At 42.3% G+C, this 288,358-nt stretch overlaps 1 protein-coding gene across 1 annotated transcript in view; it reads left to right on the forward strand.

The window, feature by feature from the left end:
* The first annotated feature begins 283,768 nt into the window (after positions 1–283,768).
* The window catches only part of LOC115207272 (metabotropic glutamate receptor 7-like), a 361,353-nt gene continuing 356,763 nt past the window's right edge, over positions 283,769–288,358 (forward strand). The window contains exon 1 of the mRNA XM_029774252.1: positions 283,769–284,797. Coding sequence (XP_029630112.1) covers positions 284,276–284,797 — 522 coding nt within the window. The 5' untranslated portion in view covers positions 283,769–284,275. The remainder of the gene's footprint in view (positions 284,798–288,358) is intronic.

A 288,358-nucleotide genomic window follows, 5' to 3' on the forward strand; every position in this document is an offset into this window, starting at 1 on the left:
CATGTAGTAAGGTAAGCCAGATACCAGATACCTAGTAACCAGTAAGGTAACCCAGATACATAGTAACCAGTAAGGTAACCCAGATACATAGTAACCAGTAAGGTAACCCAGATACATAGTAACCAGTAAGGTAACCCAGATACATAGTAACCAGTAATGTAAACCAGATACCAGATAGTAACCAGTAAGGTAACCCAGATACATAGTAACCAGTAAGGTAACCCAGATACCAGATATCTAGTAACCAGTAAGGTAACCCAGATACCTAGTAACCAGTAAGGTAACCCAGATACATAGTAACCAGTAAAGTAACCTAAAGTATATGCATACTGGTAAGGTAACCAAGATAACCAGACATCAGTAAGGTAACCTACATAAATAGTAACTAGTAAGGTAACCCATATACCTAGACATCTTTAAGGTAACCTAGCCAAATGTGTGTAACGTTTCAGGTGTTGAACTCTGATGAAGAACACTCATTAACAGCTAATCAAAATGTTCAGTTAGCCTGAAGTACTGCATGACCTGCCATCCTGCGAAGTACTGCATGACCTGCCATCCTGTGAAGTACTGCATGACCTGCCATCCTGTGAAGTACTGCGTGGCCTGCCATCCTGTGATTCTGCATGGCCTGCCATCCTGTGAAGTACTGAATGACCTGCCATCCTGTGAAGTACTGCATGACCTGCCATCCTGTGAAGTACTGCATGACCTGCCATCCTGCGAAGTACTGCGTGGCCTGCCATCCTGTGAAGTACTGCATGGCCTGCCATCCTGTGAAGTACTGCATGACCTGCCGTCCTGTGAAGTACTGCATGACCTGCCATCCTGTGATTCTGCATGGCCTGCCATCCTGTGAAGTACTGCATGACCTGCCATCCTGTGAAGTACTGCATGACCTGCCATCCTGTGAAGTACTGCATGACCTGCCATCCTGTGATTCCACATGGCCTGCCATCCTGTGATTCTGCATGGCCTGCCATCCTGTGATTCTGCATGGCCTGCCATCCTGTGAAGTACTGCATGACCTGCCATCCTGTGAAGTACTGCATGACCTGCCATCCTGTGATTCTGCATGGCCTGCCATCCTGTGAAGTACTGCGTGGCCTGCCATCCTGTGAAGTACTGCATGGCCTGCCATCCTGTGATTCCACATGGCCTGCCATCCTGTGATTCTGCATGGCCTGCCATCCTGTGATTCTGCATGGCCTGCCATCCTGTGATTCCACATGGCCTGCCATCCTGTGATTCTGCATGGCCTGCCATCCTGTGATTCTGCATGGCCTGCAATCCTGTGATTCTGCGTGGCCTGCCATCCTGTGATTCTGCGTGGCCTGCCATCCTGTGATTCTGCATGGCCTGCAATCCTGTGATTCTGCGTGGCCTGCCATCGTATGATTCTGCATGGCCTGACATCCTGGTGATTCCAACACATTAGATCCCAAATAATCCTTACTCAGTCTAAAGCAGGAAATAAACAAAAACTATTCTAAAGCACCCAAAATATTTTTTTTATGTATTTTTGGTTCTTGTCATAGACCGCTTTCCAATTATGGAAGATCTACAGTCTGATAAAATACAATATGTACACTTCAGCATTTATCTACATAAATACAGACACAGGATATTAGGCCTGCATTAGCAGCAGAAACAGGTCTGTTTCTGTGATTAATCAATTGATTCCTGTTTTCCTTCCTCGCAAGCCTGATGAATGACATCAACCTAATCAATACCAAGTTTGCAGCTACACCCTCGAATACAATCTGCAGTTTAATGAGCCGTTTGTAAAAATACATTTAACTCAGTGCATTAACAAGGTCTAGCCCTATTCCTTCACTCTGAACTCAATACTCTGGCCTTACCTAAGACATTACATATTACAATCAGAGTAACTGATCCTATTCACTCACTTCTGCCATCATGAAGTGCTTTCAGAGGTGCTGGTCAAGGACCATATTACCTCCACCGTGTCCGACACCATAGACTCACTAAGCCGCCCTGTTCCACCTGGACATGAGGAATACCTATGTGAGAATGCTGTTCATCGACTACAGCTCTGCTTTCAATGACATAGTGCCCTCCAAGGTCATCACTAAACTCAGGACCCCCGGGTCTGTACCCCTCCCTGTAAAGCTGGGTCCTAGACTTCCTGATGGACAACCCCAACGTAGTGAGGCTAGGCAACAACGTCTCTGACACACTAATCCTTAACATGGGGCCCCCCAGGGATGTATTCTCAGCCCCCTCCTGTCAAATCCTGACCATAGAAAGCTTTTATTTTCTATGGTAGAGTAGGTCAGGGCGTGACAGGGGGGTTTTCTAGTTGTTAATTTCTATGTGGGGTTCTATTTTAGTTTTTCTATGTTTAGGTGATTGGTGTGATTCCCAATTAGAGGCAGCTGGTATCGTTGTCTCTAATTGGGGATCATACTTAAGTAGCTTGTTTTTCACTGGGGGGTTATGGGATATTGTTTATGTATAGTTGCATTGTAGTCACGGTTCGTCTATTCTTTATTTGTTTTGTAATTGCATTACGTTTCACTTTATAATAAATTATGTGGAACGCTACTCACGCTGCACCTTGGTCCGATCCTTCATCTAACGAACGTGACACCTCCTGTACTCCCTGTTTACCCATGACTGCGTGGCTACGCATGACTCCAACTCAAACGTCAGGTTTGCTGATGACATGACAGGGGTAGGCATGATCGTGGACTACGGGAGACGGAGGAGGGAGCACGGCCCCCCATCCTCATTGACAGGGGCATCAGAATGTTGAACAGCTTCTATATCATAGCCATCAGAATGTTGAACAGCTTCTATATCCCAACCATCTGTCTGATGAACAGTTCCTATCTCCAGATGATCAGACTGCACACAAACACACACACACACACACCACACACACACACAAGCCCATACTCAGAAACACGCATGCGGTATACACACACACACACACACACACACACACACACACACACACACACACACACACACACACACACACACACACACACACACACACACACACACACACACACACACACACACACACACACAGCCAATGATGCTGTACCACAGAAAGTCTACACCCACTGGAATATTTGTCAAAACATTTTCTGCCTTAAAATTCAATCTAAAAAAGGGATGCCATGTTTTTTCCCATGCAAATCTAGACAACCTATTCCACATTTTCAAAATGAAAGAAAGTTACGGAATATTTTCCAAATTTATGAAAAAAATAACATAATTGAAATATTATAATTGGACAACATTTACATTTACATTTTAGTCATTTAGCAGACGCTCTTATCCAGAGCGACTTACAGTAGTGAATGCATACATTTCTTACATTTCATTTCATGCATTTCATTTGGCCCCCCCCCCTAGAGGTAATATTTGGTGGAAGCACCGTTACATCCCCTCCCAGAGGTAATATTTAGTGGAGGCACCGTTACGTCCCCTCCCAGAGGTAATATTTGGTGGAAGCACCGTTACGTCCCCTCCCAGAGGTAATATTTGGTGGAAGAAGCACCGTTATGTCCCCTCCCAGAGGTAATATTTGGTGGAAGAAGCACCGTTACGTCCCCTCCCAGAGATAATATTTGGTGGAAGCACCGTTACGTCCCCTCCCAGAGGTAATATTTGGTGGAAGAAGCACCGTTACGTCCCCTCCCAGAGGTAATATTTGGTGGAAGAAGCACCGTTACGTCCCCTCCCTGAGGTAATATTTGGTGGAGGCACCGTTACGTCCCCTCCCAGAGGTAATATTTGGTGGAGGCACCGTTACGTCCCCTCCCAGAGGTAATATTTGGTGGAGGCACCGTTACGTCCCCTCCCAGAGGTAATATTTGGTGGAAGAAGCACCGTTACGTCCCCTCCCAGAGGTAATATTTGGTGGAGGCACCGTTACGTCCCTTCCCAGAGGTAATATTTGGTGGAGGCACCGTTACGTCCCCTCCCAGAGGTAATATTTGGTGGAGGCACCGTTACGTCCCCTCCCAGAGGTAATATTTGGTGGAAGCACCGTTACGTCCCCTCCCAGAGGTAATATTTGGTGGAAGCACCGTTACGTCCCCTCCCAGAGGTAATATTTGGTGGAAGCACCGTTACATCCCCTCCCAGAGGTAATATTTGGTGGAGGCACCGTTACGTCCCCTCCCAGAGGTAATATTTCGTGGAGGCACCGTTACGTCCCCTCCCAGAGGTAATATTTGGTGGAGGCACCGTTACGTCCCCTCCCAGAGGTAATATTTGGTGGAGGCACCGTTACGTCCCCTCCCAGAGGTAATATTTGGTGGAGGCACCGTTACGTCCCCTCCCAGAGGTAATATTTGGTGGAAGCACCGTTACGTCCCCTCCCAGAGGTAATATTTGGTGGAGGCACCGTTACGTCCCCTCCCAGAGGTAATATTTGGTGGAAGAAGCACCGTTACGTCCCCTCCCAGAGGTAATATTTGGTGGAGGCACCGTTACGTCCCTTCCCAGAGGTAATATTTGGTGGAGGCACCGTTACGTTCCCTCCCAGAGGTAATATTTGGTGGAAGAAGCACCGTTACGTCCCCTCCCAGAGGTAATATTTGGTGGAGGCACCGTTACGTCCCCTCCCAGAGGTAATATTTGGTGGAAGCACCGTTACGTCCCCTCCCAGAGGTAATATTTGGTGGAAGGAGCATCGTTACGTCCCCTTCCAGAGGTAATATTTGGTGGAAGCACCGTTACGTCCCCTTCCAGAGGTAATATTTGGTGGAGGCACCGTTACGTCCCCTCCCAGAGGTAATATTTGGTGGAAGCACCGTTACGTCCCCTCCCAGAGGAAATATTTGGTGGAAGAAGCACCGTTACGTCCCCTCCCAGAGGTAATATTTGGTGGAAGCACCGTTACGTCCCCTCCCAGAGGTAATATTTGGTGGAGGCACCGTTACGTTCCCTCCCAGAGGTAATATTTGGTGGAGGCACCGTTACGTCCCCTTTCAGAGGTAATATTTGGTGGAAGCACCGTTACGTCCCCTCCCAGAGGTAATATTTGGTGGAAGCACCGTTACGTCCCCTCCCAGAGGTAATATTTGGTGGAGGCACCGTTACGTCCCCTCCCAGAGGTAATATTTGGTGGAGGCACCGTTACGTCCCCTCCCAGAGGTAATATTTGGTGGAGGCACCGTTACGTCCCCTCCCAGAGGTAATATTTGGTGGAGGCACCGTTACGTCCCCTCCCAGAGGTAATATTTGGTGGAAGCACCGTTACGTCCCCTTTCAGAGGTAATATTTGGTGGAGGCACCGTTACGTTCCCTCCCAGAGGTAATATTTGGTGGAAGCACCGTTACGTCTGTGGATCACTTGGACTAATATTCTAACAACTTTGCACAACTCTAAGGGCAAGATATATCCATTGTTTTTTGTCCAAATTTTGTGAAAATTCAATGCTGGCAAAGAAGCATTTGAAACGGACAGTGTACACCATGTGTATCCTGTACATACAACTAATACAACTTGAAACTTTAATTTAAACTTTACTAAGACATAACGTAAACTAACACACTTTTGTACATCGCGCTGGTCTGTACAATACACCTTATTTTAGAGCCCCCCAAAAAACGTAATACTTCCAGATCAACTGTAATATCAATACCATTTGTAAAGCACAATTTCTCCACCTTTCCAACAAAATCAATGACGAGACCCTTCATGCTGCCCGTCTCTGCATGATTCAAGAAGGCAATGAGCTCCGTCGGGTCATTTTAAAAATGGCGGGTGGGGAAGCTAAACCTACTGCGTGGTACTGAGAAGGAGAGATGTCGTGTGGGGAAACGGCTTTTTATCACTCGATTTGTCCAACTTATCACCTTATATCCTCAAAAAATGTTTAAATAAAACACTATAAAGAGTTTATATAATGTGTAATTACATATCTATTTGAAGGTTTGTGTTGAATTTGAATCGGGTTTTTTAGGGCGGTGCTAAAGTGATCTTCAGAAGTAAACAGAGGCTTTTGAGAGTCATGATAGCTTGCAGTGATGACCCAAAAAATTACTCGGTATCCCCCCCCTTACCCTGTCCCTGTCCCCTTTCTTGTTTTTAAACGGTGAGAGAAGTGCTACACCTGGTGGAGAGAGGTTGTAAGACGGAATTAGTTGCTTTATGCGTCGGAAGGGTCAGTTTTTTTCAACTTTTCTCCAATACTATAGAGCCATTACCATGTCAATCAACGCTTGAATAGAAACGTAGTTCACACCCCAGATTTTGATGTCAACACAGTCGCTACAGTCCCATTAGTTTTCTTTGCAGCCTCTTTTGAATGTCGCAGTTGGGCATATTTGTACGGAATGGGGTTAGCTTAAGTTACATGTATTTTTTTCAGTGTTTTTTCAAAGGGAGAAATGCCCAAAAGCTTTTGTTGTGTGTTTTGTGGCTGGTGCTACCGGTATACAGTTTATCCTAGATGCTGGGCTCCTTCTCTCTGTTCTGCTCTTCTCTCACACCGGGTGCCATTGTGTGGCTGGCTGGATGACCTTGTTAACTGATAACAGTGGACTAACTTCTGCATCCAAAACAGTACCTTATTCCCTACATAGTGCACTACTCTTGACCAGGGTATAATAGGGAATAGGGTAGCATTTGATACACAGCCTGAGGGACACGACACAGACACACACACACACCTGGCCTGTCTCACTTCTGAGGCCTGAAAACCAACCTCAGACCAGTCTAATTGGACCATTGATTGGTGACACGTTTGATGTGAGCCGCCCTGACAAGACAAACAAAGGAGAGAGATGGCAACACACCCCCTCTTCCCATCACCCCTCTACCCTCATCCTCTCCTCTTCCCCTCATCCCCTCATCCTCTCCTCTTCCCCTCATCCCCTCATCTCCTCATCCCCTCTACCCCTCATCCTCTCCTCTTCCCCTCATCCCCTCATCCTCTCCTCTTCCCCTCATCCCCTCATCCTCTCCTCCCCTCATCCCCCATCCTCTCCTCCCCTCATCCCCTCATCCCCTCATCCTCTCCTCCCCTCATCCCCCATCCTCTCCTCCCCTCATCCCCTCATCCCCCATCCTCTCCTCCCCTCATCCCCTCATCCCCCATCCTCTCATCCCCTCATCCCCTCATCCTCTCCTCCCCTCTTCCTCTCTTCCCCTCTTCCTCTCATCCTCTCTTCCTCTCTTCCCCTCTTCCTCTCATCCTCTCATCCTCTCATCCCCTCATCCCCTCATCCTCTCCTCTTCCCCTCATCCCCTCATCCTCTCCTCCCCTCATCCCCCATCCTCTCCTCCCCTCATCCCCTCATCCTCTCCTCCCCTCTTCCCCTCCTCCCCTCTTCCCCTCATCCCCTCACCCCATTTTCTCCTCTTCACAATTGAATATCCAGTTTGTCTACAAATTAATGATTTATATGTTGGATTCACATCTCCATCTCAATAAACAATCTAAGTTATTAAAATAATAGTGCTAAATCAAATAAAAGTTTAAATGCACTTCAAATAAGGTCTTATTTGATTTAGCCTTATTCTTCAAGGTCAATTTTGATGATGGATATTAATGACTTGTAGATTCATTTTTTAAATCAACCGACCATCCTTCATATACAGGACTGTATCCAAAGGTAAAAGTTACATTTTAATATACTCAACAAATATATAAGTGCATCATGCAACAATTTCAAAGATTTTACTGAGTTACAGTTCATATAAGGAAATCAGTCAATTAAAATGAATTCATTAGGCCCTAATCTATGGATTTCACATGACTGAGCAGGGGTGCAGCCATGTGTAGGCATAAGGCCACCCGCTTGGCAGCCAGGCCCACCCACTGGGTAGCCAGGCCCAGCCAATCAGAATTACTTTTTCCCCACAAAAGGGCTTTATTACAGACATACATAATCCTCATACTCCCCAACCTCACTCCAAATGTACAGTACCAGTCAAAAGTTTGGACACACCTAATCATTCAAACATTTTTTTCTTTATTTTTACTATCTTCTACATTGTAGAATAACAGTGAAGACATCAAAACTATGAAATAACACATGGAATCTTGTTGTAACAAAAAAAGTGTTAAAAAAATCATTATGTATTTTATATTTGAGATTCTTCAAAGTAGCCACCCTTTCCCTTGATGACAGCTTACAGAAAAACCCTTGAATGAGTAGGTGTGTCCAAGCCTTTGACTGATACTGCTTGTGAAATCAGATGAAAATTATTTTGTGAGTTCAAGTGCATCTTGAACCACAGCTCTTCTTTCCCTGAAAAAAGAGTCAGCTAAGTTCTCTATTCTAGTAGTACCCACGTGGTAGTGTTTTTTGACTGTAACAAAACAGACAACCCTAAATATCTCTGCCCTGCTGCTGCGAGGCTAGCTGGGGCTGTACATAACATTGTCTATGTAGATGGGACCATCGTCTGATTCTGAGCCCAGGAGAGAAGTGGGTGATGCAAAGCAACATATTTTTAGAATTGTTTGAATTTCAAATGTATCCATCTGGTTGGTTGATCATGAGTCGACTGTTTCGACTGCAGAGTTCTAGAGCTTTGAGGTGGCATGCTGGAACGCTAGTACTTCTAAAGCATGTCACTGTGTTCCATATTTCTCCCAGAGCTTTAGCTTTGAACACTCTGTAGTTGGAGTCTATGTTTGGCTTGGCAGTGGAAGAAAGGAAGAACAAGTACTGGCAGTGTCCTTAACTTAACCCAAATCTTCAAAAAGTGTTCTCTGAGGGGACATATAAAATAATCCAGATGACAATATCGTTCCCTCTAATGAAAATACATTAAAATGACTAACACAAATCGCCCTTCTCTCATGCGGGACCTCTCTCTCTTTCGCCTTTTACTCCAATTCCTGTTTAAGCTGCATCATCTGCATTTTTTGCATTATCTGTTTAAATTATTTACAGTCTAAGACATTGGGGGAGGGGGTTGCTAAGCTAACATATGGAATTCTTTTAAGAAGGTCATATTAAGGATCATTCGGCTATTTGATATGGAATTTTAAGACCCTTTAGTTATCAAAAAATATATACAAAAATGAAAGCTATAGGTTATATCTATAAGCTTTATCTATATCAATAGGTTATATCTATATCTACAGGCTATATCTATATATATCTCTATATATCTATATATATATATATATATATATGTCATATCTATATCTACAGGCTCTATCTATATATATATATATTATTTTTTTGTGACAGGGGGCAGTATTCGAAAATTCAGATGAATGACGTGCCCCAATTAAACTGCCTGCTACTCAGGCCCAGAAGGTAGGATATGCATATTATTAGTAGATTTGGATAGAAAACACTCAATGGCGACACATGGCGACACAGTGCGCATCCCCGCATAACACGGTGCTTGCTCGGTCACTCGCTCCCCACGGTAAGCACAGGGAGTTGGCTCAGGTCTCAACCCCGACTTTGCCAATCTCCCCGTGTGCCCCCCCCCCCATTTTTGGGGGGAGTTGCCTCTCGGGCTTCCGTTGTTGCCGTGCTAGTTCCGCATCGCAGTTCTGCTCTCGCTGCCTCCATTTCCTCCTTCGGACGGCAATACTCCCCGTCCTGCCTGCAGGGTCCCTTCTCGTCTAGGATTTCCTCCCAGGTTCATCCATCCTGACCACGCTGATTGGTCCTTTGGTGGTGGGTAGTTCTGTAATGGCTTTCGTCGTAATGAGAAGGGGACCAAAACGCAGCGTGGTAAGTGCTCATATTACTATAACGAAATACTTAAACAAAGAAACAAAACAAATGCAAACAGTTCCGTCAGGCAACAGATAACTAAACGGAAAACAACTACCCACAAACACAGGTGGGAAAAGGCTGCCTAAGTGTGATTCCTAATCAGAGACAACAATAGACAGCTGCCTCTGATTAGGAACAATACTCGGCCAAAACAAAGAAATACAATACATTGAATGCCCACCCCATATCACACCCTGACCTAACTAAACAGAGAAAAACGGCTCTCTCAGGTCAGGGCGTGACAATATCTATAGGTTATATCTATATATATATATATGGGTTATATATATATATATATATATATATATATATATATATATATACACTGCTCAAAATAAAGGGAACACTTAAACAACACAATGTAATTCCAAGTCAATCACACTTCTGTGAAATCAGACTGTCCACTTAGGAAGCAACACTGATTGACAATACATTTCACATGCTGTTGTGCAAATGGAATAGACAACAGGTGGAAATTATAGGCAATTAGCAAGACACCCCCAATAAAGGAGTGGTTCTGCAGGTGGGGACCACAGACCACTTCTCAGTTCCTATGCTTCCTGGCTGATGTTTTGGTCACTTTTGAATGCTGGCGGTGCTTTCACTCTAGTGGTAGCATGAGACGGAGTCTACAACCCACACAAGTGGCTCAGGTAGTGCAGCTCATCCAGGATGGCACATCAATGCGAGCTGTGGCAAGAAGGTTTGCTGTGTCTGTCAGCGTAGAGTCCAGAGCATGGAGGCGCTACCAGGAGACAGGCCAGTACATCAGGAGACGTGGAGGAGGCCGTAGGAGGGCAACAACCCAGCAGCAGGACCGCTACCTCCGCCTTTGTGCAAGGAGGAGCAGGAGAAGCACTGCCAGAGCCCTGCAAAATGACCTCCAGCAGGCCACAAATGTGCATGTGTCTGCTCAAACGGTCAGAAACAGACTCCATGAGGGTGGTATGAGGGCCCGACGTCCACAGGTGGGGGTTGTGCTTACAGCCCAACACCATGCAGGGGGTTTGGCATGTGCCAGAAAACACCAAGATTGGCAAATTCGCCACTGGCGCCCTGTGCTCTTCACAGTTGAAAGCAGGTTCACACTGAGCACGTGACAGATGTGACAGAGTCTGGAGACGCCATGGAGAACGTTCTGCTGTCTGCAACATCCTCCAGCATGACCGGTTTGGCGGTGGGTCAGTCATGGTGTGGGGTGGCATTTCTTTGGGGGGCCGCACAGCGCTCCATGTGCTCGCCAGAGGTAGCCTGACTGCCATTAGGTACCGAGATGAGATCCTCAGACCCCTTGTGAGACCATATGCTGGTGCGGTTGGCCCTGGGTTCCTCCTAATGCAAGACAATTCCAGACCTCATGTGCCTGGAGTGTGTCAGCAGTTCCTGCAAGAGGAAGGCATTGATGCTATGGACTGGCCCGCCCGTTCCCCAGACCTGAATCCAATTGAGCACATCTGGGACATCATGTCTCGATCCATCCACCAACGGCACATTGCACCACAGACTGTCCAGGAGTTGGCGGATGCTTTAGTCCACGTCTGGGAGGAGATCCCTCAGGAAACCATCCGCCACCTCATCAGGAGCATGCCCAGGTGTTGTAGGGAGGTCATCCAGGCACGTGGAGGCCACACACACTACTGAGCCTCATTTTGACTTGTTTTAAGGACATTACATCAAAGTTGGATCAGCCTGTAGTGTGGTTTTCCACTTTAATTTTGAGTGTGACTCCAAATCCAGACCTCCATGGGTTGATAAATTGGATTTCCATTGATTATTTTTGTGTGATTTTATTGTCAGCACATTCAACTATGTAAAGAAAAAAGTATTTAATAAGATTATTTCTTTCATTCAGATCTAGGATGTGTTGTTTAAGTGTTCCCTTTATTTTTTTGAGCAGTATATATATATATATATATATATATATATATATATATAAATATATATATATATATATATATATATATATATAGGTTATATCTATATACATATGTTATATCTATTTCTATTGGCTATATCTTTATATAGGCTATACCTATATCTATGGGTAATATCTATATCTATATCTATACGTTATATTTATATCTATAGGGTATATCTATGGAGTTTCTACATCTATAGGGTATATCTAGGTTGTTTCTAAATCTATAGGGTATATCTATATCTATGTGTATAGGCTAAATCTATGGTCTTACTATAGATAGAGTTCCTCTGTCGTTGTCTGTGTTCTTTTGCCCATCTTAATCTTTTCTTTTTATTGGCCAGTCTGAGATAAGGTTTTTTCTTTGCAACTATATATATATATATATATATATATGGATATATAGCCTCTAGCCTATTGATATAGCCTATAGATATAGATATGTTTATAGCCTACAGCTATAGATATAGCATATAGATATAGCCTATTGATTTAGATATAGCCTATAGATATAGATATAGCCTATAGATATAGATATAGCCTATTGATTTAGATATAGCCTATAGATATAGATATAGCCTATAGATATAGATATAGCCTATTGATATAGATATAGCATATAGATATAGATATAGCCTATAGATTTAGATATAACCTATTGATTTAGATATAGCCTATAGATATAGATATAGCCTATAGATATAGATATAGCCTATTGATATAGATATAGCATATAGATATAGATATAGCCTATAGATTTAGATATAGCCTGCAGCTATAGATATAGCCTATAGATATAGATATAGCCTATTGATTTAGATATAGCCTATAGATATAGATATAGCCTATAGATATAGATATAGCCTATTGATATAGATGTAGCATATAGATATAGCCTATAGATTTAGATTTAGCCTATAGATATAGATATAGCCTATAGATATAGCCTATTGATATACATTTTTATTTATTTATTTATTTTTATTTCACCTTTATTTAACCAGGTAGGCAAGTTGAGAACAAGTTCTCATTTACAATTGCGACCTGGCCAAGATAAAGCAAAGCAGTTCGACAACATAGAAAAACACCGAGTTACACATGGAGTAAAACTACATACAATCAATGATGCAGTAGAAAAAAATAAGACTATATACAATGTGAGCAAATGATGTGAGATAAGGGAGGTAAAGGCAAAAAATGCCATGGTGGCAAAGTAAATAAAGTATGGCAAGAAAAACACTGGAATGGTAGATTTGTAGTTTGAAGAAAGTTAAAAGTTAAAATATAAATATAAATAATATGGTGCAAAGGAGCAAAATAAATAAAATAAATAAATACAGTAGGGGAAGAGGTAGTAGTTTGGGCTAAATTAAAGATGGGCTATGTACAGGTGCAGAGATCTGTGAGCTGCTCTGACAGCTGGTGCTTAAAGCTAGTGAGGGAGATAAGTGTTTCCAGTTTTAGAGATTTTTGTAGTATATATAGCCTATTGATATAGATATAGCATATAGATATAGATATAACCTATAGATATAGATATATAGCCTATAGATATAGATATAGCCTATTGATATTGATATAGCCTATAGATCTGTGGCCTATATATATAGATATAGCCTATAGATATAACCTAGAGATATAGCCTATAGATATAGATATAGCCTATAAATAAAACCTATAGATATAGATATAACCTATAGATATTGATATAGCCTATTGATATAGATATAGCATATAGATATAGCCTATAGATATAGATATAGCCTATAGATATAGATATAGCCTATTGGTATAGATATAGCCTATTGATGTAGATATAGCCTATTGATATAGATATAGCATATAAATATATATATATATGTGTGTGTGTGTGTGTATTGCCTCTAGCCTATTGATATAGCCTATAGATATAGATATAGGCTATTGATATAGATATAGGCTGTAGATATATATATATATATTGCCTATAGATATACAGTACTGTGCAAAGGTTTTAGGCAGGTGTGAAAAAATGCTGTAAAGTAAGAATGCTTTCAAATCCTTCCATTTCAAAAATAGACACGTTAATAGTTTATATTCATTCATCAATTCTAAAAATGCAAAGTGAGTGAACAGACGAAAAATCTACATCAAATCAATATTTGGTGTGACCACCCTTTGCATCAAATACAGCATCAATTATTTTAGGTACAGTTGCACACAGTTTTTGAAGGAACTCAGCAGGTAGATTGGCCCAAACATCTTGGAGAAATAACCACAGTTCTTCTGTGGATTTAGGCAGCCTCGGGTGCTTCTCTCTCTTCATGTAATCCCAGATATACTCCATGATGTTGAGATCAAGGCTCTGTGGGGGCTATATACCATCATCTCCAGGACTCCTTGTTCTTCTTTACGCTGAATGTAGTTCTTAATTACTTTCGCTGTATGTTTGGGGTCGTTGTCACGTTGCAGAATACATTTGGGGCCAATCAGATGCCTCCCTGATGGCATTGCATGATGGATGAGTATGTCTGTACTTCTCAGCATTGAAGGAGACCATTAAATTCTGACCAAATCCCCAACTCCATTTGCAGAAATGCAGCCCCAAACTTGCAAGGAACCTCCACCATGGTTCACTGTTGCCTGCAGACAGTCATTTGTGTACTGCTTTCCAGCCCTTCGGCGAACAAACTGCCTTCTGCTGCAGCCAAATATTTCACATTTTGACTCATCAGTCTAGAGCACCTGCTGCCATTTTTCTGCACCCCAGTTCCTATGTTTTCGTGCATAGTTGAGTCCTTTGGCCTTGTTTCCACATCGGAGGTATGGCTTTTTGGCCCCAAGTCTTCCATGAAGGCCACTTCTGACCAGACTTCTCCAGAAAGTAGATGGGTGTACCAGGGTCCCACTGTTTTCTGACAATTCTGAGCAGATGGCACTGCTGGACATCTTCCGATTGCGAAGGGAAGTAAGCATGATGTGTCTTTCATCTGCTGCAGGAAGTTTCCTTGGCCGACTACTGTGTCTACGGTCCTCAACGTTGCCCGTTTCTTTGTGCTTCTTTAAAAGAGCTTGGACAGCACATCTGGAAACCCCTGTCTGTCTTGACATTTCTGCCTAGGAGGGACCTTGCTGATGCAGTGTAAATACCTTCTGTCTTGTTGCTGTGCTCTGTCTTGTCATGGTGTATGACTTTTGACAGTAAACGGTCTTCAGCAACCTCACGTTGTTAGCTGAGTTTGGCTGTTCCTTATCCAGTTGTATTCCTCCTAGACAGCTGTTTCCATTTCAGTTAATGATTGTGTTTCAACCTACATATTGAAATGATGAAAATTAGCACCTGTTTGGTATAATTGTTTAGTCATACACCTGTGCCTACAAAATCCCTGACTTTGTGCAAGTGTGAAGAACTGATGCTGTTTTGAAGGCAAAGGCTGGTCACACCAAATATGGTTTTGATGTAGATTTTTTTTTCTGTTCACTCACTTTGCATTATGTTAATTGATTAAATATAAACTATTAACATGTCTATTTTTTGAAAACATTCTTACTTTACAGCATTTTTTTTCACCCCTGCCTAACACTTTTGCACTGTACTTGTCACGTCTGATTTGGACTGGCGGATAGGCGGAATCAAATGCAGGAGACAGAGGTGCTGGAGGTGACTGTCTTTTAATAAAACGGACACACAAACGGCGAAAAGCACAGGCTGCTATACAAAGTGTGCCTGGGAGAAACACTTTCCCATAAAACACAAAATATAATTCAAAGGCAAGGAGCGCAGCCCGGTAAATCCTTCCCGTATAATTGTCGCTAACACAACGTGGACAATAAACAATCCCGCACAAAATCCCAACTGAAAACACACATTAAATAAGTCCCCACTAATGACATACACAAAACAGGTGCGGAACAGACAGACAAAACTAAACGACACAGAAACAACGATCGGTGGGAGCTAATAGGCCGGCGACGACGACCGCCGAGCGCCGCTCGACCGAGGAGGGGCGCCACTCTCGTTGGAACCTGTGACAGTACTGTATAGCCTATATATTTATATCGTCAATAGATATGGCCTATAGATATAGATATAACCTACAGATACACAATGCATTCGGAAAGAATTCAGATCTCTCAACTTTTTCCACGTTTTATTACATTTTGATGGGGATTTTTGTTGGTATGTAACTTAGATTGACGCGCTGGCGCATCAATCGACTCTAGGGATTATCTGTATTATCTCTATTATCTGTAACACATTTTTACAGTTAATATGAGTTCCAAATGGCACTCTATTCCGTACACAGTGAACAACTTTAGACCAGAGTTCTATAAGTCCCGGTCTAAAGTAGTGCACTTTAATTAAAGGGAACAGGGTGCCATTTGGGACAAAAACCCTAGGAGAAAGAAAAGGCCTCATCATACCTCGCTATGACAGGACTAAAGCGGTAATGAATGAATGGAGCGCCGAGCACTCAACACTTCTCTGATTCTTTAATTGAACATTTCATTTCAGCCGGAAGAAATGGAAAAGGTCAGAGGAGAGGAGAGGAGAGGAGAGGAGAGGAGAGGAGAGGAGAGGAGAGGAGAGGAGAGGAGAGGAGAGGAGAGGAGAGGAGAGAGGAGAGGAGAGAGGAGAGAGAGGAGAGGAGAGGAGAGAGAAACTAATAGAGAGAGAGACAGAAAGACAGATATACAGACAGAAGGAGAGAGAGCAGAACATGCTGCTTTGATGGCCATTGTAAACAATTTTTAAATGTCCTCTATTTCTGTATGTTGTTTGTTATCAAGGCTTTCTGCTTTGAGACGTTGAAGGCTCTCTGCTTTGAGAATCTGAAGGCTCTCTGCTTTGAGACGCTGAGGGGGATGTTTATTCCCTCGTCTCTACACCGATTCTTCTCCGCATTCGTTTGATATACAGATTTCTATATCTGTAAAGAAATATTCTGTCTGTGTCTGCATTTGTGTGTGTGTGTGCATGTGTGTGTGTGTACGTTCATACAGTTCTGTGTGTGCGCTTGCGTCTGTGCACTCTGTGTATGTGTCTATGCTATATGACTGTACAGCTAACAGAGGGAAATCAATTGGTGGAAAACAAAATCACTCTAAAACGATAGGAATGTCTTTTACTAATTGATATCTTCACTGAAAGCCCAGAGTTAAGGTTACTACAAGTTTCTCCCAGCTATCAGGGAAGATATCAACTAGTAAAATACATTCCAATCGTCTTAGATTCACAGATCTACAGACAGATATGAAGACAGATCCACAGTCAGATCTACAGCATGGACAGATCTACAGACAGATCTACAGCATGGACAGATCTACAGACAGATCTACAGCATGGACAGATCTACAGACAGATCTACATACAGATCTACAGACAGATATGAAGACAGATCCACAGTCAGATCTACAGCATGGACAGATCTACAGACAGATCTACATACAGATCTACAGACAGATCTACAGACAGATCTACATACAGATCTACAGACAGATCTACAGACAGATCTACAGACAGATCTACAGACAGATCTACAGACAGATCTACAGACAGATCTACATACAGATCTACAGCATGGACAGATCTACATACAGATCTACAGACAGATCTACAGACAGATCTACAGCATGGACAGATCTACAGCATGGACAGATCTACATACAGATCTACAGACAGATCTACAGCATGGGCAGATCTACAGACAGATCTACAGACAGATCTACATACAGATCTACAGCATGGACAGATCTACATACAGATCTACAGACAGATCTACAGACAGATCTACAGCATGGACAGATCTACAGCATGGACAGATCTACATACAGATCTACAGACAGATCTACAGCATGGGCAGATCTACAGACAGATCTACAGACAGATCTACAGACAGATCTACAGACAGATCTACAGCATGGACAGATCTACAGACAGATCTAAAGACAGATCTACAGCATGGACAGATCTACAGACAGATCTACATACAGATCTACAGACAGATATGAAGACAGATCCACAGTCAGATCTACAGCATGGACAGATCTACAGACAGATCTACAGACAGATCTACAGCATGGACAGATCTACAGACAGATCTACAGACAGATCTACAGACAGATCTACAGCATGGACAGATCTACAGACAGATCTACAGACAGATCTACATACAGATCTACAGACAGATCTACAGACAGATCTACAGCATGGACAGATCTACAGACAGATCTACAGACAGATCTACAGCATGGACAGATCTACAGACAGATCTACAGACAGATCTACAGACAGATCTACAGCATGGACAGATCTACAGACAGATCTACAGACAGATCTACAGACAGATCCACAGACAGATCTACAGCATGGACAGATCTACAGTCACATCTACAGACAGATCTACAGACAGATCTACAGCATGGGCAGATCTACAGACAGATCTACAGACAGATCTACAGCATGGACAGATCTACAGACAGATCTACAGACAGATCTACAGCATGGACAGATCTACAGACAGATCTACAGACAGATCTACAGCATGGACAGATCTACAGACAGATCTACAGACAGATCTACAGACAGATCTACAGACAGATCCACAGACAGATCTACAGCATGGACAGATCTACAGACAGATCTACAGACAGATCTACAGACAGATCTACAGACAGATCTACAGTCACATCTACAGACATATTTACAGTCAGATCTACAATCAGATCGACAGTCAGATCTACGTTATCGACAGATCTACAAATATATCTACAGACAGATCTACAGACAGATTTACAGACAAATCTACAAACATATTTACAGACAGATCCACAGACAGATCTACATACAGATCTACAGACAGATCTACAGACAGATCTACAGACAGATCTACATACAGATCTACAGACAGATCTACAGACAGATCCACAGACAGATCTACAGACAGATCTACAGACATATCCACAGACAGATCCACAGACAGATCTACAGACAGATCTACAGACAGATCTACAGACAGATCTACAGACAGATCTACAGACAGATCCACAGACAGATCTACAGACAGATCTACAGACAGATCTACAGACAGATCTACAGACAGATCTACAGCATGGACAGATCCACAGACAGATCTACATACAGATCTTATTGGGTATTTTCCAGAAAATGTGTGGCCATCAATCATTCCAGAGGATCCAGAAAGAATTGTGCATTCTATATGTTCTCTGGGTCACTAGACACCATTATACATGCAACTGTCTGGGGAGTGGACATGACTGTTTATTTTTTAACTATTGCAATTACTCTAAAGTTTCCGTGACCCATTGTGAAACCAAATTAAAATTAGTTCAAGGAAAAAAGGACAACGGTGGCTAAATGCCAGAGGAGATGAATCATAAAGAGGAGTTACTACGTGTGTGACTTAAGATGTAACATGTATAAAGAGTGTTTCCAAGACAACTACCAAGAAGGTAGTATTCATGAACCAGCTTGGCTTTTTTTATATTGTAAAAAAAGTCTATATGAACTCACAGGCTCCGGTATTTGAGAAATACTATTGACTGAATATTTCCAAGCCATAAATGGCGAGCATGCCAGGAGTGGCAAAAAGGGACCAAAGACGATGAAAATCTACAGCTGCGGACGGGCTTCTTGGACAGACTGCACAAAAATACAAGTGGCCACTTGAAAGACAGTAAGCCGATTGCTGTAGTAATAGAGTTTTTGTGTTTCCACTCTAGGAATCTGTCTCAGCAGTATGTCACCGAGTGGGTCTCTCCAAATTTGACGAACCAAAGAAATATTGGGAGCTTTTGAGTTCAATGAAATGCATGCAAAAATATTGGGGGAATAAAAAGCTTTTGAGGGTTGCAACAGTGAAAATATAGTATAGTAATTGCTGTGTGTGACCAATTGCAGAGGGATATGTATGTGCTTCATCTGTCTTGACTGGCTCAGTTGAGTGGGGTTATTCATCTGATTTGTTCCGGCGGTTCATCTGACCAGTTTGTTCAGTATGTTTGAATTGTGACTGTGTTGTCTGATTCAGTTTAGCTGGACTTATTTGTTTAGACCTGTTTTAGTTTGCGCTCAAAACGCAGCCCATTCATCTTATTCAGTCAGTCCGAGTCAGGTGGGTCATTCAATTCATCCGGCTCGCTCAGACACTCAGTTGGGGTGGGTGTTCAGTCTCGTTCAGGTCATCTGTCTGCCCTGTTGACTGTTCCGTTCAATCTAGTTTGGAGTGGCAACTGGCTATCTGCATGGTCAAATAAAATTAAATAGAAATCCTATAAGATTGCTTATCGTGTTGAGGAAGTGTATCAATATTGTTAATTTAATAGGTGAAAATCCTGTATAATATTGCATTTTCTGTGTCGAGGAAGTGAATCAGAAGAGTACTGTTTAATCAGGTTGCTTAGGAAAAGTGTGAAAAGTTTATAAAAAGTGAGTGTGAAAGGTTCTCTGCTGTTGTGGGATAAAAAGGTTGCGCGCCTCTCCTGAACCGTCACTTGAGTGTGATCTGACGGAGGGGACGCATCCAATCCTGCACTAGGGGAGGTGAATGTGATTGGTACATACATACCCATTGAAGGAATATGATACTAAAATATTGAGCAGTTAGGATAAATTGTAAAATACATAAACATTATAGTAACTTAGTAATGAATGTCAAGACAACATCAGCGATTGCCTGGTAATGCCATTGAAAATTGCATACCGTACTGCAAGGTGGAAGAATATACATTACATAGAAATTGGAAGATTTCAAGTAAGAATATACTCAAAAAGAGAGATTTTTTTTTAAACCAAGAAACAGGGGCAATAACCAATTGACCAAGTACAATAATCAGAGAAAAGAAAAATAATGTGTATATAAATAGGAGAGAATAGGATGTGGTCGAAGTCTTTAGGGCTTGAAAAGACCATTAAAGATTTTCAGCCCTGGATCTGTAATATAAGAACACGATAAATACAAATACCACAGAAAAATAAGGCTTGGAAAATAGTTATTTTAATAAAACCATGGAGTCGCTGAAAGAAGCGCACGGCACGTTCTACCAATTCGGCTCGAATACGAAAGAGCAAACTGGATAATATGATATATATATATATAATATATCTATTATACATTATATATAAAATATATTGGGCAACATTTCCCTGTTACAGGAGAATCCATATCAAATTAAGAATTCAGGGAGGCAATTATGAATTGGAACAATCCCATAAAACCAGAATCTCAATATATCAGCGTATTAATGTTAGCGTTCTATCAGCGTAATTGCACTAACCGGACTATTTTGAGAATGTGTAAAATGGGGTAAAGTCATTCGGACAATTTTGTTCAGATTTTAAAGCACTAGTTTGGTTGTACCAGAGTGCAGAATAACTGATGAGTTTACAAAATGCTCAAAGTCCGATTGAATATTGCCGATGTGAGTAAAACGTCAGGGAAATGATGTAATTTGAATTATTGCCAGCACCACAGTTAGTCACCATCGTTTTTAACAACAAGTAAATAGCCTAAACTGCTCTGCGAGATGAGTAGAATGGAGAGTGACATTGTATTCTCTTGTTTATATCTGGAAGTAGTGTTAGCTAAATTAGCTAGCCAACTTTAGCCAGTTAGCTTGGGTGCTAGACTGCCTTGTGGTGAAAATATTAGGTATTATGACTCAGAGAGTTTGGATCAACCCTGTTCTTAGCAGATTTTGGGAATGAGTAATCCTTGTGAGAATCAAGGACAGTGGATATTAGTAAATATATTTAAATGGGAAGTATATATGGGCCAGAGCACAAATAATGTTTATGAATAGTCTAACTTTGTATCACGCCGCATTCAAACAATCGCTAAAGGGTTTAGATTTGGAGGTTCTATGTTGATACAATATGTAAACTATGTGGTACAGCAGGGACACATAGCTATGCTAAAGTACTACTGGCGAAACGAGAACATATTTGGGGGTTTCGAGAACCATGTGACTCAAGAAGAAAACTTGTGAGTCTTTGTTTCGTTATTCTAAATAGAATTATTGAATTGACGTAAGGGAGGAGGAGATAATAGTAATTAAAAAGTAGAATTAGATTTGTTTTGACTATAATTGAAATGTAAATTCACCTGGTAACATAAACGTTACCGAAAAGGGAGGTGTTATGGTTGAGATTGTAGCTTTCTGAGTTTAAGGGAAGAGATGTGGACTAAGGAAGGTAACAAAAATGAGTTAATCAATTGGAAAGTATGAATTTCGAATTTGAATTGTTTGGATTGATTAAGAATTGGCTGGTGTATTTTCTACATTTGGCGCACTACAGGTTAATCTTGGAATGGTGGACGTTTTAATGAGTGTGAAGCAGTGGTTAGTGATACAAATATAGTCATACTGATGAGGAGGCTTGATGTAAACGTAATGAGTGTTGACAGTATGTGAACGGTAATATATTATTAGTGTGTTTTTATAACACTCTAATGATGCAATATTTTAGTAATTTGAAAAGCTGAGGTTTCAATACGAGGTTATAGGATGAGTAGAGGGATTGAGCCTTGAGATTGTAAAATAAAGATTAGCTGCGTTTGAAAGCATGCAGGTAGTGGGATATTTGAAGTAGAGATATCAGAAACATTACCTATGCTTGGTTTTATACTTTTAGGTAACAGCAGTGAATTTGAGCGGGAAGTTAACATATTCTAGTAATTATAATCTGTTTCCATTACGTGGAACAGTGTCCAGTATTACAAGCAGAATGAAATAAGTATTGACTATCAAGCTGATTAGACAGCACCAACATTTTGAAGGTTCTTACATTTGTTAAACAACAGTTTTGTATTTTACTAAACTAATGCAACAGGTTAAATTGATAGGATTACTGGAAAGGGGCTCTGGGATTATTTATTTTAAATGGGGTCGATTCCACTTAATGGAACACTGTATTATCTGATGTGTCTTGAGTAGAATTCTTGCTTCCAGGACTGATGGAAGTCCAATACAGTATGTATGTTAAATAAGGGAGACATAGGTGACCACGCGCAAACAACTTTTTATTAGATGCCTAGGATCAAATATCACTGATTTCTTCAACTGAGATATTGACTACATTTCCGATAGGAAAAAGTATTACATTTAGAATGGTTAACCTGTTGGGGCTAGGGGGCAGTATTTGCACGGCCGGATAAAAAACGTACCCGATTTAATCTGGTTACTACTCCTGCCCAGTAACTAGAATATGCAACTAGAAAACACCCTAAAGTTTCTAAAACTGTTTGAATGGTGTCTGTGAGTATAACAGAACTCATTTGGCAGGCCAAAACCTGAGAAGATTCCAAACAGGAAGCGCTCTCTCTGACCATTTCATGGCCTTATTGATCATCTCTAACAAAAACAGGGGATCTCTGGCATGACGTGACATTTTCTAATGCTCCCATAGGCTCTCAGAAGGTGCCAGAAAGCTGAATCGTGGCGTTGCAGCCCATGGCTGAAAAACAGTAGCGCATTTTGTAAGTGGTCGATCTGAGGACAATGGGACGGGGCGTGCGTGCCCGAGTCGAGTTCTCTCTCTTTGAACGAAAACCACCACTCCCGGTCAGAATATTAGCGCTTTTTTACGAGAAAAATGGCATAAAAATTTATTTTAAACAGCGGTTGACATGCTTCAAAGTACGGTAATGGAATATTTAGAATTTTTTTGTCACGAAACGCGTCGGGCGTGTGACCCTTATTTACCCTTCGGATAGTGTCTTGAACGCACGAACAAAACGCCGCTATTTGGATATAACTATGGATTATTTGGGACCAAACCAACATTTGTTATTGAAGTAGAAGTCCTGGGAGTGCATTCTGACGAAGAACAGCAAAGGTAATAACATTTTTCTATCCAAAGCCAATAATTATATGCATATTCTAGTTTCTGGGCAGGAGTAATAATCAGATTAAATCGGGTACGTTTTTTATCCGGCCATGAAAATACTGCCCCCTAGCCATAACAGGTTAAACAACATGTTAAAGGCATCAATGTGAGAGCATACAAAGTGCTGAGTTACCGAAAGAGGAAGTAGCATTGATTAGGGATACGCACTTGCCTATCAGGTGATGTGGCAATAAAGGAGTTGGGGAACAAAGTGAAAATTACATGGGTTGAGAACACCTCTTGGAACCTGGGGCCAGGAAAGGGGAAGACTGGGTGAAAGCATGAGGAGGCTTTTTAGGGCCTTTATTTTTGTGGCGTCCAGCAGAAAAGCATCTTGGAGGCATAGAGTCAGGTGAAGAGAGAGTGGGAATTGTCATGTTCTCAGACTTTGGTTTTCATGCATATATAAATATGCATAGCTTACCACATTGTTAATACTGTTATGTTTTCTGTTTTTCGTTGCTTTCCAAGTCTTGTGCTATCACTCTCTAAGGAACCAGAAGGAGAAAGTGGAGGTGTGTTGAGATATGGAAATAAGATTATGTATGGTGTAATCATAGAACAGACGCCATACGTCTCTGAGTTTGAAAGCCTCACGGAAAGAAGGCAAAAGCCTGAACCAGGACCAGAGGTTCCACGTCCGGTGATCCCAGGGGACCAGGTCTGAGGTTTTCCGGAGGAAGTGGAACAAGCCAAGGCGTGAGGCTACTGACAAAGAGGTCCTAGCCAACACCAACAGCAGTCCAAATGAAAAGGAAGCACTACGTTGTACCATCTAAACCACTCTACCAGAGTTCCGGAGGAGATCGGTGAGCGACCATCGAGCCATGAGGTAGCAGAGGATACTGATACAATAGGCAGGAGCCTGGAGAAAACAGAAGGAGAAAAGGATCATGGGACAAATCCCAATAGTCAACAGATACACTCGCCTGAAGATTCAGAGAGTCCAGAGATGAGGAGGAGTGACATGCCTGTTGCCCCTGATATACCTACTCTGGCAGATTCCCCTGACAGAGGCGCTGTCAAAGGGGACGGAGAAACAACGACAGGAGAATGGGAAGGAAAGTTCCCTACCATCGACTTCTTAACAGACAGTGGAAATATAGAATGGTAGAATGGCCTTGACAGCAACAGCGGCAAACCTGGAAGACTGTGAAAACACCTCCCACTAGCACTAGTACACCAACGGAGACAATGGTGAAACCACAAGAAAGTGGGTTGATGCAGAAAATCTGGACATCTGGTACCAACTGGGGTAGCTACAATGAAGAAACTACCCCAGAATCTGACATTGACCATAATTTAGATATGAAAAAATGGCTGATATAAGTGGGCTCAGTGGGGCAGCAGGAAAAAACATAGAATGGACATATGTTTCCTGTGTAGCAAATCCTCCATGACAGGTATAGTGATAGTACCTAAACCAGCGACGTTTGAGGTTTCTGCAAGTAGTGCAAACTAGATGATGTGAAACTTGGACATTTTTCATCGTGCTGACCCAATTTTCTGTGCCATGTGCAAAAAGGGTGACTGCCCTTTATGAATATGTTTAGAGTATACACACAGTATAACAGAATTTAACCATGTACTCAATGTAACAGTTGCTGAATGATAAATTATGGTAGACCTTCTGAATACCAGTTTGCTTAGACTTGTAAGTTTAATAGGGTTTTCCGGTTACAAGAGCCCACGGACCAATGGCCTTTTTCAGATTTTTTCACTTATGACCAAATAGTTGTTAGAGAGTGTCTGTGAGGGAGGGCCATGTGTGTTTTTTGTTGTCATATTGAGAACGACGTTATATGGGTTTCTGAGGTTTAGTTTCATAGTTTTTGATGTTTCTGTTGTTTTTCTTTTCTCATACATAACTAAAAATCTCTGGCAAGGCTTAAGAAATACATGCATATGCTTTTACACTGTATGTTGAAGGATGATTGGCTTGAGGATCTTATACTTCTTTCTAGCTATGTGAGGGGATATGTTTGGTCCTGCCTCCTCCGTACGAATGGGAAAGGGGGGCTGAGGTGCTTCCCTTCTCACTTGTACTGGGTTGAATTTTGAGTTGTGTGGTTTTTTTAGCCCCAGAGGACAAATATATTCAGATTTGTCCAGAACATATGTGGCAATTATTTATTTCAGGAGCCAGAAAAAATAGTGATCTCTATATGTGCTCTGGGTCATTAGACACCATTAGACATGCACCTATCTGGGGGTTGGACACGACTGGTTATTCCTCTAACTGTGTTATGGCCTGATATGACCTGTTGCTATGGTTATACCTCTTGGGTCTTTTCCAGAACATGGGTGTTCCTTTTAGAGGAGTTAGCAGGATGACATGTCTTGTTATTTCTATAAAGTGCCAAGGACTTTTTACTATGGTCCTACGTGCATGAACTTGTCTTAAGGTGAGTGCATGTCTGTATTTTTGAACTAATGGTGTGGCTCTACAGTTTCCCTGCCCTAATATGAAACCAAACTAAACTTCGTGCAAGGCAATAAGATAACGGTGGCTAAATGCCAGAAGAGAAGAGCCATTAAGAGGAGTTACTATGGGTGTGACGTAAGGTGGAAAAATGTATAAGAAGTACAGTATGTGCCAAGACAGGAAAGGAGTTGCATCATGAACCAGCTCGGCTTTTATCATGATGTAACTCACAGGCTCCGTAACTCACAGGCTCCGTTATTTGAGAAATATGTTTGACTGAATATTTCCACGAAAATCTGCAGACAAATATACAGACAGATATACAGACAGATCTACAGACAGATTTACAGCATTGACAGATTTACTGTCTCTGTCTTTATCTCTCTTTCTCTCACTTTGTCTCTCTCTTTCTCTCTCTCCCTCTCTCTCGCTGTCTCTCTTTCTCTCACTCTGTCTGTGTCTCGCATTGCTTTCTCCTGTTCTGTTCCACTCCATTGCTACTCTCCTCGCCCAATGCACTGCACACCTCCCGAAATGCTGCACAACAGTCTTTACGCCAGCCAGCCATCTGTCTACAGAGAGCAGAGTTGCTAGCTCCTTATCCACCAGATATTAAATTACACATTTAAAGCTAGAGTCTTTCATTGAAACAATAGCAAAGCACTCAACCCACCTCAGTTCTGGAGAAACGCAACCACTCTCAAATTCGTAGACAGAGCCATAGATGCAAGGACTAAGCATCCATGATATCAACATAGTAGTTTTAACCTTTTTTTTAAGAGTTTGTTTACATTTACATTGTTGACATGGAGTATCTTGGCATCTGGTGGGGTACAACAGAAGGAACTAAATTCATGAGGCATTTATAAGTTATATTGTTCAACGAGTCAGTGGGCATACTGTATATCATTAATGTACATGTCCAAAAATGGATGTAGCACCTAAGGATTCTAGCTTTAATCCTTTACAACACAACACAAGGCCTCCTCAGCCTCCCACAATAAACTGTCATTAAACCTTTACAATGAATTAAGAACGGTTGGAAGGGGGAAAGAAGGGAGGGAGAAACCTGTAGGTGAACAAACTGCATAGTAGCAGGAGGAGAGACGACAACTCAAGGCATCCCTCATACTGGAGCCATCCCAGTACAGACACATTAATACCAGCCCTCATACTGGAGCCATCCCAGTACAGACACATTAATACCAGCCCTCATACTTGAGCCATCCCAGTACAGACACATTAATACCAGCCCTCATACTGGAGCCATCCCAGTACAGACACATTAATACCATCCCTCATACTGGAACCATCCCAGTACAGACACATTAATACCAGCCCTCATGCTGAGGGGAGAGAAGGAGGAGGATATGTATGGGGTTCAGAGAACACACTTATGCTGTAATAACCAGGGGAATTGACCACCTGAGATGAACAGAAGATTGAAGAAGTTATTACTAATGTCTGTTTTATAGACAACAACAAAACAATACAGCCAGCATGTGTCCTTAATTGACACCCTATTCCCTATATAGTGCACTACATTTTGACCACGGCCCTATAGGGCTCTGGTCAAAAGTACTGCACTATGCAATGAATCCTGTGCTATTTGAGACACAGCCGAAGACAATACAATCATATCAGTGGGTAATGGCTCTGTTTTAGAATCCCTAAACAGTTCTTTATGAGAGTCGTAGATCACTGTAAAAAATGAACCAACTAGACAACAACACACAGCTAGCTGTAAAAGAGAGAAAGAAAGAAATGAATTGACAATCTGAAATATTTTAAAAGTATATTAAATTGTGATATACTCCCCACTGAGAGTCAATGACTACATCGTTAAATGGTTTGTCTTTCTGTGTGTGTGTTTGTTTTAGAAATATTTTTTCAATATACTTTGGTTGTTGGGAGGTGGGGGTAGTGGGGGGGGGGGGGGGTTATTCCAGGTTATACAGTCATGGAACACAAACCATGGAAGGACACTAACTCATTCTTCTATTCATTTTTTGAGGGTCATCACTTTAAAACCATTGGGGTCAGCCAATAATATGGATTTAATTAGACCATTAAAAACAGATAAGTTGGAGGATGTCAGGTTGGAGGACGCCAGTCTTGGCGCTGCATCCCCAAGGGGACCCTATTTCCTATGTAGCGTATTACTTTTGACCAGAGAAGGGTACCATTTTGGAGACATCCTGTAGGTTGGAGAACGCCAGGTGTGTGTGTGTGTGAGGTATTAATAACTGACAGCTTATCCTCCCAATGAATCTCGCCGTGGGATAGTTTTTTGCATAGCAACCGGCTCAAAGGACCAGTTCACAACTACAGGAGGAAGGAGTTTAGCATAATGCTGATTTTCCATATAGCCCACCAATAAAATATGACATTTCCACTCCAACTGTTCTCACCTCTCACTCATAGTGCTCATTGATCTGGATACCTGTTGATTTGGTCTCATTGATCTGGATACCTGTTGATTTGGTCTCATTGATCTGGGTACATGTTGATTTGGTGTCATTGATCTGGGTACCTGTTGATTTGGTCTCATTGATCTAGATACCTGTTGATTTGGTCTCATCAAATAAAATAAAATAAAATTGTGTTTGTCACATGCTCCGAATGGGCTCCCGAGTGGCTCAGTGGTCTAAGGCACTGCATCTCAGTGCTAAAGGCATCACTACAGACCCTGGTTCGATTTCAGGCTGTATCACAACCGGCCGTTGTTGGGAGTCCCACAGGGTGGCACACACTTGGCCCAGCGTAATTAGGGTTTGCTGGGGTAGACCGTCATTGTAAATACGATTATTTTCCTAATTGAGTTGCATAGTTAAATAAAGGTTAAATAATATATATTTTTTAAATACAACAGGTATTTGTTAAGGGCTTACATACAAGCCCTTAACCAACATCTGACTGCCTTACGGTCAGATGCCGAGCAGTTGCCATACCAGGCGGTTATGTAACCGTTCAGGATGCTCTCGATGGGAAACTGTAGAACCTTTTGAGGATCTGGGGACCCAAGCCAAATCTTTTCTTTTTCCTGAGGTGGAAAAGGTGTTGCCGTACCCTCTTCATGACTATTTTGGTGTGGTTGGAACATGATAGTTCATTGGTGTGGTTGGACCATGACAGTCCGCCCCTTGTCTTACCAGACGTAGCTTCTCTGTCCTGCAAATGCACGGAATACCCAGCCAGCTTTATAGTATCCGTGTCGTCATTCTACCATAACTCTGTGAAAAATAAGTTATTACAGTTTTTAATGTCTCGTTGGTAGGATAATCTTAATCATAGATCATCCATTTTATTTTTCAGTATTTGCACGTTGGCCAATAGTATGGATGGTAGTGGAAGTTAACGCACTCGCCTACGAATTCTCAGAAGGCAGCTTGACCTATGCACCCTTTTTTTCATCTTTTCTTCACGCAAATGACAGGGGTTTGGGCCTGGTCTCAAGTGGGCAGTGTATCCTTCGCATCGGACTCGTTAAAGAAAAAAATCTTTGTCCATTTCGAAGTGAGTAATCGCTGTTCTCATGTCCAGAAGCTCTTTTCGGTCATAGATTGACGGTAGCGGCAACATTATGTACAAAATAAGTCCCCCAAAAAAGTTACAAACAACATGAAAAAACAAACAACAAAGCACAGTTGGTTAGTCCATAAAACACCAGCCATCCCCTCCGGCGATATCTGATTTGGTGTCATTGATCTGGATACTAGAAGTGTGGTGATTTGGACATATTATTCCACAGATACTGACAATCCAAAATCCACAGTCACTTCAATTACCAAAATATGCATGACATAATCTAACACGGATCAAAAATATAAATGCAACATGTAAAGTGTTAGTCCCATGTTTCATGAGCTGAAATAAAATATCCCAGAAGTTTTCCGTACGTAAAAAAAACGTATTTCTGTCAAATTTTGTGCACACACTTGTTTACATCCCTGTAAGTGAACATTTCTCCTTTGCAAAGATAATCGATCCACCTGACAGGTGTGGCATATCAAGAAGATAATAAAACAGCATCATCATTACACAGGTGCACCTTGTGCTGGGGACAATTAACCTGTTAGGGTATAGGGGGCAGTATTGAGAATTTTTTGAAAAAAGATGTGCCCATTTTTAAATGCCTCCTACACCTACCCAGTAACTACAATATGCATATACTTATTATATATGGATAGAAAACACCCTAAAGTTTCAAAAACTGTTTGAATGGTGTCTGTGAGTATAACAGAACTCATTTGGCAGGCAAAACCCTGAGACAGATTCTGACAGGAAGTGGATACCTGATGTGTTGAATTGACTTTGAGCCTATGCCATTGAAAAACAAAGGGGGTGAATTATATTCTGGCACTTCCTATTGCTTCCACAAGATGTCCCCAGCCTTTACAAAGTGTTTTGAGTGTTCTACAGTGAGATCTGACCGAATAAGAGCCATGGAACGTGATGGTCCATCATTCACCCTGGCGCGCGATTTGATGGTGGGTACTCTCATTCCGAAACGTTTTAAAAGAAAACCCAATGGTCCGCCTTGAATTTTATTCATGTTCTGGTTAAAAAAGGCCCTAATGATTTATGCGATACAACGTTTGACATGTTTGAACGAACGGAAATATATTTTTTCCGTTCTTGAAGTGAAGTGAAGTCCGGCTGGCTTAGATCATGCGCTACAACACGGAGGTTTTTCGACATAAATGATGAGCTTTTTTGAACAAAAATACATTCGTTATGGACCTGGGACTCTTTGGAAGTGACATCTGATGAAGAGAATCAAAGGTAATGGATTATTTATATAGTATTTTCGATTTTAGATTCCTCCAACATGGCGGTTAGTCTGTATCGCGATGCGTATTTGTCTGGCGCAGTGCTCAGATTATTGCAAAGTGTGATCTCCCAGTAAGGTTAATTTAAAATCTGACAAGTCCTTTGCGTTCAAGAGATGTAAATCTATAATTCTTTGAATGACAATATAATATTTTAGCAATGTTTTCTAATATTAATTAATTATTTTGTGGTCATGACTTGACTGCCGGTATTGGAGGGAAACGATTTCCTGAACATCAACGCCATAGTAAAACACTGTTTTTAGATATAAATATGAACTTGATAGAACTAAAAATGCATGCATTGTCTAACAAAATGTCCTAGGAGTGTCATCTGATGGAGATTGTAAAAGGTTAGTGCATAATTTTAGCTGATTGTATGGTTTTGGTGAGGCATGTCTTTGAATCGACAATGCATTGCACACAGCTATTGTCAATGTACTCTCCTAACATAACCTAACTTTATGCTTTCCCCGTAAAACCTTTTTGAAATCGGTAAACGTGGTTAGATTAAGAAGATGTTTATCTTTCAAAGGCTGTAAGTTAGTTGTATGTTTGAGAAATTTGAATTTGTACATTTATTTGGTTTCAAATTTGCCGCTCTTGAAATGCACCTGCTGTTGATAGGGTGCGCCACAGGTGGCACGCTAACGTCCCAGGTAGCCTCAAGAAGTTAAAGGCCACTGTAAAATGTGCAGCTTTGTCACAAAATACAATGCCACAGATGTCTAAAGTTTTGAGGGTGTATGTAATGTTTGCTGACTGCAGGATTGTCCAACAGAGCTGTTGCCAGATAATTTGATTTCTCTACCATAAGAATTTGGCAGTAGGTCCAACCGGCCTCACAACCACAGACCACGTGTCTGGTGTTGTGTGGGTGAGTGATTTCCTGATATCAACGTTGTGAACAGAGTGCCCCATGGTGGCGGTGGGGTTATGGTATGAGCAGGCATAAGCTACGGACAACAAATACAATTGCATTTTATCAATGTCAATTTGAATACACAGAGATATCGTGATAAGATCCCGAGGCCCATTGTCGTGCCATTCATCCGCCGCCATCACCTCATGTTTCAGCATGATAATACATGGCCCCATGTCACAAGATCTGTGCACAAGTCCTGGAAGCTGAAAATGTCCCAATTCTTCCATGGCCTGTATACTCACCAGATATGTCACCCATTGAGCATGTTTGGGATGCTCTTGATCAACGTTTCCGACAGTGTGTTCCAGTTTCCCGGCAATATCCAGCAACATCACACTGCCATGGAAGAGAAGTGGGACAACATACCACAGGCCACAATCAACATCCTGATCAACCCTATGCAAAGGAGATGTGTCGCGCTGCATGAGGCAAATGGTGGTCACACCAGATACCGACTGGTTTTCTGATCCACACCCCTACATTTTCTTTTCAGGTATCTGTGACCAACTGATTCATATCTGTATTCCCAGTTATGTGAAATCCATAGATTATGGCCTAATTCATTTATAACAATTGATTGATATCCTTATATGAACTGTAACTCAGTAAAATCTTAGAAACTGTTGCATGTTGCGTTTATATTTTTGTTGAGTATAAATAGATGTTTTCCATATTGTACCAACAATGGTAAAGACGGGGTAATATATTATAATTATCTTTCATGGACTGCATCCAAAATGGCACCCTATTCTCAAATCAAATCAGATGTTATTGGTCACATACACTTGCCTATAACATCTGCTTACCATCTGTAACAAAATGCTTGTGCTTATAGTTCCGACAGTGCAGCAATATCAAAAAGTAATCTGACAATTCCACAACAACTACCTAATACACACAAATCTAAGTAAAGAAATGGAATAAGAATATGTACATATAAATATTTGGATGAGCAATGTCCAAGCAGCATAGGCAAGATGCAATAGATGGTTTAAAATACAGTATATACATATGAGATGAGTAATGCAAGATATGTAAAGTGGCTAGTGATCACCGATTTCAAGTCTGTATGTAGGCAGTAGCCTCTCTGTGTTAGTGATGGCTGTTTAACAGTCTGATGGCCTTGGGAAAGAAGCCATTTTTAAGTACTGACCTCATCTTCTGGATGGTAGCGGAGTGAACAAGCAGTGGCTCTGGTGATTGTTGTCCTTGATGATCTTTTTGGCCTTCCTGTGACATCGGGTTCTATAGGTGTCCTGGAGGGCAGGAAGTTTGCCCCCGGTGATGCGTTGCGCAACCCGCACCGCCCTCTGGAGAGCCCTGCGGTTATGGGTGATGCAGTTGCCGTACCAAGCGGTGATACAGCCCGACAGGATGCTTTCAATTGTGCATCTGTAAAAGTTTGTGAGGGTTTTAGGTGTTAAGCCAAATTTCTTCTGCCTCCTCAGGTGGAAGAGGCGCTGTTGCGCCTTCTTCACCACACTGTCTGTATGGGTGGACCATTTCAGTTTGTCCGTGATGTGTATGCAGAGGAACTTAAAACTGTCCACCTTCTCTAAATACACTACATGACCAAAGTATGTGGACACCTGCTCGTCGAACAACTCATTCCAAAATCATGGGCTGTAGTTAGTCCCCCCTTTGCTGCTATAACAGCCTCCACTCTTCTGTGAAGGCTTTCCACAAGATGTTGGAACATTGCTGTGGGGACTTGCTTCCATTCAGCCACAAGAGCATTAGTGAGGTCGGACACTGATGTTGGGCGATTAGGCATGGCTTGCAGTCGGCGTTCCAATCCATCCCAAAGGTGTTCGAAGGGGTTGAGATCAGGGCTCTGTGCAGGCCAGTTATTCTACACCAATCTTGATAAACCATTTCTGTATGGACCTCGCTTTGTGCACAGGAGCATTGTTTCCCTGAAACAGGAAAGGGCCTTCCCTAAACTGTTGCCACAAAGTTGGTAGCACAGTATCGTCTAGAATGTCATTGTATGATATAGCGTTAAGATTTCCCTTTACTGGAACTAAGCGGCCTAGCCCGAACCAAGAAAAACAGCCCCAGACCATTATTCTTCCTCCATCAAACTTTAAAGTTGGCAGTATGCATTAGGGCAGGTAGCGTTTTCCTGGCATCTGCCAAACCCAGTCTGTCGGACTGCCAGATGGTGCAGTGTTATTCATCACTCCAGAGAACGTGTTTCCACTGGTCCAGAGTCCAATAGCGGTGAGCTTTACACCACTCCAGCCGACGTTTGGTATTGTACATGGTGATCTTTGTCTTGTGTGGGGCTGCTTGGCCATGGAAACCCATTTCATGAAGTTCCTGAGGAACAGTTCTTGTTCTGACTGTTGCTTCCAGAGGCAGTTTGGAACTTGATAGTGAGTGTTGCAACAATTTAGTGGCTATACTCTATATCATTAAGTCCAAAAATGCTATGCGCTTCAGCACTCGACGGTCCAGTTCTGTGAGTTTGTGTGGCCTACCACTTTGCGGCTGAGCCGTTGTTGCTCCCAGACGTTTCCACTTCAAAATAACAGCATTTACAGTTGACCGAGGCAGCTCTAGCAGGGAAGAAATTTGACAAACTGTTGGATAGGTGGCATCCTATGACTGTGCCACGTTGAAAGTCACTGAGCTCTTCAGTAAGGCCATTCTACTGCCGATGTTTGTCTATGGAGATTGCATGGCTGTGTGCTCAATTTCATACACCTGTCAGCAATGGGTGTGGCTGAAAAAGCCTAATCCACTAATTTGAAAGGGTGTCCACATACTTTTGTATATATAGTGTAGTTCACTACCACTGTACGCTACTTTTGACCAGAGCACTATTCGAGGGCCCGAATGGTGTCATTGAAAATGTTTGTTCAATATGATGAAGAACTATTGCACAGTAGTGTAATACGCTGGAAACTAAATTACAGATCCCTAAAATCATAAGCTGGTACCATTCTTCATTTTCTTACAACAGGCTCCATAGAAAGTGCCACCCTATTCCCTATACACAGCGTTACTTTTAATTCTTCAGGATTGGTGGGTCCCCTGCGGGACTGTTGAGCGAATGTAGGCTAATGCGATTAGCATGAGGTTGTAAGTAACAAGAACATTTCCCACGACATAGACATATCTGATATTGGCAGAAAGCTTAAATTCTTGTTAATCTAACTGCACTGTCCAATTTACAGTAGCTATTACAGTGAAGGAATACCATGCTATTGTTTGAGGAGAGAGCACAGTTTTGAACATGAAAAGTTATTAATAAACAAATTAGGCTCATTTGGGCAGTCTTGATACAACATTTTTAACAGAAATGCAATGGTTCATTGGATCAGCCTAAAACTTTGCACATACGCTGCTGCCATCTAGGGGCCAATATCTAAATTGCACCTGTGCTGGAATAATACCTTATGGCCTTTCTCTTTCATTTCAAAGATGATGGTACAAAGAAAATACATAAAAAAACGGTTGGTCTCCTACATTCCTACAATCCTTTCACATTTCCACAAACTTCAAAGTGTTTCCTTTCAATGGTACTAAGAAAATGCATATCCTTACTTCAGGTTCTGAGCTACAGGCAGTTCGATTTCGGTATGTCATTTTAGGAGAAAACTCTGGACCCATATGGAAAAACAACATGAATTTAACATGCTCCCAAAACACATGAAATCACGTGAAAAGATGTGATATCATGTGATTTTCCAACGTCATTTTTTTTTCTTTCTGTAGTGCACTATGCAGGGAATAGGGTGCCATTTGGGATACAATGCTATACTGTGAGATCACTAACTCAGTCTGGCTGCCCTGGAAGAAAAGGGAAAAGGACATGGAAAGAAGACAAGAGAAGTATCTCAAAGTATCTAAGCCATGAAATTCTTCAGCTTCTATTACACGGTCCAGAGAGCTCAACCCCCTCCCCTAACCCCTTTTAAAGAAAGCCCTCAGAGATACAGGATCAATCAGGTTTCAGTCCCCAGCAAGACAGGAAGTTTAAGTCCCAAATGGCACCCTATCCCCTATAAAGCACATTACTTCTGACAAGGGCCTGGTCGAAAATAGTACGCTATATAGGGAATAAGAAGCCATTTGAGAAGCAGACAGGATTGCCAAAACCAGCTTGGTAGCACAGAGCTGCAAGCCTTTGTGTTTGGCTAGGCTTAACTTTAAATGCTGTAGATTGGCATTATCATTAGAATGAACTGATGTCAGAATATTGGCATTATCATTAGAATGAAGTGATGTCAGTATATTGGCTTTATCATTTGAATGAACTGATGTCAGTATATTCGCATTATCATTAGAATGAAGTAAGAATGTCAGTATATTTGCATTATCATTAGAATGAAGTGATGTCAGTATATTGGCATTATCATTAGAATGAAGTGATGTCAATAGATTTCCCACCAATGTTGATGATCAGAGCTGTTATTACCCACCAATATTGATGATCAGAGCTGTTATTACCCACCAATAATGATGATTTTGTATGTCTATGTTCAGTTTCTAGTTTTACATTTCTATGTTGGTGTTGTTTGGCATGACCTCCAATTAGAGGCAGAAGGTTGTCGTTGTCTCTAATTGGAGGTCCTATTTAAGTTGATGTTTGTCCCACATGTGTTTGTGGGTGATTATTTGTTGTGAGTGTATTTGATCCTCCTGCGTCACGGTTTGTTGTTTTGTGTATATTTTGAAGTGTTTAATTGTTGCATTCGTTGTTTCACTGGTTAAATAAATATGTGGAACTACGAAAACGCTGCATCTTGGTCCACTCCTTCTAACAGCCGTAACATGTTTCAAAATTGCCCTCTGAATGCAATATGCTCCAGTCCCGTATAGCTCTGTAGGTAGAGAATAGGCCATGGTTGTGGATTAGATTCCCAGGGGGGACCAGAATTTAAAAAAATATCAAAATATTATGCACTCACTACTGTAAGTTACTCTGCTAAATGGTAAAACATGTAATTACAGTATGTTAGTGTTTTTCTTTTGCATTACCCATCAAAATTAACATGATCTATTTTCCATTATTTCTATCCCATGTGTGATCAAAGTTGTGATCACTGAAGACATCTTTCACAATGTACTGATGCAAAATGTATATATATATATTTTGGCCCACTCCTCCATACAGACCTTCTCCAGATCCTTCAGGTTTCAGGGCTGTCGCTGGGCAATACGATATTTCAGCTCCCTCCAAAGATTTTCTATTGGGTTCAGGTCTGGAGACTGGCTAGGCCACTCCAGGACCTTGACATGCTTCTTACGGAGCCACTCCTTAGTTGCCCTGGCTGTGTGTTTCGGGTCGTTGTCATGCTGGAAGACCAAGCCACGACCCATCTTCAATGCTCTTACTGAGGGAAGGAGGTTGTTGGCCAAGATCTCGCGATATATGGCCCCATCCATCCTCCCCTCAATACGATGCAGTCTTCCTGTCCCCTTTGCAGAAAAGCATCCCCAAAGAATGATGTTTCCACCTCCATGCTTCATGGTTGGGATGGTGTTCTTGGGGTTGTACTCATCCTTCTTCTTCCTCTAAACACGGCGAGTGGAGTTTAGACCAAAAAGCTCTATTTTTGTCTCATCAGACCACATGACCTTCTCCCATTCCTCCTCTGGATCATCCAGATGGTCATTGGCAAACTTCAGACGGGCCTGGACATGCGCTGACTTGAGCAGGGGGACCTTGCGTGCGCTGCAGGATTTTAATCCATGACGGCTTAGTGTGTTACTAATGGTTTTCTTTGAGACTGTGGTCCCAGCTCTCTTCAGGTCATTGACCAGGTCCTGCCGTGTAGTTCTGGGCTGATCCCTCACCTTCCTCATGATCAATTATGCCCCACGAGGTGAGAGCTTGCATGTAGCCCCAGACCGAGGGTGATTGACCGTCTTCTTGAACTTCTTCCATTTTCTAATAATTGCGCCAACAGTTGTTGCCTTCTCACCAAGCTGCTTGCCTATTGTCCTGTAGCCCATCCCAGCCTTGTGCAGGTCTACAATTCTATCCCTGATGTCCTTACACAGCTCTCTGGTCTTGGCCATTGTGGAGAGGTTGGAGTCTGTTTGATTGAGTGTGTGGACAGGTGTCTTTTATACAGGTAATGAGTTCAAACAGGTGCAGTTAATACAGGTAATGAGTGGAGAACAGGAGGGCTTCTTAAAGAAAAACTAACAGGTCTCTGAGAGCCGGAATTCTTACTGGTTGGTAGGTGATCAAATACTTATGTCATGCAATAAAATCCAAATAAATTACTTAATAATCATACAATAGGATTTTCTGGATTTTTGTTTTAGATTCTGTCTCTCACAGTTGAAGTGTACCTATGATACAAATTACAGACCTCTACATGCTTTGTAAGTAGGAAAACCTGCAAAATCGTCAGTGTATCAAATACTCGTTCTCCCCACTGTATATTGTTCAGATATCATTACAAAATTAGGTGTTCTGTAATGAAATGAAACAAATTGAATTATTGAAAGGACCATAACATTTAACAGGTGCTAATTGGTATCAAACTTCTCTTGAGCGTTTGGCCAAATCAAATCAAATCAAATGTATTTACATAGCCCTTCTTACATCAGCTGATATATCAAAGTGCTGTACAGAAACCCAGCCTAAAACCCCTAACAGCAAGCAATGCAGTTTCTCATCTCCATTGCAGTCAATGTCGTCATTGTTCACGTCCCTGGGGGAAAAACCTTTTCGCACGGCGAATCCAAACCTGACATCCAGTGAGGGAAAAAAGTATTTGATCCCCTGCTGATTTTGTACGTTTGTCCACTGACAAAGAAATGATCAGTCTATAATTTTAATGGTAGGTTTATTTGAACAGTGAGAGACAGAATAACAACAAATAAATCCAGAAAACGCATGTCAAAAATGTTATAAATTGATTTGATGCATTAGAATGCATGTTTAGGGGATGCATGTTTACTGTATAGGGGATGCATGTTTACTGTATAGGGGATGCATGTTTACTGTATAGGGGATGAATGTTTACAGTATAGGGGTTATATGTTTACTTTATAGGGATGCATGTTTACTGTATAGGGGATGCATGTTTACTGTATAGGGGACTGATGTTTACTGCATAGGGGATGCATGTTTACTGTATAGGGGATGCATGTTTACTGTATAGGGGATGCATGTTTACAGTATAGGGGTTATATGTTTACTTTATAGGGGATGCATGTTTACTGTATAGGGGATGCATGTTTACTGTATAGGGGTTATATGTTTACAGTAAAGGGGATGCATGTTTACTGTATAGGGGATGCATGTTTACTGTATAGGGGTTATGTGTTAAAAAAATTACTTATTCCAAAAAATTCTCAAAAATAAAACTGAAAAGTGGTGCGTGTGTGTGTATTTACCCCCTTTGCTATAAAGCCTCTAAATAAGATCTGGTGCAACCAATTACCTTCAGAAGTCACACAAATAGTTAAATAAAGTCCACCTGTGTGCAATCTAAATGACACATGATCTGTCACATGATCTCAGTATATATACACCTGCTGTGAAAGGCCCCAGAGCCTGCAACACCACTAAGGAAGGGGCACCACCAAGCAAGCGGCACCATGAAGACCAAGGAGCTCTCCAAACAGGTCAGGGACAAAGTTGTGGAGAAGTACAGATCAGGGTTGGGTTATTAAAAAAATCTCAGAAACTTTGAACATCCCACGGAGCACCATTAAATCCATTATTAAAAAATGGAAAGAATATGGCACCACAACAAACCTGCCAAGAGAAGGCCGCCAACCAAAACTCACGGACCAGGCAAGGAGGGCATTAATCAGAGAGGCAACAAAGAGACTAATGATAACCCTGAAGGAGCTGCAAAGCTCCAAAGCGGAGATTGGAGTATCTGTCCATAGGACCACTTTAAGCGGTACACTCCACAGAGCTGGGCTTTACGGAAGAGTGGCCAGAAAAAAGCCATTGCTTAAACAAAGAAATAAGCAAACACGTTTGGTGTTCGCCAAAAGTCATGTAGGAGACTCCCTAAACATATGGACGAAGGTACTCTGGTCAGATGGTAGGTACTTTTTGGCCATCAAGGAAAATGTTATGTCTGGCACAAACACAACATCTCTCATCACCCCGAGGACACCATCCCCACAGTGAATCATGGTGGCGGCAGTATCATGCTGTGGGTATGTTTTTCATCGAAACTGGTCAGAATTGAGGGAGTGGTGGATGGCGCTAAATGCAGGGAAATTATTGAGGGAAACCTGTTTCAGTGATTTCCAGCAGGACAATGACCGTAAGCATACTGCTAAAGCAACACTCGAGTGGTTTCAGGGGAAACAATGAAATGTCTTGGAATGGCCTAGTCAAAGCCCAGACCTCAATCCAATTGAGAATTTGTCGTATGACTTAAAGATTGCTGTACACCAGCGGAACCCATCCAACTTGAAGGAGCTGGAGAAGTTTTGCCTTGAAGAATGTGCAAAAATCTCAGTGGCTAGATGTGCCAAGTTCATAGAGACATACCCCAAGAGACTTGCAGCTGTAATTGCTGAACAAGGTGACTCTACAAAGTATTGACTTTTGGGGTTGAATAGTGATGCACGTTTATTTCTTGTTTGTTTCACAAGAAAAACTATTTTGCACCTTCAAAGTGGTAGGCATGTTGTGTAAATAAAATGATACAAACCTCCAAAAAAATTAATTTGAATTCAAGGTTGAAAGGCAACAAAATAGGAAAAATTCCAAGGGTGGTGAATACTTTCACAAGTCACTGTATATGTTTATATTTTATATGTTTATATAATATATATCATACTTTATATGTTTATACTTTATGTTTATACCTTATGTTTATACTTTATATGTTTACACTTTATATGTTTATATGTGTATACTTTATATGTTCTCACATTATATATATCATACTTTATATGTTGATACTTTTTGTTTGTACTTTATATGTTTATACGTTATAAAATCATACTTGATATATTTATACTTTGTTTTTACTTGATATGTTTGTTTATACTTTATATGTTCTTACATTATATATATCATACTTTATATGTTAATACTTTGTTTGTACTTTATATGTTTATATGTTATATATATATATATATCATACTTTATATATGTATACTTTGTTTATACTTTATATGTTTATACTTTATATGTTCTTACATGATATATATCATACTTTATATGTTAATACTTTATGTTTGTACATAATATGTTTATAAGTTATACAAATCATACTTTATATGTTAATACTTTGTTTCTACTTTCCCTGATATCGCAACCCCATCATTCAAACTGTTATTCATAGCTCAACAATAGTATAATAATATATATACTTTATATAATACTACTATATAACCCTGGATCAACAGTTTAAAACAATCTGTTTTTAAGCAGACCAGTCTCATCTTTTTGTTCATGTCCGCAGCCTGCGCTTAACCAGCATACTGTTGATCTATGCTCTAACATGAGTCATGTTCTCCTGTAGAGCAGAAAGAGATAGCCTTCATCTTGTACACAGAGCACACAGCGTGTACAGTATAATATCACTGAACTTTCACACAGGTTGGATTTATTTTGAGGGCGAAAGAGGCAGAAGAATCAACTCACTTTGAAGGCTAGAAAACTCTACTGCAGGTCATTCAATTGAGCCATAGAATTTTAACAACAGAAATGGGTGTCTGAGAGAAGATGAGGAGGAGGAGATGAGGAGGAGGGGATGAGGAGATGAGGAGGAGGGGAGGAGGAGATGAGGAGGAGGAGGGGATGAGGAGATGAGGAGGAGATGAGGAGATGAGGAGATGAGGAGGAGGAGGAGATGAGGAGGAGAGGAGGAGGAGGAGGAGGAGAGGAGGAGGAGAGGAGGAGGAGGAGATGAGGAGGAGGGAATGAGGAGATGAGGAGGAAGGGAGGAGGAGATGAGGAGGAGGAGGAGGAGATGAGGAGGAGGGGAGGAGGAGATGAGGAGTAGGGGAGGAGGAGATGAGGAGGAGGGGAGGAGGAGATGAGGAGGAGGGGAGGAGGATTCAAAAGCCATAGAATTTTAACAACAGAAACGGGTGTCTGAGAGAAGATATTCTTCACTGAGGAGCGGCTGATGATGCAACAGGCAGGAAAGAAGAGAGATGAGGAGGAGGAGATGAGATGAAGAGGAGGAGATGATGAGATGAAGAGGCGGGGGAGATGAGGAGGAAGGGATGAGGCGGAGGAGATGAGATGAGGATTTGAGGAGGAGGAGAAGGGGGAGATGAGGAAGAGGAATGGGAGATGAGGAAGAGGGGGAGATGAGGAGGAGGGGGAGATGAGGAGGAGGGAGAGATGAGGAAGAGGAATGGGAGATGAGGAGGAGGGAGAGATGAGGAAGAGGAGCGGGAGATGAGGAGGAGGAGGAGGAGGAGCTCATGGTCATGGAAGGGAGGAACAAGATATTGCTAATGTGACATGATTCTCCACCAATCAATGTGCTACTACTCACAGACACACTAACAGAGGGACACGGACGTAGCATGGCCATGTCCCAAAAATACTTCAGATACACTAAAAATCTCTATGTTAGACAGTCTCACAGATTCCAGCACTGCCGAGCTTCATCTCCCTCTACCAATTACTAAGCCATCAACTACAGAAAATAACAATGAATTGTTAATGGGAGAGAAATACCAATATAAACTCATGATCAGCAGACACAAATATGGACATCCCAATTAGCAGATTCCCAAAAGTCATTATAAAGGGAAATTGAGGCGATCGACAGTTAGTGACAGTGAGTTTGTTGTAGCTGATTATTTGGCTTGGTGTGTGTGTGTGTGTGTGTGTGTGTGTGTGTGTGTGTGTGTGTGTGTGTGTGTGTGTGTGTGGTCAAAGGCCCAGCCCTCTCTGCAGTACTGTGGTTCACTATTACTGCAGGTTGCTGGCATCTCCCCTGCTGCTTAGTAGGCAACCACACTGATTACACACCTGATTAATATGGGGAGGATTGGAAGTCCTACGCACACACACAAACACACAATCGCGAACACACACACAAACACACACGTGCGAACACACAGCCTAACACAGACTTCTCAGCATCCACACTCACTCACTCACTCAGCACCACCACCAACACATACTGTACACACAAACATACACACACACACACACACACACACACACACACACACACACACACACACACACACACACACACACACACACACACACACACACACACACACACACAGCCTAACACAGACTTTTCAGCATCCACACTCACTCACTCACACAGCACCACCACCAACACATACTGTACACACAAACATACACACACGCGCGAACACACACACAAACACACACACACACCACCTCACACATACCCTAACACAGACACACACAGCATAACACAGACTTCTCAGCATCCACACTCACTCACTCGCACAACACCACCACCAACACATACTGTACACACAAACATACACACACACAAACACACACACAAACGAACACACACCACCTCACACATATCCTAACACAGACACACACAGCATAACACAGACAATTCTCACAAAGTCTGAACTGTAACACAGAAGGCTACAATTCTAATAACATAGTTTACTTCTAATGTAGGCCTACTCCTGAGCTGGGTTACATTGTAATGGTATGTTTGGTGTTGATATGTCACTCTGGTGATGGGAAGATAAATTGAAACATTTTCAGCCAATAGGTAGCCTAGGCTAGACGAGACAGAGGGAGCTGCCTGCTAGCCAGCTGCACAGAAAGATAGATTGGGACACATTTACAATTCACTGGTATTTAGCTATGTTATGTATTGATTGTAGGGCTCTAGCCACTGAATTCTGGTAGTTTTTTACTTGAAAGAATAAAACCATCAATCATAATATTCGCAGCTGGCACAATACAGCCAATGCAATGACTGCCTCTCGCCTGGCTCGCTGCCTCAGCAAACTGTCAGGCATTCCCTCACAGCTAGCAAGCTAGCACTCATCATGGAAATGTGGGTGACAATTGAGTTGGGATCAGTCCCTGACAACCCATATATTAAAACGTAGCTATGAAGCTCTAATCTGCTACGTTTTTTTTTTTGTGTGTGAAATCATCTGAATGACAGAAGCAAAGGAGAAAAAAAATTATGTTTTCCCGCATATTTCATTCGAAAGGCGTTTGAAGAAAACACCCTAAGAGCCAAGCTAACTCTTACTGCCCAGACATTTACCCTCTAGTTTCCTTCTACACTAAACATTAGGATTATCAAGGTAATAGAGCACGGCTCTTTTAACTGATAGACAATCTCATTATTTTTTTATCTATCCGGGTAGACTGGAGACATGGATCTTTCTAGAAACTAGGGTACCAGGGAGTAGTCACTGATAATAATCTGCAAACGTTTTAGATATAAGATATTCATGAGTTGATTTAAAACCGATGTTGAACCTGTTAGGGTATAGGGGGCAGTATTGAGAATTTTTGAAAAAATATGTGCCCATTTTTAACTGCCTATTACACCAACTCAGAAGCTAGAATATGCATATTATTGTTCAGGTTTGGATAGAAAACACCCTAAAGTTTCAAAAACTGTTTGAATGGTGTCTGTGAGTATAACAGAACTCATTTGGCAGGCAAAACCCTGAGACAGATTCTGACAGGAAGTGGATACCTGATGTGTTGAAATGACTTTAAGCCTATACCATTGAAAAACAAAGGGAAGGAGGAATATTTTGGCACTTCCTATTGCTTCCACAAGATGTCCCCAGCCTTTACAAAGTGTTTTGAGTGTTCTACAGTGAGATCTGACTGAAGAAGAGCGTTGGAACGGCGATGGCCCATTAGACACCTGGCGCGCGGTTTGATGGTGGGTACTCTCATTCCGAAACGTTTTAAAAGAGAACCCAATGGTCCGCCTTGAATTTTATTCATGTTCTGGTTAAAAAAGGCCCTAATGATTTATGCGATACAACGTTTGACATGTTTGAACGAACGAAAATATATTTTTTCCGTTCTTGAAGTGAAGTGAAGTCCGGCTGGCTTAGATCATGTGCTACAACACGGAGGTTTTTGGACATAAATGATGAGCTTTTTTGAACAAAACTACATTCGTTATGGACCTGGGATTCTTTGGAAGTGACATCTGATGAAGAGAATCAAAGGTAATGGATTATGTACATAGTATTTTTGATTTTAGATCTCTCCAACATGGCGTTTAGTCTGTATCGCAATGTGTATTTTTCTGGGCGCTGTGCTCAGATTATTGCAAAGTGTGATTTCCCAGTAAGGTTAATTTTAAATCTGGCAAGTCCACAAGTCCATTGCGTTCAAGAGATGTAAATCTATAATTCTTTGAATGACAATATAATATTTTACCAATGTTTTCTAATATTAATTAATTATTTTGTTGTCATGACTTGACTGCCGGTATTGGAGGGAAACGATTTCCTGAACATCAACGCCATAGTAAAACACTGTTTTTAGATATAAATATGAACTTGATAGAACTAAAAATACATGCATTGTCTAACATAATGTCCTAGGAGTGTCATCTGATGGAGATTGTAAAAGGTTAGTGCATAATTTTAGCTGATTTTATGGTTTTGGTGACGCCTGTCTTTGAATCGACAATACACTACACACAGCTATTGTCAATGTACTCTCCTAACATAACCTAACTTTATGCTTTCCCCGTAAAACCTTTTTGAAATCGGTAAACGTGGTTAGATTAAGAAGATGTTTATCTTTCAAAGGCTGTAAGTTAGTTGTATGTTTGAGAAATTTGAATTTTGACATTTATTTGGTTTCAAATTTGCCGCTCTTGAAATGCACCTGCTGTTGATAGGGTGCGCCACGGGTGGCACGCTAACGTCCCACATAGCCCCAAGAAGTTAAACCCTTTATCATGGTTGGTGTCTTGACAGATTTGTCCAAAATCATTTACGGCAGTGCTTCTACATCTACAGCCTAAAACCCAATTAGGCTGGGTTTCTGTATAAGCACTTTGTGACATCTGCTAATGTAAAAAAGGGCTTTATAAATACATTTAATTGATTGATTGATGGCAGTGTAATATGTTATTATATCATATATTAAGCATTAATCAGTTAAATTAGACATTGACAAAGAACCCTGTAAGAATCCTGGATCTAGCTGTAGGGCAGATTTTTCAGAAATGGGCAGAGATCTCAGAAATGTATATGTCACAATGTCCACAGGTGGCGCCTCTCTCCGTTCGGGCGGCGCTCGGCGGTCGTCGTCGCCGGCCTACTAGCTGCCACCGATTTCCTTTTCTGTTTTGTTTGGTAATGTCTGGTTAGGGTAGCACCTGTTTTGTGTTTAGTAATTAGTGGGTTACTTAGTCTGTCTGTTTTGTGTTTGGGGTTGTGCGGGATTGTTTCGTGTCTGTTATCGTAGGTTGGGGGGGATTTCTTTTCTGGTCCTTTTATATTTAGCGTTTTGGCTTTAGGGTTGCTGGGCTACGTCCCGTTATATTCCCAAGACTGTGTTAGTCTTCCTTTGTTGGAATGTTTTTTCCCTTGCCTTGTAGGCTTGATATTTTGGACTTGTTTTCTTCATTAAAGTAACTACGTGTTTCACGTACCTGAGTCTCCTGCGCCTGACTTCACCCCTCCTGCAGAACTATTATTTGACAGTATAAATATATATATATCGTATATAACATTTTGTGTCGCGTTATGTTACGGGGTGAAAACAGTTTTCATGGGCACACGAATGCTAAATAATGTATGCACTGCAAAATCGAATGCTTTTAATTAACCGAAAGAGTCACCTTACCTTGATACTTAACCTGTTTGGGCTAGGGGGCAGTATTGAGAATTTTTGAAAAAATATGTGCCCATTTTTAAATGCCTCCTACACCTACCCAGTAACTACAATATGCATATACTTATTATATATGGATAGAAAACACCCTAAAGTTTCAAAAACTGTTTGAATGGTGTCTGTGAGTATAACAGAACTCATTTGGCAGGCAAAACCCTGAGACAGATTCTGACAGGAAGTGGATACCTGATGTGTTGAATTGACTTTGAGCCTATGCCATTGAAAAACAAAGGGGGTGAATTATATTCTGGCACTTCCTATTGCTTCCACAAGATGTCCCCAGCCTTTACAAAGTGTTTTGAGTGTTCTACAGTGAGATCTGACCGAATAAGAGCCATGGAACGTGATGGTCCATCATTCACCCTGGCGCGCGATTTGATGGTGGGTACTCTCATTCCGAAACGTTTTAAAAGAAAACCCAATGGTCCGCCTTGAATTTTATTCATGTTCTGGTTAAAAAAGGCCCTAATGATTTATGCGATACAACGTTTGACATGTTTGAACGAACGGAAATATATTTTTTCCGTTCTTGAAGTGAAGTGAAGTCCGGCTGGCTTAGATCATGCGCTACAACACGGAGGTTTTTCGACATAAATGATGAGCTTTTTTGAACAAAACTACATTCGTTATGGACCTGGGACTCTTTGGAAGTGACATCTGATGAAGAGAATCAAAGGTAATGGATTATTTATATAGTATTTTCGATTTTAGATTCCTCCAACATGGCGGTTAGTCTGTATCGCGATGCGTATTTTTCTGGCGCAGTGCTCAGATTATTGCAAAGTGTGATTTCCCAGTAAGGTTAATTTAAAATCTGACAAGTCCATTGCGTTCAAGAGATGTAAATCTATAATTCTTTGAATGACAATATAATATTTTAGCAATGTTTTCTAATATTAATTAATTATTTTGTCGTCATGACTTGACTGCCGGTATTGGAGGGAAACGATTTCCTGAACATCAACGCCATAGTAAAACACTGTTTTTAGATATAAATATGAACTTGATAGAACTAAAAATGCATGCATTGTCTAACAAAATGTCCTAGGAGTGTCATCTGATGGAGATTGTAAAAGGTTAGTGCATAATTTTAGCTGATTGTATGGTTTTGGTAAAGCCTGTCTTTGAATCGACAATGCATTGCACACCGCTATTGTCAATGTACTCTCCTAACATAACCTAACTTTATGCTTTCCCCGTAAAACCTTTTTGAAATCGGTAAACGTGGTTAGATTAAGAAGATGTTTATCTTTCAAAGGCTGTAAGTTAGTTGTATGTTTGAGAAATTTGAATTTGTACATTTATTTGGTTTCAAATTTGCCGCTCTTGAAATGCACCTGCTGTTGATAGGGTGCGCCACAGGTGGCACGCTAACGTCCCAGGTAGCCTCAAGAAGTTAAAACCTAAATCAATACTGTAATTAATGTGGTTCTTCAATAACTATGCATAATACTTGTTGGATGCGCATTTGCTGATTAGTTACGCCTGATATTTTCACACATCATCATCTGATCCAGGAAGGAATTTTCCCGAATGACAGCCAAGTGACAAACAGTTGTTGTGATAAAGCATGCAATACAACAATGGCCCAACTGCTGGAAAAAAAGGTTTTCTGTAATGGCTGTCGAGGTGAATGGAAAAACGCAGACGGGGTGTGAATGCTCATCTTTCTATTTAATTAGAATAAAATTAACACAAAAAACCAAGAAACAATAGACCGACAGGAACAGTTAGCAGGCTAACATAAAGCAGTGCTAAAACAACAACCCACAAACCCCAGGTGAAAAACACACTCCTAATATATGACTTCCAATCAGGAACAACGATAACCAGCTGTTCCTGATCGGGAGCCACACAGACCAACAAAGAAACAGACATACTAGAAAACACATACAGACTTCTTCTGCCACGTCCTGACCAAAATACTACACAACTACTCCATCTGCTGGTCAGGACGTGACACTTTTATGTCCAGAATATTTTGGTGTCTCATTTAGAACAGTTATAGATGGAGCCACGTTAATATCTAATATCCCTAGTGAATTGATGTTGATCATCTGTTGTTTTCTGATTGATTTACAGCAAGGTCTCATTAGATTTACCTGAGAAAGCATCAAGGTAATGAGTTTATGTTTTCATATGTTTTTGTGATGGTCACAATGATAACTGCCATTCACATAGAAGTAAATCCAGTAAAATCAGTGTAGTCAAGTCCATGAAAGTAATCCAATAAAAGTGTATACTGCCATCTTGTCTATTGGTTTCCACTAATGGGGATCCTAATAAAATCAACAACAGAAAAAAAAGCAAGTCTGCTCTCATTGGTTGAGACAGGTGGGTGTTTATCCCAAGTGTTTATCCCAGGTGTCTGTCATTATGACAGACACCTGTCCCGATCAATGAGAGAAGACTTGAAATTGACGTCGTACACATTGTTGGATTTCTTCATAGAGCAAAAAATACATATATTAGCGAATCATTTTCTAAATTCAAACTGACCCCCTGCAACTGGACATTTTATGAGACTCAACAAGATAAGGTTGGTTGAAAATTCTCTGTGCTACACCAACAGTACCTATCCTGTAACTTCCAATAATGGATACCAAAAATATTTGGTTAAATCATATTATCTGGGTTAACAATCTGTAACTAAGAGAACTCGTGATGATTGGAGAGGTGGTCATGATGCATTTGCCATTCACAAAGAAACATACAGTAAGAAAATACAGCATGATCAGTGTAGTAAAGTTCAGGGCATACTTGTACAGCAGTGGGAGGAGTGTTGTCATGATCAAACTATCATTCAGGTCCTCTTGAGTCATTTTCTGCTTGAAATGCAGCAAAATGTCCAATCCATCGAGAGGGATACAGTTCTGCTACAATGACACATGCAGGCAAAATAATTATGTTTCTCTCATTCTCTATAGAATACATTCCAGGAAGAAGCCCAGGCACCACACAGTATTGTCTGTAAGACAAAAATTATAATAAATTATACTCTATTGTACAGTTTGAATAACAGTTGAACTGTGCCAGCATAATTTAAATATTAGGGACGAATAGTTGAACATGCATACATTTGCAAAGGCACAGAGATTACATTTAGAACAATATCCAGTCTAATATAAACAAATATGGCGTAACCCTCAACCTCTGCACTGTGACCAGACCGTTCAAATGTACCTAGGTAGGTAGAAAGACAGCATCTAGCTACAGCCATGTATATCAGGCATGCTTATTAGGCAAATGTTTTTATATTAAAACCAGCTTATCGGTATGACAGATTTACAACAGTAAATTCTTCTATTATTGTTTCTCCTCACAGTTAGCTAATGAACTTGAAAAAAACAATCATTGTTGTTTTCAGCTGTTTGGAATCCTATCTTGCATCATGGGATCATAATCATAACCCTACATAGCTAGCTAGTTAACGTATATACAGTTGCTGATGTTACACGTTTGTTAACTGCCAGAAGTGGCACATCACAAGTTACCCACGGTACTTGTAACTGCCCTCTTGGTGCTGTCGTCGGGCTGTATCTTTAGCTTCTAGTTAAATCCAACTCTGTGTTCAAATCCTCTTCGCTACATTCCAGTTGATACATGTATGGTTGAATGTGGCTGAAAGAACATCAAAGAATATTCCATTGTCGAATTCGTGTTGATGAGAGGTATCACTTCAAGCCATTGTGGTTGGTCAGTTCTTTCAGTTTTCCCCAAAGGATAGTGTTCACCTCCTTTTCAAAAAAAGCCCTCCTTTGGGGAGGGATGGGCCCAGAGCATGAAGCACCGCCCCAAACGAGTTGTAGTCTTTCAGAGACTGAAAAAAAAATGTGTCAGCTTGTGTATTTAGCAAGGAATCCACCTACAAGAACATTACTGAAAGACGTCCAATGGCTCTATCGAACAAGGACAACCAGATCTACACTCACAAAATCATATACTGCGAACAGTATAACATAGATGTAACGGTCGGGTTGAGTTCTCATTTTAAACTTTATTTGAGACACGTAACAACAAAACAAGAAAACGAACGAACGCACAGTATTACAGGCTTACCTCTTACATCTAGATGTTCCGCTAGCGGAACGTCTGCTCCAAAAATCCAATGATGGGCGTGGCGCGAAATACAAATTCCTCTAAAATCCGAAAACTTCCGTTTTTCAAACATATGACTCTTTTACAGCTATTTAAAGACAAGACTCTCGTTAATCTAACCACACTGTCCGATTTCAAAAAGGCTTTACAGCGAAAGCAAAACATTAGATTATGTCAGCAGAGTACCCAGCCAGAAACAATCAGACACCCATTTTTCAAGCTAGCATATAATGTCACAAAAACCCAGAAGACAGCTAAATGCAGCACTAATCTTTGATGATCTTCATCAGATGACACACCTAGGACATTATGTTATACAATACATGCATGTTTTGTTCAATCAAGTTCATATTTATATCAAAAAACAGCTTTTTACATTAGCATGTGACGTTCAGAACTAGCATACCCCCCGCAAACTTCCGGGGAATTTACTAACAGTTTACTAAATTACTCACGATAAACGTTCACAAAAAGCATAACAATTATTTTAAGAATTATAGATACAGAACTCCTCTATGCACTCGATATGTCCGATTTTAAAATAGCTTTTCGGATGAAGCACATTTTCAATATTCTAAGTACATAGCCCAGCCGTCACGGGCTAGCTATTTAGACACCCGGCAAGTTTAGCCTTCACCAAAATCACATTTACTATGAGAAAAATGGTCTTACCTTTCCTGTTCTTCGTCAGAATGCACTCCCAGGACTTCTACTTCAATAACAAATGTTGGTTTGGTCCCAAATAATCCATCGTTATATCCAAACAGCGACGTTTTGTTCGTGCGTTCTAGACACTATCCCAATGGTAAATCAGGGTCACGCGCATGGCGCATTTCGTGACAAAAGATTTCTAAATATTCCATTACCGTACTTCGAAGCATGTCAACCGCTGTTTAAAATCAATTTTTATGCAATTTATCTCGTAACAAAGTGATAATATTCCGACCGGGAATCTACGTTTCGTTAAAAAGAGGGAAAAAAAGAAAGGCGGGGGCGGCCAGTGCACGCGCCTAAGCCTTTTGTCTGCTGATAGACCACTTAGCAAAAGCGCTCGTGTGTTTCAGCCAGGGCTTTTGAATTACGTCATTCAGGTTTTTCCCGGCCTCTGAGAGCCCATTGGAGCCGTAGGAAGTGTCACGTAACAGCAGAGATCCTTTGTAATGAATAGAGATGACAAAGAAGGGCAAGAAATGGTCAGACAGGGTACTTCCTGTACAGAATCGTTCTCACGTTTTGGCCTGCCAAATGAGTTCTGTTATACTCACAGACACCATTCAAACAGTTTTAGAAACTTTGGAGTGTTTTCTATCCAAAGCTAATAATTATATGCATATTCTAGTTTCTGGGCAGGACTAATAATCAGATTAAATCGGGTACGTTTTTTTATCCAGCCGTGAAAATACTGCCCCCTAGCCATAAGAGGTTAACACAGTAGTGCAAAAACAACTTCCCACAAAACCCATTACAAAAACACCCTGCTATATAGGACCTTCAATCAGAGGCAATGAGGAACAGCTGCCTCCAATTGAAGGTCCATCCAGTAATCCTAAACATAGAACTAAAAAGACTAGACCAGAACATAGAAATATACGAACATAGAACATAACCAAAAACCCCGGAACACTCTAAACAAACACCCCTCTACCTAAACACATAGCCTAACAAACCCCGAAACACTCTAAACAAATACCCCCTGCCACGTCCTGACCAAACTGTAATAACAAATAACCCCTTTACTGGTCAGGACGTGACAATAGAGCCTTCACGAAAACCCACAAAGCAGGACTACATTTATTTTCAGATTCAATACACTACAAGCCTTTACAGGGTATAACATCTCACTGACCTAGAAATCCCTCTGACATGATGAAAACAATCCCAGATTCCCCCAGGGTGAAATTCCCCTTTAAAGTGGTAATTGCCTAACTTTTTGACACTTTCACATGCTTTTGTTTTTTGGGGGGTTTCATATTAGACCTTATATATACAATGATATAAATTATACAATTGTATAACATTGAGGTCCTTCAAAATTACAATGAATTGCTTCAAAAAGTCCCTGAATGTCCTTGAATTTTGTTCAACAGTTAGATGGCCTGGAGATAGAAGCTGTTCAAGTCTGATGGTCTGATAATATAATCTGTTCAACAGTCTGATGGTAATGGAAGCTGTTCAACAGTCTGATGGTAATAGAAGCTGTTCAACAGTCTAATGGTAATAGAAGCTGTTCAACAGTCAGATGGTCTGGTGATAGAAGCTCATCAACAGTCTGATGGTAATAGAATCTGTTCAACAGTCTGATGGTAATAGAAGCTGTTCAACAGTCAGATGGTAATAGAAGCTGTTCAACAGTCTGATGGTAATGGAAGCTGTTCAACAGTCTGATGGTAATGGAAGCTGTTCAACCGTCTGATGGCCTGGAGATAGAAGCTGTTCAACAGTCTGATGGTAATAGAAGCTGTTCCACAGTCTGATGGCCTAGAGATAGAAGCTGTTCAATAGTCTGATGGTAATTGAAGCTGTTTTATAGTAATTTGGTGCCGGCTTTGATGCACCTGTACTGTCTCTGTCTGCTAGACGGTAGCAGAGTGAACACACCGTGATTTGGGTGGCTGAGATCCTTGATGATTTTCTTGTCCTTCCTTTAACACGAGTGCTGTAACTGTCCTGGAGAGCAGGCAGCATGCCTCCGGTGATACGCTGGGCTGACCGCCCCATCCTCTGGAGAGCCATTCCGTTGAGAGCAGTACAGTTGCCGTACCAGGCGGTGACACAGCCCGACAGAATGCTCTCAATGTTGCATCTGTTAAAGTTGATGCGGGTCTTAGGGGCAAGGTCAAAGTTATTCAGATGCTGAGTTGGTAGAGGTGCTGTTGCGCCGTCTTCACCTTGGTATTGGTGTGGTGGGACCATTTCAGGTCTTCAGTGATGTCCATACTAAGGAACTTTAAGCTTTTGAGCCTTCCCACTCTGCCCACGTCGATGTGGATGGGGCGTGCTCCCTCTTCTGTCTCATGTGGTCCACCATCAGCTCCTTTGTTTTTTTTACATTGGGGAAAGGTTATTTTCCTGGAACCACACCTCCTGGGCTTTAACCTCCCACTGTAGGCTGTCTCATTGTTGTTGGTAATCATGCCTACCTCTGCCGTGTTGTCTGATTGAGGTGAAGTCGTGCGTAGTCTCACAGTCATGGTTGAACAGGCAGTGCAGGAGAGGTCTGAGCACACAGCCCTGGGGGCCGGTGTGTTGAGGGTCAGTGTGGCGGCGGAGTTGTTGGCTACCCTCACCACCTGGGGTTGGCCGGTGAGGAAGTTTAGGACCCAGTATCACAGGGAAGGGTTCAAACACAGGATCCCAAGCTTGGTGATAACCATAGCAAGCATAACCCATCATACTAGTTTGAGTGTCACATCATACTAATGCTACGTCTAGTCTATGTTCAGACCCAGGGCCCTGAGCTAAGTGACACGCTTGGAGGGCACTATGTTGTTTAAAGCAGAGATGTAGTCGAGGTATTCCAGATCGAGAGAGCATAAGGTCTTCAATTTTTGTACGCTGTCATAGTCACAACATGAGTTGTTAATCATGAAACATAACCCTCCACCTTTTGGTTTTCCCATAGAGTTCTTTCTTCATGTTCGTGCGATGTACGGAGAAGCCTGTTGGAAGGAGATCCTCGCCCTGAGCATGTCTACTTTATTGTCCAGAGACTGTACATTAGCAAGTATTATACTCAGAAGTGGTGGTTGGTTTACCATCCTACAGAGTCTGACTAGAACACCAGCTCTACTTCCTCTCCTTCGGCAGCGTCTTTTTGGCAGAGCATCCATGATGAATTGAGCTTCTTCATACAGTCCGAAAGAAGGATTCAGGCCTGGGAAGTCAAATTGGTGGTGATTGATCTCTGATCTAATGTCTAGAAGTTCTTGTCGCTTATAAGATATAATACCATAAATGTTCGGAGGAAATAAAGTAAGAATAACACCAAAAAAAATCTAAAATACTGCAAAGTTTTAGGAACAGGATGGCTCTACATTGATGACACTGAACCCACTCACTCAGCCAGGCAGGTCATTGATTCAGGCAGGTTGTTGATTGTCAGGCAGATCATTGTTAGGCTTGGCTAAGCTGACTGACTGTGTTGGAGATTGGGAAGGTACATGTCTGTGCCAGGCTTGTGAATGGGCTGGCTGCCGTTTGGCTGTGACACAGACAAACACATGACTGCGGCTTTAATATTGTGTGATGTGTTGGGGCCCAGGGAGGTGATGTTGAGATTTTAATGGGATTAATTTAATAAACCGACTCGCCTTGAGCCAGGGAAAATAGTTATTCTCAAGCAGTCGCCTAGCAACCTCTGATTGGCTAAAGAAAGTAGGCCCTATAGGCTTATAGTGAATTGGAAGAAATAACCGGAACTAAAGAGAACCAAACTACTGCCCTTTGATTTAGGCAAATGATACCGTGCAATACTAATATGTATCCCTTGGCACACAGATAGGGTTTTGAGTTTAGTGTCTTGAAGTCTTTTTAAATGAGTCAGGCTATCAGTGGATCACCTGCCACCAGAAAATATTCAATCAGTTGATAAACGACATACAACTCCAAACTATTCTGCTGAGAGAAAACATCTCCGTCAGGTCTCCCTTGGGAGAGAGGAACTACCTTGTTACGTAAAGGTACCACAAAAAAAAATGTAATACGCATTAATACGCATTAAGTTACAGCAGATTTTTTACTCCATTTGTGTGTTTTATGTGTTAGGTTGGTTTTTGCAGCTTCAGTTCCTAGATCAGCAATTTATTGGTGTCATTATGTGACCACAGCCCATTTAACTAGGCAGCCTGCCACTTGGAAGGCTGGATACTGAACAGACACCTTTGCTGTAGAAACCAATTAGCTACAGCAGCACATGAAAGAGTGGGGGGGGGGGGGGGGGGGAGAGAGAGAGATAAAAAGATGCAGAAGAAGAGAGAGAAAGAAAGTTAGAGAGTGAGGCAAAAAAGAAAGAGAGCAAGAGGGAGAAAGAGAAGGAGAGAGAGAGAGGGGGAGAGAGAGAGTGAGATGGAGAGAGGCAGAGGGAAAGAGAGAAGCAGAGAGAGACAGAGTGAGAAAGAGTGGGGAGGGGAAGAGAGATAGAGAGAGACATAGAGAGACAGCGAGGGAAAGGGAGAGAGACAGAAAGATTGAAATGGAGAGGGAGAGAAAGTGAGAGAGATAGAAGGGAGAGACAGAAAGAGTGAGAAAGAGGAAGCGGGAAAGACAGAAAGAGAGAGAAAGCACTGGGCTGTAACGCCCTGGCCATAGAGAGGGGTTTTTGTTCTTTATTTTGGTTAGGCCAGGGTGTTACATTGGGTGGGCGTTCTATGTTCCTTTTTCTATGTTTTTGTATTTCTTTGTTTTGGGCCGTGTGTGGCTCCCAATCAGGCACAGCTGAAGCTCGTTGTTACTGATTGGGAGTCACACATAAGGAGCATGTTTTTCCTTTGGGTTTTGTGGGTAATTGTATTTTGTTAGTGTGTTTTCCTAACAGAACTGTTTGCTGTCGTCTTTTGTTTATTTTTGTAGTGTTCTCTTTTTCATTAAAACACTAATGATGAACACATCCTCCGCTGCGTATTGGTCCACCTTTTCCGACGATGACTTCTCTGTTAAATCTGACGACGAAGACAGCCCTTACATGGGCGAAAAGGGTCAATATCAGAGAATATCTTTATCTATATACAGTGGACATTTTAATAGCTCTAAGGAGTAAACATGCATGTCCTTCATTTCATATATGGATTTAGGATATTCTCTGGATTGGGGAAATTTAAACATGAATCCAATCCGGACGTCAGAAATCTCCCTGCTACTGTATGAGTCCAGAGATGTGAGTCCTGGGAGATATCTGGGGTGAGATCCCATCAAGACACGCCCCTGATGTGAGTGCACCCGCTTACATATTTGTAGAATATTTTAACTAAGGAAAGGTTATGTGTCAACATGCTGACTGTCACGGCTGTCTGAAGGGTCGGACCAAAATGCAGCGGGTTCATAGTTCCACATCTTTTATTTATTGTGAAACGTTGCAAAACACCAAATACTTGAAAATACAAAAACAACAAACCGTGACGCAAAGAGGAAAAACACACTACTCAAAAGATAATAACCCACAAACAACAATGAGAAAAACCCCTACTTAAATATGATCTCTAATCAGAGGCAATGAGGATCAGCTGCCTCCAATTAGAGATCAACCCCAAACAATCCCAACATAGAAATAGAAAACATAGAACAACCCAAAACACCCCTGTCACGCCCTGCCCTACTCTACTATAGAAAATGACATCTTACTAGGGTCAGGACGTGACACTGACATATCTAAACTTTTACACTTAGGCATGAACGAATCCACATACTTTCAGAAATGTATCTGTAGTCATTACCTGATAATTTATGTATCGGTATTTCTGACTAGATTCATAATTTCAATAGATATACTATATTTACAAAAGTATGTGGACACCCCTTCAAATTAGTGGATTTGGATATTTCAGCCACACCCGCTGCTGCCATGTGTATAAAATTGAGCACACAGCCATGCAATCTCCATAGACAAACTTTGGCGTAGATTGGCATTACTGAAGAGCTCAGTGACTTTCAACATGGCACCGTCCTAAGATGCCACCTATCCAACAAGTCCGTTTGCCAAATTTCTGCCCTGCTAGAGCTGCCCCGATCAACTTTAAGTGCTGTATTGCGAAGTGGAAACATCTAGGAACAACAACGGCTCAGCCGCAAAGCTCAAAGAACAGGACCGGTGAGTGCCAGAGAGCGTAACGCGTACAAATCGTCTGTCCTCGGTTGTAACACTCACTACCGAGTTCCAAACTACCTCTGGAAGCAACGTCAGCACTGTTTGTCGGGAGCTTCATGAAATGGGATTCCATGGCAGAGGAGCTGCACAGAAGCCCAAGATCACCATGTGCAATGCCAAGCTTCGGCGGGAGTGGTGTAAAGCTCGCTGCCATTGGACTCTGGAGCAGTAGAAACGCGTTCTCTGGAGTGATGAATCAAGCTTCACCATCTGGTAGTCTGACGGACGAATCTGGGTTTGACGGATGCCAGGAGAATGTTATCTGCCCCAATGAATAGTGCCAACTGTAAAGTTTGGTGGAGGAGGAATAATGGTCTAGGGCTGACATTCTAGACTATTCTGTGCTTCCAACTTTGTGGAAACAGTTTGGGGGAGGCCTTTTCCTGTTTCAGCATGACAAGGCTCCCCGTGCACAAAGCAACGTCCATACAGAAATTGTTTGTCGAGATCGGTGTGGAAGAACTTGACTGGCCTACACAGAGCCCTGATCTCAACCCCATCTAACATTCCTTTGGGTTTAATTGAAATGCCGACTGCGAGCCAGGCCTAATCGCCCAACATCAGTGCCCGACCTCAGTAATGCTCGTGGCTGAATGGAAGAAAGTCCCCTGCAGCAATGTTCCAACATCTAGTGGAAAGCCTTCCCAGAAGAGTGGAGGCTGTTATAATAAATAAATCACTCCTTACCATCTAGCAGTCCGACAGAATCTTGGTTTGGTGGATGCCAGGAGAACGCTACCTGCCCCAATGCATAGTGACAACTGTAAAGATTGGTAGAGGAGGAATAATGTTCTGAGGCTGTTTTTCATGGTTCGGTCTAGGCCCCTTAGTTCCAGTGACAGGAAATCTTAAGGAGATGTTTATCTTTCAAAGGGTGTAAGATAGTTGTATGTTTGAGAAATTTGAATTATGACATTTATGACATTTCATTGTTTTCAAATTTGGCGCCCTTGATATTTCACCTGCAGTTGATAGGATGTGCCAGGGGTGGGACACCCTAAGTTAACTTCTTGGGGCGTAGGGTGTAACTTAATTATAAATAATTAAAATTTCTCAAACATACAACTATCTTACACCCTTTGAAAGATAAACATCTCCTTAACCTCTACGGGCTAGGGGGCAGTATTGAGAATTTTGGAAAAAATATGTGCCCATTTTTAACTGCCTCCTACACCAACTCAGAAGCTAGAATATGCATATTATTGTTCAGGTTTGGATAGAAAACACCCTAAAGTTTCTAAAACTGTTTGAATGGTGTCTGTGAGTTGTCCGATTTCAAAAATACTTTACGGCGAAAGCATAAAGTTAGATTATGTTAGGACAGTACATTGAAAAGAGCTGTGTGTAATGTTTTGTCAATGCAGACAGGCGTCACCAAAAGCAGAAAACCAGCTAAAATTATGCACTAACCTTTGACAATCTTCATCAGATGACACTCCTAGGACATTATGTTAGACAATACATGCATTTCTTTTTCTATCAAGTTCATATTTATATCCAAAAACAGCGTTTTACAATGGTGTTGATGTTGAGGAAATATTTTCCCTCCAATACCACCAGTCAATCAGCACAACAAATTAAATAATTACTATTCGAAAACATTGGTAAAATATTATATTGTCATTCAAAGAATTATAGATTAACATCTCGTGAACGCAACCGCATTGCCAGATTTAAAAATAACTTTACTGGGAAATCACACTTTGCAATAATCTGAGTACTGCGCTCAGAAAAATAGGCTTGGCGATACAGACTAGGCGCCATGTTGGAGAGATCTAAAATCAAAAATACTATGTAAATATTCCCTTACCTTTGATTATCTTCATCAGAAGGCACTTCCAGGAATCCCAGGTCCATAACAAATGTAGTTTTGTTCGAAAAAGCTCATAATTTATGTCCAAAAAGCTCCGTGTTGTTAGCGCGTCCTGTAGGCTACTCAAAAACATGAACGTCGCCGCCGGACTTGTCTTCACCAAAGAGGGAAAAAAAATATTTAAGTTCGTTCAAACATGTCAAACGTTGTATAGCATAAATCATTAGGGCCTTTTTCAATCAGAACTTCAATAATATTCAAGGCGGACAATTGCATTCTCTTTTAAAAAAACGAGAGTACCCAAACATGCACTCGCGCGCCAGAGTAGTATCGGCCATCCGCTTATGACCAACGTTCCAAGTCTCCTGTTCGGTCAGTTTTCACAGTAGAAGACTCAAACCACTTTGTAAAGACTGGTGACATCTAGTGGAAGCCATAGGAAGTGCTCAATGATTAATAAGTCCCTGTGTGTTTCAATGGCATAGGCTTAAAAGTAATTCAACACATCAGATACCCACTTCCTGTTAGAAATTGTCTCAGGGTTTTGACTGCCATATGAGTTCTGTTATACTTACAGACACCATTCAAACAGTTTTAGAAAATGCTGAGTGTTTTCTATCCAAATCTGGTAATAATATGCCAATACTGCCCCCTAGCCCCAACAGGTTAACGCAACAGCATACAATGACATTCTTGACAATTCTGTGCTTCCAACTTGTGGCAACAGTTTGGGTAAGGTCCTTTCCTGTTTCAGCATGACAATGCCCCTGTGCACAAAGAGAGGTCCATACAGAAATGGTTTGTTGAGATCGATGTGGAAAAACCTCACTGGCCTGCACAGAGCCTTGACCTCAACCCTATCATTAGAACGCGGACTGCAAGCCAAGCCTAATCGCCCAACATCAGTGCCCGACTTCACTAATGCTCTTGTGGCTTAATGGAAGCAAGTCCCCACAGCAATGTTCCAACATTAGTGGAAAGCCTTCCCAGAAGAGAGGAGGCTGTTACAGCAGCAAAGGGGGGACCAACTCCATATTTATGCCCATGATTTTGGAATGAGATGTTCGACGAGCAGGTGTCCACATACTTTAGGCCATGTAGTGTATCCTTACATGATATGTAATATTCATGATTTAAAAGATATCCTTACATGATATGTAATATTCCTCCTCATAGGTCTGATCGAAAATGAACTAAATCTGCCTCATTCATTCAAATCAAATTCTATTAGTCACATGCGCCAAATCCAACAGGTGTAGACCTGACAGTGAAATGCTTACTTACGAGCCCCTAACAAACAGTGCAGTTTTAAAAATATGGATAAGAATAAGAAATAAAAGTAACAAGTAATTAAAGAGCAGCAGTAAAATAACTAGACTATATACAGGAGGGTACCGGTACAGAGTCAATGTGCGGGGGCACCGGTTAGTTGAGGTAATATGTACATGTAGGTAGAGTTATTAAAGTGACTATGCGTAGATGATAACAACAGAGAGTATCAGCGGTGTAAAAGGGGGGGACGGCAATACAAATAGTCTGGGTAGCCATTTGATTAGATGTTCAAGAGTCTTATGGCTTGGGGGTACAAGCTGTTTAGAAGCCTCTTGAACCTAGACTTGGCGCTCCTGTACCGCTTGCCGTGTGTTAGCAGAGAGAGCAGTCTATGACTAGGGTGGCTGGAGTCTGTTAATATTTTTAGGGCCTTCCTCTGACACCGCCTGGTACAGAGGTCCTGGATGGCAGGAAGCTTGGCCACAGTGATGTACTGGGCCGTTCACACTGCCCTCTGTAGTATCTTGCGGTCGGAAGCCGAGCAGTTGCCATATAAGGCAGTGATGCAACCAGTCAGGATGGTGCAGCTGTAGAACCTTTTGAGGATCTGAGGACCCTTGCCAAATCTTTTCAGTCTCCTGAGAATAGATTTTGTGGTGCCCTCTTCACGATTGTCTTGGTGTGCTTGAACCATGTTAGTTTGTTGGTGATGTGGACACCAAGGAACTTCAATCGCTCAACCTCCTCTACTGCAGCCCAGTCGATGAGAATGGGGGCGTGCTCGGTCCTCTTTTTCCTATAGTCCACAATCATCTCCTTTGTCTTGATTACGTTGAGGTAGAGGTTGTTGTCCTGGCACCACACGACCAGATCTCTGTCCTCCTCCCTATTGGCTATCTCGTCGTTGTCGGTGATCAGGCCTACCACTGTTGTGTCATCGGCAAACTTAATGATGGTGTTGGAGTCATGCCTGGCCGTGCAGTCATGAATGAACAGGGAGTACAGGAGGGGAATGAGCACGCCCTCCTGAGTGGCCCCTTTGTTGAGGATCAGCGTGGCGGAAGTGTTGTTAACTACCCTTACCACCTGGGGGCGGCCCATCAGGAAGTCCAGGATCCAGTTGCAGAGGGAGGTGTTTAGTCCCAGGGTCCTTAGCTTATTGATGAGCTTTGAAGGCGCTACGGTGTTGAACGCTGAGCTGTAGTCAATGAATAGCATTCTCATGTAGGTGTTCCTTTTGTCCAGGTGGGAAAGGGCAGTGTGGAGTGCAATTGAGATTGTATTATCTGTGGATCTGTTGGAGCGAAATGTGAGTTGGAGTGGGTCTACAGTATCCGGGATGATGGTGTTGATGTGAGACATGAACTGCCTTTCAAAGCACTTCATGACTACAGACGTGAGTGCTGTGTGTCGGTAGTCATTTAGGCAGGTTAGGTGTTCAAGAGTCTTATGGCTTGGGGGTTACCTTAGTGTTCTTTGGCACAGGCACAATGGTGGTCTGCTTAAAAAACATGTTGATATTACAGACTCGGACAGGGAAACGTTTAAAATGTCAGTGTAGACAATTGCCAGTTGGTCAGTGCACGCTCGCAGTACGCGTCCTAGTAATCTGTCTGGCCCCGTGGCCTTCTGAATGTTGACATGTTTAAAGGTCTTAATCACATCAGCTGAGGAGAGCGTGATCACACAGTCCTCCAGGAACAGCTGGTGCTCTCGTACATGTTTCAGTGTTATTTGCCTCGAAGCGAGAATAAATGTAGTTTATCTCGTCTGGTAGGCTCGTATCAATGGGCAGCTATCGGCTGCGCTTCCCTTTGTAGTCTGTAATGGTTTGCAAGCCATGCTACATCCGACGAGTGTCAGAGCCGGTGTAGTACGATTCGATCTTATTCCTGTATTGACTCTTAGTTCTGTATCAACGTCCAGTGCCCAAATGATTTTACCTGTTCATGTGCCAAAAATCGTTGTGATTTTTCACAAGGTGACATATCTGAGCATACATTTACACCACATTCAGTAGTAGGATACAAGGCACGGAATAACAAACATCGTCATATTTAATCCAAGTTGCTATTTCCAAAGCACATCTCTGCTATTTCTGTTTAAAAAATGTATTATAGAAAATCCAGAGTTCCAACCACAGCGAGTTTTCTGTAAAAATGCAAACGTATGCCAATCTGTGCAAAAAAAATGAATAAATAATTTAACTGAAAATAAAAGTTTGTAACGCCCTAGCCATAGAGAGGGGTTTTTTGTTCTTTATTTTCGTTAGGCCAGGGTGTTACATTGGGTGGGCATTCTATGTTCTGTTTCTATGTGTTTGTATTTCTTTGTTTTGGGCCGTGTGTGGCTCCCAATCAGGCACAGCTGAAGTTCGTTGTTGTTGATTGGGAGTCACACATAAGTGCATGTTTTTCCGTTGGGGTTTTGTGGGTAATTGTTTCTGTCATTGTGTTTCACCTGACAGGACTGTTTTGCTGTCAGTTTCTTGTTTTGTTTGTATAGTGTTCTGTCTTAATTAAATATGATGAACACTAACTCCGCTGCGTTTTGGTCCACTCTCTCTCACGGCAGTCATTACAAAGTTGCACAATTCTCCTGCCAACCTGGATTCAGATGCACCAGCGGCGGTCCCTCGCAGTCCAAAGTAGTGTTGGTCTGTGATCCACTCCAAACTGTCAATACATAAAACATTAATCAAAATTGTGTTGATATTGCAAGAAATTAATATCATTTTGCATAACCATACCATAAGTTACCTACTCTACCTGCTTCATTGGGGCGGCAGGTAGCCTAGTGATTAGAGCGTTGGACTAGTAACCGAAAGGTTGCAAGATTGAATCCCCAAGCTGACAAGGTAAAAACCTGTTGTTCCACCCCTGAACAAGGCAGTTGTTCCTAGGCCATCATTGAAAATAAGAATTTTTCTTAACTGACCTGTCTAGTTAAATAAAGGTAAAAAACAAAATGATGAGAAAATGAACTGGAACAAGCTAGCTAGCCATGTTGCTAGCTAAGTTAGTTAGCTAGTTATCTTATATTAACCAGTAATACAAAATACACTGAAACTTTTTTAACTGTTAGCTGTCATCTTGAGGCTTGATGGGGGTAAAAAAAAATCCCTTATGGGACAGAAATGTTGTTTTTTTTTAGCTAGCTAGGCTACCAGTTAGCTTTCACCCCCCCTATCAAGCTAGCCCTACTGGCTGCTGGCCAAATTAGCTAATGTTCTTATTAATTCTAGTTACTAGATAATTAATTAAAACATCTCAAATGAGCTACTCACTTTAGCGTTAACTTCTTTTCGGTATTTTCTGAACAGCTTCTCACTTCTTTATTTCTACAGTTGTCAGTTCAACCACACATAATTTACAAACTCATTTGTGGCGCCCCAATTAAAAAAATGACAGTTGGAACTCCACAGCAGAAAAGAGGTGACTCTTGTTGCTAGGCTACCAGCTACAGTGATTTAAGCTTGCAGATTGTGCCTGACTTAATGCAGATGAAATACAAAAAGTTTAGCTATTGTCTGAATATCTATCATATGTATTTAATATTTGTCAAATTATTAAACATGTCCTCAAAACTCAAAATAATAATCAGAAATTGTCCCTATTTGGCATATCAAAAAGCGTATCAAGATCCTGAAATGCACCTCAGTCAAGAGCATATGCATTGTATGTGCTGAGAAAATATACTCTGTAGGCTTACTGTCAGTATTTGTCATCGTATAGAGAAAATAAGGTGTCCACATAGGCCTATCTCAGGATATCTAATGAGTCAATATCCAGCCTTACCATGTATGATATCCGGAGGGAACCCTAAAATGATTTCTTACACCATTTTAAAGACAAGACTCTCCTTTATCTAACCACACTGTCCGATTTCAAAAAGGCTTTACAGCGAAAGCAAAACATTAGATTATGTCAGCAGAGTACCCAGCCAGAAATAATCAGACACCCATTTTTCAAGCTAGCATATAATGTCACAAAAACAAAACCACAGCTCAATGCAGCACTAACCTTTGATGATCTTCATCAGATGACATGCCTAGGACATTATGTTATACAATACATGCATGTTTTGTTCAATCAAGTTCATATTTATATCAAAAACCAGCTTTTTACATTAGCATGTGACATTCAGAACTAGCATTCCCACCGAACACTTCCGGTGAATTTACTAAATTACGCACGATAAACGTTCACAAAAAACATAACAATTATTTTAAGAATTATAGATACAGAACTCCTTTATGCAATCGAGGTGTCCGATTTTAAAATAGCTTTTCGGTGAAAGCACATTTTGCAATATTCTGAGTAGATAGCTCGCCATCTCAGGCTTGCTATTTTGACACCCACCAAGTTTGACCCTCACCAAACTCAGATTTACTATAAGAAAAATTGGATTACCTTTGCTGTTCTTCGTCAGAATGCACTCCCTGGACTTCTACTTCAATAACAAATGTTGGTTTGGTTCAAAATAATCCATAGTTATATCCAAATAGCGGCGTTTTGTTTGTGCGTTCAAGACACTATCCAAGGGTGACGAAGGGTTACGCGCCCGACACGTTTCGTGACAAAAAATGTCTAAATATTCCATTACCGTACTTCGAAGCATGTCAACCGCTGTTTAAAATCAATTTTTATGCTATTTTTCTCATACAAAAGTGATAATATTCCGACCGGGAGTCGTTGTTTTCGTTCAAAGACGAAAGAATAAAAACATGGTGTCGCCTCATGCACGCGCCTCCAGTCTCTGTTCTCTGATCGACCACTATCTAAATGCGCTAGTGTTTTTGAGCCAGGGCCTGCAAAGACATCATTCAGCTTTTTGCCGCCTTCTGAGAGCCTATGGGAGCCATAGGAAGTGTCACGTTACAGCAGAGATCCCCTGTTTTGGATAGAGATGATCAAGAAGGCCAAGAAATGGTCAGAGAGGGCGCTTCCTGTTTGGAATCTTCTCAGGTTTTGGCCTGCCAAATGAGTTCTCTTATACTCACAGACACCATTCAAATAGTTTTAGAAACTTTGGAGTGTTTTCTATCCAAAGCTAATAATTATATGCATATTCTAGTTTCTGGGCAGGAGTAATAATCAGATTAAATCGGGTACGTTTTTTTATCCTGCCGTGAAAATACTGCCCCCTATCCATAACAGGTTAAATAAATAAGACCTACACCACTTTTAACAGCACATTACTCAACACTAGTGAGACTCATGTCACCTACGGTAGGCCTACAGTATATCTAAAAATAATATTAAATTACGTAACTCTCCGCCAATAATTACATTTAGATGATTGGAGATTTCAAAATGTATATCTTAAGTGGCATTTTCCATTAGGATCTGAGAGAATATCTAAGAGGCTTTTAATAATAATTGTGCACCGCCCTATGGGACTCCCAACCACGGTCGGATGTGATACAGCCTGGATTCAAACCAGGGACTGTAGTGATTCCTCTTGCACTGAGATGCAGTGCCTTAGACCACTGCACCACTCGGGAGCCATGATCAATATGACCAATCTATATTGTCCTGCTAATAGCCCATCCTAGAAACATTGTTTGCAGAATTCACAGCCTGCTACACTTGTGGAAAACAAGGTTAATAATAATATTTTCCCCCCCTTCCACATGTTAAAGTTTCCAATTGATAACGTTTATTTTTTTATCAATTAGTATATTTGAGTTTAACCACAATATTTGTTGTATTATTTGTTCTGTCTTTTCTGGTGGATTAAACTGAAATTGCAACCAACTTTCTATGGCTTGTTTAAAAAATAACGTTACTTTGGAAATTATTTTGTTTTCAAATAACCTAAAGTGAGCGAGAAAAAGGTCATTCTTGAACAAGGGGTGAATCATTGTTACAAATTTGTAAATGAAGCCAGTTTGTTATTTAGAATGATTTATTTAAGTTTTTAGAGGGAGAGAAACCAACAGCCTACCGTCGCCTCATGTGTCTCCCGGTTGCAGGTGTTGAACCAGCATCTGAAGTAATGCAGTGTCTTAGAACACTGCACCACTCAGGTGTGATATAACATGACCAGTCGGGCTACACGACTACAGTAAGAGCAAAATAATCCTAACATTTCCACACCCTAATTGTAGTCTAAATTTCTCTTAGAATAAAAACCTTTAGTGTAACAACAGTTTTAGTAAGTAATACTGACAAGTAGTAACAAAAATATATGTGTATTTTCTCCCAGGGTGTGCGCGTGCAGGACAGAGGAATAGAAATTCTTACACTATTGTTCTAAATTCAATCACCTTCTTCATCCTCATCATTCAGTTCATTGAAATACAATTTTGAAGTCGTTCACAATTATCAGTTTCTATTTGGTTTACGTCGCCCATTCATTGTCAGTTAGAGACACAGTAGGACCCAAAAGCATAATCAGTGCTCTAACTCCCTTTTGCTCTGGTCTGGAGGAATGAAGTGGTGATGCAGGGTACCATACTATAGCACAAATTACCTCTAAATCCCACAGCATAATCGCAAAACTTTTAGATGAGCAACCACTGTAGGTAAACAATGAACTATAATCCTAATTTAGGATGTTATAACCCTGTATGAATCTAAAGGTAGTTAACAAAACAGGTTCAATGTTAGCTAGCTAACATTAGGCTATACCTAGCAAAGCAAATGGCTCCGAGATATGAATAACATTACTACACAGATCATACACTTAACGTCAGCTAGCGAGCCAGCCAGCTGACGTTAGCTAGCTAGCTAACATTACACTTTAATTTGAAATGAAAACGACTTTCTCTCAAAATTAGAAACGTGTGATTTATGAAAATGTAGCTAGCTAGATTATCTTACCCGTATACATCATCTTCTCCCTGTCGCGGTTGCCATGGTTGCCCTTAGTTTGATTGAAGATGTAATCCGGAGACAGGTGTTATCTCCATTTCCTTAGCTATCATACTCTAATTCCACTGATTTCAAAACACTTATGCAGTTCTACTACGTGATATATTTTTTTAATAGCAGCGTTAGAAAGGATTACCTACACATACTGACCAGCTCAAATAGACAGAAGCGTTCTACATGGCAGACCAATCCGAACTCTTCTCTCGGCATGTCCAGCCCAGTCATTATATCAGCCAATCATGGCTAGCGGGAAGGTTGATGACTTTTTCCAACTAGGCTCGTAATTTAACAATTTTATTCGTATTTACAGATTATATATACGTTTGTTATTAAGGCCCTTGAAAGTTCACATGTTCCAGAAGGAATATCTGCCAAAAGAACGCATTTTGATAAAAAAAAGGGTTTACGTTCAAATGGCTCTCCTGTGAAGTAGTGACCCGCGACATACACCTAGTTTCCTGAAACAAGAGAGAGACAGAAAGAGGCAGAGGGAGAGAGAGGCAGTGAGAGAGACAGAAAGAGGCAAAGTGAGAGGGAGGCAGAGATAGAGACAGGAAGAGGTAGAGGGAAAGGGGAAATGGGAAAGGGGGATACCTACAGTGGTTCTTCCTTTAAAAGTTGTGAGCTTGCACCGCGGGACTTAGAGGTATCCAGCGTCACGGCTTAATTAATTGCTTCAGACTACCACAAGGGGGAGTTAGAGCACTCATTATGTATTTGGGTCCCAAGGTTTTTTTATGACCAGTCATATCGAGTGGTTCCAACAAAGAATTCTGATGCGAGTCACCCGTCACTGGTGGTGTTCTTCAACAAAGATTGCTGACAAAACATAACTATGGAACCAAATATAAGTAATTATAACATCATAACGAGTGAAGCAAAAAATGTACAAGGAATATGTTAGTTAATGTAGAGATAAACATATGTGCATATTTTTTTGTCATAAAGTTAATTTACGAAAATCGCTATTTAGCAAGTTATCTGACTGGCTAACATTAGCTAGCTAGCTAGCATTATGACAGGATAATTAATTTGTAATTTGTGTTGTTTAATGTTTTAGGGACTCCTGAGAAAACCAGCAAACCAGGCTATCGTCTTGTGAAACAGTGGATGTAAAAATCTAGCTAACTAAAGCATTTACTGCAAATTGAATGTACAATTGTGTAAGCTTGCCTTGCAATGCAGCTGAAGTAACATAGATAGCTAACTATTTACTTGCTTATTGTGTAGTGGAGGATCAAAATAACTGTATGCCTATGGATGTGTAGCTAGCTACAGTATGTAGCCGATCTGTGTCTGGACCCTAAAACGTTCTGAACTAATATTCATACCAATCTATGAACCTCAGCTATCATAGTTGTGGTATCAACTTCAAGTCTGAATGGCATCAATGAAGCCTATGGATAGAGTAGAATATAATAACTTTATTGTGCCAAGGATGCAAGTCCTATATACACATGTACTGTAGTTATTACCACGCATGAGATTCCCACATTGTTGCCTGTACATTGAATATATTATGTATATCATGTACTCTTCCTTGGCAAATAAAGGTGCGGTTCAGGTATGAATCTCTGAGACATTCTTTTTCAGTCATATCAAACTTCATTAATTGAATGATGCTGTGACTGCATGTATGTATTACAATTATACACTTCAACAGTGTTTATCACTCCTGCTCCTGGGACATCAATGATTACACATTGTAACTATGCAACAGACTAGTGTTAAGGATACAGGTATCCTGAGTGTGTATTTCTTTTCTCTCCTTCTCCCCTTCTCCCCTCACAGGTGACAATCATCATTCCCCAATCAGTCACCAATCAGTCAGTAATCAGAAGACACCTGCTCCTTTTCTATTACCCTATCACATCCCTTTCCCTTGGTATAAAACACCAGTCAGTTGTTTTCTCTGGAGCTCAATCTCTCTGTCATTCAATCTCTCCCTTTGGAGATCTCTCTTTTGTTTTTTCTCCTACATGTCACATTTGTCCGGTACCTGTGAGTATTGTTTTGTTTAAGTGTTGACTGTTTGTTTGATGGTGGGAAAAGGGGGTACCAAGACAAGTTGCCCATGGGCCTACATTACCTGTAGGAATACAGTGTCTAAATACTAGTTAGAACTGAGCGGACCACCCACTGTATTTTTGGTTAGTTAGTTAGCTGTATTTAAGTAGTCTAGTTTAGGGGTATTTTGGGGTTATTGTTTCTTTCCTTGGGTCCAGCTCAGCCCCTTTTCCCGCCCCCCTTGTGTTTAAAAATAAACTTTTCCCGCCCCCCTTGTGTTTAAAAATAAACCCTGAGAGTTTGACGGTAGATTTAAGTTGTCTGTGGTTTTTGTTCTCACTGTTCCTTTTTACTACTATAATTTGCATGAGTTATGTTACGAGTCTCATTTCCATCCCCCCTAGACTGCAGGGCCAAAGGGATTCGTAACAACTACAAACATGATTGATTTGTAATTCATATATACAGAAAAAAAACTTAATCTGCATTCATCTGAGGACACAGGATAGTATTTCAATGAGATACTTAACTTCAACCAGTGGAGAATGTAAAACGCTTTATTGAAATAAGTTCATTATCCAGGTGTTATAAATACATAATATATGCACTATAATTATGATAATTGTAATATTATATTATAAATACAAGTTCAATCTGTACTTCAATGCACGTATGGTGTGCATTATAAAACAAGGAAGAAAGACGAGATGGGGAGAGAGGTGTAGAAGACAGAAAGGGAAAGAGGTAAGAACAGAGGCAGACAGCATATGATTAATGAATTACAGTGCTACCCTAATATTCTCTCAGTTCATCCCAATTGCGGTGTCTCCTAACCAGCCTGTTGGCCCGAAGGTTTTCTTAAGAGTGGGTGAGGTGGCGATGACGGGACTGGCTTCCTATCTCACATCAAAACATACCTGTAGACCTGTAGACAAGAGACATATGGATACAACGGAACGACTTGATTAGTGTAGTGCTAGTGTTAGTTAGCTAGCTACATAGTTGTCTTTGCTGTCTTTGTATCTAAGATAATTGTGTAGTTTAGAGTAATTATCGAGGTTAGCTAGCCAGCCGCGACGCGACGCCTTGTCCAGACTCCAGACTTAGTCAACATACCTAGTCATCAAACCCACTGCTAGCTAGTGGGTTTGCTAGCTAGCCAACCGTTACCGACTAGCAGCGCTGTAGATACTAATACATTACAACGGAACGATTTGACTAGTGCAGTGTTAGCTAGCTAGCTACATAGTTGTCTTTGTCATAGCTTGATAATTGTGTAGTTTAGTAATTATCGAGGTTAGCTAGCAAGCTATTTCCGTCCCCCGCGACGCCATTGTTCCATACCTAGCCAACTATTTCCGACGAGCAGCATTGTAGAAACTAAATACATTACAACGGAACGACTTGATTAGTGTTATGTTAGTAAGCTAGCATTTTCGTCATTTTAGTCAATAAGATTTTCGCAACGTAAGCTTAACTTTCTGAACATTCGAGACGTGTAGTCCACTTGTCATTCCAATCTCCGTTGCATTAGCGTAGCCTCTTCTGTAGCTTGTCACTATGTGTCTGTCAATCCCTGTTCTCTCCCCTCTGCACAGGCCATAAAACCCTCCACACCGCGTGGCCGCTGCCACTCTAACCTGGTGGTCCCAGTGCGCACGACCCACATGGAGTTCCAGGTCTCCGGCAGCCTCTGGAACTGCCGGTCTGCGGCCAACAAGGCTGAGTTCATCTCAGCCTATGCTACCCTCCAGTCCCTAGACTTCCTGGCGCTGACGGAAACATGGATTACCACAGATAACACTGCTATTCCTACTGCTCTCTCCTCGTCTGCCCACGTGTTCTCGCATACCCCTAGAGCATCGAGCCAGCGGGGTGGTGGCACTGGAATCCTCATCTCTCCCAAGTGGACATTCTCTCTTTCTCCCCTGACCCATCTGTCTATCTCCTCATTTGAATTCCATGCTGTCACAGTTACCAGCCCTTTCAAGCTTAACATCCTTATCATTTATCGCCCTCCAGGTTCCCTTGGAGAGTTCATCAATGAGCTTGACGCCTTGATAAGTTCCTTTCCTGAGGATGGCTCACCTCTCACAGTTCTGGGTGACTTTAACCTCCCCACGTCTACCTTTGACTCATTCCTCTCTGCCTCCTTCTTTCCACTCCTCTCCTCTTTTGACCTCACCCTCTCACCTTCCCCCCCTACTCACAAGGCAGGCAATACGCTTGACCTCATCTTTACTAGATGCTGTTCTTCCACTAATCTCATTGCAACTCCCCTCCAAGTCTCCGACCACTACCTTGTATCCTTTTCCCTCTCGCTCTCATCCAACACTTCTCACTCTGCCCCTACTCGGATGGTATTGCGCCGTCCCAACCTTCGCTCTTTCTCTCCCGCTACTCTCTCCTCTTCCATCCTATCATTCTTCCCTCTGCTCAAACCTGATTCTGCCTCCTCAACCCTCCTCTCCTCCCTTTCTGCATCCTTTGATTTTCTCTGTCCCCTATCCTCCAGGCCGGCTCGGTCCTCCCCTCCTGCTCCGTGGCTCGACGACTCACTGCGAGCTCACAGAACAGGGCTCCGGGCAGCCGAGCGGAAATGGAGGAAAACTCGCCTCCCTGCGGACCTGGCATCCTTTCACTCCCTCCTCTCTACATTTTCCTCTTCTGTCTCTGCTGCTAAAGCCACTTTCTACCACTCTAAATTCCAAGCATCTGCCTCTAACCCTAGGAAGCTCTTTGCTACCTTCTCCTCCCTCCTGAATCCTCCTCCCTCTCTGCGGATGACTTCGTCAACCATTTTGAAAAGAAGGTTGATGACATCCGATCCTCGTTTGCTAAGTCAAACTACACCGCTGGTCCTGCTCACACTGCCCTACCCTGTGCTTTGACCTCTTTCTCCCCTCTCTCTCCAGATGAAATCTCGCGTCTTGTGACAGCCGGCCGCCCAACAACCTGCCCACTTGACCCTATCCCCTCCTCTCTTTTCCAGACCATTTCCGGAGACCTTCTCCCCTACCTCGCTCATCAACTCATCCTTGACCGCTGGCTACGTCCCTTCCGTCTTCAAGAGAGCGAGAGTTGCACCCCTTCTGAAAAAACCTACACTCGATCTCTCCGATGTCAACAACTACAGACCAGTATCCCTTCTTTCTTTTCTCTCAAACTCTTGAACGTGCCGTCCTTGGCCAGCTCTCCTGCTATCTCTCTCAGAATGACCTTCTTGATCCTAATCAGTCAGGTTTCAAGACTGGGCATTCAACTGAGACTGCTCTTCTCTGTGTCACGGAGGCTCTCCGCACTGCTAAAGCTAACTCTCTCTCCTCTGCTCTCATCCTTCTAGACCTATCTGCTGCCTTTGATACTGTGAACCATCAGATCCTCCTCTCCGAGCTGGGCATCTCCGGCGCGGCCCACGCTTGGATTGCGTCCTACCTGACAGGTCGCTCCTACCAGGTGGCGTGGCGAGAATCTGTCTCCGCACCACGTGCTCTCACCACTGGTGTCCCCCAGGGCTCTGTTCTAGGCCCTCTCATATTCTCACTATACACCAAGTCACTTGGCTCTGTCATATCCTCACATGGTCTCTCCTATCATTACTATACAGACGACACACAATTAATCTTCTCCTTTCCCCCTTCTGATAACCAGGTGGCGAATCGCATCTCTGCATGTCTGGCAGACATATCAGTGTGGATGACGGATCACCACCTCAAGCTGAACCTCGGCAAGACGGAGCTGCTCTTCCTCCCGGGGAAGGACTGCCCGTTCCATTATCTCGCCATCACGGTTGACAACTCCCTTGTGTCCTCCTCCCAGAGTGCTAAGAACCTTGGCGTGACCCTGGACAACACCCTGTCGTTCTCCACTAACATCAAGGCGGTGACCCGATCCTGTAGGTTCATGCTCTACAACATTCGCAGAGTACGACCCTGCCTCACACAGGAAGCGGCGCAGGTACTAGTCCAGGCACTTGTCATCTCCCGTCTGGATTACTGCAACTCGCTGTTGGCTGGGCTCCCTGCCTGTGCCATTAAACCCCTACAACTCATCCAGAACGCCGCAGCCCGTCTGGTGTTCAACCTTCCCAAGTTCTCTCACGTCACCCCGCTCCTCCGCTCTCTCCACTGGCTTCCAGTTGAAGCTCGCATCCGCTACAAGTCCATGGTGCTTGCCTACGGAGCCGTGAGGGGAACGGCACCTCCGTACCTTCAGGCTCTGATCAGGCCCTACTCCCAAACAAGGGCACTGCGTTCATCCACCTCTGGCCTGCTCGCCTCCCTACCTCTGAGGAAGCACAGTTCCCGCTCAGCCCAGTCAAAACTGTTCGCTGCTCTGGCACCCCAATGGTGGAACAAGCTCCCTCACGACGCCAGGACAGCGGAGTCAATAACCACCTTCCGGAGACACCTGAAACCCCACCTCTTTAAGGAATACCTGGGATAGGATAAAGTAATCCTTCTAACCCCCCCCCCCTAAAAGATTTAGATGCACTATTGTAAAGTGGTTGTTCCACTGGATATCATAAGGTGAATGCACCAATTTGTAAGTCGCTCTGGATAAGAGCGTCTGCTAAATGACTTAAATGTAAATGTTAAATGGAAAGGAACGAGATGGGAACAAGAACAATTTGTTGGGGAGGGGGGCTAATAGCTGAAAAATATACCATTCAACCTTTACTAAAGAATAGTCTAATAGCCGAGCTAGGTGTGCAAACCCCCCCTCCCCCCTCCTTTCACAAACCAGATTTGCCCTGACGACCAAGGGGTAGCTTGCTACTCAATGTGATAAAGTAATGACTTTTCAAATAAGTTACCTTACACGTTATGTTGGCTGACAATTTGTTAGCTACGCTGTCCTTACGAACCACATAGCATATCATTACAGTTAGTATTACAGTTAGTATATAACGTTAGTAGTTATATCAAACATGCCTGCATATTAACTATCAGATATCTAACTACCCAATGTTTATTGACTTGATTATTCCAGTCATTCTTATCTTAGCTAAATAGTCATTGTGCGTTCTCAATGGACATTCGGGTGCTTTGGTAAATTCGCTCTGGCTATCTATAGGCTGGACAATAGAACGAGTCAAAATTCACCCAAGGCTGAAAAACGGCTTAAGAACGTTGGCTAAGCTGGAACACTAGCGCAAGCCCTGTCACGACTCCCGCCGAAGTCGGTCCCTCTCCTTGCTCGTTCGGCGGTCGACGTCACCGGTCTTCTAGCCAGTGATGCTTAGAATTCCATTTTGCCTAAATGGCACAACAAATATATCCCTTTTTTTTTTACTACTACAATCTGTTCGACGGACGAAAATGGAAAAAAAACTACTTGTGTAGAAAGTAAACATCCGCACCTCGATGGTGTCAAAGGTGCTTATGTCTGCATAATGAGAAAGTAGGGAGAAAAAAAAAACTTCTATATCGCTAGACGATCGATGACAAACGAGCTCGCTGCCCAGACGTACATAATTACAAAGACGAGATTTTCCTGATTTAAAATGGTGCCCGACTTGAAAAAAATCCAAATACACACAGTGAGATATTTGGCGAAATAGAGCGGCATGCCTCTCCAAAGGAAAACAATGGGGGGGAGCTCAGCGATCCATGGGCAAAAAGTATTTTGAGGCTAGCATTTGATGACGACCGAGCTAGCTTCCCAGGCTCACATAATTAGAAAGAGGAGATTCTCATGATTAAAAAGCCGTCCAACATGAAATGATTCCAAATATACACATTGCGAGATATTTGGCAAAATAGACAGACATGCCTTTATTTCCCCCATAGCAAAGAATGGGAAGACCGCAGAGTTCCAATATAATTTTTTTGTTATTTACATTTTAACTATAAAACAACGTGAGCAGGTCTCATTAGCAACAATAGCAAAGCAGGCATTATGACGTTGAACAATAAGCTGGGAATAGAACGTTCAGAAGGCGAGTTGGTGCCACGGTGCTCAATAGAACTAATAGGAGCTGGCAGGGTGAAAAATGCACTAATATAAGGCCTGTTGTAACGGTTGTCGTCTGGAATGGAGGACCAAAACGCAGCAGGAATGTGGATGCTCATCTTGTATTTATTTTAAACCAAGAAAACACCAAAAGAAGAACTCACGAAAAACAAAACAGTCTTGTCAGGCTCAAACACGCAAAACAAGAAACAATCTCCCACAAACACTAAACCAAACACATACCCATATATAGGACTCCCAATCAGAGGCAACGAGAAAACACCTGCCTCCAATTGAGAGTCCAACCCCAATAAACCAGACATAGAAATACAAAAGACCAGAGCCCACATAGAAATACAAACATAGAACATTACCCGGAAATAATAAATCAAACGCCCTACTAAATAAACCACCACCCCGAACCACATAAAACAAATACCCTCTGCCACGTCCTGACCAAACTACAATAACAAATAACCCTTTTACTGGTCAGGACGTGACAGCCTAGCGTCTGGGATTTTGTTGTTGTGTGTTTTTTTTTTTTTTTTTTTTTTTTTTAAATGAGGTGCATCCGGGGTCTGCACCTTTGGGAGGGGGGGGGGTACTGTCACGTCCTGACCAGTATAAGGGATATTTGTTATTGTAGTTTGGTCAGGACGTGGCACACTCTGAATCAGAGTGGGCTGCCGTAGGAGATACGGTTGTTTAGTGAAGTTGTTGCAGGCGACCACATCATGTCAAAAGTTACCTCTGTTTAACACAGAGTTGGCTTTAATTCAGCAACTAATTGCATCAAACATTGTTTTTGTTATTACATAGGGTGTCTATTGTATTGTTTGATTATGTTACCATTAGGATTTGCTTTGCTGCACTTTATGCATTCCAAATATTTGTTTGTTTGTGATTTTTTTAAACATTGTGCAGTCTAGAACATGATGAAGCTCAATAAATTATTCCAGGAACCTTGTGACATTTTCAGTGACTAAAAGCCAATCTGAATGTTTTTATCATATATCACTGAATGTTGATGTGAATGCATTCAGCAGTTATTTTTGTGCATATTTTAAAGATATTTGAAGGATAGTGCAAGATTATGGCAGATTTTTTTATTTTTTTTATCTTACGCAAAGTCTGATGTAGTCGGCATTTTTTTTTGTCTCTGCGTGTAGTTTGAAGGATGTTGGAATTAGTTTTGCAATGCAATCCAATGCTAACTAGTGTTAGCGCAATGACTGAAAGTCTACATGTACGCTAACATGATGCTAAATTAACAGAATCTTGCACTATCTCTATAATTATTTGTAACTTTTATTTCTTACTTTTTTAAAGTATTTTTCTTAACTGCATTATTAGTTAAGGGCTTGTAAGTAAGCATTTCACTGTAAGTTCTACCCCTGTTTTATTCGGCGCATGTGACAAATAAAACTTCATTTGATTTTTGATTTTATTTAATAGGGTTTGTACAAGCATAATCAGAAACATAACTTAGTGCTTGATTCAATAGCTGACATTTTGATGGTGTCGGAGGTGGAACTGCGTTGGAGCTGTCAAATCCACAAGGGCCCCCGGCATAATACCTGAAGTGGACATTGCCATTGGCTGCATGGAGTCGCATTGAGAGAAATCCCATGCAGCCTTGTTTACAAGTTTGAACACTGGAATGTGAGATGAGGTGAAGATTACAATTATTTTGTTTAACAAGAACTGAAGCTTTCTGCCAATATCAGATATGTCTACGTCCTGGGAAATGTTGTTACTTACAACCTCATGCTAATCGCATTAGTCTAAGTTAGCTCAACTGTCCTGTGGAAGGGACACCGATCCCGAAGATGTTTTTAAAGATTTTTAACTGGAGTGTCATTATTTCTTTATATAGCCTACATTTCCTTGTTCTGAACTTCTAACACCCTTTTTGAAGAAAAACATGGGGAAATGGCTTCAACAGTGTTGAATAAATTAATCAGACTTGTTATGACTGCTAAAACTTTTGAAGTTAATCTGAGCTCTGATCTCTTCGTTGGTTGGCTGCTTCACTCTGCGACTTCTCTTGTTATCTTCCCTCTGTTGGACTGGTGAGAAGGGACAAGGGGAATCCATGCATGGAGAGTTGACAGTGTATATGTCATTGTCAGCCGTGTGTGTGTGTGTGTTAGGCTAGCGAGGCTGAATGAAAATATTATTATGTTGATTAGAATGTCTCTGGGCTTTTCACTGTTTGTCCAAAACTTCCATCTTCCCCTTCCCTATTACAATGCTGTGATCTCCCTCTAGAAATCAGCACAGCAAGATGTCATGATCCCTGAGGTGTCAACCTCTACATTTTAATATTGGGTTTTATAGTTTCCTGCCCCGAAATCCATCTCAGCTCATCTTTCAACACAAGGATTGCAGCTAGTATCTATCTCGACCCCAGGAAAGTAGTTTCCTATCAATTTTTTATCATGTGGATGGTTACAAGGAAAATAAGCTCTGCTGTGAGTGTTAATGATTATAGACAGAGGAGAGGTTCGACATGATGATGAGAATCTGTGATGTATTAACCTCTACGGGCTAGGGGGCAGTATTGAGAATTTTGGAAAAAATATGTGCCCATTTTTAACTGCCTCCTACACCAACTCAGAAGCTAGAATATGCATATTATTGTTCAGGTTTGGATAGAAAACACCCTAAAGTTTCTAAAACTGTTTGAATGGTGTCTGTGAGTATAACAGAACTCCTATGGCAGGCAAAAACCTGAGAAGGTTTCATGCAGGAAGTACCCTGTCTGACAAGGTGTTGTTGTTCTTGCTTCTGTTTATTGAAGAGTCAGGATCTTAGCTGTAACGTGACAATTCCTAGGGCTCCAAAAGGTTCTCAGAACCCGGGAAAAACCTGAACGATGACGAGGCAGCCTCAGGCTGAAACACAGAATCCCCTTTTCCAAGTGTCCCATCAGAGGACAATAGAATTAGGCGCGTGCGCGATTCGCCCCTGTGCAGTATTTTCCTTCGGCTGTTTAGCTAATTGCAGATTCCCGGTCGGAATATTATCGCTTTTCTACGAGATAAATTGCATAAAAATTGATTTTAAACAGCGGTTGACATGCTTCGAAGTACGGTAATGGAATATTTAGAAATTTTTTGTCACGTTCTGCGCCATGCGCGCGACCGTGATTTACAATTCTGATAGTGTTTAGAACGCACGAACAAAACGCCGCTGTTTGGATATAACGATGGATTATTTGGGACCAAACCTACATTTGTTATTGAAGTAGAAGTCCTGGGAGTGCATTCTGACGAAGAACAGGAAAGGTAAGACCATTTTTCTTATAGTAAATCTGATTTTGGTGAAGGCTAAACTTGCCGGGTGTCTAAATAGCTAGCCCTGTGATGCCGGGCTATGTACTTAGAATATTGCAAAATGTGCTTCATCCGAAAAGCTATTTTAAAATCGGACATATCGAGTGCATAGAGGAGTAATGTATCTATAATTCTTAAAATAATTGTTATGCTTTTTGTGAACGTTTATCGTGAGTAATTTAGCAAATTGTTAGTAAATTCCCCGGAAGTTTGCGGGGGGTATGCTTTTTCTGAACGTCACATGCTAATGTAAAAAGCTGGTTTTTGATATAAATATGAACTTGATTGAACAGACATGCATGTATTGTATAACATAATGTCCTAAGTGTGTCATCTGATGAAGATCATAAAAGGTTAGTGCTGCATTTAGCTGTGGTTTGGGTTTTTGTGACATTATATGCTAGCTTGAAAAATGGGTGTCTGATTATTTCTGGCTGGGCACTCTCCTGACATAATCTAATGTTTTGCTTTCGTTGTAAAGCCTTTTTGAAATCGGACAGTGTGGTTAGATTAACGAGAGTCTTGTCTTTAAATAGCTGTAAAATAGTCATATGTTTGAGAAATTGAAGTAATAGTATTTCAAACGTTTTAAAAATCGCGCCACAGGATTCAACTGGCTGTTACGTAGGTGGGACGAATTCGTCCCGCCGGTCCCATAGAGGTTAAATGCAAACATGTTTAGACTCAATGTGTATGGACAATACATACAGCATAGAAATCTCCTTTTTAGAATATAAATCTTTAAAATATGTATATTTTGACTGTTTTGAACATGTATGAATATGAATAGTAGCCTACCTACATAGTTGTCACAGGTCAGGGTTTCTTCCTGGAGTATACTACCTGTGGTTGCCACTGGAGAGCACCTTTGGGTTTCCTCTAGGATCCAGGTGACCCTGATTGGGCTTATTGGGATCACCTGCTGGATGACTATTTAGGTTCCTCTGTGGACTTGGCTAGTTGCTCATGTTTTGTTCAGTGTTCTCGTGTGTACTTGCATTGTTGTTTTGCAATGAAGACCTTAAGTAAATATTCTGAATATACCCTTACCTCTGCCTGCTGTGTTTCTCTATGCCTCGGTCCAAGTTTGTACTAGCACTATTGTCACTGTAGACCTGAGCCTCAAAATGGACCCAGCAGAGATTTCTCCGTCGTCCGAGGAACACTCCAAGCTCCACCACTTACGGTCGGCTCTCACTCACCATGGAACATGGATTGGTCGCCAACAGGAGGGGCTGAAGACTTTGTCGAAGGATTTAGGAATTCTTGAGTTCATTCTGCAGACGGGACAGATGGGAGCTACTGCTGCTGCATCTGTGGTGGTTTCTAACCCTCCACTTCCTACCAGCTCATCATCTCCCTCCCTTCAGGAGTTTCATCTCCCAGCACCGGAGCGCTATGAGAGCCATCATGGGAGGTGTCGAGGGTTCCCTCTCCAATGTTCGCTGGTCTTTGAGCTGAAGGCATCAACGTTTCCCACCGAGTGTTCCAGAGTGGCATTTGTCATCCCTTAGTTCTCAGGGCAGGCTCTGGCCTGGGCCACGGCCATCTGGGATCAGCGATCAGACATTTGTTTCAATTGGCATAGCTTCACCCAGGAGATGAGGAGGGTTTTTGATCACCCCATCGGTGGCAGGAAAGAATTCGGCAGGGCAGCCGGAGCATAGCTGATTACACCATTGACTTTCGGACACTTTCCGCTGAGAGCGGATGGAATGTAGAGGCACTTCACTCAGTCTTTCTGAACTGACTCAGCGAGGTTCTCAAGGATCAACTGGCTTCCCGAGACAACCCGGACACTCTGGAGGAGCTTATCGTTCTGGCCATCCGGATGACAACCGGCTTCGGGAACGTCGTCATGAGAAGGCGGAGGGGTCTCAAGTTGGTTCCAGTGTTTCGGGCCACGCTGAGGGAGTTGACTCTTCATTTGTTCCATATGCTGGGCCTGCTTGACCTGCACCCCGTCAGGGTCCTCAATTCGGCTATGGTTCTCCTTCATATCCTTCAGAGGAGCCAATGCGATTGGGAGGCACCAGACTTTCTACTCTGGAGAGTCAGATACAGTCTCCTGCGGCTGATATGGTACGCACCTTGCTTCCGGCCAACCTGCGGTGGGACAAGGGACAGTTGGACATTCCGGCTTTCACAGACTCTGGGGCTACCGGCTCTTTTCTGGATCGCACACAGCTCACCAACAGAGGCTGCCACTTCACTAAGCTGGACACTCCGTTGTCGGTCAACCCCTAGCATCTGGGAAGGTGAAGCAACTCACCATGCCTATCCAACTACGAGTTATGGATGACCATGTGGAGCTTATCCAGTTGCATCTGGTGGACTCTCCTGAGCTTCCCCTGGTTCTTGGACATCCATGGCTTTCCATCCATAATCCTCAAATTGACTGGCCTTCAGGAAGAGTTCTGGGATGGAATCCTTCATGCCAGTTCACCTGCCAACAACTCTCTCCACACCTTTCCGGCCCTGCTCGTCTGGAGACTTCCGATCCTCCTGTTCCTCTGGCTGGGAATGACAAGCCTGGTCTTTCCCGCGTACCTCGGGATTACTGGGATTTGGGGCAGGTCTTCAGCAAACAAAGTGCCAGCAAACAGCCTCCTTACAGGCCCTACAATTGTGCCATCGACCTCCTGTCCAGCACCATTCCTCCAAGAGGAGGGCTGTACTCTCTCTGGTCCAGAGACTGCAGCCATGAACAGTTATATTGAGGAGCCGTTGGCGGCTGATTTTTTTTCGGCCATCCACTTCACCTGCAGGGGCGGGTTTTTTCTTTGTTGGGAAGAAGGATGGGGGATTACGTCCCTGTATTAATTAACGGGGTTTAAATAACATTACCGTCAAGAACCATTACCCCCTTCCTTTACTGTCATCAGCTTTTGAGAATCTCCAGGTAGCTAGGGTTTTCTCTAAATTGGATTTACGGAACATGTACAATCTGTTACGCATCAGACAGGGAGACGAGTGGAAGACAGTGTTCAACACTCCTAATGGACAATATGAGTACCGGGTCATGCCGTTTGGACTTACTAATGCTCCAGCCGTTTTCCAGGCCCTGGTCAATGATGTGCTGTGCAACTTCCTTCACCAGTGCGTGTTTGTATACCTGGATGACACCCTCATCTTCTCCAAGTCCATGGTTGAACACGTTCAACATGTCCACCAGGTTCTTCAGACTCCTCTCTCTCATCACTTGTTCGTGAAGGCTGAAAAGTGTGAGTTTCACGTTCCTAAGAGCTCATTCCTGGAGTACGTCGTGTCTCATGGCTGTGTAATGATGGACTCCCAAAAGGTAGGAGTGGTAGGAGTGGTAGGAGTGGTGGTCATCTGGCCGCGACCCAGCACGGTCAAGCAAGTTCAGCGTTTTTTGGGTGTTGCTAATTTCTACCGGAGATTTGTGAGAGACTTTAGTGCTGTGGCGGCGCCATTGACAACGCTCACCAAGGGTTCGGCTGGGCATTATGCTGGACCCCTGCTACTGAGAATGCATTCCAGGACCTGAAACGTCGGTTTTCTTCTGCACCCATTCTCGTTCATGCTGACCCTTCTCTCCCCTTCATGGTAGAGCTGGATGCCTCTGATGTTGGAGTGGGGGCGGTTCTGTCGCAGCGCTCGACAAAAGAACAAAAGCTCCATCTCTGTGCCTTTTTCTCCAGGCGTCTCACACCAGCGGAGAGTGACTATGATGTCGGCAATCAGGAGCTTCTTGTGGTCAAACTGGCTTTGGAGGAGTGGTGGCACTGGTTGGAGGGCTCGGAACATCCCTTCACGGTTTGGACTGACCACAAGAACCTGGCCTACATCCAGGAGGCTAAACGCTTCAACCTCCGACAGGCTTGTTGGGATCTCTTCACTCAGTTCAGATTCACATTAACTTCCGGGGTCCAAGAACGTGAAGCCGGATGCCCTTTCTTGCCAGTTCCCCAGCTGCAGTGAGGATCGGCCACTTGAATCCATTATCCCCAGGTTGTTCAAGGTAGGGAGGCAGTTCCAGACGGCTGTCCACCTAACAGACTTATGTTCCTCTTAGGACATGGTTCAAGGTTCTTCAGTGGGCTCACTCGTCGTGTCGCGTCTCACTTCTCATCCAGGAGGGCAGCGAACGTTAGAGTTTTTGAGGAGGAGGTTATGTTGGCCCTCGGCGTAGGGAGACACTTTGACCTTTGTGTCTGCTTGTCCGACATGCACCCGGAATAAGACTCCACGTCAGCATCCTCTGGAGCTTCTTCATCCCCTGCCAGTGCTTTCTCAACCCTGGTCTCATCTCTCTATGGATTTCATCACGGCCTTCTGTTCTCAGAGGCACACACGGTCATCCTGGTCATTGTTTTCCCACTGCACATTTCATTCCTCTGCCTAAGCTTCCATCTGCCCATGAGACTGCTCAGCTATTCAATTCAGCATTTTTTTCTGCCTTCACGGACTTCCTCTCGACATAGTCTTCGACCCGGGTCCCCAGTTTGCCTTCAGATTTTGGAGGGCATTCTGTACTCATCTGGGGTCATCAGCCAGTCTGTCCTCAGGTTATCACCCTCATGCTAACGGTCAAACTGAGCGGGTGAACCCGGATCTGGAGACCGCCTTATGGTGCTGTGTGTCCACCAACCCTGCCACTTGGAGTCAGCACCTTCCCTGGGTGGAGTATACGCACAACACTCTCCAGTGTTCCTCCACTGGTCTGTTGCCATTCCAGGTGTTGTATGGTTACCAACCTGTTTCTAGACCAGGAGATTGAAGTGACGGTTCCTTCCGCTCAACGCCTCATTTCTCGTTCCCGCCGGACCTGGAAGAGGGCTCGGTCAGCACTCTTGAGGTCCTCAGCTCAGGTTCAATGACAGGCCAACCGTCACCGCCGCCCGAGTCCGCTGGTCTGGTTGTCTACTAGGGATCTGCCTCTACGTGTGGAATCTAGGAAGTTGGCTCCCTGGTACGTTGGGCCATCCAAGGTTCTATGGCGCATCAATCTAGTGGCCTATCGTCTTCATCTTCCCCGGTCCATGAGGGTTTATCCCACCTTCCACATCTCCAGACTCAATCCTGTGGTGTTCAGTCCTATGGTTCTGGCCACTCGGCTTCCACCTCCGCCTTGCATGATAGCGGGACAGCCATCCTACATGGTGCGACGCATCCTCTCCAGCTGTCAGTTCTGGCGAGTGACGCAGTATCTCGTGCACTGGGGGTTATGGGCCTGAGGAATGTTCCTGGGTTCCGGACCGGGACATTTTGCACCCCAGACTCATTCGGGACTTCCGTCGACGTTCAGCCACCCCCGGTGGAACGTCGGGAGCTGTTCCTTAATTAAGGGGGGGGTTGTTATGTCACAGGTCAGGGTTTCTTCCTGGAGTGTACTACCTGTGGTTGCAAGTTCGTACTAGCACTATTGTCACAGTGTAATAGCATCGTAGTAGTATTGCATTAGACTGTCTTATGTGGAAGTGTGTTGACAGTGTGACTATACTAAATACATGTAACTAAATGAGTAAGGTGTCCAATCACCGGAGTGGGTGAAAACATGCTTTGGTGATGACATTTCATCTAATCATTCAGCGTGGTCTTTCTCTAACATTTCGTTAGCATTATATCCCAGAAAGTCCGATTTGATTTCGTAACCTAATACATGCAGTAATAATCACCAAACTCTTGTTGACATAGAGGTGCAGGTTTCTCAACTTTTAAAAATGTAATATTTTGTGGTCGTAATCTTCAAAGTAGTTTCCAAAAAAGCAAAATTAGCATAACTGAATTAAATTTAAAATGCTTTTAAACAAACAACAACAAAAAAGATTTGTATACGCTCAGTGCGCTGTTGACATTTCATATTTCACAGATTCACAGATTATTTCCCTAATTCTGGCCATCCAACAACAGTGAGAACTCCAATAATTATTTTACGGATTTTGACATGAGGTTTGGACCACTGGTTTTTGTAAAGGATTATCTACACAATTAACATATACGTTTAACCATAACGTAATACGCCGTCAGTCAGAAAGAAAGAATGTGCAGAAGGAGAGCTTAATGGGGCAGCAGGTAGCTGGTTAGAGCATTGGGGCATTAACTGAAAAGTTTCTAGATCGAATTCCCGAGCTGACAAGGTAAAAATCTGGCATTATGCCCATGAACAAGGCAGTTAAACCCACTGTTCCTAGGTTCTAATTAAGAATTTGTTCTTAATCCAGCCGCCATGTCAGATTTCAAAAAGTCTTTACGGCGAAAGCAAACCATACGATTATCTGAGGACAGTGCTCAGCACACAAAACATTACATACAGTTACCAACCAAGTAGATTAGTCACAAAAGTCATAAATAGCAATAAAATTAATCACTTACCTTTGATCTTCGGATGGTTGCACTCACAAGACTCCCAGTTACACAATAAATGTTTGTTTGGTTCGATAAAGTCCCTCTTTTATATCCAAAAACCTCAATTTTGTTGGCGCAAGAGGCAGACGAAAATTCCAAATTGTATCCGTAAAGTTCGTAGAAACATGTTAAACAATGTTTATAATCAATCCTCAGGTTGTTTTTAGCCTAAATAATCGATAACATTTCAACCGGACAATAGCGTCGTCAATATAAAAGAAAAACAAGAAAGGCTCGCTCTCGGTCGCGCGCAGGAAACAACTCTGGGGACATCCCACTATCCACCGACTCAAAGTTGCTTTTCTCCCTCATTTTTCAGAATAAAAGCCGGAAACAATGTCTAAAGACTTTTCACAACTAGTGGAAGCCATAGGGAACGGAATCTGGGTCCTATCCCTTTAAATGGTGGATAGGCTTTCATTGGAAAAAAAGCCATTTCAAAATAATGGCACTTCCTGGATGGATTTTTTTCAGGTTTTTGCCTGCCATTTAAGTTCTGTTATACTCACAGACATTATTTTAACAGTTTTAAAAACTTTGAGGGTTTTCTATCCAAATCTACTAATTATATGCATATCCTAGCTTCTGGGCCTGAGTAGCAGGCAGTTTACTTTGGGCACGCTTTTCATCCGGAGGAGAAAATAGTGCCGCCTACCCTAGTGAGGTTAAATTGATTGGAGAATCATTTTTTGTTAGATATATGTAGAATAAACCGGATAAAGCCAATGAAAGCCTTAGAAAATGTCACGTTACAGCAGAGATCCTGTATTTTTGATAAAGAGGCTACAGAAGGCCAAGAAATAGTCAGACAGGGCACTTCCCATATAGAATCTTCTCAGGTTTTGGCCTGCCATATGAGTTCTGTTATACTCACAGACACCATTCAAACAGTTTTAGAAACTTTAGGGTGTTTTCTATCCAAATCTACTAATTATATGCATATTCTAGTTTCTGGGCAGGAGTAATAACCAGATTAAATCGGGTACGTTTTTTTATCTGATCGTGAAAATACTGCCCCCTATCCCTAACAGGTTAAGTTCTTGTTAATCTAACTGCATTGTCCGATTTACAATAGGCTTTACAGCGAAAGCATACCATACGATTGTTTGAGGACGGTGCCCCAGATCAACATATTTTTCAACCAGCACAGGTTTCATTAAATCACAAATAGCGATTAAATAATTACTTACTTTTTGAAAATCTTCCTCTGTTTGCAATCCCAAGGGTCCCAGCTACAATGTGAATGGTTGTTTTGTTAGATAAAATCCTTCTTTATATCCCAACAAGTCTGTTTAGTTGGCACCATCGATTTCAGTAATCCACTCGTTCAACATGCAGACAAAGGAATCCAAAAAGATACCGCTAAATTTTGTTCAAGCAAGGCAAACTATGTTTCTATTTAATCCTCAGGTATCCTAAAATGTAAATAAACTATAATATTTCATACGGAAAGAAGTATGTTCAATAAAAACATTTCCTGTTGGTTTTTCTTCGGCTTTTTGAACACCACATCAATTGTGTTATAGTCTCATACATTATTTTAACATTTCTGCAAACTTCAAAGTGTTTTCTATCCAATGATACCAATTATATGTATATCCTGGCTTCTGGACCTGAGTAACACTTTGGGCATGTCAGTCAGGCCGAAATTCTGAAAAAAGGACCCTAGCCTGAATAAGTTTTAATGCCTGTGGCAGGTCATTAGTGAAAATAGGAAATAGTATTATTAAAGATATGCCAGATAGGAGTGGCAATAAAGACTGCTACCATCCTCAGTAGCTTTCAATCTAATTTTTTCACCTCAACCACGCTATATTTACAACATTCAGAATTACAATTATTTCCCCTAATTATTATGTATGATATGCATGAACGTGATGGCTCACAGTTTGTTTTTGGCATTGCATGCCTAAATTGATCTACCGTAATTTCCGGACTGTTGAGCGCACCTGAATATAAGCCTCACCCACTGAATTAAATCTTTTTAATTATTTTGAACATAAATAAGCCGCACATGTCTATAAGCCGCAGGTGCCTACCGGTACATTGAAAGAAATTAACTTTACACAGGCTTTAACAAAACACGGCTTGTAACAAAAATAAATAGGCTTTAACGAAACACGGCTTGTAGCAAAAATAAATAGGCTTTAACGAAACACGGCTTGTAACAAAAAAAATAAAAATTAGCAGTAAGCTTTAGTTGTCTTTTTGCACTGAGTCAATTCCTCACGCTGCTGTTTCCAACGTCTTATCATCGACTCATTAAGACCAAGCTCCCGTGCAGCAGCTCTATTTCCTTTTCCAACAGCCAGATCAATCGCCTTCAACTTGAAAGCTCCATCATTTGCATTTCTCTGTGTCTTTGCCATGATGAGGGTGACAAAATGACTACCGTAATCAGAATGATGGGAAGTTTGAGAGCGCTCGATTTAATCTAAATAGTAAACCAAAAAGTTGTTTGACCTTAACCCGTTCCGCAATTTCATTGGTCTAATGAAAGCTTCATGCAGCCAAAGAAACTGAGCACGTAACAGAATGTGTTTTTTTGGAGAAAAATTTTTTGAAACCGGGAAAAATCCATATATTAGCCGCGTCATTGTTTAAGCCGTGAGGTTCAAAGCGTGGGAAAAAAGTTGCGGCTTATAGTCTGGAAATTACGGTACTTCGCTAATGAAATAATCAATAAATTAATTGGCAACATCAAAATGTTTTGTTTTAAAGAAGACATCTGATTCAATAAAAGATGGAGATGAATTACTCTTTCTGCCCATAAATTAATTAAAAGTATTTTTTACCATACTTTTTCACTTATGTTATTTTCAGATTACAATTTCTTATTTTTGTTCAGTTTCATCACGCAATTTCAAAATGTACAGTAAGTCAGCCAACCAGACATATTCACCACTAATTTAGATTGTCTAATAATAAACCCAACTGATTAGGTCCAGAGTGTCTAATAATAAACCCAACCCTCTGCCCGTGCAACCTACATACATACATACATACATACATACATACACACACACACACACACACACACACACACACACACACACACACACACACACACACACACACACACACACACAGCATCCCCACACTCACAGACACACACACCACACAGCCCTCTCACACAGCCCCTCCACCTAGACAGACAGACATAAACACCGGAATAATATGGGGGCATGCCTGCCAAGCCTTCCTAGCTTACCTAGCCTGCCTAGTCTACCTAGCCTGTCTAGCCTGCCTAGCCTACAGGCAGGCTAGACAAAACTACAAACGAAGACAAATTAAGAAGGATATACTGCCTAGCCTGCTTAGCCTATCTAGCCAACCTAGCCTTCCTACCCTGCCTAGCCTACCTAGCCAGCTTAGCCCGTCTAGCCTACCTAGCCTGCCTAGACTGCCCAGACTGCCTTGTGTACCTAGCCTGCTTAGCCTGTCTAGCCTACCTAACTGGCTTAGCCTATCTAGTCTACCTATCCTACCTAGCCTTTTTCAATACCTTAAAGCGACAGGGGGGATTTATTACAATATTTATTACAAACATCCTAACTGAAATGGCTGTAAACTGCCCCAACTGTTTAACTTGATGAAGAGTTACATCTCTGGAGAAATAACACTTATGCACTTATGCTAGTACTTTTGATGCTTTTAGACATTTCTCCTGTCTAAACTTCTGAGAGGAATATATATATATATATATATATTTCTGCATCTCAAATGGCACCCTTTTTCCTATGTAGTGCACTTCATTTGGACCATTTTGGGATGTATCCTGTTGTCTACAGTTGCCTGAAAGTATTGCAATAAAGGGACACATGTTTTTTGGAGGGGTTTATTAGTCAGCAGATTGTATTTCATTCTTTTACTTTGATGTTTCTTTTCAACAAATCAAAAAAGGTGCTTGAAGTCGAGACGTTGATTTTAGTTCAGAAATAATAACAGGTTTTATGTGCAGTGCTCTCTCTCTCTCTCTGAACACGTCTTGGAATGCCCTCTCAGAGATGTCCAATCTGTGGCAAAACATTGTTACATTAAAAATACTGAGACAGTATAAAACTCAACTTTAAAAACTATAAAGCAATATTTTTGCTAACCCATTTTACAACTTACTGCAGATCATACTTTGACAAACATCTATCACTGCTAACTATGAGCTTACCAGAGGGTGATAAAAAAACACTCAATGCTAGAAAACTTGCTTACTGTATACTGTAGTTGATAGATCTCAGCCCCCTAGCTACCAACATGACCACAGGTTTTATCCTGTTGGGGCTAGGGGGCAGTATTTGCACGGCTGGATAAAAAAAATACCCGATTTAAACTGGTTACTATTCTTATTACTCCTGCCCAGAAACGAGAATATGCATATAATTAGTAGATCTGGATAGAAAACACTCTAAAGTTTCTAAAACTGTTTGAATGGTGTCTGTGAGTATAACAGAACTCATATGGCAGGCCAAAACCTGAGAAGATTCCATACAGGAAGTGCCCTGTCTGACAATTTATTGTCCTTCTGTAGCCTCTCTATCGAAAATACAGCATCTGTGCTGTAACGTGACATTTTCTAAGGCTTCCATTGGCTCTCAGAAGGCGCCAGAAAGTGTACTGAGATGTCTGCAGTCTCTGGGCTAAGTACAGCAGCTCTGTTTGTTACTGGCCTGCCTGGGGACAGTGACACTGGAGATGCGCATTCATGTGAATTCTCAATTTTGTTCTTTCAGTCTTTGAATGAATACAACATCGCCCGGTTGGAATATTATTGCTATTTTACGAGAAAAATCGAATAAAAATTTATTTTAAACAGCGTTTGACATGCTTCGAAGTACGGTAATGGAATGTTTATAATTTTTTTGTCACGAAATGCGCTCGCGCGTCACCCTTCGGATTGTGACCTGAACGCACGAACAAAACGGAGCTATTTGAATATAACTATGGATTATTTCGAACCAAAACAACATTTGTTGTTGAAGTAGAAATCCTGGGAGTGCATTCTGACGAAGAACAGCAAAGGTAATCCAATTTTTCTTATAGTAAATCTGAGTTTGGTGAGGGCCAAACTTGGTGGGTGTCAAATTAGCTAGCCGTGATGGCTAGGCTATCTACTCAGAATATTGCAAAATGTGCTTTCGCCGAAAAGCTATTTTAAAATCTGACACCGCGATTGCATAAAGGAGTTCTGTATCTATAATTCTTAAAATAATTGTTATGTATTTTGTGAACGTTAATCGTGAGTAATTTAGTAAATTCACCAGAAGTTTTCGGTGGGTATGCTAGTTCTGAACATCACATGCTAATGTAAAAAGCTGTTTTTTGATATAAATATGAACTTGATTGAACAAAACATGCATGTATTGTATAACATAATGTCCTAGGAGTGTCATCTAATGAAGATCATCAAAAGTTAGTGCTGCATTTAGCTGTGGCTTTGGTTTTTGTGACATATATGCTTGCTTTGAAAATGGCTGTGTGATTATTTTTGGCAGGGTACTCTCCTGACATAATGTAACGTTTTGCTTTCGCTGTAAAGCCTTTTTGATTAACGAGTGGTTATGTGGTTAGATTAACGATAGTCTTATCTTTCAAATGGTGTAAAATAGTCCTATGTTTGAGAACTTTGAGTTATTACATTTTGTGGTTTTAAATTTGACGCTCTGATTTGTCACTGGCTGTTCAATAGTGTGGGACGATTTCGTCCCACGTACCCTAGAGAGGATTATACTGTAGTTGAAACACCATTACATAATATCACAGCAATCCATGTTGGACTTTAATACGAGAACATTGAGAATATCTAACACACAAGCCCTCCTTCCATGTGATTCACACTGTATGTCCCCAATGAGCCTGATCTCTGTGGAAAGATCCAGAGCAGCAGTTCTTTAGAGGGTGAACCGCCAGGGTTGGAGGCAGGGCTGTGGAAGGGTCCAGAGCAGCAGTCGTGAGCAAGGAGTCTGGTCTGCTCCCCATGACCAAGGACCAAGGTCTAGTCTACCCCCCATGACCAATGACTCTAGTCTAGTCTACCCCCCCATGGCCAAGGACCAAGGTCTAGTCTACCCCCAATGACCAAGGACCAAGGTCTAGTCTACCCCCCATGGCCAAAAACCAAGGTTTAGTCTACCCCCCCATGACCAAGGACCAAGGTCTAGTCTAACCCCCCATGGCCAAGGACCAAGGTCTAGTCTACCCCCCCCCCCCATGACCAAGGACCAAGGTCTAGTCTATCCCCCCATGACCAAGGACTCTAATCTAGTCAACCCCCCCATGGCCAAGGACCAAGGTCTAGTCTACCCCCCCATGATCAAGGACCAAGGTCTAGTCTACCTCCCCATGACCAAGGACTCTAGTCTAGCCACTGTATATATACTTTCTTTTTTTTCTACTGTGTCATTGACTTGTTTATTGTGTTATTGGCTTGTTTATTGTTTACTCCATGTGCAACTCTGTGTTGTTGTCTGTGTCACACTGCTTTGCTTTATCTTGGCCAGGTCGCAGTTGTAAATGAGAACCTGTTTTCAACTAGCCTACCTGGTTAAATAAAGGTGAAATAAAATAAAAAATATAAAAGTCTACCCCCCCATGACCAAGGACTCTAGTCTAGCCTACCCCCATGAGCAAGGAGTGTGTTCTACCCCTCATCACTAAGTCCTAGCCCTGGCTCCAGACCTTGTCAGGAATCTTCAGCCAGAGCTCTAGCTCTAGGTCAAACATTATTTCCAGTTGGTCAAAGCTCCTGGTTCTAATTGTTATAATTGGAACAAACAGTTTCTATATAGCAGCTAGATGATTGCTGTGTTGTACCTCAGGAGCAAGAGAGGTGTGATGGATGCAAATGGGAAGACAAAACTGACATGACTATTGATCACAAAAATTTCTGCAGTGACATGGTGTTACATAGTAACGGCTTAGTATTTCTAGATATTTTGTCATTTTCATTGTTACCATAACATGTTCAGACTACCGTGACTATGGAGGATTAAGGTCTTGCTCACATTAGCTACAGAAAGCATGATCACAATTACACGGAACAGCCGGGCCTCTCATGCATGCTTCAGTGTTGCTTGCCTCGAAGCGAGCATAAAAGGCATTTAGCTCGTCTCGTAGGCTTGCGTCACAGGGCAGCTTGCTGCTGGGTTTCCCTTTGTAGTCTGTAATAGTTTGCAAGCCACATCCAAAAGCGTCAGAGTCGGTGCAGAAGGGTTGAATCTTAGTCCTGTATTGATGCTTTGCCTTTTTTGATGGTTCGTCTGAGGGCATAGCGGGATTTCTTATAAGGGTGCGGAGAGCCTTTAGCTCATTGCGGATGTTACGTGCAATCCATGGCTTCTGGTTGGGATATTTTCGCACGGTTAATGTGTGGACAACATTGTCACGCACTTGTTGATGAAGCCGGTGACAGAGGTGGTTTACTCCACAATGCCATTGGATGAATCCCGGAAAATATTCCAGTCTGTGCTATCAAAATAGCCCTGTAGCTTAGCATCCGTGTCAACTGACCCACTTCCTTATTGAGCGAGTCACTGGTACTTCCTGCCTTAGTTTTTGCTTGTAAGCTGAAATCAGGAGGATATAATATAAACCAGATATATGCCAGCATATCTCAGCCTCAAATGACAATACAAACCTGGTTTCCATCTGTGAATATGTCCCAATACTCTGACAAACCAGGTCTGCCCATTTGACTATTCAGCAAAACTCACATTAACCAGGTCTACCATTGCGCAAACAGACAATAAACCATTGCTATTAAATATTTGTCTTTGGAAACTACTCAGACCCCTTGACTTTTTCCACATTTTTTAATGTTACAGCATTATTCAAAAATATATTGAATAAACAAAATCCTCAGCAATTTACATACAATTTCCAATAATGACAAAGATTTTTTTTTAGAAATGTTAGCTAATTTATTAAAAATAAACAGAAATACCTTATTTACATAAGTATTCAGACCCTATGATATTCGAAACTGAGCTCGGGTGCATCCTGTTTCCATTGATTATCCTTGAGATGTTTCTACAACTTGAATGGAGTCTACCTGTGGTAAATGTTATTTATTGGACATGATTTGGAAAGGCACACACCTGCTATATAAGGTCTCAGAGTTGAAAGTGCGTTAGGCATTAGGCCTTGGGAGACTAGTCAGGGTCGAGGGAAAGATGAATGGGGAAAGGTACAGTGAGATCATTGATGAAAACCTCCAGAGAGCTCAGGACCTCAGACTGGGGAAAAGGTTCACCTTCCAACAGAATAACAACCCTAAGCACCCAGCCAAGACAACGCAGTAGTGGCATTGGGACAAATCTCTGAATGTTCTTGAACGGCCAGCCAGAGCCCAGACTTGAACCCGATCGAACATCTCTGGAGAAACCTGAAAATAGCTGCGCAGCAACGCTCCCCATCCAACCTGACAGAGCTTGAGAGGATCTGCAGAGAAGATTGGGAGAAACTCCCCAAATATAGGTGTGCCAAGCTTGTAGCTTCATACCCAAGAAGAATTGAGGTTGTAATCGCTGCCAAAGGTGCTTCAACAAAGTACTGAGTAAAAAGTCTGAATACTGATGTAAATGTGAAAAATCTGTTTTTTTATTTTTTAAATCCACCTCAACCAGTGAGGTTCTCAATACATCTATCAGAGGGCCTCCTACCACAGGTCTTCACAGTCAGCCAGCCCCCAGCCTACCCAGCTGTCCGCCCAGGTCAGCGATGCCCGACTGTCCCTTCCTGAAAAATATGAAGGCACTCCATCAAATTAACTTGGCTTCCTACTCTAGTGCTCCCTTTATTTCGCCTATCAGACAGAGGGACCCCACCACCGAGATGTCAAAAGTCATTTACCTGTTGACTGAACGGGCGTTGGAGTGGGCTACGGCCGTCTGGGTGAGAGGAGGAGCTGGGTTCCTATGAGAGGTTCATGGTTGTCTTCAACACACCTGTGCCCCATTATTAGACACACCTGGACTTCATCCCTGATTACACCCCCTTTATTAAGCCCACTGCTGTCATCAGTCTTTAGATGTTATTGTTTGTCTCGCACGTTCAGTATGCTTCCTATGTTTGTTCTTTTGTATCTGTATCATTTTTTATTAAACCTTTTAGTTAACTAGGCAAGTCAGTTAACAATGTCTACACTGTATTTCTGATTAATCTGATGTTATTTTAACAGACAACAAATGTGTTTTTCTTTCAATAACACGGACATTTCTAAGTGACCCCAAACTTTTTGAACGGTAGTGAGTGTATATCTATCAATTTATATGTATATATTTATTTATTTTCCAGACTTTCTCTATTGCTCCTTCTGATATTTTCATAATCTCTTTCTTTTCACTTTTTGAAGTATATGCACTGTGTTGAGTACTGCTAGGTATTACTGTTAGAGCTAAAAACACAATAATTTCACTGCACCTGTGATAACATCTGCACATTTCTGTACGTGACCAATCAACTTTGATTTGATTTAATTATTGTAACTTAATATTCATATACATGTTTCTTACCTTTAAAGTTTGACCAATAATTAAGCAATAAGGCGTGAAGGACCTGTGTGATAATGAAAAAGCTCATTTCAATATTTAATGATTTAATAAATGATAAATGATTTAATAAATAATTTAAATTTGGCAACAAGAACTTCCAGCAAATAAGGATTTGATAAATAATGTATAGATAGGTAAAAAACCAGCTGATTGTCAAGTCAATAATATAGTTATGGAGGATAGCCAACGTTACTTTTCCTTGACTAGCTAGCCAAGTAGCCAACTATTAGCTAGGCAAGCTAACACACAATCACATCAAGTAGCTGAAATGACTGCAAACTATGTTCATTTTCATTTGTTTTACCTTAGTTTCTATATTGTCATTCATTTGAGTATATCCATTATAGTGACCCTGATAAATTAATTCACCTGGCATAGAAAAGCTATCATGGCATGGTGGAGATACCGCAAGGTCGGAAAGTCACACAGCGAGACTTATATTAACCCCCCCGCTGTACCAAACTAAATGCCAGGCAGGTAGCATGGGGAAATATGTTATTTTTTTCCCCAGGGGAGATTAGAAATTGACTGGTTGGGCTGTGGGACAGTGGATGCTCATTAAAAAATTGAATGGAACTTTTAGCAGGCGTTACGGTGGCTGTGGTGCTATAACTCCTTGCAATCAACCAATCAGCATCCAGAATCCAAACAACCTGTTTTATAAAAATGCATTGCATGCTTGTGATTCTGCCCAGTGAACAAATATTGTATTTTAGCTTCTGTTGTGTTTGTTTACCGGGGCTGCCCATACTCCACTCCACAGCTTGACAGGGAACTTTTGGGGGAAAGGCAAATTAATCAACATGAAAATAATGCCAATAAAATGTTTGCTCATTAATTTCAGCCTTCTTCCCCTAGAGAGGGATTCCACTGTTTGTTTGTTTTACCCACATTGTGTGTGTGTGTGTGTGTGTTTTGTTTTTCCTGCAGCCAATGATCAATCAGGTCTCTGCAGCTGAGGATGCTCACACAAACAAAGGGAGAGAGAGCACACACACACACACACACACACACACACACACACACAGGCGCTCGCACACACACACACACACACACAGGCACTCGCACACACAAACACACACAGAGATACGCACACACACACACACACACACACACACACACACACACACACACAGCAAGCCCAGTCCAGTCCAGGCCAGCCGACAAAACAACCAGTCAAACAATTCCCAGCCAACACCAAGGCCAGTCATAAACAAAACTGTCATCATCATTTTACAACCGTTTCTCACATTGTTGTTGTACCTGCTGAAAGAACGCCAAGAAGGAACCATCTTGGGGCCAGAAATTCCCAGTGATTCAGCACCGACTGTATGAAAATAACACATGCACTCAGTGTAAATAATAACCAGATAATAACCAAATAATAACCAAATAATAACCAAATATTAACCAGATAATAACCTAATAATAACCAAATATTAACCAAATAATAACCAAATAATAACCAAATATTAACCAGGTAATAACCAAATAGTGCCAGTGCCACACGAACTGTCTATGAATGAGTGGAGTGCGTCACACTGGTTGTATTAACATTATTCAGAATGACATTTAATTCAATTGACTTCTTATCTCACAACACAAATTATACACCAAGAAGGACGGATATTCAATCTTATGACTAGCCATTCATCTTGCCATGCACTGTTACTCAATATAACCTAGCTACTACATTATCTCTCTCCCCCTCCCTCTCCTCCTCGGGTACTCTCCTCTCCCCTCCTTTCTGTCTGCTCAGGTCTCTCCTCTCCTCTCTGTCTCCTCAGGTCTCTTCTCTCTTCTCTGTCTCCTCAGGTCTCTCCTCTCTGTCTCCTCAGGTCTCTCCTCTCCTCTCTGTCTACTCAGGTCTCTCTTCTCTGTCTCCTCAGATCTCTTCTCTCTTCTCTGTCTCCTCATGTCTCTTCTCTCTTCTCTGTCTACTCAGGTCTCTCCTCTCTGTCTCCTCAGGTCTCTCTTCTCTGTCTCCTCAGGTCTCTCCTCTCCTCTCTGTCTCCTCAGGTCTCTTCTCTCCTCTCTGTCTCCTCAGGTCTCTCCGCTCTGTCTCCTCAGGTCTCTCCTCTCTGTCTCCTCAGGTCTCTTCTCTCTGTCTCCTCAGGTCTCTCCTCTCTTCTCTGTCTCCTCAGGTCTCTTCTCTCTTCTCTGTCTCCTCAGGTCTCTCCTCTCTGTCTCCTCAGGTCTCAACTATCCTTTCTCTTCTGTCTCCTCAGGTCGCTGCTCTCCTCTCTGTCTCCTTATTAAGTAACTCCTCTCCCCTCCTCTCCTTTCCTCTCCTCTCCTCTGTCTCCTCAGGTCTCTCCTCTCCTCCCCTCCCCTTTCATCTCCTCTCCTCTGCTTTCCTCTCCATCTCCAAAGGTCTATCCTCTCTTCTCTGTCTTCTCAGGTCTCTACTCTCCTTTCTCTTCTCAGTCTCCTCAGGTCTCTACTCTCCTTTCGCCTCTCTGTCTGCTCAGGTCTCTCCTCTCTGTCTGCTCAGGTATCTCCTCTCTGTCTCCCCAGGTCTCTCCTCTCAGTCTCCTCAGGTCTCTACTCTCCTTTCGCCTCTCTGTCTGCTCAGGTCTCTCCTCTCTGTCTGCTCAGGTCTCTCCTCTCTGTCTGCTCAGGTCTCTCCTCTCTGTCTCCCCAGGTCTCTCCTCTCTGTCTGCTCAGGTATCTCCTCTCTGTCTCCTCAGGTCTCTCCTCTCTGTCTCCTCAGGTCTCTCCTCTCTGTCTCCCCAGGTCTCTCCTATCTCCTCTCTTTCACCTCTTTTTTTCCCCAGAAGTGTAAGACTCCTCCTGCCAGAAGCTAAGCTACTGACTAGCTGACTGTTTTATTTTCACATGAAATTTAGAATTCAGACTTTCTTGATGTATAATTATTGTGAATTTCAATTTACAGCTTACACAACGAGAATGATAGGTGTGATATTTCATTCATATTGCAAAGGGAAATAGGTATATACTCTTTTATACTGTGGGAATCAATTTTCTCGAGGATGATGTCCTCTGCTCTGTCACGTAACCTAGCTACATTGAAACAGCTTCCTTCAGACTCTTTCTGAATTTTGGAGGAATCATTTAGGAGTCCAAAATTGCACCATATTCCCTATATAGTGCACTACTGTTGACTAGGATCAATAGGGCTCTGGTCAACCGTAGTGCACTGCTAAAAGGTAATATGGTGCCATTTGGAACACATGAAATGTATACGTCCATCAGTGATGGGTCTTGCCTGGGCTACAATCTAAATGGCAACCTATTCCCTGTTTATACAACGGGTGGGTCTAATCGTGGAAGCTGATTGGTTAAAACTTAATTCCAGCTAGAATCTATTCCACAAGTCACCACCGGCTAAATCTATGACGTTAAAATGGCTATTTACTCTGTTCCATCTGACTGCGCAATTAACTGTCTCATCAGCCCAGCCAGGCAATTTATATATGAGATCTACACTATAAAAAGCATCTAGACATTATCTCACATTTCTTTTAGACTAACATTGTGTTTTCAACAGCAGAGATTGGTAATAACCGACATTTGCACCATCAATATCGGAATTTAATCACCAGCTGTACGGTAATGAACACGATGGGGAGTCGGGACGAGACAGACTTGCAGCTTTTCTCAGTCGAAATCATGAATCACTATAATTTTTCTAGATATATACAAAGAAATGTCAGTAGAAAAACACAAAATGCAGCTAGTTTTCATTCCAGCTTCAGTTTTAAGTGTTAGCTGTGTAGTTGGCTATCTCTTCTGAACAGTGGCCTGGCGAGAAAGAAAAAGAACCAGGCGGAAATCGCACATCATTTGCTCATTGTTCTTGATGTAACGAAAAAACATCTATAGAAGTGTCACAAGTGTTGTCGTAGTAGAGAGAATGGGACCAAGGCGCAGACAGAATGTGGATACTCATCTTTTTAATAAAACACGAGCAAAGCATCCACAGGAAAAAACAATAAACAATACTCACGACAGGGACAGTGTAGCAGGCTAAACAAAAGCAGTGCTAACAAACAACTACCCACAACCACAAAGAAAAACACACACCTGTTTATAGGACTCCCAATCAGAGGCAACTAGAAACACCTGCCTCCAATTGAGAGTCCAGCACCCAACGTACAAATAGAAAACCTACCAAGAACATACACACAACACAAATCCTCTGCCACGTCCTGACCAAAACTAATACAATTACTCCCTCTGCTGGTCAGGACGTGACAAGAAGACAGCTTAAACAAACTGAAATGCAGCTACTGTTGTTATTCTGGCTCCGCTGTTTGACATGACTGTAAATTAGCTGTAGTTGGCTAAGCTAGCAAGCAAGGGATAAGAACGTTGCCAGCCGTCATGGCATCAGAACATTTAGAATGAACGACTGAGTCGCGTCCATAGATGTAGAACAAAAAAAAGACTGAACGTCTCTCTAGCAACCGAACAGACAGAACGATTGACCAGCCAGCTTGGGTAGCAACCACACATTTGTCAGGACTATATTTAGTGGAAGGATGAAATAGTATGAATAAATTCATCAAAATTACATTTTCTTTATTAAAAATACATCAATCGTTACTTGAATATGTTTGTAACCCGTTGTATAAAAGTGATAATGCCCTCGAAGCCGGTATTCGGAGGATATGTTGGCACGGTTTGCTGGCCCTCCACGTCGTCTCAGGACGAACATCACCCGTGCCAATAATACATCTTCCAATACCCCGGCTTCTCGGGCAATTATCACCTAAAACGGCCTGCTACTTTTTTGCCATTTGATTTCTCGACCGCTGGTCACGTTCCTGTAGAATTAACAACAGCGCTGGTCCAATTCATGTGTTTATTTTGCTCCATATGGAATTATTACATTGTCTTAAAAAAATGATTTCTTTCCGACATAGGTACAGTGTTGAATATACATACCAGACAAACATACATACACAGACAGACATACAGACAGACATACAGACATACATACACACAGACATACAGACAGACATTCATACGCACACACAGACAGACAGGCAGACAGACAGGCAGACAGACAGACAGACAGACAGACAGACAGACAGACAGACAGACAGACAGACAGACAGACAGACAGACAGACAGACAGACAGACAGACAGTCACGATATTCTCCTTCGTCTGCGGATATCTCAAAATCACTGTCAGAAAAAGTGGACCAATACGCAGCGGATTGCGTGCTCAACATAATTTTTAATAAATTATGATGTACACGGACAAAACAATAAACACGAATGAAACAGTGACAGTTTTACAGGCTATACATAAATCTAGCAGTGTAAAATAAAACAACCCACAACCCCAAGAGAAAAACACACACCTAATATATGACTCCCAATCATGAACAACGATATCCAGCTGTTCCTGATCGGGAGTCACAAGACTAACACAGAAACAGAACAACTAGAAACTACATACAACACACAACCTCTGCCACGTCCTGACCAAATACTAAACAACTACTCCCTCTGCTGGTCAGGACGTGACACATACAGACATACAGACATACAGCCAGACATACAGACACACAGACAGACATACAGACACACATACATATTGACATACAGACAGACATAAATACATACAGACAGACACACAGACATACATATACACAGACATACAGACACACAGACACACAGACATACATATACGCAGACAGATGGACACACCAACACACAGACAGACATGCATACACACAGACATACAGACATACATACAGACACACAGACAGACATGCAGACAGACAGACAGACAGACAGACAGACAGACAGACAGACAGACAGACAGACAGACAGACAGACAGACAGACAGACAGACAGACAGACAGACAGACAGACACACATACATATTGACATACAGACAGGCATACAGACAGACACACAGACATACAGACATACATATACACAGACAGACAGACAGACAGACAGACAGACAGACAGACAGACAGACAGACAGACAGACAGACAGACAGACAGACAGACAGACATACAGACAGACAGACAGACAGACACACATACATATTGACATACAGACAGGCATACAGACAGACACACAGACATACAGACATACATATACACAGACAGACAGACAGACAGACAGACAGACAGACAGACAGACAGACAGACAGACAGACAGACAGACAGACAGACAGACAGACAGACAGACACACATACATATTGACATACAGACAGACAGACAGACAGACAGACAGACAGACATACAGACAGACAGACAGACAGACAGACAGACACACAGACAGACCTCTTCCTCTTCTCAGAACCTCCTCTTCCTCATGGGAACAGACCAGTCAAACCTCAGTCCCAAATATAATAGCTAATTTACCCATGGTCTGGCCATCATAAAGCAATTCCAAATCTAACAGCTAATTTATCCATGGTATGGCCATCTTAAAGCAATTCCATATTTTAGCTCGTTAGAAACCCAGCCCCCGGGCCCTTAGACCTTAGAGGGGTTTAATGACGTCATAACAGTACATGAGTCATAACATCATTTGATGTTAGTTCAAGTAAAGCGTTATGATATTTTCTAGGTCAAGATATTGGTGAGATCCGTTCAAGCAAACGATCTGGACGCCTACGACAACAACCTTGCCCGAGGGGAGAGAAATCTGAGAGTTGGTCAACAATCTAAATCATTTAAATCACTGGAGAGTTGTTAGAACAGCGTTCAACTCTTGCTCTCTCTTGTAAGTTTACAATTACTTTTTATTTTGCGCTCTGTCACAGCCAAATTCCAAGGTACACTCAGTTTTCTCAGTCTATATTATGGTCATTTCAGATCTGATAGTGTAATTGGGAGGGATGGACACAGGGAAGGACACAGAGGTTTGGTAAACAGAGGGATGGCAGACAGAGGGATGGCAGACAGAGGGACGGTAGACAGAGGGACGGTAGACAGAGGGACGATAGACAGAGGGATGGTAGACAGAGGATGGCAGACAGAGGGATGGTAGACAGAGGATGGCAGACAGAGGGATGATAGACAGAGGGATGGCAGACGGAGGGATGGCAGACAGAGGGACGGTAGACAGAGGGACGGTAGACAGAGGGACGGTAGACAGAGGGATGGCAGACAGAGGGACGGTAGACAGAGGGATGGCAGACAGAGGGATGGTAGACAGAGGGATGGCAGACAGAAAGATGATAGTCAGAAAGGGATGGTAGACAGAGGGATGGTAAATACAGGGACGGTAGACAGAGGGACGGTAGAAAGAGGAACGGTAGACAGAGGGACGGTAGACAGAGGGATGGTAGACAGAGAGATAGTAGACAGAGGGATGGTAGACAGAGGGATGGCAGACAGAGAGATGGTAGACAAAGGGATGGTAGACAGAGGGACGGTCGACAGAGGGATGGCAGACAGACAGATGGTAGACAGAGAGGGATGGTAAACAGAGGGATGGTAGACTGAGAGGGATGGCAGACAGAGGGATGGTAGACAGAGGGACGGTAGAAAGAGGGATGGTAAATAGACGGAGGGTAGACTGAGAGGGATGGCATACAGAGGGACGGTAGACAGAGGGACGGTAGAAAGAGGGATGGCAGACAGAGGGATGGTAGACTGAGAGGGATGGCAGACAGAGGGACGGTAGACAGAGGGACGGTAGACAGAGGGATGGTAGACAGAGGGACGGCAGACAGAGGGACGGTAGACAGAGGGACGGTAGACAGAGGGACGGTAAACAGAGGGACGGTAGACTGAGAGGGATGGCAGACTGAGGGACGGTAGACAGAGGGACGGTAGACAGAGGGACAGTAGACAGAGAGATGGTAGACAGAGGAATGGTAGACAGAGGGATGGTAGACAGAGGGATGTTAGACAGAGGGATGGCAGACAGAGGGATGGCAGACAGAGGGATGGCAGACAGAGGGACGGTAGACAGAGGGACGGTAGACAGAGGGACGGTAGACAGAGGGATGGTAAACAGAGGGATGGTAGACAGAGGGACGTTAGACAGAGGGACGGTCGACAGAGGGATGTTACTGTTACTGTCACTGCCACTGTTACTGTCACTGCCACTGTTACTGTTACTGCCACTGTCACTGTCAATGCCACTCTCACTGTTACTGTTAACTCTCACTGTTACTGTCACTGTCACTGTTACTGTTACTGTTACTGCCACTGTTACTGTTACTGTTACTGTTACTGCCACTGTTACTGTCACTGTCACTGTTACTGTTACTGCTACTGTTACTGACACTGTTACTCTTACTGTCACTGTTACTGCTACTGTTACTGTTACTGTTACTGTTACTGTCACTGTTACTGTTACTGTCACTGTCACTGCCACTGTTACTGTTACTGCCACTGTTACTGTCACTGTCACTGTTACTGTTACTGTTACTGCCACTGTTACTGTTACTGTTACTGTTACTGCCACTGTTACTGTCACTGTCACTGTTACTGTTACTGTTACTGTTACTGACACTGTTACTCTTACTGCCACTGTTACTGTTCTCTGTTACTACCACTGTTACTGTCACTGTTACTGTTACTGTTACTGCCACTGTCACTGTCAATGCCACTCTCACTGTTACTGTTAACTCTCACTGTTACTGTCACTGTCACTGTTACTGTTACTGTTACTGCCACTGTTACTGTTACTGTTACTGTTACTGCCACTGTTACTGTCACTGTCACTGTTACTGTTACTGTTACTGTTACTGACACTGTTACTCTTACTGTCACTGTTACTGTTACTGTTACTGTTACTGCCACTGTTACTGTTACTGTCACTGTTACTGTTACTGTCACTGTCACTGCCACTGTTACTGTTACTGCCACTGTTACTGTCACTGTCACTGTTACTGTTACTGTTACTGCCACTGTTACTGTTACTGTTACTGTTACTGCCACTGTTACTGTCACTGTCACTGTTACTGTTACTGTTACTCTTACTGACACTGTTACTCTTACTGCCACTGTTACTGTTCTCTGTTACTACCACTGTTACTGCCACTGTTACTGCCACTGTTACTACCACTGTCACTGTTACTGCCACTGTTACTGTTACTGTTACTGCCACTGTTACTGCCACTGTCACTGTAACGGTTACTGTCACTGTTACTGCCACTGTTACTACCACTATTACAGCCACTGCCACTGTTACTACCACTATTACTGTTACTGTTACTGCCACTTTTACTGCATCTGTTACTGTCACTGTTCCTGTTACTTCATCTGTTACTGTTACTGTTACTGCCACTGTTACTGCCACTGTTACTGTTACTGCCACTGTTACTGTTACTGCTACTGTTACTGTTACTGTTACTGCTACTGTTACTGTTACTGTTACTGTTACTGCCACTGTTACTGTTACTGCCACTGTTACTGTTACTGCTACTGCTACTGTTACTGCTACTGTTACTGTTACTGCTACTGTTCCTGCCACTGTTACTGCCACTGTTACTGTTACTGCCACTGTTACTGTTACTGCTACTGTTCCTGCCACTGTTACTGCCACTGTTACTGTTACTGCCACTGTTACTGTTACTGCCACTGTTACTGTTACTGCCACTGTTACTGCCACTGTTACTGCCACTGTTACTGTTACTGCCACTGCCACTGTTACTGCCACTGTTACTGTTACTGCCACTGTTACTGCCACTGTTACTGTTACTGCCACTGCCACTGTTACTGCCACTGTTACTGTTACTGCCACTGTTACTGTTACTGCCACTGCCACTGTTACTGCCACTGTTACTGTTACTGCCACTGTTACTGCCACTGTTACTGTTACTGCCACTGCCACTGTTACTGCCACTGTTACTGTTACTGCCACTGCCACTGTTACTGCCACTGTTACTGCCACTGCCACTGTTACTGCCACTGCCACTGTTACTGCCACTGTTACTGTTACTGCCACTGTTACTGTTACTGCCACTGTTACTGTTACTGCCACTGTTACTGTTACTGCCACTGCCACTGTTACTGCCACTGTTACTGCCACTGTTACTGTTACTGTTATTGTTATTGTTACTGCCACTGTCACTGTCACTGTTTCTGTTACTGCCACTGTTACTGCCACTGTTACTGCCACTGTTACTGTTACTGCCACTGTTACTGTTACTGCCACTGCCACTGTTACTGCCACTGTTACTGTTACTGCCACTGTTACTGCCACTGTTACTGTTACTGCCACTGCCACTGTTACTGCCACTGTTACTGTTACTGCCACTGCCACTGTTACTGCCACTGTTACTGCCACTGTTACTGTTACTGCCACTGTTACTGTTACTGCCACTGTTACTGTTACTGCCACTGCCACTGTTACTGCCACTGTTACTGCCACTGTTACTGTTACTGTTATTGTTATTGTTACTGCCACTGTCACTGTCACTGTTTCTGTTACTGCCACTGTTACTGCCACTGTTACTGAGTCTTCTCAGTAGTACAATTATCAGCCACAGACGGATAGTGACTAAAACAGACTCAATTGTATTTTGTAAATAGTGCCATTGTTACTTTTACTGCTACTGTTACTGGTACTGCCACTGTTACTGTTACATTTGCTGTTAATGTTACTGTTACTGTCACTAAGAGAGAGAGAGAGAGAACAATCTTCCTGCTCCCTGACAGAAAAAAAGGCAATTTGGAGGTCAGGCCAGTTTAAAGCCTTCGCCAGTGTTAATTAGGGCAATATTTCAAGTCCCTGTGTTTCTCTGCCAGCAGATAAATCAATGGGTTCTAGAGGACTAGAAAACAAAACAAATAAAACCAGAGGGGGCCAGAGGCTGATCAATCCCTTGGACTTAATTATTATCTCTGTCTTTTGTTTTGAGAAAAAGTGAGCGAGACAGAGAGAGACTACTTTGTTAATGGTAGGTTACGGGGGGACTCTTTGGGGAGATTCTCCTACTGCTCACCTCTTGGCCACAGCACAGTAGACCATATGATTACAGACATTGACCCTTTCTCTCTCTGCTCATTCACCGTCAAGCCACTAACACCTCTGTCTGATCACAGCCAAATTACGTTGTTCCTCAAAAGAACAGACATGGAAACAACCACACATTCACAGCCCAGTAAGTTGTACATCAGAAATGCATACAGATGGGCCCAAAACAGCACAGAAGAATACCAGAAAGCAACCAATAACCAACATTTCCAAACACTCTTAGATAACTTTCTGAATACCACATTCACTCACAGTAAAGAAGGCCTCAATCTAGCAGTACAAAACATCAACTATATATTCAGGCAAACGGCAAAAGAAACACAATTGAAATTGATCAAAAACAAAACAAAAAAGATCACAGATGACAACTGGTTTGATGCAGATTGTAAAATTATAAGGAAAAACTTAGAACACTATCCAACCAAAAGCACAGAGACCCAAATAATGGTGAATTACACCTTCATTACTGTGAGACTTTAAAACTCTATAAACGTACACTCAAAACCAAAAAATCACAGGACAAGCAAGTAGCTGACACTAATTGAGGAGTCCATTAACACAAACAACTTCTGGCAAAATTGGAGAAAACTAAAAAAAAATCTAAACAAGAGGAATTAGCGATACAAAATGGTAACATATGGACAACCCTGATAGATAAACATGTTTACCACCATAAGACCAAAATGTACGCTGGCTTTAAAACATTTGATTATATTTGGCAAACAGGACGGTTCTACAAAGATATTGAAAGTGGTGTAGGGGTTAAACATATGACATAATTACAATTTAAATCAATATATACTGGCAATACGTGCAGCATTAAAATCGGCTAGAAAATAACATAACTTTTTAACTAGGGGCGGGGCCTTCTCCAGGGTTGCAATCGAAGCCCTTCAATATTTACTTCAATGAATTGGCCACCATTCTAGAAAATACCTCAGGCCCTCATGTTAGTCTCCACAATTCAGATGTTAAATGCCTGCTCTTCACAGAAGACATATGTCTTCAAAAATACTAAAATAATGATATTCCAGAGACGATCCAGTTCTCAGGGAATTAGACCAAAGTTCTCAATTGGTACAAAATATATAGAGTACTGCACACACTACAATTACTGAGGTTTAAAAATAAGCTCAACTGGACACCTTAATGAGGCAGTGAATGAATGGGCTAGGCTTCCCGCTAGCGGGACAACTTCCGGTGAAACTGGAGGGCAAGCAATTCAAATAAATAATCATAAAAATTTGGGAAAATTATGCCTTCCGAAAATCTACCCCTAAACTTTGTTTCAACAAGTCAAAACATGATTATATTTAATCCTCAGATACCCTAAAATGTAATCAAATTACAATATTTCTTACAGAAAGAAGTATGTTCAATAGGAAACCGATTTTAGCAGGTGCGTCTTGTCTTCATAGTGCGCGCAAATATACGAATTTCCAAGACTGTGTCCCTTTACTAAAAATGATATTTCTTATTCGTTTTGGAAGTTACAAGCCTGGCACCTTGAACATAGACTGCTGAGACCCTGTGGATGGAATTGCATCCTGGGAGCTAATTTATGCCCTTATACTTTCCCTTATACTTATACCAGCATGCCCTTATACTTGCCATTGTAAGAACATGGTGTCTCAATAAAAAAGAATTTCCGGTTGGTTTTTCTTTGGATTTTCTCCTAACATATCTATTGTGTTATATTCTCCAACATTATTTTAACATTTCTACAAACTTCAAAGTGTTTTCTTTCCAATGGTACTGTTTCGTTCCCTAGTTTCTGTTGTGGATTTGTGTACAGTATATGTATGTGTGTATTTCAGGAAATGGCTTCTTGGATTCCCCCAAGCAGCTGATTGGTCGGCCCCATTGCAGATCTGATCCCGCCCTCTCGTCAGGAGATACAGCTGTCTGCAATTACTGACTCCTTCTGCTGCTTGAAAAGCCAGTGTTCCTTTGTCAGGAAGTGAGAACTTCTTGGATGTCCTGTGCTGGTTGTTTCTCAGAGACAGTTTTGTTGTGAACTATTTTGTAGCCAGTCCCGCTGAGGTGTGTGTGTGCCAATAGGACTTTTTTGATATATTGAAATTGTTCACTTTAAGTTTGTATTATTATGTTTCATTTGTTCCCAGGGGGGAAGGGGAAGGGGAAGGCACCTTAGGAGTGATTAGGCAAGAGGCCTGCGGGCATACATATACCCGTACTATGTATTCTGTCTTTGCACACTAGGTAAGACCTGAGTGGACCACCCCTTGTATTTTGGTTAGCAGGTGGTGTTAAGGTAGGTAAGTAGTGGGTAGGCAGGTAAGGTAGGAAAGGGGACTCTAACTTTTACTTTCTTTGCTTTGGTTCCATCCAGCCCCTTTTCCCCACATTACCGTGTTAAGGAAATAAATTCCCAGTAAACTGTAATATTCTCTGCCTCTGTCATCCTTACCTGCACCTACAATCACACACCTCTTTTACTCCACGGGGAGTTGAGTGTAGCAGGGTGTTGTGTTCCCTCCACCAAGTGGCGTGTGTAACAGGTACCAATTATATGCATATCCTGGCTTTAGGGCCTGATCAACAGGCAGTTTACTTTGGGCACATCATTCAGGTGGAAATTGAGAATAAAGGGGCCTAGCCCTAATAAAACAAATTCAAATTGAAATACCTATTCAAATTTGGCTAAAACTAATTGAATGTGTCATTGAACCAATTGCACTTCATGGCAGCGAGGTATGGGGTCCACTTGCAAAAAAAGATTTCACCAAACGGGACAAACAGCCCATTAACCTACATGCAGAGTTCTGTAAGATTCTCCTACATGTCCAGAGGAAAATTACAAACAATGCATGCTGGGCAGAATTAGGCCAATATCCACTAATAATAAACTAAGAGTAATTAAGTTTTTGAAACATCTAAAACACACAGTGTCTTTGGACGAAAGCTCCATCAAATCATCTTCTCCCCTCGTGCTTCGTGGGTCATTATTACAACCACTCATAATTATTGACTCAAATGGAAGACACAAATACAGACACTATTATCTATAATTATGATCATCTGAGAAATATTTCCTGTCAAGTCTAGTTCATTATAGTCATTTGTTTAGAAAACACTTTTGGTATTTTTCGCTGTGACAAGAGCGCAAAAGAAAAAGCCACTGTAAACTTTAACCTTTTTGGGATAGGGGGCAGTATTTTCACGGCCGGATAAAAAACGTACCCGATTTAATCTAGAATATGCATATGATTAGTAGATTTGCATAGAAAACACTCTAAAGTTTCGAAAACTGTTTGAATGGTGTCTGTGAGTATAACAGAACTCATATGGCAGGTCAAAACCTGAGAAGATTCCAAACAGGAAGCGCCCTGTCTGACAATTTGTTCTGCATCTAGGGCATCTCTATCAAAAATACAGCATCTCTGCTGTAACGTGACATTTTCTAAGGCTTCCATTGGCTCTCAGAAGGCGCCAGAAAGTGGAATGACGTCTCTGCAGTCTCTGGGCGAAAAACCGCAGGAGTTTTTGTGAGTGGTCAGGCAGGGAACAATGACACTGGAGTGCGCATGCACGAGACGACTCCATGTTTTTCTAACAGTCTATGAATGAATATAACGTCGCCCGGTTGGAATATTATCGGTATTTTACGAGAAAAATAGCATAAAAATTGATTTTAAACAGGGTTTGACATGCTTCGAAGTACGGTAATGGAATACTTTGAATTTTTTTGTCACGAAATGCGCCCGCGCGTCACCCTTCGGATAGTGACCTCAACGCATGAACAAAACGGAGCTATTTCAATATAACTATGGATTATTTCGAACCAAAACAACATTTGTTGTTGAAGTAGAAGCCCTGGGAGTGCATTCTGACGAAGAACAGGAAAGGTAATCCAATTTTTCTTATAGTAATTCTGAGTTTAGTGAGCACCAAACTTGGTGGGTGTCAAATTAGCTAGCCTGTGATGACCGAGCTATCTACTCAGAATATTGCAAAATGTGCTTTCGCCGAAAAGCTATTTTAAAATCTGACATAGCGATTGCATAAAGGAGTTCTGTATCTATAATTCTTAAAATAATTGTTATGTTTTTTGTAAATGTTTATCGTGAGTAATTTAGTAAATTCACCGCAAGTTTGCGGTGGGTATGCTAGTTCTGAACATCACATGCTAATGTAAAAAGTTGTTTTTTGATATAAATATGAACTTGATTGGACAAAATATGCATGTATTGTATAACATAATGTCCTAGGAGTGTAATCTGATGAAGATCATCAAAAGTTAGTGCTGCATTTAGCTATGGTTTTGGTTTTTGTGACATATATGCTTGCTTTGAAAATGGCTGTGTGATTATTTTTGGCAGGGTACTCTCCTGACAGAATCTAATGTTTTGCTTTCGCTGTAAAGCCTTTTTGAAATTTGACAATGTAGTTAGATTAACGAGAGTCTTGTCTTTAAAATGGTGTAAAATTGTCATATGTTTGAGAAATTGCAGTTATAGCATTTTTAAGGTATTTGTATTTCGCGCCACACTCTACCATTGGATATTGGTGGGGCGTTTCGCTAGCGGAACATCTGTCCCTAACAGGTTTAAGAGTTAAGAGTAGTGCTAGTCAAATCAACGTTTATTTATGACATCACTTGTAAGCTTTACAATAAAATTAAATGCCTACTCGCAATAAAGATCTCCTTGCAAACAGTGCAATGATTTTAAGCTAATGTCACACCCGGATCTGTTTCACCTGTCTTGGTGATTGTCTCCACCCACCTCCAGGTGTCTCCAGTTTTCCCCATTAGTCCCCAGTGTATTTATCCCTGTGTTTCCTGTCTCTCTGTGCCAGTTTGTCTTCAACCACCGTTTCTCATAGCTCCTATTTTTTGCAGGCTCTGTTTTTTCCTAGCCCTCCTGGTTTTGACCTTTGCCTGTCCTGCTGCCGAATCCGCCTGCTTGACCACTCTGTCTGTTCTGACATCGAGCCTATCCCCTTGTACTGTTTGGACTCAGACCTGATCACTGAACCCCTGCCTGTTCTGACCTCGTGCCTGCCTATCCCCTGGTACTGTTTGGACTCAGACCTGATCACTGAACCCCTGCCTGTTCTGACCTCGTGCCTGCCTATCCCCTGGTACTGTTTGGACTCTGACCTGGTTTATGAAATCTTGCTTGTCCCCGACCTGCCTTTTACCTACCCATTTTGGTGTAATAAATATCGGAGCTCAACCATCTGCCTCCTGTTTCTGCATTTGGGTCTCACCTTGTGCCCTTATGTATTTGTATATGTGTTTGTATTTACGTTAGGCTATAGCCTACAAATAGTTATACCACGTAGTCATAGGTCTATTAGACTATAACCTGCTGATAATTATACCACTTAGTCATAGGACTACTATAATATAACCTGCTGATAATTATACCACGTAGTCATAGGACACTATACTATAACCTGCTGATAATTATACCACGTAGTCATAGGACTACTATACTATAACCTGCTGATAATTATACCACGTAGTCATAGGACTACTATACTATAACCTGCTGATAATTATACCACGTAGTCATAGGACTACTATACTATAACCTGCTGATAATTATACCACGTAGTCATAGGACTACTATACTATAACCTGCTGATAATTATACCACGTAGTCATAGGACTACTATACTATAACCTGCTGATAATTATACCACGTAGTCATAGGACTACTATACTATAACCTGCTGATAATTATACCACGTAGTCATAGGACTACTATACTATAACCTGCTGATAATTATACCACGTAGTCATAGGACTATTAGACTATAACCTGCTGCACAATGTTATTTGTTCCTGAACTGGCCGAATGGCAGATCTATTCTTCAGCCACCCTTCAGCCATCCTTCATGTCAGCCGTCCTTCAGACATGCTTCAGCCATCCTTCAGCTATCCATCAGCCATCCTTCAGACACCTTTCAGCTATCCTTCAGCCGTCCTTCAGCTACCTTTCAGCCATCATTCAGCCATCCTTCAGCTATCCTTCAGCTATCTTTCAGCCATCCCTAAGCCATCCTTCAGCCATCCTTCAGCTATCTTCAGCCATCCTTCAGCTATTCTTCAGCCATCCTTCAGCCATCCTTCAGTTATCCTTCAGCCATCCTTCAGCCATCCTTCAGTTATCCTTCAGCTATTCTTCAGCCATCCTTCAGTTATCCTTCAGCCATCCTTCAGCCATCCTTCAGTTATCCTTCAGCCATCCTTTAGCCATCTTTCAGCTATTTTTCAGCCATCATTTAGCCATCCTTTAGCCATCTTTCAGCTGTTTTTCAGCCATCCTTCAGCTATCCTTCAACACCACAAGTTGGTTCAATTTCATTAACATCATTGTGTGATCCTGGAGCTGTCCTTTCAGCACCTCGAAGGGTGTCTCATCAAGATCTGTTTCCTATGCCTAACAGTCCTACTCCTCACCTATTATTATGATTCCAAATAGAAGAATGTCACTTGTCACAATGGTGCTCATTTAGTAAAGTTAGATCAAAGCTGAGTCAATGTCTCCGAGATCACATAATGAATAATTATCATTTTACATAGCAGAACTAACTATAATAGCATAGCATAGTAGACCTATAATGTTACTGTTACACCAACAACACCTCCTCATTTCTAATGACATTTTAGGATAGATGAAGCTGAATAGTCCCACAAAAAAATGATCATGTGCCAAAACTCAACCGAGCCACTAGGCAGGGTATAATGTTATGCTTTTGATTAAGACAAAAATACAAAGAAAGAATAATAGTTAACACCATCTGCTCTGATTCACTCACCAAACAGGAATTCAAGAAGACCTAAATGCATATTCCCAAGAAACTGATAGAGATCCATCAAATGATTGGCACGGTGATGCAGTTTGGACGTTTCACCGGTGTCACGTCCTGACCAGTAAAAGGGGTTGTTTGTTATTATAGTTTGGTCAGGGCGTGGCAGGGGGTGTTTGTTTAGGGTATTTCAGGGTGTTTTGGTCTATGTTCAATGTTAGTGTATTCCTATGTTCGTTCTATTTGTTCTATTTCTATGTGTAGTTTATTGGGTTGACCTTCAATTGGAGGCAGCTGTTCCTCGTTGGCTCTAAATGAAGGTCCTATTTAATAGAGGTGTTTTTGTAATGGGATTTGTGGGTAGTTGTTTCTCTGTATAGTCATTTTGTCCTTACGAGACAGTTTTTTCGTCGTTGTTTTGATTCAGTGTTTTGTATCACGTTCTTTCTTTAATTAAAGAAGAAGATGAGCATACACATTCCCGCTGCGTTTTGGTCCACTCCTTACGACGATCGTGACAACCGGTAAAACATGAAGAAACATAATTCACCATTGACAGGGATGGTGGCCTATTTGGAAATTAGATAGCCTATGCAGTTAGGGGCAGCAGGTAGCCTAGTGGTTAGAGCATTAGGTCAGTAACCGAAAGGTTGCTGGATCAAAATCTAGGAGCTGACAAGGTAAAAATGTGTTGTTCTGTCCCTGAAAAAGGCAGTTAAACCCACTGTTCCCCGGTAGGCTGTCAAACACCAAGCCCAACTTGGTGTTTGAGGGTATTAAAACTAGAAAATGTTATTTTGACAATATGTACAGGCACAGGCAGACTTTCCAATTGGAGGATGCATTTTATGCATATTCCATAATTCTAGAATGATAAGCTATTCAATTGGTTACATTTGTCAGTTCAAACTTTGATTGAGGAAATTATGACGTCATTTAATTTATTCATTGTGCGCTCCAACACTTAAATAAAGAGCACTACAGCAGTGACAATAAGTCCACCCTGGTAGAGGAGAGTTGTAGGGTAATAAGTCCACTCTGGTAGAGTAGAGTTGTAGGGTAATAAGTCCACAATGGTAGAGTTGTAGAGTAATAAGTCTACCCTGGTAGAGTAGAGTTGTAGAGTACTAAGTCCACCCTTGTAGGGTAATAAGTCCACCCTGGTAGAGTAGAGTTGTAGGGTAATAAGTCCACCCTGGTAGAGTGGAGTTGTAGGGTAATAAGCCCTCCCTGGTAGAGTTGTAGGGAAATAAATCCACCCTGGTAGAGTGGAGTTGTAGTGTAATAAGCCCACCCTGGTAGAGTTGTAGGGTAATAAGCCCACTCTGGTAGAGTGGGGTTGTAAGGTAATAAGTCTACCCTGGTAGAGTGGAGTTGTAGGGTAATAAGCCCACCCTGGTAGAGTTGTAGGGTAATAAGCCCATCCTGGTAGAGTTGTGGGGTAATAAGCCCACCCTGGTAGAGTTGTAGGGTAATAAATCCACCCTGGTAGAGTGGAGTTGTAGTGTAATAAGCCCACCCTGGTAGAGTTGTAGGGTAATAAGCCCACTCTGGTAGAGTGGGGTTGTAAGGTAATAAGTCTACCCTGGTAGAGTGGAGTTGTAGGGTAATAAGCCCACCCTGGTAGAGTTGTAGGGTAATAAGCCCATCCTGGTAGAGTTGTGGGGTAATAAGCCCACCCTGGTAGAGTTGTAGGGTAATAACTCCACAATGGTAGAGTTGTAGGGTAATAAGCCCACCCTGGTAGAGTTGTAGGGTAATAAACCCACCCTGGTAGAGTTGTAGGGTAATAAGTCCACCCTGGTAGAGGAGAGTTGTAGGGTAATAAGCCCACCCTGGTAGAGTGGAGTTGTAGGATAATAAGTCCACCCTGGTAGAGGAGAGTTGTAGGGTAATCAGTCCACCTTGGTAGAGTAGAATTGTAGGGTAATATGTCTACCCTGGTAGAGTGGAGTTTTGGGTAATAAGCCCACCCTGGTAGAGTTGTAGGGTAATAAGCCCACCCTGGTAGAGTTGTGGGGTAATAAGCCCACCCTGGTAGAGTTGTGGGGTAATAAGCCCACCCTGGTAGAGTTGTAGGGTAATAAACCCACCCTGGTAGAGTTATGGGGTAATAAGCCCTCCCTGGTAGAGTTGTAGGGTAATAAACCCACCCTGGTAGAGGAGAGTTGTAGGGTAATAAACCCACCCTGGTAGAGTTGTAGGGTAATAAGCCCACCCTGGTAGAGGAGAGTTGTAGGGTAATATGTCTACCCTGGTAGAGTGGAGTTTTGGGTAATAAAACTCCACTCTACCAGGGTAGAGGAGAGTTGTAGGGTAAAAAGTCTAAGTTGGAACTGTTGCTGTTAAAATACAATATTTGTTTATTCTGAACTGGAATTAACGGATTGATCAAATCACACAGGTTGACATTTTCAACAAGCATGTCTATTCTGGGCTCAGGTTTTGACAGTGCAACATTCAGGTCGTGCTTACCATTGAGTCTGATTCTGAACTTGTTTTTTTAAGTATGTCAGAGTTGAGAACCCTGACTCACATAGGTATGTGTTGCCAAACTGGATCAGAACATCTACCGCTTTCTCAGTCAGGCAGGAGACCACTGTCACGAGTGCTGTCTTCGAATTCCCTGTCATAAATTAGCCAAGGCGCAGCGGACCGGTAGTTCCACATATTTTATTTGTGAACTTGAACAAAACAATAAACAGGTGAAACTGAAACAAACGTGATGTTATGGGGCTGCATAAACACAGCTGCACAAAAACAAGATCCCACGAATACAAAGGGAAAAACAGGCTGCCTAAGTATGGCTTCCAATCAGAGACAACGATAGACAGCTGCCTCTGATTGGAAATCATACCCGGCCAAAACATAGAAAACAAAACATAGAATGCCCACCCACCTATCACACCCTGACTTAAATAACCAAAGAAAACACAGTTCTCCTACGTCAGACCGTGACAGTACCCCCCCAAAGGTGCGGACTTCCGGTCGCAAACCTGAACCTATTGGGGAGGGTCCAGGTGGGCATCTATAATTGGCGGCGGCTCTGGTTCCGGACGTAGCACTCCCCCTCGCCCACTGATCCCCCCGCTTCTGTGTGTCTGGAGGAACCAGACCATGGATCATCGCCGGAGGCTCTGAAACGCCAACCGCCGCTGAAGACTCTGGGCTGCAGACCGCCGGTGAAGACTCTGGGCTGCAGACCGCCGGTGAAGACTCTGGGCTGCAGACCGCCGGTGAAGACTCTGGGCTGCAGACCGCCGGTGAAGACTCTGGGCTGCAGACCGCCGGTGAAGACTCTGGGCTGCAGACCGCCGCTGAAGACTCTGGGCTGCAGACCGCCGGTGAAGACTCTGGGCTGCAGACCGCCGGTGAAGACTCTGGGCTGCAGACCGACGTTGAAGACTCTGGGCTGCAGACCGTCGCTGGAGGGTTGCTGGAGCGCTGCTGGAGGGTCCGGACTGGGGAGCGTCGCTGGACGCTCCGGACTGGGGAGCGTCGCTGGAGGCACCGGACTGGGGAGCGTTGCTGGAGGCTCCGGACTGGAGAGCGTCGCTGGAGGCTCCGTACTGGTGAGCTTCGCTGGAGGCTTTGTACCATGGATCATCTCTACAGGCTCCGGGCCATGGATCATCACTGGAGGCTTCGTGCCATGGATCATCACTGGAGGCTTCGTGCCATGGATCATCACTGGAGGCTCCGGGCCATGGATTACCTCTGGAGGTTTCGTGCCATGGAACATCCCTACAGGCTCCGGGCCATAGATCATCACTACAGGCTTCGTGCCATGGATCATCTCTACAGGCTTTGGACCATAGATTATCACTGGAGGCTTTTCTCATGGAGCTGGAACAGGTCTCACCGGACTGGGGAGACGCACTGAGGTGCGCAGAGCAGGCCCCAGACGTACTGGGCTATGGAGGCGCACTGGAGGGAAAGTGCGAGGAGCAGGCACAGGACGTACTGGGCTATGGAGGCGCATTGGACGGAAAGTGCGAGGAGCAGGCACAGGACGTACTGGGCTATGGAGGTACACTGGAGGGATAGTGCGAGAGGCAGGCACATGCTCACCACAATAAGCACGGGGAGTTGGCTCAAGTCTCACCCCTGGCCCCGCCAAACTACCCGTGTGCCCCCCCCAAAAACTGTTTTGGGGCTGCCTCTCGTTCTTCCCCGGTAGGCTACGATACCTGTCTATTACCTGGCCCCAAGTCCAATTTCTCCTTTCAATCCAATCCTCATTAGACTAGGTATCCATCTCTGCCCGGGCACGCCGCTTGATCCAATCGTGGTGGGTAGTTCTGTAACGTGCGTCATATAGAGGAGACCAAGGTGCAGTGTGTTGAGTGCTCATGGTTATATTTTAATGAAAACGAACACTAGACAAAATAAACAAAATGACAGCCAACAGTTCTGTCAGTTAAATCCAACGAAACAGAAAACAACTACCCACCAATCACACCCTGACCTAACTAACCAGAGAAAACACAGCTCTCCTAGGTCAGAGCGTGACAATTTCTTATGGTTAAAAGCTTTATCACACCATCTTTCATATGGTTAAAGGTTTTATCACACCCTCTTTCATATGGTTAAAAGGTTTTATCAAACCATCTTAGGTTTCATCACCCCATCTTTGATATGGTTAAAATGATTTATCTCACTATATTTCATATGGTTAAAGGTTTTATCACACCATCTTTCATGTTGTTAAAAGGTTTTATAGCACCATTTTTCATATGGTTAAAAGGTTTTATCACGCCATCTTTCATATGGTTAAAGGTTTTATCACACCATCTTTCATATGGTTAAAGTATTTATCACACCATCTTTCATGTTGTTAAAAGGTTTTATAGCACCATCTTTCATGTTGTTAAAAGGTTTTATAGCACCATCTTTCATATGGTTAAAGGTTTTATAACACCATCTTTCATATGGTTAAAGGTTTTATAACACCATCTTTCATGTTGTTAAAAGGTTTTATCACACCATCTTTCATATGGTTAAAAGGTTTTATCACACCATCTTTCATATGGTTAAAGGTTTTATCACACCATCTTTCATATGGTTAAAGGTTTTATCACACCATCTTTCATATGGTTAAAGGTTTTATCACACCATCTTTCATGTTGTTAAAAGGTTTTATCACGCCATCTTTCATATGGTTAAAGGTTTTATCACACCATCTTTCATGTTGTTAAAAGGTTTTATCACACCATCTTTCATATGGTTAAAGGTTTTATAACACCATCTTTCATATGGTTAAAGGGTTTTATCACACCATCTTTCATATGGTTAAAGGTTTTATCACACCATCTTTCATGTTGTTAAAAGGTTTTATAACACCATCTTTCATATGGTTAAAGGTTTTATCACACAATATTTTATATGTTTAAATGGTTTCATCACAACATTTTCATCCCTTTTTTTCCTCCTACATTTCCTCCAAAGCCTTTTTCTTTATCCAATATTCAACACTTACAGGACACCGCTTCGATCACTCTGACCTTTTGACCCATTTTTCCTGCCTTACCGCGAGGCCATTATAGCCCTTGTTACCCCTAATGGCACCCTAATCCCTATACAGTGCACTTCCCTGGTCAAAAGTTGTGCACTATAGTTGATACTCAGCCCCCATCACTTTGTTCCAACTGTATCTCTAGTTATGTCTAGCACCTCCACCTTCCCCTTCTCTCTCTCTCTCTCTCTCTCTCTCTCTCTCTCTCTCTCTCTCTCTCTTTCTCTTTCTCTTTCTCGCTCTTTCTTTCTCTCTCTCTCTCTCTCTCTCTCTCTCTCTCTCTCTCTCTCTCTCTCTCTCTCTCTTTCTCTCTCTCTCTGCCCTCCTTCTGTTCAGAGATCAGGTGGGACTCAGTGAGTACAGTAAAAGGGATGTGTTAAACCTTTAAAAGCTTTAAAAGGTTTTTGAATGGGATTTCAGACCATTATTTCAGAACATTGGCAGTCACTTCTCAACACGCATAATCATCTGTCATGTAATTGTGTGATTCAAACAGTTTGTGGATTTGAGAGAAAGGATAGAGAGAGCGAGAGAGAAGGAGAGTGAGAAAGAGAGAGAGAGAGAGAGAGAGAGAGAAGGAGATTGAGAGAGAAGGAGATTGAGAGAGAAGGAGATTGAGAGAGAGAGAGAAGGAGATTGAGAGAGAGAGAGAGAATGTTGGAAGAGAAAAGGGAACGGTACATCATCCAACAAGGAAGTCTATCTGATAAACAATAGTAAAAGAAAACAAGAATATGACCACAGCTGCCCTGTCCTCCCACCCCGCGCTGACGCACACACACACACACACACACACACACACACACACACACACACACACACAATCCGTCGCCCCCACTCTTCTTGAGTTGTGTTGTGAACAATCATCAACAAGCAGTCCATGCTTTAGTGCCAGTCACTGGTTTATTTTCTGACAGGGAAACAGTATGGGTAGCAAGTCACGAAATGCAGCTTCCACGGATCGTTCTACTCTCGCTGGTTTGGCTGGTTTGTTGACTGGGGTTACCATAGTTACCAAAAGTAATACAAGTTTTCATATCAAGTTTATTTGTCACTTGCGCCAAATACAACAGGTGTAGTAGACCTTACAGTGAAATGTTTACTTACAATCACTTAACCAACAGTGCAGTTTTTTAAGTAGAAAATCGTTATTAGGTAAACAACAGATAAGTAAAGAAACACAATGCGTATTAGAAGGCCAGCATCCCGGAGTCGCCTCTTCCCTGCTGACGTTGAGACTGGTGATTTGGGGGTACTATTTAATGAAGCTGCCAGTTGAGGACTTGTGAGGCGTCTGTTTCTCAAACTAGACACTAACTTATTTGTCCTCTTGCTCAGTTGTGCTCCAGGGCCTCCCACTCCTCTTTCTATTCTGGTTAGAGCCAGTTTGCTCTTTTCTGTGCAGGGAGTAGTACACAAAGTTGTACAAGATCTTCAGTTTCTTGACAATTTCTCGCATGGAATAGCCTTCATTTCTCAGAACAAGAATAGACTGACGAGTTTCAGAAGAAAGTTCTTTGTTTCTGGCCAAATCCCAAACAATGATTGGCTTACAATAGAGTAGCAAGGGGAATCATCAACAACATCTCTGTTACACACAGATACACAGACACACACATATGCATTGCCGACTATGCCAGACGTCATGTTATTTTTGTTATATGTGACCCATTTCAAGTAACTAAGTGTATGTGGCACATCACTACTTCACAGGAGAGGCATTTGATTGTTATATGTTTTTTTTGTTTTTTTTATTATCAAAATGCGTTTTGTGGGGCAGAAATTCCTTCTCGAACATTTGACCATTCATGAGCCTTAATAACAAACGTGTATTATCATCTGTAAATATTAATTTTTGAAATGACGAGCATAGTTGGTTAAGTAACGGAAAAAGATAGGAACCTTCCCGCAAGCCATGATTGGATGAGATAATGGATGTAAGCATAAACATTGCTGCCCAGAATTTACTTGTGTGAACCGCAGCAACAACGTCGGGCCAAACAAGCTACAAACCAAACGGAAAAGACTGTGATTCAGCAGTGATCTGTGAAGGAATATTATTAATATCTCAGAAAGCAATTTCTATTACTAGTTATAGACAAACAAACTGCCTTGCAAAAGTATTTATCCCCCTTCGCGTTTTTACTATTTTGTTGCATTACAACGTGTCATTTTAAATGGATTTTTATTTGGATTTCATGTAATGGACAAACACAAAATAGTCCAAATTGGTGAAGTGAATTGTTTTTTTTTACTTCATTCATAAAATAAATTAAAAATCCCAAACGAAAAAGTGGTGTGTGCATATCTATTCGTGTGTTTGTGTGTGTGTGTGCGTGTGTGTGTGTGTGTGTGTGTGTGTGTGTGTGCGTGTGTGTGGGTGTGTGTGTGTGTGTTTGTGTGTGTGTGTGTGTGTGTGTGTGCGTGTGTGTGTGTGTGTGTGTGTACTAGCTGATTGTATCAGTGAATTCCTTTCTGGAACGCTGTCTACTTCAGTTCAGCTGCAGTGTTTAGAGTGATACAGGGATACAGGTGTGTGTGTGTGTGTGTTTAGACTGATACAGGGATACAGGTGTGTGTGTGTGTGTGTGTGTGTGTGTGTGTGTGTTTAGAGTGATACAGGGATACAGGTGTGTGTGTGTGTGTGTGTTTAGAGTGATACAGGGATACAGGTGTGTGTGTGTGTGTGTGTGTGTGTGTGTGTGTGTGTGTGTGTGTGTGTGTGTGTGTGTGTGTGTTTAGAGTGGGAACTGTGTTATGTAAAATGAAAAAGAAGAGGAAAAGTGGTGCGTGGATATGTATTCACCCCCCTTTGCTATGAAGCCCCTAAATAAGATCTGGTGCAACCAATTACCTTCAGAAGTCAATTGATAAGTTAAATAAAGTCCACATGTGTGCAATCTAAGTGTCACATGATCTGGCACATGATCTCGGTATATACAGTTGAAGTACAAAGTTTAAATATACCTTAGCCAAATACAGTTGAAGTCGAAATTTACATACACTTAGGTTGGAGTCATTAAAACTTGTTTTTCAACCACTCCACAAATTTCTTGTTAACAAACTATGGTTTTGGCAAGTTGGTTAGAACATCTACTTGGTGCATGACATAAGTAATCTTACCAACAATTGCTTACAGACAGATTATTTCACTTATAATTCACAGTATCACAGTTCAAGTGGCTCAGAAGTTTACATACTCCAAGTTGACTGCGCCTTTAAATAGCTTGGAAAATTCCAGAAAATGATGTCATGGCTTTAGAAGCTTCTGATAGGCAAATTGACACCATTTGAGTCAATTGGAGGTGTACCTGTGGATGTATTTCAAGGCCTACCTTCAAACTCAGTGCCTCTTTGCTTGACATCATGGGAAAATCAAAAGGGATCAGCCAAGACCTCAGAAAAAATTGTAGACCTCCACAAGTCTGGTTCATTCTTGGGAGCAATTTCCAAACGCCTGAAGGTACCACCTTCATCTTTACAAACTATAGTTGTTAACAAGAAATGTGTGCAGTGGTAGAAAAACGAGTTTAACCTGTTACATCTAGGGGGCAGTAATTTCACGGCTGGATAAAAAACGTACCCGATTTAATCTGATTATTAGTCCTGCCCAGAAACTGGAATATGCATATAATTATTAGCTTTGGAGAGAAAACACTCCAAAGTTTCTGAAACTGTTTGAATGGTGTCTGTGAGTATAACAGAACTCCTATGGCAGGCAAAAACCTGAGATGCTTCTGTTCAGGAAGTACCCTGTCTGAACATTTCTTGCCCTTCTTGAATCTCTCTATCGTTTACAAAGGATCTCTGCTCTTACGTGACACTTCTCACGTCAACAATGGAGTCTCACAGCCCGGGAAAAACAGGAATGATGTCATTCAAAGCCCTGGCTGAAGCACACGAGAGCAAATGCTGAGTGGTCAGTCAATGGACTAAGCCTTAGGCGCGTGACACGCCCCGCCCCCGGCTTTTGGTTTTTTCCTCAGTTTACAGACAGGCAGATTCCCGGTCGGAATATTATCGCTTCTCTACGAGATAAATTGCATAAATATTGGTTTTAAACAGCGGTTGACATGCTTCGAAGTACGGTAATGGAATATTTCGAAATTTTTTGTCATATTTTGCGTCATGCTCGTGGCCGAGATTTAGCGTTGGGATAGTGTCTAGAACGCACGAACAAAACGTCGCTGTTTGGATATAACGATGGATTATTTGGGACCAAACCTACATTTGTTATTGAAGTAGAAGTCCTGGCAGTGTATTCTGATGAAGAACAAGCAAGGTAAGAACATTTTTCTTATAGGAAATGTGATTTTGGTGAAGGCTACACTGGGTGGGTGTCTAAATAGCTAGCCCTGTAACGCCGGGCTATGTACTTACATTATTGCAAAATGTGCTTCATCCGAAAAGCTATTTTAAAATCGGACATATCGAGTGCATAGAGGAGTTCTGTATCTATAATTCTTAAAATAATTGTTATGCTTTTTGTGAACGTTTATCGTGAGTAATTTAGTAAAATCACCGGAAGTGTTCGGTGGGAATGCTAGTTCTGAACGTCACATGCTAATGTAAAAAGCTGGTTTTTGATATAAATATGAACTTGATTGAACAGACATGCATGTATTGTATAACACAATGTCCTAGGTGTGTCATCTGATGAAGATCATCAAAGGTTAGTGCTGCATTTAGATATGGTTTGGGTTTATGTGACATGATATGCTAGCTTGAAAAATGGCTGTGTGATTATTCCTGGCTGGGTACTCTGCTGACATAATCTAATGTTTTGCTTTCGCTGTAAAGCCTTTTTGAAATCGGACAGTTTGGTTAGATAAAGGAGAGTCTTGTCTTTAAATAGCTGTAACATAGTCATATGTTTGAAAAGTGTAAGTTTTCGGATTTAGAGGAGTTTGAATTTCGCGCCCCGCCCATCATTGGATATTGGAGCAGACGTTCCGCTAGCGGAACGTGTAGATGTAAGAGGTTAAATGACTCCAACCTAAGTGTATGTAACTTCCAACTTCAACTGTAATCACCTGTCCTGAAAAGCCTCAGAGTCTGCAACCCCACTAAGCAAGGGGCACCATTTTTGTCTTATTTCTTGTATGTTTCACAAAATAAAATATTTTGCATCTTCAAAGTAGTAGGCATTTTGTGTGAATCAAATGATACAAACCCCTCAAAAATAATTTTATCATTCCAGGTTGTAAGGCAACAAAATAGGAAAAATGCCTAGGGGGGTGAATACTTCGCAAGCCACTGTAATCCTCAACTTGCAGTGGGTAGCCAGGTTTGTTGTCACTCAGTCAGAATGATCATTAGCGTTTCATATTTTTTCTGATCATAGATAATTACAAAAAATAGTATCCAGAAAATTGCCCATATCCGTTATGATACTCGTTTTGTCCGACTACTGGGCACACCGCTAGTGTCTGGGTAAGCATCATGAAATAATTCTAATATATTTTTATCTGGACACTTTCGATTTTTTATGTTGCTCCTATGACCAATTCACTGTACCTTTTACACCTTCTGTATCCTGTGCATTTGACAAATAAAATTAGAATTGTATTGATATAGTGTGTGTTTACCAGAGACGGTAATGTGAATAACAACATAACCTGCTCCAAAGTCAGATTAGGGTGTAGGCCGAAGACTAGATAAAGTGTATTTTTACCTGGAGTTTGTCCTTATTGTAGGCTACTACTTTTACCACTTTTAGTCTTGAAATATTTGGTTGTTTCCTACACTACCTTACTCACTCTGTTTGGCACATGTCCTCACATGTGAATCCTTAAAGAGATGGGTGGGGCTAAGGCTTAAGAGGGTGTGAACGATTATGAATGGGTGTAGACAAAGAAGAGCTCTCCAGTAGGTGTACCAAAATATTCAAGGCACATTTTCTCAAAAGCGGGGTTACAACTTTAGCAACTTCCAAAGCTGAATTACTTTCCCCGTTGTTCCTCAACTGTAGTGTATGATATACCATTTTCTAGCTCTTTTATCCAATGTAAAAAACAACATTTCAAATGTTGCTACATAAGACCGAATCGAGGAGTGGGTCACATATACAGTGCATTCGGAAAGTATTCAGACCCCTTGACCCCCCCTTCCCCACTTTGTTACGTTACAGCATTATTCTAAAATAGATTTTTTTTAAATCCTCATCAATCTACACACAATACCCCATAATGACAAAGCAAAAACAAATATATATAGACGGGCACACACCTTATATAGACAGTTGTGTGCCTTTCCAAATCATGTTCAATCAATTCAATTTTCCACAGGTTGAATCCAATCAAGTTGTAGAAACATCTCAAGGATAATCAATGGAAACAGGATGCACCTGAGCTCAATTCTGAGCTCAAGAGTCTCATAGCAAAGTGTCTGAATAATTATGTAAATAAGGTATTTTTGTTTTGTAATACAATTTCATACATTCCTAAAAACCTATTTTTCGGTTTGTCATTATTGGGTAATGTGATGTCATTATGGGGTAATGTGATGTCATTATTGGGGTATTGGGATGTCATTATTGGGGTATTGTGTGTAGATTGCTGAGGAAATGTTTTATTTAATCCATTTTAGAATAAGGCCTTTAACAAAATGTGGAAAAAGTCAACGGGTCTGAATATTTTTCGAATGCACTGTACATTGGACCCAAAAGGGTTCTTCCTGGAACCAAAGAGGGTTCTTCCTGGAACCAAAGAGGGTTCTTCCTGGAACCAAAGAGGGTTCTACCTGGAACCAAAGAGGGTTCTTCCTGGAACCAAAGAGGGTTCTTCCTGGAACCAAAGAGGGTTCTTCCTGGAACCAAAGAGGGTTCTTCCTGGAACCAAAAATGGTGCTCGAATGGGGATAGCCAAATAACCTTTTTGGATTCATTTTTTATAAGTGTGATATTACAAAGGGACATGTAGGATGCATCCCAAATGGCACCCTATTCCCTATAGTGCACTGATTGTGACCAGAGCCCTATGGGCCCAGGCAAAAGTAGTGCACTAGAAGAGAATAGGGTGACATTTTGGATGTAGCTATAAATGGGTTGTTCCAGGAACCGATGTTGGAAGACAGGAACATTGTATTGTATATAATCACCAGGAATGGAGGAACATTGTATTGTATATAATCACCTAGGAAGGGAGGAACATTGTATTGTATATAATCACTTAGGAAGGGAGGAACATTGTATTGTATATAATCACTTAGGAAGGGAGGAACATTGTATTGTATATTATCACCTAGGAAGACAGGAACATTGTATTGTATATAATCACCAGGAAGGGAGGAACATTGTATTGTATATTATCACCTAGGAAGACAGGAACATTGTATTGTATATAATCACCAGGAAGGGAGGAACATTGTATTGTATATTATCACCTAGGAAGACAGGAACATTGTATTGTATATAATCACCAGGAAGGGAGGAACATTGTATTGTATATTATCACCTAGGAAGACAGGAACATTGTATTGTATATAATCACTTAGGAAGACAGGAACATTGTATTGTATATTATCACCAGGAAGGGAGGAACATTGTATTGTATATTATCACCTAGGAAGACAGGAACATTGTATTGTATATAATCACCTAGGAAGACAGGAACATTGTATTGTATATAATCACCTAGGAAGGGAGGAACATTGTATTGTATATAATCACCAGGAAGGGAGGAACATTGTATTGTATATAATCACTTAGGAAGACAGGAACATTGTATTGTATATTATCACCTAGGAAGACAGGAACATTGTATTGTATATAATCACCAGGAAGGGAGGAACATTGTATTGTATATTATCACCTAGGAAGACAGGAACATTGTATTGTATATAATCACCAGGAAGGGAGGAACATTGTATTGTATATTATCACCTAGGAAGACAGGAACATTGTATTGTATATAATCACCAGGAAGGGAGGAACATTGTATTGTATATTATCACCTAGGAAGACAGGAACATTGTATTGTATATAATCACCTAGGAAGACAGGAACATTGTATTGTATATAATCACCTAGGAAGGGAGGAACATTGTATTGTATATTATCACCTAGGAAGGGAGGAACATTGTATTGTATATTATCACCTAGGAAGACAGGAACATTGTATTGTATATAATCACCAGGAAGGGAGGAACATTGTATTGTATATAATCACCTAGGAAGACAGGAACATTGTATTGTATATAATCACCTAGGAAGACAGGAACATTGTATTGTATATAATCACCTAGGAAGACAGGAACATTGTATTGTATATAATCACCAGGAAGGGAGGAACATTGTATTGTAAATTATCACCTAGGAAGACAGGAACATTGTATTGTATATAATCACCAGGAAGGGAGGAACATAGTATTGTATATTATCACCTAGGAAGACAGGAACATTGTATTGTATATAATCACCAGGAAGGGAGGAACATTGTATTGTATATTATCACCTAGGAAGACAGGAACATTGTATTGTATATAATCACCTAGGAAGACAGGAACATTGTATTGTATATAATCACCAGGAAGGGAGGAACATTGTATTGTATATAATCACCTAGGAAGACAGGAACATTGTATTGTATATAATCACCTAGGAAGGGAGGAACATTGTATTGTATATAATCACCAGGAAGACAGGAACATTGTATTGTATATAATCACCTAGGAAGACAGGAACATTGTATTGTATATAATCACCAGGAAGACAGGAACATTGTATTGTATATAATCACCTAGGAAGACAGGAACATTGTATTGTATATAATCACCAGGAAGGGAGGAACATTGTATTGTATATTATCACCTAGGAAGACAGGAACATTGTATTGTATATAATCACCAGGAAGGGAGGAACATTGTATTGTATATTATCACCTAGGAAGACAGGAACATTGTATTGTATATAATCACCTAGGAAGACAGGAACATTGTATTGTATATTATCACCTAGGAAGGGAGGAACATTGTATTGTATATAATCACTTAGGAAGGGAGGAACATTGTATTGTATATTATCACCTAGGAAGACAGGAACATTGTATTGTATATTATCACCTAGGAAGACAGGAACATTGTATTGTATATAATCACCTAGGAAGACAGGAACATTGTATTGTATATAATCACCTAGGAAGACAGGAACATTGTATTGTATATAATCACCAGGAAGACAGGAACATTGTATTGTATATAATCACCAGGAAGGGAGGAACATTGTATTGTATATAATCACCTAGGAAGGGAGGAACATTGTATTGTATATAATCACCTAGGAAGACAGGAACATTGTATTGTATATAATCACCAGGAAGGGAGGAACATTGTATTGTATATTATCACCTAGGAAGGGAGGAACATTGTATTGTATATAATCACCTAGGAAGACAGGAACATTGTATTGTATATAATCACCTAGGAAGACAGGAACATTGTATTGTATATAATCACCAGGAAGGGAGGAACATTGTATTGTATATTATCACCTAGGAAGGGAGGAACATTGTATTGTATATAATCACCTAGGAAGGGAGGAACATTGTATTGTATATAATCACCAGGAAGGGAGGAACATTGTATTGTATATAATCACCTAGGAAGGGAGGAACAGTGTATTGTATATAATCACCTAGGAAGGGAGGAACATTGTATTGTATATAATCACCTAGGAAGACAGGAACATTGTATTGTATATAATCACTTAGGAAGGGAGGAACATTGTATTGTATATAATCACCTAGGAAGGGAGGAACAGTGTATTGTATATAATCACCTAGGAAGGGAGGAACAGTGTATTGTATATAATCACCTAGGAAGGGAGGAACAGTGTATTGTATATCCTCTTACATCTAGACGTTCCGCTAGCGGAACACCTGCTCCAATATCCAATGATGGGCGTGGCGCGAAATACAAACTCCTCTAAAATCCGAAAACTTCCATTTTTCAACAATATGACTATTTTACACCATTTTAAAGACAAGACTCTCCTTTATCTAACCACACTGTCCGATTTCAAAAAGGCTTTACAGCGAAAGCAAAACATTAGATTATGTCAGCAGAGTACCCAGCCAGAAATTATCAGACACCCATTTTTCAAGCTAGCATATAATGTCACAAAAAACAAAACCACAGCTAAATGCAGCACTAACCTTTGATGATCTTCATCAGATGACAACCCTAGGACATTATGTTATACAATGCATGCATGTTTTGTTCAATCAAGTTCATATTTATATCAAAAACCAGCTTTTTTACATTAGCATGTGACGTTCAGAACTAGCATACCCCCGCAAACTTCCGGTGAATTTACTAAATTACTCACGATAAACGTTCACAAAAAACATAACAATTATTTTAAGAATTATAGATACAGAAATCAAATCAAATCAAATCAAATTTATTTATATAGCCCTTCGTACATCAGCTGAAATCTCAAAGTGCTGTACAGAAACCCAGCCTAAAACCCCAAACAGCAAGCAATGCATGTGAAAGAAGCACGGTGGCTGGGAAAAACTCCCTAGGAAAAACTCCTGAGAAAGGCCAAAAACCTAGGAAGAAACCTAGAGAGGAACCAGGCTATGAGGGGTGGCCAGTCCTCTTCTGGCTGTGCCGGGTGGATATTATAACCTCTCTGGGGTATGTGGGACGAACTCGTCCCACCTACGTAACAGCTACTGAAATTCCAGTGGCGCGATTTTTGAATCGTTAGAAATACTATTACTTCAATTTCTCAAACATATGACTATTTTACAGCTATTTAAAGACAAGAATCTCGTTAATCTAACCCCACTGTCCGATTTCAAAAAGGCTTTACAGCGAAAGCAAAACATTAGATTATGTCAGCAGAGTGCCCAGCCAGAAAAAATCAGACACCCATTTTTCAAGCTAGCATATCATGTCACATAAACCCAAACCACAGCTAAATGCAGCACTAACCTTTGATGATCTTCATCAGATGACACACCTAGGACATTGTGTTATACAATACATGCATGTCTGTTCAATCAAGTTCATATTTATATCAAAAAACAGCTTTTTGCATTAGCATGTGACGTTCAGAAAAAGCATAACCCCCGCAAACTTCCGGGGAATTTACTAACAGTTTGCTAAATTACTCACGATAAACGTTCACAAAAAGCATAACAATTATTTTAAGAATTATAGATACATTACTCCTCTATGCACTCGATATGTCCGATTTTAAAATAGCTTTTCGGATGAAGCACATTTTGCAATAATCTAAGTACATAGCCCGGCATTACAGGGCTAGCTATTTAGATACCCACCCAGGTCAGCCTCCACCAAAATCACATTTCCTATAAGAAAAATGTTCTTACCTTGCTTGTTCTTCATCAGAATACACTGCCAGGACTTCTACTTCAATAACAAATGTTGGTTTGGTCCCAAATAATCCATCGTTATATCCAAACAGCGACGTTTTGTTCGTGAGTTCTAGACACTATCAGAATGCTTCTTCACGGTCCCGCGCATGGCGCATTGGCGTGTCAAAAATGTCTAAATATTCCATTACCGTACTTCGAAGCATGTCAACCGCTGTTTAAAACCAATTTTTATGCCAGTTATCTCGTAGATAAGTGATAATATTCCGACCGGGAGTATGCATTGAGCCTAAACAGCCGAATAAAATTTCTCCTCAGGAGCGACTCGTGCACACGCCTCATTCAAAGGTCCTCTGAGTCGACACTTACAAAAGGTGATAATGTGTTTCAGCCTGAGACTCCCTCGTAAACCTTCAGTTATTTCCCGGGCTCTGAGAGCCTATCGGAGCCCTGGGAATTGTCACGTTACAGCTAAGATCCTTACTTTTCAATAAAAAGATGTAAGACGCACGACTCCTTGTCAGACAGGGTACTTCCTGCTTGAAACCGTGTCAGGTTTTTGCCTGCCATAGGAGTTCTGTTATACTCACAGACACCATTCAAACAGTTTTAGAAAATTCAGAGTGTTTTCTATCCAAACCTGAACAATAATATGCATATTCTAGCTTCTGAGTTGGTGTAGGAGGCAGTTAAAAATGGGAACATTTTTTTTCCAAAATTCTCAATACTGCCCCCTAGCCCAGACAGGATAACAGAACATGGTCAAGATGTTAAAATGTTCGTAAATGACCAGCATGGTCAAATAATAATAATCATAGTAGTTGTCGAGGGTGCAACAAGCACGTCCGGTGAACAGGTCAGGGTTCCGTAGCCGCAGGCAGAACAGTTGAAACTGGAGCAGCAGCAGAACTCCTCTATGCACTCGATATGTCCGATTTTAAAATAGCTTTTTGGTGAAAGCACATTTTGCAATATTCTCAGTAGATAGCCCGGCATCATAGAGCTAGCTATTTAGACACCCAGCAAGTTTAGCCTTCACCAAACTCCGATTTACTATTAGAAAAGTTTGATTACCTTTGGTGTTCTTCGTCAGAATGCACTCCCAGGACTTCTACTTCAATAACAAATGTTGGTTTGGTTCAAAATAATCCATAGTTATATCCAAATAGCGGCGTTTTGCTCGTGCGTTCAAGACACTATCCGAATGGTAAAGAAGGGTTACGAGCACGACGCATTTTGTGACAAAAAAATTCTAAATATTCCATTAACGTACTTCGAAGCATGTCAACCGCTGTTTAAAATCATTTTTTATGCTAATTTTCTCGTAAAAAAGCGATAATATTCCGACCGGGAGTCGTTGTATCCGTTCAAAGACAATAGAATAAAAACATGGGGTCGTCTCGTGCACGAGCATGAGTCCCATTGTCCGCTGATAGACCACTTAGCAAAAGCGCTCGTGTGTTTCAGCCAGGGCTTGGAATTACGTCATTCAGCTTTTTGCCGCCTTCTGAGAGCCCATGGGAGCCGTAGGAAGTGTCACGTAACAGCAGAGATCCCCTGTATTGGATAGAGATAATCAAGGAGGGCAAAAAATGGTAAGAGAGAGCGCTTCCTGTTTGGAATCTTCTCAGGGTTTGGCCTGCCAAATGAGTTCTGTTATACTCACAGACACCATTCAAACAGTTTTAGAAACTTTGGAGTGTTTTCTATCCAAAGCTAATAATTATATGCATATTCTAGTTTCTGGGCAGGAGTAATAATCAGATTAAATCGGATACGTTTTTTATCCGGCCGTGAAAATACTGCCCCCTATCCATAACAGGATATAATCACCTAGGAAGGGAGGAGCAGTGTATTGTATATTATCACCTAGGAAGGGAGGAACATTGTATTGTATATAATCACCTAGGAAGGGAGGAACAGTGTATTGTATATTATCACCAGGAAGTTATATATAATATATGGTATATATAGAAAGATAGATAGATAGATAGATAGATAGATAGATAGATAGATAGATAGATAGATAGATAGATAGATAGATAGATAGATAGATAGATTATATGATGCACCCCATCCAACCTGACAGAGCTTGAGAGGATCTGCAGAGAAGAATGGGAGAAACTCCCCAAATACAGGTGTGCCAAGCTTGTAACGTCATACCCAAGAAGACTCAAGGCTGTAATCGCTGTCAAAGGTGCTTCAACAAAGTACTGAGTAAAGTGTCTGAATACTTATGCAAATGTGATATTTCCAATTTTTGTTCTTAACACATTTGCAAATAAAAAACAACATGTTTTTTGCTTTGTCTTTATGGGTTATTGTGTGCAGACAGATGAGCGGGTAAAACACAATGTAATACATTTTAGAATAAGGCTGTAATGTAACAAATGTAGAAAAAAATGGTGTCTGAAAACTTTCCGAATGCACTGTAGAACCTTTTTTTGGAAAGGACTCTTCAAAGGCTTGTCCAATGGGGACAGCCGAAGAACCCCTTCAGGCTACAGATAGCAGCTTTTACGACGCACCATCAGCCTCTTGTTTCATGTCTCACCTTACAGCCAAGTATTACATGCATGCCACCATCGCCTCAGCTTTTTGGTTTCTGACTCGATCATAAACCTTTCTACACTCCAAGCTATTTTTTTCATGACATTTATAACAACAGAGGAAAAGAAAAAGTCCCTTGTTCATCTTCATTTCTATAAGTCACACATGTCAGTGAATAAGATTGATGGTGGTTCAACACCTGCCTAGGGTATAGATAACCACACCTGTGTACAAATACTGTTTGAAATCTTTAAAAAAAATACTACAGCTGTGTTTGATTGAGTCTGCCTGATGCAAAATAACCAACAGAATATTCCCAAAAGTGTAAACCCCGCCCATCTGGCTCTCCAGGCTGGTTGAAGCAAACTCAAAGGAAAACAGAGCGAGAGAGGGAGAGAGTAATTATTTTTCTATTTTTTACTGTTAATGGCCAAATAGTTGTATAGTTAAATGCAAAAACGTTCCTTCTTTCTAGAAAATTAGAAAATTAGAACCAAGCCCCTTCCTCGTCCACTGTACATAGAACACCCCTTACGTCCCACACCCCTACAAAGTCCACCAGATGGTTCACCAGCCCCCAGCAGCACAGCTTTAAGGTCCGTACAAGCCGCCCACTGCATCTCATGTTTCATGGTCTTTCGAACTGCCATGTTGCCTGTCCCAGCAGGTCGTTTACTAGGCAGTCCCCAAAGTACTGCCGTGTTGCCTGTACCAACAGGTTGTTTACTAGGCAGTCCCCAAAGTACTGCCATGTTGCCTGTACCAACAGGTTGTTTACTAGGCAGTCCCCAAAGTACTGCCATGTTGCCTGTACCAACAGGTTGTTTACTAGGCAGTCCCCAAAGTACTGCCATGTTGCCTGTACCAACAGGTTGTTTACTAGGCAGTCCCCAAAGTACTGCCACGTTGCCTGTACCAACAGGTTGTTTACTAGGCAGTCCCCAAAGTACTGCCATGTTGCCTGTACCAACAGGTTGTTTACATTGCAGTCCCCAAAGTACTGCCATGTTGCCTGTACCAACAGGTTGTTTACTAGGCAGTCCCCAAAGTACTGCCATGTTGCCTGTACCAACAGGTTGTTTACTAGGCAGTCCCCAAAGTACTGCCACGTTGCCTGTACCAACAGGTTGATTACTAGGCAGTCCCCAAAGTACTGCCATGTTGCCTGTACCAACAGGTTGTTTACTAGGCAGTCCCCAAGGTACTGCCATGTTGCCTGTACCAACAGGTCGTTTACTAGGCAGTCCCCACTGTACTGCCATGTTGCCTGTACCAACAGGTAGTTTACTAGGCAGTCCCAGAAGTACTGCCATGTTGCCTGTACCAACAGGTAGTTTACTAGGCAGTCCCCAAAGTACTGCCATGTTGCCTGTACCAACAGGTCGTTTACTAGGCAGTCCCCACTGTACTGCCATGTTGCCTGTACCAACAGGTAGTTTACTAGGCAGTCCCCAAAGTACTGCCATGTTGCCTATACCAACAGGTTGTTTTCTAGGCAGTCCCAGAAGTGTCAATCCTGAGAGAAATGTAAAAGGGGGAGAGAGAGACAGAGACAGACAAACATAGAGAGAGACAGAAACACAGAGATAGACAGATAAAGAGAGACCGAGAGAGAGACAGACAGAGAGAGAGACAGAAACACAGAGAGAGAGACAGATAAAGAGACAGAGAGAGACAGAGAGAGAGAGAGAGAGAGAGAGAGAGTGAGAGAGAGTGTGAGAGAGACAGAGACAGAGACAGAGAGACATGACCTTCAGGCCCTACCCCACCCAGGCCCAATTGCTTCTGCCAATTGTAAGTCCGGCCCGAAATCAGAAATAACTTCCATTGTTAGTAAATCCATTAGCTGCTCCTCTCTGTCTGTCACTCGCTCCCTGCACTCTGCTGATGGCGGCTCTGAGTCTGAGTTTCCATAGCAACTGCTCTGCTTGTGCTGCTCTGCTCAATGACGAGACATGAGAGAGCAGTTAGCTGTTAACTACTTTTCGTCACTCAAATCTCCAACAAAAAACTCAAGGAGCATTATTATTTTGTGTGAAATAATCAAGCCTGTCTTGTATTTGATGAGGTTGAAACACTTCTTCCACCATGTTATGACAAAGGTAAAAAAAAAAAAAAATGATCTTAGTCAGATGTGACTCTGAACAGCAGTGTACGACAAATTCCACCTTACAGAGCTGGTGTAAATGAATCAGGTTGTAGGCCTCCTTGCTCGCACACGCTTTTTCAGTTCTGCCTACACATTTTCTACAGGATTGAGGTCAGGGTTTTGTGATTGCCACTCCAATACCTTGACTTTGTTGTCCTTAAGCCATTTTGCCACAACTTTGGAAGTATTCTTGGGGTCATTGTTCATTTGGAAGACCCATTTGGAAGACCCAGAACGCGTCTCCTTCCTGAGCGGTATGACAGCTGTGTGGTCCCATGGTGTTTATACATGTGTACTATTGTTTGTACAGATGAACGTGGTTCCTTCAGGCATTTGGATATTGCTCCCAATGATGAACCAGACTTGTGGAGGTCGACAATTTTTTTCTGAGGTCTTGGCTGATTTCTTTTGATTTTCCCATGATGTCAAGCAAAGAGGCACTGAGTTTGAAGTTAGGCCTTGAAATACTTCCACAGGTACACCTCCAATTGACTCAAATTATGTCAACCAGCCTCTCAGAAGCTTCTAAAGCCATGACATAATTTTCTGGAATTTTCCAAGCTGTTTAAAGGCACAGTCAACTTAGTGTAAACTTCTGACCCATTGGAATTGTTATACAGTGAGTTATACGTGAAATAATCTGTCTGTCAACAATTGTTAGAAAAATTACTTGTGTCATGCACAAAGCAAGTGTCCTAACCGACATGCCAAAACTATAGTTTGTTAACAAGAAATTTGTAGAGTGGTTGAAAAATGAGTTTTAATGACTAACCTAAGTGTATGTAAACTTCTGACTTCAACTGTAACCTATAAATATAGCCTATGGATATAGATATAGCCAATATTTATAGCCTATAGATATATATAGATATAGCCTATAGATATATATAGATATAGCCTATAGATTTATATATAGTCTATAGATATATGTAGCCTATAGATATAGCCTATAGATATATATATATATATATATATATAGATATAACCTAGAGATATAGCCTATAGATATAGATATAACCTAGAGATATAGCATATAGATATAGATATAACCTATAGATATAGCCTATATATATATATATATATATATATATATATATATGTATATATATAACCTATAGATATAACCTATAGATATCGATATAACCTATTGATATATATATATATATCCTATAGATATAGAAATAGCCTATAGATATAACCTATAGATATAGCCTATAGATACAGTGGGGAGAACAAGTATTTGATACACTGCCGATTTTGCAGGTTTTCCTACTTACAAAGCATGTAGAGGTCTGTAATTTTTATCATAGGTACACTTCAACTGTGAGAGACGGAATCTAAAACAAAAATCCAGAAAATCACATTGTGTGATTTTTAAGTAATTAATTAGCATTTTATTGCATGACATAAGTATTTGATACATCAGAAAAGCAGGACTTAATATTTGGTACAGAAACCTTTGTTTGCAATTACAGAGATCATATGTTTCCTGTAGTTCTTGACCAGGTTTGCACACACTGCAGCAGGGATTTTGGCCCACTCCTCAATACAGACCTTCTCCAGATCCTTCAGGTTTCGGGGCTGTCGCTGGGCAATACAGACTTTCAGCTCCCTCCAAAGATTTTCTATTGGGTTCAGGTCTGGAGACTGGCTAGGCCACTCCAGGACCTTGAGATGCTTCTTACGGAGCCACTCCTTAGTTGCCCTGGCTGTGTGTTTCGGGTCGTTGTCATGCTGGAAGACCCAGCCACGACCCATCTTCAATGCTCTTACTGATGGAAAGAGGTTGTTGGCCAAGATCTCGCGATACATGGCCCCATCCATCCTCCCCTCAATATGGTGCAGTCGTCCTGTCCCCTTTGCAGAAAAGCATCCCCAAAGAATGATGTTTCCACCTCCATGCTTCACGGTTGGGATGGTGTTCTTGGGGTTGTACTCATCCTTCTTCTTTCTCCAAACACGGCGAGTGGAGTTTAGACCAAAAAGCTCTATTTTTGTCTCATCAGACCACATGACCTTCTCCCATTCCTCCTCTGGATCATCCAGATGGTCATTGGCAAACTTCAGACGGGCCTGGACATGCGCTGGCTTGAGCAGGGGGACCTTGCGTGCGCTGCAGAATTTTAATCCATGACGGCTTAGTGTGTTACTGATGGTTTTCTTTGAGACTGTGGTCCCAGCTCTCTTCAGGTCATTGACCAGGTCCTGCCGTGTAGTTCTGGGCTGATCCCTCACCTTCCTCATGATCATTGATGCCCCAAGAGGTGAGATCTTGCATGGAGCCCCAGACCGAGGGTGATTGACCGTCATCTTGAACTTCTTCCATTTTCTAATAATTGCGCCAACAGCTGTTGCCTTCTCACCAAGCTGTTTGCCTATTGTCCTGTAGCCCATCCCAGCCTTGTGCTGGTCTACAATTTTATCCCTGATGTCCTTACACAGCTCTCTGGTATTGGCCATTGTGGAGAGGTTGGAGTCTGTTTGATTGAGTGTGTGGACAGGTGTCTTTTATACAGGTAACGAGTTCAAACAGGTGCAGTTAATACAGGTAATGAGTGGAGAACAGGAGGGCTTCTTAAAGAAAAACTAACAGGTCTGTAAGAGCCGGAATTCTTAATGTTTGGTAGGTGATCAAATACTTATGTCATGCAATAAAATGGAAATGATTTACTTAAACATCATACAATGTGATTTTCTGGATTTTTGTTTTAGATTCCGTCTCTCACAGTTGAACTGTATCTATGATAAAAATTACAGACCTCTACATGCTTTGTAAGTAGGAAAACCTGCAAAATCGGCAGTGTATCAAATACTTGTCCTCCCCACTGTATATGTAAAGATGTAGTCTATACTTCAGATCAATGAACCAAGCAACAATGATACAATGTGTCTCAATTTTCTGGTAAAATAAAGTACATTGAATGCAATGTTTAAGGAACAACTGCAACAACCCTTAATATTGTGTCTGAGTAGAGCTTGTAGTAATACCCCTCTCAGTAAAAACTCAGTTCCCTGTTTCTCTAGTTTGGTTTCCCTTGATGAAGGAACTTTGTTAGTTGGCACATGGAATATAATGTTAATAGCTTCTTGCTTCAATTGAAAGGAAAAGGCAATGATCTTGGGAATAGGGAATAGGGTGGCATATTGGATGTTGCGTAGGTACGCAATATGATGTTTCTGTGGTGGAACTAGACAAATATTTGATCTACCCATTGTAGTCCTGAGCGATTAACATATTTTTTTTGTTCTCGTGATTATTAAACAAATAACTCACCCACGTAGGCTCAATTACTCGAATTCCATTAAAAAAATTGTGAGCTCAATGTGAGAGAAATCCTAGAGAGAAATTCTATCAAGCAGAGAGAGGTCAAATCAAGAACGAATATTAGGGAGTTGTAGTTTTCAATAGGCAAATATTCAACCTAGTTTAGCGCAGAAAATGTGGTAATTAAGTACAATGACCAGAATCCATTGCTTCTATTCTTCCCAGCATCCGCACACAGACCTCATGAGAGGAATGTACACAACACAGTGACAAGAGGGATAGAGATAGTTCGGGAGGTATAGCTATACTAACCGATTGATTGTTGTAGCAGTCTTGAAAGTATGCCAGTTACACTATTTTTAGAACAACTAAAATAGTGATTTGTCAGACAACTCTGCAGCAATGGACAGCTGTGGCAACCCAACGATCATGGGCTACCCTTTCGCTAACCAACGGGAGCATGGCTTGTTGGGGAGCACAGAGATAACGTTAGATGGTTGCCTTTCTGTCTGGCTGCTACTGCCTGAACAGACATGAGATGTTATCTTAAAAATATATATATTATATTCACAACTGAAAGATTTAAATAAAGTAAAGTGAATAAAATATTGTTAATAAGTGATAAGCAGTAATTGTCACGGTTGTCGGTGGGAAAGGAGGACCAAAATGCAGCAGGATTGTGGATGCTCATCTTGACGTTTTATTTAACTCAAAAATACGAACACCAAAATAACAAACAACGAACTCACGATCAACACAACAGTCTTGAACTGCTTACTCACGCTAAACAAGAAACAATCTCCCACAAAATCTACACCAAACAATTACCCATATATAGGACTCTCAATCAGAGGCAACGAGGAAGCACCTGCCTCCAATTGAGAGTCCCAAACCCCCATTAACCTAACATAGAAATACACTCACTAGACTAAACATAGAAATACATAAAAATAGAACATAAACCAAAACCCGGAAATAATAAATCAAACGCCCTTCTACAAAAACACCACCCCGAACCACATAAAACAAATACCCTCTGCCACGTCCTGACCAAACTACCATAACAATTAACCCTTATACTGGTCAGGACGTGACAGTAATGAACAGTCACTACCATTTTTTGGTTCTTAGTAGCCTTTTTATTGCTGTCAAATGACCTAGTGGCATAATGGGTGGAATGTTATTAATATTTGTCATAATTAATAAACATTATTTCAAAAAACCTGCTGATCTGGTATTTCTATTTCAAACAGTTTTGTTATATTTCTTTTTTCTGTAATGTACTGTAAATAGTATGTCACTTTGGGTAGAACTCAAAATGTAATACATTTGAACTCTATATCTGACATTTCTTTTTAAGTCCATAACCATGTAAGTGAGTTATATACTTTTGTGTCAAAGTATATTTGTTTAAGACGTACCAAGAAACTCTGTGTGACCCTGATTTTAAAATCTTTTGTTTTTATTCTGTGTTGTTAGGGACAACGAAATGTTTTACATTTTCAATTATAAATCTCAATTATTTTCAAGTTCACCTTTCAAAATAATATTTCACAATGAATTTAATGAATATACCTTTTTTTTTTATGGAACAAAACCAATCCGACCTCATAAAGAGCTAATCACTCAACACTAACCAATTGTTGAGCTTTGTTCTTAGCATAAATGCAAACCAGATAGAATCTGAATTGAATAGCTGTTGAACTCACATTGTAAAATGATTCATAGATTGCATCCAAAATGTCACCCTATTCCATATATAGTGCACTACTACACTACTCCTATAAGAGTGGTGCACTACATAGGGAATAGGGTGCCATTTGGGAGACATCCCTAGATTAGTAGGAAAGGATTTGGATCACTCACATACAAAGGTTATGAACAGGCCTATACATCATCAATCAACACTCACATTCTTCAGTGAACAAAACATCAGTCCACAACATGCCTAAATCACCTGACCTACTCTATGTGCACACATGTACGTGACCTACGACCTGACCTTTGACATTAAGGTCATAAATCAAAACTCACATTTCTGAGTGAACAAAATGCATTACTTCTAATTACTGATGTCTCCCAAATTACACCCTATTCCTTATGTCGTACTGTTGACCAGGACCGTATTACTAATTATCTCCCAGATGGCATCAAACTTGTTGATATTAAAAGGTGCGTAGGCCTTTGTCTACACTTTGTGTGTGTGTGTGTGCGCGTGTCCGCGTGTGTGTTCATGCGTGTGAAATCCACTGCGTGGACTGCAGAGGGCTTAACTCTAAAAGGAGATGATGTTGCCATAGCAACACACGGGGGCGTTTAGGCCCAGGAGGTAACGGTGGATGGGGGATGGAGTGAAATAACGTTTGAATCTCATTGGATAATGTGATAATCATTCCGATTGCTTCGCAGGTCATGCCTGGCACTCACTGTTTAGTGATGGAATTCCAACCACATAGCCTCAGCCTAAATATTTATACATTAATATTAGATTTTTTATTTCGCTGGTTATTATTAAGGATAATGTGCAAAGCTGCAACGGCTGCAGGATTTTCACAGGATAAGTTGGCCCTTTGGGCAAATACAATGCAATACAATAGTGGCAGCCAGCCATACAAACAAATGCACACTAGATAACACTAGGAATTGTTCCCTTAGAATCTATTTCAAATCCAAACATGACACTGACTCTATTCATGAATGCCATTTTCTGCTGAGGGGGTCATCTTCTATTGCTTTCACAGTTAAGTGCCAAGCATAAGTGTTGTTAACTCTTAGCAGGCTACAGGACATGGAGTATAGCTGAATTACTATTATACTATAATATTACTATTGTATTAACCTTTACAGGACATGGAGTATAGCTGTATTACTATTATACTGTAATATTACTATTGTATTACCCTTTACAGGACATGGAGTATAGCTGTATTACTATTATACTATAATATTACTATTGCATTACCCTTTACAGGAAATGGAGTATAGCTGTATTACTATTATACTAAAATATTACTATTGTATTACCCTTTACAGGACATGGAGTATAGCTGTATTACTATTATACTATAATATTACTATTGTATTACCCTTTACAGGAAATGGAGTATAGCTGTATAACTATTATACTATAATATTACTATTGCATTACCCTTTACAGGAAATGGAGTATAGCTGTATTACTATTATACTAAAATATTACTATTGTATTACCCTTTACAGGACATGGAGTATAGCTGTATTACTATTATACTATAATATTACTATTGTATTACCCTTTACAGGAAATGGAGTATAGCTGTATAACTATTATACTATAATATTACTATTGTACTACCCTTTACAGGACATGGAGTATAGCTCTATTACTGTATTACTATATTACTATTATACTATAATATTACTATTGTGTTACCCATTACAGGAAATGGAGTATAGCAGTATTACTGTATTACTATATTACTATTATACTATAATATTACTATTGTACTACCATTTGCAGGACATGGAGTATAGCTGTATTACTATTATACTATAATATTACTATTGTATTACCCTTTACAGGACATGGAGTATTGCTGTATTACTGTATTACTTTATTACTATTATACTATAATTTGACTATTGAATTACACTTTGCTGGACATGGAGAATAGCTATATTGGTCTTGCAGTACTGTTGTATTACTATATTACTATTATACTATAATATTACCTCTAGCAATGAGGCACTGCATCTCATTGCTAGAGGCATCACTGCAGACCCTGGTTCAATTTCAGGCTGTATCACAACAAGCCGTGATTGGGAGTCCCACAGGGCGGCACACAATTGGCACAGCGTCGTCCGGGTTAGGGTTTGGCTGGGGTAGGCCGTCATTGTAAATAAAAATGTGTTCTTAAATGACTTGCCTAGTTAAATGAAGGTTAAATAAAAAATAAAAAATACTATTGTTTTACCCTTTGCAGGACAAGTGGTATTGCTGTATAGTTGCTGTAAAACACATATATATTGGTGTTTAGCAGCAGAGCTAGTGATGCTGAGGAGAGCAGAGCTATATCTGTTTCCTGATAGACAGGTCACATGCTTCTCCTCATCTTATATTTATACATAGAAACCCGCTGTGGACAGACGCACACGCGGGTGGTGGTGGGGTGGTGGGGGTGGAGGAAGACTAGGGCTGGGGGTGGTGGTGGAGGAAGACTAGGGCTGGGGGGGAGGAAGACTAGGGCTGGGGGTGGTGGTGGAGGTGGAGGAAGACTAGGGCTGGGGGTGGTGGTGGGGGTGGGGGAAGACTAGGGCTGGGGGTGGTGGTGGGGGTGGAGGAAGACTAGGGCTGGGGGTGAAGGTAGACTAGGGCTGGGGGTGGAGGAAGACTAGGGCTGGGGGTGGTGGTGGAGGAAGACTAGGGCTGGGGGTGGGGGTGGAGGAGACTAGGGCTGGGGGTGGGGGTGGAGGAAGACTAGGGCTGGGGGTGGGGGTGGAGGAGACTAGGGCTGGGGGTGGGGGTGGAGGAAGACTAGGGCTGGGGGTGGGGGTGGAGGAAGACTAGGGCTGGGGGTAGGGGTAGAGGAAGACTAGGGCTGGGGGTAGGGGTGGAGGAGACTAGGGCTGGGGGTGGTGGTGGGGGTGGAGGAAGACTAGGGCTGGGGGTGGTGGTGGAGGAAGTCTAGGGCTGGGGGTGGGGGTGGAGGAAGACTGGGGCTGGGGGTGGGGGTGGAGGAGACTAGGGGTGGGGGTAGGGGTAGGGGTGGAGGAAGACTAGGGCTGGGGGTGGGGGTGGTGGTGGAGGAAGACTAGGGCTGGGGGTGGGGTTGGAGGAAGACTAGGGCTGGGGGAGGGGTTGGAGGAGACTAGGGCTGGGGGTGGGGTTGGAGGAGACTAGGGTTGGGGGTAGGGGTGGAGGAAGACTAGGGCTGGGGTGGGGTTGGAGGAGACTAGGGTTGGGGGTAGGGGTGGAGGAAGACTAGGGCTGGGGGTAGAGGCAGACTAGGGCTGGGGGTGATGGTGAAGATGTATAGAGAAAGGATGTGTAGATCCCTTCTGTCAACTATAGATGGAAGACTAGGGCTGTGGGTGGTGGTGGGGGTGGAGGAAGACTAGGGCTGGGGTGGAGGAAGACTAGGGCTGGGGGTGGTGGTGGAGGAAGACTAGGGCTGGGGGTGGGGGTGGAGGAAGACTAGGGCTGGGAGTGGGGGTGGAGGAGACTAGGGCTGGGGTGGGGGTGGAGGAAGACTAGGGCTGGGGTTGGGGGTAGGGGTGGAGGAAGACTAGGGCTGGGGGTGGGGGTGGAGGAAGACTAGGGCTGGGGGTGGGGGTGGAGGAAGACTAGGGCTGGGGGTAGGGGTGGAGGAAGACTAGGGCTGGGGGTGGTGGTGGAGGAAGACTAGGGCTGGGGGGGGGTGGAGGAAGACTAGGGCTGGGGGTAGGGGTGGAGGAAGACTAGGGCTGGGGGTGGGGGTGGAGGAAGACTAGGGCTGGGGTTGGGGGTGGAGAAAGACTAGGGCTGGGGGTAGAGGCAGACTAGGGCTGGGGGTGATGGTGAAGATGTATAGAGACAGGATGTGTAGATCCCTTCTGTCAACTATAGATGGAAGACTAGGGCTGTGGGTGGTGGTGGAGGAAGACTAGGGCTGGGGGTGGGGGTGGAGGAGACTAGGGCTGGGGGTAGGGCTGGGGGAGATTAGGGCTGGGGGTGGGGGTGGAGGAAGACTAGGGCTGGGGGTGGTGGTGGAGGAAGACTAGGGCTGGGGGTGGTGGTGGGGGTGGATCTGTCCTCATGCTCCTAGATCTTAGTGCCGCTTTTGATACCATCGATCACCACATTCTTTTGGAGAGATTGGAAACCCAAATTGGTCTACATGGACAAGTTCTGGCCTGGTTTAGATCTTATCTGTCGGAAAGATATCAGTTTGTCTCTGTGAATGGTTCGTCCTCTGACAAATCAATTGTAAATTTCGATGTTCCTCAAGGTTCCGTTCTAGGACCACTATTGTTTTCACTATATATTTTACCTCTTGGGGATGTCATTCGAAAACATAATGTTAAATTTCACTGCTATGCGGACGACACACAGCTGTACATTTCAATGAAACATGGTGAAGCCCCAAAATTGCTCTCGCTAGAAGCCTGTGTTTCAGACATAAGGAAGTGGATGGCTGCAAATTTTCTACTTTTAAACTCGGACAAAACAGAGATGCTTGTCCTAGGTCCCAAGAAACAAAGAGATCTTCTGTTGAATCTGACAATTAATCTGGATGGTTGTACAGTCGTCTCAAATAAAACTGTGAAGGACCTCGGCGTTACTCTGGACCCTGATCTCTCTTTTGAAGAACATATCAAGACTGCTTCAAGGACAGCTTTTTTCCATCTACGTAACATTGCAAAAATCAGAAACTTTCTGTCCAAAAATGACGCAGAAAAATTAATCCATGCTTTTGTTACTTCTAGGCTCGACTACTGCAATGCTCTACTTTCCGGCTACCCGGATAAAGCACTAAACAAACTTCAGTTAGTGCTAAATACGGCTGCTAGAATCCTGACTAGAACCAAAAAATTTGATCATATTACTCCAGTGCTAGCTTCCCTACACTGGCTTCCTGTTAAGGCAAGGGCTGATGTCAAGGTTTTACTGCTAACCTACAAAGCATTACATGGGCTTGCTCCTACCTATCTTTCCGATTTGGTCCTGCCGTACATACCTACACGTACGCTACGGTCACAAGACGCAGGCCTCCTAATTGTCCCTAGAATTTCTAAGCAAACGGCTGGAGGTAGGGCTTTCTCCTATAGAGCTCCATTTTTATGGAATGGTCTGCCTACCCATGTGAGAGACGCAGACTCAGTCTCAACCTTTAAGTCTTTACTGAAGACTTATCTCTTCAGTAGGTCCTATGATTAAGTATAGTCTGGCCCAGGAGTGTGAAGGTGAACGGAAAGGCTGGAGCAACGAACCGCCCTTGCTGTCTCTGCCTTGTCGGTTCCCCTCTTCCCACTGGGATTCTCTGCCTCTAACCCTTTTACAGGGGCTGAGTCACTGACTTACTGGTGTTCTTCCATGCCGTCCATGGGAGGGGTGCGTCACTTGAGTAGGTTGAGCCACTGACGTGGTCTTCCTGTCTGGGTTGGCGCCCCCCCCTTGGGTTGTGCCGTGGCGGACATCTTTGTGGGCTATACTCGGCCTTGTCTTCGGACGGTAAGTTGGTGGTTGTAGATATCCCTCTAGTGGTGTGGGGGCTGTGCTTTGGCAAAGTGGGTGGGGTTATATCCTGCCTGTTTGGCCCTGTCCGGGGGTATCATCGGATGGGGCCACAGTGTCTTCTGATCCCTCCTGTCTCAGCCTCCAGTATTTATGCTGCAGTAGTTTATGTGTCGGGGGGCTAGGGTCAGTCTGTTACATCTGGAGTATTCTCTTGTCTTATCCGGTGTCCTGTGTGAATGTAAATATGCTCTCTCTAATTCTCTCTTTCTTTCTTTCTTTCTCTCGGAGGACCTGAGCCCTAGGACTACCTGGCATGATGACTCCTTGCTGTCCCCAGTCCACCTGGCCATGCTGCTGCTCCAGTTTCAACTGTTCTGCCTGCGGCTACGGAACCCTGACCTGTTCACCGGACGTGCTTGTTGCACCCTCGACAATTACTATGATTATTATTATTTGACCATGCTGGTCATTTACGAACATTTTAACATCTTGACCATGTTCTGTTATAATATCCACCCGGCACAGCCAGAAGAGGACTGGCCACCCCTCATAGCCTGGTTCCTCTCTAGGTTTCTTCCTAGGTTTTTGGCCTTTCTCAGGAGTTTTTCCTAGGGAGTTTTTCCCAGCCACCGTGCTTCTTTCACATGCATTGCTTGCTGTTTGGGGTTTTAGGCTGGGTTTCTGTACAGCACTTTGAGATTTCAGCTGATGTACGAAGGGCTATATAAATAAATTTGATTTGATTTGATTTGATTTGATTTGGAGGAAGACTAGGGCTGGGGGTGGGGGTGGAGGAGACTAGGGTTGGGGGTAGGGGTGGAGGAAGACTAGGGCTGGGGTAGAGGCAGACTTGGGCTGGGGGTGATGGTGAAGATGTATAGAGACAGGATGTGTAGATCCCTTCTGTCAACTATAGATGAAATGCTTCCTGTCCGGGTTTCAGACAAAAACGTGCTCTACTGTAATGCTTTCACCCTCTGAGTTTGAGCCCCAAACACATCTCTGAGGTTGAGCCCGAGAAACACTTCTGGGGTTGAGCCCCAGACACACTTCTGAGGTTGAGCCCCAGACACACTTCTGAGGTTGAGCCCCAGACACACTTCTGAGGTTGAGCCCGAGACACATCTCTGAGGTTGAAACTGCCATCTGATAATTTGTATTACTAGACAACATCAAATCAAGGTAGCTTTTCATTTTTCTCAAAGGATTTCAATCCTCATTGATAATATCTTTGTAAAGACTAATACAAGCTCTGATGATAATGTAATGACTAGTAAAGGCTCTGACGATATTGTAGTGAATCTAGAAAATGTTCTGATGATAATGTAATAATTAGTAAAGCCTCTGATGATAATGTAATGATTAGAAAATATCTGATGATAATGTAATATTTAGTAAAGTCTCTGATGATAATAAAATAATTAATAAAGGCTTTGATGATAATGTAAAATTGTAAATGAACTAATGATAATCTAATAACTAACAAATGTTTTTATACCTGGTATAAAAAACTGTGATGATAATGCTATAACTGGCAATGGCTCTGATGATAATGTAATGACTAGTAAATGATCTAATGATAATTTAATGACTAGTAAAGGCTCTGATGATAATGTAATGACTAGTAAATTATCTGCTGAAAATATAGTGAATCTAGTAAACTTTCTGATGATAATGTAATGATTAGTAAAGTCTCTGATGATAATGTAATGACTAAAGGCTCTGATGATAATGTAATCACTAGTAAATGTTTTGATGATAATGTAATAACTAGCAAATGCTCTGATGCTAATATAATGACTAGTAAAGTATCTGATAACAATATAATAACTGGTAAAGTATCTATGATAATGTAATAACTAGTAAATTTTCTGATGATAATCAAATAACTAACATTTATGATAATGTAAGGACTAGCAAAGGCTCTGATGATCATGTAGTAACTAGTAAAGGCTCTGATTTAGTGTCATCATTACCTTGTTTTTATTTAAAGTGAACGGCTCTGGCATGCTGCTAACTATCATCTCAAGTAGCTCTCTCTCTCACACACACACACACACACACACACACACACACACACACACACACACACACAAACATAAACACACACACACAAACATAAACACACACACAAACATAACCACATACACAGATATATAACACACACGCACACACAGACCTAAAAACACACACACACACACACACACACACACACACACACACACACACACACACACACACACACACACACACACACACACACACACACACACACACACACACACACACACACACACAAACATAAACACACACACAAACATAACCACATACACAGATACATAACACACACACACACACAGACCTAAAAACACACACAAACACACTCACAGAGCTATAACACACACACACTTGCTCAATCACACACAGAGCTATAATACACACACACACACACACACACACACACACAGGTGCACACACGCACACACACATCCTCAATCGGACAGCCAGTCAGGGCCAAATGACACAATGAGTTGAGTGAATATAATACCATGTGTTTTGAAACCCGTAACAATGTGCTTTATCGTCACTGGAGAGTTACCAGAATAGATATTACACAATACCCTTCCCATATGTGTGAAGCAGCCCATGTAGCTGTAACCTGGATGGGTTTTAGTGTTATCGGCTCTACCTACCCTTCCTAGTGCACTACTTTAGGGCTCTGGTAGTAGTGCACTATAGGCAAAATGGTGCCACAGGGCTCTGGTCTAAAGTAGTGCACTATGTAGAGAAAAGTGTCCCATAGGGCTCTGGTCAAAAGTAGTGCACTATGTAGGGAATAGGGTGTCCATTTGGGATGCTGTGTAATAAATCCATCAAATTCACAAATAGTATAGTAAGAATCAGTGATAGGTCAACAAAACACACATGGTTATTTTCCCACAACCCACTGTGATAATATTCTGTGTTTCGTGGTGTGCTCTCTGAACACCGTGCAGCACCCTGTACTGAATAACGTGTTGCTATAGTTATGTGGATATTGAGGAGACACTCTGAAGCCTCCAAGGCAGATGATTCTCTCTTATAGTAGAAAGTTAGTGTTTATGCCAAATGGCACCCTATTCCCTATTCAATGCACTACTTTAGACCACATACCAGGGCTCTACACAGAGCACCAAATAGAGAATAGGGCTCCATTTGAGTGTACAGCCTCACAGCAGAGGAGTTGTCACCCTAGCGGGAGTGTACCACGGGACTCAAATACTCCATTTCCTAACCTTAAGACAATACGTTGCTATTACATTATGTAAATTTCATATCTGACTGTCTACCACTGGCAGTGATTAATTGTGGCCTATCTAGAAGCAACAATGAACAAAGAAGACGGGAAAGGAGGGAGGGAGGGAGGAAAGGAGAGACGAAGGGATGGAGGGAAAACTTACTTCTCTTTGGTCGATGCGAGTGGAGAAGAAGGGCCACAACACACTAGACTATCTGTCAGTTCAGGAAGGTTGCATAATGATAAAGCTTTGCTCCTAATTAAGACTCATTGGAAATTTGAGACACATAATGAATGCAGCAGGAAATAATGGTACTGTATGCTTATAGCTGTAACTAGTAGGGGAACTATGGAATGTATTGAAGAGATTTTATTCTGTGGAAAAGTTGAGCATCTCAGAACCTGGGTGTAGGAGAGTGAGAGAGAGAGAGAGAGAGACAGAGAGGGGGAAGCCATGATATATACCCAAAAAGGTCCACATCATGACAATGTTTTGTCTGCCATTTTAAATATTAGTTTGATTGTCTGATTAATGATATTAATTTCAACACTGGTCTACTCGTGTAAGAACAGGAGCACAACCCCCCCCCCCCCCCTAAAAAATACATCATATTAGATTATATAAAGGTTTGTACTTGTATGCATTTGTGAATGTAGAGTTGAAGGTGATCTAGAGTTTTGTCACTTCTAGTTGCACAAGTGACATGCTGGTAGAAATGAGGTAAAACAGATTTCACTCAGAGCCGGTGCATTAAAATCACTTGCCACGAGAAATGCCTCCTCTGAATGTGCACTGTCTTGTTTTCTTACAGATTGTTGAGTGCGATTTTAGTAACAGCATCGGTTTGTGGTGGAAAAGAGATAGCTATGAAAAAAAAAGCTTGGTAAATAGTATGGTCTGCGGCTTACCATGAGGTATTCTAACTCAGAAATCCCTTTTGCAATTATGTTAGCACAGCTGAAAACTGTTGTACTGATTAAAGAAGCAATACAACTGGCCTTCTTCAGACTAGTTGAGTATCTGGAGCATCAGCATTTGTGGGTTATATTACAGGCTCAAAATGGCCGGAAACAAAATCCTTTCTTCTGAAACTCGGTCTATTCTTGTTCTGAGAAATGAAGGCTATTCCATGCGAGAAATTGCCAAGAAACTGAAGATCTCACACAACGCTGTGTACTACTCTCTTCACAGAACAGCGCAAATTGGCTCTAACCAGAATAGAGAGATGAGTGAGAGGCCCCGGTGCACAACTGAGCAAGAGGACAAGTACATTAGAGTGTCTAGTTTGAGAAACAGATGCCTCACAAGTCCTCAATTGGCAGCATCATTAAATAGTACCCGCAAAACATCAGTCTCAACATCAACAGTGAAGAGGCAACTGCGGGATGCTGGCCTTCTAGGCAGAGTTCCTCTGTCCAGCGTCTTTGTTCTTTTGCCCATGTTAATCTTTTATTTTTATTGACCAGTCTGAGATATGGCTTTTTCTTTGCAACTCAATTTACGCCTGAATGACGTGCCCAAAGTAAACTGCCTGTTGCTCAGGCCCTGAAGCCAGGATATGCATATAATTAGTACCATTGGAAGGAAAACACTGAAGTTTGTAGAAATGTTAAAATAATGTAGGAGACTATAACACAATAGATATGGTAGGACAAAATCCAAAGAGAGCCCATGCTCTTACAATGGAAAGTATAGGGGAACACTGAATTCTAGCTCCCAGGATGCAATTCCTATGGCTTCCACAGGGTGTCAGCCGTCTATGCTCAAGGTTTCAGGCTTATAACTTCAAAAACGAATATCAGTTTTAGTACAGGGACTCAGTCTTGGAAATTTGTGTGTGCGCGATGAAGACAGAACGCACCTGCTAAAATCGGTTTCCTATTGAACATACTTCTTTCCGTAAGAAATATTATAGTTTGATTACATTTTAGGGTATCTGAGGAGTAAATAGAAATGTATTTTAACTTGTTGAAACAAAGTTCAGGCGTAGATTTTCAGATTCCTTTCTCTGCATGTTGAACGAGTGGATTGCTCAAATCGATGGTGTCAACTAAACTGACTTTTTGGGATATAAAGAAGGATTTTATCTAACAAAATGACACTACATGTTATAGCTGGGACCCCTTTGGATGACAAATCAGAGGAAGATTTTCAAAAAGTAAGTGAATATTTAACCACTAATTGTGTATTTATGAAACTTGTGCCGATGGAAAAAATATTTTGACATGGGGCGCCGTCCTCAAACAATCACATGGCATGCTTTCGCTGTAATGGCTACTGTAAATTGGACAATGCAGTTAGATTAACAAGAATTTAAGCTTTCAGCCGATATAAGACACTTACATGTACCTAAATGTTTAACATCCATAATTTTTATGATTATTTATTTGAGTCGCGCGCCCTCCAGTTTCACTGGAAGTTGAGGATTTGTGAGGCGTCTGCCTCTGCCTCGCTTTGGACTGAGGAGCTGACGGCTCTTGTTGGAAATGCTTGTTAGCCCCTGCTCTTCCCACAATGCGCACACACACACACACACACACACACACACACACACACACACACACACACACACACACACACACACACACACACACCTCCTCACTCTGTAAGATTACGTGGTTTGATCGAGTCATTTTTGAAGTTTTGAATGATTGCTTTTTTTGTGCGATATCGGAGTGTACATACTACCTCAGTTGGCCCGACCAACCAGTGCTCCCGCACATTGGCTAACTGAGGCTATCTGCATTGTGTCCCACCCACCACACGCCAACCCCTCTTTTACGCTACTGCTACTCTCTGTTCATCATATATGCATAGTCACTTTAACCATACCTACATGTACATACTACCTCAATCAGCCTGACTAACCGGTGTCTGCATATAGCCTTGCTACTCTTATTTTCAAATGTCTTTTTACTGTTGTTTTATTTCTTTACTTACCTACACACACACACACACACACACATTTTTTTTTCGCACTATTGGTTAGAGCCTGTAAGTAAGCATTTCAATGTAAGGTCTACACCTGTTGTATTCGGCGCACGTGACAAATAAACTTTGATTTGATTTGATGTTATTGGAGTGCAGTCAAGTGCAAGGTTTATCAATGATTGATTGATGTTCACAATTTGATGCTATTCAAAAGCCAACAACTTTCTCATTGTGTGGATTGAATACTTGTTTATCCTCCATGAATATGAATTGTAGAGGAAACATCATTGAACATTCCTGTAGTAGAAAACCACCCATGTTTTTTTTAGGAGAGGAGTACAGGCAGGCGTTTCCACAGAACTATAATGAGTTCTAGAACAATTTCATTCTAGAGGAATAGAACCTTAGAGAAGAATTCTGATTGAATCTCCGGCACAAAGATAGTATTATTAGCTTGGTACCAGCCTGTTGGTGCACAATTACAAAGACTGCTGGGGCAGTCTCCCTTTTAACACACTATATCATATTATCATCACTTGTAACTACAAAAGTTTTTCCTTAATATTGCTAAACTTACATTCAAATCTATTACGTTTCCAGTATATGTGGACTTCTAAATCACATTGCTAACACATCACGTCCTGCTACATCAAGCAAAACCAAACCTAAAACAGATGTAATTTCATTATAAATAGAGACCAATATGGTTATAATATATTGGATTTATCACATCGGCCATCTTTCTTTCATGTGTCCGAGACAAACGAGTTTCATTTACTGTGTTCCTAACGCTAAATAATGTCCTTATTCCTGATTTTATTAAATTATTAAAATACATTACCTACTATAATGTAGTCTAGAGTTGAAATCAAATAAAGTTGGGGGGAAAAGATTGGGATTGAATTGTTATATCCCCAGAATGTCAGAGAATCTTTGCTTTTAGCTATAGCAGAGGAGATTGACACCGTGAGCTAGATAACTACATGTGGAAAGAGAAACAATAGATTGATGGATGTGGACAAGATGACTGACACATAACTCGATAGACATACTGTACCCACCATATGGCTTTACAAAATCTTCCGTATTCAGCCTTTTAAGTACAACAGAGGATGAAAGGCTCTGCACTGTTGAGGCAGAACTTCAGACGATATGTGCATGGAGGCTGTTGGGTGGATACTGTACTGCCAGTTACACACTCATATGTTCTAGTACAGCTGTTCACACATGGCTGAATGTTCTAGTATTGCTGTTCACACATGGCTGAATGTTCTAGAACTGCTGTTCACGCATGGCTGAATGTTCTAGAACTGCTGTTCACGCATGGCTGAATGTTCTAGAACTGCTGTTCACACATGGGCTTAATGAAATTGTCCCTTAGCTGATCAGTAACAGAAATGGTCAATTTGCGTGTAATAAATGCATGTAATCGACACATTTCCACCCTTGGCTGTTGTGTTTTTATGAATCTTAAACAATAGATTCCATGTCAAAACAATGCCTTTGAACATTAGCAAAAATCTCTATATTTGAATGTATTCCTACATATTATAGAGGTTGCATTGGTTTATTTTCGTGTCAAAACGCTGAGGATGCTTAAATAAAACACCATAGATTCTTTACCATTGTTTATTCCCATTCACCCACAGTGAACTAGGAGAATAACAACTCAACAACGAGTAGGAAGTGAATGGGTGGTGTCTTGGTTTGTGAATACAGGCTTTTAAAATCATCAATGGCAGAGAAAAATAATACATATTATTTCTAGCAGCGCTTGAATCTTTTTCTGATTCCATGTTACTTCATTACGTTTGCAAATTAACATGTCAATTAGAGCTTTTTTAACTTTTAGTTTATAAAACTTTTTGCAACATTTTCCCAAACACTCTCGTTCGTCATCAGGAGACTTTACCACATCCCTTCGAATTCTATTTAATCATATGAGGTAAATAATACATGAATCCCAGCCTCTAGAGGTAGTGGTGAATGACATCTAACCAGCATGTACTGCACACTTTTAAAAAAAGAGGGTTTTTTCTATCACGTTTAAGGTAAGACCCAGGTACAGAATGTGTCGAAATAACAAAGTTTATTATTCGAACAGGGGCAGGCAAAAGGACAGGTCAAGGTTAGGGAGAGGTTAGTAATCCAGATAGGTGGGGCAAAGGTACAGGACGGCAGGAAGGCTCAGGGTCAGGGCAGGAAGAACGGGGAAGCTAGGAAACAGAAATAATCGAGAGACAGGGAAAAACGCTGATAAGCTTGAAAAAAAAAACGAACTGGCAACAGACAAATAGAGAACACAGGTATAAATACACAGGGGATAATGGGGAAGACGAGCGACACCTGCAGGGGGGTGGAGACAATCACAAAGACAGGTGAAACAGATCAGGGTGTGACACTTTTCTATATGGGACATTTAAAAGGTAAACCACTCAGTACTAAAGAACACCTTTTGACAACTTTAAACTGCATCAGCGACCATCTCATGGTCCATAAGTACAAATTGAATAGGTCAATCTCCTTCATCATCGACCGTCTCATGGTCCATAACTACAAACACAACAGGTCAATCTCCTTCATCAGCGACCATCTCATATTCCATAACTACAAATGTAATAGGTCAATCTCCATCCAATGTCATGTCTTTCAGCAGTCAAACAAAACACATGCACGGAACACACACATACACAGTCAGGACACAGGCATGTAACACACACACACACACACAGTCAGGACACAGGCACGAAACACACAAACACACGGTCAGGACACAGGCACGAAACACACAAACACACAGTCAGGACACAGGCACGAAACACAGACACACACACACACACACACACAGTCAGGACACAGGCACGTAACACACAAACACACAGTCAGGACACAGGAAAACCATCTGCCTGCGTGCCTGCACACGCCCAAACACATACACACACACCTAACTGGCCCAATGCCACGAGTCTAGTGATGGTGAGGTTGAATCCAAAGATGACTGATCAGTGCAGGCCAGGCCCAGCTGTGTGGCTAGTGATTGATCCGTCGTCACAGTGCATAGACACACATTGGTGTTAGAATGGCCTTACTGAAAAGCTCAGTGACTTTCAACTGTGCACTGTCATAGGACACCACCTTTTCAACAAGTCAGTTCATCAGATTTCTTCCCAGCTAGAGCTGTCCCGTACAACTGTGAGTGTTATCATTATTAAGTGGAAATGTCTAGGAGCAACAAATGGCTCAGCCGCAAAGTGGTATTCCATACAAGTGAATTGGAGTGGGTCTAGGGTATCCGGGAGGATGCTGTTGATGTGAGCCATGACCAGCCTTTCAAAGCACTTCATGGCTACCAACGTGAGTGCTACGGAGCGGTAATCATTTAGGCAGGTTACCTTCGCTTCCTTGGGCACAGGGACTATGGTGGTCTGCTTGAAACATGTTGGCATTACAGACTTGGTCAGGGAGAGGTTGAACATGCCAGTTGGTCCGCGCATGCTTTGACTACATGTCCTGGTAATCCATCTGGCCCCGCGGCTTTGTGAATGTTGACCTGTTTAAAGGTCTTACTCACATCGGCTACCGAGAGCATTATCACGCAGTCATCCAGAACAACTGGTGGTCTCATGCATGCCTCAGTGTTGCTTGCCTCGAAGCGAGCATGAAAGGCATTTAGCTCGTCTGGTAGATTGCGTCATCGGGCAGCTCGCGTCTGGGTTTCCATTTGTAGTCCGTAATTGTTTTCAAGCTCTGCCACATCCGACGAGCATCAGAGCCGGTTTAGTATGATTCAATCTTAATCCTGTATTGACACTTTGCTTGTTTGATGGTTCGTCTGAGGGCATAGCGGGATTTCTTATAAGCGTCTGGATTAGTGTCCCGCTCATTGAAAGCGGCAGTTCTAGCCTTTAGCTCGATGCAATGATTACTGATAACCTTTCTTTGCATTGTATTCATCATAGGAGGCAGGTAAAGCCAATACCATTAAACCAGGCATGGTCTTCTTCACTGCCCATTTACCAAGACATCAAAACATCAAAACCCAGCAAAAGCCTGAGAAAAAATTGTGAGAGAGGAGATATCTGACAATAGTAGTTAGCTCTTTCATGTACTCCAAGTGTTCTACTTTAGCTAGAGTGAAGTCTATTTCTCTGTCAGTCATGGGTCTGTGCGCGGGAACATTCATGGGTCTTCCTGTCAACATTTCATGTGGTGTAACACCCCAGGCCTTTATTAACACTACTGCGCATTTTCATTAACACCAGTGGTAAGCAATCCACCCAAGATTTCTTGGTGGAGTGGCATGCCTTATCTAACCCTTGTTTAATGGGGGAGGCAGGTAGCCTAGTGGTTAGAGTGTTGGACAAGTAACCGGAAGGTTGCAAGATTGAATCCCCGAGCTGACAAGGTAAAATTCTGTTGTTCTGCCCCTGGACAAGGCACTGTTCCTAGGCCGTCATTGAAAATAAGAATATGTTCTTAACTGACTTGCATAGGTAAATAAAGGTATAAAATAATTTAATGGATTGGTTACCTCTCTCGGTAACCCCATTCCTCTGGGGGTGGTAGATGGACACAAACTTCTGGTCCACTCCCATCATTATGGCTACCTGCTTCACTACATCACCAGTGAAGTGGTTACCATTGTCTGCAGATAAAACCTCAAGAACACCAAATCTAGGTATTATCTCCCTCACTAGTAGCTTTGCTACTGTCTTAGCATCACAGTGTGTGGTGAGAAATGCCTCCACCCACCTGGTGAACCTGTCAATAAGGACTAAACAGTACCTTTTCCTTTGTTTTCTTTCTGCAAGATCTATAAAATCCGTGGCAATGTGGACAAATGGTCCTCTAGGCGTAGGGAAATGCCCTGGTTTCAGAGGTGTTCCTTTGGCAATGTTAAATTGCATGCACGTAGCACATCAAAAGAGAAACTGTTTCACATGTTGAGTCAAATATGGACAAAACCAATCCAAAGAAATTGCCTCTATCATATCCCCCTTGACAAATGGGCCATACCATACCACACCATAACACGGTCTGCCAGACAGTCTTTCTCCAAGTTTTAGAAATGGGGTCAAGTTTACAACCCCGCAGTTGTCATACCAAATGAGAACCAACATCAAAAGCCTGTTTAGATGCCAAATCATCAGTGTCTTTCCCAACAGTAGCAGAGAAGAACACGGAGTGGCTGTGACACTTTGAGGCAGCCAATCTAGCACCTCATCTGCCATGGCGTGACCCATATTCACAAAATATTTCCTCCCAGTGTGAGAAGCAACCTTCACAATAGCCAAAGCAGAGGGCAGCATCATAGCCTCTATGAGATCTAAAACCATAATTCTATTACGAATAGGACTTCCACAAGCATTGTGAAAACCCCTACTCCTCCAGACGCCACACCAGGAGAGACAAACCCCTATTGCATAAGCAGAATCAGAGAAAATTGTAACCCTTCTCCCATTTTACAGGCAGTGGTTACTGCCAAAAGTTCAGCCTGTTGAGGTGAGAAAGTATCTGGTAATGGTTGTTGTATGTGAGTGGGTCTATCAATTGTCACAATACCAAACCCTGCATGTTTCTTCCCTGTAGTTTGATCTATATATGCAGAACCGTCAACAAAAAGCTCCAAGTCAGCATCGGTCAGGGCAGTGTCAGAGAGGTCAGGCCCAGCCTTTTCATTGGTGTGGGACCCACTGTCTCTGTACTGCCTTTGGTTGAATCTGTCATGGTGCCCCGTGATTTTTGTTATAATCAGGTTCTATGTAATGTGGACTGAGTGACTTATTCTGTATGGTACTGTAGAACCTAACATAGGATGATATACCCAACCCAGTTCTATTCCCGTATACGGGTAGCAGAACCTAACATGGGATGATATACCCAATGCAGCTCTATTGTCTCTAACTCTTCTTCTTTAGTTTCACTAATTTCATTCACTATCCACACTACTGTAAGTGGTTCCACATATGTGTGGTAAATAACAACAATTGGTTTCAATTGTATTTTAACTTCAGTAAAGGGGGTCTCCCTGCCTCCTCTCTTGTGGATGTAATGGAAGAGGAAACTCACAACATGTCTTTCCCAAGACGCAATTCACAAATGTATCCCTTCTGGTACTAGTCTTAAAGACTTGATGTCTATACCAGTCTAGATTTATTTCAGGACATAGAAATGATTGATATTGAGTAGCACTGTTATCAAATGCACTCAACTCAAACAACAATTGTCCCACACCAAATATATAATCCCAGCAGTTATACATATATCAAATCAAAACCAATGTCTTCCCTCAGGTAAGAACACTATACATAAAACACTGTCAATCACTTGTCTCCCAGTACCTCAGTACTGACTGGGTTCATCCTAATCTATAACCAAGTTCCTCACACATGGTTCCATTAGACCCTCAGGAATTTCTAACTATTACACCTGAGGTTCTGGGTAATTTATCACATATACATCCTATTACGAGCTTGAACATACATTTAGGAATCGACTATTCCTGTAACTATCAAACCCATGAGTGAGGCGCCACATACAGTCGAAGTCGGAAGTTCACATACACATAGGTTGAAGTCATTAAAACTCTTTTTTCAACCACTCCACAAATTTCTTGTTAACAAACTACAGTTTTGGCAAGTCGGTTAGGACATCTACTTTGTGCATGACACAAGTAATTTTTCCAAAAATTGTTTACAGACAGATTATTTCACTTATAATTCACTGTATCACAATTCCAGTGGGTCAGAAGTTTACATACACTAAGTTGACGGTGCCTTTAAACAGCTTGGAAATTCCAGAAAATGATGTCATGGCTTTAGAAGCTTCTGATAGGCTAATTGACATCATTTGAGTCAATTGGAGGTGTACCTGTGGATGTCTTTCAAGGCCTACCTTCAAACTCAGTGCCTCTTTGGTTGACATCATGGGAAAATCAAAATAAATCAGCCAAGACCTCATAAAACAAATTGGATATATTGAAGCAACATCTCAAGACATCAGTCAGGAAGTTAAAGTTTGGTCACAAATGGGTCTTCCAAATGGACAACGACCCCAAGCATACTTCCAAAGTTGTGGCAAAATGGCTTAAGGACAACAAAGTCAAGGTATTGGAGTGGCCATCACAAAGCCCTGACCTCAATCCTATAGAAAATTTGTGGGCAGAACTGAAAAAGCGTGTGCAAGCAAGGAGGCCTACAAACCTGGCTCAGTTACACCAGCTCTGTCAGTAGGAATGGGCCAAAATTCACCCAAATTATTGTGGGAAGCTTGTGGAAGGCTACCTGAAACATTTTACCCAAGTTAATCCATTTAAAGGCAATGCTACCAAATACTAATTGACTATATGTAAACTTCTGACCCACTGGGAATGTGATGAAAGAAATAAAAGCTGAAATAAATAATTCTCTCTACTGTTATTCTGACATTTCACATTCTTAAAATAAAGTGGTGATCCTAACTGACCTACGACAAGGAATTTTTACTAGGATTAAATATCAGTAATTGTGAAAAACTGAGTTTAAATGTATTTGGCTAAAGTGAATGTAAACTTCCGACTTCAACTGTACATACTGGAATGAGTCATCAACCACACAGTGCTTTTTTCTAATTCCAGACTTTTGGTTTAACAGCTGTCTGCTTATTAACGTATAATTTGATGTGCTGCACAGTGGGAACAAGATCATCCAGACGCAGTGGCCACTCACTCCTGGCAAGCTCGCCAAATGTTAGGTGGTCCTTTGCATGGGGTGATGTAAGTTTCCTTTAACAATCAGTCTTCCAGAGAGATGACACAGACACAGGAACCTTGGTATAAAACTCTTTAGTTTTAAAATCAAATTGCAGACAGAGATTCACGTACAGAATACCTTTGGTATTTGACAGTAAAGATCTGTGTGGAGAAACAGGAGACAACACTCTTTATACAACCTACCGTCAATCATGTCTTAAGATTGTTGCACTGGATTAGATACAAAGTATCTAAGTTGAGAAAAACATGTCTAGACAGTGGTTTCTCTCTCTACTATCTCGTCCTTGAGGCTGTGTGACTCATCAGGTGCAGACAATTCTCAGCCTGAGAACTAAAGCAGTTCATGTCCATTTACCCAGTATTTTTCCATCATTGTGCATCGCAAGCATACAAAGGTTATCACATATATACAGTAATCATGGCGTTGGTAGGATAATCGTAGGTCGTCAATTTTATTTTCCAATGATTGCATGTTAGCATGTAGAACGGATGGCAGTGGGAGTTTACTCGCTCGCTTACGGATTCTCAGAAGGAAGCCCGATCTCTTTTCCTCCATCTTTTCTTCACGCAAGTGACGGGGATTTGGGTCTGTTCCTGGGAAAGCAGTATATCCTTTTCGTCGGACTCGTTAAAGGAAAAACCTTCTTCCAGTTTTGTGTTGAGTAATCGTTGTTCTGATGTCCAGAAGTTATTTTTAGGTCATAAGAGATGTTAGCAGAAACATTATGTACAAAATAAGTTACAAAATAAGTTACAAGCAATGCAAAAAAACTAACAAAATAGCACAGTTGGTTATGAGCCAGTAAAATGTCAGCCATCCACTTCGGCGGCATCTTATCCATTGAACAAACTATGTTTTCTCTTCAAGCCCCACAAGTGTCCCGGTACCGAGCCAAAAAATTTGTATTTCCACGTCAAAGGTATACGGGTCATTCCATAATATTATTTGCAGATCTTTCTTATATCTCTCAGACATAGGAAAGACACTATGTTTTGACAATCTGTTCATCCATGGTATGAATCTGCTTTTCAATGCGATTTTCATTGGCTAAAAGCAGCAAGGCCAAATTAAAATGTTTCATTGGGGTCCTAAAATTCCAAATCAAATAGTTAAATGATCCTTGGTATGACCATTATAAAACAATTCCATATGTTAGCTTAGTAGAAACTCAGCCCCAGGCCTTTAGACGCTATTGGGTATGAAGGAGCTACTTTTTAATGAACCGTTCGATGACAAGAACCAGATTAATTCTCTATGATTGAGTACTGTACGTACTGTTCTGTAGTTTTGTGCTTGTGGAAATCACAGAGAAGAATTTCAATCTGCCCAGGTATTCCTCAGCACGATCATCGCCTGTCTGTATGAAGCACTAACACTACCTACAAACACTACAGTCAGCAGAAAGAGAGTCGTTCCCATACTGTTATTTATTTATTTAGCTCCTTTTGCAGCCCAGTATCTCTACTTGCACATTCATCTTCTGCTCATCTATCACTCCAGTGTTTAATTGGCCTTTTTATTGCCTCACCTCTCTTATCTTACTTCATTTGCACTCACTGTATATAGACTTTTCTATTGTGATATTGACTGTACGTTTGTTTATGTGTAACTCTGTGTTGTTTGTTCATGTCGCGCTGCTTTGCTTTATCTTGGCCAGGTCGCAGTTGTAAATGAGAACTTGTTCTCAACTGGCCTACTTGGTTAAATAAATAAATCATTGAAAATAGATTGTGCGTGTTTGTGTGTGTTTGTGTGTGTGTGTGTGTGTGTCGTGGGATGTGTGTGTGTGTGTGTCAGGGATGTGTGTGTGTGTGTGTGTCGGGGATGTGTCGGGGATGTGTGTGTGTGTGTGTGTGTTTGTGTGTGTGTGTGTGTGTGTGTGTGTGTGTGTGTGTGTGTGTGTCTGGGGATGTGTGTGTCTGGGGATGTGTGTGTGTGTGTGTGTGTGTGTGCACAGAGAGATAAGAGATAAGAGATAAGCCAAAGCACAGAGAGATAAGCCAAAGCACAGAGAGATAAGCCAAAGCACAGAGAGATAAACTAAAGCACAGAGAGATAAGCCAAAGCACAGAGAGATAAGCCAAAGCACAGAGAGATAAGCCAAAGCACAGAGAGATAAGCCAAAGCACAGAGAGATAAGCCAAAGCACAGAGAGATAATCTTACCACACATTTTAATTCACAATCAATAAAAATAAAACACCAGGCTGATACAGAGAGACTCATCCAGGCTTTTATTACAAGCAGGCTTGACTACTGTAATGTTCTCCTGTCTGGTCTACCCAAAAAAGGGAGTTTTTCCTAGCTGCCGTGCTTCTACACCTGCATTGCTTGCTGTTTGGGGTTTTAGTGGTGGATTTCTGTACAGCACTGTGTGACATCAGCTGATGTAAGAAGGGCTTTCTAAATATATTTGATTGATTGATAAAGCCATTGGTTTAACTGCAAAACATACAGAATGCTGCAGCACGGGTACTGACCAAGACCAGACAGAGAGAACAAACATTACACCGGGTTTAAGGTTTCTACACTGGCTGCCTGTGAGTTTAAGAATTCATTTTAAGATTCTTCTATTGATTTTTAAGTCAATCCACAATATTGACCACTTAGCTAGATGTGGCTGGGGGGTGGTTAAATAATTTATTTCACATGAATTCATTCATTTAGGCAATTGTGTCTTTTAGAGGGGTGTGCAGACATGGCCATACTCGTATTCCTAATCGTATCCGTAAATTGACAGTTGATAGTCGGATCGGATGGTACAGTAAAAAGTTTATATTTCTCTTTTATTTGCATAGATATTTTATGCATGTTTTTTCCTGTGAAATTAATTGAGTTTTAGCCTAGCAGTTAAGAGCGTTGGGCCAGTAACCGAACGGTTGCTGGTTCGCATCCCCGAGCCGACTTAACTCTAATTCCTCTTGTAAGTCTCTCTAGATCAGCGTGTCTGCTAAATGACTCACTACTGTAAGTGTCTATGGATAAGAGTATCTGCTAAATGACTCACTGCTGTGAGTGGCTAGGGATAATAGAGTCTGCTAAATGACTCACTACTGTAACTGTCTCTGGATAATAGAGTCTGCTAAATGACGCCCCCAAAACAAAACAAAAATGGTGTGTGTGTACAGTATGCTGATGCTGAACAGAAGTGGTATATAAAATGATATATACAAATAAAGCTTGACTTCTGTGTGTACAGTATTCAGAATGACATGCTGAACAGAAGGAGCTCAGGGCTGTATTCAGAATGACATGCTGAACAGAAGGAGCTCAGGGCTGTATTCAGAATGACAAGCTGAACAGAATGAACTCATGGCTTAGTTAACGTTCCAGTGGTGTATTTATTAATCAGTGTTTCAGTGGTGTATTTATTCATCAGCGTTCCAGTGGTGTATTTATTAATCAGCGTTCCAGTGGTGTATTTATTCATCAGTGTTCCAGTGGTGTATTTATTCATTAGTGTTCTAGTGTTGTATTTATTAATCAGTGTTCCAGTGGTGTATTTATTAATCAGTGTTCCAGTGGTGTATTTATTCATCAGTGTTCCAGTGGTGTATTTATTCATCAGCGTTCCAGTGGTGTATTTATTAATCAGTGTTCCAGTGGTGTATTTATTCATCAGTCTTCCAGTGGTGTATTTAATAATCGTTGTTCCAGTGGTGTATTTATTCATCAGCGTTCTAGTGGTGTATTTATTCATCAGCATTCCAGTGGTGTATTTATTCATCAGTGTTCCAGTGGTGTATTTATTAATCAGCGTTCCAGTGGTGTATTTATTAATCAGTGTTTCAGTGGTGTATTTATTAATCAGCGTTCCAGTGGTGTATTTATTAATCAGCGTTCCAGTGGTGTATTTATTAATCAGCGTTCCAGTGGTGTATTTATTCATCAGCGTTCCAGTGGTGTATTTATTAATCAGCGTTCCAGTGGTGTATTTATTAATCAGTGTTCCAGTGGCGTATTTATTAATCAGCGTTCCAGTGGTGTATTTATTAATCAGTGTTCCAGTGGTGTATTTATTCATCAGTCTTCCAGTGGTGTATTTAATAATCGTTGTTCCAGTGGTGTATTTATTCATCAGCGTCCCAGTGGTGTATTTATTCATCAGCGTTCCAGTGGTGTATTTATTAATCAGCGTTCCAGTGGTGTATTTATTAATCAGCGTTCCAGTGGTGTATTTATTAATCAGTGTTCCAGTGGTGTATTTATTCATCAGCGTTCCAGTGGTGTATTTATTCATCAGCGTTCCAGTGGTGTATTTAATAATCGTTGTTCCAGTGGTGTATTTATTCATCAGTGTTCCAGTGGTGTATTAATTCATCAGCGTTCCAGTGGTGTATTTATTAATCAGTGTTCCAGTGGTGTATTTATTAATCAGTGTTCCAGTGGTGTATTTATTAATCAGTGTTCCAGTGGTGTATTTATTCATCAGTGTTCCAGTGGTCTATTTAATAATCGTTGTTCCAGTGGTGTATTTATTAATCAGTGTTCCAGTGGTGTATTTAATAATCAATACACCACTGGAACACTGATTAATAAATACACCACTGGAATGTAAGCCTCCCAGTTATGTGCGAGTGAAGTGAGTTCAGAAAAAATGTAAAGTATGCATCTTAGAAATAGTTTTTACATCCGAACTTTACGTGTCCAGACTCAGAATTTGAATTGGCTTCCCAAGAAAGAACAGCAGTCGATGTGGTAGAACAATTATTGTTTTTTTGTTTTGTTGCATTTATCAAAATCCCATCTGGAAGCCTGATTTGAGATGTGTCATGTAAACAAGATTATTATTATTAGGGAAATTGATATTCTTGCACAGCATGTAAACATTTAAATATAACTATTATATTAATCTGACTATTCACAATAATCACGTTATTGTGTGAACATAATCGTACTCAATGATGCAAAACACACACACACACATATCCACTATTATTTATTCATAGAAGCATCCTTGACTCTATTGATTGCTGTTATAAATATTCTCTTGAGCTATTTTTCTTACCTCCTGTCCTTCAACTCCTCACAGGGATAAATATAATGCTACAACACACAAAGGAATGGTTCGCATTATCAGAGGGGACAGGTGAAACGATGGACCTGTCAATTCTCAACAATACATCCATCTGTTTTTCAACTGCGGGCATGGGGGGGATAATTACATGCATCTTTTGGTTGGAGGAGGCTAAGGTTGCTTCCCAAAATGGCATCCTATTCTCTAGATAGTGCACTACTTTTGACCTTGGGCCCTTTTCAAAAGTAGTGCACTACAGTATACAGAATAGGCTACCATTTGGGATGCATGCTAGAGGATTGTTCTGTGACCTCCAGATCTATCCCCATGTTGCTTGGTGCCTTTGGTGTTTGGAGAATATTCAGAGCCAAGGAGTCAATAATATATTTATACATCAATGGATGCATTTTGGAAGCGACATTCATTCTGTATGCACACCGAGTGACTGAGGCCATCATTTACTCTACATTAATAAACTATCTATAAGTGAGGCATATTCTAGAAAGTCTCTCACATATTGTGTCCTCTACGCTCCTCTTTTTTCAAAGCCAGGTATAGTATTGGATGTTGTATAATAAAAAATACATTTAAAAAAAAATAGTCTGTCAGGGAGCATCCTGGGAGCCTCAGACTGTTAAACAACAACAACAACAACATCAACAACAACAACAGCAACAACATCAATAACAAAAACAACAACAACAACAACATCAATAACAACAACATCAAAAACAACAACAACAGCAACATCAATAACAACAACAACAACAACAACAACAGCAACAACAACAACAGCAACATCAACAACAACATCAACAACAACAACAACAACAACAACAACATCAACAACAACAACAACAACAACAGCAACAACAACAACAGCAACAACAAAAACAACATCAATAACAACAACAACAACAACAACAACAGCAACAACAACAACAACAACAACAACAACAACAACAACAACGTATGTCTTATAATCTGTCGTGTGTCAGAATAGAATCACAGGTCATTTGGTACATAGTAAGTCAATCTTGGTTCTGCTACAGTACAGACGGAATGGAAGCCGCAATGGAGCTACCAGACTGATCAGCTGCATGGCTGTGCATACTAGCAGAGTTGAGCATTGTCCTCTTTACAGTAGTTGTTCATTCGTAGCAGCCAACAAAGAGAAAAAAAAGGCAATCATCCATCCAATCATTCATTAATTCATCCATCCATTCATTCATTCCCAGAGAAAAAATATATATTGCTCAGAGTGGTCTTTGTAGCAATATGGGAGATGTAAATGTTTTATCACTTAGTGATCACTTACTGTATTTCTACACTGTTTCTCTTAAGAGGAGATTAAAAAAATATATATAATTCTTGAGACTAACATGAGACAAATGAGCTTGTATTGAGACTTACGTTTGAGAAGTACGAGAAATAGGGTAGATCTCATCATAGTCTAATAATCTCATGAGATTATTCCGGTCTCAACTATTGATCCAGAAAAAGAATTTTTGAGTATCAAGGAGATATATATACAGGAAGCTGAGGCATTCAAAAACACACAAAAAAACATTAACTTTCAAGTATCACGACAACAGATTATTTAAACGTTACAACTTTCACCATTTACTGTTTTTTTTATGTTTACAACATTGACTAAGCACATATGAAAAAAAGTCACTGGGTAGAGGTTAGATTGCTTGTAATACAAAATAGTATTGCTTGTAAAATAACAAAAGAGTCCAAATATGGCATTGTCTAAAACTAGTGTGGAATTAAAAGTGCTGTCATTATCCCCGTTTAGACAGAGCCAAAGTGAAAAACTCCCTGCAAAATGCCTGGGGTAGCTTTAAAAAAAATACGGGTCAGTCAGAACATACCGGCTTGTAACTGGTACAAACTGTACCCCCCTCCAGACCTAGTGAAACCCCTTATAAAACACTGAAAACAGGTTACTGCAAACAACCTTGTCTAAAATTGGTCTCCTGGGCCATATGCAGTGTTCCTTACTGAGTTCCCTGAATTCCTATCGGATCTTGTAGTCATAGCAGATAATATTCTAATTTTTGGTGACTTTAACATTCACATGGAAAAGTCCACAGACCCACTCCAAAAGGCTTTCGGAGCCATCATCGACTCAGTGGGTTTTGTCCAACATGTCTCTGGACCTACTCACTGCCACAGTCATACTCTGGACCTAGTTTTGTCCCATGGAATAAATGTTGTGGATCTTAATGTTTTTCCTCATAATCCTGGATTATCGGACCACCATTTTATTGCGTTTACAATTGCAACAAATAATCTGCTCAGACCCCAACCAAGGAAGATTAAAAGTCGTGCTATAAATTCTCAGACAACCCAAAGATTCCTTGATGCCCTTCCAGACTCCCTCTGCCTACCCAAGGACGTCAGAGGACAAGAATCAGTTAACCACCTAACCGAGGAACTCAATTTAACCTTGCGCAATACCCTAGATGCAGTTGCACCCCTAAAAATTAAAAACATCTGTCATAAGAAACTAGCTCCCTGGTATACAGAAAATACAAGAGCTCTGAAGCAAGCTTCCAGAAAATTGGAACGGAAATGGCGCCACACTAAACTGGAAGTCTTCCGACTAGCTTGGAAAGACAGTACCGTGCAGTATCGAAGAGCCCTCACTGCTGCTCGGTCATCCTATTTTTCCAACTTAATTGAGGAAAATAAGAACAATCCGAAATTTCTTTTTGACACTGGCGCAAAGCTAACTAAAAAGCAGCATTCGCAAATGGAGGATGGCTTTCACTTCAGCAGTAATAAATTTATGAACTTCTTTGAGGAAAAGATCATGATCATTAGAAAGCAAATTACGGACTCCTCTTTAAATCTGGGTATTCCTCCAGGGCTCCATTGTCCTGAGTCTGCACAACTCTGCCAGGACCTAGGATCAAGGGAGATACTAAAGTGTTTTAGTACTATATCTCTTGACATAATGATGAAAATAATCATGGCCTCCAAACCGTCAAGCTGCATACTGGACCCTATTCCAACTAAACTACTGAAAGAGCTGCTTCCTGTGCTTGGCCCTCCTATGTTGAACATAATAAACGGCTCTCTATCCACCGGATGTGTACCAAGCTCACTAAAAGTGGCAGTAATAAAGCCTCTCTTGAAAAAGCCGAATCTTGACCCAGAAATTATAAAAAACTATCGGCCTATATCGAATCTTCCATTCCTCTCAAAAATTTTAGAAAAAGTTGTTGCGCAGCAACTCACTGCCTTCCTGAAGACAAACAATGTATACGAAACGCTTCAGTCTGGTTTTAGACCCCATCATAGCACTGAGACTGCACTTGTGAAGGTGGTAAATGACCTTTTAATGACGTCAGACCGAGGCTCTGCATCTGTCCTCATGCTCCTAGATCTTAGTGCCGCTTTTGATACCATTGATCACCACATTCTTTTGGAGAGATTGGAAACCCAAATTGGTCTACATGGACAAGTTCTGGCCTGGTTTAGATCTTATCTGTCAGAAAGATATCAGTTTGTCTCTGTGAATGGTTCATCCTCTGACAAATCAATTGTAAATTTCGGTGTTCCTCAAGGTTCCGTTCTAGGACCACTATTGTTTTCACTATATATTTTACCTCTTGGGGATGTCATTCGAAAACATAATGTTAAATTTCACTGCTATGCGGACGACACACAGCTGTACATTTCAATGAAACATGGTGAAGCCCCAAAATTGCCCTCGCTAGAAGCCTGTGTTTCAGACATAAGGAAGTGGATGGCTGCAAATTTTCTACTTTTAAACTCGGACAAAACAGAGATGCTTGTCCTAGGTCCCAAGAAACAAAGAGATCTTCTGTTGAATCTGACAATTAATCTGGATGGTTGTACAGTCGTCTCAAATAAAACTGTGAAGGACCTCGGCGTTACTCTGGACCCTGATCTCTCTTTTGAAGAATATATCAAGACTGCTTCAAGGACAGCTTTTTTCCATCTACGTAACATTGCAAAAATCAGAAACTTTCTGTCCAAAAATGACGCAGAAAAATTAATCCATGCTTTTGTTACTTCTAGGCTCGACTACTGCAATGCTCTACTTTCCGGCTACCCGGATAAAGCACTAAACAAACTTCAGTTAGTGCTAAATACGGCTGCTAGAATCCTGACTAGAACCAAAAACTTTGATCATATTACTCCAGTGCTAGCCTCTCTACACTGGCTTCCTGTTAAGGCAAGGGCTGATTTCAAGGTTTTACTGCTAACCTACAAAGCATTACATGGGCTTGCTCCTACCTATCTTTCCGATTTGGTCCTGCCGTACATACCTACACGTACGCTACGGTCACAAGACGCAGGCCTCCTAATTGTCCCTAGAATTTCGAAGCAAACGGCTGGAGGTAGGGCTTTCTCCTATAGAGCTCCATTTTTATGGAATGGTCTGCCTACCCATGTGAGAGACGCAGACTCAGTCTCAACCTTTAAGTCTTTAGTGAAGACTTATCTCTTCAGTAGGTCCTATGATTAAGTATAGTCTGGCCCAGGAGTGTGAAGGTGAACGGAAAGGCTGGAGCAACGAACCACCCTTGCTGTCTCTGCCTTGTCGGTTCCCCTCTTCCCACTGGGATTCTCTGCCTCTAACCCTTTTACAGGGGCTGAGTCACTGACTTACTGGTGTTCTTCCATGCCGTCCATGGGAGGGGTGCGTCACTTGAGTAGGTTGAGCCACTGACGTGGTCTTCCTGTCTGGGTTGGCGCCCCCCCCTTGGGTTGTGCCGTGGCGGAGTTCTTTGTGGGCTATACTCGGCCTTGTCTTCGGACGGTAAGTTGGTGGTTGTAGATATCCCTCTAGTGGTGTGGGGGCTGTGCTTTGGCATAGTGGGTGGGGTTATATCCTGCCTGTTTGGCCCTGTCCGGGGGTATCATCGGATGGGGCCACAGTGTCTTCTGATCCCTCCTGTCTCAGCCTCCAGTATTTATGCTGCAGTAGTTTATGTGTCGGGGGGCTAGGGTCAGTCTGTTACATCTGGAGTATTCTCTTGTCTTATCCGGTGTCCTGTGTGAAATTAAATATGCTCTCTCTAATTCTCTCTTTCTCTCTTTCTTTCTTTCTCTCGGAGGACCTGAGCCCTAGGACCATGCCTCAGGACTACCTGGCCTGATGACTCCTTGCTGTCCCCAGTCCACCTGGCCATGCTGCTGCTCCAGTTTCAACTGTTCTGCCTGCGGCTACGGAACCCTGACCTGTTCACCGGACGTGCTTGTTGCACCCTCGACAACTACTATGATTATTATTATTTGACCATGCTGGTCATTTACGAACATTTTAACATCTTGACCATGTTCTGTTATAATATCCACCCGGCACAGCCAGAAGAGGACTGGCCACCCCTCATAGCCTGGTTCCTCTCTAGGTTTCTTCCTAGGTTTTTGGCCTTTCTCAGGAGTTTTTCCTAGGGAGTTTTTCCCAGCCACCGTGCTTCTTTCACATGCATTGCTTGCTGTTTGGGGTTTTAGGCTGGGTTTCTGTACAGCACTTTGAGATTTCAGCTGATGTACGAAGGGCTATATAAATAAATTTGATTTGATTTGATTTGATTTGATAACCTCCCAGCTCTGTATCTAACATGTCCTGGGGAGTATAACCTCCCAGCTCTGTATCTAACATGTCCTAGGGAGTATAACCTCCCAGCTCTTTATCTAACATGTCCTGGGGAGTATAACCGCCCAGCTCTGTATCTAACATGTCCTGGGGAGTATAACCGCCCAGCTCTATATCCAACATGTCTAACAGAAACACAATAACAGATTCAATGTTGCCAATATTGAATATTGTGATCCTAATGAATATATATAACAGATTCAATGTTGCCAATATTGAATATTGTGATCCTAATGAATGAATATATATATATATATATATATATGTATATATATATGTATATATATATATTCAGTGCATTCAGAAAGTATTCATACCCCTTGACCTTTACCACATTTAGTTAAGTTACAGCCTTAATTCTAAAATGGATTACATTTTATTTTTGCCACATCAATCTACACACAATAACCCATAATGACAAAGTGAAAACATATTTTTAGATATTATTGCTAATGTATTAAAAACAAAAAACAGAAATACCTTATTTACATAAGTATTCAGATCCTTTGCTATGAAACTCGAAATTGAGCTCAGCTGCATCCTGTATCCATTGATCATCCTTGAGATGTTTCTACAACTTGATTGGAGTTCACCTTTGGTAAATTCACTTGATTGGACATGATTTGGAAAGGCACACACCTGTCTATATAAGGTCCCACAGTTGACAGTGCATGTCACCCTAACCCTAACCAATATGTAGCCTAAGAAACAAGGTTAATGTAATTAATAAATAGCTAGTAATAGATAACATTCATATTCTGACTATCTCTGAAACTCACTGAGATAATACCTTTGATGACACAGTGGTAGCAATGCAAGGTTATAACATTTACAGAAAAAATGGAAATGCCAGTGTTGGAAGTGTGGCTGTTTATATTCAGATCCACATTCATGTAAATATTAGAGAGGATCTAATGTTAAATAGTGTTGAAGTAATATGGCTACAGTTTCACCTGCTTCAGCTAAAGCCCATTCTTGTGGGAAGCTGTTATAGACCACCAAGTGCTAACAGTCAGTATCTGGATAACATGTGTGAAATGTTTGTTATTGTATGTGATAGCAACAGTGAGGTATATTTTCTGGGTGATTTAAATATTGACTGGCTTTCATCAAGCTGCCCACTCAAGAAAATGCTTCAAACTGTAATCAGTGCCTGCAATCTCGTTCAGGTTATGAGTCAACCTACCAGGGTAGTTACAAACAGCACAGGAAGGAAATCAACATGTAATGATCACATATTTACTAATGCTGCAGTCACGTGCTTGAAAGCAGTATCCAGATCCATCTGATGTAGTGATCACAAATCAAATCAAATTTATTTATATAGCCCTTCTTACATCAGCTGATATCTCAAAGTGCTGTACAGAAACCCAGCCTAAAACCCCAAACAGCAAGCAATGCAAGTGTAGAAGCACGGTGGCTAGGAAAAACTCCCTAGAAAGCCCAGAACCTAGGAAGAAACCTAGAGAGGAACCAGGCTATGAGGGGTGGCCAGTCCTCTTCTGGCTGTGCCGGGTGGAGATTATAACAGAACATGGCCAAGATGTTCAAATGTTCATAGATGACCACCAGAGTCAAATAATAATAATCACAGTGGTTGTCGAGGGTGCAACAGGTCAGCACCTCAGTAGTAAATGTCAGTTGACTTTTCATAGCCGATCATTCAGAGTATCTCTACCTCTCCTGAAAACAGCAGGTCTGGGACAGGTAGCACGTCCGGTGAACAGGTCAGGGTTCCATAGCCGCAGGCAGAACAGTTGAAACTGGAGCAGCAGCACGGCCAGGTGGACTAGGGACAGCAAGGAGTCATCAGGCCAGGTAGTCCTGAGGCATGATCCTAGGGCTCAGGTCCTCCGAGAGAGAGAGAGAGAGAGAGAGAGAGAGAGAGAGAGAGAGAGAGAGAGAGAGAGAGAGAAAAAAATTAGAGAGAGCATACTTAAATTCACACAGGACACCGGATAAGACAGGAAAAATACAATATAGTAACCATATCTAGGAAAACCAAAGTTCCATAGGCTGGGCCTACTATAGTGTATGAGGCCATACTGCAGTCAGTTTCAGAATGGGTGGCAAGTAATACGTCATTCCTAAATATTTAATTTACGATTTAGATAACAAGCTACTTTAACAAAATGTAACGTTAGTTAAGTAAATTAACGTTAGCTATATCTAAACTATATTAGCATGTGTAGCTAGCCAACATTAGCTGCTAGCTAGAATAGTTTGATTTAGCAAGTTTTCTTGCTAGCTGGTTAGCAAACAACCTAGATAGCTATTCAAACCTAAAGTTGCCAGGTGGCTAGCTAGCTAGTTAACATTTGCTTGATAAAATATGTTTAGGTAGTTAACTAGATAGCTAGGTCACGATATATAATGTAGTACCATAGCTAGCTAGCTAACCAAAATTCAGCTGACATTAGCTAGCTAGCTAAAACATTATTTAAAGTGTACAGCAAACAATTGATCTTTAGACACTTAATGTTAAACCTTATTTTGACAATTGTCCCCTTACCTCGATTCTTTTGAAGTCATTCATAGTCTACTTTCTTGAAAGTATTGTTGAAGTCTTGCTCTAATAGCATTGTCTCATGCATAGAGACAGGAGAGTTAAATTATTAATTTAATATCATTTAGAGATCTCTTATTTTAATCCGAGTAAGACAACTATGAGTTTATATGTCTTTATATTTCTCCTGAATTTGAGAAATATGTCTCATGTCTCTTACTTTGGTGTTATTAAAGAGAGCTCATGTTTCTAGAAGAAACAAACAGGAAAAAATAAAAGATCTCTTCTTGGATTTTGCTTTCCTATGTGTTCATTCATTCATCCATCCACCCACTCACCAACTAAGTCAAAGCTTAGTGATACCATAGGGGACCATCTGTTCTTCAAGGCATTAGGGAGGGAAGGGATAAGCATACTGATTCACCAGGGAAGCATAGATGACTCACAGTACAGGAGGTGGGAAAGGGTCTGCATACTGATTCACCAGGGAAGCATAGATGACTCACAGTACAGGAGGTGGGAAAGGGTCTGCATACTGAATAACCAGGGAAGCATAGATGACTCACAGTACAGGAGGTGGGAAAGGGTCTGCATACTGAATCACCTGGGAAGCATAGATGACTCACAGTACAGGAGGTGGGAAAGGGTCTGCATACTGAATCACCTGGGAAGCATAGATGACTCACAGTACAGGAGGTGGGAAAGGGTCTGCATACTGAATCACCAGGGAAGCATAGATGACTCACAGTACAGGAGGTGGGAAAGGGTCTGCATACTGAATAACCAGGGTAGTATAGATGACTCACAGTACAGGAGGTAGGAAAGGGTCTGCATACTGAATCACCAGGGAAGCATAGATGACTCACAGTACAGGAGGTGGGAAAGGGTCTGCATACTGAATCACCAGGGAAGCATAGACGACTCACAGTACAGGAGGTGGGAAAGGGTCTGCATACTGAATCACCAGGGAAGCATAGATGACTCACAGTACAGGAGGTATGACAACCCCACTTAGTTTTAACCATCTGGCCAAACGCAAACACAACAACAAAGTCACACAACACCGACACTATGGTGATGCCAAAACCCCTAGGAAGTCAGTTATTTTTATTTTTATTTAACCTTTTTTAACAAGGCAAGTCAGTTAAAAGAACAAATTCTAATTTACAATGACAACCTCTCACCGGCCAAACCCGGATGGCGCTGGGCCAATTGTGCGCCGCCCTAGGGGTTTCCCAATAACAGCCGGTTGTGATACAGCCTGGATTCAAACCAGGGTGTCTGTAGTGACGCCTCTAGCACTGAGATGCAGTGCCTTAGACCGGTGCGCCACTCGTGAGCCCTCCCACCACCAAGTCATAATAGGAATGTCCACATTCATTCTGTCCAATCACAAACACTACACACAATAACCTGCCTTCACAAACACTACACACAATAACCTGCCTTCACAAACACTACACAAACAATAACCTGCTTTCACAAACACTACACACAATAACCTGCCTTCACAAAGACAACACCAACACACAACACAATGCCTTCACAAACACAACACCAACACACAACGCCTTCACAAATACAACACCAACACACAACTTTGTCAGCAGCAAGGTGATGCACAACACTTTCACCAGCTAGGTGACGCCAAATCTCCTAGCAAAGAGCTAATCAGGTCAACCTCCACCTACGTAGAACTTTGCTAGCTTCCTCCATCCACATTGCCATTTTCCTCCCCTGCTGTCCACTGATGTTAAGGAGAGAGAAGGTTGGTATCAGGCTTTAACTTCAACTGAATTTGATTAGACAGACGGAACAAATACTAGCCGGAGAGAAAGGCGATCCTTGCATTGGGGCAGTGGAGTTGAGAAGAGTTGAGTGGAGTTGAGTGGAGTTGAGTAGAATTGAGTAGAACTTCAATAGGAAGATTTGGCTAATATTTTACAGCAAATAAAGTTATTGTTTACTTCTCTTGTTCTAGGTGGATTGAAATCAGTTGTTCTCAGTCAGATTATTAATTTGTTGTAAAAAAAATGTATGTTTCAGTGTGATATTTTTGGAGACATATTCAATTAATTGGTTTGACATTTTCTACTAAACAACCTTTGCTGTTGTCACGTCCTGACCATAGAGAGCTCGAATTTTTCTATGGTAGAGTAGGTCAGGGCGTGACTGGGGGTATTTTGTCTAGTTTATTTATTTCTATGTTTGGTTCTAGTTTCTTTTTTCTATGTTGGGTTTTTTGTCTAGTTTACATTTTCTATGTTGTGTTGTAGGATCTTTTTTCTAGGTTGGGGTTTTCGTATGATTCCCAATTAGAGACAGCTGGTCATCGTTGTCTCTAATTGGGGATCATATTTAAGTTGATGTTTTTCCCACAATTGTTTGTGGGAGATTATTTTGAGTTTATGCATGTAGCACCTCTTCGTCACGGTTTGTTGTTTTTGTTTATAGTTTGTCTGTCTTGCATAGTTTCACATAGAAATAAAGATGTGGAACGATACGCCCGCTGCGCCTTGGTCTATTTCATACGACAGCCGTGACAGCTGTCACATAATAACCCAGAATAACTGGAACATTTTGAAGAGACGGGACATGGGAGGGAAAATTAAACAAATAAAAGCACACTTTAAATTACACAACATAAATGTACTTTACCTAAAGCAGAATTCTAAAATGTTACACAAATAAACCTGTCTTACTGTATGATTTCACATGAAAAGCAAAATGTATTGAAAACCGCATATATGAAGACAAAATAACAGTGTTTTTCTATGTACAGCTACCACTATAGAAAACTGACAACAATACATTCAGCTTTAAGATAGTAGCACCTCCGTAAAATCGTCTCTCTCTCATGCATCAGCACTGTCTGCACTAAAAGTCCACCCTCCAGACTAAGCGTGCACAGCCAGTTTACCAGCACGTGAGTATAATTTTACACAAAACCAATAACATATAAAACATACTCAGAAATCCCTAACAACTGGTTTCTTTATAAAATCTCCTAGACAAAATCCAGTACAAGTCACATACTCAGTACACATTTTCTCTGTGACTTGTAAATTGTTTTTACCTCAGCTAGCATCAAGCTAACATACAGTATACTCTCACTGATTGTAAATTATGTTTTTCTCTCACACAGTTTGACACAAAAACAACACAAAACCTTTCCTAACGTTATAACACCCTGACAGAGTTATTAAATAGCATGTTATTACACATTATTTCGATATTAGAACATTTGGAAGTTCTGTTACATACCTGCAATAGTGAAAAGAACGGACACAAGTTTACATCTGCAATGTTCTGGCGCTTTCTTTATTCTGAAGAACGGTCCACTCGCTTGGCAAGAACTTGCTGTTTCTCCTCCTACCACAGCGGAACAGCGCCATCTATTGGCCTGATGGACTACTAATAATTAAGCATGTAGAATAAACAATTTAGATTAATTAAGACAAATACATAACCATAAATACATGGTTTAAACATTAATAATTATATTAAAGGGTTGTGTAACGGGCGTCGTAAGGATTGGACCAAGGTGCAGCGGGAACGTGTATACTCATCTTCTTTATTAAATCAAAAGAAGGAAAAACAAACAAATCACGTATACAAAACAACGAACGACACTAAACAGTCCTGTCAGGTGCACAGACACAAAACAGGAGACAACTACCCACAAATCCCATAGACAAAACACCCCTCTTAAATAAGACCTTCAATTAGAAGCAACGAGGAGCAGCTGCTTCCAATTGAAGGTCAACCCCATTAACCAAATAGACATAGAAAGACTAGAACTAACATAGAAATAAACTAACAAGAACATAGCCCAAAAACCCCGGAACACTCTAAACAAACACCCCTCTTACATAATAACATAACCCAACAAACCCCGAACCACATAAAACAAACACCCCCTGCCACGTCCTGACCAAACTATAATAACAAAATACCCCTTTACTGGTCAGAATGTGACAGGTTGTCTGTTTTTAGTGACTTTGTTTTCAACCCATTATACTCTCCACTCCTCTTTTTGATGACTACTGGCATCTATTTGTTTGTCTATAGTGGACAGTTGAAGTAGGTGTGCCCATGACCATTGCAGAGTGTGCACTTGCTTTCAAACGTGTACTTTTCAGACTGCACAGAACTCACCACCACTTGACAGTCTTGAAAACCTTCACCTGGTGGACCGTGGCGTTAGAGACAATCCTTTACATGGTTGTCCAGTTTTAGGTCGGCGTCTGGAATCAGTTCAAATGCCCTGGGGGGTGCAGACAAAGGATCTGCTTTGGGAAAGTCGTATTCCTGGTCGTAATGCTGGTTGTGCTGGAAAGTTGACGTCTCTCTGATATCCAGTATTTCTTTCCGTCTGTATGTAATAACACTTAAGGCTTTCTGGACTAACAATGTAATAAATAATACATCAAAAAATTAAATACTTTTTCCTAAAGACTAGAAGCGAAGCTGCCATCTCTATTGGCTCCATCTTGACTTGCAATTCAGCTCCCTGAAGTCGACACATAACCGCCGGCTGCTGTCCTTCTTGCATGAAGACCACCGGGGATGAATGTGGAAATGTGGATATCTTGATCCAGCCTCTCTCCAGTAGGTTTTGAATATTATCTGTCACTTCTTTGTATAGAGGTTTCGGGAAAAGAGTTGTAACTTTTCTGGACCAGGCGTGTGATCCTTCAAGTTGAGTTTCAGCTTAAGGTTCGGAATGCAGCCGATACAGTGGTTCTTCCTTTAAAAGTTTTGAGCATTATGCCATGTCCGTTTGTGGTAGATGTGGCAGATTGTGGTAAATTGTGTCATTCTGCCAACAATGGCTGACACTTAAATAACGTGCCATAGAACTCTGCGGCACCCCACAAGTTGTGCTGCAGTATGCCGCAACTTTAAAAAGGAAGAACCACTGTATCTCCTTCTTCCTGTGTGAACTCGTCAGATTCTTCATACAGCATTCTTCTGACTATTTTCTGTTCCTCTTCCTGTAGATGTTCTAAGTCAACACATGTTTCTCTGGATCCAACTGGTGTGTGACTCGCTTTTCTCTGCTGACCATGGTGAAGCTGAGTGGAGCATTGGAATGCATCACTAGACTGACTCACATGCTTCTTCTGACAGTCAGGTGTTGTGATGACAGGTCTGATGTCATCCATCAGATCTACCCAACCCAGCACTGTTCTCTGAGTGAGGTAAATGTCATGTTGTATGGAGTTCTGAATTGGTATCTTTACCACCTTAGAGGCTCAACAAGGCACATCCAGAGGCATGGAAACAGCTCCAAACCTTCTGGGCAATGGATGTACACGGCTGCCTCAAACATCATTGTTCAGGGCCCTCCCCAGTGGCGCATTGGTCTAAGGCACTGCATCGCAGTGCTAACTGTGCCACTAGAGATTCTGGGTTTGAGTCCAGGCTCTGTCGCAGCCGGCCACAACCAGGAGACCCATGGGGCGGCACACAATTGGCCCAGCGTCGTCCGGGTTAGGGGAGGGTTTGGCCGGCAGGGATGTCCATGTCTCATCACTCACTAGCGACTCCTGTGTCGGGCTGGGTGCAGTGCACGCTGACCAGGTCGCCAGGTGTACGGTGTTTCCTCCAACACATTGGTGCGGCCGGCTTCCAGGTTAAGTGGGCTTTGTGTCAAGAAGCAGTGTGGCTTGGTTGGGTTGTGTTTCGGAGGACGAACGGCTCTCAACCTTCGCCTCGACCTGAGTCCGTACTGGAGTTGCAGTGATGAGACATGACTGTAACTACCAATTGGACATGAAAATGGGGTAAAAAGAAATTACATCATTGTTCCTCCCCCCAGCCAGGCTCTGATTTCAACTCACCTATTTTATGTAACCTTTAACAGTTAAGAACTAATTCTTTTTTGCCATGACGGCCTACCAAAAGGCAAAATGCCTGCGGGGACGTGGGATTTAATTTTTTTTTAAATAATATAGGACAAAACACACATCACGACAAGAGAAACAACACTACATAAAGAGAGACCTAAGACAACAACATAGCATGGCATTTGACCTGTAGGAATGGTAAATCCTTCTTTCCACTTTTACCAAACAGCTCAGTGACATTTCTTCATCAATCAATCAAATATACTTATAAAGTCCTTTTTACATCAGCAGATGTCACAAAGTGCTATACAGAAACCCAGCCTAAAACCCCAAACAGCAAGCAATGCAGATGTAGAAGCACGGTGGCTAGGAAAAACTCCTTAGAAAGGCAGGCACTATAAGGGCACTATAAGGGTTTCTATAGCCGCATGCAGAACAGTTGAAACTGGAGCAGCAGCATCACCAGGTGTACTGGGGACAGCAAGGAGTCATCAGGCCATCACTTTAATGGCAGAGACCATGGTTTCAAAAGCATTTTATTTTACATTCATCACCTCACTCAGCAGTGCACTGAGATTGACACCATCAGTCTGTTCACTGTTTTCTCTGATGAGTTCCTCTATGACATTAAAGCCTACTAGAGGACAGTCTCCACAGCTTTTACTAACTAGCATAGGCACATGTGTGGTCATTTTCCCATGTTCACTACTCAGAAGCTTCAGGGACATTTCAATCCATCCATCAAAGGGGGCAGTAGTGCCATTTGCTGCAGTCACGTGGAGCTGGCCTTCAGTTAACAAAGTCTCAAGGGGTTGGATCTCAACACTTGGCAAAGCGTTCTCTACCCAGGCACTCCCTACAATGCTAGACTGTGCCCCATTGTCTAACAACATCTCAACTTTGACTCCATTACACAGGCTTGAGACAATACATCTATTGCCAATAAGCTGTGCGACGCGTTTGACCTTGGGTGTCTTACGCTGAGTATGTTTTGATGTTCCTGTGTGTGGACGTGTAGCTGTTTTCACACAGTTGATTTGGAGTAGGGGACGTTTTTATTTGCAGCGGTCACTGTCTGTCCCTCGCCAGTAACCTGAACCCTGTTTCCCGACGTCTGTCTCATTAGGCAGCCGACATCTCTGTGTCCTTCTTGTTCACAATGGAAACAGTGAGGGGAGCTTTCAATTCCCTGCTGGACACAGTCTTGAAAGTTACCCTTAGTGTAGGCCTTGTCTTTCATCGTTGCTCTGGATGGTGATGGAGAGGAATATCCTGGTGCCTCTCTTGTCAGTGCTCTGGAGGATAGGTTATGGGCATATCCTTGGGCCTCATCTCTTGTCTCTTGTCTGACCTCCAGAGGGATGTGTGTACCCCTGGTCCTCACCTGCAGCAGGTTTAATCTTTTTTTCTCCAGGTTTTTAGCCAGTGCAGACACTGTTGCGGTCAGCTCCTGGATGGCTGTGCGATCGGCTTTCACTTCACCAATCCACCTGAGTAGGGGGAAAAGACTGGTCATAATATTCACTGTCCCCTTGTTGCTGTGCTGACATTTACTGGTTTGTGCCTAGCACTGCGACCTAGTTGTTTCTGTCTATCTGCTTCCTCACTGGCTGAGTGGGTTATCTGCTCGAGGATTAAGTCGTCAGTCACACTACAATCAGAGGTATATTTCTTGAGGTCATCTCTGATTTTAGCGTATATTAAAGTGTGTGACGGAACGTACCCTGAACCAGCTTCTTGTCATTCAAGTTGTTACATAGCATGTTCTTACATATTCGTTCGATATTAGAAAGTTTGGAATTTCTGCTACATACCTGTAATGGTAAAAAGAACGTGACACATGTTTACATCTGCAAAGTTCTGGCGCTTTCTTTATTCTGAAGAAGGGTGCGAATGCTTGGCTAGAACTTGCTGTACCTCCTACCACAGTGCAACAGCACCATCTATTGGCCTGATGGACTACTAATGCTAAAATGCATATAGAATATACAATTTAGATGAATTATTAAGACAGATTCATAAATAAATTAATTAAAAATATATATATATATATATAGCAAAGGGGTGTCTGTTTGTAGTGACTTTGTTTTCAACCCACTACAGTCTCCCCTTCCCTTTTTGATGACTTCTGGCATCTATCTACACCTACATCTGTTATAAATTTGTGAACCATAGTATCACATCCAAATCAACTTTACAGTTGAAGTTTGGAATACTTTACCTTGTCTATGTTGGTGATACAGATGTAGGATCTTAATTTAATCTCTCCTTTTGTTGCTGATAATTTCCTTGTGGTGTATTTTAGTTTTAAAACGGTTTCTAAAGTTTGTCATTTCAACCTTTCCTGTTGAAGCAAACTCGCTCAATTTATTTATTTATTTTATTAAACCTTTATTAAATTAAGATTCTACATCTGTACATTATGGTTTATGAAATGTGCAAATTTAATATAATGTGCTCTATAGGTACAATAATTCACTGTTGGATCATACTGCAGAGAACATTAACATATCAGGAAGTACATTTACATCTACACTACCGTTCAAAAGTTTAGGGTCACCTAGAAATGTCCTTGTTTTTGAAAGAAAAGCAAATTCTTTTGTCTATTAAAATAACATAAAATGTATCATAAATACAGTGTAGACATTGTTCATGTTGTAAATTACTATTGTAGCTGGAAACAGCTGATTTTTAATGGATATCTACATAGATGTACAGAGGCCCATTATCAGCAAACATCACTCCTGTGTTCCAATGGCACGTTGTGTTAGCTAATCCAACTTTATCATTTTTAAAAGGTTAATTTATCATTAGAAAACCCTTTTGCAATTATGTTAGCACAGCTGAAAACTGTTGCCCTGATTAAAGAAACAATTAAACTGTCTTTCTTTAGACTAGTTGAGTATCTGAAGCATCAGCATTTTTCTGTTCAATTACAGGCTCAAAATGGCCAGAAACAAAGCACTTTCTTCTGAAACTCGTCAGTCTATTCTTGTTCTGAGAAATGAAGGCTATTCTATGCGAGAAATTGCCAAGAATCTGAAGATCTGGTGCAATGCTGTGTACTACTCACTTCACAGAACAGTGCAAACTGGCTCTAACCAGAATAGAAAGAGGGGTGGGAGGCCCCGGTGCACAACTGAGCAAGAGGACAAGTACATTAGAGTGTGTAGTTTGAGAAACAGATGCTTCACAAGTCCTCAAGTGGCAGCTTCAATAAATAGTACCCGCAAAACACCAATCTCAATGTCAACAGTGAAGAGGTGACTCTGGGATGCTGGCCTTCTAGGCAGAGTTGCAAAGAAAAATCCATATCTCAGACTTGCCAATAAAAGGAAAAGATTAAGAAAGGCAAAAAAACACAGACACTGGACAGAGGAACTCTGCCAAGAAGGCCAGCATTCCGGAGTCGTCTGGTCGCTTGTTTATTCTAAGTAGACCATGCTGCGGCCTTAAGAGGATAACTAGCTTAAACTAAAGAGCCTTAATTCACCGGAGCATGCATAGCTTCCGGTGAATTAAGCTTACTAGTGTTCCTAGGCAATATGATATGGAAACTCCGTTCCTATTTTCAATTCCTGGAGTTGGAGGGAGTAGAGGGACGGGCTTCTCATCTAATGAGGAAGTAGCCCCCGAGCAGCTGCTTTGCTTCACAAAAATATTACTGTGATGACAGTGCCCCCACATTTTGTTACAGCAAACGGGGTACCAAGTCAACCAAAAGGGGGCTGGGCTTCATGCAGAATCTACAGTCACATGGAAGCATAACATGTGTTGGAATCTTGCCCATGTTTAAAACTCTTAATGATCCGGCCCTTTTTTTCAATTTTCGCCTAAAATAACATACCCGAATGTAATTTCCTCTAGCAAGGATATGCATATTCTTGGTACCATTTGAAAGGAAACACTTAGAATATTGTGGAAATGTGAAAGGAATGTAGGAAAATATAACACAATAGATCTGGTAAAAGATAATACAAAGAAAAAACAAACTGTTCTTTTGTATTTTTTTTCTACCATCATCTTTGAAATGTAGGAGAAAGGCCATCATGTATTATTCCAGCCCAGTTGCAATTTAGATTTTCTCCACTAGATGGCAGCAGTGTATGCGCAAAGGTATAGACTGAGCCAATGAACTATTGCATTTCTGTTAAAAATGTTATATCAAGACTGCCCAAATGTGCCTAATTAGTTTAATAATAACTTTTAATGTTCAGAATTGTGCATTCTTCCCAAACAATAGCATGGTGTTATTTCACTGTAATTGCTACTGTAAATTGGACAGTGCAGTTAGATTAACAAGAATTTGAGATTTCTGCCAATCTCAGATATGTCTATGTCCTGGGAAACATTCTTGCTACTTACAACCTCATGCTAATCACATTAGCCTACGTTAGCTGAACCATCCCGTCGAAGGGACACTGATCCCAAAGAAGGCCCCTTCGGTACCAAGCAGACCATGGTGTTCACAGGGTTAAAGGGGTATATCGATCTCTCCAGGGTGCGATAAGTTGGGCGATTCGTTCTCTGTCCACAAGAGGGTACCCCTCCCCATAGGTGGCTCATGACTGGGAGTCAATTGTGATTAAAAAGAAAATTAGCTGAAGCTAAGTGCCCAGCTAGGCTGCCCCCAGGGTGCCATGGCAACGAGCAATGCAGATATGCGTGTAAATGTCTGGTGCCAAGAAAAATGTATTTTCAGTGCTCTGTGAGGGATTATGTTCCTACGGGGGGATTTTTAGAGCAGGGGCTGTCATTCTCCACGTTAAAAGGGTAAAAGGGTACATGGCCGCTATCTTGTGCGTGTCATGTAGGAATTGACGGACCCTCACCGAGGGCCCAGCCACTGGTTGTTCGTTTCCTGAAAGGTATATGTCATCTCAGTCTGGTCTCCAAAACCTGTGGCGCCAACATGGGACTTGGTGCTGGTTTTGGAGGCCCTGTGTGCAGCCACCTTTGAGCCTCAGGAGTTGATGGATCTGAAGGTCGTTTCCTTCAAAACCTCTCTGCTCTTGGCTTTGGCCTCCGCTAAACTTTTTTGGGGACCTTCACGCGTTATCTGGAACACAGTTCGCCCCAGGTGACACTAAGGTGATGTTGTGTCCAAATGTGAATGTCCTAAAGGTCCTTAACTTTTGAGCTATTTCCCTTTTCGGGTCGAATCTGGTACTCAGTTCGTTATCTGGTAGTCAGTTCATTATCTGGTACTCAGTTCGTTATCTGATACTCAGTTCGTTATCTGGTACTCAGTTCGCTATCTGGTACTCAGTTCGCTATCTGGTACTCAGTTCGTTATCTGGTACTCAGTTCGTTATCTGGTAGTCAGTTCGTTATCTGGTACTCAGTTCGTTATCTGGTAGTCAGTTCGGATGAATATTGAGATATTTTTGGGCATCACCACACACTTTCATGAGGTTTCATCACTTGGATGTCACTGCTCCCAGTATAGAACCCAGTGTGCTTATGGCTGTGACAGGGGATTGTCACTAGGCAGCAATACCCAGACTGCCGCATCTGGCGGGATCAGGTCTAGGCGGCCATGAGCCGTTTTCATTTAGTACCCGTTGGGGTAGGCTTGGGACATGATTATATTTCCGAATAGTATGTTTTACCGAAGTTAACTGACTGAAAAGGGAACGTAACATTATGACTATAACTATTGTTTCCTGAAGGAGGGAAACGAGGTACAACATCAACAACATGAAGAGTGGTATTAAAATGAAGGAATGAATCCGAGCCTTATGCTTATCACCCGTGGAAGGTGGATTTCATTGGCCTTGTCAGGCGTGATTGTAGATACTTCAACTGAAGTCACGAGATTGTAACGCCCCGTAGTATGTTGTACCTCGTTTCGCTCCTTCAGGGAACACTAGTTATAGTCACGCGTTTACGTTTATTAGGCCTACTGGAATGTAATGTCAAATTAGATACCCATAGATTGATTCTCCATTTGAGTAAACTGTAGGAAGAAGAGTGAAACATGTTTAATGAGAATCTGAATTAATCTTATTGCTCGTTGAGATGTATTATTCATTGTAAAGTAATTACGATGTATAGTGATCGATCTCAAGAGCTAGATTTTATACGTAAGTCAATTAGAATTTATGCTTTGTGAGTTTCCATAATGAATTTAAATAAAATATATATCTCATTCTAAGTTGCTCATTATGGCCTCAAGGTGACAAACCTAAATGTATTAAACTTTAGATAAACAAAACTCTGCAATGACAAATCCTTTGAGGAAGGAATTGTGTTGATTTCCCTGGTTTCTGGACGATCAGAGCCATAGTCTGAATCACTATACAGTGCACCCTATGGGTCCTGGCCATTCGGTATGCAGACGTAGTCACTGAGGCGTTTTACGATAAACAAGTAAACCCCATCAAAAAGCATATAACATGCAGTGTTATACAGTATACAGTATCAGTCATATGGCAGCAACTCTGGCCTAAATACATGCTGTTCTGGATTAAACACCCATAAGGGGAGCATTCCTCCCTGATTTACTTACTGTAGGTAACATCCCAAATGGCACCCTATTCCTTCAATAGTGCACTACTTTTGACCAGGGCCCTATGGGTTCTGTAGTGCACTATACATGGAATAGGGTGCCATTTGTGATGCAGGCATAACTTCAGAGGAGAGGCTTCCATTAGAACATGCCGAGAGAGAGATAGAGAGAGAGAGAGACAGAGAGACAGAGAGAGAGAGAGACAGAGAGACAGAGAGAGAGAGAGAGAGAGAGAGAGAGAGAGAGAGAGAGAGAGAGAGAGAGAGAGACAGAGAGAGAGAGACAGAGACAGAGAGAGAGAGAGAGAGAGAGAGAGACAGAGAGAGAGAGAGACAGAGAGACAGAGAGACAGAGAGACAGAGAGAGGGAGAGAGAGAGAGAGAGAGAGAGAAGAGAGAGAGAGAGAGAGAGAAGGAGAGAGAGAGAGGAGAGAGACAGAGAGAGGAGAGAGAGAGACAGAGAGAGAGAGAGAGAGAGAGAGAGAGACAGAGAGAGAGAGAGACAGAGAGAGAGAGAGAGAGAGGAGACAGAGAGAGAGAGAGACAGAGAGAGGGAGAGACAGAGAAGAGGGAGAGAGAGAGAGAGAGAGAGAGAGAGAGAGAGAGAAGGAGAGAGAAGAGAGAGAGAGAGAGAGAGACAGAGAGAGAGAGAGAGAGAGACAGAGAGAGAGAGAGAACGCACTGGGGTCCATCAGGGATGCTTTGCATTGATCATAAAGCGTTAATACTGTTTGACAATCTTCCAACTTCTAAACTGTCTGTCTGTCATCTCTTGCCAAATATTATCATTGCGGAGAGTGTGGCCAAAGTTAGCAGAATACCTACGCAGCCGCATCTGTTAAAGCTGTAAAGTTGATTACTTAAAAATAAATGACACTGCCAAAAGATTTCTCCACTCTCCCGACAAATGTGCCAGTTTCTCTTTCTCCCTTCCTTTCTTGTAGTGTGAGAACAAAGAAAGATTAGGAGATGACAGGAAAGCTAGGAAAATGCGCGTGCACAAACACACACGGTACACAAACAAATTGCCACTTTCTCCTCTCCAATTAAACTATTGTTTTTCTCCTGCGTCAGCCCCATTACTACACAATGTTTTAATGGCAGTATTAACAGAGTAGAGAGAGAGATGAAAGGGAAAGAGAGAGAAAATGAGAGAGAGAGAGATAATATACAAAAGTGAAATGATCTAATTCACTTGCTTTGGCAATGTTAACATATTTTTCCCATGTCAATAATGCCCCTTGAAGAGAGAGAGAGAGAGAGAGAGAGAGAGAGAGAGAGAGAGAATATGATTACATCATTCCATAGACCAGGCTAGGGCACTCACAGAGAGAGAGAGAGCGAGAGAGAGAAACTCAGAGGCAGTTAAAATATATATACAGTATGTTCTGTATGTTCTTCCATACAGCTGTCATAGTTAGTTTTTAGGGGTCAGAAGTTAATGCCAGGGTGAATGTTGGCCTGTAACACCACACGTTACAGTCTGACAATAATGTGTTGTTGTTTTTGTCGCACTGCTTTGCTTTATCTTGGCCAGGTCGCAGTTGTAAATGAGAACTTGTTCTCAACTAGACTACCTGGTTAAATAAAAGTAAACAAATAAATAATGAACAGGCATCCGCAAAAGAAAAATTAATGGAATTTGTTTATCTATTTTGTTGTGCTGTTGTTACATTTGTATTGGTGTTTCGTGTTCGATGCATTCGGATGTTGTTACATGTGATTTGCGATGTGCATCATGAGATGTTATTATACCCTAGAATTTCAGTTCCCCTGTGAGGACCATGAGCAACGGCTGATTTGGCTTTCCTGTACCGTGGCTGATGCCTGCCGGCAGGCTTATGCCTGCCAGCAGCCTATGTAACAGAGGTTGCACCATGTTGCACCATGTCCACTGCAATGTAGAAAAAAAATGCATGTCTCTTATGGAAGATGCCACAACATTGGCAAATATGCTGTTTTCATGGAAATATAGCTTCTCATTTCTTTATCCATATAATAATTTTTAGCCGAGCACATTTTTTTTTCTTCGTTTCAACTTTGGGATGTGTTTATTTACTTCAATATATCCAGCCGTATCGTAGGCTACATCCGAGGGGACAGAGATGAGGTCAAAAGGTAAGCAACAAGAAGATATCAACTGCCTCTTTTCAAATGTCTTCCTCTGTGTTCAGAGACTGGGTTTTACAGACTGTTTTACAGACTGTATGGGTCTCACTCTGAAGTCAGAAATGAGTAGGCTACATTCGATAGAGACAGAAGGTGTGTGCGAGAGAGAGGATTGTGAGGAAAGCTTAAAAGCAGGAAAAGGTCAAATGCCTATTTCTTCAACTGCCACGTTTCAAATGCCAATTTCTTCCTCTGTCTTTCTTCCTGTGTTCAGAGCCTAGTCTATTAACCCTGTCTACGTGTCCCACTCTGATATCTGACTGGAAAATAGGTACTTCTTCCATTGACTGCTCTGGGATGTACTTCTCCCACATCAAACAAACACATCAGAAGCAACACAAAGAGCTCTTTAAAAAAGTTGTTCCTGTGGATAATGCAGCCCATTTGTCCCCACAAAAGTGGTCGGTTTTTGAAACAGGTTGGTTTTTTGGTCCGCTTCTGTACAGTTTCGAATTTCTTTCAATCTTAGCCGGGTGGCGTCATCATACCTGTTGAAAATCAGTCTTCGACTACAATCAAGATAGTTTGGTTTCATAAGCTCTAATATTAATAACCTTTGATATAGGCGCAGTAGGATAATACATGTAATGTAATGGAGAACTGTGTCAGGAGAATGTTCAATCTTTTGTATTTTTTTTTATATTTATTTATTTCACCTTTATTTAAAAAATGTCTAGACTGCTATTTTTATTTAATATTACCTTTATTTAACTAGGCAAGTCAGTTTAGAACAAATTCTTATTTTCAATGACGGCCCTGGAACAGTGGGTGCATTGTTCAGGGGCAGAAAAACAGATTTTTACCTTGTCAGCTCTGGGATTTGATCTTGTAACCTTACTAGTCCAACGCTCTAACCACTAGGCTCCCTGCCACCCCAGGTAGCCTTATTTTTTACTATGTTCTACATTGTAGAATAATAGTGAAGACATCAACACTATGAAATAACACATATGGAACATTGTAGTAACCAAAAAAAGTGTTCAACAAATGAAAATACATTTTAAATTTGAGATTCTTCAAAGTAGCCACCCTTTGCCTTGATGACAGCTCTTGACATTGACTTTTGGGACTCATCCCTTATAGATGGAAACCAGTGGAGACTGGGGGGAGGAGCTATAGGAGGACGGGATCATTGGCTGGAAGGGAACAAATGGAACAGTATCAAACATATGGCTCCTCCCACTAGCCTCCACTGATGGAAACCTCTCATATGATCCCCTTCAACGATCAAATGTTATTGTTCCTCTTACCCTTGATATTGAATAAATCAATTGAATAATAATAATAATTATTATTATTATTGAATAACTGCATTATTGGGAAAAGAGCTCGCAAGTAAGCATTTCTCTGTACTGTTTTACACCTGTTGTATTCTGTGCATCGCTTGGCATGGTGACTTCTTGACATCCGACCCCAAGGTGCTACAGAGGGTAATACATACTGTGCCAGTACATCACTGGGGCCAAGCCCTCTGCCATTCAGGACCTCTATACCAGGCGTGTGTTAGAGGAAGACCCTGAAAATTGTCAAAGGCTCCAGCCACCCAAGCGATAGACTTGTTCTCTCTGCTACCGCACGTCAACCGGTACCGATGCACCAAGTCTGGAACCAACAGGACCCTGAACAGACTCTACCCTGAAGCCATAAGACTGTAGTTAGCCAATAGCTATCCGGACTATCTGCATTAACCCTTTTTGATTCATCCTACACGTCGCTGCTGCTACTGTTTATCATCTGCCACTTTATGCCTAGTTATATGTACATATCTACCTCAATGACCTCGTACCTCTGCACATCGATTCAGTACTGGTACCCCTTGTATATAGCCAAGTTATCGACACTCATTGTGTATTTATTATTACGTGTTTTCTTTCTCTGTTTTCTTTTCTCCCTGCATTGTTGCCAGAAGCATGTCACTGTTAGTCTAGGCCTGTTGTTTACCAAGCATGTGACGAATAAAATGTGATTTGATTTGATGTAACAAATATACGCTGATTGATTGAAAATACCCTTCTGGACTATAGGTAGAGGAAACTTGAGTAGAAATCCAATATTGGATGGACAATGCAGTGACACATGACACAATGGATTGATCATTCCTCACATTACTTTTCCTCCTTCTCTTCCATACAGCTGCAATATACTTTCGCCTCTTGGGCGAGGATCAGCTTTATTGGCTTTATTGGCTTTATTTGCATGGGAAACATGCGTTTACATTGCCAAAGCAATTGAAATAGATAATAATCAAAAATAAAATGAACAGTAAACATTACACTCACAAAAGTTCCAAGGAAATAGAGACATTTAAAATGTCATATTATGGCTATATACAGTGTTGTAACCATGTTCAAATAGTTAACTTACAAAAGGGAAAATAAATAAACAAATTAATGGTGTTTGTTTCTTCACTGGTTGCCCTTTTCTTGTGGCAACAGGTCACAAATCTTGCTGCTGTGATGACACGCTGTGGTATTTCACCCAGTGAATCAACGTTGTATTTGTTTTTGAATTATTTGTGGATCCGTATACTCTGAGGGAAATATGTGTCTCTAATAGGGTCATACATTTGGCAGGAGGTTAGGAAGTGCAGTTCAGTTTCCACCTCATTTTGTGGGGAGTGTGCACATAGCCTGTCTTCTCTTGAATGCCAGATCTGCCTATGATGGCCTCTCACTAACAAGGCTACGCTCACTGAGTCTGTACATAGTCAAAGCTTTCCTTCATTTTGGGTCAGTCACAGAGGTTAGGTATTCTGTCACTGTGTATTTTATGTTTAGGGCCAAATAGCATTCTAGTTTGCTCAGTTTTTGTATAAATTGTTTCTAATATGTCAAGTAATTATCTTGTAGTTTTCTCATTATTTGGTTGGTTCTAATTGTGTTGCTGTCACGGGGCTCTGTGGGCTCTGTTTGTGTTTGCGAACCCCAGGACCAGCTTGCTGCATCTCTAAGTTCATCTCTCTGTAGATGATGTCTTTGCTATGGAAGGTTTGGGAATCGCTTCCTTTTTATTTCTGGATTTTGATCAGTAGCGGGTATCTGCCTGATTCTACTCTGCATGCATTATTTGTTGTGTTACGTTGTACATGGAGGATATTGTTGCAGAATTCTGCATGCAGAATCTCATTTTGTTGTTTCTCCCATGTTGTGATTTCTTAGTTGGTGAGCGGACCCCAGACCTCACAACAATAAAGGGCAATGGGTTCTAGAAGTATTTTTAGCCAGGTCCTAATTGGGACATTTCATTTTATGTTCCTTTTGATAGCGTAGAAGGCCCTTCTTGCCTTGTCTTTCAGATCATTGACAACTTTGTGGAAGTGACCTGCAGCGCTGATGTTTAGGCCGAGGTATGTACAGTGTTTTGTTGTGTGCTCTAGGGCAACGATGTCTAGATGGAATTTGTATTTGTGGTCATGGCGACTGCACCTTTTTTTGGAACACCTTTTTTTTTGGGTCTTACTGAGATTTACTCAGGGCCCAGGTCTGGCAGAATCTGTGCAGGTGCTGCTGTAGGCCCTCCTTGGTTGAGGACAAAAGCACCAGATCATCAGCAAACAGTAGACAATTGATTTTCAGATTCTAGTAGAGTGAGGCCAGGTCCTGCAGACTGTACTAGTGCTCTCTCCAATTTGTTGATATATACGTTGAAGAGGGTGGGTGTCACAGCTGTCGTGGAAGAGAGAATGGGACCAAGGCGCAGCGGGTTGCGTGCTCAACATATTTATTATAACAATGAGAACACCACGGAAAAACAATAAACAAACTAACGACAGGAACAGAGAAGCAGGCTCAACAAAAGCAGTGCTCTCAAACAACTACCCACAAGTGACAAACAAAAACACACACCTATTTATAGGACTCCCAATCAGAGGCAACTAGAAACACCTGCCTCCAATTGAGAGTCCAGCACCCAACCTACACATAGAAAACTACCCTAGAACATACACAACACAAACCCCCTGCCACGTCCTGACCAAAACTAATAAAATTACTACCTCTGCTGGTCAGGACGTCACAGTGGGCTCAAACTGCATCCCTGTCTCACCCCACAACCCTGTAGAAAGAAATGTCTGTGTTGTATGCCAATGCTAACCACATTGTGTTCCTGGATTTGATCATTTTGTATGTTTTTTCACCAAACCCGCTTTCCATCAATTTTGTATAGCAGACCCTCATGCCAAATTGGGTCATAAACTTTTTTGAAATCAACAAAGCATAAGATGACTTTGCCTTTGTTTTGGTTTGTTTGTTTGTCAATTAGGGTGTGCAGGGTGAATATATGATCTGTCGTACAATATTTTGGTAAAAAGCCAATTTGACATTTGCTCAGTACATTGTTTTCACTGAGGAAATGTACAAGTCTGCTGTTAATGATAATGCAGAGGATTTTTCCAAGGTTTCTGTTGACGCATATCCCACAGTAGTTACTGGGGTCAAATTTGTCTCCACTTTTGTGAATAGGGGTGATCAGGGGTGGCTCCAATTATTGGGGAACATGCTAGAGCTGAGGATGGTCTGTATATTTAAACATTTAATTTAGGATGCCATCAACACAAATCAAATGTTATTTGTCACATGCGCCGAATAGCGTGAAATGCAGGCCTTTTTTGTTTGTATTTTGTCCTGTAGTTAATTCAATGTAATTGGAGAATCCAGATGTTTCTGGTAGTCTTTCATAGCTGATTCTAAGATGTGTAATTGATCATGAATATGTTTTTGCTGTTTGTTATAGAGCCAAAATGATTGGAGTAGTGATTCATCCGTACATCTCTGTTTAGAATAGAAACTCTTCGTGTTGTTGATTGTTTATTGTTTTCCAATTTTCCCAGGAGTGGTTAGAGTCTATGGATTTTTCAATTACATTGATCTGTTTTCTGACGTGCTGTTCCTTCTTTTTCCATAGTGGATTTCTGTGTTGTTTTAGTCATTCCCTGCAGTGGAGGCGTAGGCTCAGGTTTTCTCTCTATGTTTTTGTTTGGACAGGTTTCTCAATTTCTTTCTTAGGCTTTTGCTATCTTCATCAATCCATTTGTCATTGTTGTTCATTTTCTCAGGTTGTCTGATTGAAATGTTTTGATTTGGTAGGGATGCTGAGAGGACAAATATGCTGTTCAGGTTTTCTACTGCGAAGTTGACACCTTGAATTTGTTGTTGCCCCCCCCCAAAAGATTTGATAGGTTTCTAAGCTACTTTCCTTCCATCTATAGTATCTCTTAGATATTACTCAGTTCCTTTGGCTTTGATGCCTCATGATTGAGTATTGCTCTGTTCACTTAGAGTAGATTTTGCTGTGATCTGATAAGGTTGTCAGTGGGCTGACCCTGAACACTTTGAGAGACTCTGGGTTGAGGTCAGTGATAAATTATTCTATAGTACCTCTGCCAAGTGGTGAGCTGTTTGTGTACCTACTGCAAGAGTCCCCTCAAAGCATTTTTTTAACATTAATTTTAAAATGTATTTAACTTGGCAAGTCAGTTAAGAATAAATTCTAATTTACAATGACTGTCTGCCGGGGAACAGTGGGTTAACTGCCTTGTTCAGGGGCAGAATTACAGATTTTTACCTTGTCAACACAGGGATTCAATCCAGCAAACTTTCGGTTACTGCCGCAACGCTCTAACCACTTGGCTACCTGCGACCCCACCACTGACGTGCGTCAGAGCTGCAGGAGCTGTGACCCGTTTGAAAATATACTGCTCAAAAAAATAAAGGGAACACTTAAACAACACATCCTAGATCTGAATGAAAGAAATAATCTTAATAAATACTTTTTTCTTTACATAGTTGAATGTGCTGACAACAAAATCACACAAAAATAATCAATGGAAATCCAATTTATCAACCCATGGAGGTCTGGATTTGGAGTCGCACTCAAAATTTAATTTGAAAACTACACTACAGGCTGATCCAACTTTGATGTAATGTCCTTAAAACAAGTCAAAATGAGGCTCAGTAGTGTGTGTGTGGCCTCCACGTGCCTGTATGACCTCCCTACAACGCCTGGGCATGCTCCTGATGAGGTGGCGGATGGTCTCCTGAGGGATCTCCTCCCAGACCTGGACTAAAGCATCCGCCAACTCCTGGACAGTCTGTGGTGCAACGTGGCGTTGGTGGATGGAGCGAGACATGATGTCCCAGATGTGCTCAATTGGATTCAGGTCTGGGGAACGGGCGGGCCAGTCCATAGCATCAATGCCTTCCTCTTGCAGGAACTGCTGACACACTCCAGCCACATGAGGTCTAGCATTGTCTTGCATTAGGAGGAACCCAGGGCCAACCGCACCAGCATATGGTCTCACAAGGGGTCTGAGGATCTCATCTCGGTACCTAATGGCAGACAGGCTACCTCTGGCGAGCACATGGAGGGCTGTGCGGCCCCCCAAAGAAATGCCACCCTACATCATGACTGATGACCCACCGCCAAACCGGTCATGCTGGAGGATGTTGCAGGCAGCAGAACGTTCTCCACGGCGTCTCCAGACTCTGTCACGTCTGTCACGTGCTCAGTGTGAACCTGCTTTCATCTGTGAAGAGCACAGGGCGCCAGTGGCGAATTTGCCAATCTTGGTGTTCTCTGGCAAATGCCAAACGTCCTGCACGGTGTTGGGCTGTAAGCACAACCCTCACCTGTGGACGTCGGGCCCTCATACCACCCTCATGGAGTCTGTTTCTGACCGTTTGAGGAGACACATGCACATTTGTGGCCTGCTGGAGGTCATTTTGCAGGGCTCTGGCAGTGCTTCTCCTGCTCCTCCTTGCACAAAGGCGGAGGTAGCGGTCCTGCTGCTGGGTTGTTGCCCTCCTACGGCCTCCTCCACGTCTCCTGATGTACTGGCCTGTCTCCTGGTAGCGCCTCCATGCTCTGGACACTATGCTGACAGACACAGCAAACCTTCTTGCCACAGTTCGCATTGATGTGCCATCCTGGATGAGCTGCACTACCTGAGCCACTTGTGTGGGTTGTAGACTCCGTCTCATGCTACCACTAGAGTGAAAGCACCGCCAGCTTTCAAAAGTGACCAAAACATCAGCCAGTAAGCATAGGAACTGAGAAGTGGTCTGTGGTCCCCACCTGCAGAACCACTCCTTTATTGGGGGTGTCTTGCTAACTGCCTATAATTTCCACCTGTTGTCTATTCCATTTGCACAACAGCATGTGAAATTTATTGTCAATCAGTGTTGCTTCCTAAGTGGACAGTTTGATTTCATAGACGTGTGATTGACTTGGAGTTACATTGTGTTGTTTAAGTGTTCCCTTTATTTTTTTGAGCAGTGTATATATTTTTTCATAGTAGTGGCTTGGGGGGCATATTTGGATAGGAATGCTGTCCCCCTGTGTGCTGAGAGTGACCGGTTCTTTTCCGGTTCTGGCATTTACATGTCCCTGGACCTGGAAATGGTTGATCTCCCTCTCTAGGATGGAGAAGCTGCCATCGTTAAAGTATGGGGATTCTATTGGGGGGGATATACAGTTGAAGTCGGAAGTTTACATACACTTAGGTTGGAGTCATTAAAACTCGTTTTTCAACCACTCCACACATTTCTTGCCAACAAACTATAGTTTTGGTAAGTCGGTTAGGACATCTACTTTGTGCATGACACAAGTCATTTTTCCAACAATGTTCTACAGACAGATTATTTCACTTATAATTCACTGTATCACAATTCCGGTGGGTCAGAGTTTACATGCACTAAGTTGACTGTGTCTTTAAACAACTTTAAACAACAACCAGAAAATTATGTCATGCTTTAGAAGCTTCTGATAGGCTAATTGACATCATTTGAGTCAATTGGAGGTGTACCTGTGGATGTATTTCAAGGCCAACCTTCAAACTCAGTGCCTCTTTGCTTGACATCATGGGAAAATCAAAAGAAATCAGCCAAGACCTCATAAAAAAATTGTAGACCTCCACAAGTCTGTTCATCCTTGGGAGCAATTTCCAAATGCCTGATGGTACCACGTTCATCTGTACAAACAATAGTGTGCAAGTATAAACACCATGGGACCACGCAGCCTAAATACCGCTCAAGAAGGAAACTTGTTCTGTCTCCTAGACATGAACGTACTTTGGTGCGGAAAGTGCAAATCAATCCCAGAACAACAGCAAAGGACCTTGTGAAGATGCTGGAGGAAATAGGTATAAAAGTATCTACATCCACAGTAAAACGAGTTCTATATCGACATAACCTGAAAGGCCGCTCAGCAAGGAAGAAGCCACTGCTCCAATACCGCCATAAAAAAAGCCAGACTAAGGTTTGCAACTGCACATGGCGACAAAGATCATAATTTTTGGAGAAATGTCCTCTGGTCTGATGAAACAAAAATATAAATATTTGGCCATAATGACCATCGTTATGTTTGGAGTAAAAAAGAAGACGCTTGCAAGCCGAAGAACACCGTCCCAACCATGAAGCACGGGGGTGGCAGCATCATGTTGTGGGGGTGCTTTATTGCAGGAGGGACTGGTGCACTTAACAAAATAGATGGCATCATGAGGTAGGAAAATGATGTGGATATATTGAAGCAACATCTCAAGACATCAGTCAGGAAGTTAAAGCTTGGTCGCAAATGGGTCTTCCAAGCGGTCAATGACCCCAAGCATACTTCCAAAGTTATGACAAAATGGCTTAAGGACAACAAAGTCAAGGTATTGGAGTGGCCATCGCAAAGCCCTGACCTCAATCCCATAGAAAATTTGTGGGCAGAACTGAAAAAGTATGTGCTAGCAAGGAGGCCTACAAACCTCACTCAGTTACACCAACTCTGTCAGTAGGAAGGGGCCAAAATTCACCCAACTTATTGTGGGAAGCTTGTGGAAGGCTACCCAAAACATTTGACCGAAGTTAATCTATTTAAAGGCAATGCTCCCAAATACTAATTAAGTGTATGTAAACTTCTGAGCCACTGGGAATGTGATGAAAGAAATAAAAGCTGAAAGAAATCATTCTCTCTATTATTATTCTGACAGTTCACATTCTTAAAATAAAGTGATGATCCTAACTGACCTAAGACAGGGAATTTTTACTAGAATTACATGTCAGGAATTGTGGAAAACTGAGTTTAAATGTACTTGGCTAAGGTGTACTACTTCAACTGTAGGTAGCAAATGTGGAAATGTTTCTCTGTTGAAATAATTTCCTCATTAATTTATAGCCAGATATAAAATGTACCGGTTTTTGCTAATTTAATAGAGTTAGATCTGCTCTATACCAAATTAACATACCCCCTGAGTCTCTTCCCTGTTTCACACCTGGTAGTTTGGTGGATGGGACAAGTGTGGGTTCCTGCTCTTTAGGCCAAAGGCCCTTGCTGCAGGGGCAGGGGCCATTTGGGGGGGGGGGGGGGGGGGGGGGGGGGGGGGCAGAAGGGGCTTAGGTCTGATCTGATGGAGGCTATATAGGGTGTGGCCAGGGTTTGTTTGGGGGGTTCTCGGCTGGTTGGGGTGGGGGTGGGGATGTGGCTGGTGATGCTGTGGTCTGAGTGTAGATCTTCTTGGTGTAGGTTCTCTCAGTGCAGGTCCTTCAGGAGGGGGTCTTGCAGGTCTGGGAGGGGATTTGGGAGGGGGTCTGGAAGGTTGTCTCGCTGGTCTGGGAGGGGGTTTGGGAGGAGGTCTCGCTGGTCTGAGCGGCGTGTCCGTTGCTCTGTTACTCCTGTGTGAGGTGCTAGGGCTGCGGTTGAGGGTGTCGTCCTTCAGGGTCCTTGCGAAAGTTAGGACTGCTGCCTTGAAGAAGTGAATCTGGTCGTAAAAGGATGTTCAAGTCCAGGGTGTAGTGGTGGGCCAGGTAGACATTAGGTTTTGAGGCACAGTCCCGGAAAATGCTTGCATTCACCCGCTGTGTGGTAGCAGGGTGGAGATGAACACTTGGTCGTTCGGGGAAAGTGGAAGAAGCTTTTTCAATCACTCCCGTGAGTGCTGTGGCCATCCTTTCCTGCTGGGCTCTATGGTTGAATGTGCCCATGTGGATTATGATGTGGCTGGGAGACCATAGTCTGTCCTCCTAACAACGTTTCCAGGGCATTTCAAGTGTTTGTTTACCAGAGTTTAGCCACTTTGTGATGGGGGGAAAAAGTTTATTTCTCATTTGAGTCAATGAGGAGCACAATCTTTGGCTTTTTTGTGTGTCCTCGGTGGATGTGTGGGGGGTTGTCAGGAGGGCTTATGGGGAGTTGACAGGGGGGTTGTTAGGAAAGGGGTGGCGTCTGTTGGGTCGATGGGTCCTGTGTTATCTGTCCCATTGTGGTATTGAGGTTGTGTTCTGGGTCGGAGGTGGTCTTTTCTGCTGAATTGTCTCAGGGGAGTGTCCTGCTTTCTGTTACAGTTCAGCTTTCTAACCTCCTCCTTCAGTGCTGTTAGCAGGGCTGTGTGGTCCTCTGTTAGCTGGGCTGTGTGGTCCTCTGTTAGCTGGTCTGTGTGGTCCTCTATTAGCTGGGCTGTGTGTTCCTCTGTTAGCTGGGCTGTGTGTTCCTCTGTAACTGGTCTGTGTGTTCCTCTGTTAGCTGTGTGGTCCTCTGTTAGCTGGGCTGTGTGTTCCTCTGTTAGCTGGGCTATGTGGTCCTCTGTTAGCTGGGCTGTGTGGTCCTCTGTTAGCTGGGCTTTGTGTTCCTCTGTTAGCTGGGCTGGTCCTCTGTTAGCTGGGCTGTGTGGCCCTCTGTTAGCTGGGCTGTGTGGTCCTCTGTTAGCTGGGCTGTGTGGTCCTCTGTTAGCTGGTCTGTGTGTTCCTCTGTTAGCTGGGCTTTGTGTTCCTCTGTTAGCTGGGCTGTGTGTTCAGCTGTTAGCTGGTCTGTGTGTTCTCTGTTAGCTGGGCTGTGTGGTCCTCTGTTAGCTGGGCTGGTCCTCTGTTAGCTGGGCTGTGTGTTCCTCTGTTAGCTGGGCTTTGTGTTCCTCTGTTAGCTGGTCCTCTGTTAGCTGGGCTGTGTGTTCCTCTGTTAGCTGGGCTTTGTGTTCCTCTGTTAGCTGGGCTGTGTGTTCAGCTGTTAGCTGGTCTGTGTGTTCTCTGTTAGCTGGGCTGTGTGGTCCTCTGTTAGCTGGGATGGTCCTCTGTTAGCTGGGCTGTGTGTTCCTCTGTTAGCTTGGCTGTGTGGTCCTCTGTTAGCTGGGCTGTGTGGTCCTCTGTTAGCTGGTGTTGGAGGGCCAGTAGGAGGCACTCTTTCCTCTGGTCTAAAATCAAATATCCCAATGCCCCAGGGCAGTCATTGGGGACATTGCCCTGTGTAGGGTGCCGTCTTCCGGATGGGACGTTAAACGGGTGTCCTGACTCTCTGTGGTCATTAAAGATCCCATGGTACTTATTGTAAGAGTAGGGGTGTTAACCCCGGTGTCCTGGTTAAATTCCCAATCTGGCCCTCATACCATCATGGTCACCTAATCATCCCCGGTTTCTAATTGGCTCATTCATCCCCCTCCTCTCCCCTGTAACTATTCCCCAGGTCGTTGCTGCAAATGAGACCGTGTTCTCAGTCAACTTACCTGGTAAAATAATGGTAAAATAAAAATAAAAAAATAAAATAGCTGGGCTGTGTGGTCCTCTGTTAGCTGGGCTGTGTGGTCCTCTGTTAGCTGGACTGTGTGTTCCTCTGTTAGCTGGGCTGTTTGGTCCTCTGTTAGCTGGGCTGTGTGGTCCTCTGTTAGCTGGGCTGTGTGGTCCTCTGTTAGCTGGGCTGTGTGGTCCTCTGTTAGCTGGGCTGTGTGGTCCTCTGTTAGCTGGGCTGTGTGGTCCTCTGTTAGCTGGGCTGTGTGTCCCTCTGTTAGCTGGTCTGTGTGTTCCTCTGTTAGCTGGGCTGTGTGGTCCTCTGTTAGCTGGGCTGTGTGTTCCCCTGTTAGCTGGGCTGTGTGGTCCCCTGTTAGCTGGGCTGTGTGTTTCTCTGTTAGCTGGGCTGTGTGTTCCTCTGTTAGCTGGGCTGTGTGTTCCTCTGTTAGCTGGGCTTTGTGTTCCTCTGTTAGCTGGTCCTCTGTTAGCTGGTCTGTGTGTTCCTCTGTTAGCTGGGCTGTGTGTTCCTCTGTTAGCTGGTCCTCTGTTAGCTGGGCTGTTCCTCTGTTAGCTGGGCTGTGTGGTCCTCTGTTAGCTGGTCTGTGTGTTCCTCTGTTAGCTGGGCTTTGTGTTCCTCTGTTAGCTGGTCCTCTGTTAGCTGGGCTGTGTGTTCCTCTGTTAGCTGGTCCTCTGTTAGCTGGGCTGTGTGGTCCTCTGTTAGCTGGGCTGTGTGGTCCTCTGTTAGCTGGGCTGTGTGGTCCTCTGTTAGCTGGGCTGTGTGTTCCTCTGTTAGCTGTGTTTTCCTCTGTTAGCTGGGCTGTGTGGTCCTCTGTTAGCTGGGCTGTGTGGACCCCTGTTAGCTGGGCTTTGTGTTCCTCTGTTAGCTGGGCTGTGTGGTCCTCTGTTAGCTGTGTTTTCCTCTGTTAGCTGGGCTGTGTGGTCCTCTGTTAGCTGGGCTGTGTGGTCCTCTGTTAGCTGGGCTGTGTATTCCTCTGTTAGCTGTGTGGTCCTCTGTTAGCTGGGCTGGTCCTCTGTTAGCTGTGTTCCTCTGTTAGCTGGGCTGTGTGGTCCTCTGTTAGCTGGTTTGTGTGTTCCCCTGTTAGCTGGGCTATGTATTCCTCTCATAGCTGGGCTGTGTGGTCCTCTGTTAGCTGGGCTGTGTGTTCCTCTGTTAGCTGTGTTTTCCTCTGTTAGCTGGGCTGTGTGGTCCTCTGTTAGCTGGGCTGTGTTCCTCTGTTAGCTGGGCTGTGTGTTCCTCTGTTAGCTGGTCCTCTGTTAGCTGGGCTGTTCCTCTGCTAGCTGGGCTGTGTGGTCCTCTGTTAGCTGGTCATCTGTTAGCTGGGCTGTGTGTTCCTCTGTTAGCTGGTCTGTGTGTTCCTCTGTTAGCTGGGCTTTGTGTTCCTCTGTTAGCTGGTCCTCTGTTAGCTGGGCTGTGTGTTCCTCTGTTAGCTGGTCCTCTGTTAGCTGGGCTGTGTGGTCCTCTGTTAGCTGGGCTGTGTGTTCCACTGTTAGCTGGGCTGTGTGGTCCTCTGTTAGCTGGGCTGTGTGTTCCTCTGTTAGCTGTGTTTTCCTCTGTTAGCGGGGCTGTGTGGTCCTCTGTTAGCTGGGCTGTGTGGACCTCTGTTAGCTGGGCTGTGTGTTCCTCTGTTAGCTGGTCCTCTGTTAGCTGGGCTGTGTGGTCCTCTGTTAGCTGGGCTGTGTGGTCCTCTGTTAGCTGGGCTGTGTGGTCCTCTGTTAGCTGGGCTGTGTGTTCCTCTGTTAGCTGTGTTTTCCTCTGTTAGCTGGGCTGTGTGGTCCTCTGTTAGCTGGGCTGTGTGGACCCCTGTTAGCTGTGCTTTGTGTTCCTCTGTTAGCTGGGCTGTGTGGTCCTCTGTTAGCTGTGTTTTCCTCTGTTAGCTGGGCTGTGTGGTCCTCTGTTAGCTGGGCTGTGTGGTCCTCTGTTAGCTGGGCTGTGTATTCCTCTGTTAGCTGTGTGGTCCTCTGTTAGCTGGGCTGGTCCTCTGTTAGCTGTGTGTTCCTCTGTTAGCTGGGCTGTGTGGTCCTCTGTTAGCTGGTTTGTGTGTTCCCCTGTTAGCTGGGCTATGTATTCCTCTCATAGCTGGGCTGTGTGGTCCTCTGTTAGCTGGGCTGTGTGTTCCTCTGTTAGCTGTGTTTTCCTCTGTTAGCTGGGCTGTGTGGTCCTCTGTTAGCTGGGCTGTGTTCCTCTGTTAGCTGGGCTGTGTGTTCCTCTGTTAGCTGGTCCTCTGTTAGCTGGGCTGTTCCTCTGCTAGCTGGGCTGTGTGGTCCTCTGTTAGCTGGTCATCTGTTAGCTGGGCTGTGTGTTCCTCTGTTAGCTGGTCTGTGTGTTCCTCTGTTAGCTGGGCTTTGTGTTCCTCTGTTAGCTGGTCCTCTGTTAGCTGGGCTGTGTGTTCCTCTGTTAGCTGGTCCTCTGTTAGCTGGGCTGTGTGGTCCTCTGTTAGCTGGGCTGTGTGTTCCACTGTTAGCTGGGCTGTGTGGTCCTCTGTTAGCTGGGCTGTGTGGTCCTCTGTTAGCTGGGCTGTGTTCCTCTGTTAGCTGGGCTGTGTGTTCCTCTGTTAGCTGGTCCTCTGTTAGCTGGGCTGTTCCTCTGCTAGCTGGGCTGTGTGGTCCTCTGTTAGCTGGTCATCTGTTAGCTGGGCTGTGTGTTCCTCTGTTAGCTGGTCTGTGTGTTCCTCTGTTAGCTGGGCTTTGTGTTCCTCTGTTAGCTGGTCCTCTGTTAGCTGGGCTGTGTGTTCCTCTGTTAGCTGGTCCTCTGTTAGCTGGGCTGTGTGGTCCTCTGTTAGCTGGGCTGTGTGTTCCTCTGTTAGCTGGGCTGTGTGGTCCTCTGTTAGCTGGGCTGTGTGGACCTCTGTTAGCTGGGATTTGTGTTCCTCTGTTAGCTGGGCTGTGTGGTCCTCTGTTAGCTGTGTTTGCCTCTGTTAGCTGGGCTGTGTGGTCCTCTGTTAGCTGGGCTGTGTGGTCCTCTGTTAGCTGGGCTGTGTATTCCTCTGTTAGCTGTGTGGTCCTCTGTTATCTGGGCTGGTCCTCTGTTAGCTGTGTGTTCCTCTGTTAGCTGGGCTGTGTGGTCCTCTGTTAGCTGGTTTGTGTGTTCCCCTGTTAGCTGGGCTATGTATTCCTCTCATAGCTGGGCTGTGTGGTCCTCTGTTAGCTGGGCTGTGTGTTCCTCTGTTAGCTGTGTTTTCCTCTGTTAGCTGGGCTGTGTGGTCCTCTGTTAGCTGGGCTGTGTGTTCCTCTGTTAGCTGGGCTGTGTGTTCCTCTGTTACCTGGTCCTCTGTTAGCTGGGCTGGTCCTCTGCTAGCTGGGCTGTGTGGTCCTCTGTTAGCTGGTCTGTGTGTTCCTCTGTTAGCTGGGCTTTGTGTTCCTCTGTTAGCTGGTCCTCTGTTAGCTGGGTTGTGTGTTCCTCTGTTAGCTGGTCCTCTGTTAGCTGGGCTGTGTGGTCCTCTGTTAGCTGGGCTGTGTGTTCCTCTGTTAGCTGGGCTGTGTGGTCCTCTGTTAGCTGGGCTGTGTGTTCCTCTGTTAGCTGTGTTTTCCTCTGTTAGCTGGGCTGTGTGGTCCTCTGTTAGCTGGGCTGTGTTCCTCTGTTAGCTGGGCTGTGTGTTCCTCTGTTAGCTGGTCCTCTGTTAGCTGGGCTGTTCCTCTGCTAGCTGGGCTGTGTGGTCCTCTGTTAGCTGGTCATCTGTTAGCTGGGCTGTGTGTTCCTCTGTTAGCTGGTCTGTGTGTTCCTCTGTTAGCTGGGCTTTGTGTTCCTCTGTTAGCTGGTCCTCTGTTAGCTGGGCTGTGTGTTCCTCTGTTAGCTGGTCCTCTGTTAGCTGGGCTGTGTGGTCCTCTGTTAGCTGGGCTGTGTGTTCCACTGTTAGCTGGGCTGTGTGGTCCTCTGTTAGCTGGGCTGTGTGTTCCTCTGTTAGCTGTGTTTTCCTCTGTTAGCGGGGCTGTGTGGTCCTCTGTTAGCTGGGCTGTGTGGACCTCTGTTAGCTGGGCTGTGTGTTCCTCTGTTAGCTGGTCCTCTGTTAGCTGGGCTGTGTGGTCCTCTGTTAGCTGGGCTGTGTGGTCCTCTGTTAGCTGGGCTGTGTGGTCCTCTGTTAGCTGGGCTGTGTGTTCCTCTGTTAGCTGTGTTTTCCTCTGTTAGCTGGGCTGTGTGGTCCTCTGTTAGCTGGGCTGTGTGGACCCCTGTTAGCTGGGCTTTGTGTTCCTCTGTTAGCTGGGCTGTGTGGTCCTCTGTTAGCTGTGTTTTCCTCTGTTAGCTGGGCTGTGTGGTCCTCTGTTAGCTGGGCTGTGTGGTCCTCTGTTAGCTGGGCTGTGTATTCCTCTGTTAGCTGTGTGGTCCTCTGTTAGCTGGGCTGGTCCTCTGTTAGCTGTGTGTTCCTCTGTTAGCTGGTCTGTGTGGTCCTCTGTTAGCTGGTTTGTGTGTTCCCCTGTTAGCTGGGCTATGTATTCCTCTCATAGCTGGGCTGTGTGGTCCTCTGTTAGCTGGGCTGTGTGTTCCTCTGTTAGCTGTGTTTTCCTCTGTTAGCTGGGCTGTGTGGTCCTCTGTTAGCTGGGCTGTGTTCCTCTGTTAGCTGGGCTGTGTGTTCCTCTGTTAGCTGGTCCTCTGTTAGCTGGGCTGTTCCTCTGCTAGCTGGGCTGTGTGGTCCTCTGTTAGCTGGTCATCTGTTAGTTGGGCTGTGTGTTCCTCTGTTAGCTGGTCTGTGTGTTCCTCTGTTAGCTGGGCTTTGTGTTCCTCTGTTAGCTGGTCCTCTGTTAGCTGGGCTGTGTGTTCCTCTGTTAGCTGGTCCTCTGTTAGCTGGGCTGTGTGGTCCTCTGTTAGCTGGGCTGTGTGTTCCACTGTTAGCTGGGCTGTGTGGTCCTCTGTTAGCTGGGCTGTGTGGTCCTCTGTTAGCTGGGCTGTGTTCCTCTGTTAGCTGGGCTGTGTGTTCCTCTGTTAGCTGGTCCTCTGTTAGCTGGGCTGTTCCTCTGCTAGCTGGGCTGTGTGGTCCTCTGTTAGCTGGTCATCTGTTAGCTGGGCTGTGTGTTCCTCTGTTAGCTGGTCTGTGTGTTCCTCTGTTAGCTGGGCTTTGTGTTCCTCTGTTAGCTGGTCCTCTGTTAGCTGGGCTGTGTGTTCCTCTGTTAGCTGGTCCTCTGTTAGCTGGGCTGTGTGGTCCTCTGTTAGCTGGGCTGTGTGTTCCACTGTTAGCTGGGCTGTGTGGTCCTCTGTTAGCTGGGCTGTGTGGACCTCTGTTAGCTGGGATTTGTGTTCCTCTGTTAGCTGGGCTGTGTGGTCCTCTGTTAGCTGTGTTTGCCTCTGTTAGCTGGGCTGTGTGGTCCTCTGTTAGCTGGGCTGTGTGGTCCTCTGTTAGCTGGGCTGTGTATTCCTCTGTTAGCTGTGTGGTCCTCTGTTATCTGGGCTGGTCCTCTGTTAGCTGTGTGTTCCTCTGTTAGCTGGGCTGTGTGGTCCTCTGTTAGCTGGTTTGTGTGTTCCCCTGTTAGCTGGGCTATGTATTCCTCTCATAGCTGGGCTGTGTGGTCCTCTGTTAGCTGGGCTGTGTGTTCCTCTGTTAGCTGTGTTTTCCTCTGTTAGCTGGGCTGTGTGGTCCTCTGTTAGCTGGGCTGTGTGTTCCTCTGTTAGCTGGGCTGTGTGTTCCTCTGTTAGCTGGTCCTCTGTTAGCTGGGCTGGTCCTCTGCTAGCTGGGCTGTGTGGTCCTCTGTTAGCTGGTCTGTGTGTTCCTCTGTTAGCTGGGCTTTGTGTTCCTCTGTTAGCTGGTCCTCTGTTAGCTGGGTTGTGTGTTCCTCTGTTAGCTGGTCCTCTGTTAGCTGGGCTGTGTGGTCCTCTGTTAGCTGGGCTGTGTGTTCCTCTGTTAGCTGGGCTGTGTGGTCCTCTGTTAGCTGGGCTGTGTGTTCCTCTGTTAGCTGTGTTTTCCTCTGTTAGCTGGGCTGTGTGGTCCTCTGTTAGCTGGGCTGTGTGGACCTCTGTTAGCTGGGATTTGTGTTCCTCTGTTAGCTGGGCTGTGTGGTCCTCTGTTAGCTGTGTTTGCCTCTGTTAGCTGGGCTGTGTGGTCCTCTGTTAGCTGGGCTGTGTGGTCCTCTGTTAGCTGGGCTGTGTATTCCTCTGTTAGCTGTGTGGTCCTCTGTTAGCTGGGCTGGTCCTCTGTTAGCTGTGTGTTCCTCTGTTAGCTGGGCTGTGTGGTCCTCTGTTAGCTGGTCTGTGTGTTCCCCTGTTAGCTGGGCTATGTATTCCTCTCATAATTGGGCTGTGTGGTCCTCTGTTAGCTGGGCTGTGTGTTCCTCTGTTAGCTGTGTTTTCCTCTGTTAGCTGGGCTGTGTGGTCCTCTGTTAGCTGGGCTGTGTGGTCCTCTGTTAGCTGGGCTGTGTGGTCCTCTGTTAGCTGGGCTGTGTGTTCCTCTGTTAGCTGGGCTGTGTGGTCCTCTGTTAGCTGTGTGGTCCCCTGTTAGCTGGGCTGTGTACCTCTGTTAGCTGGGCTGTGTACCTCTGTTAGCTGGGCTGTGTGTTCCTCTGTTAGCTGGGCTGTGTGTTCCTCTGTTAGCTGTGTGGTCCTCTGTTAGCTGGGCTGTGTACCTCTGTTAGCTGGGCTGTGTGGTCCTCTGTTAGCTGGGCTGTGTGGTCCTCTGTTAGCTGGGCTGTGTGTTCCTCTGTTAGCTGGGCTGTGTGGTTCTCTGTTAGCTGGGCTGTGTGGTCCTCTGTTAGCTGGGCTGTGTGGTCCTCTGTTAGCTGGGCTTTGTGTTCCACTGTTAGCTGTGCCATGTATGCCTCTCTCTCTCTCTCTTGCTTGAGTTCTCTCACCTCAGTCCAGAGTGTACCCAGCTCTCTCAGACAGCCGTCGATCTATACCTTCTGCCCTCTGGGTGTTGTTGGGGGGGGGGGGGGGGGGTGTTGTTGTGCTGGACTGTATTGTGGTTCTGTTCTGTTCTCTGTTCTGTGTGCACTAACTCTCTGAGCTCCACCATCTCACTCTCCAGCTATCTGAATGTATCTCTCTTAACAATGAGCAGTGCAGTTTTGGGACTGCAAGGAAACGGTACAGTTGTGAGACCTGGTCAGTTCAGTGATGAATGAGTGACTCTTCCTCTTGGGGATGCTCGTCTGCAGGGAAGTTTGAGGATGAGGTGTGATTAGACTCACTCAGGATTGGGGGAGTCGTCACCATGAGAGAGCTTTTCCTGCTGTGCTCTATCATCGATTCTTTAAAAGTCCTGCTAAAACTGCATGAGGATGTCCTGTACCATTACTGTTCCAGACTTATACATGTTGACAGAGGTTATTTCAATTTCATCAATGTCTAGTGTTCTGAGTTTCCACCCTGGACCAATACTCTCTCTCTCTCTCTCTCTCTTGACTTAGGGGTAGAATGCTCTTACAGCACTGTGCCATGCCAGGAGATGGCCTGTGTGGAAAATTAAGTTCCTTACATTCCCCTCTTTGTAGAAGTCAGCAAATAGTGACTCTGGATTGTTCTTGAGGAGCATATTTTTTGTACTTATTGCATGCAGTGTCATTTTTTTTTATATGCAAGGGGTACTGTACTGTGGTGACCTCTGCACATGGGGAAGCCATGGAGCAGGGAGGTTCAATGGCCTCTGCATTTGAGTGGGTGAGGCTGTGAAACTCTCCAGCCATTGATGGGCTCAAGAGTTTTCACACATGTAACTTCACACTTCAGTGCTAATTGAAGTTGCATCCGGGTGTGATCCGTCCTATCAGCTTGTTAGCTTAGTAGCATTTTTTACTTAGCTTTCCTAGAGAATATTGTTATTAACGTTTTGGCTTCAGAAGTGAAGACTGAACATTACTCACTTAGTTTTGGGTTGGATGGTATTTCCAGGTTTCTGCTATGATTCTTCTGCAGGTTTTGGTTTGCTATATACGTTTTCTCTTGATAGTCCTTGGTATTAAGAATCCTTCCAGGTAACTTTGTCCAAAATCAAGATTGTAGGTTTAGAATTTGTAAAGAAAGTTTAGATATAGAGTGTAGTATCATGTATAAGTTCTTGCGAAAATAATCCACATTTATCAACGTTTATCCCCAAAAAATGAACACAAGAAGTCAGGAGCCCATGAGCTCTCTCCCTCTCTCTCTCCCTCTCTCTGTCTCTCTCGCGCGCTCTCTCGCGCTCTCTCGTGTTCTCTCGCGTTCTCTCACTCTCTCTGTCTCTCGCTCTCTCTCTCGCTCTCCCTCTGCAGATGTCTCGTTAAATACAAACTGCATCAGCCCCAAACTAAAGAGACACTTTTCTCTGTTTGAAAAGTCATTTCATTTCATTGAGGCCTGAAATTAATTTGAGACTTTTCTTTTTACAAGAAGGGAATCCAGTGGAGTGGAGAGGAAAAGAATGAGCGAGAAAACTGGATCAAAAGGTAAAGCAGCTAGAGACAGCTAAGCTCTAGGGAGCCAGTGCCATTCTGAAATCACAAGCCAGAAGTGGCACTTGAGAAGCTCAATTAATTCTCATGTATTTATAAGTGCTCTGTGGCCTGCCCAATCCCATGGCGGTGGTCAAATCAAATCAAATTGTATTTGCCACATGCTTCGTCAACAACAGGTGTAGACTAACAGTGAAATGCTTACTTTTGGGCCATTCCCAACAATGCAGAGAGAGAAATAAAAAAATCTATAGAAAGATAATAACACAAGGAAAAAACACAATGATTAACGATCACTTGCCTATATACACAGGGTACCAGTACTGAGTCAATTTGCAGGGGTACAACGTCATTAAGGTAGATATGTACAGTGCATTCGGAAAGTATTCAGACCCCTTTTTCCATATTTTGTTAGGCTACAGACATATTTTAAAATGTCCTCATCAATCTACACACAATAACCCACAGTGACAAAGTGAACAGTTTTTTTGACATTTAGCAAATTTATTAAAAATAAAAAAACAGAAATTCCTCATTTACATATGTATAAGTATTCAGTATTTGCTATGAAACTCTAAATTGAGCTCAGGTGCATCCTGTTTCCATTGATAGTCCTTCAGATGTTTTTACAACTTGATTGGAGTCCACCTGTGGTAAATTCAATTGGACATGATTTGGAAAAGCACACACCTGTTTATTTAAGGTCGCACAGTTGACAGCGCATGTCAGAACAAAAACCAAGTCATGAGGTCGAAGGAATTATCCGTAGAGCTCCAAGACAGGACTGTGTCGAGGCATAGATCTGGGGAAGGGCACCAAAAAACTTCTGCAGCACTAAAGGTCCCCAAGAACACAGTGACCTGCATTATTCTTAACCTCTCTTGGGTAGGGGGCAGTATTTTCACCTCCGGATGAAAAGCGTGCCCAAAGTAAATTGCCTGTTACTCAGGCCCAGAAGCTAGGATATGCATATGGATATGGATAGAAAACACTCTAAAGTTTCTAAAACTGTTAAAATAATGTATGTGAGTATAACAGAACTGATATGTTAGGCGAAACCCAGAGGACAAGCCATCCAGGGGAAAAAGAATTTGAGGTCATAGGATTTTCCAATAGGTTTCTATGGGATACCCTATTTGGTGAGGAACCTAGTTGCAGTTCCTATGGCTTCCACTAGATGTCAACAGTCTTTAGAAGTTGTTTGATGTTTTTCTTTTGAGAAATGAAGAAGTAGTGCTATTCATTGTAAGTGTCACTCCAGGTGGACTCTACTGTTTTGGTGCGTGTGAATTGGAACGCCCTTCAAGTTGTTTTTATCCGGTATTAGAAACAGTTTATTCCGTCTTAAATTTTATTGATTATTTACATTTTAGGGTACCTGAGGTTGGATTAGGAATGTTGTTTGAAATGTTTGGACCAACTTTACAGGTAACTTATTAGATAATTTGTATGCATGTTGGGCAAGTTTAAACCGGTGTATTTCTGAATCAAACGCGCCAAATAAATGGACATTTTTGGGACATAAAGAAGGACAGTATCGAACAAAAGGACAATTTGTGATGTTTCTGGGGCATTTTGGAGTGCGACAGAAGAAGATCTTCAAAGGTAAGGCATTAATTATATCGCTATTTCTGACTTTTGTGGCGCACCTGCCTGGATGAAATATGATTTTCATGTGTTTGTATGCGGGGCGCTGTCCTCAGATAATCGCATGGTTTGCTTTCGCCGTAAAGCCTTTTTGAAATCTGACACAGCGGCTGGATTAACAAGAAGTTAAGCTTTATTTTGATGTATATCACATATATTTTCAAGAATGTTAAATATTTGAATTTGGTATTTTTGAATTTTGCTCTCTGCAATTTCACCGGATGTTGGCCAGGTGGGACGCTACCATCCCACCTACTCCTAAGAAGTTAATGGAAGATGTTTGGAACCACCAAGACTCTTCCTAGAGCTGACCGGCATGCCAATTCTGAGCAATCGGGGGAGAAGGGCCTTGGTCAGTGAGGTGACCAATAACCTGATGGTCACTCTGACAGAGCTCCAGAGTTCTTCTGTGGAGATGGGAGAACCTTCCAGAAGGACAACCATCTCTGCAGTATTCCACCAATAAGGCCTTTATGATAGCATGGCCAAACAGAAGCCACTCCTCAGTAAAATGCACATGACAGCCTGCCTGGTGTTTGCCAAAAAGGCACGTAAAGGACTCTCTGATCATGAGAAACAAGATTCTCTGTTCTGATCAAACCAAGATTGAACTCTTTGGCCTGAATGCCAAGTGTCATGTCTGGAGGAAACCTGTCACCATCCCTAAAGTGAAGAACAGTGGTGGCAGCATCATGCTTTGGGGATGTTTTTCAGCAGCAGGGACTGGGAGACAAGTCAGGATCGAGGCAAAGATGAAGAGAGCAAAGTACAGAAATATTCTTGATGAAAACCTGCTCCAGAGCACTCAGGACCTCAGTCTGGGGTGAAGGTTCACCTTCCAACAGGAAAACAAACCTAAGCACCCAGCCAAGGCAACGCAGGAGTGGCTTCTGGACATGTCTCTGAATGTCCTTGAGTGGCCCAGCAAGAGCCCAGACTTGAACCCGATCGAACATCTCTGGAGAGACTTGAAAATATCTCCGCAGCAACATTCCCATCCAACCTGACAGAGCTTGAGAGGATCTGCAGAGAAGAATGGGAGAAACTCCCCAAATACAGGTGTGCCAAGCTTGTAGTGTCATACCCAAGAAGACTCAAGGCTAAAGTCGCTGCCAAAGGTGCTTCAACAAAGTACGGAGTAAAAGGGTCTGAAATCTTATGTAAAATTGTATAATATTTTTAATATACAGTACATTTCCAAAAAATTCTGAAAGCCTGTTTTGGTTTTGTCATTATGTTGTATTATGTGTATATTGATGAGGATTATTCTTTTTTTAATCAATTTTAGAATAAATGTTGTAACGTAACAAAATGTGGTGAAGGGGTCTGAATACTTTCCGATGGCACTGTACTCTTGTGTTAGTGAGATATGTTTTGTTATTGTAAGATATTCTAAAATCCTCTGTTGTTTCTCTCTCTTTCTCCTTGATCGCCAGGCTCAAAGCATCAGTCCACCACTCCCAGTCAGACTGGGGAATTGGACCATCTCTTGTATGTAGAGAGTTGGGTTGTGGGAATGATCTAGCTGCACCTATAGGATCTAAATTGGAAAGAGAAGAAGAGGAGTCAAAATAGTTGGTTTCTCAGGAGAAGAGTATTCTCTCAGAGAGGACCTGATATCTGTAATGTTTGGATATTACGCTAATGTATCTGTTTTGAGCCTGTGCGGCTTGTCGATGGATGTGGTCCCTGCTATGGGAGAGTAGAGGTGAAGCCCAGTCCTGGGCCTCAGCGAGTGAAGCTGACTTTAACCAGTAGAATGCAGAGGTAAATTGCAGGAAGCTAGGCTGTGGAGAAGGTGAAGTTCCAACCTGGAATGAAGATTTCCACTGTAAAGGGAATGAGTCCCTTCTCTTGGACTGGGACTTCTCAGACAGAAAGAATAACACATGCCTACCTGGTAATGCTGTTGGACTCACCTGCTCACAGCCTGATGATGATATGAATCTGATGAGAGGTTAGAAGAATGGTACTACCAGGGAGAGTGGAGGACTCCTCTCCACGTGGAGGATGAAGTTGAAGATGTGGTGTGCAAACAGCTGAGTTGTGGCTCTACTGCAGGAAACTGGAAACTGAACTGAAGGGTTTAGATTTGGGGATGTTACTGGATGGTTCTGAATCCTGCACTAAGGGAGTATAACAGAAGATGCATGTTTATTGACATTCTTTAAACGTGATCTGCTCAGAGCTCCTACTCCAGCCAAATATCTCCCTGACTGACTCAATGGGAGGAATTTGTAAGGGCCACCAGCGGCCAAAGGTGTTGAAGGGTCACAGCTTAAACATCACCTGCTAAAATCAGCCAAAGTACCCAGGAGGCTCCATCCTCCTCACGTTCACCGGCTCCAACAGAACCAAGACCCAGACCCAGACCCAGCCAGCTGTCAATATCTCTGCAGCCTTCCACTGCTTCAGATGACTCCCAGCAAGGGAACTACAGCTGTGTTCATGAGAATTACGTTCTCTAATAACGTCTCCTCTGAAAGTGAACACCTTTTCTTCACTGTCTCTGTCTGCCTCACCATCAGAGCCTCTCCTCTGAGAGTCTTTCATCATCGTTGTCATAGTGCTGCTGAAGCTACTGACAGCCATCATCACCACTTTACCTGTACTTCAAGACCACTGAAGAGGGTGACCAAGATGAGCAACATTGAGCTTCATGTCAATGCCAGTAACACAAGGATGGTCTCTGTTCTGAAGCTGAGCGGGGATTATATTTATTTATTTTCAAGTGTTACCATGTAATATTAGTTCAGTCATCTGGTCAAAAAGCGACAGCATCTTTTTCATTTCCTTTTTGTTGTTGTTGTTTTTAACTCTCATGATGATGTTGAATATATACTGAAGAAAAACAGACATTTTCCATACGTTCAAAAAGCTTATCTCAAATGTGTGCAAATTTGTTTACATCCTTGTTAGTGAGCATTTCTATTTTGCCAAGATAATCCATCCACCTGACAGGTGTGGCACATCAAAAAGCAGATTAAACATCATGATCAATACACAAGTGCACCTTGTGCTGGGGGAAAATAAAAAGCCACTCTAAAATGTGCAGTTCTGTCACACAACACAATGCCACAGATGTTTGAAATGTTGGTATACTGACTGCAGGATTGTCCACCAGAGCTGTTGACAGAGAATTGAATGTTAATTTCTCTACCATAAGCCACCTCCAACTTTGTTTTAGAGAATTTGGCAGTACCCCAACCGGCCTCACAACGGCATACTACATGTAACAACGCCAGCCCAGGACCTCCACATCTGGCTTCTTTACATGCAGGATTGTCTGAGACGAGCCTGGTGGACAGTTGATGAAACCAAAGAGTATTTTTGTCTGTCATAAAGCCCTTTTGTGGGGAAAAAAATAATTCTGATTGTCTGGGCCTTGCTCCCCAGTGGGTGGGTCTGAATCCCCAGTGGGTTGGCCTATGCCCTCCCAGGCCCACCAATGGCTGGGGCTCTGCCCAATAATGTAAAATCCATAGATTAGGGCCTAATGGATTTATTTCAGTTGAATGATTTCCTTATATGAACTGTAACTCAGAAAAATCGTTAAAATTGTCACATGTTGCGTTTATATTTTTGTTCAGTATACATGTTATGACATTGATTCAATTATGTAAATTATGTTATGTATCCTATCTTTCCAGACAAAGACATGTTGCTCTGTAATTTTTCTATGTGATCACTGAATGCTTCGAATACATAAGCTGACAGGCTGTCAAAAGAAGAGGAAAAGAAAGGAGCCATCTATCTTGTGAAATAGAAAAGCATAGCAGGGTTGAGATTAAGGCGTGAGGCCATCACGTGTTTCACAGAGCTTCAGTATATAGTCAGTTAGTATGTGAGAACCACTAAACCTCTCGCTTGAAAAAGAGCAAAGCCCCAGATCAGTCATTTCAAAACCACACTGTGGAAATGGTATAGAAAGTTTGTAATTTATTCTGAGGAGAGGTATGTTTTTGTGTTTTTTTTAAATTTATCTCCAATTGATTGAATTGGGGCAAAAGTTACAGCCACTTATTTCTTTGAAATCTGGCACATTGTAACGCCCTGGCCATAGAGAGGTTTTTTTTTGTTATCTATTTTGGTTAGGCCAGGGTGTTACATGGGTGGGCGTTCTATGTTCTTTTTTCTGTTTTTGTATTTCTTTGTTTTGGGCGGAGTAGGGTTCCTAATAAGAGGCAGCTGTCTATCGTTGTCTCTGATTAGGAATCATACTTAGGCAGCCTTTTCCCACCTGTGCTTTGTGGGATCTTGTGTTTGTGTAGCTGCCTGTGAGTAGCACACAACGTCACGCTTCGGCTGTGGTGTTTTGGTGAGTTTTCATCTTTATTAAACATGTGAAACTCTAAGCACGCTGCGCCTTGGTCTACTCCTTTAGACGATCGTGACACACATTCTGTGGCTGAGTGAAGATTGACACATAATCCAACTAATGTATTTAATTGAAGTGGCTTTGGAGAGTTTATGCTACTGCATTCAATTCTCCCTGACTTCTCACAAAATAATGAAATGATAAGGTTCGGTGTCCGGCTAGCGGGGTATCTTCCAATGAAACTGGAGGGAGCGCAATTCAAATAAGTTATCATAAATATTATGGATTTTAAACATTTTGGTACATATAAGTGTCTTATTGGCTGAAAGCTTAAATTCTTGTTAATCTAACTGCACTCTCTGATTTACAGTAGCTATTGCAGCGAAAACATGCCATGCGAATGTTTGAGGACGGTGCCCCACATCAAAATATTTTTCCACCGGCACAGGTTTCATACATTCACATATAAAGATTAAATGTTCACTTACTTTTTGAAAATCTTCCTCTGATTTGTCATCCAAAGGGTCCAAGCTATAACATGTAGTTTTGTTAGATAAAATCCTCCTTTATATCCCCAAAAATCTGTTTTAGTTGGCGCCGTCGATTTGAGTAATCCACTCGTTCAGCTTGCAGAGAAAGGAATCTGAAAATCTACCCCTAAACTTTGTTTCAACAAGTCAAAATACATTTCTATTTACTCCTCAGATACACTAAAATGTAATCAAACTATACTATTTATTTCAGAAAGAATTTTTGCAGGTGTGTAATTTCTTCAATGGCACGTGCAGACACGGATTTCTTATTCATTTGGAAGTTACAAGCCTGAAACCTTGAACATAGACTGCTGAAACCCTCTGGAAGCCATGGGAATTGCATACAGGGAGCTATTTTATAATATGACCTTTCCCTTGCATTTCTAAGAGGATGATCTCTCAACAACAACAAAAATATTCCGGTTGGTTTGTCTTTGGATTTTCTCCTATCATCTCTATTGTGTTATATTCTCCTACATTATTTTAACATTTCTACAAACTTCAATGTGTTTTTGTTCCAATGGCACCAATTATATGCATATCCTGGCTTCAGGGCCTGAGCTACAGGCAGTTTACTTTGGCCACGTCATTCAGGCGGAAATTGATAAAAAGGGCCCATAACACATGTTCCACAGCATCTTGAGCTCCACCCAAAAGTCATGTTTCACAGCCCCCTGAGCTCCACCCAGCAGACATGTTTCACAGCATCTCAAGCTACAAATATAAGACATGCTTCACAGCACCTTGAACTCCACCCATAAGACATGTTTCACAGCATCTTGAGCTCCACCCATAAGACATGTTTCACAGCCCCCTGAGCTCCACCCAGCAGACATGTTTCACAGCATCTCAAGCTACAAATATAAGACATGTTTCACGCCACTTTGAGCTCCACCCAGCAGACATGTTTATCAGCACGCAGGGCAAAGGTTGGGAACAGATAGGAACAGCTCTCTGGTTCCTTAATGAAGAAATATAATTAGCTTCTAATTCACATTAAGGTCATGAAAACAGAAATATCAATGAATGTAGTACTTTACCTTTAAACACTTGGTGTGGCTGGTAAGGTTGTGAGAGATCCAATCTGACTAATAAACCTAGAAGATATTCAAGAAAAAAATACATTGTGAAGGTCTTAACATATTTTTGTTTGTCCACAATCACCAAGCTTGAAGAGATTTAGGTGTGTGGTCAAATGTATCTTGTGATTTTGTATGAATGGGAGGAAATAGGATAGGATTTCCTCTCCCCAGTCCCCATCGGGGTCTTGGTTCCATTCTGGATGCTTTGTTATAGCTGTGGCTATCCAACACAGACAGAGAGACAGACAGAAACACACACACACACACACAGACACATTCATCTGTATGTGAAGAGGAGGGATGATGAGGAGGATTGTGTAGGAACACCACAAAGAAGATTAGAAGCCCAGTGAGATGTCCGTGTTGTGAAAGAGAGCTGTGTGTTTGAGTTTGTCTGTGTGGGTGTGTTTGGGTGTGCGTGCGTCTGTTGTGTGCGGCCTGCGTGTGTGATGTGATGTGTTGAGGGAGCAACACTGGGACACTGTGGAGAGTAGAGGGAAACTATTTCTTTCATCAGACACAGTGATGGGGGCCAAACGACTTTTTCTCCATGATGGGTACATCAAAGTCACGGCTAGGAACAGGGGTGAGCAGTGGGGAGTCTTGCATTGGGAGAGGTTTAAAGAATGTTTTACTTGAGTTGAATGTGATATATGGTTGTTTTTACCTCAGCTGAATTATTAATATCAAATAGGATCACGATAAGTATACTTTCATTCTAGAACACATAGAATAGATGAAGCTACATTATTGCAGCACCCTTACTGGAAGAAGGGTGTGTTTGCTGAGGTTTTCTCAGGCGTAGGCTGCTGAGACTGAAGTTACACATCATTAATTTCCACTCCTAAGTCAAGCCTAACTAACCCAGCTGCTTTATGTCAGATCAGCCCCCTCCTCCCCTTAATCTAAGACTAAGCATTCATAATGACTAACCTCCCTGATAACCCTTTTGCACCAGAAATCAGTGTGAAACTAAGATATTTGAGGACTGTAAGTCTCTTTGTTTAAGAGCATCCACTAAATTACTGAAATGTTAATGTAAATTAAACATTGCATAATGAATGTCAACTCTGTTTTTAAAAAGAGGGATGTAAAATATATGTATTGTATAAAAAAGCCACAAAAAATCCACTTCATGCAAAGCTTCCATCCAGTGGAGCATTAAGCACTGAGCAATACAGCCCCCATACTATGTTAGTTCAGGACTCCACACTAGAACCCATGTGACTTTAGGACTCCACACTAGAACCCAGGTGAGTTCAGGACTCCACACTAGAACCCATGTGAGTTCAGGACTCCACACTAGAACCCATGTTAGTTAAGGCCCCCACACTAGAACCCATGAGAGTTCAGGCCCCCACACTAGAACCCATGTTAGTTCAGGACTCCACACTAGAACCCATGTGAGTTCAGGACTCCACACTAGAACCCATGTTAGTTCAGGCCCATTCACTAGAACCCATGTTAGTTCAGGACTCCACACTAGAACCCATGTGAGTTCAGAACTCCACATTGGAACCCATGTTAGTTCAGGCCCCCACACTAGAACCCATGTGAGTTCAGGGCCCCACACTAGAACCCATGTTAGTTCAGGACTCCACACTAGAACCCATGTTAGTTCAGGACTCCACACTAGAACCCATGTTAGTTCAGGACTCCACACTAGAACCAATGTGAGGGCAGGACTCCACACTAGAACCCATGTGAGTTCAGGCCCATTCACTAGAACCCATGTGAGTTCAGGGCCCCACACTAGAACCCATGTGAGTTCAGGCCCCCACATTAGAACCCATGTGAGTTCAGGCCCCCACACTAGAACCCATGTGAGTTCAGGCCCCCACACTAGAACCCATGTGAGTTCAGGACTCCACACTAGAACCCATGTGAGTTCAGGCCCCCACACTAAAACCCATGTGAGTTCAGGACCCCACACTAGAACCCATGTTAGTTCAGGCCCCCACACTAGAACTCATTTTAGTTCAGGCCCCCACACTAGAACCCATGTTAGTTCAGGCCCCCACACTAGAACCCATGTGAGTTCAGGCCCCCACACTAGAACTCATTTTAGTTCAGGCCCATTCACTAGAACACATGTTAGTTCAGGGCCCCACACTAGAACCCATGTTAGTTCAGGCCCCCACACTAGAACCCATGTGAGTTCAGGACTCCACACTAGAACCCATGTGAGTTCAGGCCCCCACACTAAAACCCATGTGAGTTCAGGACCCCACACTAGAACCCATGTTAGTTCAGGCCCCCACACTAGAACCCATGTGAGTTTAGGCCCCCACACTAGAACTTATTTTAGTTCAGGCCCATTCACTAGAACACATGTTAGTTCAGGACTCCACACTAAAACCCATGTGAGTTCAGGCCCGTTCACTAGAACCCATGTGAGTTCAGGCCCATTCACTAGAACCCATGTGAGTTCAGGCCCATTCACTAGAACCCATGTTAGTTCAGGCCCCCACACTAGAACCCATGTGAGTTCAGGCCCATTCACTAGAACCCATGTTAGTTCAGGCCCATTCACTAGAACCCATGTTAGTTCAGGACTCCACACTAGAACCCATGTGAGTTCAGGACTCCACACTAGAACCCATGTGAGTTCAGGCCCCCACACTAGAACCCATGTTAGTTCAGGCCCCCACACTAGAACCCATGTTAGTTCAGGACTCCACACTAGAACCCATGTGAGTTCAGGCCCCCACACTAGAACCCATGTGAGTTCAGGCCCCCACACTAGAACCCATGTTAGTTCAGGCCCCCACACTAGAACCCATGTTAGTTCAGGACTCCACACTAGAACCCATGTTAGTTCAGGACTCCACACTAGAACCCATGTTAGTTCAGGACTCCACACTAGAACCCATGTTAGTTCAGGACTCCACACTAGAACCCATGTTAGTTCAGGACTCCACACTAGAACCCATGTGAGTTCAGGCCCCCACACTAGAACCCATGTTAGTTCAGGCCCCCACACTAGAACCCATGTTAGTTCAGGACTCCACACTAGAACCCATGTTAGTTCAGGACTCCACACTAGAACCCATGTGAGTTCAGGCCCATTCACTAGAACCCATGTGAGTTCAGGCCCCATTGTAACATAATAGTTTCTGTGACAGGTTTCATTGAGTCTTTGTAACATAGTGATAGAATAATTTGTATGGGTTAGAATAATGACTAAAGTGTTCCACTCTGAAATTGTATTATAGTGTGAAATGTTTGAGAATCATGAGAATATAAAACAAGGAGGTGGGTAGATATGTTAGTATTGTAGTACTAGGGTATTATATTCTTTAGCAGGGATGTAAGCAGAGTGAAGTCGTAGAGTAGATAATAGAAAATCATTAGAGGGTTTCAAACCAAGAGGGCCACAACGGGGGAGGGGAGGTGAAAGCCTTGAAGAATATGACAACATTTATGGTTCTTTGTGGTAAAGTGGAAAAGTACTGGTTGTTTGAGCAGGGAGTTGTCTAAAGATAGGAATGTATGTGTATAATAAAAGGACTGATTCCTCATTTCTGACTTTAGAGCTCACATGAATAAAGATCTGTGAACCTTTTTTATAAAATCTGAGACTTTGCCCAATTATTAGTGAATCCAGGGTATTACAAACCTCGTTGAATTGGTTAAAGATTAAATGCATTATTGGGATTGAAAATTCCCTTAAAACCTGTTAGGGCTAGGGGGCAGTATTGACACGGCCGGATAAAAAACGTACCCAATTTAATCTGGTTACTACTCCTGCCCAGAAACTAGAATATGCATATAATTATTGGCTTTGGATAGAAAACACCCTAAAGTTTCTAAAACTGTTTGAATGGTGTCTGTGAGTATAACAGAACTCATATGGCAGGCAAAACCCTGAGACAAATCCTGACAGGAAACTAAAATCTGATGTGTGGATATCACTTCAAACATTTGCCATTGAAACACACAGGGGCTTGTGGATCATTTAGCACTTCCTATGGCTTCCACTAGATGTCCCCAGTCTTTACATAGTGGCTTGAGTCTCCTACTATCAAAAAGACTGAAAGAGAGCCTGTTTATCTTGGTCAGAGGGGATGGGCCATTACCATTGTGACGTCGGCGCCCATGGGTACTCTCCCTTTTCGAAACGTTTTGAAAGACAATGCAACCGTCCCAATGGAATATTATTGATGCCCTGGTTGAAAAAGCCCCTAAAGATTTATGTTATACAACGTTTGACATGTTTGAACGAACTTAAATATATATTTTTTTGCTCATTCCTGACGACAAGTCAGACACACACGGTACATTTTCACTAGCCTTCGGAGCGCGCTAACACTATTGGGACATAAATTATTAACTTTTTTGAACAAAACTACATTTGTTATGGACCTGGGATTCCTAGAAGTGCCTTCTGATAAAGATAATCAAAGGTAAGGGATTATTTACAATAGTATTTTTGATGGTTGCTCGTTCCAAGATGGCTCCAACATTTATAGCCTAGACTTTTTTTCTGGGCATACCATGTCGTTTAATTGCAAAGTGTGATTTCCCAGTAAAGTTATTTTTAAATCTGGCAAAAAGATGGCATTCAAGACATGTTAATCTATAAGTCTTTGAATGACAATATTACATTTTAACAATGTTTTCGAATAGTAATTTTGTAATCTGTAGCGCTAATAAACCGGAAGCATTTGAGGCAAAAGATTTTCTGAACGTCATGCTCCGATGTAAAATGCTGTTTTTATATATAAATATGAACTTTATCCAACAAAAAATGCATGTGTTGTGTAACATGATGTCCTAGGAGTGTCATCTGATGAAGGTTGTCAAAGGTTAGTGCTGCATTTAGCTGTGTTTTGGGTATTTGTGATGCATGCTAGTTGCTTTGAAAATGGCTGTGTGATTATTTCTGGCTGGGTACTCTGCTGACATAATCTAATGTTTTGCTTTTGCTGTAAAGCCTTTTTGAAATCGGACAACGTGGTTCGATTCAGGAGAGGTGTATCTATAAAACGGTGTAAAATAGTCATATGTTTGAGAAATTGAAGTTATAGCATTTATGAGGTTTTGCATTTAGCGCGATGCGATTCCACTGGCTGTTGATTAGAGTGGGACGCAAGCTTCCAACTGGCCCAGAGAGGTTAACACATAGTTGTATCTGTGACAAGTTTCAGCCAGTCCTTGTAACACCGTTTTATCTGTGACAGGTTTCATTCTGTCATTGTAAGATATTCGTATCTGTGTGTGTGTGTTTGCCAACACTTTTTATAATTCAAATTGGCCCTTCAAAGTAAACCCCTGGGACAAGTCATACAACGAGAAGGTTTTAATTCTGAAAGAAGTGCCTGAATAAAGGTGAAAAAATGGTGTATATAAAACAGCTGCTGCCTTTGAAACCGATGAACGTCATTTTTGAGACTGTTTTACCTTCAGTGACATCTGGGCTGTTGGCCAGAAAAATATGAAAATACTGAGCAACAACTGACTCATGCAGTGTGAGGTTTACATGTTAAACTCATTGTAGTTTTGTAATAGAAAATACTGGGCAACAACTTCTGTGAAGCAAGCTTGTGTGATGAGCATCTTCGCCTTTGTCACCTGTGCTCCCTCTACGGCCTCTAGGTCACCAGGCTGCTCGTTATGGCGCACACCTGTCACCGTCGTTACACACACCTGCGCATCATCAGACTCACCTGGACTCCAATCACTTCCCTGATTACCTTCCCTATATATATATGTCACTCTCTTTAGTTCCTTCCCCAGGCTTTATTGTTTCTGTTTCTGGTCCGTTTGCTTGTTAGTTTTTCTTGTTTTGTATTATTTTCCATTTATTTTATTAAAACACTCACTCCCTGTACTTGCTTCCCAACTCTCAGCGCTACAGCCTTGGACCTGAAGACTTGCACTAGCTTCCCGGATAACGTCCCGGCTTTGAACCTTGTCGGTCACATTTGCTTGTTCTCTCACTAAGAAGCATACCTTACGTCAAGATACATGGTTAGTCATAAGGTGAATATTATTATTTGGGTCAGTGGATGAGCTTCTTGTCAGTACACACTTTCCGGGCAATAAGTGACCGTTATGTAATCGACTGTAGGTGAAACACTTCCTTACATTACATTAATAGGACATTCTTCTGAGGTAGGTCATTGCCTTACATTACAGTAATAGGATATTCTTCTGAGGTAGGTCATGGCCTTACATTACAGTAATAGGACATGCTGTGGGCTGCTAAGAAAGGGTAGTGTCCTAGTCTGAGGTGAAACTCTCCCTGAAACTGTAGAAGATTATCTATTACGTCAGTCAGATTCCACGCTTCCCTCATCCTCCGCCGTCTCTCTCCCTCCTCCTCTTCCACCTCTGTCTCTCCTCCTCCTTCTCCTCCTCTGTCTCTCATCCTCCTCTCTCTCCTCCACCTCTGTCTCTCCTCCTCCTTCTCCTCCTCTGTCTCTCATCCTCCTCTCTCTCCTCCACCTCTGTCTCTCCTCCTCCTTCTCCTCCTCTGTCTCTCATCCTCCTCTCTCTCCTCCTCCTCTGTCTCTCCTCCTCCTCTGTCTCTCATCCTCCTCTCTCTCCTCCTCCTCTGTCTCTCCTCCTCCTCTGTCTCTCCTCCTCCTCTGTCTCTCCTCCTCCTCTGTCTCTCCTCCTCCTTCTCCTCCTCTGTCTCTCATCCTCCTCTGTCTCCTCCTCCTCTGTCTCTCATCCTCCTCTGTCTCCTCCTCCTCTGTCTCTCCTCCTCCTCTGTCTCTCATCCTCCTCTGTCTCTCCTCCTCCTCTGTCTCTCCTCCTCCTCTGTCTCTCCTCCTCCTCTGTCTCTCCTCCTCCTTCTCCTCCTCTGTCTCTCATCCTCCTCTCTCTCCTCCTCCTCTCTCTCCTCCTCCTCTGTCTCTCCTCCTCCTCTGTCTCTCCTCCTCCTCTGTCTCTCCTCCTCCTCTGTCTCTCCTCCTCCTCTGTCTCTCCTCCTCCTTCTCCTCCTCTGTCTCTCATCCTCCTCTCTCTCCTCCACCTCTGTCTCTCCTCCTCCTTCTCCTCCTCTGTCTCTCATCCTCCTCTCTCTCCTCCTCCTCTGTCTCTCCTCCTCCTCTGTCTCTCATCCTCCTCTCTCTCCTCCTCCTCTGTCTCTCCTCCTCCTCTGTCTCTCCTCCTCCTCTGTCTCTCCTCCTCCTTCTCCTCCTCTGTCTCTCCTCCTCCTTCTCCTCCTCTGTCTCTCATCCTCCTCTGTCTCCTCCTCCTCTGTCTCTCCTCCTCCTCTGTCTCTCCTCCTCCTCTGTCTCTCCTCCTCCTCTGTCTCTCATCCTCCTCTGTCTCTCCTCCTCCTCTGTCTCTCCTCCTCCTCTGTCTCTCCTCCTCCTCTGTCTCTCCTCCTCCTTCTCCTCCTCTGTCTCTCATCCTCCTCTCTCTCATCCTCCTCTGTCTCTCCTCCTCCTCTGTCTCTCCTCCTCCTTCTCCTCCTCTGTCTCTCCTCCTCCTCTGTCTCTCCTCCTCCTTCTCCTCCTCTGTCTCTCATCCTCCTCTCTCTCCTCCTCCTCTCTCTCCTCCTCCTCTGTCTCTCCTCCTCCTCTGTCTCTCCTCCTCCTCTGTCTCTCCTCCTCTTCTGTCTCTCCTCCTCCTCTGTCTCTCCTCCTCCTTCTCCTCCTCTGTCTCTCATCCTCCTTCTCCTCCTCTGTCTCTCCTCCTCCTCTGTCTCTCCTCCTCCTCTGTCTCTCCTCCTCCTCCTCTGTCTCTCCTCCTCCTTCTCCTCCTCCTTCTCCTCCTCTGTCTCTCCTCCTCCTCTGTCTCTCCTCCTCCTCTCTCTCCTCCTCCTCTGTCTCTCTCCTCCTCCTCCTCTCTCTCATCCTCCTCTGTCTCTCCTCCTCCTTCTCCTCCTCTGTCTCTCCTCCTCCTCTGTCTCTCCTCCTCCTCTGTCTCTCCTCCTCCTCTGTCTCTCCTCCTCCTCTCTCTCCTCCTCCTCCTCTCTCTCATCCTCCTCTGTCTCTCCTCCTCCTCCTTCTCCTCCTCTGTCTCTCTTCCTCCTCTCCTCCAGCTCCTCCAAAACCACACTGATCTACTGCACAATTCACACCAAGCTGTCTTCTATCCTCCCCTCCATCTCTTCTCCTCTCCTCCCCCAGGCTCGTCTGGGATCCTCACCGTTTGCCCCTCAGACCCGTGTGGGAGTGGAAGGAGACTGTCACGAATCGAAAGCAAATAACAAGTAGAAGGGAAAGAGATGAATGTCTTGAGAAGGATTGAGGCTGGAGCGTCTCTGTGGCAGCAGTTGTCTTCTGTTCTGTTTACCTTAACGTTGCTGCCTTCCAACAGATACATAACTGTTATCTAATCATATCTTGTAGAAATTCATACAAAGTAGGAAAAACAGACATTTTGGCTGGTCTAAAGCTACTTCCTTGGTCACCAGTTATGACTTACAGACTCTATTTCAGTACTGTGTCCAAACATACTTGAAAAGAATTTGAGGTAGTTCAATGAAACACCTATCTTATGGCTAGAGCAGCTCCACAGTATATCACATGGTTTGCCAGAAAGTACACTCCTACATCCACTATTTTATTAGATAAGTTATAGTACCCATGGCCCTGGGAGACACCTATTCCTACTGGCTTGTCTAGACTGAAGAGACTTATCACCTACTGGCCTCTCTAGTGTGGAGAGACCAATCACCTACTGGCCTCTCTAGTGTGGAGAGACCAATCACCTACTGGCCTCTCTAGTGTGGAGAGATCTATCACCTACTGGCCTCTCTAGTGTGGAGAGATCTATCACCTACTGGCCTCTCTAGTGTGGATAGACCAATCACCTACTGGTCTCTAGTGTGGAGAGCATTTTTATCACCTACTGGCCTCTCTAGTGTGGAGAGACCAATCACCTACTGGCCTCTCTAGTGTGGAGAGACCTATCACCTACTGGCCTCTCTAGTGTAGAGAGCATTTTTATCACCTACTGGCCTCTCTAGTGTGGAGAGACCAATCACCTACTGGCCTCTCTAGTGTGGAGAGATCTATCACCTACTGGCCTCTCTAGTGTGGTCTCTCCACACTAATCACCTACTGGCCTCTCTAGTGTGGATAGACCAATCACCTACTGGCCTCTCTAGTGTGGTCTCTCCACACTAATCACCTACTGGCCTCTCTAGTGTGGAGAGAATTCTTATCACCTACTGGCCTCTCTAGTGTGGAGAGACCAATCACCTACTGGCCTCTCTAGTGTGGAGAGACCTATCACCTACTGGCCTCTCTAGTGTGGAGAGACCAATCACCTACTGGCCTCTCTAGTGTGGAGAGACCTATCACCTACTGGTCTCTCTAGTGTGGAGAGACCAATCACCTACTGGTCTCTCTAGTGTGGAGAGACCAATCACCTACTGGCCTCTCTAGTGTGGAGAGACCAATCACCTACTGGCCTCTAGTGTGGAGAGACCTATCACCTACTGGCCTCTCTAGTGTGGAGAGACCTATCACCTACCGGCCTCTCTAGTGTGGAGAAAAACTGCTCCTCTTTCTTCTGTTGCAGAAAAGCTTTATGTCCCTCTAGCGTGACAGAGACCACCTACTGTAGCGAGGCATCTGGCCTGTCACTGAGCTTCTTGGCCTGGTCAGGACTTTAGGACCAGGGTAAGACTTATACCTCCCTCTAGCCTTCAAGAAAAACCTATTCTTGCCACCCTCCAGTGTGGCAGAGGAAATGCATCTACCTCCATCACCGATATCGTGGCTGAGACAACCTACTGCAATGGGGCATCTGCCCTGTCACTGAGCTTCTTGGCCTGGTCAGGCCCTCTTGTATTGCAGGGAAACTGGATTTTCCCACCTTCTAGAAAACCAACTCAGTGGATTAGTGTTTAGATTGTCTGTCTTGAGATTGGAAGGGAGTTCGATCCCTGGCCGAGTCATACCAAAAACGAATAATTGGACCTGCTTGGCACTCAGCATTAAGGAATATACAGTAGACTGGGGTTAAAGCCCTGTGAAAAGACTAGTGTCCTGTCCAAGGGTTGTACTTGTACATCAAGCTGCCTCACACTACAGAAAAATTATCCTGCAATGAGCCTGGTCATATGAGCCCTGGTCATTGCTTCAGGACCAGTCTAAAGTGCACTCAGGTTGCACTCAGACCATTGTGCACTCAGGTTTATCACGGGTGATAGTTACAAAACTCATCACTGTATCCTATATCAACATGTGGGTTGGGCCTCTCTATCCGTGAGGCGAGAGCAACATGCTCTCTGCTTTATTTATAAAGCACTTCTTTTAAAACTACCTCCATCATTCATTTCCACTAGATATACTAATTTTAAAACCAGATCACAGATGTGGATTACATTAGAGACTCCTGCGGTCTCCACAGAGTTGGGTAGGACTGCCTTTAGTTCCTTTGCACCTTATTTATGGAACAAACTGCAGATCCAATTTAAGTTAGACACTCTGGTGTCCCTTGCCCATTTCAAAAATGTTATGGAGGATCAATATGATGTTGTCTGGGATTGTTTCTGTTGAATTGTGTCTTTGTTTTGTATGTTTGAAATGTTCTTGTCTGTATGCCTAAAACTGTACATGTCAACATGTTTACACAGGGCACAGCCGTAAAAGAGATCCAGGTCTCAGTCTGTTTTCCCTGTTAAAATAAAGATTTAAAAAAAAAAAAAAATTAAAAGAAAGCTGCTTCCTTTGTCACAAGTGATGATATGAGAAAGGCTACTTACTTACTCTACCTTCTAGAGTGGCAGAGAAAATATACATCTGTGTTGCCTCCATTATGGAAGAGCATATATGCAGGCCTGCCTCTAGAATGTCAGAGACAACCTACTGCAGGGGGAAATCTGCCACTAATTTGCTTGGCCTGGTTGTCTAGGGGCATCTGCCCTGTCACTGGGCTGCTTGTTCTAGTCTGGTCCTCTAGGGCATAGGTGCCCAGGACATCGATCGCGGTCGACCGGTCGGTCGCAAACTTCTTTCTAATAGAACGCATAAAAGTTTTCAAAATGTATGCACCAAAAAAAGTATATATTTTGGCAATTCACAGCGTTACCATCGGGTCTGCTTAAAAATAATGACGGTCACAGTTCTGAAGCACCGTATGCTTTGCTTACACATTAGCTTTTGTCTCTAATATTACTTCACAGCCAAAATATTTAAAAACGGCTTTATTGACATAGAATTGTACCACCTCGCAGTACTATAGTTGCTACGTTTGTTTTCCAAACTGTCGCTACCATAGCAACCGTCTGCAGGTAGTACGTTTACATTTACACGCTTGTGAGACCTGTAAGAGAATATTCATTGTTGTTCAACACTTGGTAGTTGTTATTTTACTATGTTGTTTTTCCATGAAGTTGTGGTTACGTATTTATGTATGACTGCTGGACCAAGCAGCAAGAAACCAAAAATCTACCACTTTCCCAGTGAGTGGGAGGAAGATCATTTTTTCACCTCAACAAATTCAAAATGTGTGTGTCTGATCTGCCATTCAAACGTATCTTCTTGCTAAGAAGGGAAATGTTGAGAAGCATTTTTAAAACAGTTCACAAGAAATATGAAAGTGACTTTACAGCTAAAAGTGAACTACGTAAGAGAAAAGTGAAAGAGTTGAAGTCTCAACAGTCTCTCAGTAGCTGCCCAACAATCTTTACGAGGCCCAGCTCAAAATCAAAAGTCAGCCATGATTGCTTCATTCCGGGTGAGTCGCATACTAGCAAAGCACAAGAAACCATTCCTGGATGGAGAAATGGTAACACAGGCCTTTTTTAGAGGCAGCAGAATCATTGTTTGATGATTTCAAAAATAAATCAGAAATAATTTCCGTTATTAAAGATGTTCAGCTATCCAGAAATACTGTTACATGGCGCTGAAGAAATGATGGATGAGGATTTGAGGGAGCATTTTTTTTTTAAATACATAAATGAGTGTGTTCTTTTCACTTCAATTTGACGAGTCGATAGACGTGATGGACACATCTCAGTTGTGCATTTTCATCAGAGTGATGTTAGAAGATATGATGTCAAAAGAAAAACTGCTCAAAATCATATCGTTGAAAGGAAACACTTGAGGGGAGGACATTTTTGTGGCATTCGATGGCTTTATTAATAGCACTCAGCAACCCATTCACAAACTTGACTGGCTGCATCAATGAGTTTATTGCCCTTTGCAAAAGTGATGGACTTTCCAGGCTTCCTCAATTATCACTACATAATCCATTAACAGGCCTTGTGTGGTAAAATTCTGAATATGAAAGCTGTCATGGATATCATGCTAAAAATTGTGAATTCGCTTCGGGCCAGAAGTGCGCTCCTTCAGGTCTCAACTGGAAGAAAGTGATGCTGAACACACAGACCTTTTGCAACACACGGATGTAAGGTGGCTTAGTAGAGGTAAATTCCTGCAGAGATTTAGGGATTTTGTTATTTGAAATCAAAGAGTTTCTGGCCTCAAAAGATGTTGAATATGAGCAGTTGGAAGAAAAAAGTGTGCTGTTAGATTGAGCTTTTTTGACCGACGTAACTGTTCGGCAAAATGAGTTCAATTTAGAGCGGCAAGAAAAAAACAAAAATATTGTTGAAATTACTAGCTCTGTGACAGCTTTTAAACAAAGATTTTAATTGCTGTCCTCACACAATTGCAGCGATATAAACTGAGGAATTTCAAAAATCTGATGTCAGAGCTTGAAAGTCAGGGAAAAACACCTGCACTTTGGGACTGTGATCGATATGTTGAACAGGTGTACAACACTATCGCAGACTTTGACCGACGCTTTCAAGACTTTGCGATCCTGGAACCTGTGGCAACATTTATGTGCTTTCCGTTTGGTGTGGAAGTTGATGTGTCACAGTTTTGCCCCAGCAGGTCCCCAGCTAACACACCTGACTCCAATAATCACCTAATCATGATCTTCAGTTTAGAATGCAATTTGATTCATCAGCTGTGTTTGCTACGGATGGAGAAACAGTGTGACACCAATCAGCCCCCCCCCCCAAAAAAAGACTGGAGTTGCCCACCCTTGCTCTAAGGGCATCTGCCCTGTCACTGGGTTTCTTGTTCTGGTTTGGTCCTCTAGGGCCACACACAGACACACACACAAACACAAACACACAGGGCAGTGTGGGACAGATTAGTTCTGGTGTGTTGCGTCACCCTCCCTGGCTTGCTGGGTCTAATTTGCCTTTCAATGCAACCAAATCTTGTTTGATGAAGGCTCTTGTTGTCGTCCCCCACCACCCCCCCCATTCCAAGATGGTTTAACGAAGTGATGTCACATTACTACGATAATACCACCTTACGGTAACGTTGTGACAATGTTGTGTGTTAGCTGGGGCTGGAATTAAGAATGGTTTACGTGCTTTGTTGTGTGAGAACAGTGGATTATGTTAAAAGGTGTTAAACATAGACATTGCTATTCTTACTATCTCAATATGTTTGTTGCTTGGTAAAGTATGTACAGTATTGCTTAAAGCATATTTAGATTCTTTTCATGTAATGTTTTCCAATATTCTGTCAACATCTCTCCTTTCATCCGCCTCCATATCTCTTCACATGTTCTCATTTTCCAAGAAAACCCCGGAAAAGAGAGAAAATTGCAATGTGCAAATCGGCTAACCTTTGTGTCCCAAATGGCACCGTGTTCCAAATGGAAGCTCTATGGGCCCCGTCAAAAGTAGTGCACTAGATATGAAATAGGCTGCATTTTGGGAGTCATTGTACATCCCACTTGTTTGGCATAATTAGGCACGTTGAAATGACATATCACAACCTAGCCAGTCTTCAAAGCCCTGCTTACTTTCACTCCACCTGCTGCTGGCTCTTCCTGCTGCTGCTTGCTCCTCCTCCTGCTAGCTCCTCCTCCTTCAGCTGCTAGTTCCTCCACCTGCTGCTGCTAGCTCCTCCTCCTGCTGCTTCTAGCTCCTCCTTCTGCTGCTAGCTCCTCCTCCTTCAGCTGCTAGTTCCTACTGCTGCTGCTAGCTCCTCCTCCTGCTGCTTCTAGCTCCTCCTTCTGCTGCTAGCTCCTCCTCCTGCTGCTTCAAGCTCCTCCTTCTGCTGCTAGCTCTTCCTGCTGCTGCTTGCTCCTCCTCCTGCTAGCTCCTCCTCCTTCAGCTGCTAGTTCCTCCACCTGCTGCTAGCTCCTCCTGCTGCTGCTAGCTCCTCCACCTGCTGCTAGCTCCTCCTCCTTCAGCTGCTAGTTCCTACTGCTGCTGCTAGCTCCTCCTCCTGCTGCTTCTAGCTCCTCCTTCTGCTGCTAGCTCCTCCTCCTGCTGCTTCAAGCTCCTCCTTCTGCTGCTAGCTCCTCCTGCTGCTGCTAGCTCCTCCACCTGCTGCTAGCTCCTCCTCCTTCAGCTGCTAGTTCCTACTGCTGCTGCTAGCTCCTCCTCCTGCTGCTTCTAGCTCCTCCTTCTGCTGCTAGCTCCTCCTCCTGCTGCTTCTAGCTCCTCCTTCTACTGCTAGCTCCTCCTCCTGCTGCTTCAAGCTCCTCCTCCTGCTCGCTCCTCCTCCTGCTGCTGCTAGGTCCTCCTCCAGCTGCTGCTGCCGGCTCCTCCTCCTGCTAGCTCCTCCTCCTCCTGCTGCTGCTAGCTCTTCCACCTGCTTATGCTTCTAGCTTTTCACAATTTGTGGGCAATGTACAGTGTGGCCAAAAGTTTTGAGAGTGACACAAATATACATTTTCACAAAGTCTGCTGCCTCAGTTTCTATGATGGTAATTTACATATACTCCAGAATGTTATGAAGAGTGATCAGATGAATTGCAATAAATTGCAAAGTCCCACTTTGCCATGCAAATGAACTAAATCCCCCAAAAATCATTTCCACTGCATTTCAGCCCTGCCACAAAAGGACCAGCTGACATCATGTCAGTGATTCTCTCGTTAACACAGGTGTGAGTGTTGACGAGGACAAGGCTGGAGATCACTCTGTCATGCTGATTAAGTTTAAGTAACAGACTGGAAGCTTCAAAAGGAGGGTGGTGCTTGGAATCATTGTTCTTCCTCTGTCAACCATGGTTACCTGCAAGGAAACACGTGCCGTCATCATTGCTTTGCACAAAAAGGGCTTCACAGGCAAGGCTATTGCTGCCAGTAAGATTGCACCTAAACCAACCATTTATCGGATCATCAAGAACTTCAAGGAGAGCGGTTCAATTGTTGTGAAGAAGGCTTCAGGGCACACAAAAAAGTCCAGCAAGTGCCAGGACCGTCTCCTAAAGTTGATTCAGCTGCAGGATCGGGGCACCACCAGTACAGAGCTTGCTCAGGAATGGCAGCAGGCAGGTGTGAGTGCATCTGCATGCACAGTGAGGCGAAGACCTTTGGAGGATGGCCTGGTGTCAAGAAGGGTAGCAAAGAGGCCACTTCTCTCCAGGAAAAACATCAGGGACAGACTGATATTCTGCAAAAGGTACAGGGATTGGACTGCTGAGGACTGGGGTAAAGTCATTTTCTCTGATGAATCCCCTTTCTGATTGTTTGGGGCATCCAGAAAAAAGCTTGTATGTAGAAGACAAGGTGAGCTCTACCATCAGTCCTGTGTCATGCCAACAGTAAAGCATCCTGAGACCATTCATGTGTGGGGTTGCTTCTCAGCCAAGGGAGTGGGCTCACTCACAATTTTGCCAAGAACACAGCCATGAATAAAGAATGGTATCAACACATTCTCCGAGAGCAACTTCTCCCAACCATCCAGGAACAGTTTGGTGACAAACAATGCCTTTTCCAGAATGATGGAGCACCTTGCCATAAGTCAAAAGTGATAACTAAGTGACTCGGGAACAAAACATTGATATTTTGGGTCCATGGCCAGGAAACTCCCCAGACCTTAATCCCATTGAGAACGTGTGGTCAATCCACAAGAGGCGGGTGGACAAAGAAAAACCCACAAATTCTGACAAACTCCAAGCATTGATTATGCAAGAATGGGCTGCCATCAGTCAGGATGTGGCCCAGATGTTAATTGACAGCATGCCAAGGTGGATTGCAGAGGTCTGAAAAAGACCTCAACTTCATGTAATTGTCAATAAAAGCTTTTGACTCTTATGAAATGCTTGTAATTATACTTTAGTATCCATGGTAACATCTGACAAAAATATCTAAAGACACTGAAGCAGCAAACTTTGTGGAAATTAATATTTGTGTCATTCTCAAAACTTTTGGTCACGACTGTACAGTTTAAAAGCAAAGTTTCATCATCAACGGAGACCACATTCACGGTAAAAACATATTGTTTATATACTATCAAAAAAAGTGAAAAGTTTCCTAACTCATATCCCAACTCATATCCTAAGAAGAACATGTTATTGTATTTGCCTGCAAAACTGTTGAGTAGAATAGACAAGTTAAGTAACATAATGTCCTTGATGTCTTACCACCATTTGCATCCTGTCTAGTCAATCCAACCTCACATTGTGCCGCATCCCAAATAGCAGCTTAGTCTCCACATAGGGACCTACTTTGGGCCCATACGGTAGTGGAGTGTACAAGGAATAGAGGGCCATTTGGGATTCAGACATACTGTATACTGAGTATAGTTAGTTACATGTGATGTGACCTCTTCAAGGATTTATGAAAGAGATTCCTGCATTCATCTCCTGTAGAAACTCTCAGCAGAAATGTGAGATGTGTTACTGTGGGACAACAGTGCATTCAGTAAGTATACAGACACCTTGACTTTTTTCACGTTTTGTTACGTTACAGCCTTATTCTAAAATGTATGAAATATTTTTTTTCTCACCAATCTACACACAATACCACATAATGACAATGCAAAAAACTGTTTGTTTTAATGTTTGCAAATCTTATTCTTCTCTGCAGATCCTCTCAAGCTCTGTCAGGGTGGATGCGAAATGTCGCTACACACAATTTTAGGTGTCACAAGAGATGTTTGAGTTCAAGTCCGGGCTCTGGCTGGGCCAATCGAAGACATTCAGAGACTTGTCCCGGAGTCACTCCTGCATTGTCTTGGCTGTGTACATAGGGTCGTTGTCCTGTTGGAAGGTGAACCTTCGTCGCAGTCCCTCGATCCTGACTTGTCTCCCAGTCCCTGCCGCTGAAAGAAATCCCCACACCATGATGCTGCACCACCATGCTTCACCGTAGGGATGGTGCCAGACGTGACGTGACGCTTGGCATTCAGGCCAAATAATTCAATTTTGGTTTCATCAGGTCTGAGAGTCCTTTAGGTGCCTTTTGGCAAACTCCAAGCGGGCTGTCATGTGCCTTTTGCTTAGGAGTGGATTCCGTCTGGCCACTCTACTGCAGAGATGGTTGTCCTTCTGGATGGTTCTCCCATCTCCATAGAGGTACTGTGGCTTGAGAAAGTATTCACCACTTGTCATTTTTCATATTTTGTTGCCTTACAACCTGGAAATAAAATATACTTTTTGGGGGTTTGTATCATTTGATTTACACAACATGCCTACCACTTTGAAGATGCTAAATATTTTTTATTGTGAAACAAGCAAGAAAAAGACAAAAAAACGGAAAACTTGAGCGTGCTTAACTATTCACCCCCCCAAAGTCAATACTTTGAAGACCCATCTTTTGCAGCAATTACAGCTACAAGTCTCTTGGGGTATGTCTCCATAAGCTTGGCACATTTAGCCACTGGCATTTAGCCACACCGCTTCTCAATTGGATTGAGGTCTGGGCTTTGACTAGGCCATTCCAAGACATTTAAATGTTTCCCCTTAAACCACTCGAGTGTAGCTTTAGCGTTATGCTTAGGGTCATTGTCCTGCTGGAAGGTGAACCTCCGTCCCAGTCTCAAATCTCTGGAAGACTGAAACAGGTTTCCCTCAAGAATTTCACTGTATTTAGTGCCATCCATCATTCCTTCAATTCTGACCAATTACCCAGTCCCTGATGATGAAAAACATCCCCACAGCATGATGCTGCCACCACCATGCTTCACTGTGGGGATGGTGTTCTCAGGGTGATGAGAGGTGTTGGGTTTGTGCCAGACATAGCATTTTCCTTGACGGCCAAAAAGTTCAATTTTAGTCTCATCTAAACAGAGTACCTTCTTACTTATGATTGGGGTGTCTTCCACATGCCTTTTGGTGAACACCAAACATGTTTGCTTATTTTTTTCTTTAAGCAATGGCTTTTTTATGGCCACTCTTCCGTAAAGCCCAGCTCTGTGGAGTATAAGGCTTAAAGTGGTCCTATGGACAGATACTCCAATTTCCGCCGTGGAGCTTTGCAGCTCCTTCAGGGTTATCTTTGGTCTCTTTGTTGCCTCTCTGATTAATGCCCTCCTTGCCTGGTCCGTGGGTTTTTGTGGGCGGCCCTTACTTGTCAGGTTTGTTATGGTGCCATATTCGCTCCATTTTTAAATTATCCATTTAATGGTGCTCCGTGGGATGTTCACAGTTTCGGATATTTTTTTATAACCCAACTCTGATCTGTACTTCTCCACAAATTTGTCCCTGACCTGTTTGGAGAGCTCCTTGGTCTTCATGGTGCCACTTGCATGGTGGTGCCCCTTGTTTAGTGGTGTTGCAGACTCTAGGACCTTTCAGAACAGGTATATATATATATACCGAGATCATATGACATTTAGATTGCACACAGGTGGACTTTATTTAACTAATTATGTGACTTCTGAAGTTAATTGGTTGCACCAGATCTCATTTAGGGGCGTCATAGCAAAGGGGGTGAATACATATGCACGCACCACTTTTATTTTTTTTTATTTTTTTTGAATTCTTTGAAACAAGTTATTTTTTTCATTTCACTTCACCAATTTGTACTATTTTGAGTATGTCCATTACATGAAATCCAAATAAAAATCTATTCAAATTAAAGGTTGTAATCTAACTAAATAGGAAAAATGCAAAGGGGGATGAATACTTTTGCAAGGCATTGTACTCTGGAGATCTGTTAGAGTGAACATCGGGTTCTTGGTCACCTCCCTGACCAAGGTCCTTCTCCCCCGATTGCTAAGTTTGGCCAGTCGGCAAGCTGTAAGAAGAGTCTTGGTCATTTCATACTTATTCCATTTAAGAATTATGCAGTCCACGGTGTTCTTGGGGACCTTCAATGATACCCTTCCACAGGTCTGTGCCTCAACACAATCCTGTCTCGGAGCTCTACAGACAATACCTTCGACCTCATGGCTTGGTTTTTGCTCTGACATGCATTGGCAACTGTGGGACCTTATATAGACAGGAGTGTGCCTTTCCAATCAATTGAATTTACCATAGGTGGACTCCAATCAAATTGAAGAAACGTCTCAAGGATTATCAATGGAAAAAGGATGCACCTGAGCTCAGCTTTGAGTCTCATAACAAAGGGTCTGAATACTTATGTCTGCTTTTATTATTATTAACACATTTGACATTAAAAAAACTGTTTTTGCTTTGTCATCATTGGGTATTGTGTGTAGATTGATGAGGATTATTATTTTGTTTACTTTTTTTATTTTAGAATAAGGATGTAACGTTACAAAATGTGGAAAAAGGAAAGGGGTCTGAATACTTTCCAAATGCACTATGTGGTTACATGACTAATATCGGAGAGACTAGAGGTAATGAGTCAGAGAATGGTAAGTAATATATTTACCTCGATATGCGTCCCAAATTGCACCCTATTCGATATATAGTGCACTACTTTTGACCAGAGACCTATGGCACTATGTGCACTACAGTACATAGGAAATAGGGTGCCATTTGGGATGCACCCTTGGTGTTAATGAACACAGACGATGCATCGCCACTGTCATGACGTTGGCCTGTGGGTAAGGTTTATGACCCCCCCCATAAATACCTTTCTCCCTTCCCCTCTCTTTCTGACCCTACTGAAGGACTGTTGAATAGCCTTTGTTAAATATAGAGAGTCTGGGAACATCAAACAAATGGGGAAAAGGAACCATATTTGGTAATAAAACCAGTTGGAAATATGCTTTGGAACTTAATGAGTATGGATGTCAGTTTGGTTGTCATCTGAGACATTATGACTGATGACAGGACGACATAAACTGTACCTGGGAAAGTATACACGCTCTAGTTATCAGAGTCACATGGAATTGTTAAGCAATTGAAATGTTTGATATTGAAATTGTTTGTTATGAGATTAAATGTAATTTTAGCTTCCAATTGAGAGAATTGGGTTTTCATAAGGAAAGTGCCCTGCTTGATCAGTGGCCCGCCCCTGTGAAGAGACAGGGGTTATAAACGATGAAACACACCCTCCTCCCCTCGCCACTATATAACACAATGACACAATGTAGTCATTGGGTTCCACTACGTGAGGTCTGCAGCCTCTGCGTTACAAGGACACACATGTCAAGTACAGAACTAAGCCAACCTCGGCGTGAGCTTTGGCTGTGAATGGTATGAATTTTGAACTTATTCACTACAGAAGTGATACTTCCTAGCCGTTGAGTTAGCAGCGACCGCTGTAGACGTGGGCTAGGAAAGGACGGACGACGGATCCAGTCTAACACAGATGAAGATACTACAATGTATCCACTTTACCACCATTGACATTCTTCTGAGGACAGGAAGATCCCTGTTGGCCAACCCGGCCAGCATCTACGACCAACCTACCGAAGCGCAGCTCAGAGTAAATGTTTATTGCATTTTCCTTTTCCAAATGGGCAGTAATTTAGAATGCATAAGATAATGTATTTACGATAGCATAGCTGCTGTTTCTTTTGTTCCTCAGTCTTCCCGCTCTTTCATTCAAGCCCAACCCCCTTTCTTTGTGTAACAAGCCGCCATGTCGGCTCCATCCACCAGGGTCGTTTTCTGTATGACATCGTTTGTATTCTGTGTAAATGTAATTCTGTGTGATTAGTTAGGTATTTAGTAAATAAATAATTAAACCCAATTTTGTATTGCTGATTCAACTTGTTAGCCAGGGTTCGTGAAAATAACCAAGAATTTACAACTTTCATTATGAGACTGAAAATAAGGTGACGATTAATATTGACGGCTATCGATGTAAAATATTAAAGTCTTTAAGAGTTTATTCGGAAGATAACGGCTCTATAAACACTCTTCCGTGGTGCCCCGACTTTCTAGTTAATTATATTGTTACCCAGAAATGATTTGATATTATTATTTTTTATTTCACCTTTATTTAACCAGGTAGGCCAGTTGAGAACAAGTTCTCATTTATTACCGCGACCTGGCCAAGATAAAGCAAAGCAGTGCCACAAAAGCAACAGCACAGAGTTACACATGGGTTAAACAAACGCACAGTCATTAACACAATAGAAAAAAATATATGTACAGTGTGTGCAAATGTAGTAAGATTAGGGAGGTAAGCAATAAATATCTCATAGAGGCGAAATAATTACAATTTAGCATTAACACTGGAGTGATAGATGTGCAGATGATGATGTGCAAGTAGAGATACTAGGGTGCAAAAGAGCAACAACAAAAAATGAAATAAATAACAATATGGGGATGAGGTAGTTGGGTGTGCTATTTACAGATGGGCTGTGTACAGGTTCAGATATTGTCACGTCCTGACCAGTAAAGGGGTTATTTGTTATTGTAGTTTGGTCAGGATGTGGCAGGGGGTGTTTGTTTTATGTGGTTCGGGGTTTGTTGGGATATGTACTTATGTAAGAGGGGTGTTTGTTTTATGTGTTCTGAGGTTTTTGGGTATTGTTCTATGTTTTGTATTTCTATGGTTTTTCTATGTTGTGTATTTCTTTGTTGGCCTGGTATGGCTCTCAATCAGGAACAGCTGTACTTCGTTGTTGCTGATTGGGAGTCATACTTAGGTAGCCCTTTTTTCACCTGTCTTTTGTGGGAAGTTGTTTTTGCACTGCTGTGTTTAGCCTGAAATACTGTGCGTTCGTTCGTTTTCTTGTTTTGTTATTAAGTGTTCAATAAAAGTTTAAAATGAGCACTCAACCCGCTGCTCCTTGGTCTACTCCGTACAACGAACGTTACAGATATTGAGAAAAAAAAACGTCTGCATTGGACCATTGACTATCATGATACCATGTTTCTCTACTCATATTGAAGGAGCGATCTGAGTGAAACTCATTGACTTGTTGTATTTGAAACCCTTCACCTTGTTAGTCATGTCTGTTTGAAATTATATCTAGCAGTAGTTAGTGATGTTTTCCACTCACTATTTCATGTTCATATGTGATTTAACCGTATAAGTATTGCCTTGGATGAAATGATGGAGTCACTCAAATCCCAGCCTGATAAAAGAGGTAGAGCTTCCGTTATTTGAATTTGAACAAATTATCACCTTTAATATAGTAGTGGCTAAGTCTAGTGGAACAACAGGTGAACCTGACCTGGTGGCTTAGACTAGTGGAACAACAGGAGAACCTGACCTGGTGGCTTAGACTAGTGGAACAACAGGAGAACCTGACCTGGTGGCTTAGACTAGTGGAACAACAGGAGAACCTGACCTGGTGGCTTAGACTAGTGGAACAACAGGAGAACCTGACCTGGTGGCTTAGACTAGTGGAACAACAGGAGAACCTGACCTGGTGGCTTAGACTAGTGGAACAACAGGAGAACCTGAGCTGGTGGCTTAGACTAGTGGAACAACAGGAGAACCTGAGCTGGTGGCTTAGACTAGTGGAACAACAGGAGAACCTGACCTGGTGGCTTAGACTAGTGGAACAACAGGAGAACCTGAGCTGGTGGCTTAGACTAGTGGTACAACAGGTGAACCTGACCTGGTGGCTTAGACTAGTGGAACAACAGGAGAACCTGACCTGGTGGCTAATGCTTTTGCCAAGTATGCAGATTACATTCAATAATTAATGTTATACTGACAATAAAAAATGTGTTTTACTTATTCCTTTTTACCTCAGGATAATGGTAGAACTTCCTAATTTCCTTCGCCTTGAGTAATGGCTTTGTCATACATAAATTAACTAAGGTGTTCAAACGAAGCATTAAGAAATGCCATTCTACCGATTTCAGCAGGACTTGCTAGGTTGATGTGACCATTAATTTGTATTATGAAGATTCTGAATCGCCAGATGATTCTGTCTGTATTATTGTGTTACAGAGACACTGAGGTCATTAATCTTCGTTTTTGATTACAACAAGCAACAAGATGTTTCGTCCTAAATCTATTCATCAATCGACAATCCTAAAACAATTACAATGCTTCCCCAGTCTAGTTCACAGGAAACTACGACGGCAGAATAAGTAGCGGTTTAAACTGACATTCTACGACATTTCAGTGAATAGAACTTTCACTCCCTGTGTTTTACAATATGTACCATACCTCACTTTAACTCGGGAATTTGTGTGAAAGTCTGGCGCACATGGACAGTAGTATGTTGATATTCATCACCCTTTTCTTCCTGTTCCTCTCCTTCCTCTCAGGGAGACAACAGGGGAACATGTTCAGTCATGTCCACATAATCTCTCTCTCTCTCTCTCTCCAAAGAGATGGAAACCAAGTTAGCACATATTAATCACCGGCTATAATTTCTCTGTAATTCCTCTCGCTGGCCTGACGTAGAGGAAAGAGAAAAGACAACACAGGCCTTAATCAGGTGAGCTGTAACGGAACATTACTCAGATAGAGCTTCAGCGGAGCCACTGCCAGCTCTAGCCATCTGCCACTGTGTCACTACAGAAGGATGTATAGAGGGAGAACCAGTGTTCGGAGAGTCAGGTAGACATTTTATTTCTAAGAGATTAGGCAGTTTAGAAGGCTGTGCTTAAATTGAAAATTTTTCAACCTCTTTCGTTTAAATTAGAATGGTTGTGTATTGAGTTTAACGTGGTGTGATTGTATGGGGTAAAGTTGAAGATCGCCTTGCGAAGCGGGAAGTAAACATTTCTTTATTTTCTTAGCTAGCTAAGTAAGGTCATTCTTAAATAGAGATTTTCAACTTCAGAGCTTCTGGTTGCTTTAGTTTAATTCAGAATTTTTGTCACGGCTCTCTGACTGGCTCCGGTTCACTCCACAGCTCTCCACGGTAAGCACGGGAAGTTGGCTCAGGTCTCCCCTCTGACATTGCCAAACTCCCCGTATGCCCCCCCAAAAAAATGTTTTGGGGGCTGCCTCTCAACTTTGCTTCTTGGTGGATATAGCGCCTCATAGTATCATCGCTCCCTTTTTGCTGCTTCAATTTCCTCCCTCGGGCTACGAGCCTGCCTCCAGGGTCATTTCCCATCCATTTCCCATGGTGGGTTGTTCCGTCACGGCTGTTCAAAGGATCAGACCACCGCGCACCATGGTTGTAGTTCCACATATTTATTTATTCCGTGAAACATTTGCAATACACCAAAATACTTATACTACACCATACTACACTACACCAATACTATACTACACCAAAATACTTGTAACAACAAAACAACAAACCATGACGCAGAGAAAATAACACTACTCAAACATTAACAACCCACAAATGGAAAAACCCCCCTACATAAATATGATCTCCAATTAGAGACAATGAGAACCAGCTGCCTCTAATTGGAGATCATCCCAACAACCCCAACATAGAAATAGAAACCCAGAAAAACAACATAGAGACAGAAAACAAGAAAACCACCCAAAAACACCCCCTGTCACGCCCTGACCTACTCTACTTTAGAAAATTACATCTTACAAGGGTCAGGACGTGACAATTGTCGTGTACCGAGATAGGTGTAGCAAAACTTCAAGCTGTTTAAAAGTAAAAAAAATTATGGGACATTTCTTCTCTCACACCGTAATTTCAGTGATGCTCTCTTGGAAATGGAGTACTCAAGATTTGTAATTATGTATTGTAGTATCTATTTCAAGCATCAGTAAGTTAGATGTATTTCCTTGTAGAATGCTTAGGACATTAGTTTTCCCTATTTTAAAAATCTCACATTGTAAAAGTTGCTTGTCTTCTTGAGTTTTTATGCCATTTAGTTTTTTTTTCATATACATACAGCTACTGTATTGGTACTTATGGAATTATGTCAACATTCTGCTTCTACATTTCCAAGTACTTTTAAATAGTTGCTCAAAGGAAACATGAGTATGGTGATCATCATGTGGTATGTTGCATGCCTCTAATGCAGGGGTACTCAAGTACAATTAGTGGAAGTCCAATCACATACATTTTTAACGCGACTAGAGTGGCTCTGTGTCTTTGTAACTTCCATGTTAAGTGTCCTGTTGGCTTTTCATTCCAGGTACAGCACTTAAAGTGATACTATCTTTACTATCTTTGTGCGGGCGTTAACCCAAGGAGACTGGATAACTTGACAATGCACTTTAGCTGCTCGCGTTTACCTAGCAAACACATCATTGACTGTGCCCAACGCTACCAGGAAGTGTCAGACACTGAACATATCCCATCCTGCCATACTGAACATATATACAGCTTTCTTCAACACACTTTGGTTGCCCCACTTAGTGGTTAGCTTAGCTACTAGCACTTAGCTAGCAAACACATCATTGACTGTGCCCAACACTACCAGGAAGTGTCAGAAGCACTGAGTATATGCACCCAACCCAATTTGCTGTACATATAGCTAAATGGAAGTAGTCTTGCTTGTTTCGGCAGAATAATGTTGTCAACTGAAGACATTAATGTCGTCAACTGAAGAATGAATGAGATAATGGAAAAAAGCTGTATTTACAATAGCATGTTATGTGTGTCCTCTATTGTTCTCCACAGGGCTTAGTAGCCATACTGTTTATGCAGAAACAATGTAACCTATGCAAAAGGAATATCTGAATCCCTCCAGGTCTGCTTCACTTTTTTATGTGACCAATCTTTTGTTTAGTTTAGTAATTTTTTTTCAGAGATGGGTTTACAGGTTAAAAAAAAAAATATCAAAGAACTGCATACAAAGAAAACCCCAACCTATTGTTCCTATCTGATATAAGGGACACAGTGAACAATTGGAAGTTGGAGGCAATTTTATCCTAAAATATTTCCTTGGTGTTAAATACAGTCTGTGAAAAACAAATTGATGGGATGCCAAGATCATATTTTTCAATATTCTGTTACGGTGAACCTTTAACTGCAGTGGTCTAAATTAGGGTTACACAGAGTGTTTCTTGGAAGTCTTAAACACTATACACCTCACCCACATGGTTATGGGATTATAAAAAAAGAAGGCACCTTTACAATGCATTATTCAATTTTGAGATTACATCCAAATATTACACTTTCTATACATCACAGAAGACTGAAATATACCAAACCCCACTGTCATAGAGACACCAGATCTTCAGCTGTTTTAAAAAAAAAGTGTATTAATTATTTAAAAAAATATGAATGACATTCCAACCATGAGGCCACCAGTCATTTGACTGCAGGAAAGGGCAAAAAAATATGAAGAGTGTTAGAGGCATCACTACCGACCCGGGTTCGATCCCGGGCTGTGTTGCAGCCGGCAGTGACCGGAAGACCCATGAGGTGGCGCGCAATTAGCCAGCATCGTCCGGGTTAGAGGAGGGTTTGGCTGGCCAGGATGTCCTTGTCCCATCACGCTCTAGCGTCTCCTTGTGGAGGGCCGGGTGCATGCACTCTGACTTTGGTCACCATCTGTGTTTCCTCCGACACATTGGTGTAGCTGGCTTCCGGGTTAAAACCTCTCTAGGGGGTGTGGTATGCTATCGTCCCACCTGGCCAACATCCGGAGAGCGCCAAATTCAAATTAAATTACTATAAATATTTAACTTTCATAAAATCACAAGTGCAATACATCAAAATAAAGCTTATCTTGTTGTTAATCCAGCCGCCATGACAGATTTCAAAAATACTTTGCGTCGAAAGCAAAACATGCGATTATCTGAGAACAGTACCCAGAAGACAAATCATTACAAACAGTAACCAGCCAAGCAGAGGAGTAACAAAAGTCAGAATTAGCGATAAAATTAATCACTTACCTTTGATGATCTTCATATGGTTACACTCACAAGACTCGCAGTTACCAATAAATGTTTGTTTTGTTCAATAAAGTCTTTATGTCCATAAACCTCTGTTTTGCTAGCACGTTTTGTTCAGTAATCCACTGTCTCAAACAACATCCGGTGAAATTGCAGAGCGTGAAACTCAACAAAACAGAAATTCTCATAATAAACATACATGAAAGATACAAGTGTTATACATCAGCTTAAAGATAAACTTATTGTTAAAAACCTCTTGGGGATCGAGCCTAATCCCTGTGACGGGATTGCTAGCATGGCGGGAAATTCAAAACATCAAAAATCTAATAATTTCAATTTCTCAAACAATCAACTATTTTACACCATTTAAAAGATAAACATCTCCTTAATCGAACCACATTGTCCGATTTTCAAAGAGGCTTTTCGGCGAAAGCATAAAGTTAGATTATGTTAGGACAGTACATAGCCAAAAAAGTACACACATCCATTTTCAATTCAAGGACAGGCGTCACCAAAAGCAGAAAACCAGCTAAAATTATGCACTAACCTTTGACAATCTTCATCAGATGACACTCCTAGGACGTTATGTTAGACAATACATGCATTTTTGTTCTATCAAGTTCATATTTATATCCAAAAACAGCATTTTACATCGGCGCGTGTCGTTGAGAAAATGTGTCTCCCCCAAAACTGCCAGTGAATTTACAAAAAATACTCATTATAAAACGTGGTTAAAGTATTAAACTGTTATTCAAAGAATAACGGTGGCATTCTCCTAAATGCAACCGCATTGACAGATTTCAAAATAACTTTACTGGGAAAGCATACTTTGCAATAATCTGAGTACTCTGGTCAGAAAAATACACTAGGCTATACAGATAGCCACCATGTTGGAATCATCTAAAACCATGGATAACATTAGCAATATTCCCTTACCTTTAATAATCTTCTTCAGAAGGCACTTCCAGGAATCTCAGGTCCACAACAAATGTTGTTTTTTTCGATGAAGTTCGTAATTTATGTCCAAATAACTCCATGCTGTTCCGTGTTGTTAGCGCGTTCGGTAGGCTACTCAAAATGGGAGGGAAAAGTCACGACGAAAAGTCAAAAAAAAAATCTATTTACGTTCGTTCAAACATGTCAAACATTGTTTAGCATCAATCTTTTGGTCCATTTTTAACGTGAAACATCAGTAATTTTTCAACCCGACCTCTCCTGTATCTTGAAACAAGTTTTGAAAAATGTCTCGCCTCACATGAACGCGCATGTGCGCACAATAATGAAGTGACGACATCCCAGGGATGTCAACTTTCCTTCCTTCTCATTCGGTCTCTGTTCATCATAGACGCTTCAAACAACTTTATAAAGATCGTTGACATCTAGTGGAAGCCATAGGAAGTGCAAAATGAATCCTTTGTCACTGTGTGTTTTATTGCCAATGACTTGAAAATAGTACAGCCACAAAATATTCATTTCCTGCTTGTATTTTTTCTCAGGTTTTTGCCTGCCATATGAGTTCTGTTATACTTAGAGACACCATTCAAACAGATTTAAAAACATCAGAGTGTTTTCTATCCAAATCTACTAATAATATGCATATTCTATTTTCTGGGCCGGAGTAGTACCCTGTTTAAATTGGGTACGTTTTTCATCCGGCCGTGAAAATACTGCCCCCTAGCCTCTAGAGGTTAATCCAACTGCTGTGTCAGATTTCAAAAAGGCTTTACGGCGAAAGCAAATCATGTGATTATCTGAGAACAGCGCCCAGCAGACAAATCATTACAAACAGCAACCAGCCAAGTAGAGGAGTAACAAAAGTCAGAAACAGCGATAAAATGTATCACTTACCTTTGATGATCTTCATATGGTTGCACTCCAAAGACTCCATGTTACACAACACATGTTTGTTTTGTTCGATAATGTCCCTCTTTATGTCCATAAACCTCCGTTTTGTTGGTGCTTTTTGTTCAGTAATCCATTGAAACAAAGCGCGGTCACAGCAGGCAGACGAAAAATCTAAAAAGTACCATAAAAGTTTGTAGAAACATGTGAAACGATGTTTATAATCAATCCTCAGGTTGTTTTTGTCATACATAATCGATCATATTTCAACCGGACAATAGCTTCGTCAATAGAAAAGGAAAAACAAGAAAGGCACGCTCCTGGTCACGTACAGGACTCGTGTCTGGAAATTTCCACTGTCCTCTCATTGAAAGTGGTGTTTCTCCCTCATTGAGAACAATGCCTAACGACTGGCCACATGTAGTGGAAGCCATAGGGATCGCGAACTGGGTCATAAGTCTTTGTATGGTGGATAGGCTTTCAATGGAAAAACAGCCATTTCTAAATAATATCACTTCCTGGATGGATTTTCCTCAGGTTTTTGCCTGCCATATCAGTTCTGTTATACTCATAGGCATTATTTTAACAGTTTTGGAAACTTTAGAGTGTTTTCTATCCAAATCTACCAATTATATGCATATCCTAGCTTCTGGGTCTGAGTAGCAGGCAGTTTACTTTGGGCACGCTTTTCATCCGGAGGTGGACTAAATCTGACTCAGAATCAACATCCAGGGCCCAAACGATTTTACCCGTTCAGGTGCCAAAAATCATTGTGCTTCTTCAGAAGAAGGTGACATATCTAAGCATACATTTACACCTAATTCAGTAGTAGGCTTCAAGGCACGGAAAAGCATATCATCTCATATCTCTCTCCTCTCTGTCTCTCCTCTGTCTCTCCTCTCTCCTCTCTGTCTCATCCTCTCTGTCTCTCCTCTACGTCTCTCTTCTCTCTCTCCTCTCTGGCGTTCTCCTCTCTGTCACCTCATCTTTGTCTCTCCTATCTCTCTCCTCACTGTCTCCTCTCTCTTGTCTCTCTCTCCTCCTCTCTATCTTCCCTCTCCGTCTCTCCTCCCCATTTCGACTCTCTATACCCCCCCATCTTCATTATCTTACGTTCAATTGTTAAAATACACTTCACTTTTTCAGACATTTATGGATTTTAGAATCTTCATTTCATAATACACTGCTCAAAAAATAAAGGGAACACTTAAACAACACAATGTAACTCCAAGTCAATCACACTTCTGTGAAATCAAACTGTCCACTTAGGAAGCAACACTGATTGACAATACATTTCACATGCTGTTGTGCAAATGGAATAGACAACAGGTGGAAATTATAGGCAATTAGCAAGACACCCCCAATAAAGGAGTGGTTCTGCAGGTGGGGACCACAGACCACTTCTCAGTTCCTATGCTTCCTGGCTGATGTTTTGGTCACTTTTGAATGCTGGCGGTGCTTTCACTCTAGTGGTAGCATGAGACGGAGTCTACAACCCACACAAGTGGCTCAGGTAGTGCAGCTCATCCAGGATGGCACATCAATGCGAGCTGTGGCAAGAAGGTTTGCTGTGTCTGTCAGCGTAGAGTCCAGAGCATGGAGGCGCTACCAGGAGACAGGCCAGTACATCAGGAGACGTGGAGGAGGCCGTAGGAGGGCAACAACCCAGCAGCAGGACCGCTACCTCCGCCTTTGTGCAAGGAGAAGCAGGAGAAGCACTGCCAGAGCCCTGCAAAATGACCTCCAGCAGGCCACAAATGTGCATGTGTCTGCTCAAACGGTCAGAAACAGACTCCATGAGGGTGGTATGAGGGCCCGACGTCCACAGGTGGGGGTTGTGCTTACAGCCCAACACCGTGCTGGACTTTTGGCATTTGCCAGAGAACACCAAGATTGGCAAATTCGCCACTGGCGCCCTGTGCTCTTCACAGATGAAGCAGGTTCACACTGAGCACATGTGACAGACGTGACAGAGTCTGGAGACGCCGTGGAGAATATTCTGCTGCCTGCAACATCCTCCAGCATGACCGGTTTGGCGGTGGGTCAGTCATGGTGTGGGGTGGCATTTCTTTGGGGGGCCGCCCAGCCCTCCATGTGCTCGCCAGAGGTAGCCTGACTGCCATTAGGTACCGAGATGAGATCCTCAGACCCCTTGTGAGACAATATGCTGGTGCGGTTGGCCCTGGGTTCCTCCTAATGCAAGACAATGCTAGACCTCATGTGGCTGGAGTGTGTCAGCAGTTCCTGCAAGAGGAAGACATTGATGCTATGGACTGGCCCGCCCGTTCCCCAGACCTGAATCCAATTGAGCACATCTGGGACATCATGTCTCGCTCCATCCACCAACGGCACATTGCACCACAGACTGTCCAGGAGTTGGCGGATGCTTTAGTCTAGGTCTAGGAGGAGATCCCTCAGGAGACCATCCGCCACCTCATCAGGAGCATGCCCAGGCGTTGTAGGGAGATCATACAGGCATGTGGAGGCCACACACACTACTGAGCCTCATTTTGACTTGTTTTAAGGACATTACATCAAAGTTGGATCAGCCTGTAGTGTGGTTTTCCACTTTAATTTTGAGTGTGACTCCAAATCCAGACCTCCATGGGTGGATAAATTGGATTTCCATTGATTATTTTTGTGTGATTTTGTTGTCAGCACATTCAACTATGTAAAGAAAAAAGTATTTAATAAGATTATTTCTTTCATTCCGATCTAGGATGTGTTGTTTAAGTGTTCCCTTTAATTTTTTGAGCAGTATATTTCTGGATTTTTATTTTGTATTGTATTTATCTGCATGAATTGTGCTATTAGGAGACAGTTATGTGATTCACTGTTTGTTAATTACTTAATTACTTCAATTAATTTAAAGGACTAAATCAAGTATGATAACTGATGCACTAAATAAAATTATGGGAATAAACTAAGTGAAACAGTTGTCTTTGGTTTGCCTTGCTCAAATAGTTAATTGTTCTATTTTCGAGTGTGCCCATGCATGCAACATTTCAAAAGAAATACAACATTGCCATTGGATGAATATGCTGGGTTTCTCCATGTTCTGTGGCTGTGGTTTTGTGTGATCATGTTGTGATTGAAATCAGCACATTTCTCATTTCATCCCTCAAGGTTTTGTTTTTGTTGATGTTATTGTTTTATATCTTTCCTGTTGTGATAAAATCATGCTGGCAATCATTATGAAACAAAGGATTGCTTGGCCTTGAGCAGAGCAAAATGGATACGGATATTGCATCAAGACAATAGCTGTGTTCAAATACTTATACTAACCGTAAATTGAGTATGTAGTATGCTTATTGGTCATAGTGTGGATATAGATAGTATGCCAAAAGTTCCAGGATGTTGCACATCATTTGCCAAAATTCGAAGTATACAACCAGTGTACTCATTAAGTATTTAGTGTACATTATGTTAATATACGTATCCGAACAAAACTAATGCATTTTGTTTCTATAGAAATTGTATTGTAAGAGTGTTGCACTTAAGTGATAATGCTCGAGAAGCCGGTGTTTGGAGGATATATTGGAACGGGTGATGTTGGAGGTCTGTTGGTATGCTGTTCAAAATGGAGGTCTGTTGGTATGCTGTTCAAAATGGAGGTCTGTTGGTATGCTGTTCAATATGGAGGTCTGTTGGTATGCTGTCCAATATGGAGGTCTGTTGGTATGCTGTTAAAAATTGAGGTCTGTTGGTATGTTGATCAATATGGAGTACTGTTGGCATGCTGTTCAATATGGAGGTATGTTGGTATGCTGTTCAAAATGGAGTACTGTTGGTATGCTGTGCAATATGGAGGTCTGTTGGTAAGCTGTGCAATATGGAGGTCTGTTGGTATGTTGTTCAATATGGAGCACCGTTGGTAAACTGTTCAATATGGAGCCCCTTTGGAAACCTGTTCAATATGGAGTCCCGTTGGTAAACTGTTCAATATGGAGTACCGTTGGTAAACTGTTCAATATGGAGTCCCGTTGGTAAACTGTTCAATATGGAGTCCCATTGGTAAACTGTTCAATATGGAGTACCGTTGGTAAACTATTCAATATGGAGTACCGTTGGTAAACTATTCAATATGGAGTACCGTTGGTAAACTATTCAATATGGAGCACCGTTGGTAAACTATTCAATATGGAGTACCGTTGGTAAACTTTTCAATATGGAGCACCGTTTGTATGTTGTTCAATGTGGAGTACCGTTGGTAAACTATTCAATATGGAGTACCGTTGGTAAACATTTCAAATCAAATCAAATGTATTTGTCACATACACATGGTTAGCAGATGTTAATGCAAGTGTAGCGAAATGCTTGTGCTTCTAGTTCCGACCGTGCAGTAATATCTAACAAGTAATCTACCAATTCCACAACAACTACCTTGTACACACAAGTGTAAAGGAATGAATACGAATATGTACATAAAACGATATAAATGAGTGATGGCCGAACGGCATAGGCAAGATGCAGTAGATGGTATGGAGTACAGTATATACATATGAGATGAGTATTGTAGGGTATGAAAACATATAAAGCAGCATTGTTTAATAGGGCTAGGGGGCAGTATTGAGAATTTTGAAAAAAATATGTGCCCATTTTTAACTGCCTCCTACACCAACTCAGAAGCTAGAATATGCATATTATTGTTCAGGTTTGGATAGAAAACACTCAGAATTTTCTAAAACTGTTTGAATTTCACTCGGCCGTGAAATACTGCCCACTATCCACAACAGGTTTTTAAGCATGTCCCAGTTCAGGTCACCTAACAGTACGAGCACAGAAGATAGATGGGAGGCAATCAATTCACATATGGTGTCCAGGGCACAGCTGGGCCTGAAGGTGGTCAGTAACAAGTGCCAATGGTGAGGGACTTGTTTCTGGAAAGATGGATTTTTAAAAGTAGAAGCTCAAATTGTTTATGCACAGACCTGGATAGTATGACAGAACTCTGCGGGCTTTCTCTGCAGTAGGCTGCAACTCCGCCCCCTTTGGCAGTTCTATCTTGTCGGAAAATGTTATAGTTAGGGATGTAAATTTCAGGATTTTTGGTGGCCTTACTCAACCAGGATTCAGACACGGCTAGGGCATCAGGGTTGGTGGAGTGTGCTAAAGCAGTTGTAACAGTCATCGTACGTAGTGGACCAAGGCGCAGCGGGTTGAGTGCTCATAGTGACTTTATTTAACACTGAACAAACAAAACAACAAAACGATCGAACGAACAGGATTGCAGGCTAAACACACAGCTATGCAACAACAACTTCCCACAAAGGGACAGGTGACAACAGGCTACCTAAGTATGACTCTCAATCAGCAACAACGATGACCAGCTGTTCCTGATTGAGAGTCATACCAGGCCAACACAGAAATACAAAACTAGAACAGCCCCTTAGAAATACAAACACAAGAACATACCCAACACCCCGGAACACATAAATCAAATACCCCTCTACAATACACACACACCACGAACCACCTAAATCAACTACCCCCTCTACATCGACACTTACACCAATAAACCCCAGAAACACTCTACACAAAATATCCCTCTATCTAAACCCATAACCAAAACCATGAAAACAAATACCCTCTGCCACGTCCTGACCAAAATACAATAACAAATAGACCCCTTTACTGGTCAGGACATGACAGTAATACAATTTTTGTAATAGTAAATCTTAGTTTAGTGAGCGCCGAAGTTGGCGGGTGTCTGAATAGCTAGCCTGTGATGGCTGAGCTATGTACTCAGAATATTGCAAAATGTGCTTTCGCCGAAAAGCTATTTTAAAATCTGACATAGCGATTGCATAAAGGAGTTCTGTATCTATAATTCTTAAAATAATTGTTATGTATTTTGTCAACATTTATGATGAGTAATTTAGGTAATTCACCGGAAGTTTTGGGTGGGAATGCTAGTTCTGAACATCACATGCTAATGTAAAAAGCTGTTTTTGGATATAAATATGAACTTGATTGAACAAAACATGCATGTATTGTATAACATAATGTCCTAGGAGTGTCATCTGATGAAGATCATCAAAGGTTAGTGCTGCATTTAGCTGTGGTTTGGGTTTTTGTGACATATATGCTTGCTTTGAAAATGGCTGTGATTATTTTTGGCTGGGTACTCTCTTAACATCATCTAATGTTTTGCTTTCGCTATGAAGCCTTTTTGAAATCGGACAATGTGGTTGGATTAACGAGAGTCTTATCTTTAAAATGGTGTAAAATAGTAATATGTTTGAGAACTTTGAATTATGACATTTTGTGGTTTTAAATTTGGCGCTCTGATTTGTCACTGGCTGTTGAATAGTGTGGGACGATTTCGTACCCTAGAGAGGTTTTAAGGTCTGGGCTTTGACAAGGCCATTCCAAGATATTTAAATGTTTCCCCTTAAACTGCTCGAGTGCTGCTTTAGCAGTATGCTTAGGGTCATTGTCCTGCTGGAAAGTGAATCTCCTTCCGCTAGCGGAACGTCTGTCCTCAACAGGTTTTAACACTCCGGCCGTCCTACAATCTAAGCTAGATGCCCTCCATCTCACACAAATTATCAATGAACCTACCAGGTACAACCCCAAGTCCGTAAACACGGGCACCCTCATAGATATCATCCTGACCAACCTGCCCTCTAAATACACCTCTGCTGTCTTCAACCAGGATCTCAGCGATCACTGCCTCATTGCCTGCGTCCATAATGGGTCTGTGGTCAAATGACCATCCCTCATTACTGTCAAATGCTCCCTAAAACACTTCAGCGAGCAGGCCTTTCTAATCGACCTGACCCGGGTATCCTGGAAGGATATTGACTTCATTCCGTCAGTAGAGCATGCCTGGTTATTCTTTAAAAGTGCTCTCCTCACCATGTTAAATAAGCATGTCCCATTCAAAAAATGTAGAACCAGGAACATAGATAGCCCTTTGTTCACTCCAGACCTGACTGCCCTTGACCAGCACAAAAACATCCTGTGGCGTACTGAATTAGCATCGAATAGCCCCCATGATATGCAACTTTTCAGGGAAGTTAGGAACCAATATACACAGGCAGTTAGGAAAGCATAGGCAAGCTTTTTCAAAAAGAAATTTGCATCAGATCACCGACCATTTCGAATCTCACCGCACCTTCTCCGCTATGCAGTCTGGTTCCGAGCTGGTCATGGGTGCACCTCAGCCACGCTCAAGGTCGTAAACGATATCATAACCGTAATCGATAAAAGACAATGCTGTGCAGCCGTATTCATCGACCTGGCCAATGCTTTTGACTCTGTCACTCACCACATTCTTATCGGCAGACTCAACAGCCTTGGTTTCTCAAATGACTGCCTCGCCTGGTTCACCAACTACTTTTCAGACAGAGTTCAGTGTGTCAAATTGGAGGGCCTGTTGTCCGGACCTCTGGCATTGTGTATGGGGGTGCCACAGGATTCAATTCTCGGGCCGACTCTTTTCTCTGTCTACATCAATGTTGTCGCTCTTGCTGCTGGTGATTTTCTGATCCACCTCTATGCAGATGACACCATTCTGTGTACTTCTGGCCCTTCTTTGGACAATGTGTTAACTAACCTCCAGTCGAGCTTCAATGCCATACAACTCTCCTTCCATGGCCTCCAACTGCTCTTGAATGCAAGTAAAACTAAATGCATGCTCTTCAACCGAGTGCTGCCTGCACCTGCCTGCCAGTCCAGAATCACTACTCTGGACGATTCTGACTTAGAATATGTGGACAACTACAAACACCTAGGTGTCTGGTTATAGTGCAAACTCTCCTTCCAGACTCACATTAAGCATCTCCAATCCAAAATTAAATCTTGAATCGGCTTCCTATTTTGCAACAAAGCACCCTTCACTCATGCTGCCAAACATACCCTTGTACAACTATCCTACCGATCCTTGACTTCAGCGATGTCATTTATAAAATAGCTTCCAACACTCTACTCAGCAAATTGGATGTAGTCTATCACAGTGGCATCCGTTTTGTCACCAAAGCTCCATATACTACCCACCTCTGCGACCTGTATGCTCTCGTTGGCTGGCCCTCGCTTCATATTCGTCGCCAAACCCACTGGCTCCAGGTCGTCTATAATTCTTTGCTAGATAAAGCCCCGCCTTATCTCAGCTCACTGGTCACCATAGTAGCACCCACCCATAGCACGCGCTCCAGAAGGTATATTTAACTGGTCACCCCCAAAGCCAATTCCCCATTTGGCCGCCTTTCCTTCCAGTTCTCTGCTGCCAATGACTGGAACGAATTGTAAAAATCACTGAAGCTGGAGACTCATATCTCCCTCACGAGCTTTAAGCACCAGCTGTCAGAGCAGCTCACAGATCACTGCACCTGTACATAGCCCATCTGTAAATAGCCCATTCAACTACCTCATCCCCATATTGTTTTTTTTGTTTTTTTCTTCTTTGCACCCCAGTATCTCTACTTGCATATTCATCTTCTGCACATCTATCACTCCAGTGTTTAGTTGCTAAATTGTAATTACTTCACCACTATGGCCTATTTATTGCCTTACCTCCCTAATCTTACCTCATATGCACACACTGTATATAGACTTTTCTATTGTGTTATTGACTGTAAGTTTGTTCATTCCATGTGTAACTCTGTGTTGGTGTTTGTGTTGCACTGTTTTGCTTTATCTTGGCCAGGTCACAGTTGTAAATGAGAACTTGTTCTCAAATGGCCTACCTGGTTAAATAAAGATGAAATAACTAATACAATAAAAAAAATACCAACAGGAAGGGTTGTATTGCTGTGATTGAAAATTCCTCTACGCAGACAATTTTCATGATTCAATTATCTATTTTTCCTCATATAAGATTGAATTGCTTTCGATGATAACTATGACAGAGGGCATTCGATACTTTCAAACTCAGACCTATGATCTTTGTAACTCTAGAGGTGCAATAACGTAACGTTATATTTCTGATCCACTGAAAAGTCACTTGCCAAAAGTAGGCATTCAATTGTTTCCATGTTTTATCTTTATTATTGAGGTGAACTGTCTGTGTGTCTCTCCCTCCCTCCTCTTCCCGTCGGTCTCTTCTCCCCACATGTCTCTCCCTCCCTCCTCTTCTCCCCATACGTCTCTCCCTCCTCTTCTCCCCTCCATCTCTCCGTCTCTCCCTCCTCTCCCCCTTCCGTCTCTCCCTCCTTTTCTTCCTCTTCCGTCTCTCCCTCCTTTTCTCCCTCTTCCGTCTCTCCCTCCTCTTCTCCCCACACGTCTCTCCCTCCTCTTCCCCTCGGACTCTCCCTCCTCCTTTTCCCTTCTCCCCCCTCCGTCTCTCCCTTCCTCTCTTCACCCACCGTCTCTCTATTCTGACCTTTAATAAATGCTTAGTGTGAACTGTGATTGGTCATTTAATGAAGGCTCAGTGTGAACTGTGATTCGTCCTTTGATTAAAACAGGAGAAGAAGAAAGGGCAGATTCATTCAGGGACCCATAGAGAGAGTGAGAGAGGGAGCAGAGAGGGAGTGAGTAAGCAGAGCGAGATAGGAGAGAGGGAGCAGAGAGATGGAAAGGAAGCAGAGAAAGCAGAGAGAGGGAGCAGAGAGAGGAGAGAGGGAGCAGAGAGAGGAGAGAGGGAGCAGAGAGAGGAGAGAGGGAGCAGAGAGAGTGATCGGAGAGAGGAGAGAGGGAGCAGAGAGAGGAGAGAGGGAGCAGAGAGAGGAGAGAGGGAGCAGAGAGAGGAGAGAGGGAGAAGAGAGATGGAAAGGAAGCAGAGAAAGCAGAGAGGAGAGAGGGAGCAGAGAGAGGAGAGAGAAGAGAGGGAGCAGAGAGAGGAGAGAGGGAGCAGAGATAGGAGAGAAGGAGCAGAGATGGAAAGGAAGCAGAGAAAGCAGAGAGAGGGAGCAGAGAGAGGAGAGAGGGAGCAGAGAGAGGAGAGAGTGATCAGAGAGAGGAGAGAGTGAGCGGGGAGAGGGAGATAAAGCCTTGATAATGCAAAAGTATTGATAAGGATATGTACACAATGACATAAAAGTTACGGGTCTTTTCAGTTGTATAGAGACAACATTACGAAGGCATTTGTTTATATCTAGCCACTGACTGCATGCCCTTGATTTGAGGAATAGATTGCATCCTGGCTGGGTTTTTCTTCATTGTTACTCATGTGGCGATTGAGGGGGGAATAGCCTGAGGCAGGAAAGTGAACCTACCACAACAACCTGTAATAAAGGACCTCTCAGTAGGCCGTCATTGTAAAAAATAATTTGTTCTTAAATGACTTGCCTAGTTAAATAAAGGTTACATACATTTTTTTTTATACATATACTAAAATTGGTGGAGGCTGTAGTACATTGCAGAAATGTAGAAAAAATATATATATAACTCCCGCAGAGTTTTCACTGTTTTGGTCCGATACCTTTCCCAAGACTCCTTGGTACATTCACATTCAGGGAACTTGGTTCTAACAGAGAAAGGAACATAACTAGAATTGCCCTTTAAATCAAATGAAAAAGTAATTTCAGCACCAGACTTTAGTCGTTTCCTGGACTATGGATAATGCATCTAGAAACCCTGGCATTAACTGGGAAAGACAATATTGGCTCATCCGATTCTCATCACATCACGTGGTCTCGGAAAATACTAAATCTATTCAGCAAATAGCTGTGAAAGTACCATCTTAGACAGAGTAATCTTCTTTTAAACAGGCATGGGTCTTCCTCCCTGCTTGACCTGGGTCCTTCTACCTGTTACACCTGGGTCTTTCTCCCTGCTAGACCTGGGTCTTCCTACCTGCTAGACCTTAGTCTTCCTACCTGCTAGACCTGAGTTCTCCTATCTGCTAGACCTTAGTCCTCCTACCTGCTAGACCTGAGTCCTCCTACCTGCTAGACCTGAGTCCTCCTACCTGCTAGACCTTAGTCATCCTACCTGCTAGACCTGGGTCCTCCTACCTGCTAGACCTGGGTCTTCCTACCTGCTAGACCTTAGTCCTCCTACCTGCTAGACCTGAGTTCTGCTACCTGCTAGACCTTAGTCCTCCTACCTGCAAGACCTGGGTCTTCCTACCTGCTAGACCTTAGTCCTCCTACCTGCTAGACCTTAGTCCTCCTACCTGCTAGACCTTAGTCCTCCTATCTGCTAGACCTGGGTCTTCCTACCTGCTAGACCTTAGTCCTCCTACCTGCTAGACCTTAGTCCTCCTATCTGCTAGACCTGGGTCCTCCTACTTGCTAGACCTTAGTCCTTCTACCTGCTACACCTGGTCCTACCTGTTAGACCTGGGTCCTCCTACCTGCTAGACCTTAGTCCTCCTACCTGCTAGACCTGGTCCTACCTGTTAGACCTGGGTCCTCCTACCCGCTAGACCTTAGTCCTCCTACCTGCTAGACCTTAGTCCTCCTACCTGCTAGACCTGAGTCCTCCTACCTGCTAGACCTTAGTCCTTCTACCTGCTAGACCTGGGTCTTCCTACCTGCTAGACCTGGGTCCCCCTCTCCTCTATATGTTTCCTATCCTTTTATTACACACTGAAGAGTGTGAGACTAAAACACCTCTGTGCCAAGTGTCTTCCTCCCTGCTGCTGCAAAACAAAGAGTATCAAATATTGCAAAGGGAATATATTGGAGTCTTGTCTACTTTCTTTGCAGATCTGCCCTCCTTGCTCTGCTCTCCTACACTGTTCAAATAAAAAAGACTCAAAGCACTATCATTGTGTAGTGAAACCATGAACATTTGTGCACCGAAACTGATATCTGGTGTTTATAAAATAGTCTTTGTTGGTGTTTCAGTGCATGTACTGTAAAAAGCAGTATCAAAACATAAAACGTATGTTTTCTCAGACTGTCTCTCATACAATCAAATGGTTTTTGGAAATGCCAATGGTTTATAGTGTAAATATTGCTTGTTGCTAATTTTCAGACAATATTCTAACATTTTAAAGAAGACACTGGGAATTGAATACTTTGCATAGGGTAAACGATGACACAAATTATATAATACAGTTGCCAGGCCCAATGTGAGATTATAAATGTAATACTGTTGCATAGATAACAGATTATAAACTATGTTACAATCAAAATGTTTAGGGCTATGTAAAATTATAGCAGGGGGAACATGAGGTAACATGTGTAAAGTGAGCCTTCGTCACTGGTCTTCATATCAGAAGATGGATGTATCCGCTGCTTGTCAAAACATTGCTTTAGTCCTCTCAGCCAGTCTTCAGGACACCAGCTGGCTAATCCTAACCACAGGCAATCAAGACCAGGATCAGACTAATGCCAACCCACTGTCAATCATATCATCTAACTCAACTGCAATGTTATTCAATCCATCTGAACAACCTTCCATGCCATGTATCATCAACGAAATATAAAGACTCAGAAACATTAGCATAATGAATGACAGGTGGATCGTATTAGGCTGAAGTTTTGAACAAGTTGTGTATAAGTGCTACTGCTAACATTAGCAGTCATTGCCTGTATTTTTTTCCCCCAAGAATTTGAAATACACTGACCGGACAGTTTTTAGGTACACCGCACCTTTCACGGAACATTTGATTGCTCCTACAGACAGTGAGTCACATGGCCGTTGCTTGTTATATGAAGCAAAGACTCAAAGAGAGAGATAGAAAATAGTTGAACAGTTTTGAACAAATTAAATTCTTCCTATATGAATGAAAATAAAAAAGAGAGCGAGAGATTGACATTTTTTTACTTTTAGTTTGACTGACTTACTTAGCTAGCAAATGCAGCTAGCTTGTTTATCCTACTGAAACACTCTGCACAAACAGAGGGATGCTATGTTAGCTAGCTGGCTATGACTATCCAACACAACACTGGAACTTTTCCAAGTCAAGTTAAGCTTTTGGTTGAACTAATTTATTGCCACCGGTGTAACTGCTTGCTGACTGTACACTGTAATGTTACTGCTTTATTGTAACAGGTTTATATCAAACACAGGGAAACTATTAGCTATGCTGACTACGACATTACTTTAGCTAATATGGTGACTGTAGCGGTTTGGATAGGAAAGGTTTTTTCGCCTGGTCACATACAGCTGATGTGTTGTGCATTGAAGTCCACAAGTGAAGGGAAGAGAAGGAATACAACGTGGCTGCTATGAAACTGTGAACTGTGTTTTCATGTGAAATTTATTCCGCCGATTCTGTTGAAAAAGTTTCTGAAACAGAAGCAAACGAAACAAATCGGGGATAAACATACCTGAATTTGTCCAATAGAAACTCTCATTTTCAACTGTTGGACTAATGATTACACCCACTATCAGCTATGCAAGCAAGAGTGTGCAAGGCGGTATTGAATGGCACTGTCTGTCAATGTGTCACTGTCTGTCACATAAAATGTGTCTCTCGACCTGTGTGCACCTACGTTGTAAACATTCATTCATAGGCTAGGTTGTAGCAACCTCATGATGGGTATAGGGAAAATTAGAGTATCATGTAGTAGCCTAGACCTATCGATGTTACATTGGATTGGGTGAATGGAATATGAACGACAGTCATCCAATATGCTGCAATAGAAATAAGGCCATGCTCATAAAAAAAATTGTCCTCCCTCATCTGTAATGGCACTGACCGCCACTGGGTCTGACCCGGTACAAGATGCTTGTACCCAATAAACTGTCCGGTGAGTGTATAATGCCATATATCGTTTTGTTGATAATTTTGGAAAAATAATATAAAGAATTTGAAGCTTCAAAACCATGTCTTTAAAAAAGAAATTTTGTACTCGTTAATTATTATCCTGGTCAAACTTTTTAATTTTTATTTTCACAAACAAATATATAGTTTGTCATATCCTTTGAGTGAAATACCGTACATTTTACCAAGGAGGAGTTATCAGCACACTATATGTGACCGACCACCTTTATTCAGTCTTACAGTGTTCTGCAAAAGTATTGATCCCTCTTGGCGTTTTTCCTATTTTGTTACAACCTGTAAATAAAATAGATTTTTATTTGGATTTCATGTAACGGACATACACAAAATAGTCCAAAATGGTGACGTGAAACGAAAAAAAAATACTTGTTTCAAGAAATTCAAAAAAATAAGAAACTGAAAAGTGGTGGGTGCATATGACCTCACCCCCTTTGCTATGAAGCCCCTAAATAAGATCTGGTGCAACCAATTACCTTCAGAAGTCACATAATGAGTTAAATAAATTCCACCTGTGTGCAATCTAAGTGTCACATGATCTGTCACATGATCTCAGTATATATGCACCTGTTCTGATAGGCCCCAGAGTCTGCAACATCACTAAACAAGGGGCACCACCAAGCAAGCGGCACCATGAAGACCAAGGAGCTCTCCAAACAGGTCAGGGATAAAGTTGTGGAGAAGCACAGATCAGGGTTGGGTTATAAAAAACATATCCGACACTTTGAACATCCCACGGAGCACCATTAAATCCATTATTAAAAAAGATAGAAAGAATATGGCACCACAACAAACCTGCCAAGAGATGGCCGCCCACCAAAACTCACAGAGCAGGCAAGAAGGGCATTAATCAGAGAGGCAACAAAGAGACCAATGATAACCCTGAACGAGCTGCAAAGCTTGGATTGGAGTATCTGTCCATAGCACCACTTTGAGCCTTACACTCCACAGAGCTGGGCTTTACGGAAGAGTGGCCAAAAAAAAGCCATTGCTTAAAGAAAAAAATAAGCAAACACATTTGGTGTTCACCAAAAGGCATGTGGGAGACGTCCAAAACATATGGATGAAGGTACTCTTGTCAGATGAGACTAAAATTGAGCTTTTTGACCATCAAGGAAAATGCTGGCGCAAACCCAACACCTCTCATCACTCCGAGAACACCATCCCCACTGTGAAGCATGGTGGTAGCAGCATCATGCTGTGGGGATATTTTTCATTGGCAGGGACTGGGAAACTGGTCAGAATTGAAGGAATGATATATGGCACTAAAAACAGGGAAGATCTTGAGGGAAACCTGTTTCAGTCATCCAGAGATTTGAGACTGGGACGGAGGTTCACCTTCCAGCAGGACAATGACCCTAAGCATACTGCTAAAGCTACACTCGAGTGGTTTAAGGGGAAACATTGAAATGTCTTGGAATGGCCTAGTCAAATCCCAGACCTCAATCCAACTGAGAATCTGTGGTATGACTTAAAGATTGCTGTTCACCAGCGGAACTCATCAACATGAAGGAGCAGGAGCAGTTTTGCATTGAGGAATGGGCAAACATCCCAGTGGATAGATGTGCAAAACTTACAGAGACATACCCCACGAGACTTGCAGCTGTAATTTCTGCAAAAGGTGGGTCTACAAAGTATTGACTTTGGGGGGGAATAGTTATGCATGCTCAAGTTCAGTATTTTTGTCTTATTTCTTGTTTGTTTCACACACCCCCCAAAAAATGTGCATCTTCAAAGTGGTAGGCATGTTGTGTAAATCATATGACACAAATCCCCCATAAATCTATTTTAATTCTAGGTTGTAAGGCAACAAAATAGGAAAAATGCCAAAGGGAGAATACTTTCGCAAGCCACTGTATGTTGCAAAACATAATATGGTGTTTTTTTACATTGGATAAAAGTAGAGACTGAGCTAGAAAATGCTATATCATACACTATAGTTGAGGAACAATGGGAAAGTAATTCTGCTATCTACTGAATCTGTGTTTTGGGACAGTTGTTGCCCAATATGCAACCAGTTGTTGCCCAATATGCAACCAGTTGTTGCCCAATATGCAACCAGTTGTTGCCCAATATGCGATAATGTGACTAGAATGACATTGTAAACAACAGCCAACTTTCCGGGACATAGACATCTCTTAAGTGAGCAGAAAGCTTAAATTATTGTTAATCTAACTGCAGTGTCCAATCTACAGTAGCTATTACAGCAAAAAAAAAATACCATGCTATTGTTTGAGGATAGTGCACAACAACAAAACACTTTTTATCATGGCAAGTGGTTTGATACATTTACCTCTGAAGGTAAATGATGTACTTATATTCAGTAATCTTGCTCTGATTTGTCATCCTGAGTGTCCCAGAGATAAAATGTAGTGTAGTTTTGTTTGATAAAATCCATTTCTATATTCAAATGTATGAACTGGGATTTACAGTTTGAGCCCACTGCTGTCTCTCCTATCTCTGCTCCACACCCATTCCGCCCGGCCATCTAGATATGTGAAAATTAGTGTATAAGCTAATGATCCATTATGTATGAGATTCCTGGGAGAGTGTAAACTTAAATGTTTTTTTACCATAGCATGTTTGTATGTTATCTAGTTATTTACTTGAAAATGTATCAATTGACCAATTCGGCACATTTGGGTAAACTCGTGATAGACACTTGGCTGACTTGATACAAAATATTATGTTTGAGTTTATTTTATTTTTACAGGGACAGTGCACATTAATCAACGTTTCAGTAAAAGTGCCGGTTTTAGCCAGCCGGCTAATTTTCAACCGCAGTCCCTGGGCAGGTTATTAAAAACAATTACAATATAGACAATCATAGAACAGTGAGCACACACAGAGTAACATAGGACAAGCAAGACAGCATACAGACAGAGCAACATAGGACAAGCAAGATGTAGCATACAGACAGAGCAACATAGAACAAAAAGCAACAAGACAAAATCCATGAAAGCAACAAAGTGTTTCTACACCTCACAAGCTACAGACAATAGACAACATGGAAAGCGGCAATACACAGCTAGGGATTATGTTCACAAATCTGATTGACCTTTAGCCATGTTTTCATGCATTTTGTGAAAGTGTGATATGTGGTGCAGTTATGTGTGTCAGATGGCAGTGTATTCCAGACATTCCAGACATGGGAATGTAGTGATGTAGTTTTTCAATGGTTCAGTCAAAAATACTTCACACACACTGCTGCCATCTTGTGGACAACATCTAAATTACACCTAGAATCCTACATCACTTTCTGGTCTTTCTCTCATTTCAAAGATGATGCATGAAAAAGAAATAATAGATCATGTATGGTTTTTTTTTGTACAGCAATGCAATGGTTCATTAGATAAGTCTAAAACGTTGCCATCTAGTGGCCAACATTCAAATTGTGTCTAGACTCCTATGTGATATAATGTTCTTTCTCTTACATTTGAAAGCTGATGAAAAAAAAAATCTTATTTGTATTATCTTTTACCAGATCTAATGTGATATATATTCTCCAACATTAATTTCACAACTCCACACACTTCAACCTGTTTCCTTTCAAATAGTATAAATAATATGCATATCCTTACTTCAGGTCCTGAGGTATAGACAGTTAGATTTTGGTATGTCATTTTAGGTGGGAATTGAAAAAAAGGGTCCGATCCAACTAAGATGTGCTGTGCTGTTTATGTTTCGTTTGAACAGTGTGTCAAGTCACTCCGGTTCACACTATGCAATGCCATAAGAATCATCAGATCTTTCTCCCCCAATCAAACGCCAGAATCTCCTTCTCATACTCTGCTTCCACAGGGCTTTACACTGATTTCAAAACTCGATCAAAACTTCAAACAACACTGTTGATCGCTGTTTCTTCCCCATCACTGTCATCAGAAGACTCTCCAATGTCTGGTTCAAAGAAACTGTTATTACCTAAGTCAGGGGTTCCTCATTGTCTAATTCATTTTCAGAGTCATGATCGTCCTCCAGAAAGTAGTCCATCAGTTTTTTTTATCTTTGTCGACAGCGCCTGCTAAATTCAGGGCAGCAATGTTGTTGAGAGCAGTAGCAACGCTTTTGCAGTTTCTCCATGCCTATCATACCTTTCCAAAAATTTTCATAAGAAAGGAATTTTTCCACATACTGAGCAGCTCATGTTATAGACAGAAGCGTAATACATGGCAGACCAATCCGAACTCATCTCTCATCATGTCCAGCCCATCAATTATCTCAGCCAATCATGATTGCGGGAAGGATCCTCACTTTTTCCTTGGCTAAACCAACTAATTTAACACTTTTATTCGTATTTACTGATGGCATACACGTTTGTTTGTTATTAAGGCACATGAAAGTTCACATGTTCAAGAAGACATTTCTGCCAAAAAACACATTTTAATAAATAAATAAATACCTGTCCTGTGACGTAGTGATGTGCGACATATGTATAGCTTCCTGAAACTGGTCATGTATAAGAGTAGGGAGGGATTTACAGTATTTGGAAACTCCAGAAGAAAGGATCTAATTCTCCGCTAGAAACACCACAATAGTGTTTTCAACCTTTTCTGGGTCAGTGCTCCCAGTCTCCGGCGTTGCACAACTCTTGATTATGTGGTGTTACAACACACCATGTCATGTTTCAGAACACCTCAGGATGAATATTTCAGTGCACCTTAAATCTGTCTCATAACCCCTCACACCGATCTGTTTCAAAACTCCATCCCCTTCATCCCCATCATCCCCTTCATCCCCATCATTCCCTTCATTGTCTCCACAGACCTAGAGTTTAAAAAAAAAACATACTGTTATATTAAAATGATAGTGCTCTTCTGGTCTCGATGTACGGTAGTATCATGAGTATTGGTACGATTAGGAAGCCGGTAGTCTATTCATTATATGTTCCTTGGTCCCTAGTGCATTAAACTACTGCTTAATCCTCCTGAAAAAGAAAGAAAAAAAAAAGTATTTTGAAAGTATTTATTGTTTTACATCACAAATGTCTGATGTGAAATAAACATAACTTTTTATATGCATGTGAACTATAGTGGACTTGCAGCAAGGAATCGGTTGATAGTAAATATGAAAAATGTAACATTACAGTAAAAGGGTGTTAGTTGAATTTACACAACAGGTGTGTTTAATCCACAATACGGTTTTGTTAAAACCGCATTCCAGCCGGTGTCTATTCCACAAGTTACCACCGACTAAATCTAGGACGTTAAAATGTATTTTCAGCCAAGCCAGGCACTTTATAAACGTGATCTCCACTATAAAAAACATCTAGACATTATCTCACATTTCTTTAAGACTAACATTTAGTTTTCAACAGCAGAGATCTGTATAAACATTAGCTGTCCAGGGGGGTGATGATCTTCTCAATGATCTTCTGGAACTTTGGAACGCCTACCATCTGGTTTGGATACAGGAAGGAGGCAACTGGAAGACAGATTTTAACACGGCTATAGGGCACTATGAGTACCTTGTTATGCCATTCGGACTGACCAATGCTCCCACAGTGGTCCAGGCCCTGGTCAACGATGTGCTCCGTGACATGTTGAACCGGTTAGTGTTTTTTCTACTTTGATGACATGGGCTCATTCCTCCAGACTTGCCTGCCATCCTAGCTTCCGTCAGACCCTGGCTTTGGTGGCCCACCATAGTTCCTGACGTCTCCACCTCCACTGTGTGTGCTCAGAATAAGACTCCGCGGCAAGCTCCGGATGGCCTCCTTCAACCACTCCCTGTTCCTCACCTCATTCTCATATATCCCTGGACTTTGTCACTGGACTCCCTTCATCAGATTGCAACACCACTATCCTTACGGTGGTGGATAGGTTTTCCAAAGCCGCCCAATTAATTCCCCTTCCCAAGTTATCATCAGCCAAGGAGATGGCCCAGCTCATTGTGTAGTCTTCTAGTTCCATGGACTTCCGGTGATCATGGTCTCTGATCGCGGTCCTCTCGTCCTGGTTCTGGAAGTCGTTCTGCAGCCATATTGGGTCGTCGGCCAGCCTGTCCTCCGGTTTTCACCCCCAGTCAAACGGCCAGTTGGAGCGAGCCAATCAGAACCTGGAGACTGCTCTTCATTGCCTCGTCTCTATCAACCACACCACCTGGAGCCAGCTGCTCGTGTGGGTGGAATATGCCTGCAACACCCTTCCCTGCTCGGCTACTGGTCTCTCGCCCTTTGAGTGTTCCATCGGATTTCAGCCCCCGCTCTTCCCTGAGCAAGAGGTCAGCATACCCTCGGCCCAGATGTCCGTCTGCCGCTGTTTCTGTACCTGGAAGAGAGCCCTGTCTGCTCTTCTCAACAAGACCACCTCCAGGTATTGACGACAGGCAGTCCGCCACTGGACCCCGGCTCCCCGTTATCATCTCGGGCAGAGGGTATGGCTGTCCACTCGAGATCTGACCCTCCGGGTGGAGTACCTTAAACCTTCCCCCCTGTTTGTTCTGCCCTTTTCCCATCTCAAATTTCCTGTCTGCTGTTTGTCTTCTGTTTCCCCGCACCCTCTGTATACATCCCACCTTTCATGTGTCTAAGATTAAACCTCTGTCTCACAGCCCTTTGTCTGCTGTTTCCAAGGGATTTGGGACATCAAGTCAAACTTTTTGTCACATGCGCTGAATACAACAGGTGTAGACCTTACCGTGAAATGCTTACTTACAAGCCCTTAAACAACAGTGCAGTTCAAGAAAGAGTTAAGGAAATATTTACCAAATAAACTGAAGTAAAAAATTATAAAAAATTAACACAATAAAATAATAACGAGGCTATATACAAGGGGTACCTGTACTGAATCAATGTGCGGGGGTAGAGATTAGGCGAGGTAACTTGTACATGTATGTAGATGTGAAGTGACTATGCACAGATAATAAACAGCGAGTAGCAGCAGTGTACAAAACAAATGGGGGGGGGGGGTCAATGTAAATAGTCTGGTGGCCATTTGATTAACTGTTCAGCAGTCTTATGGCTTGGGGGGTAGAAGCTGTTAAGGAGCCTTTTGGTGGTAGACTTGTGGTCATAGACTAACGCTTGCTTTGAGGTAGCAGAGAGAGCAGTCTATGACTTAGGTGACTGGAGTCTTTGACAAAGTTTTGGGGTTTCCTCTGAAACTGCCTAGTATATAGGTCCTGAGTGGCAGGAAGCTTGGCACTACCCTCTGTAGCGCCTTACGGTCAGATGCCGAGCAGATGCCATACCAGGCGGTGATGTGTTGTTACTTACCCTTAACCACATGGGGGGAGCGGCCCGTCAGGAAGTCCAGGATCCAGTTGCAGAGGGAGGTGTTAAGTCCCAGGGTGCGTAGCTTAGTGATGAGCTTTGTGGGCACCGTGGTGTTTAAAACGCTGAGCTGTAGTCAATGAACAGCATTCTCACATAGGTGTTCCTTTTGTCCAGGTGGGAAAGGGCAGTGTGTAGTGCGATTGAGATTGTGTCATCTGTGGATCTGTTGGGACGGTATGCCAATTGGAGCAGGTCTAGTGTATCCGATATGATTCATAAAATACAAGCCCTAAATTATCCACAAGTTCTGAGTATTTTTAAATCTACAAATTGGTACTGAAACCTTTTAGATGGATTTCTTTCATTGATATTCGGAACCCGTTCTCTCAACATGTTATATTGAGTCTATCAAGAAAATGCAAACTGAAGGTACAATGTATTTAAAGTAGCACTCCAGTCTCCTTCTCATGTATAACCTAATTTACTTAACAAAAGGCACATCACAATAGGTGGTTCAGGTATGTCATGACATGGCACAAGTGCAGTGGTGGAAAAAGTACTCAATTGTCATACTTGAGTAAAAGTAAAGATACCTTTTTTATAGAAAATTACTCAAGTAAAAGTGAAAGTCACCCAGTAAAATACTACTTGAGTAAAAGTCTTTAAAGTATTTTGGTTTTAAATATACTTAAGTATCAAAAGTAAAAGTATAAATCATGTCATATTCCTTATAATTACAACAGTTTTACAACAATTTACAACGGTTTACAACAGGTTTCTCACACAGCACCATTTTATTTTATTTTTTTGTTACGGATAGCCAGGGGGCACACTCCAACACTCAGACATCATTTACAAACGAAGCATGTGTGTTTAGTGAGTCCGTGCGAGCAGAGGCAATAGAGATGACCAGGGATGTTCTCTTGATAAATGTGAATTGGACCATTTTCCTGTCTTGCTAAGCATTTGAAATGGAATGAGTACTTTTGGGTGTCAGGGAAAATATATGGAGTAGAAAGTACATCATTTTCTTTAGGAATGTAGTTGAGTAAAATTAAAAGTAGTCAAAAATGTAAATAGTAAAAGTAAAGTACTGATACCCCAAAAACCTACTTAACCTCTCTCAACAGCCAGTGGAAACGTGTGGCGCGAAATACAAATACCTCAAAAATGCTATAACTTCAATTTCTCAAACATATGCCTATTTTACACCATTTGAAAGAAAAGACTCTCGTTAATCCAACCACATTGTCCGCGCATCTCCAGTGTCACTGTCCCCAGGCAGGCCACTTACAAACTCTGCTGCTGTACTTTGCCCAGAGACAGGAGACGCGTCATTCCGCTTTCTAAAGGCTTTAGAGAGCCAATGGAAGCCTTAGAAAGTGTCACGTAACAGCACAGATGCTGTAATTTCGAGAGATATGCAACAGAAGGACAACAAATTGTCAGACAGGGCACTTCCTGCATGGAATCTTCTCAGGTTTTGGCCTGCCATATGAGTTCTGTTATACTCAGACACCATTCAAACAGTTTTAGAAACTTTAGAGTGTTTTCTATCCAAATCTACTAATTATATGCATCTTCTCATTTCTGGGCAAGAGTAGTAACCAGTTTAAATCGGGTATGTTTTTTATCCGGCCGTGAAAATACTGCCCCCTAGCCCCAACAGGTTAAGTAGTACTTGAAAGTATTTTCTACTTAAGAACTTTACACCACTGCACAAGTGGGGGGGGGGGACTTTCTTCTTTGTACTCTATTGTTCCTCAAGCAAGGGGGGAGTCCGATGACATCACACTAGACCATCAGACCAACTCCTTGAATTTTTCATTTGTGTAAAAAAAAAAAACTATTTTGCCCCAAAAAATAAGAGACATGTATTTTACTGTATTTATGTCTATATCGCTTTTCAAGAGTAAAAGTAAAAAAAATAAAACATTGCTGGAAGACATCATTAAAGGGAAAAGCTTTAGATAAATGAACTGAAAAGCGCATTGAATGAAAACTCCATGAGGAAATCTGTCAGCCAACTAGTGGGAGTTTTCAGCGGTTGAATTAAATGTATTCAGTCGCATAAGGGAGGCACTAAGAAAAGATTTAGTTGATCACCGGCATAAGGATAAGTTTGAATACCAAATACTGAGAAGTTCTTAAATAAAAAAATAAAAGTGTTGGAAAGGCATACATTTCCTATGTCTGAATCAGCCCCTAAAGCGTCTCAGATCATCAGTGCTGATTAGTTTGGTGTTTTACATTGTAATGAATGGACAGGGGGAATCTGATCCTAGCTTCTACTCTGAGTGGAAATAGGCCCAGAAGTCTGCATGAGAAAACCAAACCCCTACGGGGGCATTAAACACAATCAGCAGTTAAATAGATTTTTAAATGTCTCCGGCAGCATCAATCTAACTATAATAGACACTAAGCTAAAGTATTTACCTATATCCCTGACACAGACTGCACTTTCATTTCCATATTTCCACAGAAAAGCGCCACTAAGACTTGTTGAACTGAGGAGTGTGAGATTCAATAATATAGCTAAGTGCTGAGCCACACACACACTTGCATACATACACACACACACATACACAAACCCACAAACCTGCAGGCTCCATCCACATTTCTCACTTCAGTTTTTATCACTTCTGCCCAGTTCTCTCCTCCGGGGGGAAAGAGAGGCAGAGAGAGATTTGAGTTTTATTTTATTTTATCAATTTAATAATGCTATCTCTACAACCACCCACACAAACAACCTTCCTTTCCCCTTGGGAAGAGTTACAGGATGATTAGAAGAATTTTCTCTCAGCCCTGTGAGGTAGAGTAATTGCTGTATAATTATGTTAAAATACAGAGACTAGACAAATTTGGAACCTGATATGTTGAATTTGGCAGAATGTGACAATGGGAGCTTATCGGGTATAAGTGTGTTGTCAAGAGTTTATTAATAAAAAGTAACTAAAAGTCTTGCTGGGTGAAAACACAAAGCAAACACTCTGAGGTACAATACGTGGGCATGGGCGAATGAACCCAAACACAACAGGTGTAGACTTTACCATGATATGCTTACTTACTAGCCCTTTCCCAACAATGCAGAGATAAAAATGGAAATAGTAACACAATAAAAATAACAATAACGAAAGTCAAGACTAACTCAGCCACACAAGAATATTCACTGTCTTCTTGGTAAGCAACTCCAGAATAAATTTGACCTTGTGTTTTAGGTTATTGTCCTGCTGAAAGGTGAATTCATCTCCCCGTTGCATTTGCCCCAAACATAACACTTTGTTTTCAGGACAAAAAGTGAATTACTTTGCCGCTGTTTTTTCAGTATTACTTTAATGACTTATTGCAAGCAGGATGTGTGTTTTGGAATATTTTATTCTGTACAGGTTTCCTTCTTTTCAGTCTGTCAATTAAATTCGTATTGTATTGCATTTTGGAGTAACTACAATGTTGTTGATCAATCCTCATTTTTCTCCTATCACAGCCATTAAACTCTGTAACTGTTTTAAAGTCACCATTGGGATCATGGTGAAATCCCTGAGCGGTTTCCTTCCTTTCCAGCAACTGAGTTAAGGGTAGGTAACAACACAGCCACCACTCTGATCCTCAACATGGGGATCCTTAGGGATGCATGCTTAGTCCCCTCCTGTACTCCCTGTTCACTCATGACTGCATGGCCAGGCACGACTCCAACACCATCATCAAGTTGTAGGCCAAATCACTGGTAATGATGAGACAGTCTATAGGGAGGAGGTCACAGACATGGCAATGTGGTGCCAGGACAACAACCTCTCCCTCAACGTGATCAAGACAAAGGAGATGATTGTGGACGATAGGAAAAGGAGGACCGAGCACACCCCCATTCTCATTGACTGGGCTGTTGTGGAGCAGGTTGAGAGTTTCAAGTTCCTTGGTGTCCACATCACCAACAAACTATAATGGTCCAAACACACCAAGACAGCCGTGAAGAGGGCACGACAACATTCCCCTGAAAAGATTTGTCATGGGTCCTCAGATCCTCAAAAGGTTCTACAGCTGCGCCACTGAGCGCATCCTGACTGGTTGCATCACTGCCTGGTATGGCAACTGCTTGGGCCACAAGGCACTACAGAGGGTAGTGCGCATGGCCCAGTACATCACTGGGCCCAAGCTTCCTGCCATCCAGGCGGTGTCAGATTATGGCCCTAAAAATTGTCAAAGACTCCAGCCATCCTAGTCGTAGACTGTTCTCTCTGCTACCGCACGAGAAGCAGTACCGGAGTGCCAAGTCTAGGTCCAAAAGGATTCTTAACAGCTTATTCCCCCAAGCAGCTAATCAAAGGGCTACCCAGATCCCTCTGCTGATACTCTCTGGATATTGTCCTTGCATCATCACTTTAACTACATATTACCTACAACTAAGCAGTGCCCCCACACATTGACTCTGTACCCCCTGTATGTAGCCTTGCTATTGTTATTTTACTGCTACTGTTTTTTTTTTGTTGTTTTTTTTAGCTTTTTTACTTTTATTTAACTAGGAAAGTCAGTTAAGAACAAATTCATATTTTCAATGACTGCCATTTCAGGGGGCAGAACAACAGATTTGTACCTTGTCAGCTCAGGGATTTGAACTTGCAACCTTTCGGTTACTAGTCCAACACTCTAACCACTAGGCTACCCTGCCGCCACCTGTTTAATTATTTGTTACCTTTATTTTTTTATTGTCTATTTTTTTGTTAGCAATTTTTTTTTCTTAAAATCTTCTTAAAGCATTGTTGGTTAAGGGCTTGTAAGTAAGCATTTCACTGTAATGTCTAAACCTGTTGTATTCGGCGCATGTGACAAATACAATTTGATTTGATTTGAAAGACCAGGGAGGTTTTCCAATGCCTCACAAAGAAGGGAAGCTATTGGTAGATGGGGGGAAAAATCTGACATTGAATATCCCTTTCAGCTTGGTGAAGTTATTAATTACACTTTTGATGGTGTATCAATATAACCAATCATTACAAAGATACAGGCATCCCCAAATCTAGCTGCCTGTAGCTCAGGACCTGAAGCAAGGATATGCATATTCTTGATACCATTTGAAAGGAAACACTTTGAAGTTTGTGGAAATGTGAAATTCATTTGGGAAAATGTAACACATTAGATCTGGTAAAAGATAATACATCTTTGAAATGCAAGAAAAATGCCATAATGTACTACTCCAGGTTAGGCGCAATTTAGATTTTGGCCACTAGATGGCAGCAGTGTATGTGCAAGGTTTTAGACTGATTTAATGAACCATTGCATTTCTGTTGAAAATGTACTATCAGGACTGCCCAAATGTGCCTATTTGGTTTATTAACCTCTCTAGGGCAGGTGGCACCAAATCGTCCCACCTACGTAACAGCCAGTTGAATCCTGTGGCGCGATTTTCAAATACCTTAGAAATGCTATTACTTCAATTTCTCAAACATATGACTATTTTACAGCTATTTAAAGACAAGACTCTCGTTAATCTAACCACACTGTCCGATTTCAAAAAGGCTTTACAACGAAAGCAAAACATTAGATTATGTCAGCAGAGTACCCAGCCAGAAATAATCAGACACCCATTTCTCAAGCTAGCATATAATGTCACAAAAACCCAGAAGACAGCTAAATGCAGCACTAACCTTTGATGATCTTCATCAGATGACACACCTAGGACATTATGTTATACAATACATGCATGTTTTGTTCAATCAAGTTCATATTTATATCAAAAACCAGCTTTTTACATTAGCATGTGACGTTCAGAACTAGCATACCCCCCGCAAACTTCCGGCGAATTTACTAACAATTTACTAAATTACTCACGATAAATGTTCACAAAAAGCATAACAATTATTTTAAGAATTATAGATACAGAGCTCCTCTATGCACTCGATATATCCGATTTTAAAATAGCTTTTCGGTGAAAGCACATTTTGCAATATTCTAAGTAGATAGCCCGGCATCACAGGGCTAGCTATTTAGACACCCAGCATGTTTAGCCTTCACCAAAATCAGATTTACTATTAGAAAAGTTTGATTACCTTTCCTGTTCTTCGTCAGAATGCACTCCCAGGACTTCTACTTCAATAACAAATGTTGGTTTGGTCCCAAATAATCCATAGTTATGTTCCAACAGCGGCGTTTTGTTCGTGCGTTCAGGACACTATCCGAATGGTAAATAAGGGTTTTGTGACAAAAGATTTCTAAATATTTCATTACCGTACTTCGAAGCATGTCAACCGCTGTTTAAAATCAATTTTTATGCCATTTTTCTCGTTAAAAAGCGATAATATTCCGACCGGGAATCTGCAATTAGGTAAACAGCCGAAATAAAATATATCACTGGGTCGACTCGGGCACGCGCCTAATTCCTTTGTCCTCTGATCGGCCACTTGGCAAAGGCGATAATGTGTTTCAGCCTGGGGCTGCCTCGACATCGTTCAGCTTTTTCCCCCGGCTCTGAGAGCCTATGGGAGCCGTGGGAAGTGTTACGTTGCAGCTAAGATCCTGACTCTTCAATAAACAGAGGCAAGAACAACAACACCTTTTCAGACAGGCCACTTCCTGCATGAAATCTTCTCAGGTTTTTGCCTGTCATATGAGTTCTGTTATACTCACAGACACCATTCAAACAGTTGTAGAAACTGTAGGGTGTTTTCTATCCAAAACCAATAATTATATGCATATTCTAGTTACAGGGCAGGAGTAGTAACCAGATTAAATCGGGTACGTTTTTTATCCGGCCGTGTAAATACTGCCCCCTAGCCCTAACAGGTTAATACATTTTCAAGTTCATAATTGTGTGCTCTCCTCAAACAACAGCATGGTATTCTTTCACTGTAATAGCTATTGTAAATTGGACAGTGCAGTTAGATTAACAATAATTTAAGCTTTTTGCACGTATCAGATATGTCTATGTCCTGGAAATGTTTTTGTTACTTACAACTTCATGCTAGTCACATTAGCCTAGGTTAGCTCAACCGTCCCATGGGGGACACACCAATCCCGTAGTTAACCACATGGGGCGGCCCGTTTAGGAAGTCCAGAATCCAGTTGCAGAGGGAGGTGTTTAGTCCCAAGGTTCTTAGCTTAGTGATGACCTTTGAGGGCACTATGGCGTTGAACGCTGAGCTGTAGTCAATGAATAGCATTCTCACATAGGTGTTATTTTTTTCCAGGTGGGAAAGGGCGGTGTTGAGTGCAATGGAGATTGCGTTATCTGTAGATCTGTTGGGGCGGTATGCAAATTGAGTGGGTTGGGTTTCTGGGATAATTGTTTTGATGTGATCCATGACCAGCCTTTCAAAGCACTTCATGGCTACAGACGTGAGCGCTACTCGTCGGTAGTAATTTAGGCAGGTTACCTTATTTTTCTTGGGCACAGGGACTATGGTGGTCTGCTTGAAACATGTTGGTATTACAGACTCAGTCAGAGATAGATTGAACATGTCAGTGAAGACAATTGCCAGTTGGTCAGCGCATGCTCAGAGTACACATCCTGGTAATCCATCTGGCCCTGCGGCCTTGTGGATGTTGACCTGTTTAGAGGCCTTACTCACATTGGCTATGGAGAGCGTGATCACACAGTCGTTTGGAACAGCTGATGCTCTCATGCATATTTCAGTGTTACTTGCCTCGAAGCGAGCATAGAAGTAATTTAGCTCATCTGGTAGGCTTGTCTCACTGGGCAGCTCGCGGCTGTGCTTCCCTTTTGTATTCTGTAATAGTTTACAAGCCCTGCCACATCTGACGAGCGTTGTAGCCGGGGTACTACGATTCAGTTTTAGTCCTGTATTGACGCTTTGCCTGCTTGATGGTTCATTGGAGGGCACAGCGGGATTTCTTATAATCTTCCGGGTTAGAGACCCGCTCCTTGAAAGCAGCAGTGCTACCCTTTAGCTCAGTGCGGATATTGCCTGTAATCCATGGCTTCTGGTTTGGGTATGGACGTACGGTCACTGTGGGGACGATGTCATCAATGCACTTATTGATGATGCCAGTGGCTGATGTGGTGTACTCCTCAATGCCGTCAAAGGAATCACGGAACATATTCCAGTCTGTGCTAAAAAAACAGTCCTGTATCATAGCATATGCTTCATCTGACAACTTTCTTACTGACCGAGTCACTGGTGCTTCCTGCTTTAGTTTTTGCTTGTAAGCAGGAAACAGGATAGAATTATGGTCAGATTTACCAAATGGAGGTTGAGGGAGAGCTTTGTATGTGTCTCTGTGTGTGGAGTAAAGGTGGTCTGGAGTTAGTTTTTTTCCTCTGCTTGCACATTTAACATGTTGAATCTATGTTGTAAATTCACTGCTTGACTGAGGGACCTTACAGATTTAGTTTTTACTCCTTACTAACTCATTAAGACCTTCCATAACAAAGGGGTAGAACACCCTTTGACTCAAGACATTTAAGCTTTGCATTTTTAATAAATGTAAATTATTTATTCTAAAAAAAATTATTACACTTTGACATTATGGGATATTGCGTGTAGGCCAGTAACAACACATCTCAATTTAATCCATTTTAAATTCAGGCTATTAACAAAAGAAAATGTGGGGAAAAAGTCAAGGGATGTGAATATGTTGTGAAGGCACTGTAGGTAGGGGTACATTTTACATTTTAGTCATTTAGCAGACGCTCTTATCCAGAGCGACTTACAGTAGTGAATACATACATTTCATTAAAAAAATGTTTGTGTGTGTAGCTATAAGCCTGGCACCATTCCTACGGTGAATCATGTTGGTGGGCTAGGTTAGTCAACACTGACTACCTGTTGCTATAGAAACACTGACTACCTGTTGCTATAGAAACACGGACTACCTGTAGCTAGTTAACTTCACATCTGCTACAGTATCTGGAACTTCCTTTATCAACTGATTGTACTGATCGGCAACAGAGGGCAAACAGCAGGTTTCTCAGGTAGACGTTGACTTTTTCCACATTTTGTTACGGCACAGCCTTATCCTAAAATGGATGAAATAGATGTTTTCCTTATCAGTCTACACGCAATATGGTAGAGTGGCCAGACGGAAGCCACTCCTCAGTAAAAGGCAAATGACAGCCCACTTCGAGTTTGCCAAAAGCCATCTAAACATGATTCTATGCTCTGATGAAACGAATTTTGAACACTTTGGCCTGAATGACTCCAGCCACCCTAGTCATAGACTGTTCTCTCTGCTACCTCATGGCAAGCGGTACCGGAAGCTTCAAAACAGCTTCTAAACCTCTTCTACCCACAAGCCAAATGACTCCTGAACAGCTAATCAAATGGCTCCCAAGACTATTTGCACCCCTCCCCCCCCACCACGCTGCTGCTACTCTCTGTTATTATCTATGCACTTTAATAACCCTACCTGCATATACATAATTACCTCAATTACCTCGACACCGGTGCCCCCGCACATTGACACGTTGACTCTGAACCGGTACCCCCTGTACATAGCCCCGCTATAGTTATTTACTGCTGCTCCTTAATTATCTGTTTTTCTTGTCCCTTACTTTTTTTGGGAGTATTTTATTAAAACTGCATTGTGAGTTTAAGGACTTGTAAGTAAACATTTCACTGATTTGAATGCCAACCGTCACGTCTGGAGGAAAACTGGCACCATCTTACGGTGAAGCATGGTGGTGGCAGCATCATGCTGTGGGGGATGTTTTTCAGCTGCAGGGACTGGGAGACTAGTCAAGACTAGTCAAGATCGAGGGAAAGATGAACAGAGCAAAGTACAGAGAGAGATCCTTGATGATAACATGCTCCAGTGGTCAGGACCTCAGACTGGGGCGAATGTTTACCTCCCAACAGCACAACGACTGTAAGGACACAGCTAAGACAACGCAGCAGTGGCTTCGGGACAAGTCTCTGAATGCCATTGACAGGCCCAGCTAGATCCCAGACTTGAACCCGATCAACATCTCTGGAGAGACCAGAAAATTGTTTTTTAGTTCCATGATGAGAGCATTTAACAGTCGGTTTTTAGTTCCATGATGAGAGCATTTAACAGTTGGTTTTTAGTTCCATGATGAGAGCATTTAACAGTCGGATTTTAGTTCCATGATGAGAGCATTTAACAGTCGGATTTTAGTTCGATGATGAGAGCATTTAACAGTTGGTTTTTAGTTCCATAATGAGAGCATTTAACAGTCGTTTTTTTAGCTCCACCATAGCATGTCATCATCTCCAACAGAGCCTGGCTAAGTACCAAACAGCATCCTATTCCTTATATATTGCACTACCATATAGGGACCTGGTGAAAAGTAGTGCACTAGATCGGGAATAGGGTGGCATTTGGGACGGACAGGGTAAGTTTCTCTGAGACTTCTTAGACCATTACACTTTCATGGGCTTTTTGAACCGGTTTAAATAATGCATTATGTTGTTCCTGTACCCAGATCAGTTTGTGCTGTCTTGCCAAACCCTCTGGTCATTGTTATGACAAACATAATGACCATTTGAGTTGGAAAGGCATCACAGACAGATCTGGGACCAGCCTTAAGGAATACGTTCCTGATCATTGAGTTGTTTCAAGTTTCATTGTCACGTGCGCAAGTACAAGCTCTTTCCCAACAATGTAGTAATCAATATCACTAATACTATAGAATAAAGTTTAGTTGAATTAAAACACACGAGAAATAGAAATAAGAAGAACACGAGAAAGTAAGTAAGCTACATACAGGGACAGTTCCAGGGTCAGTAGCTACATACAGGGTCAGTTCCAGGGTCAGTAGCTACATACAGGGACAGTTCCAGGGTCAGTAGCTACATACAGGGACAGTTCCAGGGTCAGTAGCTACATACAGGGACAGTTCCAGGGTCAGTAGCTACATACAGGGACAGTTCCAGGGTCAGTAGCTACATACAGGGACAGTTCCAGGGTCAGTAGCTATATACAGGGTCAGTAGCTATATACAGGGTCAGTAGCTATATACAGGGTCAGTAGCTATATACAGGGACAGTTCCAGGGTCAGTAGCTATATACAGGGTCAGTAGCTATATACAGGGTCAGTTCCAGGGTTAGTAGCTATATACAGGGTCAGTAGCTATATACAGGGTCAGTTCCAGGGTCAGTAGCTATAAACAGGGTCAGTAGCTATAAACAGGGACAGTTCCACGGTCAGTAGCTATATACAGGGTCAGTAGCTATATACAGGGACAGTTACAGGGTCAGTAGCTATATACAGGGTCAGTAGCTATATACAGGGTCAGTTCCAGGGTCAGTAGCTATAAACAGGGTCAGTTCCAGGGTCAGTAGTTGTATACAGGGTCAGTAGCTATATACAGGGTCAATAGCTATATACAGGGTCAGTAGCTATATACAGGGTCAGTTCCAGGGTCAGTAGTTATATACAGGGTCAGTTCCAGTACCATATTAACAATGTGCAGGGATACTGGAGTGATGGAGGTAGATATGTATAGGGGGAAGGAGACAGGGATACTAGAGTGATGGAGGTAGATATGTATAGGGGGAAGGAGACTAGGCATCAGGATATAAGATAAACAGAGGAGCAGCAGCAGCATATATTGTATGTGAGTGTGTGTGTGTTTGTGTGTGCGTGTGTATGTGCGTATGTGTGTGTGGTTGTGTGTGTTTTTTTTTGTTTTTTTTCACCTTTTTTTAACCAGGTAGGCTAGTTGAGAACAAGTTCTCATTTGCAACTGTGACCTGGCCAAGATAAAGCAAAGCGGTTCGACAGTGTGTGTGTGTGTGTGTGTAGAGTGTGCATAGAGTGAGTATGTGAATGTGTTTCAGTTCTAAAATCAAATAGAAGGGTCAATGCAGATAGCCATGTTGCCATGTAGTCATGTAGCCATGTAGCCATGTAGTCATGAAGCCATGTAGCCATGTAGCCATGTAGTCATGAAGCCATGTAGCCATGTAGTCATGAAGCCATGTAGCCATGTAGCCATGTAGTCATGAAGCCATGTAGCCATGTAGCCATGTAGTCATGTAGCCATGCAGTCATGTAGCCATGTAGCCATGTAGCCATGAAGCCATGTAGCCATGTAGCCATGTAGTTGGCTATTTATCAGTCTTATGTTTTTGGGATAAAAACTGTTCATTAGCCTGCTGGTGTCAGACGTGTTGCTCTGGTACTGCTTGGCGAGTCTTTTAAAATATTTGGCCCACTTCCTTTCAAAGCGCCTGGTATAGAGGTCCTGCATTGCAGGGAGCTCGGCCCCAATGATGTACTGGGCTGTCCGCACCGCCCTCTGTAGCACCATGCGATCGAAGGCGGTGCAGTTGCCATGCCAAGTAGTGATGCAGCCAGTCAAGATGCTCTCAATGGTGCAGCTGTAGAACCTTTTTTTGAGGATTTGAGGGCCCATGCAGAATATTTTTGAAGATGTGCGTACCTCCGTGGATAGACTGAGGTACTGTATACGCTCCGACGTTGCAACCTGAAGATCATTGACGTCATGATTTGACCTCGCGTTTTTCAGAGTTCCCAGTTGTCTTGAAAGCGGCAATACTACCATCCATGAATCTACAGGTAGCTAAAGCTAACCAACTAGGTTCAATGTTAGCTAGCTAGCTAACATTACGCTATAACTAGGAATACAAATGGATTTCTGAGATACAAATAATATTACCGCACAGATCATACACGTAACGTTAGCTAGCGAGCCAGCCAGTTAACGTCAGCTAGCAGGCTAACAGTACACTTTAACGTCCAATGAAAATGATTTTCTGACCAAATTAGAAACGTGTAATATCTGAAAATGTAGCTAGACCCGTATACATGGATGAAGGCTTCTCCCTCTCTGTCATGGATGCCGTGGTTGCCATTAGTTTGAAGATGTAATCGAAAGACAGGTGTTTTATACAACAGCCTTCTGTGTTCTCTTTTTGGTTATCATCTCTCTGCTTCCACCGGGCATTCCACTGATTTCAAAACTAAGCCAACTTCTTCGCTGCAATGACACTGTTGATCGCCGTTTCTTCCCTATGGAAAAGAACATTAACTCCATACATTTGTTAGATGTACTGTGCTAAACTGTACTGTTTACAGAAAATCTACAGATAAAAATACTATATTGACAGCTGATAGTTATCAAACCCTTTCCCCTTACAAAGAGGTTTACCAGTAAGTCAACTTCATAGACTGCGTCGCGTCTGTGACACAGAGGAAGAATATGAAAGACAATCAAATTCTTTCATTTCAACATTTCCGCTTGTAGGGGATACCCCCGATACCTGGCTTGATGAAGTTCCAAAACAAGCTAAAAGTTTCAACAGAAGCCAGTTAATTAAATAAATCCCAACAAAAACACAACAAACTATTTTCTGAAAACTCTATACATACTTTCAATGATAGACGTAATGGCATCAAGTCTATTGTCAATAAACATCAGCATATATTATAATGAGAATCGTCTTTAAATTCTACATTCCAGAATCCACTTTTATTCACATTATTCACCTATAAACGATTAAGAAATGTATCACACATATTGATTCAAATCAGATGTGATCAGGAAGAGAAAAGAGGCCTTCATAAAGGATGTTTCCCCTGTACCTCCTGTAGCACCATAAGGATGTTTCCCCTGTACCTCCTGTAGCACCATAAGGATGTTTCCCCTGTACCTCCTGTTGCACCATAAGGATGTTTCCCCTGTACCTCCTGTAGCACCATAAGGATGTTTCCCCTGTACCTCCTGTAGCACCATAAGGATGTTTCCCCTGTACCTCCTGTAGCACCATAAGGATGTTTCCCCTGTACCTCCTGTAGCACCATAAGGATGTTTCCCCTGTACCTCCTGTTGCACCATAAGGATGTTTCCCCTGTACCTCCTGTAGCACCATAAGGATGTTTCCCCTGTACCTCCTGTAGCACCATAAGGATGTTTCCCCTGTACCTCCTGTAGCACCATAAGGATGTTTCCCCTGTACCTCCTGTTGCACCATAAGGATGTTTCCCCTGTACCTCCTGTAGCACCATAAGGATGTTTCCCCTGTAGATCCTGTAGCACCATAAGGATGTTTCCCCTGTACCTCCTGTTGCACCATAAGGATGTTTCCCCTGTACCTCCTGTTGTACCATAAGGATGTTTCCCCTGTAGATCATGTATCTTCTGTAGCACCATAAGGATGTTTCCCCTGTACCTCCTGTAGCATCATAAGGATGTTTCCCCTGTAGATCCTGTAGCACCATAAGGATGTTTCCCCTGTAGATAATGTACCTCCTGTAGCACCATAAGGATGTTTCCCCTGTACCTCCTGTAGCACCATAAGGATGTTTCCCCTGTAGATCATATAGCACCATAAGGATGTTTCCCCTGTACCTCCTGTAGCACCATAAAGACATGTTGTAATGTTGTATGCCCTCAGACTATGATACAAAGTCATGCACAACTTCTACTACTAAAGGAGTAATTTATATGTTTCAATGTTCTTGTGATGTGATTTATATTGGAAAAATTCCTAGACTTTAAAGTACGCCTTTGAAGAACATAAATCCACTAATACACATCCATATATCACTTTGAGAGACACTTTATAGAACAAAATCATTCTATTTAATTAATTTTTTGGCGTCAGGATCGCTGCCATACATTAGAATTCTGTATTTCTTTGACTAATTTGTATGCAGGTAGACCAGAGATGCCACATCCCTGATTGGCAGATGAATGGCAACCCTGATTAGAAGCACCTGCTGCTCATCAATTGTTCCCTACAAATGCTGTTTTGAATTAAAATACAATTGTACCTAGACACTGAAGAAGGCCGTAAAGCCAAAACGTCCCTGATGCAGTGAAAATAATAATTTAAAATAAGAATAATGAAGTAAGCTTTGAGTGCGAACCCATTCCACCTCTTAGTTGGTCTGAATTGGCGGGTTTTATGCCCTAGCCAAGCTTCTGGGAGGGTACCATGGATCCCTTCTGATCGTCGTTTCTTCCCCATCACGGTCATCAGAAGACTCTACAATCTCTGGTTCAATGGAACTGTTTTTACCTAAATCAGGGATTTCCTCATTGTCTGATTAATTTTCAGAGTCAGAGCGATTCAGCATGGCATGATCGTCCTCCAGAAAGTAGTCCATCACAACTTTTTCCCACTAATGTTGTTGATAGTGCTATTAACTTGAGGGCAGCAATGTTGAGAGCAGTACCAAAACTTTTTCAGTTCTTTGTGATATTTTTCAAAATAAAAGTTGCAGTAGAAAGGATTATACGCATACTGAGCAGCTCATGTTATAGACAGAAGCGTGTTACATGGCAGACCAATCAGATCTCATCTCTCGGCATGTCCAGCCCATCCGCTATCTCAGTCAATCATGGCTAACGGGAAGGTCCCTGTATTTTTCCCAAGGCTAAACAATCTAGGATTGTAATTTAACAATGTTATTTGTATTTACAGAAGGCATACAAGTGTGTCATTAAGGTACATTAAATTCCATAAAGCATTTATGCAACAAAAAAAAATGCATATAAATATTTTTTTTCAAATGCCTCTCCTGTGAAGTAATGAATTACCACATATGCCTTCTAGCGTCTTGAAACGGGTCACATAATATTTGAAATAACAGAATTTCACTCGCCGGTGGCAAGTTGGGCATATTTTCTACTAGCCCGGTCTGAAAAGTTATTGCCCCGGACTAGCTTAAATTCCATCCCTGACTGTATTCCATCAGTTTCAGCACATTCATATGTTTTTCAACACCATTCCCTTATACCCATACCACCAGAGAGATTGTGGCACCTAAAACAAAAAAAACAAAAAGCATTTCTCACAAGAACCATGCTTTTCAGAAACTACAATAGCGTTTTAGCGTCTGGACTCCAACAATCAAGATTCTGTGTGTAGTCAACTGATTAAAAGCTCCGTAAAATCTACCAAGAGAGCCGATGGCTTTCCTTGAGATATTCTCATGATTAATAATGGGATATATTTTCATTTTATACCGGTAATGTCAGCCACCGATCCAATACAACGCTTTAATCATGTTGTGTAGAAGGGTTCTTAAGTTATGCATTAATTAGTGCCCCGGTTAAAAAGTACGATTTCACCAAGCTCCTTTTGACCTTTTTATTGAAAAACCTGGTTTCCAATATACATTGTAATTGAACGTTGAACTGCAGCAGATTCATATTCCTTGATTAGATGTGTCACGTCCTGACCAGTATAAGGGGTTATTTGTTATTGTAGTTTGGTCAGGACGTGGCAGGGGGTGTTTGTTTTATGTGGTTCAGGGTGTGTTTTGTGTATGTGTTTAGGGAGAGGGGTATTTGATTTATTAGTCCGGGGTTTGTTAGTCATTGTTCTATGTTAGTATATTTCTATGTTCTATCTAGTCTTTTGTAGTTCTATGTTTAGTTAATTGGGGTTGGACCTTCAATTGGAGGTAGCTGGTTATTGTTGCCTCTGATTGAGGGTCCTATAATTAGGAGTTTGTTTTTCATGGGATTTTGTGGGAGATTGTTCTTGTTTAGCTGTTTGCCTGATAAGACTGTCAAGTTCGTTTTGTTTTGTATACGTTTTTGTGTTTTCCTTCTTCACCAAATAAAAAAGATGAGTGTACATTTTCCCGCTGCGTCTTGGTCTAAACCCAACGACACCCGTGACAGATGCCTGTAATGGGCGTCGTAAGGATTAGACCAAGGTGCAGCGGGAACGTGTATACTCATCTTCTTTATTAAATCAAAATAAGGAAAAACAAACAAATCATGTATACTAAACAGTCCTGTCAGGTGCACAGACACAAAACAGGAGACAACTACACACAAATCCCATTACAAAAACACCCCTATACATAGGACCTTCAATCAGAGGCAACGAGGAACAGCTGCCTCCAATTGAAGGTCAATCCAATGAACTAAACATAGAAATAGATAGACTAGACTGAACATAGAAATACACTGACATAGAACATAGACCAAAAAAAACAGAACACATAAAACAAACACCCCTCTTACATAATACCATAGCCCAACAAACCCCGAAACACTCTAAACAAACACCCCCTGCCATGTCCTGACCAAACTAAAATAACAAATAAACCCTTATACTGGTCAGGACGTGACAATTCCAAGATCTAGACATTATATCACTATTTGAAGAGTGAGGTAAAATTTGTTTTTTGAATACTGCTTGAATCAATTGTGATGGCAACAAAGGTGACATAATTGAAAAGGTAAAAAAATATTGTGAGTTCTTCATTACCTGTTGGTGCCGAGTTAATTAACCTGTCTGGGCGAGGTGGGACGCTTCAACAGCCAGTGGAATCGCGTGGCGCCAAATACAAATACCTCAAAAATGCTATAACTTCAATTTCTCAAACATATGACTATTTTACACCATTTTAAAGACAAGACTCTAGTTAATCTAACCACATTGTCCGATTTCAAAAAGGGTTTACAGCGAAAGCAAAACATTAGATTATGTCAGGAGAGTACCCTGCCAAAAATAATCACACAGCCATTTTCAAAGCAAGCATATATGTCACAAAAACCAAAACCACAGCTAAATGCAGCACTAACCTTTGATGATCTTCATCAGATGACACTCCTAGGACATTATGTTATACAATACATGCATGTTTTGTTCAATCAAGTTCATATTTATATCAAAAAACAGCTTTTTACATTAGCATGTGATGTTCAGAACTAGCATACCCTCCGCAAACTTCCGGTGAATTTACTACATTACTCACGATAAACGTTCACAAAATACATATCAATTATTTTAAGAATTATAGATACAGAACTCCTTTATGCAATCCCGGTGTCAGATTTTAAAATAGCTTTTCGGCGAAAGCACATTTTGCAATATTCTGAGTAGATAGCTCGCCATCACAGGCTAGCTAATTTGACACCCACCAAGTTTGGACAACCTAAGCTCAGAATTTATATTAGAAACATTGGATTACCTTTTCTGTTCTTCGTCAGAATGCACTCCCAGGACTTCTACTTCAACAACAAATGTTGTTTTGGTTCCAAATAATCCATAGTTATATTAAAATACCTCAGTTTAGTTCGTGCGTTCAGGTCACTATCCGAAGGGTGACGCGCGAGCGCATTTCGTGCCAAAAAAATTCAAATATTCCATTACCGTACTTCGAAGCATGTCAAACGCTGTTTAAAATAAATTTTTATGCTATTTTTCTCGTAAAATAGCGCTAATATTCAAACCGGGCAACGTTGTATTCATTCAAAGGCTGAAAGAAAAAAATGGAGAATTCTCATGAAAGCGCATCGAGACAGGAGACACGTCATTCCACTTTCTGGCGCCTTCTGAGAGCCAATGGAATCCTTGAAAATGTCACGTGACAGCAGAGATGCTGTATTTTCGATAGAGATGCACAGAAGGACAAGAAATTGTCAGACAGGGCACTTCCTGTATGGAATCTTCTCATGTTTTTGCCTGCCACATGAGTTCTGTTATACTCACAGACACCATTCAAACAGTTTTAGAAACTTTAGAGTGTTTTCTATCCAAATCTACTAATTATATGCATATTCTCGTTTCTGGGCAAGAGTAGTAAGCAGTTTAAATCGGGTACGTTTTTTATCCGGCCGTGCAAATACTGCCCCCTAGCCCCAACTGGTTAAGCATACTGTACGATGATACTAAAGTCTGTGTGTCCAGTACTTATGATTCTTTGTAAAATAAGAAAGGACCATATTCTTGTACAATGGATTATGGATTATGGACAGATTCTAAGATTATCTTCTGGGTGTCTGGGTTTTTGTCTGTAGTCTACCTGATACTTGTTAAGGGCATTGTCAAACTACAGTGCATGACAAGCAGTAATACCGCCCGCAAAAATCGTCAAAAATCATCTTTCCTTGTTTCAACTACAAAACAACAACAATGAATGGGGAATAAATGTGTATATTTTTTTTAAATAATGGAATCAGTGACTTATGTAGCTTGTGTGTGTGTGTGTGTGTGTGTGTGTGGGCTCTCTCTCGCACTCTCTCTTTTTGTGTGTGTGTGTGTGTGTGTGTGTGTGTATGTGCGTGCGTCCATGCGAAATATAGCAGCCATGCATGCTTGCATAGTCGGCAATAGCTTGAATAAAGCTGTAACACTTTGTAGAACAAAATCATTCTATTAATGAATTGTGTTGCGTCAGGATCGCTCCCATACCCTATAATTCCATATTTCCTTGTGACTAATTGGTATACCAGAGAAGCCACATCTCTGAAATATAGAAACCATGCATGCTTGCATAGTCGGCAATAGCTTGAATAAAGCTGCAACAGAATTAGGTAGCCTCCTACGCTCCACAAACACTGTATGGTACATCAGGTTTTCCCTGGTAGCCTAGGCTACACAAGCGTAATCATTATGGATTCCTAACATCGATTTTTAGTACCCATTTCTCCTGATCAAAGAACCAGCCCCTGGGTTGAAAAGAAAAATAGGCAGTAGACTTGATAATGCCCGCTCCAATGTTCTCTATCTCTGTCTCTGTCTCTCTCTCGCTCTGTCTCTCTCTCTCTCTCTCTCTCTCTCTCTCTCTCTCTCTCTCTGTCTCTCTCTCTCTCTCTCTCTCTCTCTGTGTCTCTCTCTCTGTCTCTCTCTTTCTCTAAAGAGTTTATTTCACTTTTGTATATTATCTACCTCACTTGGTTTGGCAATGTTAACATATGTTTTCCATGCCAATAAAACCCCTTGAATTGAATTGAGAGAGAGAGAGAGGGAGAAACAGAGAGAGCGAGACAGAGAGAGAGCAAGACAGAGAGAAAGTCAGAGAGACAGAGAGAGAGAGAGATTACACCCAACCAAATAATAAGAAATCAAAAAGAGAACTGCTTGACACATTGGAAATAATCAACCAAAAAACAGAGCAAACTGGAATGCTATTTGGTCCTAAACAGAGACACAGTGGCAGAATACCTGGCCACTTTGACTGATCCAAAACTAAGAAAACATTTGACTACAGACTAAATGATCATAGCCTTGCTATTGAGAGATACTGCAATAGACAGACCTGGCTCTCAAGAGAAGACAGGCTATGTGCAACACTGCCCACAAAATTATATGGAAACTGAGCTGCACTTCCTAACCTCCTGGCAAATGTATGATCATATTTCCCTCAGATTACACAGACCCACAAATAATTCAAGAACATATAAAATGTTGATAAACTCCCATATATATGAGGTGAAATACCAGTGTGTAATAACAGCAGCAATATGTGTGACCTGCTGCCACAAGAACAGTTAAACAGTGGGTCAGAAACACCAATGTACATTCTACTATTGGCACATCGTCAAGACACTGTATTGTTAAATGTTAGACTGTACTACATTTGTAACCGCTAATAATATAATATTTTAAACTTTATTCTCTTGAAACTTTTTTGTGTATGTAATGTATACTGGTAATGTCTGATTCTTTGATTTGATTCATTTGCTTTGTAGTGTATTTTTTTTGTGTCGTTTTTTGTTTTATTTTTTTCCATTTGCTTTGGCAATGTAAACACACTTCCCATACCAATAAAGCCTCTGAATTGAATTGAGAAAGAGGGAGAGAATGAGAGATTACGAGAGAGAGAGAGAAAGATAGAGAGAGAGAGCCGGCATCCTTCCCTCCGTTAGAGCTCAGTGGGAGATACGTGTATTGTCTCCGCTCCTCTCCCTCCAAGTGAGGCATTTCTAAGGGACCAACAACGGAAAAGAGATTACTTTCACCAAAGATTCAGCCGCATTTGAATCAAACGGGAGACTCAGCTACCCCGAGCTGGATCTATTCAGAAGGTAATTCCGTTATCATCACGCTGTGTGCTCCTGTGACGGACTGCTTGTGAATTAACAACAACAACAAAAAAACAAAAAACTTTTCGATGTTCTATTTCTTGAAGATTCGTTGATTGTCCTTTTGGTTTTCAAACTATTCATTAGTGTTTTAGGTTATTCGTTGTGGAAGTATGACATCAGTGCACTGTGAGAGCTTGGTGGGTGATTCACGATTTCAACGGCGGAATATCTACGGCACTTCCTCGTACGCTCTGTAGAAAATTAGTTCTGATTGGAAGCGGTTACATTCTTCCTACATGGTCGGTGCTCTTTATTGAATATCGACTCAAATTCAAACCCGGAATGGGCGTCCAAGCAACAAGCGACTATGTGAACATTACTCTGCTTCTCGGCAGTTCTGCGCACATTTAGAAGGAATAAAGGCATCGGTAAACCCGTCGGTAGCCTATATCGGAATAATCTGCACACCTTTCTCTCACCTGACACCTTTTTTCTACACATGGACTTACTTTGGACGATGCATCAGCTTGATTTTATTGAAGTATAATAATTTTTAAAAAGTGCCTCGGTGAATCTGGTCTTTTTTTTCTGAATCGAAGTCGGAGGAGGTAAGAGGGAGAGAAAGAGAGAGAGAGAGAGAGACCATGGCCAGGCTAAGGCATGGTGGTGTGGTTCTACAACTGAACAAACCCTACTTTACGTGGCGAGTGTTGTGGGTGATGAAAGCTCTATTCGACCTTACAGCATCGCAGGAAATTTACGCACCACATTCCATAAGAATGGAGGGAGACCTGACCCTTGGTGGCCTCTTCCCCGTGCACGCCCGGGGGATCCCGGGGGAACCGTGTGGGGATATCAAGAAAGAGAACGGGATCCACCGCCTCGAAGCTATGATGTACGCCTTGGATCAAATCAACAGTGATGACGAGCTTTTGCCCAATATCACCCTAGGTGCCCGGGTGCTCGATACGTGTTCGAGGGACACCTATGCTCTGGAGCAGTCCCTGACTTTTGTGCAGGCGCTCATACAAAAAGACACTTCGGACGTGAGGTGTATGAACGGGGAACCACCAGTGTTCGTCAAACCAGAGAAAGTTGTAGGAGTGATAGGAGCTTCAGCAAGTTCTGTATCGATCATGGTGGCGAACATATTACGTCTCTTTCAGGTGAGTGGTGATCAGAATAAAACAGACATACATCATGTGTTATAATGAGAGAGAGAGAGAGAGAGAGAGAGAGAGACACAGAGACAGAGAGAGAGACAGAGACAGAGAGAGAGACACAGAGACAGAGACACAGAGACACACAGAGACACAGAGAGAGAGAGAGAGAGAGAGAGAGACACAGAGAGAGAGAGAGAGAGAGAGACACAGAGAGAGACCAGAACTCTGTACTTGCTGTCTGTTCTGTTACCAAAGTCACATGGAGCGAATTATGTTGTGTGTTCTCACAGATATTTCAGATTCCATAATGGGCAGAATTTACACCCGATATAAATTAAAATGAGATTCATACCTTTTTTTGAAATTGATGTCCACGCACTGTTGCTGGTATGTGTCCTCCCCCTCAAGGGTTTGAGACGTGTGTGATGCTGTTTCATGCTTAAGATGCCACAGGGAAAACACATACCCTGTAATGCTGGTATGCAGATAGATTTATTTAAAACATTTGTATCTAGTAGTCTGGTTTCCTTCACCAACAGCAGATACCACACCCGATCTGCTATCTAAAGTCATCAGGACATTCACAGTATTAGGCAAGACTGCCTTCTCTTCTTGTGCACCAGACACACGGAATAGTCTACAATCCATGCTTCATCTAGATATGTTAGTGCCACTGAATGAATTTCAAATATTGACGGGAGACTCTGTAACAGAGGAGTGTAAATGCTTCTTTTTTTTTCTTTTTCGGCTGGATCATGTTGTATTGTATGTTTTAGTTCTGTAATGTATTGACTGTTGATGCCTTCTTGGCCACAAATCCCTTGAAAGAGAGACTCTGGGTCTCAATGGGCTTTTCCTGGTTAACTTCTTACATCTACACGTTCCGCTAGCGGAACGTCTGCTCCAATATCCAATGATGGGCGGGGCGGAATAATCACACAGCCATTTTTCAAGCTAGCATATCATGTCACATAAACCCAAACCATATCTAAATGCAGCACTAACCTTTGATGATCTTCATCAGATGACACACCTAGGACATTGTGTTATACAATACATGCATGTCTGTTCAATCAAGTTCATATTTATATCAAAAACCAGCTTTTTACATTAGCATGTGACGTTCAGAACTAGCATTCCCACCGAACACTTCCGGTGATTTTACTAAATTACTCACGATAAACGTTCACAAAAAGCATAACAATTATTTTAAGAATTATAGATACAGAACTCCTCTATGCACTCGATATGTCCGATTTTAAAATAGCTTTTCGGATGAAGCACATTTTGCAATAATGTAAGTACATAGCCCGGCGTTACAGGGCTAGCTATTTAGACACCCACCCAGTGTAGCCTTCACCAAAATCACATTTCCTATAAGAAAAATGTTCTTACCTTGCTTGTTCTTCATCAGAATACACTGCCAGGACTTCTACTTCAATAACAAATGTAGGTTTGGTCCCAAATAATCCATCGTTATATCCAAACAGCGACGTTTTGTTCGTGCGTTCTAGACACTATCCCAACGCTAAATCTCGGCCACGAGCATGACGCAAAATATGACAAAAAATTTCGAAATATTCCATTACCGTACTTCGAAGCATGTCAACCGCTGTTTAAAACCAATATTTATGCAATTTATCTCGTAGAGAAGCGATAATATTCCGACCGGGAATCTGCCTGTCTGTAAACTGAGGAAAAAACCAAAAGCCGGGGGCGGGGCGTGTCACGCGCCTAAGGCTTAGTCCATTGACTGACCACTCAGCATTTGCTCTCGTGTGCTTCAGCCAGGGCTTTGAATGACATCATTCCTGTTTTTCCCGGGCTGTGAGACTCCATTGTTGACGTGAGAATTGTCACGTAAGAGCAGAGATCCTTTGTAAACGACAGAGATAATAAAGAAGGGCAAGAAATGTTCAGACAGGGTACTTCCTGAACAGAAGCATCTCAGGTTTTTGCCTGCCATAGGAGTTCTGTTATACTCACAGACACCATTCAAACAGTTTCAGAAACTTTGGAGTGTTTTCTCTCCAAAGCTAATAATTATATGCATATTCCAGTTTCTGGGCAGGACTAATAATCAGATTAAATCGGGTACGTTTTTTATCCAGCCGTGAAATTACTGCCCCCTAGATGTAACAGGTTAAATAAATGTAAAAACAAATATATATATATATATATATATATATGCAAATAGTGAAAACAAAATGCTTTGGAGACACCAAGTTCAGGTTTATTAAAGTTGTTTGTTTGAAGTGGCTGTCAGCTCATTTCTCAAATCGATATCTATACTGTTAGAACACATCTGGTTGCAGCAACAGTGGTTTAGCAGCAGCGTGTTGTGCTGAAAGGACAGCTCCCTCCTTTTCCAACACCACGAGCATCCACAGGGCTTGGTGCTGAAAGGGCAGGTCCCTCCTTTTCCAGCACCACGAGCATCCACAGGGCTTGGTGCTGAAAGGACAGCTCCCTCCTTTTCCAGCACCACTAGCATCCACAGGGCTTGGTGCTAAAAGGACAGCTCCCTCCTTTTCCAGCACCACTAGCATCCACAGGGCTTGGTGCTGAAAGGACAGCTCCCTCCTTTTCCAGCACCACTAGCATCCACAGGGCTTGGTGCTGAAAGGACAGCTCCCTCCTTTTCCAGCACCACTAGCATCCACAGGGCTTGGTGCTGAAAGGACAGCTCCCTCCTTTTCCAGTACCACTAGCATCCACAGGGCTTGGTGCTGAAAGGACAGCTCCCTCCTTTTCCAGCACCACTAGCATCCACAGGGCTTGGTGCTGAAAGGACAGCTCCCTCCTTTTCCAGCACCACTAGCCTCCACAGGGCTTCAGCAGGGCTTGGTGTTGAAAGGGCTGGTCCCTCCTTCTACAGCACCGCTCTACTGCTCTCATATTCTGACTGTGTGGCTAGTAAGGCACAGTGTTGTGGGACATTCATATGGCACTGTGCTGAATGGACAGCTCTGTACCATCACAGCACCGCTGTGCTCCTCTGCTCTCGTATTTTGGCCGTGTTCACTAGGGCAAAACGTTCCGTATTCATTTCACTGAATACACCCAACATCCCGGCCATTCAGAGTTCTGCGCATTTTCAATTTTGAAACTGCCACGATAGAGAGACCATAGTTAAGGCCTGCCTACCTGAACCAATCGCTGTTCTGTTCATATCAATCACAAATGGCATATTTCTGCAGGTCAATAGGGTTGTTTCCCCCACCTTCATATTATTAAAGGAGCCAATCAACATCCCCGATCAATTAGTACACACCAGTTTTATATTCTCTTTGTAGTTTTATATTGTGGTGAATTTCCAACGCGGAATTGATATTGCAATTGTAAGATGCAGGGCTCCCTTACAAAAGAGACCTTAGTCTCAATGAGACTCCCTGTTAAAATAAAAGTACATAGACACATCACCAGATTTACACACACAGACCTGGACATGGGAATACAGACATGGGAATACAGCCATGGGAATACAGACATGGGAATACAGACATGGGAATACAGACATGGGAATACACAGACCTGGACATGGGAATACAGACATGGGAATAC

Source organism: Salmo trutta, chromosome 14 (genome assembly GCF_901001165.1).
Source record: "Salmo trutta chromosome 14, fSalTru1.1, whole genome shotgun sequence".
Taxonomy (NCBI): Eukaryota; Metazoa; Chordata; class Actinopteri; order Salmoniformes; family Salmonidae; genus Salmo; species Salmo trutta.